General features: G+C 44.3%; 5 protein-coding genes across 13 annotated transcripts in view; 2 read left to right on the top strand and 3 right to left on the bottom strand.

Annotated features, from left to right (window-relative positions):
- Nucleotides 1–12540: 12540 nt before the first annotated feature.
- On the bottom strand, nt 12541–23484 carry tmtc4 (transmembrane O-mannosyltransferase targeting cadherins 4). Its single transcript, XM_068573187.1, has 18 exons — nt 23046–23484; nt 22731–22934; nt 22439–22554; nt 21919–22135; nt 18555–18642; nt 18314–18414; nt 17947–18039; nt 17592–17753; nt 17226–17428; nt 16747–16921; nt 15491–15622; nt 15287–15366; nt 15066–15173; nt 14831–14972; nt 14641–14755; nt 13150–13262; nt 12955–13024; nt 12541–12826 (listed from the first exon to the last, which is right to left on the bottom strand). The coding sequence occupies exons 2-18, from the start codon at nt 22890–22892 to the stop codon at nt 12678–12680; spliced, it is 2226 nt and encodes a 741-aa protein (XP_068429288.1). The 5' UTR covers nt 22893–22934; nt 23046–23484; the 3' UTR covers nt 12541–12677.
- Nucleotides 23485–45706: 22222 nt separating this feature from the next.
- On the bottom strand, nt 45707–115557 carry nalcn (sodium leak channel, non-selective). Of its 5 annotated transcripts, none has more exons than XM_068572120.1 (46): nt 115426–115498; nt 112322–112392; nt 112015–112076; nt 111158–111298; nt 110860–111042; nt 109378–109461; nt 109119–109258; nt 108874–109002; nt 105924–106075; nt 104296–104438; nt 103785–103889; nt 99633–99719; nt 89159–89290; nt 87312–87479; nt 83550–83741; nt 81534–81671; nt 80464–80538; nt 59080–59216; nt 58408–58549; nt 58143–58216; nt 56636–56737; nt 56436–56505; nt 56175–56266; nt 55926–56048; nt 55632–55688; nt 54996–55116; nt 54753–54884; nt 54359–54526; nt 53667–53771; nt 53089–53195; nt 52867–52987; nt 52662–52760; nt 52434–52527; nt 50691–50797; nt 50452–50526; nt 50215–50334; nt 50043–50111; nt 49787–49935; nt 49580–49673; nt 49326–49458; nt 48348–48463; nt 47528–47685; nt 47136–47286; nt 46895–47041; nt 46682–46796; nt 45707–46157 (listed from the first exon to the last, which is right to left on the bottom strand). In XM_068572120.1, exons 3-46 carry the CDS (start codon nt 112054–112056, stop codon nt 46015–46017), a joined length of 5232 nt encoding a protein of 1743 aa, XP_068428221.1. In that variant the 5' UTR covers nt 112057–112076; nt 112322–112392; nt 115426–115498; the 3' UTR covers nt 45707–46014. The 5 variants fall into 5 exon arrangements, with proteins under 5 accessions (XP_068428221.1, XP_068428220.1, XP_068428222.1 ...); XM_068572119.1 differs by having other exon boundaries at nt 112322–112434; nt 115426–115446; XM_068572121.1 differs by lacking the exon at nt 112015–112076 and having other exon boundaries at nt 112322–112434; nt 115426–115557.
- A 2882-nt stretch (nt 115558–118439) lies between these two features.
- On the top strand, nt 118440–166873 carry itgbl1 (integrin, beta-like 1). Of its 2 annotated transcripts, none has more exons than XM_068572159.1 (11): nt 118440–118693; nt 125640–125838; nt 133676–133822; nt 135061–135183; nt 135477–135617; nt 138869–139009; nt 140170–140316; nt 150039–150155; nt 159736–159882; nt 162418–162531; nt 165857–166873. In XM_068572159.1, exons 1-11 carry the CDS (start codon nt 118607–118609, stop codon nt 165943–165945), a joined length of 1452 nt encoding a protein of 483 aa, XP_068428260.1. In that variant the 5' UTR covers nt 118440–118606; the 3' UTR covers nt 165946–166873. The 2 variants fall into 2 exon arrangements, with proteins under 2 accessions (XP_068428260.1, XP_068428259.1); XM_068572158.1 differs by having other exon boundaries at nt 118440–118698; nt 125636–125838.
- Nucleotides 166412–268089, bottom strand: fgf14 (fibroblast growth factor 14). Of its 3 annotated transcripts, none has more exons than XM_068572160.1 (5): nt 267443–268089; nt 197334–197444; nt 195639–195742; nt 172079–172277; nt 166412–170476 (listed from the first exon to the last, which is right to left on the bottom strand). In XM_068572160.1, exons 1-5 carry the CDS (start codon nt 267648–267650, stop codon nt 170334–170336), a joined length of 765 nt encoding a protein of 254 aa, XP_068428261.1. In that variant the 5' UTR covers nt 267651–268089; the 3' UTR covers nt 166412–170333. The 3 variants fall into 3 exon arrangements, with proteins under 3 accessions (XP_068428261.1, XP_068428262.1, XP_068428264.1); XM_068572161.1 differs by lacking the exon at nt 267443–268089 and adding an exon at nt 204790–206314; XM_068572163.1 differs by lacking the exon at nt 267443–268089 and adding an exon at nt 205391–205483.
- Nucleotides 268090–281395: 13306 nt separating this feature from the next.
- Nucleotides 281396–288358, top strand: part of cdc16 (cell division cycle 16 homolog (S. cerevisiae)) — a 9808-nt gene continuing 2845 nt past the window's right edge. Inside the window, exons 1-18 of one of the 2 annotated variants that reach the window (XM_068573124.1) lie at nt 281397–281637; nt 281768–281849; nt 282017–282097; nt 282538–282656; nt 282780–282966; nt 283091–283683; nt 283882–283936; nt 284209–284306; nt 284472–284510; nt 284646–284786; nt 285662–285821; nt 285949–286043; nt 286560–286693; nt 287135–287214; nt 287342–287391; nt 287481–287554; nt 287662–287787; nt 287938–288090. In XM_068573124.1, coding sequence (XP_068429225.1) covers nt 283636–283683; nt 283882–283936; nt 284209–284306; nt 284472–284510; nt 284646–284786; nt 285662–285821; nt 285949–286043; nt 286560–286693; nt 287135–287214; nt 287342–287391; nt 287481–287554; nt 287662–287787; nt 287938–288090 — 1253 coding nt within the window. In that variant the 5' untranslated portion in view covers nt 281397–281637; nt 281768–281849; nt 282017–282097; ... (1 more) ...; nt 282780–282966; nt 283091–283635. Of the gene's footprint in view, nt 281638–281767; nt 281850–282016; nt 282098–282537; nt 282657–282779; nt 282967–283090; nt 283684–283881; nt 283937–284208; nt 284307–284471; nt 284511–284645; nt 284787–285661; nt 285822–285948; nt 286044–286559; nt 286694–287134; nt 287215–287341; nt 287392–287480; nt 287555–287661; nt 287788–287937; nt 288091–288358 lie in introns of both variants that reach the window. The other variant, XM_068573125.1, reaches the window with a different exon arrangement.

Here is a 288358-nt window from a genome sequence, read left to right as displayed (position 1 = left end):
TCAATATTATTAAGAATGTTTGAAAAATATATACATCTTATTATTTTTTTTATAACCATTTCCCTCCAGTAGCAAAGGACAGTAAGACTTTCACTGACATGATCCATACAATGGAGGTGGACAGAGTTCTCTCTCCACAATGTCCCCTGTTCTATTATTATCATTTTTTATGAAAATATGTTCCTTCAGACATTGTAAATCGACACAGTGGGTCAAATCTGGGGAAGATAAAACCGAAACACGACTGTGCAGAGAAGCAAAAACCACATGTCTATTTACTTAAATAGTTTATCAAAAATCACTTCAAAATATAAATATATATAAATATATATACAGGATACAGTTTCCTACCAGCAGCCATCATGCTCAAATATCTGCATCACTATCCAAGTGTTTATTTAGCAGCCAGCATGTTTTTTTTTTCCTTCATCGTCATCTCTCCGAGAGATTCTACATGCACGCAAACACTGTTGTAGCCTCAGTGACTACACACATACACACACACACACACACACACACGCGCGCATAAACAAACAGGGGGGTGGGGGGTAAGAGAGGAAGATGAGGAGAGGGCTGCTCGCTCTACTGTACATCAAATATTAAATTGTTTACCGTGTGAGCCCAGTCTGTTTGAAGTGGCAGTCGTTGCTGGGCGTACTGGGCAGAGTGGATCATCCCTCGTCGTGTACTGGGGAGCCATAATACTGTAACTCATAGACTTATTTACCATTCACTCTGTTGTGTCACTTCTTCACGCGCTCTTGTTGGAAACGCAAACCCACTCCGCATTAGTCAGGCCTGACGCTGAAATCTCTGCCTTTTGGGTGTTAATAACGTCGAAAACCCTGTAGTGGTCTCTCTCCATTTGCTTATGTAACGAACGTCACACAGTGAGGAGGACGAGGGGGAGGAAGAGGAGGAGAGGAAGGGTGAGAGAAATCAGTGAGGAATGGTAAAGAATAGTAAATTGTCTGCAAAGTAAAGAATACCACACAGTCCAGCCATCAGCGGTCCATCTCCCTTTACCTTCGGGATCCCTAATGTACACAAAGAAACACACGTGTGACCACACACACACACACACACACACACACACACACACGTAGAGTACACCACACTCTCACACCCAACTGTAGGGATTCACGCGTGGGGCTTTTATCTCGCCTAAACCACCAGTAGTGGAGTCAGGAGGCGAGTGAATAATTCACTGTATTTACCTGCTCCTCTCCTCAACGCCTCTAATGTTTGTATTGCAGCACGAGTAAATGAATAAATAAATATATAAATGGAGCACTAGGTTGAACATGAACGCATGAATAAGTAAAAGAGCAGCGGAGGCCGGCCGAGCGTCTGAGCCAGAGGTATGTTGCCATCTTCTGGTTTCCGAGTCAAACTTCAGGGAAAGACGACAGCGCGATCTCCCCGAGACCTCCAGTGCTCCATCTTTCATTATGTGGGGCTTGAATACAAGAAAAAAAAACTCTCTTCACGGCCACCTAAATTCCGATTATATACAAAGTCACATTTCCTGATTTCACGTGAAAATGGAGCCGCAAACCGGCCCCCACGGTGGTTTTGAACTTGTGTCCGTTGCTGCTCTCACGCCAGTTTTGTCTAAATTCAAATGAATCCCGTCACGATGACGAAGAACACTCTCGCTCGGCCAGATATTTCCGGATAGGTGACTCGCGGCCGTGCTCTCGGAGGTGCCGCCAGAATTGGGATGCCTCTCTTGTTGGTCTCATTTGCATGTATGATTATCCACATATGCCCTCCTGTTCCACCACTGCTCCGGAGAGCACAATGACGGTTGCTGTGTGGCAGGGTGTTAATTGGCTTGGCCCTGCAGTGTGTCCTGCGACACACAAATGTTTGCGTATGTATATGTCAGCATGTTGACAGCGTGAGCGGTGTCGGAGCCTCTCTCTCTCCGCGGCCCCCCCCTCGGCACATGTGGCTTTCTCTCTCCGCCGGTGCGAGCGGCTCCTTCCTCCTGTTCGTACAACATGCGCCCCCGCGCCTTCCCCGTTCCCCCGTCCGGGCCCGCGCGAGGCCCCCGTCCCGCCGCAGACGAGGGCCTCGCGCCCCGGGAGCCAGCGCCGCGCCGCGTAGCTGAGGAGAGCGTGGCGGACTGTGCCGGGGCTCACGAAGCACAGACGGGGAAAATCATCCAGTATTCTAATTTATTACGGGACGGGGAAATCCGGTTTTATTCGCAAGAATCGGTTCAAGCTAATTAAGCTAAATTTGAGCTTATTAAGCTTATTAAAAACCGACAAATGGACTTCAATTTTAAATTTGAGTTTTCAAGCATTTGCATATTTCTTGTGATTATACAGAAGTGAATAAATATCTCAATATTTTGTATAAATTCATCCATCCCTCCAGCTTTATAACTGAAGCAGTTGCAGACGACACCACATCGCTGACGTCTTCTTTCAGAATCAGAAAGAAGGAATTTGAATTTGAAGGAATTTGAATTGGTGATTGGTGGAATAAACACGGTGCAATCGTACAAAACAAAAGACTTCATACAAACATCTGAAAATGTACTATAAAATAGGATTAACAGACAAACAACATGTCTGTCAAAATACGCCGGTTATTAAAGAGTTGAGTGTCTACAGCCTCAGTTGAAATCCAGCCAATAGAAAACGACCATTACCTTCCTTTCCCAGACTCCCTCCGCCAAGTCCTGTGGCATTTGTGTTCATCCCATTGTTCAGCACGTCTCCCGGGATATGTGGTCGCCCTTCCTTCGCCGCTTCCAGCAACGCCAGCAGCCATGTTTCATGGTGTTGCCGTGACGCGGCCCGACCCGGCGGTGGTACCCGTGTTTCTGTTCCTCTGGTGTTACCTGCCAACGTCTTCGTGCAAGAGTGTGTTCCTTCGCTTTCCCCCTTCTGTGTCCAAAGCGTTGTTGTGTCTGGTGTGTGTGTGTGTGTGTGTGCGTGTGTCTACTTTGTGGGTCGCTCCGCCGTCCGTGTTGTGTAAACTTTTTGGTGGGGTCGGCGTTAGGGGGTGCTGAAAAAAGCGGGAAGCCACGCTGAGTGGGCACATGCCCCAGAAAGTGCCAGAGGACAATCAACGCCACCACCAAACACACACACACACACACACACACACACACACACACACACACACACACACACACACACACACACACACCCTCCCTCTTTCTCTCTCTCTATTTTTTCCTGTCTGTATCTTCTCCCACTATCCCTCCTTTCTAAATTTTTGCCCGGGGCAAAACAGCTGTGTCCATCAGGCCGTGAGGCCCGTGACATCGGTCGCACACTAAGATCACGGCAGCTCTTCTGGCGGTTTGTGCGGAGAGGAGATGTGCTCCCTCGTGACCCGCACACAGGCAGGCAGGCAGGCAGTCAGTGTATATAAAAAGCGTCTATCGTTTATTGTTGCACCAATGTATCGATACAATACATTATACTTTAATAAAAACATATTTTCAGGCGGTTAGATTGTGTTGATATAAAAAAAAACACAAAAAAAAACAGATCCATGACTGAGCCCTTCATTGTGACTGACACTTTGCATAATGTATTAATTTGAAAGGAGAAAAAATTGGTTAAGAAACGTTCAGGGATGAAAACGTCCAGCGGCAGCAAACTATAATTATAATTAGACAGATTATTCAGTCAACACAAAGACTGAAGACAGATTTTCGGTTTGCAGGCCTCACTCCGCTCTATTAAATCCTTTCATGTCGCGCTGCCCAGCAAAGGGAGTACCAGTGGTTTTTTTGAATGGTTCCACAATAATGAGTGGACCATCATAGTGGCCTCTGAATGAGATCCATTATGATTTCATGGCTGGTTGGGCAGAGTTTTTTTTTTTTTAACTGTGTGCTCTTTAAAAGGTGTTGCCAGCTTCACTTAGACTTCTACCTGAATGTTGATGTCGCACACGAACAGAAGCAATTGCAGAAAAGATAAATCACTTACTTATTAATGTCACAGGCAGCCGTTTTCAAAAGATGGGCCAAGACAAAAATAAATAAATAATGTTGACGTCTTATTGACGGAAGTCACCGTTGCTGTAATAGAATTACTGTGGTAAGTGTTTTATTGTGCCATGTTAAGTTAATAAACATAGAAATGATGATCCAGGTTTTGCAAATAATATGACGAGAAAGCCCATGTTTATTAATCCCAAGACAAAATATATCGCACCGCCGAATGATCTTAGACAATGTTTACTTTAATTCTAATTACATTAAAGTTGGAAATAAGTTCCTGACGTGTAGTATTTCCTGTAAAGGCTTGAAAACTGATGGGCTCCTGAATCATCAAACAATGCAATAAAAATGGCGGCGCTTCATATAGCGTCACCATATTTATTAAGAATTCATACTAAAGGGGTGTACTTTTGTCTCTTTGACTTCACATTGACACTTAAATCTCGGTTTTTGTCGCGGGCCGTGTCGGTGCTACAGAAACCACAGTACTCCTGCTGCTGGTAATCCATTACCCGCAGCCGCGTGGTGCTGTATTTATAGTAAAAATATTGTCACAAATTGCCACAGCTGCTCCAATTCACTTAATGCCGGGCTTTGAGGAGCAGCTAAAAGCTTTGCTCCGACAGCTCTGCGTCTTTGATGTTCGGGGAACTGGATATCCCCCCAGATCTGGGACACAGCTCCAGAATAAACACTGTGGTCTGGAGGTTAACTTGCGGAGCGCTATACAGCCCGAACGCTGAAATCCATACGGCTTCAGTGGAGGTGCCCCGACCCCCCCCCCCCCTCCTCCTCTTCATCCATTCGCTGCTTTTCCCTTCTCTCCCTCGCTCGGCAGCTTTTGTAACTTTGTGGGGCAGCTCTCTCTCTCTCTCTCTCTCTCTCTTTCCCTCCTCTCTTTCTCTTAGTGGAGGTCCGTTGGAGCCGTGCTCCCTGACCTGCGCTTGTCAGTGTTAATTGTATGGGTTTAATTACAAAAACACATTTAGCATGTTTGAAAGGGGGTTTAAGTTAAACCCTTCCTCTCCAGACCCAAAACCTCCAGGATTTAGACGTGCAGGGCTGTATCAGCTATCAGCCTCTTATCTGGCCGCGGCCTCTCCTCTCGTTCAGCCGTCTGTCTGAGGCTTTGTCGGCCTGCTCAGACGCTCAGCTCCGTTTGGATGACGCGGCCGCTCATTGCTTCTTTAAAAAGGACCATTTGGTGTCCCTCGGTGATCTATCACATCAACTTTTAAATTGAGACGGTCGTCACTTTTTTCTCTATTCTTAATTATTTTTTTTTTTAGGAAGAGTCAAATCTGCTACTTTATTAAAAGTCACTGTCATATTTGAATTTGGTGCAAATGCACCAGAAAATAAATCTGCCCATTTAAGTTAATTGCTGTCACGTTTATGCTCATAAGGAAACTTGCGAGGACAATTCGTGCCGTTTGAAGACTGCCATAATAAATGCTGATCAACTGATGAAACATCGTAATTCACGGTGATTTGAAGACATTTCTAAACGCTCGAGATGACGGCTTCCAAGTTAGATCTGCAGTGTGAAACGCTCCCTCTCCGAGGAAACGTCTGCAGAAGGAACAGGAGCACTGAGACTAAACTCAGTGGATTCCAGTGCTCCGTGAAGCCGCCAGCGGAGCCCGTTTAATCACCAGGATTTGTCATGTGATTGACGGACTGTTGACAGCGGTATTGGGGCAGTATTTAGCAAGGTCTCAGGACCCCCGCGGCTAAAGTGAATTTTATGGAGACACTGGTGGGTCGCTGGCATAACAAGAACTCAGGCACTTTTTTTTCTTTTTTTTTTTAAAGCTGATGCAAATGAAGGTATTTCATGTTGACATCTCACCGTCTGGGGTGTGATAGTGGATCATGAAGCGGGGGGAGGGCAAAAAAGTGCATGCAAAGCCAGTACTACTGAAGAGGCTGTGCAAGTGTGTGTGTGTGTGTGTGTGTCTGTGGGTGTGTGTGTGCGTGGGGTTGCACCCACCAGCGTCCCTCTGTGTGTCCTGGAGCAGAGAGTATATTAACAAACCTAATTTATGATGTATGGACTCCACCGACTGGAACATTTGGAGTTAAGAGATAGTTAAGCGCTTGGTTAACAAAGCTGGGATTGAAAACAGGGCCAATGGCTGGTGGTCATCTTGTGTGTGTGTGTGTGTGTGTGTGTGTGTGTGTGTGTGTGTGTGTGTGTGTGTGTGTATTTGTCTCGGATTATGAGTTATTGCTGTGGATATTTCAGAGTCAACAGTGAGGAACAAAATGTCTACATGGCCTAAAGAATTCATTTGTAAGAAAATGATTAAAAGCTAAAGTAAGTGAGGTGTAATTATTAGTCTGTAATGCCATAAATGATTTAGAAATTAATAATGATTTAATGGGTCACATTAATTAGATGGAAACCTTTTTTTCCAATTATATATTTATTTGTTGGATTGTGACGTTTTATATTTCTCAACCTCAGCGTTTAATGTGTTTTATCACTTGAAATGTTTAGAAATTGATCCTGACAGCACATGTTCTTTTCAATGAATATCAATATTTGAGATGGGCTCATTTACTTGGTTGCTTTTCTTTTTTTTGGTATTTTATTTATTTATTTTACAGTTTCCAGGAGAACAAAAGTGTCCCTATCAAACACAATTTAGATTATTCTGCTCGATGCAGAAGCACGTGGGATACCTATGATTAGTTTTTATCAATTACAATTACCAGTGAAACTATAATTATGGGTTCTAAAATATATTTACTCAAATGATGCGTTTGGGAAATAATTCCTAAAGGTGTGATTACACCTTTTACATCGAGATTGTTATTGTTTTGAGGAAAAGAAAACGTGGAATGTAAAATGCTGCCATTAGGCAAGTATTCCTCTACAAAATCATATTCTTCCACAAAAGTATCTTTAGAGATTTCTGTCTTAGTTTTTCCTCAGAAGCCTGTGATCATGAAGGACAGACTGAACTGCACGTCTTGAGGGTCAATAATTGATATCTTATACATGCTGTGATGGGTTATTGTCCCCATGCATATACTGAAACAACGTACGTGTCTCTTTAAAAAGGCAAAAACAGAAACAATTTTCCATGAGGCTTGAACTGAACGCTCTCTGACTTGTTCTCCCCGCTGCGGTCCGGAGGTCACGGTTTCGTGGGCAGCACTGCCTCTAGATGTCACACTGAGAACTGCAGCCCTGCCAATACTTCTATTCCAGTTTCTAAAGGTTTGAGGAATTTTCTTTAATAGCATTGCAGAGAGTTATTTTAATCCACACTGGCGCCTCCGAGGTCATTTACTGAATAACCTCTATTTTCTCGCATTGTGACTATATGTTTCCATTTGTCTAAATGTGTGATGAGACCCTTTTAAGCCGACAGCTGGTCTCTCCCACATTAAGAAAAAAGAAGAAGAAAAAAAAATAATCACAAAAAGCATAAGACTTGACTCGCATAAGTGATTTCAAATTTGTCCATTTCTGATGAAAGGGTAAAAATGAGAATGAACGAATTGCAGCTCTGAGGTTTAATTGCTTTTTCATGATCCAGCAATCCTGCAGGAAAATGCAGCGTAAAAAAGCCCAATTAGAGTCTTTTCACTTTGTGCTGGAGACAGCAGGGTTCAGGCTGATTGTCTTTCTCTGCTAGTTGCTCTGCTCCAGAAGGTGATACTGGGTTGGACCCCTGTTACCCTCCGAGCCTTCTGTTAAATTTGGCAGAAAAAACGCCGGGGCTCAAGGAAGAACAAAGGCGCGCCGGTTTTTTCGCCATAGAACCAGAAAAAAAAAAAAAGAATCCCAGAAGAATGGATTAATTTGGTCTAATCGAGGAGACCTATTCCATGCTTACTCCAGCAATGAGAGCCGTTGGAGCGGGCAGGAAGCAGCTCTCCTTATTAAACGGCCTAAAAAAAAAAAGAGAAGAAAAAATGTCTGGGAAGTTCTTTAAGCGTGCTCCCTCCATACAGCAGATGCTCTGCATTAATTGGTCTACGAAGGCCTGACCTGGGGTTCTGTGCGAGGGGTTTTAAGGAAGCATATTTATTATGTGCTATAACCTGGCGTGCATGACGTGTGCAGGCGAGGGCCGCGTTCTGCCGCGTTACGCGCCTCGTAATGCCCGAGCGTGCTTCAGAGAGCTGGCGTTCGGGAGGCAATGTCCTAACAGCAGGTGAGGCCTCGGCACCATTCATCAGAGGCCTGCTCTCTCCCCTCGTCCGGCCGCAGCCATGACTGATGGGCCTGTCTTTTGTATGGATGTTTAGCGCGGTGGAGAGCCATATGCCACTGGCACTGACTGCCACCTTCCGACTGTAGCAGCGGCGGAGGAGGAGGAGAAGAAGGAGGAGGAAAGTCGGATGAGGGGGGTCAAAAAGCAAGAGGTCAAGCAGGAAAGGGGAGGGAGCTGAAAAGATAATCTCAACCCCTGAAAGAGCGGCGTCGAAACTCTGCGACGCCGAGCTTCCGCTAGGCCAGCCTTTGACTACAGTCGGTGGCACCAGCACACGACGCGAGCGCACACGCTCGACTCCACGCGGCCGTCGCGGCGGAGATGTATTTTTAATAAGAGAAGCTGTGGTGGGAGGTGAGAGAGGGGAGGTGGTGGTGCCGGGCTGGTCCATCTGTCCCAAGCAGCCTCTCTCCCAGTGCTTGCTGCCGCCCCCTCGTGAGAGAAGCACAGCTGTTACTGGAAAAGCCCTACTGTCCAGAGAAGGGGCTCGCACTCCTCCCCTCCCGTCCTCACATCCTCATGTCCCTCCACCTCCACCCCCCCCACCCCCCACCCCCCCGCGCCCCGCCCCGCAAGAGGATGAAACGAACCGGCGAGCCCAGCCACTGTGCAGTCAGCCTGCGCGTCTGCAATTTCAAACCTCTTTAGATCATTTTTCATGCTCGCCAGAAATGAATAATGCACACATTAACTGGTGCCAGTTAATAAATTTCCGTCTCACTGCACTTTAGTTTTCAATAAGGGTCTAGCTGCTTCGTTTTGTTTTGCAAAACAGCCTCAGAAAGGCTCCTACTGCAAATGATCCCACCCACCCATTTTTTTGCCCCCCCCCCTCCACGTTTTCCATCCACAGAGCTTGTTTCCGACTTAAAGAAATGATAAAAATGATCATAAATTGTCTTAAAATTAATCTGTTGCGTGCAAACATCACATCAGCGAGTACATATATTTCCGTTTGTCCCGTCTATGAGCATTTAGCGCTTCTCTCAGCTGAACACGACACACCACCATGTTTTTTTTCACAAGAGCGCATCCTCAACATTCAGCCCCCAGGGCACCGCTACATCGAAACTGAATCAATCTTGGGGAACTTCCAGGCTTTGTAAAGGAGCCAAGTTGGCAGACCATGTCCATTATATCAGCTCAGCAAAGCCCTGGCTAGCATCTGGCCACACTGGACGTTTTATGGCCCATCTCTAACTATTAATCATTGGCCGCGACATCGCAGACTCTCAAGAGGGAGGCTGGAATGCTCCGTCGCAGGGAAACGCCGCTGAAAATGCCAGGGCATGTAGACGCAGCCGTCCCGATGCCCGCCGACAGTAGCCCTCCTTAAAATGACAGAGTGCATCCGAGCCAGACGGACAGATAGTTGTCAGGGAAGAACTGTGACAGGCGAAGGGAGGGGAGGGGGGGGGGGCTATCCTGGAAAATGCCACCGTGCCCGAGCGGCCCCTCGGTGTCGTCGGCGCGCTGGTAGTATCCGCTCTGAGGTCGTGTCATGTAATATGATCTAGATGAAGCGGACAGGGTGGGTCCCTCTCCGGGACGTGGACGGGGTGTCAGACAAGCTGCTCCTCTAATAAGGGCTGCCATTCTAATGATCACTCAGTCAGCCTGACCTCTGACCCCTACTGTTAGTAAGGAACGGAGGGAGGGGGCCGGCCGGGATGGTGGGAAGGAGGACTGCGGGTTCGAATGCGCAGTTATTTACATCAATTAGACAGGCAAGATGGAGGTGCCCATCAGAGCCCATTAGGATTGTTGTGGTTGGGGGGTGGCGGAGAGGGGTGGGGGGGGGGGCCCGTGGAAAAGGGAGGGACAGCGAGGGCCCGCGCCGAGGCCCAGCGGACACATCACAGGACTGCCCTTGATCACATCCTGTCACATTGATGAGAGCTCTGTCAGAGCCGCTCCTCCAGACAGCGCGTCCGCTTCCAGTCCTTTCACCGAAAAGAACAAAAACAACAGCACGAAAATACCATAAGGTGACACATGTTACAGCTAAAGATACAAATATTAATTGGAAACAAGGGGACCTTCTCTTGCAGGCCCAGTCACTCACTTTCAGGGCGAGCACGTGCATTTCCCTCCGCCCGCTTTATTTTACGGACGTTTCGTTGCCGCAGTTTAGATGAGCCCCGAGTTTCGATATTTTGTGTGTGTGTGTGTGTGTGTGTGTGTGTGGCGGGGTGGGGTGGGGGGGATCTGTTGGTGCTCATCAGATGCAAAATAGCACACCTGCTGTTCCAAAACACCCTCGCTGGGTTCAAATTAGTGCTCCCCTGCTTCTTGTTCTTCTGTCGAATATGCTGCTGCAACAAAGGGATGACAAGGTTTGTTTTTTTTCCCTCTCATAACGAGTTTTGTTGAATTCAGTATTACAGATTTGGGCTGTGAACAATCAAAATCCATTGATTACTGTGATCAAAAACTCATCAGTGTGATTAATAGAACACAATAAAAAAGAGACCCCCCCCCCCTCCTCTGGGAGTCGATTCCATTGTATGATTGTGACGGAGCATCCAAGCAGGTAAAAGGTGTACAGTGGAAAAGGCCCAAGAACAAGGGGAGGACTTCACAAGGCTGCGCCATCCCATCTTTTATTAATGTCACTCCCTAGGACAGCAGGTTTTTGTCAGTCAGAATGGATAATGAAGATGTTGGCGGGGCCGGGGAATCCATCCCTTTAATACTCACATATTTTATGATAATGAAAGGTATTCAAAGAATGATTATGATAAAAGTGGAGCTCCCCCACTGATGCGCCGGCACAGCTGTGCAGATAGACAGCCGGCTGCAGGCGCCCAATGGAAGGGATCACACGGAAAGTAAAGAAGGGGATCCATAAGTACATAAAGCAAATCGCTGGTGGTTTTGGAGCCGGGGCCGTACATCGTCGGCGCCGCGTGTCACGCCGCATGACGAGAAATAATATGAGGGGGAGAAGAAGAAAAAAAAAGAAAGAAGCTTTTCAGTCTTGAATGTCACTATCCGGCTTTTTTCCCCCCGTTCTTTTTTGATCTTATGCCGTCTGCATTCGCTCCATAGCATGAAGCCCTTTCACCACGCTGACCTTTACACGAGTCCGGTGGAAACGGGTTTCAAACAATACTTTGAGTGTGCTGTGCATGGAGGCTTTTTGTTGTGGTTCCAGACTCTTTACATCAAAGCGGCAACAAAAAGCAAGCAACAAGGAAATCTCATGTGATATTAGTTGCATATTTAAGGGAGGTCTCACACACACACACACACACACACAGAGGACGGCGTGCATATCGGTAACATCTTCCCAGCATCAAAGCGTCGCCCGGCGTATTGTACTGTATGTGTAAACAAACTTAGCAGCCCCCCCCCCCCCCCCCTGAAAGCAAAGCCAAACCAGCCCCGCCGCCGCATCAAAAGTTTCCCGCAAGCCGCAGGATGCAGGTGAAAAAATAGAAGTGCGTTGAACTTCGACCTCGGGGTGCACACTTGTTGACTGATGTTTCGCGCAGGGGTCGCCTTTTCCCCTTCTGCGGCATTCTTCAAGACGAGCATGCCTCTGTGTGTGTGTGTGTGTGTGTGTGTGTGTGTGTGTGTGTGTGTGTGCGCACACGAGTAATCCCCGGGGAGATCATCCCCTTCTCCCCTTTGAAGGCTCTGTGCTATAGAGCTGTTTTCATACAGCACCGGCCGTGGGTTTCCTGTCTCAGCTGACCCCCCCTCCCCCTCCCTCCTTTCTCCTCCTGGACACTTCAGAAAAACTTCCCAGGACAAACACCTTTCTCCGATTAACTACAGAGGCCTCAGGAACGGGGAGGGGTTTTTTTTTAACCTCCGCGTGCCATCCCACTCAGGAACAAAGAGACAGGGCGTTCAAAATCAAACAAACACGATAACCACATTACCCGTCCAGCGGTCAGAAGTCAGCGGCCGCCGCCCGGTCAGTGAGGCCGCGAGCGGGAGCGGGGCGAACCGGCCGGAGCAGCTTTCCAGCGCAGGCGGGGACGACTGGAACTTCCTGAAAGAGGGCCAAGCCAAATACGATTGACAACAGAGTCCTCTGGATCCACACACGCTCGGCGCTCGGTCCAGCTGACACAACACGGGCCGAGAGATGAAAAGAGGACGGGGTTCAAACCGTGGATCAGTTCCACATGGCCTTCGCGTGGAGCAACAAAGCGGCGCAGCACAGCCGGCCATGTAACCGGCACAGGAATCCAGCACACCTGCTACACACACACACACACACATTTCACACCCGGGAAATTAAATTAGATGCTTGATACACAAGCAGTCTCGTACATGAAAAAGTGTCCTTTGAGAGTAAAAAAGAACAACACCATAGACTTAAACATAGACCGTGGGCTTTATTTTCAAATGGTACAAAGCTGGAAATAGTGAGATAAAATAAAAGCAATTGGAGCTACGGGAATACAAAATAAAAAAAGATTTGTTATGGCACGCAGGGGTTCCAGGAGGCTCCTTCAGGGTGTGGGCTGCTTAAGCTGGTCCAGTTTGCGTTGCAGCATGTTGTAGTTGTCTCTGGTCCCGGGGGCCTCGGGGTCCAGCTTCAGGGACAGCTCGTAGTGCTTCTTCGCCAGCTCCAGCTTCCCCCAGCGGTGATACAGCACAGCTGAGGGGAGATACAGAAACGCTGATCCAGCTGGGGAGCGCCGGCCGTCCGCCCTAATTCTATGTCTGTTGCTATCACGAGCGACTGTCTAGAATATCTGGTGCAACCAAATTTGCAGGATAGCTTACCTAAATTGCCATGGCAACTAGCAGAAGTTGGGCTGATCTGGAGTGCAAGGAGGAAGAAGCCCTCGGACTCCTGAGGACAAAAACAAATAAGGCACCGAATTATCGTCACTGTTACTACACTAGGACGAATAAAACATCAACATGCATCAAGAAGATCATACAAAATATTGAGCTGTTCATTTACCACTGACTCACCTTATATTTCTGTAATTTCCCCAAAACATTAGCCAATGAAAACATGATCGTGTGGTCAGTGGGGAGGAGCCTCAGCGCCTCTCGGCCGATCAGCTCTGCTTGACCCAAGTTACCTCAAAAAGCAGAACACAAAATGTCGAGACGTTCATTTCTAGTGTAACACACACACACAAAGCTTTGAAATAGGCACTAACATGTACTTTTTATATGGGTCAAAAAAAAGGTGCTAAAATGCTGCGTTAACATCCAGGCAGTTGCCAAAACACAATTGTAATAACAGCCGGTACGGAGAGAATCAGACTGCTTGCTGTATTTGTCAGCAGTGTTTGAGGGCAGAGTTTTTCCCTCTTCACACAGGAGCGGTTTAGTCTCCTAATTAAGGTTGAACACAAGGCCCACTGGGTTATTGATCTCTGTCACAGGAGCCGTCTGATGTCTGGCCAGAAAGGGAGAAAGCGAGCGAGCGAGACAGTCGGACAGACAGTCAGACAGACGGGCGGCGAGACAATGACAGTCACGTCCTGAGTCATGGCCCGTGCCCTTCAGACGCAGCTTGCCAACACGTGACGACATGAGCACCTCTGGCTGAATCCACACCGATTCGACCTTTTGTTCGTGCGACGATCAAAAACAAAAGAGCGGGGCGACGGATACCTGATTCCTTGCTATTTGGAAATGACACCTATTGTTCTTTCTTTTCTCTTTTTTTTTCTTCTTCTTATTTGGTGGGGAGCTGGAGAGAGGAGGTTGAATTATTTCTGTCAGATTTTGGGGAACAAATGCAGTGGGTGGGTGGGGTGAGAGAGGCTCTGAGGGGGCGCTGTTCCGGCTGCGCTTTGCCCACGTTTGATCAGTAACATACCGGGGCCCTGATTGGACGGTTCCAGTGTTCTCCCGGGAGACTCCGCCCCCCACGGGAGCGGCTTCTGACAAAACGGCTCGAGCGTTTGGAAATCAGAGCATTCTCCACACGGCAGGGAAGAGTGCCTTCAAAACTCACAACACAAAGCTTTAATACATAAATTTCAAGCATTGCTGATTCCTGCTCTTCCGGTCTAATCTTGTTGGCCATTTAGATTTCCTGCTTTTCCAAAACAACAACGCCGCGTTTCTTGGCTGTTTAATGCTGGAACAAGCTGCTCTCCAGAACGGAGAGTTCCATGAAAGTAAAGTGACTCTTAAATTATCATCAATTCACAAATGGGTAAAGCGTATTATTAATATTATTATTTTTTTTATATTTACTATTGATAAATGCCATTACATAGTTTATTTATCCCACAAATTATATTGCTGATGTAATAACAGTTTTAAATACCAAATGTTGCTGTTGTGTACAAGAGGTTCAGTGTATTGAAATACACGTTAATCAGTTTTGGATTGAAAGCAGATTCCAATCATGAGATGTGATTATCTTTTCAATTAAATCACAAGAACAATATTTTATGTACTGTAGTGTACAGTATCTGTGTGCACGCATCACGTCAATACCAGTGTTGTCCAGCAGGATGACCATGTTGTTCCAAGCCAGGCTGTGGTCGGGTTTGAGCACAGTGGCGTTCCTCCATGCGTTCAGCGCATCTAGATGTCTGTTCAGGTCAGCATACTATCATGACAAGAGAGAAATAGTGAGAAAAAAACTCAGGAACCACCAGTGTGTTTTGTTTTGGTGGACTCTCACCAAGCGTCCCAGGTTATAGTAGCAGTCTGGATATTTTTTCCGGAAGCGGATGGCATTCCAATAGCTCTGCTCTGCTTCCTCAAACTTCTGCAGGCTGTTCTGAACTATACCCAGATTCATCCAAGCTGCGGCAAAGTCAGGCCTGCACAGAAGAAAAAAATACAACGTTATTAGTAGAGAGCTTTTTCAAGAGACCTGGAGTCAGAGCGGTATTCCTGCGTGTTGGGCGACGTACTGAATAGAAACTGCTTTCGACAGCAGCTGCTCGGCCTCGATCAGCTCGTTCCTCTCCTTCAGGATGTTCCCCAGGTTGTTCATGGCGTGGACGTAGGTGGGATGTAGCCTGAGAGACGCAGAGAGACGAGGTTAACATGACTCGCCCCGCTCTTCTATGTATTGTCAGAGTTCAACTAGCATGGAGCCGACTGGCTTGCTAATGCTCGTGAGGGGGAATACCTGACCGCCTCCCTGTAATATGCGATGGCGGCGGTGGAGTTCCCTCGGTCGGCCAGATTTTTACCGACATTATAGTGGACCTGAGGAATCAGATATGGTCACGTTAGGACTTGTGGGTGCGACTTTGATTGCTTGGCTGCAGTTTATTCCCACAGACGATTGGCCGATGAAAAAAGGTGTGCAAACACACAAAACCACAGATACCTTGGCGTTGAGCGGACAGACGGACAGGGCGCTGGTGAAGAGGCTCTGCTCTGACCGCCACTGGTGACTTCGGAGAGCACAGCGGGCTACGTACACACACAACAGCGCCAGCACCGACACACACAGTGGCTTCTAGAATGTGGAGGGGCCGGGGGGGAAACAAAAACAAAAACAAAAAAAACATTTTAACAAGAATGGAGTGTAAATCCTTATAACCCTCAAGCTTAAATATCAATTACCTGTGACTCAGAGTTAAACAGCCTGAAAACACATCCACGCAACACGGAGATGCCACCTGCTGTTATCATCCCTTCATAGGTGAGTCATTAGTCATTTCTTATGCATCACTAAGTCCTTAAAGCTGCTTTAACAGGTGGTGAATGAAGGAGTTCAGGACAGTGTCCCCTGTCGGCTTATAGAAGGAGAAAGGGTCACTGGGTTGGGGTAATTGCTGGAAACTGAGGCTGCGTCCACACAACGACACCTCGTGTCCACACTACCCCTGACAGAAACAAGAGACCTTTAAATTTAGATTGTAGTCACCATTTGATACATAGGAAAGACAACAAATAACAGGGAGTCTCACAGACAGATGAAACAACCTGTTCTGAAGTCTGGCGGTTCAGCAGCTGATACTTCTGCATCTCTTTCCAGACCGCAGCAGAGTGAACACGTTGTGGCTGGGTGGGTTTTGTCCTTTAATACCCCTGTAGCTTTTCACAGGAACCCGTTTTCTCTCGATGGGTACCGACAATGTTCCGTGCGGTTCTGAATCGCTCGTTGTAGAACCCTCCTGTCCCATGACAGCGTGTAATGTCTGCAGTCTGGATGCTGTCTATTGCTTCCCTGTAGGAGCTGACAAGATTGTGGCACTTTGGCTTCGCGATTAGTGCTCATTGGCCACTGTCACGAGATCCTTTTTCTAGAAGAAAACAAAAAACGGCATCATCCTCGATAGCCGCTGGCCATTTTCAACGTGGATAACGAACCCTCGCCGACCCTTGTGTGCCTATGCTAGCAGGAGACAAGCTGTCATTCCAGTGCTTTGCGACCGACGCGCCAATGCCTGGTGTACATGAACGGTCACGTGATGTGCGTATTCAGTCGTGGGCGGTATGGACCGAGGTCATTTCTGCAACAGCGCAAAAACGCTCGCCTGAACAGAGACGCAATGGCGTCTCTGCCTGAGGGTTCAACCAGGTTTGCTATCCTCGACGTCGGTGTGATTCATTTTGGTAGGATTTAGGTCTCCCTACCCTGTATTTGGACCAGCGGCAGCAGCAGTGTCCCATGGAGTAGGCCAGCAGTAGGCAGTAGCCAGCCGATGACAAGTAGAGCACTCTCTCGGCGACGACGAAGCCCACCCTGAAAAATATGTTGCAGGCCGGCAGAAAAGGGACCACGAGCAGCACCAGGCCCAACGTCAGTGTCCTGGAAGGGAGAGAAATAGGTCACGGAGTGCCAACATTATTTTTCAAAATGGCTGTGTTGAAGACTTTTAAGCGAAGAAATGGAACAGTAAATCACTCCAAAAAACATTCCTAAACAAACTTTTCCTGTAAACTACAGTCTCGTCTCTGAACCAAGAGAGAATTATTAAGACTCAATCGAGACGTGGCGGTCACACTGCGGTGGTTACGGTACAATTTTCATAATCAAGTGTGGGTCCGGAGAGGCCCCGACATGTGCTTCGCCTCGTCTACAGCGAGTGTGAGATTGGGCTGAGCTCGCTTACCTCCTTCTCTGGCTGTCCTGCGAGCATAAGGCTTGGCTTATCAAGCCTATCAGGACGCACCAGAGCAGCAGCAGCCACGCCATCCTCCAATCAGTGGCCGACTTAATGAGAGGCACGCAGCCCATGGACCAATCAAAACACAACCACCAGGGACACAGCAGCAGCCAGGCATTCAGAGAGTAGTAGTAATTATAGTTCACTATCTGCCAATCAAAATGGAGCGGGAAGGGGTTGCGGAGTGGGAGAAAGGGGAAGAGATGAGGGGAGAAAAAAAAGTCAAGAGTTAGGGGGTTCAAAGCTTTGGTGTGTAAGTGTGTGTGAATGTTGCATCTCACATCAAAAAAAATAATTAAAATTCATACTCACTCGAAGAAATATATTTTCTGCAAAAGAGGCAGGGTTGTCTACTTCGGTGAATGCCGGCGGTCCAGTTCCCATGATCCTCCAGCGTGCATAGAGCATCGAGAGTCCCCCAAGACCCATGAGAGCCAATCGGGTGGGCAGTCCCGTCCGAAATAGCTCACTCACCTGTCGGGAAGATATCGCCAAACAATAAATAGGATCAATGTTTGTGAGTTACTCGCTCATTAATACCTACAATGAAGCAAAGCTCATACTGCTTCATGTAGATAATGTATGTGATCTGACATTAATCATACGAGAGAGTGCATCATTTATGACAGGAGGGAGGGGGGGAGAGGGTAAATATACTGTAACTCACATGGAGTGGATTCTTCCTAAGGAGCAGCCTCTGGCTGAGTTCATACACATTAACATTACAGATCAGGAGGACATCAAAGGCTGCGTTCACACCCTGAAGGAAAATGCATAGAGGAATGGCATTTAGGAATGTATATAGGTCAGCAACTAAATGGATCTGTGACTCTGATTGTACATTAGAAGGAACATGACACTTTGAGGAAAAAAAAAAGGAGAGATTGCGTTAATTGGCGTGTCTTCATAAAACCTTAACATGTGAGTGTTTACGGCATGTGAGGTCTCGCTTTTGAAATTTTTCTTACTGGATGTGATGAAAGCATCTCACTCACACACACACACAAACACACACACAAGAAAAGACTTTGTACCAAGACTGTGATGCCTTGTTCTTTGCAGAGCATCGCCGCGGCACACAGCGAGAGGCTGACCACAACCCACCGGACAGAAAACTTGTCATCTCGGTCACTCCCTGGGGAACACAAAGCCCAGACCAAGCCGGTTACAGAAATACAAAATAACAAGCGGCTCCAGAAGGTTTGATGCTGCCACCACATGCACACGCACACACATTAGAGTTGCACATGAAAGGTAAAAAAAAAAGGTACCTACCTCTGTTGAAAGCTTTGCAGTAGGTGAGGAAAGAGAGCTGGAAGAACAGAGCGCACAGCAGATCTGCTCGACCCACTACGCCGGCCACCTTGTCGAGATGGAGGAAGAAGAGAATGAAAGATAAAACAAAAACAAACAAGTTCCCTCAAGTAATGGCATTATTGCATGCATCACTTCACGAACTGCTGCATCTTGAGTGGCCGTCTCTTACGTCACATTTTCTTTCGCATCGGGCATCAAGTTATAAATAGATGTTTGTTAGACTTTAAAACAAATATACAAGTAACAAAATCAAATGTGAATACTCTGCAAACGTAGATGGCAATACACAGCGTATTTCAGTATTACATGTCCGTAAAGGTGTATTGGTGAACTATTGGATGCTGTTTCGTAATTTTTCAGCTTGGATTTAAACTAAGTCTTTACATTTTGTGCTTTGAATTTGGTAAAGTGTGATTTTTTTGTATTACTTAATTTTATAAATCACAAAAAAATAGTAAAATCTACAAACAGAAGCCTACACAATCCTCATTCAAAGACAAAGCAAACATTTCAAATAAATACATAATAAAAAAACATCCACAAAAAAAAGCCAGACTGTACAAGTGATAAAGAAAATGTTTCAGCCTATAATTATAAAAAAAAAAGAGGATACAGCACGGCTAAGAATATCAAAACTGGGTATTGCAGAGTAGAAAGTGAACCAACCAAAAGGAGAGTTAAGGTCTCTAATAATTTGAGGTACACGCACATGTTTTGCTGAAAACCATGCGGTTTCCTTTGAAGCCTCTCAAACTGTTTCCCTGAGCCTTCTCGAAGCAAAGAGCGCTGGTATCCCTCCAATCCACGAGCATCAGCCTCTTAGCTACTAACGTACCAAACACAAGGGCCGCTTGTACAGTATGTGGCCGCGCAAGAGCGGCTTCGGAACAAACAAAACAGAGCAATTAGAGCAGCAGGTTCAAACTGTGAACCATGAATTTTACAGTACGTAAAGATATGTTCCAGAAAAGGCCAGAAAGCAATTATTATGAAAGTTGTTGTTTTTTTTGGATATAAAGAAGTTTTCAACGCAGTAAACTATATTCAGAATTATAAAGGAAAAGTAGGTTTATAACAAAATTGTATAGAAGATGTTTGATTTGATAATATTGCATTTTTTTTTATTTACTAATTTATCAAGTGGTTGTTTGAGTTACTTCGATGATTACCAAATATTGTACATTTTGTTGATTTTAAAACATTTCATGAAGACAAAAAGACTCTTTATTGTATACAGTTCTCCTTCCCACTGTATCCAAAAGTTGGTCAAAATTCTTAACAGGACATAACAAAAATATCTCATTACCAGCAGTACTGGTTGATGTGTGTGTGTGTGTGTGTGTGTGTGTGTGTGTGTGTGTGTGTGTGTGTGTGTGTGTGTGTGTGTGTGTGTGTGTGTGTGTGTCTCTGTCTGTCTGTCTGTCTGTCTGTCTCTGTGTGTGTGTGTGTGTGTGTGTGTGTGTGTGTGTGTGTGTGTGTTGTATACGGTGTGTGTGTACAGTACTGTTGGCATCCTGGGGTTTCCTGCTTTGATACATACAACGGGCCTAAGCCAACAGCCTGCCTACCTCACACCCCCTCCTAGGTCTCGCCCAGTTCTTGACCTGCATGATTAAAGAGAATGGACAGGGGGAATCGCTGCCTTCCAGCCGGGCTTTACAGCAAACACACGTATGCCGGCAGGTCAATAAGCATCCCGACGCAGCTAATCATCAGCCAGCGCTGCCGCAGGCACCTCGGTCCCGCGCTTCCAGCTGAGACCGGACTTTTGTTCTTGGCATGGGACCACTGCGTGTTTAGTATTAAAACCTCTGGACTAGTGTGTCAAGATGGCATGCTGCACTGCTGTAGGGAATCACAGCAAAATTAAAGTTCATTTGTAGCGCGAGATCACAAGAGGCACGACGTCCCGAGAGGCTGCTACCTTGACCGGATAATCGAAATACAACATAGTATCGTATTGAAACTTGTGATTTACGGGTGCATGTGTGAGGATATATAAGCTGATCCATATATGGAATTTCACATCAGGTGTCATTAGTTTAAACACATTACAAAGGTGGCTTTTGCTTGTACGTAGAAGTTAAACAAAAAAAATGTCAAAGTAATGTGCTTTGCCTTTGTTCAGATGCACTGAATGGTCTAAACTTCAAATGCATTTACATAATATTACAGAGAAAGCATCGAGGACAGAACATTTCACTTAAGACTTCTGCTTTTACCAAAGAAGAGAAATCAAGTTTCTTATTCCGTGTTTCGATATACAAAAAAAGGTACAACATTCTCAATGAAGTTCCAAGTTAACGCTTTGGGTTTGCACTTACTGAGTTAAAAAAAAGTTTTATTTTCCACCCAGGATTCCTTCAGGCAAGTTAGAGTTAGAATTTAGGACCGACTTGGACCAAAGTTAACTGTCTGCTGGCGGGTTGACTTGTCAGTTTTGCATGAGGGATTTCACCGCCTCGATTGAAACACTTCCTGCACAAAATATGTCTCCTTGGCTTCTACACATTGCCCGGTAACGTTTTTCTGCCGGTAACGTTGATTTGATAGCCAATGCTCGTGTTCTTGCTCGCTGGCAGACAGTGTGCCTGCTCAGAGTATCAACCAGCGTTGTTGGTTCCACTATCCTGATCTGCGTGACGTTAGAGCGAAAGGCATTTCATAAATGATCTAAAAATAGAGATGTTAATTACCAAGAATAGGATGAATTAAGTTTTAATTTGCTTGTCATTGCAGTTCAAGACTTTTAAAATGTTTTAATAAAAATTAAGGTAATATTTTTCGAATAATGGATTCAATAGTTTGTAAAACATTTTAAGGATCAATAGGAACCCTGTCAATCATACACACTGAGCTTTTTTTATCCAACAAATCATCGGAGCTGTGAAGCTGATGATCTGATGCGGCGTGTTCGAATACAAGTTTTGTTTTTCATCTTTTTTGCTGATCAGTGTTTTCTTGCAGCATTCTTTTTTTAGACACCATTATGTCTGAGAAGTTTTCAGAACACAACATTTGGAGCATGCGTTTTCTGTTGTACAAACTGACAAAAAAACTGCTAAAAAAACAGGTCTGGTGTATGTGTCACCAAACAAAACTAATTGTAAATGTGAATCAGTATGCACCGGACAAATAACTATGAGTCTCCCGCTCCATGTATGGTTCAGGGCTCTGAAGTTGCAGACTGTTATTTTCTACTGACAGCATTGAATCTGTTCTGTGGACAAACACGCATCCTGTGGCACCGCGGGAGCCGAGCGGGAAATACTTTAAAGAAATGAAAAACAAAACAAAACAAAAAAACCTGAACTCTACTTACACTTTCTGTGTGGACCGGGTGCGCGGCGAAGAGGAGGGCGGCGAGCAGAGATGTCTTAGGAGCGTGGTTCAGTATCCGGCCCTTCTCGTCATACGACAGTCCACCAATCAGTAGAGCAAACACGTCAATCATGAGGGCGGATATGACAGCGTGGAGGACGATGTTCAGCACGTGGAAGCCAACCGGGTGCAGGCCTCCTGCCAAGAGGTAGTTCAGCCTGCAACAGGAAGAGGGGGTAAAAAAAACACCTGCTGGTAAAGGTAAGGTCGATGTGGGGAAGGGTTGAAGCGTGCAAGAGCTTTTGAAAACATCATTGCGTTATCAGTGTCAGTGTGAAAAAAGGATTAGCAGACATTGTTCTAGTTAAAAAAATTTTTTTACAGCGCTTATAAAAACACAATAAAGTAGTTAATGAATATGAGATATGAGTTAATAGTTAACTCCAATTCCTCCTCTGCATTGTGGAGGTTGGTTACTATTGTCTTAACATCTGCGTTTGAGCTCACAGTGGAAACATTACCTAAATGTAAGGACAGTGAGAGGTCGGTAGGATTTGTGACTAGAGTTGCTACTCAGGTTGCTCCCCCAGAAGTCATTGCTCCAGATGTTGTTCAGAGGCGTTGCTGGTTTCAAGTCCTGGAACAGAAACTCAAAATTAGGCTGACAACTACGCCGCCAACGAGCAGGACGCCGTTGATGCCACAAAGGCAATGCCTTAAAAGGGCTTTTTTTTTCTTGCAATACGTGAATGGTTTTGCAGAATTGATGTACTGCACGTGGATATCACACACTAACAGAAAGAGGAAGCATACCTTGTTGTTGACGATTGCTTCAGAATCATCAAACACAAACTCCCCATCATAACTGTTTATGAAGCACAGGAGTGCCACCAGGGCGACGGTGACCTTGGCGTGGACTGGAGCGAGCTTTGGAAGGGGTATTTGGTGATCCCAATACACTTCAGACAACGCCATGATGCACCGGCTCTTTGGTCATACGGTGTCATCATCTAGACCCTGAGGGGAAGAGGATAGATGCAGGCAGGTAGCGTCATACTGTGTCCTCTGTTACAAGAACAACAGGCGTAATAGTGATGCACGGTGTTTACACACTGGGTGGATTCATACCTCATCTTCTGAGAGACGTAATGCGAGAGGTCACCGCGTTTTGTGTAACCAACATGTTAGCTTCTTGGCCAGCTAACTAGCGCCCGTAAACCGTGAACTGGCGGAAGGAGCCAACAGTCGGAGCCGCACTCGGCTTTGCACTTTGTAACGACGAGGTGAAATTATCACGCTGCCCCTGACACGCGAAGGGGGACGTTACCTTGGACGTTAGCGGGCTAATAAAGCGTGACTTTAGCATGTCTTGTTTAGCGGGTGCTATTCCCACTTGAACGGTGTGAACGTGACAGGCGCGCGGCGGAACATGTGTCGGTAGCACGCGCTGTCTTAATTTAAAATATTTTTGGTTCAACACTGTGGCTGTTTTCACGTTACCGTTACCCGGTGAGGCGCAGACGGAGAGCTCGCGGCTGTAAACAAATATACACGCTCAGGCTGCAGCACTTCCTGTTTAGCGTAGCGGTCACGTGTTCATTTTCAGCCAATAGAGGAAGCCAGGATGAAACTGTCTTCTTTTTTTGTTTTTTCTCTCCTTCTTGTGCTTAGTTTTACAGGTTAAACAGTCTGTCAGATAACTTTGTTTCTGTGACAGTCAATGAAAAAAAAGTGACAGACAATGATTTATTTGAGTGGAAAACATCTCCCTTCATGTCTTCAGGCTAATATGAAGCTCATTAAACTCATTCTGTATTTAGCAACAGGTTCCAACATTAATTAACTCAAAAAGTTTTTTTTTATATGGCTGATTTTGAATCTGCATACTCTGATTATGGAATAGTTTCAGAGAAGTTTTTGCTGATCACGCCTTTTAATATTTTCTCCATACTTACAGTATGCAGTCTGTTTTGCTTTTCTTCTTGTGTAGTTTTTGCAACCGTTTGCTTAAAAATCCACCTTTTTTACTCTTAATCTTTCTCTTTTTATCTAGGCTACATATTGCTGGCTCTGCCTCTGACATAATGTTCTTATCCTGTCATTGATTGTCTGTCCTTGCTTTCCTTTTGCAGAACTGCCGATGCATCAGATCAGAGATCAGTGCAAAAATACTGTCAATAAAGCTGGCCCACATGTGTGAACACAAACACACACACACACACACACACACACACACACACACACACACACACACACACACACACACACTTCTTGGATAAGTGCTGCATTATGGTTTTATAATAAACAAAGGTGGGTTGTATTGTGTCGGTCTCATTTAAGATAAGAAAAAAATAATAATAATCCTTTATTAGTCCCACAGCAGGGAAATACATGAGGAACTAGACGTTAAGGTGGTATAGAGGTTTGTTACCAGACAGCCAGAGAGTTTTTTGTTTTGTTCATGCTTGTTCCTATACTTTACATCACATTGAGAGATGTGATCATGACCATGTAGCGTTGGTTGGTTGTGCTTTCGGTTTCCAGTGCTAAGAATTGTTGGGTTACTTGGTCATGTAAATTATAGAGGGTGTTTAATTAAGTAGTTGGAGGTAAGTGTAGATTGTAATTAAGTGCCACATGATGCACGGTATGCATGCATCCGAAGTTACTTAGAGTTTTCTTCTTTACATCATCATATGAGTTTTCATCTTTTTTCATCATATGTTTCAAATAATATCTACTTGAAACAAAATAATACAAACGTACAGATTTATGTAGATAAGAAAATTCTGAAAGTCCCAATAAAAGCATGTTGGATAACAGTGTGAAACAGACAGGCACTGTCTAATCGTTATGGTTTTACTTTTTGAATATTCAAGTCCTCAGAAGTACCAAGTATGCACAGAGATAACTTTAAAACTCAATCTCAACTTTTCTTGAATCCTTTAAATAGGTAAACTGTTGAGCAGGCCTTCCCTTTACTGTCGGAGTATTCAGAACCTCAATGTGCATTTCCCCATCTCTTATTTTGACAGCGACATGGCCTGTCTGGTAGGGTCACGCGCCGGCCTTTGCCAGCGCGTTGGAAGAACAGCATAGCGTATCCTCAACCTGGTAATCTGTTGTCTGTCACAAGGTATTTCAGAAGAAAGAAGTGTTAATAGAAAGATGATTGTCTGTAAGAATTAGAGGTTCTGAGGTCGCGGGGAGGCCAAAGGCAGGCTTCGGGATTTTGTGCTCCACTTCACCTGTCATTGCTTAGGGAAGACAAGGAATCTCCCTAATGGCCAGAGCCGGGGGCCAAGGCCAACGAGAGGGTGGGTGTAGGGGGTAGGTCTCAGAGTTGGTTAGAGAAACAGACACTTATCCGGCAAGAAAGCAGACATAATTAAGGCCGTGCTTCATTCAACATCACCCTTCGGTATCTGCACAGTTGAATGCAGTTGTTATGGGTGCTACCAGTTTGGTGACGCTTCGAGGTTTCCAGATTGGCGCCCGCTGGTTCTCATTCTAAAAATGGGTTCAAACGGCTTCAGAGCGCTCACATCATTTACTCCGTTTCTGCACATGGCCTTGATATTATGAGCTTTTTTAGCAGAATTGTGTCCCGTCTCACCGGGAACATGGATACTTAGGCAGAAGCATTTAGTACCCCACGAAATTGCCTAATTACCACCCCATGCAAAATGCATGAAGTATGGATTTCATCTCCTGGTTCTTCACCCATGTCAGTCGGTCGGTATTCACGTTATTAGCATCACTTCCAGTGGGCTGGCCAGGGCGCGACGGTGGAGATAATGAGGGAGTGAAGTCCCCGTATACACCAACGGAGGATCCAGTGGCCCAAAAGCAGGGAGGCAGGGCTGCCAGCGGAGACCCCGTCAGGGAGGGTCCACTGTTCCTGTGATCGCGCAGAAGGTGACAGACATTGATTGTGTGCAGTCTGACACAGAATCACAGCAGAAAGGAAAAGGTCAGGGTCAAATGGCGTGAAAGTGAAGAAGCGGCTCGGCATCACGCGACGTCCCGAGATGAACGATGCAGGCTGCATGTTTTTCATCATTAGCTGTTAATCGCAGTCGAAAACAGTTTGCGCTCCTCTGATCTCAGCGGGAGACACGCGGCGATATTCTCCAAAGCCTTGTTTATTTAAAAAAAAAGAGTCCACTAATGAAGAGCAAAGTTTATATTTGTTAAACATGCTTTGTGGTGAAATATTTTACATGTTTTAAAGATTACAGATCTGGCAAAAATAGATGTGCTAGAACAACTTTTGCACCCGGGACAAAGACAATCTCTTGGGCTAATGCGTGTTTATCCCCTTCAGACCTAGAACATGAAATATGTATAAGCTTTCAGCCAATGGAGAGGCATTGTTTGGAAATTTGACTTCTGCCTCGAGTCAAACTCAAAGAGTGAGAAACTTTAAGTTATGCATTTGTTTAGACGCAAATTTGGCTTTCCGGAACTGTAATATTGACATACTTACAATATCCACTGTTACTTCAACATTAAAAACACAGTGTTGTTGCCCATCCCACTGAACATCTGGTCAACAGTAACATTCAGAAGTCTGACAACAATATTACTCCAATAGTTCATGAAGTAAGGGCAATCGTTGGAATTCTCCAACAAACCTTTTCTTGTAATAATTTCAGATATAGCCACATTCATCAAGTCAATTTGTGTCATATTTTACGGTAATCCAGCTGCAGAGATTCTTGGGCCTGCTAGAAACATATAACTCCATTTGGGTAGACCTAGTGGACGTAAGTTTTTTTTGCTGGAGTCTCATTCACACATGAGAGAAGGGGCAGGAAGTAAAAACAAATGGTGTGAGTGGTGAATCCAGATCTGCCTGTGTTACCCATAGGCTTCAATGGGAACTGTTCACAACCTGCTACATGCTGTTCCCCAGGTGTAGCGTGTTGGAACGGGGCCAGGGCGAGACTCAAACACAGTACTCGAGGCCCCGCAGCAGTGAAACTCTGCCACGGCTCTCATCTCCGGCGATCTGGGCTCCTGCGATCTGCCCGGCGCCCCGGACACGCTGCTCCGCTGCTGCGATGAACAAAAACAAAACTGCTGTGACGGCAAAAACCACAAGGTCGATCAAACACAGCGGCCGGAACATAGCCAGACATTAAATACAGAGAGCGGCGATACAGCCAAAAGCAGAGCTTCTCTCAAAGGCCTCCTTATGGTCTTTGAAAGTGGTGATAGCGGTGCATATTTGCAATGTGCATAAGTCTGTTTCAGCCCGGTTAGGAAGGTAAAACTATTCCATTCTCTGCTCGCTAAAATCCTTAGTTGTCTCTGTTGTTTTTTTTTCTGGAAGCAAGAACCATTCCTTTTCTCTGTCTACAACTTCCCCCCTCATTAAAGTCACTGGACTCCAAAGCGTTCTTGGAAAACATTCCTATTTTTGTCTGGGTGACGGAGGCGGAACCGACATCTACAACAAAGGTGGGTGAGATATAATTGACTGTAAACCAGGTACTGAGTCGTCGCTTGTCTCTGAACCTCCTTTTAAAAAGGCCTTCTTCACTCGTTCTTTTGGTTAAATCTGAAAGCCTCACCTTTTCTGATCAAAAGTTTCCTAATATCACAATCCCCTCTCCCCCCCAAACTTATCCTTAAAGACAGTATTGTGTCGGTACACGCGTTTCATCTCCTCTAAAGTTCTTGTAAGCGACTATTGATGCGGTGGAGCTGAACCGACTCCGTTTGAAATGTTCACCTCGGAGGGCGCCGAATCCAAAATCTCTCCGCGCGATTGAGCTGAGCCGCGGGGACTTCAGGTGTAAAATCAAACGCCGTTTCAAGCACTTCCAAGCTCTTCATCGAGAGCTGCCGATGTTCAAGGCCCTTCAAAAGCTCCCCCTGCCAACCCGCATGTAAGAACTGCTAATTCGACCACCTTTTGTCGTCCCGCTTTGCACACGCGGCGCGCGGAAGACGCGCACGCGCTGGAGCCCGCGCGGCCTCACGCGTGTCGTAGACACAGATGCACGCACAGAACTTCAACATCTTTTTCGGCAAGAAACCAATTCATGCTCCGTCCGTCCTCTTTCACATCCCCGAGTGGTCATCTCTCAGCTGAGCGTACTCAGTTTCTCTTCAGCTCACTCTCATTTCCTTCTGTTCAGCAGCTCGGAAAAAAAATACAGCATGTTCTGGCAGACAGCGGAAATTCATTTATATAACAAGCTCACTGAAGGATTGAGATAAAAAAAAAAAAAAAACTTCTAGCCAAATGAAAGCTGCGGCATACATTGGGATTTGGAGAGAATTCTGTTTAAAAAATTTAAAAAAACGCCATTGAATTCTGCAAGCACCACGGAAGTTTAATGATGCAACTTTCTGACCTTTAGAAAAACAGAGCTCCTTTTTTTCCCCGTGTATGATCCCATTAAGTCTGAAGACATCAAGTAATGAACATAATGGCATCGCAACCCCGATTTAAACCTCCGTGCACAGTAATAACGCTCGCGCTGTAATTCCGTCTCTGCGGAGACGCAGTCATTAGGGCCATGTATGCACGCCGCAGCTGAGTGGGACACAGCTGGACTCCGGCTGACGGATTGCAGCTTGAGGACACCCCCGAAAAAACATCCTCAAAAAAAGCGGCGTGACCCGCGCGACCTCGAGCGTGGCCGCTTGCAGTCGAAAGCCTTGTCTCGTACAAGAGTGACAACGGTGCAGTCAACTCTGCTGAAGGTGATCCATCCGCGCTTTAATTAGGCGCGGGGAAGCTAACAGTAATTTCCTCCTCGTTCGGAGCTCCGCGGCCCGCACGAGGAGAGTCCCTTCACAGAGGACGGTGATGGAGAATACCTTGCATTAATGAGGGGAAACACAGCGGGCAGGAGCAAAGAAACTATCACTTAAAGAGCTAAGATGGCCGCTAATATCCGTTGCCTAAAGAAGGAGAAGAAAGAGGAGAGAGAGAAAAAAAAAAAGCGATGAGATGACACATTATAATAATGATGCATAAGTGCAAAGTAAGCATTTTTTGCAGGTAAAACAAAGTAAATTTGTTCTTAAAGACTCTGTGCGAGACGCTGGAAGTGAAGTATTATATTCCTGTGGAAAGCTTGCGGCTTCATTAGGCTGCCAATGTGTCACGGGCAACTTCATGCCTTTCAAAGACCGGAGACAGAAAAAAAAGAAGAAAAAATCGGATTGTTTGCAGTTTCTTTTATTCTAAACTGTTTCCTTTCCGAGAAGGAAAAGAAGATGACTCTTTGTATACTTTATAAGGTCTTTGCTCTGCGAGTTTTGCCAGCTTACTTTCTTAGACGTCAGTCAGACTTCCTTTGTAAGAAATGGGAGCGTAACTCTAGATTCACTTCACTGTGCCGTATGCACTTACTACCAGATGTATTATTTGAATTAGAAATGCACGCGTTTGGAACATTGCAGGGCGGCTCAAAATCACTTCCATTACCTGATTGAACTAACCAGCTGAGAAGGTTTTTTTGCATGCGTGCGTGTCTGTTGGTTCATGAAGTCAAAGGTTAATCTTGACACAAAGTGGGAACGAATGCAATTCCAGAGTGTGAATTGGTCTGAAAGATAAGAGAGGAAGGGACATTGGTCCACATCTGAGCTAAAACAGATTCAGCTCTCCACACACTGAATCCCACCATTGTGTGGAGTGTGGTTCTGCAACACTTTGTAGACGGCTGGTGGGGAAAGGACTCTTTTGTTCTCTACATGAGGCCGGAGGACAACCAGGTGGGAATGGTGATCCTCTGTGATAAGGGCTTTTTTTCTTCTCCCCCCCTTCATATCAAGATGAGCACCCAGGAGCCCGGGAGTCCATCACGGAGTCACCGCCGAGAACCTCCGCCGGCAGGCATCTGTTCTTATCGTATATATTTACATTTTGCTGTGATGGCATAGCTACACATTTGTGCTGACTGCACTCCTGCACAGATTACTTGTGTGCCGTGTTCTCTATCTCTGTACACATGCCACAAATGTCACATCCGTATTGTTTGGGGACAACACACGCTGTCTCCATCAGGCTCTGCCAAGAAGGATGCGGCCTACTTAAAACAGAAGGCATGCATGGAGAAATGAAACCTGAGTAAAAACTACAATATGCATCACCGTTGTTTTTGTCTTTTGTCTCCCAGTCTTTGATGGGAGATATAGGATGTATGAACTGGCCTCCTCCACAGTCAGAATGATGCTTGTGGCTCGCAGGTTTGTTAATCCTGTGTGCTACTTTAATGCCAATGGTTTAGGAACCTCGTGGTATGTGGTATGTTTTCCATGGTATCTGTATAATTGTGTCAGATTGTGTATATGAATAAAACATTTGTATTTGTCCTGATACAAAATAGAACATGTGAATGGAATTTGAAGTTTGGCAACGTTTCGCCAATCAGCTCTTTGATCAGACCTAGCAGTCGGTTGGAGTTGCCAGAGCAAGTCTGGCACAAATCATGCAGCGTGATCAGTTCTGTGCAAGCCTCACTCTTTTCGAATGAGCCGGTTTTACTGCGTCAGTTGTGATTTTCTAGTTAATTCCAGACATGATCTTCTCCTAAAAAATTAACTAAGTGGTTTTGTTCCTTAAAACCTTAATTTCCTGTGAGGACAGACCGTTTGCGTCAGACACTATCGAGCTAGTGTAGACACGAGGTCCTGAGGTAACACCAAACTGGACCACCTGGTGGTAAGTGTGTGTGTTTGTTTGAACCCTCCACCTCCCCACCATTGTCCCACCACTGTGCTCATAAGCTGGCACTCTCACATTTTATATTGTGTCACCTCTTCAGAACGTAGCATATTCACACTGCAGTCAGTACACACTTCATGGTGAACGACTGACACGCAAAAAGAGAGAAAGACGTTCCTATTGCGAACAAAATGACTTTCAAATTGTCGTGCCATGCAGGCTGAACTCTCAGAAATAAGTTCCTCTCTCGTCCTGAAAAATACAAAACCCCTAAAACCAGCCACTTAAGAATAATCAAACTACAAACCTTCAACAACTGCCACACTTCCTCAACACCTGCAGACGGAGATTAAGCCCTGTCCAGTTCCATCAGCGTCACCCCGTGCCTCCACAGGTGTCTACGGCCCTGCCTCCCAGAGTGACGGAGCCATCATAACACATCACAGCTCAGACTGGTAGAGTGGCAGCAGTCCAGCCAGCCTACTGTACCAGCAGGGGGGCCCCTGGGCCCGGAGACGGGGACGGACACTCGGATCGTTCGCTGGATGCCCGGGATGATTCTTTTAGGGGACGGCAGAACACTTTGTCAGCATGTGACTCCCTGCAGGGTTCTTTCTTACAGGGGTCAGGATTCGAACCAGAAGATCGGTTGGATGAATAGCCTGAGGGTGTGGGGTGGTGGTGGTGGTGGGGGGGTGCAGTAAAAAAGAAGGGACGTGTGAGACCTGCCAGCGGTTAGGTTTGATTTGTTCTGTCCCTGCTGTTGCCCTCTCCCTGGTTTTGCTCGCAAAAGTGTTCCGCCAAAAACCCTCTCGTCGCCATCGCACCCCAGGCCCCGGCGTGATTGACACCTTGTCACATTATCTTATGACAGCGCTGGTGGAGAGAGAGAGTGCTGAGGAGTGATACTGAAGTGGCTGGGGACTCGCACACTGTCAGACGCACACACACACGGTCACACATACGCACACGGGCCCACGCGAATATATACAGTAAACACACCCTCAGGAGCTCTCGCACAATTTAGCTGGGTATTGTAAGTGCTTCTCAGCGGATCAGTGTGTGTGTGTGTGTGTGTGTGTGTGTGTGTGTGTGTGTGTGTGTGTGTGCGTGTACTGATCTTCCCAAGGCATAATTCACCAAACACTGGGGAAGGTTGATTGAGGGACGCAGATGTTTTGCACATTGTGTACATCGTGCTGCACAGGCACGCTATTTTAGGCAGCGGGGTGTACGGTACAGTCCGCCGATTCCTTTATGAGATGAACATCAGTTTCTACTGCTGGAGCTCTAGCCCCAGGCTTTTATTTATGTCATTCTATACCCAGGAGAGGCTTCTTTACAGCAATGCAACATCTCTGCCATATGTACTGAGTAAATCAGCAAGGAATCCTAAAATTAGATGAAAGTCCATCAAAGAGAGTTGAGCTCATCTTTGTTCTAAAGCTAAAGTAATGTGAGGCTCACAAAAGGCGGTTGGATCAGAAACATGTTTTTATTGAACAGCTTACTGCCAAAGACGGCGCGTTCCAAACCGTGTGCATTAAAAGGTTCTTTGTGTGATTTGCGGCGCACGAATACAGCAGCAAACAAACTGTTAGCTGAGCAGAGAGTGAAGTCACTCACCCTGTCTGGGTAGCAGTCCGAGCTCTGCGGTTTGCTTGCATAGTCGGGCCGGCCGTGGATCTCTCTGCTGGTGGCGGCCATTAGCCCTGCTCTCATACGGTGGTTACAGCTGATAACAGCGTCCTGATCCACGGGATGTGTCGTGCCCACCCTCAGTTTACCCCCACAGGTTAGCACGGGTAGCTCTGCCAGCACTGTTTCCCGTTGTGTGCACCGTTAGCGCCCTTAGCACTGTTAGCTTCTAGCTGGTGGCTCAGTCGGCAGCTCAGCTGACACTGTGTTGACAGGAGGCACTAGATGTACTCTATTTGAGCTCTTTTAGTGCTAATTCTGTTGAATGGTCCTACTAATAATATATGTAGTGGTTAGTATTAATTATACCTTTCAATAGGAAGGTAATAATGCTCTACATCACTATTGCCCCATTTCCACTGCAAAAAGTTCTCCACGTAGCTTTTTTTTTTAGGACTTTACCTGTATGTTAACGCATTGCATTGCTTAATGTTGCTCAAATGTAAAAGCCTTGAGACTACAAATATAGTTGCTGCTTGCGTCAATATTAAGTATTAAGATGAAGTCTAGCTGGTTTAAAAAGATGAAGTCTAGCTAGTTTCAAAATTGGCAAGAAGAGAGACAGAAAAAGTGAGACATAACTTAAAGGGTCAGTTCACTCTGTACTCAAAAATTCAAAACAATTAGTTTGTGGAACTGTAGTGTGAAGGCCTCAGCTAAACCAAGACTTCTCCACACACATTGCCACACAGCAAGACATTCAACCCTCAAGCCCAAACTCTGCTGTCCTGTCCATCAGATGCTGATATCCTGCTCAGTTGGGCTTCTTTTCACTTTCAACAGACAACTTTTGGAAGTATATCTGAACACCTGCCACACAGTTTTGTTTTCATAACTTGACTGATTTGAACACTTATTTACCATGAAACCTCACAGTGTGACTTTACGCCAAAAGACGCTAAAAATACGCTATGTTACAGGCTCCATATATTGCCGGGAGTTGTCGATGTTCTCAGGTCCCTAAGTGGAACGGACAGTGGTAAACCTTTCTGTAAATGGGACTTGTGGAGAGTCGTCTCCAGCAGTGGGCCACCAATGTTTGTCCACATGGGTACGACCCCTTTTCGAGGGCCAGGTCAGGGCAGGCGTGCCAGTAACAGCTGGGCGAGGATGACGGGTGTCAGACCGCGGCACACGTCAAAACGCCAGACAAGCATCTGACAGCTGGACGAAACTGAACTGCAAGAATTGTTGAGTTCATGTTTAATGTCAGTGAAAACACATTTCTTCAGAAACCATAATGTTAATTCAACAGATATTTAGATGAGTATGTTATTTTGTCATTCTATTTCATCCATACACACCACCTGTAAGATAAACCAGGCATTGGACATACACCCACCTCACAATCAATTATTTGGCAGGTGTATTGTGTGGAGTCAGGCCAATATGAAGTCGCCATTAACATGTGAGGCCCACTTTGAGGCTGGATATTCATCCACCTCCGCCTCTCACACTGAGAGGTGGAGGCTAATCTCTCAGGGTACCCCCCTACCCCTCTCCCCAAGAACCCCCACCCAGATCCCCCTATGCCTGTCTTTCCATTTCCTACCCCTCCATGCCTCCCCTTCCTTCACCCTCTGGAGGCCTGCATTAAACATAAAGACTCTGCATGGATGAGTGAGTCAACAAATTACCACAGCCAATAAATGGGGAGAAATGATCCGCCTCTCTATATGCCACCAGTCTCTTATTTTCCCTTTCTTTCCCCTTCTCTGAACTGTTTTCCTCATCCCCGCTCCCCCTACCTTACTGACCTCCATTAGGGTTATTGTCCCGGGCTTTTAAATAAACATGATCTTAGCCGAAGCTTCTCCTTATTGTATTTAGTTAGAGCATCCCATCCCTCATGCTTGACTGCTTCTGTCCATCAGCTCAGGGGAGCCTGACTTACTGCAGAAAATCCCAGCAAATGCGCACGAAGCCGCTACAGCTGTTGGTCTAACCTTTGAGAGTCTCCTAAGGAGCACACTGATATTTGCGCTTAACAAAATTATGCCTACCAGGAGAATATGCCGCTGACATTTGCCATTTGTCAAGTTGAGGTGGCAGCGAGGCTTTATGAGTCATTAGTGTTGAGGGTACAGTCGAGAGTTCTTCAGCCTGCTGTCGCCCATTACTGTACATGGGAGCAATCTCTGTAAAGATCATATGTAACTGCCACATTACATAAAAGGAGTCTTTTTACCCATATGACGCAAATCTTTTTCTTCTTCATCTTTGCCACAGCAGGAAGCCAATCATCCGTTCATGCTAACGCAGTGATTTACAGGAGTACTAAGTGTCAAACAGACCTTGAGCTGAAAGGTGGTAATTTTCTCTTCGGTGGCAGGTCTCTTTGCTCCGGTTTCCGGAGCGATCTGTCATCGACAGCAGGTTGAAGTTATAGGTTTAGATGGAAAGTTAAAAGTTCAGATTACGGCTGTGTACCTACAGTATGTGTATGTCAGGACTGTACACACTATGAATTGGGAAGAACTAGGCTGTACATTGGGGAGTCTAAAGCAGAAAGGAAAACTAGGGATCATTGAGGAGCTCACTTTTAAGAGGCTACATTTTTAGCCCATTAAAGAGTGATAAGATGCTGCAGGAGTCATGCCCTTCCTGGAAGAGTCAAAAAGAGGTCATGCTGCGGAGGCTTGCTTCCTTCTGACGAGAGTCTGGCCAGGATCCTCTTCAAAGGACGAGTCCTTTCCTAACGCTGCGATCGTTACACTGAGGACGAATGTTGCCGAGATTAAACATCCAGAATACGAGAACGTTTTCTTGTTCGGTGTTCAGAACTTGTTGTTGGTGCTTCGATATGTTGATTCTACTGAAGGTATGTAGGCTGTGTTGTAGAGTGCGTTTTCAGTCTAAAATTATATTTGAAGTCGTCATTGATCACAACAACAATGCGATGCAGTGGGAATACATCAGAGATATTACAATGAGCATAAAAGAAGAACATGAACAACAGAAGTAATGTACAATGCCTATAAAAAGTATCCTCTATGCTGTTCCCAATAGGCTTTTTCGTGTTCTATTCCCAAGGAAAAGAAAAAAGTATCCTCAAGAAGTTCCTGAAAACTTTGTATTTCTAGTGTTTGTCTGGCACATTGAATATTCATGAGTAAATACACAACAACCAAAGTTAAAAATGACGAAAACAAACATCCTTAGGTCTAATTTGTTTAAGCGTTTTTAATAATAATCATTACATTCTGATTCTAATTTGTGAAAAGAAACTATACCTTCCTGTGCTTCAAATGAAAACCACTTACTGTTGTTCTTACTGTTTTAAAATGTCTACTATACTTTACAGTATGTCTATGTTTGGATCTCTTTTTTTTAATGTGTTTTATGTGTTTTTTTGTGTGCTTTTGTGATTGTTCTTAGCACAGGCTTTGAAGTTTATTTTAATCTTTTGTTATCTTCTTGTTTTGTTTTGTTTTGAACAAACTTGCATTAAGTTTAAAGGTTGCTCCTTCCAGTAGTGTCTTCAAACTCATGAATCCTGAGTGCTTTCACTATATTATTTTAGCCATACAGTTTTATTCAGAAAGCATTTCACAATGGAAGTATTACAGCAAGAAAGTATTCTTTGACTAGACTATGATAATGTGGAAATAAAGATTCAGGTCGATGAAAATCTGATAGCGGTGATAAATTATAAGTGATTATGGAAATATTGTCAATTTCAAATCTTAATTATTTTTCTTCTATATATATATATATATATATATATATATATATATATATATATATATATATATATTATAAGTATATATTCAAGCAACACATCTAATGAAATATAACAATGCATTCTAACAATATATATTCTCAGGATATACTTTATTCTAACGTGATCAATAGTAAGAATAGATTCTAACAATACATAAAGATTCATTGTAAGGATACATTCTAACAATATATAACAATATCACAATATATTCTAACAATAACTTCTAGTGATAGATTCTAACTAGACATAAAGATAGATTCAAACTATACATTCGACCAATTCATTTTAACAATACACCACAAGATATTGGACTCTAGAAATATATTTAAAAATGATTTGAATGTGACACGCGTCACCACCACAACCACTGCACTATGTTTACTGCTGATGACCCCCGCAGCCAGAGAGAGAGCATTAACAAAACAACTCTTGTACCAAGTCAGTATCTGACCACACGTGCTCATATTGTCCTTTTGTTCCTGAGTTATGGAGCTGGATAATAGCCGTGACGGGGGATGTTTTGAGAGCATTGTGATGTCACAGTAAAGTTGACCGTTGACCTTTTGGATATAAAATGTCATCACTCCATCATTTATCCTTTCATACACCACGTGTGTGACATTTTGTCATTTTAAGCATAGGAATTCTTGAGTTAAAGCAAAAAACATGTTTTTGTGAAGGCACGGCAACCTTTGACCCCCAAAAACTGAACAACGGACGTTTTGAGCCACGAGGCGTCACCGAGGTTTTTACTTTCGCGAGAATGGACCGAGCAGACAGCAGAAAGACAAGTCCTCAAGTCTCCCGCCTAAAGGCTGAACGCGTTAACGACTTATTGGGAACATTTGCCGTTTAATTTCATACTTGAGTTGTGTAATTCCAGTTGTAGCCACTCAGGTATTTGATGTAACATATCGGCCTCACGTAACATCCCTAGACTTTTTGTTTGAGCCAGGAAATCACATTTTCCCTAATCTCGAGTACAATAAAGTAAAATATGACAAACCTCTCATGAATAGTGCAACAGACTGATGATCGTCTGCTGATTTCTATGTCTTGCTCCTCTTCCTCTTGTTGGTACGTGGTCAGGAAAGGCAGCATAACGCTGCACAATATTGAGTTTTTCCTTTGTCTTCATGGTGCATCCCAGTAAAGTGAGTCACCAGCTGCATGAGCCTCCAGAAGCAGGTGCATTTACCTAAAATCACTCATCAAACATTTGCGTTTCCAGGTAAAACCCCCGAGCGATTTGAAAGAACAAAAACAGCAATGATTTAGGTGCACCGAAAAGGGGAGTAGATACTTTTTGTACGACTAAAAACTTTGTTCTGTTTTCCCTCATTTGACATTAAAGAGTCTGTTCCTACTTAATAATTCTTCAGTGATGCAAAGTTGTGCAACCATAAAACAGGAATAAATCCCAGAGGGTGGAGCTAATTTCACCGGCATCACGGAAAGACACACTGGAGTACGAAGTACGTCAACTAAAATGGAAACTATTCGGAGCTAATCGTATGCAACCGTCTGCTCGGTGCGGCGCTCCTCATTATGAACGCCTCTGGAGGATCAGAACTCGCGAAAGAATCCGAGACGCTGCGCTTGTGTGTGTGTCGGCGAGCGCTCGAGAGAGAGAGAGAGAGAGAGAGAGAGAGAGAGAGAGAGAGAGAGAGAGAGAGAGAGGCCGGAAACGGAGGCAGCCTGAACTCCAGGATGCTTCCCCTTTCTTTCACCCAGAGACCCGGCACAACAAAAGCCTGCGTCTGCGCTCCAGTGAGTCTGGATCCCTTTGGCCTCCATCACCCCCTCCCACTCCCTCCCTTCACCACTGTCTTCTGTACAAGCCAGCACCAAGTTAGCAAACGTACACAAACATTCTGGCGGATCCTGCAATTGCGGGTTCGGGTCCGTGTATGTGTGCGCCCGCAGAGGCCGACTCCCCTGCGGAGCCGCATCAGGAATAATGAACCGTGTGGAGACTGGAGGGGGACCGCAACTTCATCCTCATCCAGCGGCTAAAAGCCCGACAAACCGCTCGATGGTACACTCATAGACTCGCTCTGTTTGGCGTCCGCGCCGCCTCTGGAACATACATGTAGAGTCTGTTTAGCAGGAGTAGTTCAGACTGCTGGATATTCAGAAGACTGCAGCTGGATAAAGATAAAGAGAGCAGGTTTTCTTGGATAAAATAAATAACTATGTTTACTCCAATAAGCTGGTGGCCAGACACGTACTGTACGTGATCCTGTCCCCAGTGTAAAATTAATTGCTGTGAAGTTGTCACGCTAAATATCAAATATGTTTTTTTTTTCCTTTTCTACACTGTCTTTAAAAAAAAAAACCCAAACAGTGGCAAGCCAAGCAGAAAATAATCAGTAACATCACACGGCCCATGAAGGACACTGATTTTCACTTTGATCCCGTTTGATGCCGTTTGATTTTTGTTTGCTTTGGCTTTGGTGCCCACGTGCGAGCACACGAGTCACAATTTCTTTTTTGGAAACCGCAAAAATGCGAGCGCGACTGCCGAGCGGCCAGAGGTCACGTTTGGAAAACAAACTGCGTGACAACGGCGCTCTCTTTTCATACCGTGATTGGCAATCTTCAAATGCGGCTCGACAAAGAGGAACAAAAAGAGAAGAAAAAAAAAACTTAAAAAAGGAAACGAAACAAAGGCGGAGGCAAAATTGAAGTTGTCAGCTTGTACCTGAGTCGTCCCAAACCATCCCAATCTGCAGCCAGTGGGGGTTTTTCTGTCAGCCGGCAGCAGACTTCTCCACTTCCTGCCTCTGTCACAGCCGCTCATCTCTTCCGCCTGGGGCTTTTAAACACCTCTGGGTCTCGGGCTGGAAATGTCTCGAGGACATAGAGGGAGGAGGACGGAGAGGACAGATTAATATACTCAAATCGTTCACAGTTTCCAGAGCAAAAGCAGGGATGTGGGGCCCGGGGAGGCGGACGAGTGTGCAGGTGCTGACCGGACTGAAAAATTAAAAGGCAGTCTTTGATGTGGGTAGAAAAAGAAAGTATGTATGGCTGCTTATTGAGCTGAGGAGGAAGCACGTTGTTCTTTTGTGCCAGTGCACAATGTTTCCAGCGCGCACAATGATGGAGTCAGGGAGCCATTCTTCTTCAGCTTGAACCCGACTGTAGCACGTGACGCCGGTTTCCATGCGTTTTGTCGGCTTGCTTTGAAGACTTTCGTGACCCCGGGGCACAAGAAAAAATTCCCCAGAATGCCTTGGAATGACAACCGAGGCATCTTGGGAGCTGGACACAGACCAACTCTTCCAGGACCTCCATGTGGAAGCTTTTCTCCCCACACGCGATGCTGCTGCCGCCGCCGCCGCTGCTGCTTCTAACAGCGTTCGGGCCATAATGTCAGATCCATTTTCTGCTCCCTCGCTCGCAAACACCACGTTCATGCACAATTTGACATAATGGCAGAGTTAAAAACATGAAATTATAAGGAAATGTCTCACCGAGGGCTATAATCACATCAGAAACAAAAAGTGCTTTCCCAGCGATCTGAGAGATTGCTCGCTGCAGTGAAATTTAATAGTTGGAGCATAGCACCCCCTGCAGGCAGGCATTATTCCCTGCTAATAATACCCTCAATTCTCAGACTGAAGTAGAGGCTCATTGTTACCCTTTCACTGCAATTACAGGCCTTTCTACTTTGATTGGTGGGTAATTGAATTGGTTCGAGCCTGTATGATTTCTTTCCGAATTCGCCACTCATATTCCAATCTTGGCTCCAGATCAGACAAAGCCTGTCTCCCAGTAATTAAAGACGGCAAAGCCAGGTGTAGAACTGGGGAACTAGGGAACCATAGCCAGATGAATGGGACTGATTAGGTGTTTAGTGAAAATGAGATTTTCTGGCTCAAAGACAAAGTACAGCCTCTCACTTGGTTGCGCGGCGATCGGTGGGGTGGCAATTGACTGCTGCTGATGAGGTACATGAGGTAAAGGCCCTGAAAAATGACTCCCTGCATTCATGGCGTTTACAAAGGAGCCGACGGCGGCGAAAGTCCGAGTGGGGAGCGATGCGTTTCAAGCATGAAACAGGCTTTTCATTTGAGTTTATAAGGAGAGAGGAAAAAACAAACAGAATAGAGGTTTTCTTCTAATTAGGCAGAAAAACAGCCTGTCCCAGATCAGTTGTGGAGATTATGAGGCACAGAGAGGAACCAGCGTAGCGGCAGCTTGGAAACGAGTCTGGACCCGAAGTTGGTTTTATCTCGCCATTATTGTTTTTTTTCTTCTTTTATGGGAGTAATACACTTTTCTTTCAAGACGGTTTACTTACACACCATGAAACGTGTGTTCTGTAAAGTTCGTATGTGGGAGGAGGGGCGGGGAGGGGGAGTCATTTAAAGGGATAGTTCACCCAAAAACAAAAAACCTTACCTGTTCTTTTTTAATTTTTTTTGTAATTATCAGTGTAGGTTATTGTGGTGTGAGCTACCTTTTGTTGTTATCTGATGCATTGGGATTATATGGCACTCTCTTAAAGGGCACACACAACTGTTTTTATTTGAAACTCAACAGCAATGAGTCTTTCCTGAAACCATGACCCGGTTAATCAAAGTAATGCACAGAGCTTGTTGTGAGCAGTTTCTCGTACAGTTCCGATACGTGAGACTACTCATGACACAAGTTTTTTAAATGTCTATTTTTTGGCACTTTAAGCACAACAAACCCTGAAATATCATGATAACGAACAAAAAAAAAAAACTGAACTTGAAACTGTACTTGCACATTTTTATTGGAACAAAATGCATGAGCAAAACAATTGGGACTTTTTCCCACTGCATGTTCGGGGGAAGGAGGTCAAAGCTTCTCCCATTGGTCCTCCTGAGCGGACGCCAGGTCAAGGTCAGCGTACTTCGGGGTGGTGGGTGTACGTGTGATTGGGAAATGAGACTTTTTCCCCCCTCCCTTCATTGAGACTGGAATGAATTTTAATCAACACATAATGCCAGTTGTTAATTGCTTTCACCGCCCGCTGCTAAAATAATTTGCTACTTTTTTTTTTTTTATTGTAGTAGTAGCCATCTGTTTCAAAACACAGGGATGGGATCAGGCCTAGACCTGCGGCGGATGTTGACATGAGATACAGGCAGCTAATTTGCACTGCCACCACCTTATTGATGAGGCTACGAATGTGTGGAGAGACTCGCAACGAGGGTCTGCAAATGGAACGCGAGCCACATTGAAATGAGGAATATTGATCATCAGGAAGAAAAAAAAAAAGGGGGCTTTTCATTCAAAAGTCACACTCCGTAACCGCGGTATCAAAAAGGATAAATGACGAGTCACCTCTGTACAAATGTGCCCGGCAGATGATCCTGTCAGTCCTCTGAAAGGGACGTCATTTGGGCGCTGAGGAACAATGGCCTCCTCATGAGGCTCAGCCCGGCTTCAACCCGGCCGTGTCCCTTAATTGCTCAAGGCTGCAGACGGACACTCTCAATGGTGTCTAGGAGGGACAATAGCCTGGAGGAGAGCGCTCGCCCTGCTTCACCTCATATTTACTCTAATCAGTGTTACTGTTGAGGCACACACTCACCGGTTGTATGGGCTGAGGAGCGCACGCCGCCTCCTGCTCTTCTCTTTCACAGAGCGGTGCCGGGGGGACAGGAAGTAAGCGTCGCGCTGGTTCATTTTGGATCGTTGCAGAAAGTGGGCTCCGTGGCAAACTATATAAACGACGACACCTTGAACAAGGAAGCTAGCACAGTAGTAGCACTTAAGTAGCACTTAATGTTTCTTAATAGCACTTTGTAGTTTGCTTTATTGAAGAAATGATGCTTTCCTGATTCTTGTTGTTCTGAGTTTGTACACCCACGGTTGAATGCACTCGCTGTGAGTCGATTTGGATAAAAACGTCAGCTTAATGAAATGTAATGGCGTAAACGTATCATACTTACACGTTTGGTTCAGCAAGATAATCTTCAGAAACGAATGCCTGAAGCACGAACGCAGTCGGCAGGAGTAGAAAGGTAAACGTTGTGCTACGAATGGACCACACCTCCACAGTCACATGGCTTCACGTCGCTGCCTCGAAGCTAACGGTGGATTTAGCTACTCGTTAGCGTCGACCTTTTTTGAGACACGCGAGGGGTTCTCACGGATGTATTTCATTTTGTGGAACAAAACGTTAAAATCTTTTCACCTTTCTGGAAAAACGTATTTCTGGCAACAAAAAAAAAGATAGGATGACAGAAAGGATACATTTCGAGACAAGGGGACAGAAAATGCAAAAATGCTGACTCATGTCCAGATTCTGTGACTCATTCCTGCAGCATTCTACAGAAAATGTGTTCAATAAAATGAAATGAGAGTCCACGTGAAGACAAGATGGAAAGCTTTGAAAAAGTTCCCACTTCATCGCCGGGGGAAAGTTTGGAAAGTGTTCGAACCAACGACCAAACAGATGAGAGAACCCAACCGCGTTTACACTTTAAAGGGCAATCACACCCCATTTCTGCTTCATAATCAGATAACAGGGTTACACTGTCTCTGTGTGAAAACTCAGTGGTACAAATTGTGCGCTGTAAATGAAATCTCCTTCCCAACACTTCCTCCTCCTGAACTACTTTTTAATTAGCTGCGCGGAGAGCCCATTAATGACTGTCCCGGGCATGTGCTCCATGTGAAGTTTGTCTTTTCACGGAAGAATTTCTCCTCGGTGGCTCTGTCTGTCATGCATACAGCATTTGCAGCATCCATATGTGTGTGTGTTATATACTGCAGTATAGTCGGAGAGGGCACCCTTTAGTTAAAGTGATGCTGCCGCCAGGGTTTTGAAGGCCACCTCTCAACGGGAGGGGCCCGAGCCATCAAAGCGAACATGTACTTTAATTACAGGTAATCTCGACTCTGAGACACTCTCCCACTCCCCTTGCTCTTCAGAAGTTCCTCCTCAATTACCAAAGTGCCTCAATTAGGCTCTAAATAAGCAGTGGACACGCACGAAGGGAGAGATGGGCAAATTGCAATAGAGAGGGTCGAAACAACGGGCCCCGTAAGAGCCGGTGTGATGCAGAGGCAATTAACAGACAGGAATAAAAAAAAAATAAAAAAAAGAAGTGTTCCACCACGCGGGGTGAAAATGAGGAGAAAAAAAAAAGGGGAGAAAAAGCCCTTTGATGAGCTAAGTGGAGCTTAAGAGGCGATGGTCGAGGAGAAGAAAGAAGGAGAACAGAGAAATTAAAGACAGATGATTGGCAAGAGGGCTGATGTCACACTGTTTCCCTACAGGACCATATGTCCAGAGACTGGAATGTGTGAGCAAGTCATGATTTCTATAGAGCAAGAAGGCGTCCCACAGGCAGCTGATTCTCTACACACTCTCTCTGCTCCCCCCCCCACACTCACGTTCATTATGCAGCCGAAGCCCATACACACTCCATCGACTGGGAAACTTACTGTGGGCTTTTTTTTCCCTCCTCTCTCGCACAGACAAATGAAGACCCCGTCTTTCTTTTTAATGGGCTTATTCTGCGTCTAACGCCGGCCCTTGTTAACGGGGGGAAAACTGCTTTGGCTGCAGCCGGCAGTTGAGTGCATTAATTAGCTCGAGTCTAACCCCCGATGAATTAACGAGAGGAATAATACATCATCAAGGAACACGAGGAGTAAAATGAGAGGGTAATTGAGACACACACACACACACACCTCTGTTTAGGCTGTTTGTTTCTGTGAGTTGGTGTGTGTGTGTGTGTGTGTGTGTGTACTCGCAGTGCCGCTCTATGGACGACAGAGTCACGCTGACCCGGGCGGCCGGTTGGAAACTGAGCTCATCTCGGCCCACAGCAAGCTGCCAGCAGCGGACAGGGCTGTCATCACCGGTCATCGCTGTGACACGGAGGAGAGCGCTGGGCCATGGTGTGATGTAGCATGCGTTAAGGAGGAGGGCAAGAAAGAAATACAAACTGTGCAGTATAATTTAGTGGAAAGGAAACAGGGCTGCACCGCAGCTTCAAGATTGAGTTGATTCTCCTTTGGTCACTTTGACACTTCAAGAGAAGTTGGGACCGTCCCACACACATGAAGTCGACTGCGGATTGTGTACAATCTTATAATGATCTTGGGACAAATATCGACTCCAAACTGAACTTTGAAGCAAACTGTGAAGCCGTGTGCAAAAAGGGGCACCAGAAACTGTCCTATTTCCACATAAAAACCACATAAAAACTTATTTGATCGTGCTTTTATTGAATCAATGTCTTTAATTAAACAACAGAAACTCTCTGGATCAGCTCAGCCCATGAGTCCCTGGACACCAGACAGCTACAACAAATAACTGGCTCCATCTCACCTTTTAGACGGGGAGTTTCAGCTTCTCTCCACTAGACGGAGATATTAAATACTTCGGTGCAGAACAACGTGCCATAAAAACTGCTTTGTTCCAGCAGCCATCACTCAGCTGAACAACTTTGAATTATAACAGCACTGATCTGTAGCTTAAAGTACTTTTATCATGTCTGTCTGGTTGCCTGTGTTTGTTGTAATGTATGTTGGGATGGATGCATCATTTTCTACTGTTTTCTACTACAAACTACGTTTACCTACGGGTACTATCAACGTAACCAAACCAAACTGTACAATGAGAGAAAGAAGATGCTCAACAGCTTATCGGGGGCAGCTCAGCGTGTGGCCAGGAGAGGGCAGTGTTCTCCAGAGGCGGCGTGGGGAGTGCAGTCAGTGTTTGATCTGAGCAGATGTGTGCGAGGTGAATCATTAAGCAGCATCTGTCCCCATAATTACCCCCCTCAATAGACTAATCCCGGCTTTTTTTCTTCTTCTTTTTTTTTTTTTTAGTAATTAAATTCACCGTGAATTGAATCACGGTGTAAAAACAAGTCGCGGTGAAAGGGCCCAAACAGGCTTTCTAAAAGGAATTATGGGATGGCCAAAACGATGAAGAGGAAAGCCTCGGGACCCGTTGAGGGAACACAGGCCGCACACAGCGCATTGAAGTCCGCGTGTAACAGCCGACAGGGAGCTGAAAATGTGCAAAAAGATTTTAGTTTCATTGTGGAACCAAAGTGGAAAAATAGTTTGAACCATTTATTTAGGTTATTGGAAATACAAATGTCAAACATTGCCTGTTGAAATTTAGACTTGCCCATCTCTGGAAGGAGGTTTGCTGTATTGTCTGCTCAAAGTATGTGATGCAATGTGAACAAAAATAAACCGGACAATCATTTTCCTTATATATGCCTGTGTAGGCCTTTATTATAATAATTGAATATTTGATAAAGCTTAGCATTTATAATAATTTACAAAATATGTCATGGTTTATTCCCACACAAATACACAAGATAGATTTAACTTTTAATTACATTCACAGTCATAAATCTAAAAGTTGCTTTAATTAGCTTGTTCCACCGACCAGAACAAGAGGCCTGATTTGAGTATAAAGTGACTAGAAGAAAATCTATATCCATACGATTAACACTGAAGATCAGAGGAGACGTTGTCACGAACATGGACTGAAAACAGGAGAACAGAGACGAGGCGTTGACGTGAAAAGACAAACTGTTGTAGCCGCAACAAACGTAATTACGGGTTTCAAAAGTTGACGTGTAACAGCAGCGGGTAAAAACTAAGAGCAGCAGCGTCTCGGTTTCCTTCAGGAATGGAACGTGTCCTTTCGTGCCACAGTCCGCCTCATAACACCACAAGTAGAAAAACTCAGCAGTCATGATGAGTGGAAATCACGGAGGAAAAGCAAAACCTATCCCAGAAGTACAAAATCGCCACCGCAATGTCAAAATGGCCGCTCGAAGAAGGTCTCGACAACCAGCGCGCACAGACTTCAGCTCGTTCTGAACAGTTGTGAACCTGGATAAAAAGAGATTTTTTATTTAAAAGCATTGTTTTCATTGATCGGGTGGAGGGGGCGAGCAAGAGATGAAAAAAAAAGATCGACTCGGGTCGGCGAGCACGCTGGAAGCGCTGCGGCCCGTTCTCTAAAGGTCGATGAGGTCGTCGCCGCTCTCGTCGCTCTCCACGGTGAGCTGGCGGGTCCACCACTTCTTCACCTCCGACCCAGAGGAAGCCTCGTTGCTGACGGGGTTAATCTTGCACACGAAGGATTTCACACTCACATGACCTGGCACAACGAACACACACACGCACACGCACACACACACACACACACACACACACATACACAGAAAAGAGCGTTCAAGGCCTGGTTCTTGTCTTGTCAAACCTGCATGTCTCCATCTTAACGTGTTCAGAAGGGTTTGTGTTCTACTTATTTCAATGAACGGGTTCTAACATTGAGTGTAATGCCATATTCTTGTCTCAAGTTGCTGTTATTTCAGCTTTATTACCGGAGCACTTGTGGCATATGACATATATACACTCATCAAAGATGGAGAAGGAAGCGGGCTGACCCCCCGGACATTCACTGGCGACGCGGGAACACCAGAAATATAGCTAATAACCATGTCTTGAGTTCGAAGACCGTCCTGTCTGTGTAAATAAATAACTTTTCACATAAATCTTTGGGTCTTCCACAGCCAGAGAGACACACACCAAGCATTTTTTATTTTTTTTACTCAATTCAACAGCGTCTCCTCTACCAAACTGTGACGCTGAGCTACAGACCGTACACAGAGATGCACGCACCTGCGGGCATCCTCCACTGTCCCCTTCTCTGCGGCCTCCCCAGGTCTGAAGAGTCCTGCCTGTAGCCGCCTCTGTCTGACAACGTGGGGCTCAGCAGCTGCTGGAGGCCGCTCAACTAAAAGAGAAGACAGATTCACCACAGATCAGACCATGCGCCTGCTTTACATCACAATGTGTATGTGTGTGTGTGTTGATACGGATGCAGGGCTTCACCTCAGGCTGCGAGGGGTTGTCTGGGTTGTTGGTGTGGTCTTCACTCGGCAAGGTGGTCTCTATGCTGGGGGGGTTGAGGAAGCGGCTCAGCTCCTGCTGCTGGCTCTCCCTCAGGCTGTGGATGATGCTGCACGACTGCTGCTGCTTCTGCGAGAGGACACGCGGACACACAATGTGGTCAGTGTGTGGACCGTGTGAAAGCAATGGAACCAGTGTGTTGTGTCTGTGTCGGGAGACTGACCGCCCGGATACGTTTGAGGCATTTCTTGAGCCACATGCGTATGGTTTGCTTGGCAACCTCTTCTTCAATGGTGTACTCCAACTGTTCCCTGGCCAACAGCTCCTCCAGCTGGAGAGACTTCCGAATGTCCACCGAGCGATATGACAGCATGCTGTATGACACACACATTAAAGATTGACATATTTAGTGGAATATGATTATGCTTCTGTGAAACCGAAGAGCACCAGAAAGCAAAATACACTTTAGACCATCAACCATCAAGAACTGAAGTTTAGAGACTTTTAAACCCTGAAATAATTATATGATGTACAACTTTTGTTACTCTCTGGAGACCCCTTAAATACTCATGTACACTGTATGTGGGTTAAGTGTGTGGGGGTTTCCATGGTCACCTGAGCACGTCGTGGAAGGTCACGTCCCCTCCGCTGTGCAGTCGCTCCATCTCGTAGCACATGTGTTTGAACAGCAACTTGTCTTTGTCCAGGTCCACCTCCAGCCGGCCCCGGAGCAGACGGAGCAGGAACTTCACCCTGGACGTGGGTATCAAACCCTGGGGAAACAGAATTTGAAGGGTTAGTCATCCTGATTCCAGGACACGATGCTTCGACTTAGACCTGAAGTGTACATCTGCAGGTCCGGCTTTAAAGCCTGAGCGTAAAAGGTTGGGTGGGAGGGTGTTGGGTTACCGTTACAGCTTGAGACAAAGGTGAATAGAGTTGGGTCGGAACTAAAAAATGACATGTTATGGATATATTACATATAGATTGTATATTAGAAGTAGTCACTGGGACATCACCCACTGGTTTGTGGACTTCCTTTATGAAGCCTTGAGTGTTTATATATATATAACTTGAAGTGACACAACAGGAAGCTAAAAGTTACATTAACTTGAAACTACAATGTTTACTGAGGGAATAAATCAAGCAGAGCCATTTTCTCACAGACTTCTATACTATCAGACTTGGCCCCTGATGGACATTAGAGAAAGTGCAAGAGGGATGGGAGGGGGTTACATTTTTAATCAGGCACACACTGTCCTAATAACTTTAACTTAATTACTCCAATGCCATACTTCATTCCTCCTTCAGCCGTTCTTATTAGCTCGCACCCTGCTTTTATCTTTTCTATATTACGCCTCGCTCATGGCCATTTGATCGTCACCCTCTCCCCTCTGGTGTGTCCTCGTCTTCTCTCCTGTTGCTAATGTCTCACCTCCCGTTTGTCATCCACCATGTTCCAGATGATCTGGAAGTGCCTCAGGTCATTATAGCTCAGCAGCTGGTCCTCCTCGGTGGAGTAGAACAGAGAGAAGTTCTCCACGATGATGGCTGCAGCGGTATATAAGACATGTTAATAATCACGGAAGATAGTATTCTATAATGGACAGTTTTTGTTTTACGATGCATCAATCGTCTACATTTGCATCACAATAAATGCAGATTGTTAGGGTGCCCTTTATAGCTGTAAAAAGCTATTTATTTTATGATGCAATGAGTCACCGGCACTGCCTTGTAAAGGGACTAAACTAATCACAATATTATAATGAGTTGACTAAAACCCCTTCTGTTATAATAATGCATCCCATAACACTGGCTTAAGCAAGAGGACAATTTGAATTCATGTTTCGTCTCAAATATTGAGTTTACTTGCATTAATGTGACAATCACTGTTGCTCTTCTTCCTAATTTTCAAGACAAAAATAAAACCTCTGTGAAAGTGAATGGTATAGATATACAGTCCACTAAACCAGAGAATACACGTTGTAAATAACATTCAAACAGATGGTTTATTTCCATCTTAAAACTCTTGCTCATTTTGATTCTTTCTGACATGTTGCTTTGCCTCCTTCCCTCTTCCTTTACGGTGGCCACCTACGTGAAAAAGATATAATTTCTGCATGAAGGGGTTTGATCATTCTGCTGAAAATAAGCCGCAATAAACTCTGCGGCGTCTTTTTTGGGGAGATGACAAACCCACATGAAAGTGTTCTTCATGAGCACTGCAGTCTTGTGTTACATAAAGCAGCATGAAACAGCCCTTGCTGTTGCTAAATCACACGTTTATGATCCTTTTGAACAGCTTTTATGCACACACACACACACACACACACACACTTGTGTCCCTCAAACTAAGTGAAAAAGACATGGTCCCCACAATGTCACCAATACAAGAATACCTGCACACACTGACCTACGAGTAGGTTGAGCATGATGTAGGCTATGATGACATAGAAAGAGCAGAAGTAGATGAGTGCTCCAGCATAGTTCCCACAGTCAGTCCTCCAGTAGCGTTTGTCATCTGGGGTGCAGAATGGGGCCTGAACCTGGGGAAAGGAAAAACAACAACATGTGGGGAATTCAAATTGAGGTGAATCATGTTTCCGGTTTGGGAATAGATGGCGTGTTTTATTTGTGGTTTGTGTTTTGTGTTTTGGCCCATCTTACCATGCAGTCGTGCATGATTTTATTCCAGTCCTCCCCTGTGACAATACGGAAGAGGACGGTGATGGCCTTGCCCGCTGTGGAGAAGTTGGCATGCCTGTGACAACGGGAGAGACGGACAGCTCCGTGAAGATGTCGTCTACTGTGTCGACGGCATCAACTCTCATCACCAGGGGGCAGAAAAAGAAGAAAAAGAGGCAGGGTCCTCACCGGTTGATGTTCTCTCCGTACTTCACCGTTCCAAAGAGAACAACGCCGGCGAATGCGTAGCAGAGGAGGAGGAGGAACATGCCCACGATGATGAAGAAGCTCTTGTACATGCTGACGACCACGGTCAGCAGCAGCATCTTCAGAGTCACCTGAGTTCATCACACATGTTTGCAAGCATATTTTGTCACGATACAAATTCTTATTTTGTTGGGGTGGAGGCAAATTGAGCAGATTGTTACGCGCAAAAAATACTCACATGCTTCCCACATATTGTGAAGAATCTGAAGACAATCACACATGTGCCCATCATGTAGGTATATACGTTCTAGAAAGGGGAGAGGGGATGGGTGTGTGATATAGTTATATGCAACATTGGCTCCATAAGAATTTCTAAAATGCTCCCTTTGTGTGACAGGAATTTGCCGAACCAGTAAGGAGAAGTGCAGGACGATCCAGATGACGCCCAACACCGTGACCAGCAGGTCGTAACGATTCCGTCTGCTCTGCCAGTAGCCCGCGGGAGACATGGCTATGAGCTTCATGGTCACCTGGAGAACATCAACAAGTAACATTAGAGACACACACACACACACACACACACACAAGTCTATGCCAAGTGCAGGCGATCAAACCATTACAGTGACGGATGAGGGTCACAGGCTCACCTCCAGTACAAATATAAGGGTGAAGACTACAGACATGGTGGCGAGGGGAAATGTCACCTGATCGTCCACGTCCCACTGGAGAAGAAAGCAGATTCACCCGCATGTCAGTGAGTCCGTTCACGTCATGTTAGTGTGGCGCATTGGAACATCATAAGTGTTCTTGACAAAAATCCCACAATAAATACACTAGGAACTTATATAAATGACATGGCGTGCTGTATTGCAACATGAGGCTTGACCTTGACTGAGAGCAGCACCGACTGCGCCAGCACCAGCACTGCAATGCCCCGTTTGAAGAAGGGATGTTGAGTGATGTCATACATCTTGGCCCGGAAGCCCCCGTTTTCTGTGAGGCAGATAGAAGACCACACTTATAACACAGCACTGTTTCTGTGGAAATTCTTTCCACATGTTCATACAGTCCAGGTCTGGAGTCAGTGATTCAAAATAGAATGTCTAAACTGGCTGAAGCAGTGGTCTTTAAAAAAAGAAAAAAGAAAAAGGCAGCTGATGCTTGAATCCGTGGTAGTGTCCCTCTCTGTCCAGCAGATGGCACTCATGGACTGCTGCTGAGTCCCCTTAATAAGTGTGGTCTCTAAAATGTTAAGAACATTTTGAAAATAAGTTTGCAACAGTCTCCAGTGCCCGATATTTATTATTCAAAGCGCAAAATATGCACTGACGAATATGAGTAGTGAGTGCGAGAGACAATGTTCCGCTGTGAATGTTGCACCCAGCCAGGTCCGTGACAGGACGCGGGATGCGAGCCTGTCCACCGCGTCTGCTTGAGGACCTAATTGGATCGTCTTTGGCCCAAATTAGATTCAGTGCCGTTCGGGAGCACCTGGATTGAAGCTGGACGTCGTCTCCGTTCTCTTCTCGACTGCCAGGAACGGCAAAGGAGGAGAAGCCCAGTCGAGGTCTGCGTGTCGGGTGTGTGCGTGTGCTGCTGCGGAGCTTAGTTGTTGTGTGGTTGTGTGAGCCGCCTTCTTGCCGAGGTCATGCTTGCATTCATGAAATCTTGTGTATTGAGTATTGAGCCACCGGGCGTTCCGCACACTGCACAGGACTGTAACTGCACTCTGGGTTTCCGGGGTTGTATTTGCCCAATCACATGGGTAATGTTTGTTTCATGTGTCAGCAGCGTCGCTTTGATTTAAGAGAGCAATATCGTTTTCATCCTGATCACAACACATCCTTGTCACAGCTGTCTGCAGTGTCAACGTCAAAGCAGCGAGTTTAATGTCTAATGAACGTGAATAACAAGTGAGTGCTGACCACGGGGAACGTCTCTTCAGTCGGACCGTGCGAGTTCGCCCCTGTAACGATCTACCAGTAGCGAGCGCATGGCGACGGTGCAGAGGGGCCTCTGGACACGGATCAAAGTCGGGTTGATACCGCCGGTGTCAGCGGCACGGCTGAAGCCATTGATTTCCTGTTAGTTCTCAGCCTCGGCCGTACCAACGGGCCTTTTCCCACACCGCCTCCGAGGCACTTTCGACTATTCTCACGTCTCTTAATCACAGGAGAAAGAGCGGCGCGAGCGCTCCGTATTCCCGTTTCGGATTGGGATCGACAGCAACGCAGTTGAAGAGCGCGGAAGAATTTAAATGCAACATTTATCTTCTCTGTGAATGTGAATTTAAAAAAAAAAAAGTTTTTTAATGCGGATGAAATACGCTTAAACGTGAACATTTAAAACACTGGGAATTTTATATAGAAGGTTGTGCACGTGACATGCACCATGCACCTTGTCTGCTCTCCTATTCAGCTTCTGCATTACTACTGCTGGGAGGCGTCTGTCCTCAATGAAAAACAAGGACTATTAAATAGGGATTAATGACGCTAAACTAAATGCGGACACACACACACACACACACACACACACACACACAATTCATATTCGCCATGATTTATGCCACTGCTTTGTATTGCAGAATGTTAGCCAAAACATTTGGCTTCATATTTTTGCGTGTGAGCACCTGGGCGGGGGGGCAGGTGCAGAGGTTGGGCTATTTTAAGTCGACTCTTCAGGTCCTCCCATCTCCTCTGGTCCACCGTTAGGAGGGCGGTGCCCTGGCAGCGGGAGACACACATGTTAACATTCCAGAGGCAGTGATTTTTCTTGTTGCCAGCTTGGTTGCAGCATCAATTACTGAAAAGCTTGAAAGAAAACATGATGCTACATCTCTGCCCGAGGTTCTCTTTACCTTGTTCTCGTTGAAGTTGGCGATGACGACGCCCACAAACAGAGTGAGTCCAATCATGCATCCCAGAAACACAAAGACGTGGATGTAGATGCCATGGATCTGCAGGCACAGAGGAATTTAAACTGTCACTGTCAATGTCATCTATTGAGGTAGACGGCAGCAGTAAAAGGAGAGTGCAAAGGTGAGGTCAGGTGAGGTTCAATACCGATCCGACGCGGTGAATGATGACATCTCGGACCTCCACCCAGCCTTTCAGTGACAGCACTTCAAACAGAGCTAGCATGGCATTTCCCACGTTGTCAAAGTTAAAATTACGAGGGTTGGCCCTGAGGGAGGACGGAATTGATACATCAATCATCAAAAGAAAAACCATCCGAGATACATACAAATACTAAAGATACATACAAGATAACAAAAGCACCCATACCAGACTCTCGGTACCCAGAAACCAGGTTTCTTCTCTCCAGGCCTCAGCTTCAAGTTGAGGAATTTGGAAACGCTGACGTTTATTCGGAATATACCGCGGCAGTCGACCTGCAACCAACAACACGGTTAAACACAGAATGAAGCAACCGTAAGAGCAGCTGTGAGTGACGTGGTTCAGCAGGTGTGTTGTCTGAACTAACAACTCAAACATCTCACTTGCTGACACGGCGAACAGACGGGGAAAAGTTGGACTTGTTTTTGCATAAGAAACCCTTATGTTGAACAGTTTGAAAACATGTTTTGCCTCATTGCTTTGCAAGTAAATGGATCATTTTAATGCACACCAATCATAAATGCAAAATCTTGTTTGAAAAAAAATAAAAGAACCATCATAAAAGGGTTTTCTATCAAATAAAATATCTGCTTTGGCACAAGCTGAAAGCAGTACAATGACTTGTTAAGAAAGTCAACACTGAATTATTGATTGACAGGTAAAAGCGCTTGCATTTGTTCAGCTCGCGGGGAGTGTGGAATGGGAGGGGGCGGGGTTTAGTGAGCAGATTAGGCTTCTAGCTGTACCCGTTTGTGAATATGGGCGTCGTTGCACTTGGCGAGCTTTCCGGCGAACAGCTGAACCCCGAAGCTTGCGAACACCAGCATTAGTGTGAGGAGCAGAATGGAAACCTGCGGGGGAATCAATCAAGAGTTTAGGTACGGACAGTTGCACGTAATCCACGAGTGTCAGATCACAGAGCAAGCCGAGGATGTCAGGCGGCTGCGGATGTGGAGAACTCAGCTGGGGAAATCCACGTCCGACCCAGAGATAATGGGTAGCTATTGCAAGCTTCTGATAATATCATCAGAGCCCTTGGCAGGCGAAAGCAAAAAGGGAACACAAACGCCAGAAATGCAATAACAACGAGATGAATAAGATCCATTAATGTGCAAATCTTGCTGGTATTTTGCTTGCATGCGTCACCTATAAAACATAAATACTTAATCACAATCATAGTTCTTTAAAGCCTTATTTGAGACCATCTTTACAGTTTCACAGTGTTACATTCAAGCCTCATCATTGCAGGTTTCAAGTAAATCACATTAAACATGACACTGCACCGAGGTGTATCGAGCTCTCTCCCGAATAAGATTTTGTAAGTGAAGAACGAGAAGACCGCGCCATGTTAATGCACATTTAGTGCCCATCAATGAGGAATAACATGGATTGCGTGTCATGAGGAATACAATGCGTTAAATTGTGGCTGAGAACGAACCAGGAAGATCTCCTTGAACCCTTTGAGAACCTCCCGCACCACCTTCCTCATCTGGGGTACCAGCTTGAAGATCCTGAGCGGACGCAGGCAGCGCAGCATCATCAGCAGCTGAGCCCCAGACTCAGGAGGGACAGCAGGAGGCAGCCAGCACAGGAAGATCAGACTCACCTATGGAGAGGAGAGACCAAGAGCAGGGACGGCGGCCAACGGTTATGGCAGAGGAAAAAAAAGAGGAAAAAAGACATCGTTGCAGTTGCAACGTGTGTTCACGCCACGGCTCCATCGTTTGATTTAGCGACCTTGTGCATATGTCCCCGACAAAATGTTTCGACTGCATACTCTTTGAACATTACATGCCCGGTATTTTAACAGCACCAGGTTGAGGATTTCTCACAAGATAGATGAAGATGTCCATGACTCCTCCAAAGTCTCGGATGACGGCGGTGGGGGTGAAGAACAGGCCGTCGGCCATGATCTTCAAGTTCAGCTCGATGCTCATGAAGATCACGAACACGTACTCCCCGATCTGAAACGAGAGGAGCAGGGGGGGGGGGGGGGGCTTGTAACGGCAAAGTCGCAGCCCCCGAATGGTGGCCCAAATGGCTCGCTCACTCGCTTGTGCGGCCCCTGTCCGTACCTGCAGCGTGGGCGCATGCATGACCCTGGTGAAGGGCGATTCGAACATCATGGAGATGCACGAGCAGATGGTCACCACGATCATAACCCAGTCCAGATAGGTGACGAGGCCCAGAAGATCGCTGCGTGGGACACGGACGTTAGCGTATCGTTGTTTTCACAGGGTTTACACAGAGAAATGGCTTATTCCTTGTAAGTGGGTCAGGAGAGCTATTTGGTTTGCAAACCAGCACAAACTCAGGGATAATTCAAGGGAAAGAGAGGGGAGGCAGACGATGGGAGTGGGAGGATATGTGAGGAGATGTATCAGAGAGTGAGAGTGAATAACTTAGGGTGTGTGTGTGTGTGTAATCCGTTCTGCAGGAGGATGTCAGTTAAAACCTTTTTTTTTTAAATCTCCCAGGCACCAACAGTATTGGATACAAAGGACTAGCTCTCATTTTAATAATCAGACCGCGTGCTCTGCATGAACTATGATCAGGTTGCATAATGGGCCCTCCGTTCACAATTTCCATTCCTTTTTTGGGGGGTGAGGGCAAGCACAAAGGCAGGTAATAAAAAGGAATAAATATTCCACCGCTGAAGAGCGGACAGATCAATAGTGAGAGTGAAGGGATCAATAATTCATCACACTTACTACAGCTGGTGGTATTTGGTGTTCTTCACGGCTCCTGTTATGGGGTCAGTTTTGGATCTAGATATGACATCATACAACCAAAGACAAATGTTGACATGTTAATAAAAACCTCACCGCATCACTCACAGTTATTCACCCAATGCTGCAGATTAAAGTAGTAAACATGGGCACAACATTGCTATAAAGTAATCAAAGACAGGAGAGTAAACCATCATGTTTGTGTATTTACTGAGCAAACCAACTTGAAACCTGTGAACCCCTTCAGACCACATGCAGACATACGACCCGTCTTACGCGTTGAAGCGAGCCCGAACAATCAGCCTGCAGAAGGTCCTGAAGCGGTGCTCCCGTCCCACGATGAAGAGAGGCTTGTCAAAGTACGGGTGGTTTTCCCTCAATTCCTCTTCCTGGACCTTTCTGCACACAGACGGGAGAAACACAACAGTCATTACGCGGGACAGCCGGGAAACGGCGATGCCTTTTTGTCAGATATTTGACAGGTGTTAACGCTGTGTGTGTGTGTGTGTGTGTGTGAGAGAATACCTTTTCATCTCCGCTTGCTCCTTCTTCTCTTGGATCATCTTGATCTCACTGTCCTCCCTCTGTGCGTTACGGTATCGAACCGTACTGGAATGCTGTGGGGAGGGGAAGAGATGATTAAGACACTTTGTTGTTTATTCTTTTGCTAAATCTTTTTTTTTTTCTTATTCTTTTGAGGAACGAAACACTCCAGCGTCTGATACGATGTGTCAGAGTTTGTGTCTGTGCGTGTGTGTGTGCGCGTGTGTGTGTGTGTGTGCTCACATCCTGGCTGAGCGTCTCCAGTGACTTCCCCCGGCTGATCCTCTGACTGGTGGACCCATGTCTCAGAGATCTGCAGGTTCGAAGAGCAGACATGTGTGACGCAGGCATGTACGATAGTACTTTTTTTAATTTGCGGTTGTGTGTGTGTGTGTGTGTGTGTGTGTGTGTGTGTGTGTGTGTGTGTGTGTTTGTGGTCAGACCTGCGCTCCTGCCGGATGTGATGCTGCACACTGAGTATGGAGCGTTCTTTGGCTGGCTGGCCCTCGAAGGAACCGCTTAGCATCCGCTGTCTGGTACAAGCCCTGCAAAAAAACAACAACATGTTTTCTATCCCTCTCCTTCTAAACAATGTAAAGAAGATTCATATATATTTATATATTTTTTTATATAAGCGCGTGAGGTGAGATCAAGCTGGCAATCACAACACAGCCCGATCTGGTCCAGCATCCTGCCTAAAGAGCGATCCTCGACCTTCGTCGATCCAGGCGGTTCAGGTTCGAATCATTCCATTAGTCAGTGTGTGTGTGTGTGTGTGTGTGTCGGGGGGGGGGGGTCTGACCAACAGCACAGTCCTGTACCAGAACATGGCTAATGACGAGCGTGGGCACCGACACACGTGTACTTCAATCATTTGCGGAGACTCTGAGCGTTTACTGGTTTATTGGCACCGAGAATGCGACGGCGCCTGCGTGTTGCCTGGAACGCGTGTGCGTTTTGCCGACGCGACTCTGAGCCCTAATTGTGCGTTTGCGCGGACGAGTGCAGGCCAGACAGAACGTGTTATGACTGCTGATATGCCGTCTATCTTCCAGACTGACTAAATAAGGGAGGTGGTGGTGGTGGTGGGGGGCAGATTGGACACGGTGCCAGCGAGCTAATCTACACTTAGTGCCAGCGAGGCCATGCTGAACAGCTAATCATCCATTTACTTCACAGTGACAATGAATGAGTCTGAAGTGGGTCTGTGTGTGTGTGTGTGTGTGTGTGCGTGTGTGTGTGTGAGAGAGACAATGAGAGAGAGATGCATTAACAAATGCCAGAGTGCCGTTACAACAGAGCTACATCTAATGTGCGCGCACGCACAAAGACTTGAGGTATTTTGTGACTGTGGACGGTGCAAACTAAACGCATCTACTGCAGCCGGGGTCTGCGAGGATGGTGTCAGAGCAACATCTCATGACCTCCTCGCCTTCAGTCTTCCTTAAACACAATAGTCTTCCACAAGCTGCTGGCTCAACAGCTGCAAGTGCGAATAAAAGCCATGTTGAACGTTTGCTTTTCGCTCATCACGGTGATTTTGGGGCGGTGGCTCTGAAGGGTGGCCTGAAGTGACGGGCTGTCAATAACTTTCTCTCTAGATTTAGCAACCCTCTGGAGCTACTTTTATTGGAAAAGAGTTGGCAACTCTGGACTGGGTGCGGGGGAGCGCGGTGTAAAGTTTAAGGTCCAAAGACTTCCACACATGTGGGAGTGATTTGGTTGAGAAGTGAAAGTCTTTATAGACGTCTGGGTGACATTCAGCTGTTGTTTCAGCAGCGGGTGTAGCAGCAATGACTTTTCCTGTTCTAACAATGGAAGGTAGAGCGGGAGAAGTCATTAAAATGCTGTCGCAATAAAATAATTAGAAAATCTGTAAAAAAAAGAAATCGTTCGTATCTTCAAAACGGCCAAAACGTTGCTGACTGGGGAGGTGCACGAGTGTCTCACCGCAGGATTCTATTGATGGTGTTCTCTTTTTCCAGGAGGTTACGAGCTCGGATACTAAATATTGACCTGCGGAGCTGAGAGAGCAAATAGTGAGAGTCCATCAGGTATCAGTTTGCTAAATGTATAGCGTACCATCCACAAACACACAACTCACACAACAACCGTACTTTCTTTTTGCTCCTTATTGGTTTACCTTCTGTACACAAAGCCACTAAAAACTTAGATTGATCGCTTCCATTTCCACTATCTGCGCGCGTGACAGTACCTTTTGGTCGATATACTTGTTGTCCTCGATGGCTGAGCGTTTGGAGTGGTCGCAGGAGGAGGACGATGCGGAGGGGAGACGCCGGAACAAACAACCGGTGTCCTGCTGCTGCCGATCAATGAACTGCTTCATGAAACTCTCCCTAGAGTACGCAACAAACAGCACACACAACGCAGAGAAATGTAATGAACGGTTCCCAACTGAAGAACTCCGTGTGCCGAAAGGAAAGTAATCACGCTTGTTATGTAACGGCCGAAGCGTCTACAGTACGCAGTCAGCGGGCCGGCAGATGGGCCCAGCTGTGCACTAATCAGCAACTAAATGATAAAACTGCTTACAGGGTCCACTGTGTTGGACACAGCTCAGCTCTCCTGCTAAAAACAAAAAGAAAAGGAAGAAAACTGCATACAACAAGCTACAATATGACTTATTTTTGATGACTGTATTCGAGTCTGAAATATTGTTTCTGGTTCTTTCTTCACAGTATGTCAGTACTGGAGAACAGGTCTGGGAAATGATGAAAGCAATATAATAATGTAATTCTACCGACATTGAGGTATATATATATATATATATATATATATATATATATATATATATATATATATATATATATATATATATATATATATATATCTAACACAAAGTGTTGGCTTGGCTGTTACTGGGTACCTGATCCTGGGCACGGTGAAATCTGACGGGAGCTTGGAGATTTTCACCATCTGAGGTCTGTTGGGGAACTTCTCAAAGATCCTGAGTCGCAGAGGGAGCTTCTCTTTGGTGTCAGCGTTGGCTTCGCTTTGCTTGAGCTGGAGGAAGAAGAGGAGTAGGAAGAGGAGGAGGAAGAGGAGGGGGGGCAGATGAGAAACCCATTCAGGCACTGAGCAGAGCGAGCGAGGCGAGATACAGTGAAAGGGGGAAAGCCAGCCACTTGATAGGAAAGTCAAGAAGACAGATATCCAAATCCGATACACAGGGGAAGAAGGACACGGTTAGTGTGGTTTAGGTGTGGGAAGGCTGGGGATTTTGAGGACTGCAGGAGCTGGTATTCATGGAGAAAAAGCACAAGACTGAAGCCTGGAATCACAGGAGAAAACTGTGCAATATGGAAGGGTTTTTCTTTTCTTTTTTTAAATCAAAGACAAAAATGCAGCTTTATATTTCTGCCTGATGATGGCAGCAACACACTTACGCACACTCACTCACGCACGCGCACACACACACACACGCGCACACACACACACACAATGAGATCCCACTTACTTTGAGAAAAGAATGGAGAAGGCAACAAAAGAAAAAAAAGAGGTAAAGATTACTTTGGAGTGGTTAATGTAGAAAAGAAAAGGGAGTGACAGTTGGAATAAAGTGCGCGTGCGTGATGGGGCCTCTGCACCGCGCCACGGGACTGGCGAAAATAAAAAATAATAAAATACATGACAAAATGAATGAAACCAATTATTCCCATTTAATTACATATTGGGGGGTGGAGGGGAGAGGCTGATTGAAATCCCTTCGCAGGTGTTCTGTGTCTGGCTGTCTGGAGATATCCCCTGATGCATTGCAGATTAGGCCATGGAAGTGAACGGCATTCTGGGTTGACGGTGAACGGCAGCTTATATCATACGGAGCGGCGAGCCGCCGTGAGACAGCGTTGGCCAATGTTTCCTCTGTCAGTCACGTCATCCGTCAAACCGATGAAAACGTCCCTTCGCGCTGCCTGTGCGTGTTGGTATCTCTGTCCGCAGCTGGAGCGGCCAACTTTGATTTAGCTTTTCTTTTTTATTAGAGGACAGCCGCGAGAAGGAGATGGAGGGAAGGAAAATCTGTCCTTTCGATGTTTTGGATTTGATTTTTTTCCCCGGCAGACTGAAATATGTGACTTCTTTTCCACCGTGAGTGGAAACACTGGAAAGACGGGATTATTGTCCCAGCGTTTGTTTGCCCAGGCTTTCTGCCTACATTGTGTCTCTCAAGATAGACACAGGATAGAAAGAGGGCAGAGTGAGAGAGAGGAGGAGAGAGAGACACCAAGTGTGCGACTAAAATAAGTTAAAAGAGAGAAAATATAGACAGAAGGAAACGCATGGGGAAAATAAGCATGAGACAAAACTTAAGGGATGACGACTAGACGAGTGCAATGTGGGTCTAATGTGGCTTGAAGCAGTAAACAAAGCGCCGTCATTCACAGCATCTTCAGCAGCAAAGGATTGAAGATAATAATAATAGTGAGCTTCTTCTGAGTGCCGCAGCTCTCTGGGGTGAAACTTGCAGAAAGTGCTGCAGTCATCTTGAACAGTACCTGTGCATTTGGTCGCTGGATTTCCAGCACGCAGAACACACACACACACACACACACACACAAACAACAAATCACAAACCTGCACACATACACGGTGCAGAATTAATATGGACCATACAGTTCCCAAAGGTCTTAATCAATTGGGGCCAAGTCAGCTTGATGTACAGTTTCGAGCTGCACGCGCCTCGTCTGCAGCAGAGTCCCATTACAGCAGAACTTTCTGTGCAGTGCATCATCCTTTCTTGCTCTGCGTTCATCTCCACCTATTATCCACATCGTTTATTTTATATAACACTGCCCCAGTGTCAGAGTCTTGGTTTCAACTCCAGATTCTGCTCATTGCCCCCGTCCCTCACTGATCTCCCATTCTTGCTATTTTTTAAAAATTTTTTTAGCCCTTCCGAGACCGGACGCTCCAAAAGAATGAACTTGACTTAGAGCTTGTGTGTGGCAAACCATGCACATTTATTTATGTAATTCAATTGTTTGTTTATTCATATGCCGGGGAGGAGGCGGGGGAACCCACCGACTGTGTGAATACATAAGCGAAGGTTGCGCTGAATTTAATTTCAACTTAACCTGGCATAACAAATCGGAACCAAATCGGGGCCATTTAATTTCCTTTTTAGTTTAGTTTTATGTTTTAAAGGGGCAGGGTAGCTATTAAGCTAGACTTGTTTATCTGCTACATTACCATGCATATAGTTTAATTCATGATTGGCGATCTGTGCGAGGCTGTTGTGGAAATGATTAAGCAGGTGAGTGGGTGCACTAGCCATAGCTCACTTCTAAACGTCCGTACGTTGGACCTTCGACCTGGTCAATACACCGGATCAATAAGGCAACACATGGACATGCAGGAGCTCAGGAACAGAGCACTTACTGATCATTGGCTTTAGCTTAGATGTTGCTGTATCACAGCAGAGGAATTACTTTCTCCTGTAAAAGTACCAACATGCCAATATAATACATTTAGTAAACTGTATTTTGATTGCACTCAATATTGACTCTCTAGTCTAAACAACATTTCAAAGTGCTTTACGAAAGAAACTGAAACCCAACGAGGCTGATGAAATGACAAGAAGGCCCAAAGAGATAGGTGTCATTCCCCAGTATTGAAGAGTGAAGCCAATGCTGATGTCCCTTGAACTTGCATTCTCTCTACCAACCATTAGGGGATGACTCCGGTTGTAAAAAGAAGTCAGATTGTATCGAAGTCTATGAGAAAATGACTCTTGATGTATTCCCTCAGTAAACATTGTAAACATGAGTTTATGGTCTTCAAACGGCGGTCCACAAACCATTGGGTGACGTTGCGACTACTATATCAACTTTTTACATGTAGTCTATGATAAGATGAATACAAATAAAAGCAGTAGAAGTATATAAACATTTCTAATAGTGTTCACAAATGCCAATAATTTGGTACGCACAGTTCCATAGGGGCTATGGACGTAACGAGCAGCGCTGCATCGGCTTCACGGTTGAGAGGGCACTCGCCAGGTCGATAAATGTTTTTAGGAGCAAGGTCGTTTAAGGAAAAGCGTTTAAGTGAGCAATAAAAAAACGTTTGTGCATTTAAATGCAGCCAGTATATTTATTTCTGTCAATACACTGAAAGTGGCTATCACTCAATATTTTTGTAGCAACACATGGATCACAACTCGTGAAAGGTAGCCAATGGCGTGTGGTGGTGGACCCACTTGGACACATGGAACACAAACAAGTCTCCAAATGAATGCTAATGTTGGGCTCTGTATCTGCTTTAGATGTGTGATGAGACTTTGCAAGTCTGCCATATCAACTGTGTGGGAATGGTTTTGTATGGCCAATTTTTGCATTTTTTTTTTAAAAATGTCCAAGTGTGTGTGTGTTTGTGTGAAAAAGAGAGAAAACGCCCCTGTGTTTCTCTTTATGTCACAGTGAATGGCTGGTGAATTCAAACCACAGCTTCGCTTGCCACCGACGAGATTTAGTGTACGGCGGTGTAACAATGGAGCCGAGACTAATGTGTTTCGCCTTGAGACCCATTCAGGTGACCCGCCGCGACTTCCCCCCTTCCATTCGAGTCAATTTCAGGCTCGGCTGAGCTGGGGAGCTTTTCGTGCGGGATTTCCACAGCTTTCCCCGACCGCCGCTGAGAAAGGAAGAAAAGCTAATGCTGACCGTTAGCGTTAGAAAAAACTCAGTCATAGCCAGAGTTCACCGGGGAGTGGGATAGAATAGATAGTGTTAAAATGACTTTAGACAAGCAGCTGGAGGGTCGTAATACAGAGTGGAGTGAAAAAAGGGAAAGGGGCTTGAAAAACATGAAACCCCGTACATAACGACACTGCTGATACAATTTTTTTTTTTGAAGTAGGCTTGCAAGTGAGATAATAATAAAAACTAGAAAATTTCGAAAAAATGTTGAAAGTGTGGCTACTACTACCGTAAAACATGGCAATACATAGCTTTTGTTTATTACTCTGTCTCTCCTCAAAAAGGCTTGTTGAGGAGTTGGTTTGTGTGTTAAACTGATTGGCTCATATGAAGCACCCGTGTGCTCTCGTCATTATGGTGACCGAGGACTGAGTGAGAGCCAGCAGACTGATTAGAGGCAGACTGGACTGTGGAATTATCAAACTATTGAATTTGATTTAAAAAATTTTTTTAAAAATACATGAATCATGCGAGAGATAAGACTTTTGTGAACGTTTAGGTGTCCTTAAATGTTTGTGACATGCTTGTTATGTTTGTAGAGTTTTTATTGTGAGCGTGAGTTAGGGCTGATCGGTATGGCCAAAAATGTATATCATGGTATTTTGTAAGATTCTGACGGTGTCACGGTACACTGTAGCGAACATATTTGCAACAGGCCATCAGCTGTTTGTAGGTTGGTTCACAGGGTGTGTTAGGAAGCTTAACATGGAGGGACTTTGGGCCTAGGGGAATGTAGGTATGCATTTTTCAAATCCCCCCTCTTAAGAAAGCAGCAAAATGTCACGTTCATAGTCACAAATGGCGATGCAGCGGTCTGAACTACTTACTTAGACAATAATAACCTCCCGTTTTACGACTATTTACATTAATCCTATTGTGATTTACAGAATACTGAATTATTGAGGATATGACCTCTAATAATTAAAAGCAACCTGCAGCATATTATTACACTGAAGTGAATTTTAAGAAGTGATATCAAGTTACAATAATATGTGTTATGAGTACTGAGTGAGATGCATTTTATTATTGACTTCTTTGCAGAGGTATAATACAATGATAGAAAGTCTGTGCAAATATTTGCACCATCAAATCTGGGACGAATGTTCAGTCAACATTAGCAAATTGAACCTGAAAATAGAGTCTTGAACCTGATCTCAGCTTTGTGATCTTGCACAATTAAGTTGATCTGTGCTTGCTGATTTAATTTAATAAAGTGTGTGTGTGTGTGTGTGTGCATATTTTAAGTTTACAGACTTACAATGTAGAAACTTTCAGGTACAGCACTAAAAAGCACATACTCGTGTTTGATTTTAGAATTAACGTTGTGATTGTTTGTTTAGGTTTAGTCTACTAACCTAAAAAATTATACAGAGTAAGTTTAGTAATTTTTATTGTATCATTAATTGAAATAAATGCTAATTTGACTCAAACATCAATACTGACATTGGTAACACTTTATAATAAGTGCACACTATTTAGAAATAGTAAAGCATGAATAAACCATGAACTAATCATTTATAAAGCATTAATCCAACATGTATACTCATTAGTCACTCATTCATTAACAGAGTTATTAATGATGAGTTCTTGATTAATAATCAAGGGTTTTATACTTTATCAATGATGGATTTCCCATGAGTATACATGTTGGATTAATGCTTTTTGAACGATTAGTTCATGGTTTATTCATGCTTTACTAATGCTAAATAGTGTGCACTTATACAGTTCATGGTTTATTCACACTTTACTAAATAGTGTGCACTTATTATAAAGTTCTAACCAAACATCAATAAAAACACTAACAGTTCATAAAAATAAAATACAAATTCAGATTTATTATTTCCTTGTGTTAATGCTGTGGTTTACATCTTGAGCACAGATTGAGGCTCTGGTCAACATGAGCAACCGAAACAAAAGGATGACAGCCACGAAGATGAAGAAGATGAAGACCATCTTGAGGTCAATTCATATTTTACAGCGTTGATGAATCTGTGCCCTTGAGTACTTTTTAGTGTGGGCTACAGTGAATTAAACATTCGAACATGGAATTAGAGTTAAAATAATAATTTGGTTTTATTTGGACCTGTATGTGTTTAAGTTTGGGGGGAAACCGGATTGCCTGCAAACCCTAAAAACAGGTGGAGAACATGCAGAGACAAATTGTGGACACAACCCTAGAGGGGAGATGGTAATGGCCGCTTTGAGTTTGGGGGAAAACCGGAGTGCCCGGAGTAAAAACCCTACAAACAGGTGGAGAAAAAACAAACATAAATTGTATCACAACCAGGGAAAAGGAAATGATGAGAACCACACATCAGGTCATCAGTCCGTCATTGTTGTTTCACCATTCCTTCGCATCCTTCAATTGTTTCACAACTAGGGAGAAGGAAATGATGAGAACCAAAAATCAGGACATCAGTCCGTCATTTTTGTTTCACCATTCCTTCGCATCCTAAAATTGTGTCACAACGAGGGAGAAGGACATGATGAGAACCACACATCAGGTCCTCAGTCCGTCATTGTTGTTTCACCATTCCTTCGCATCCTTCAATTGTTTCACAACCAGGGAGAAGGAAATGATGGGAACCAAAAATCAGGACATCAGTCCGTCATTTTTGTTTCACCATTCCTTCGCATCCTAAAATTGTGTCACAACGAGGGAGAAGGACATGATGAGAACCACACATCAGGTCCTCAGTCCGTCATTGTTGTTTCACCATTCCTTCGCATCCTTCAATTGTTTCACAACCAGGGAGAAGGAAATGATGGGAACCAAAAATCAGGACATCAGTCCGTCATTTTTGTTTCACCATTCCTTCGCATCCTAAAATTGTGTCACAACGACGGAGAAGGAAATGATGAGAACCAAAAATCAGGACATCAGTCCGTCATTTTTGTTTCACCATTCCTTTGCATCCTTCAATTGTGTTACAACCTGTTATTTTTCTTTCACCATTCTATTGTGGCCTTTGGGTTGAGAGTGAGGGGTACAGGTGATGGAGTGGAAGATTGATCTATAGAGGAAGAGGAGGAGGAGGAGGAGCAGGAGCAGGAGGAAGAGGAGGAGAAAGAGGAGGACGACGAGGGAGTCTGAGAGAGTGAGAGGGTGTTTGTTAGCAAAGAGAATGAGTCGCCTAACTCAACTCACTGGACTCGCCTAACTCGACCCACTCGCCTAACTCGACTCGCTGATTATTAAAAGAATTAAATCAGCAACCTGAGGAGAAAGGGCAGATGGTGTTGATTCATTTCGCGCTGCAACTTTGTTTCCTTCTTCTGCATTTTCTTCTTCTTCTTTTCGTTCTCCTTCTTCTCTTTTGCCAGCCTCTTTTGCTCCTCCTTTGTGGCATTTTCTGCGTCTTTCCTCATCTGCGCCTTTTGCTTATCAGATTTTTGTGATAGCTCCTTAAAGTGCAGATTCGAGACCTGGAGGTCAGCAATTTGTTGTGCAAGGACCTGGATATTTTCTTCCAGTTCAAAAACTTTGCCGTCCTTGGCGGCAAGCTTGGCCTCGGTCTCTTTGTTCTTCTCCTCCAGAGCCTTCATTTCACTGGATGTTTGTGTGATAACATTAGTGAGTTCTCGGACCCTTTCTTTTTCCTCTTCCCATTTGAGCTCGATGGAGATGATGTGCTTCTTCAGCGAGTCAATTTCTATTTCCATAATTTGCGTTTGTGGGCCGCCAGTTTCCAGATTTTGCTGGTGCTGCTGGTTGCTGATGGCAATCTGCAACTCTTTTTGGATGGCTTTCTTCTCCGCCTCTACTAATTTCCTACAAGCTCTTTCGGCCATCAGAGCTTTTAAGATTTTCTCCTTTTCCTGCACCCATTGGAGCTCCTTGATCACCATCATCTTTCCTAGGGCAGCAATTTTCTGGTCCTGCATTTTTAGAGTTGAATTGCTGGTACTGTAATAATGGTAAAGTACAGTATTAGTTGTTGAATACTATAATGGTGGTTGAGTATAGTATTGTTGGTTGAGTACTAATGCTAGTTGTGTCTTGCTAGAAGAAAGTCGCTCGGTTTACATGAAATGTAAAATTCGCATGAAGAACTTTTCCCAAAGGAGTCTAGCTTAATAACGATCTCATTCAAAGGCGTAACTCCTCACAAATCTTCAAAGGCTTAACTCCTCCCTCTTCTGTTGAGTCACATAACTCAGGTCACATGACTATCCTTGTAAACAGTATGTGGATTGGTTGCTTAGTTACAGAAAATAGAATGTGTTTTTTGGAACCAAGCAACCAATCTGTTTACAAGGATAATCATGTGATCTGAGTCAAGTACAAGATTATTGTATTAATAATACTGTTTGTAATAAAAGGTCTGGCTTGATACTTAAACATGACAGAATGCAGCAGGTATTCGGTTCTTGCTTCTAGAAGTTAGCTGAGCAGATAGCTAACAGCAGAATTTAGAGTTTTTTTGTGAGAATTTTTACTTATTTTGTTAAACTCTGGAATCATAACACGAAATTATCTTACAAACTGTCCAGAGTCCAAGTTTCTAAATGACTGTTTTTTGGGTTAAAGGTTTTACATCAAGGTGGTATGGTCAAAATAAACTGCAGAGAATGAATAGAAGTCAATAGCAAAGTCCATACAAGTGTAGGACAGGTTTGTGTGCAGAAGTGTCATGGAGTGTGTCTAAGATGAGTGGGGATGGAGGTGCGGGTTTGGGTCAGTTGGGTTTACAGTCGCTTGACTCTCTTGACTCTCCCGCTGTCGGACACTTGTGAGCGCAGTGCTGGCTCTTTGTGTCTCAGCACTCAACCACAAGGTTTAAGGGACCCCACTGGCAGCCTGCAGTCTGCCCATGGCTGGGCTGCACTCCCACCCTCAGGCAAAGAATAATCCATTAAAATCTTAACATGATCAAAAAGAAGCCCAAAGCTGAGACACCATATGCAGTCATTTAGGGCTATCAATGACTGGCGAGCGTTGTGGGGTCGCTTAATACATGCGATTGACTTACTGCCAACAGTGGCAACAAAGACCTTATTTTTCTACAAAAAAATATAGCTGCAAGTTTGGCAGAGTTATTCCGGGCCGATGTGCAGCTCAGGGCCATTCAGAGCTGTCAGCACGTTCCTCCAGTTTGACCACCAGTTGACCACAAAGCACTTGTTTTCCATTCAGCATTAAACGCATGAATGGCGAGCACTATTATTTGAAATCATTGATCCCTAAATTGCAAGTGATGATGGTCCCATTGAATGATTGTGGTGGGTGTATTCGCTCCATTAGCATGCAAATATGGATATGTGACCAAACTACTGTGGTTTTGTTTTACCGTCAGAACTGTGTTTATATACTGTATATTTCTGTGAACATCATTTGAGATCGTGTCGGAAAAAACGGAGCGAGTTAAGGGAGACCAATGTTTGTACATATACTGCAATCACATTATTTGTGTATACTTGTGTTTGTGTCAGCTGAAGAATCGTTGTCTTGTCTCTGTCTCCAAGGTTGTCATGTTGTCACATCTCATTTCATCTCCTTAATACAGAATGCAAACTTTGATTATGATTTCTATTTAAAAAATGTAAAAAAATTCCACCTGTTCTGATTAGGTGTTAGAGGAGCCTTTAAATCTACGTTTCACGCTTTTTGGTAATCCACAGATGGGATTTATAATTACTACCAATTACGGTTAAAGCGGCCTCGAGGTAGGCTGGTTCTGGAGCGGCCACTAACTGCAAAGCGTGAGCTTAATTTTTTTAACATGATGCATCAGAAGTGAACAATAATTGATGCAAAATACAGCTGTAAAGGAAAATGTTGGGAGCGATAGTAAACAGTGGAGAGTTGGCTAGATACGTGAACCCTTTCAAACGTGTCAAGATATATATTAGAAAATATAAACACCAATATCATGTGGTCAAATTTAAAATGAAGAGTCATCCATGTCAAGAGACTGAGCTTATACTAGGTGCATCATCAAAAACCTGGAAATTGTGGGACTGAAGACAAAATACGGTTGTTGTTTTTTTTTTTTACAAGTTTCTGTCGCTCCCTCACACTGTCAGATGATGCTCTCTGACCCCATGCGGCTGAAGCCACACTTAATAAAAAAACTACAGATCCAATCGGACGAGGCAGCAGTAAATATTAACCTCACAGCCCTTTTTTTTTTTTTGCAACTGATCCTCTAACTGCAGGCGCCACATTACTTGAAAAATCCCTGATATGGGGAAAAAAATTCTTATATCTCTCTCAAGCTTACATGAAGCTTTCTTTTGCATAACGCACTAGCTATTGACCGACCGAGGCGAGCGGATACTTGTTCTCCCGCTGTGTAACTCCTCTGATGAGAGACCTCAGAGATGCGCAAACACACAGAAGAGAGCGCATCTCTTGGCCAATGGAATGACCGGGAGCTGACGAGCAACCGCCTACAGAGCTGCTCTGACCACCCACCCACCCACCCACCCACACACCCACACACACACACACACACCCACACACACACACACACACGGAGTACTGTATCTGTGTCTGCTTCTATATCTTATCTTCTATATACCCTGAATCTTTGTTCAAATGTACATGTAGAAATCTCGTGCAGGGGGCGTGTCTTACATCCCATCACATGCGCTCACTCGTGGTCTTGGTTGGGTTCCCCCAGACTTGGGCCAGTTGAGTCGCAATACCCAGTGGTGGGAGAGCAGGGAGCGAGTTAGCAGGGTCACCCTCTCCTCTCATTAGCCGGGTAATGAGCCGCGCTTTGGAGCTGCTGTAAAGCCACACGGCCTGTAAACCGCTAACACTCGGGAACAACTGCAGATGCCATATAATGTGTGGCCTTTGGGTCTCATGGGGACATCCTTACACATGTATATAGCTTATACACTCCATTCAGATATAAGATTTGTATGTCCCGGCAAAGATTTTAGTCCATTCTACATGGGATTACGTGACATTGTTGTTTTACAAACATCTTCCACTCTTGCATATACAAAGCAGCTGGGGACGCCCTCCACCCCCAAAACTATTAAATAGCTACAGATCATGACGGCAAAGAGCTTTTTGTTCCAGATAGCTGGCTAACTTTTACATTTCACATGTAAACAACGTTATCAGTATTAGTGCATTATCCATATTTACTAAATCAATAATAATTAGCAAAAGAAACAACTGGCAAATAAAGTAACAGTAGTACAAAGTGATGGAACGTAAATGTGTGTTTTCATTGAGTATCATTGATGACAGAAGACACACGTCTTCATCCGCATAAGTAGATATTTACTGAATCAATATTCAACACCTTGTACAACATTGTTCTACCAAGGTATTCATTTGAGCACAACACCAGAGAACACAATTCAGTCCAAACGTCTCCATGTTCGCCTTTGTATTCACGGTGACGTTAGTGGGAACAACACACTAGTGCACGTGTGATTGCGGCCATGTAATAACATCATTTTATACACGGGTGGTGACTGTTTATGTGCGTGCTCGTTCTAGAGACACGGCACAGTGCCTACAGGGAAGACTCAAGGTGACGTTCAAAAAGATAAGAGCACATTGTGTTGGGATTCTCCGCCCCCTCCGTCTTCTCCTTCGCCTTTCTTCTCCTCCACTAAATCCCCAAATAAGTCCTCGGCCCATTAAGTCACGCGAATGGGAGGACGGGCTTCTCGGTTAACTCGTAAAGAATGAAATCCTTGGTGGGAAGCTGTAATAAAATAAGAATAAAAAATGAAAAGAAAAAATCATCAACCCCCCGACGGCGTTTGATGAAACTATACGTTCCTCTTGACACGACGTGCAGCCGGTGCACTGAGGCACCGAGCGGACGGCACGCACGTGTACGAACACGCCGCCCTGCACGTACCGATATGTTAGAAAGAATGAGTTGTGACTTGGAGAGCGCTATTGTGACGCCATTGCCACAGCGACGCTGTGCGTTTCCCCCGTCGCACGCTGTGGAACAGTGACTACTCATCCCGAACCTCATTTATACCCAAAGCAAACATCCATCTTCCCTCTCCCTCTTCCCTCCCTGTGTGTTTATCTCGCTCCCACCGTCCCCCTCCTCCCTGCTCTCTCCTCCTGTTTGATGTCTCGCAGGCAACGTCAGATCACACCCCGTTCAGCTGGCAAATATGGAGGGGTCTGTCTGCAGCCTGTGCAACTCCCCGCCGTGTTAAACTGATAATACATATCTGAGAGAGAGAGAGAGAGAGCGAGAGAAGCCATCATCATCATTATCATCATCCTCCGTCACCTGATGCCCACATGCACCCCTGCCAGCGCAAAGAGGCACACAATTAATAAACGCCCGTTTGTCCGCTCCGGCTGTAAACCCAACAACGGGTCATAACTCAAGCGGTGCATGTACGGGGGCCTCGCACTAGAGGGCGACGTGGCTATGAGTCACAGCGAGTCCGCTTCATCATTTCCTGAAGCTTTTAAGTGAATCTCTCACAGACGGATGATCTGGGGGATCTAATTTTTACCACAACAATCATCATCCTTGAGGAAATCCTTTTTACCAAACCTGTAGTGGGTCTGGCTCTGGAATAATGACGGCCAGGGGCTGCTGGGGACACACGTGAAGAGAATGCAACGGGGCCGCCAGCCTAACGAAATTACTGAGAAGCAATTTCCAGGAAATGAAGGCAGTGCATCTGTGTGAACGTCCTGTCTCACGAACAACATCTCGGATCAGCTGGGATCGGTTCCGCTTTCCTTCCAGAGGAAATAGAGGCCAACTAAGGCTGTATTTTAAAATGGATACATATATTGGTATTGTAATCAGAAAACTCAGATAATGACACGTGGGCCAAAGCGGTGCAACGGATCATAAAACTCACGGTGCGGATCGTGTCGCGGATCGGATCAGCATGAAAGAAAAAAGGGAGTAAATATAACTTTTAGAAATCCCAGATCAGTTGCCGATCTTTGATGATTGATATTGGCAGATACAGATCCCTTTGTTGTGTTCGTATAGTAGCTGGTCTACAAGGCACCATCCGGCCCAAAATAATTTAAGTGTCAACCATTACAAATTCTAAATGTTATCCTTTACATTTTGTATAGTGATTTTGTATTTTTTTTAAAAATAAATAAAAATAGACATTGCAAATGATAAGGAAATAAAATTTCCTTATCATTTTTTATAAGGAAATTAAATTTTTATAGATTAAAACAAATGTTGTCATTAGTAGTTTTAATAATGTATTTTAAGCTGTCTATAGCTAATGATAACGACTCATAATTCTCAAATATCTATTTATGTTGCTGCAAAATATATCGTTCAGACAACTGGATTTATTAAAGTTCCTCAACAAAACTACAATTTAAGATGTAACACATTTACATGAACACTTCATGTTATAATTTACCTTCACCCAGTCCTCATTTTCCCTGAACAGAGCCTGAAGGCATCACAATGTAACTGAACGCCACACGGAATTTAAAACAAGGATGAGTAGTTTCATTTTATCAGAGATCGGTTTCAAGGAAAGCATGAACGCTGATGTCACGTGTTTCCAGTAAGAACTTTATTTCACACTGTGGTGATGAACGTTAAACTGTGTAATTAATCCTCGGTTGACATGCGAGGATCCGTAGGGGTCACGGATCGGCAGCGCTCCGTTACACCACTAGTTGGCCAATAGATCAGTGATTTCTCTCATGGTTATATTTCCCTTTATAAAATATAGATAGATATAAACACAATGACCTCACACTTGTCTGGAATTTTTTGTGTTCCTCATCATTGGACCCATACTGCGATATCTGCTAATAATGCTGTATAAGCATGCTAAATAATTCATTTCTGTGCTCTAAACAAACGTAACTTCGGGGCTGAAAAAGAAGCGTCCTCCTTTCATTGCGGTCAAGCCCTCATCCGCCGAGTGAGCCGCACGCATGAAAATAAATGACCATCTATTCCTGGTGTTACGGTATGGAGGTCTACGGTGGCTTATATAGCACAAAAAGCATTCAAATGTGATTTCCAAATACCCCAATATTCAAACAGTTATAAAAACAGATCCTTAAATTTGTAAAGTGAAATTACAATGCAGTCTTGTTCAGACTGACCTCTGCTATTCACATGTATATGGCCATGAGATTTTACTGTACAGTTTTGGAGAAAATTGACTTCAAAGTCAGCTTCAATGACATAATGATATTTATAATGTCACACTTTCCAATATTCAAACGGCTATAAAAACAGATCCTTACGTTTGTAAAGTAAAATTATAACGCAGTCTTGTTCAGACTGACCCCTGCTATGTCCATGTGTATGGCCTCGAGCTTTTACTGTACAGTTTTGGAGGAATTAAATTCAAATTCAGCGTCAAAGACATAATGATATTCATAATGTCACACTTTTCAATATTCAAACTGCTATAAAAACAGAGCCTTACATGTGTAAAGTAAAATTACAATTACCCCTGCTATGTCCATGTGTATGGCCTTGAGATTTTGAATATTGTGAAATTATGAATATCATTACTACATTGTAGCTGATTTTGAAGTCACTTTTCTCACGCAAACAAGGGAAAATAACAAAATATCCAATAAACACGAAAGGCTGCTCCTGTGAAAATGCAATCATATTTAAATTGACTTATATTGGCCACATCAACAACTGAGTAAGGTTTTGTCCACTAACATGGTCCCGATATCGGGTCTGACACGTGGACCAAGAAAGGAAAGGCAGAGCTGTGCCCGTATGGAGTACATACATACTAACGCTACTGCCTCACCTCTCTGTTTGTGAGAGTCAGAAAGAAGACTTTGCAAGAGACGAAGAGAAAATGTCAAAGGACCCGAGTGAGAGGTCTCAGAGCACGCCGCGCAAAGGATTCATATGTCAGTTTGTCTGCATGTGTTCTCTGCAAACAGACTGTAGATGAAGGGAAGCTATAGCTATACGCGTTTAGCTTTTCTCACAAGCGATCGAGCTTTGCTGTTTGCTCCGTTTCAACAATTTTCAAAATGTGTTCGTCATGACTCATCTTCCTGGCCCGAGGACCTGTTTGATTGCCAGACATTTCCACTTTCGCACAAACAGAAATGCAAAAGTGTGTGTACGTGTGTGTGTGTGTCTGTGTGTGTGTGTGTGTGCGCGTGCATGTGTGCACTCACAGAAACGCTCGCACAGAATATATCACCGCTGACAATTTGTACCCACACACACACACACACACACACACACACACACACACATTATTATCATCATCATCATCATCATCATCATCATCATCACTGGCCTTAGGCGTAAACACCTTTTTTCTTTTTTTTTCTATTTGGTTGATATCTAGTGCCAAAGGATAAACAGTTTCCCCTTTCCCTGCACCTCCCCGTGGTCCTGCAGACATCGCTCAGTGGGAAGAAAAATGATTTGTTGGATTGTGATTGGCCCATCAGTCTCTATCATCACCGAGCCCACGACCTGTGACGCTGCAGTTGAAGGTATCGGGCAGTAACGGGCAGCGAAAACGTCCAGTAGACAAACCCTTCTGTGGTTTTTGTTTATTTGTTTATTTTAAATCCCACACAGCTTTTGGCCGCCTCTTGTTGTCTTTCTCTGATTGACAAAAGGTGTTTCCGTGTGCCACTTTGACATGTTGGATTCATGACCGTCTGCCCGTTTTATGGCCAAAGCCATCTGAGGTTATGGTGCAAGTTAATAAAAATATCAATTACTTTTTAAGAAAAAAAAAAAGACGCTGCATATCTCCACTCCTCATCACATCCAGATATTCAGCAGCACCCGTGCAGAGACTGCAAAAGGGAGGTTTCCTATTCTTCTTACGGCTTCATCACCCACAGAATTAGAACAAAAATGTATAATGACAAAAAGTACTGTATTTCAATCTGAAACCTTGGATTAGTATCACATTCGTTGACTTCTAATTCTGAGCAAGCAGATTTTTCCAAGTAGGGCTTTAATTACTACAAAGCACTTTCACACGCAGGTCAGACACAAGCTGCATGTGGTATGGATTTATTTCCCCCAAAGCTAGTTGTGTTGTAACAAATTTCAGACGACGTGCTTAAATGGAGACTAACTTCCAGCCATTAGCAATGCTGACCTTCACCTGCTGGAAGGGACTGATGATTGACCTTGAGTTGTTTCGACTGTGCTATAGTAGTAATAGGAGCGACAGCAAGGTGCACGTACAAAATCCACCAGTTTCCGCTGCACATTGTACATGTTTTAGAAGTACATTTCATGAGCAGTTCAGCACTCCTCCAAGTCGCACATGAACAGAAACACACCTGGGAGGCGTGTGTGTGTGTGTGTGTGTGTGTGTGTGTGTGTGTGTGTGTGTTTACTTCCTCCTTTCACTTCTGTTTTCCTCTGCTGTCTACCTTTCCCCCGTCCCAGACTTCATTTCATTAGAAAATCTCGCAAACCTAATTTCACGCAATAAATGCATTATCCTAATCAACAGTGATGAGTGGAGCATGCACTGGTGCACATATGCATACATCTGTTTGTGTGTGTGTGTGTGTGTGTGTGGCATTAAGAATTGCTCATCAGTTTACATTCTATTCCCTAATTATTAATGACCACTCTTCATGTGTATGTACACGCGAGTGTGTATGCACATACATCTGTATGTGCGTTTGTTTGTGTAGAAAACAAAAACCTTTAATTCCTGTTTCCAGGCTGCGATTACGATGCATGGATTCAGAAGAGTTTCACTTGCCAGCAGCTTACTTCACACAACATTAAAGCAACCAGCACGGCGGGTCGACAATCTGCTTGATCACAGTGCGACTACCCAGAAGCCTTTGTGCTTCTCCTGACGCCTCAAGCGTTGGCTCTTAGATGGGACAACCTAATCAAGATGAATGGTCCGTCGAGGGTGACAGATGCAAGTCATCCCCTGAAAGGAGGGGCTGCAATCAGCATACAAACGATGACAGATGCTTTTCGCTACATGACTTATTGATGATGTCATTATCAAATCAGCTGCAAACACGGGTAGAAACAGTAGTGCTGTTGCTTTGCGCCAACACACACACACAAACTTGTATATTCAAGACATTTGGGGACATTATATTTACTGGAGACATAACCATAACTGCTATCAACCTAATCATATCCTTAACCGAAACCTAGACCGTGACCTTGAACTTCACTTTGACCTAAAACATAACCTAAAACATAACCTTAACCACAACCTATAAATCACCTAAACTTATCCCCATTTTGTCTCCAAAAAGGACAGTAAGTCCCCACAATGTAGCAGTATTATCAAATATATGTCCCCACAAGATGGGGATAACATGTTCACACACACACACCTGGCTATGACGACAGTCAAAGAGAATGGAAACATAAATCAGCCCCGATGACGACCAAAAAGCGTTGCCGGGTAACACCATTAGATGTGGGCAATAATGGAGCAGATATTTGAGGGTGGGGTGGAGTGAACGTTATGACCACAGAAATGGAATAGGAGTAGAACGGACGTTGAACTGTTTTCATTCATCTACTGCAAAGGAAAATAGCAATTGTTATTATTTGCAATGGTGACAGCACACATCAGTGAGAGTTGTGTCCCAGCCGGCCGGAAAGAGAGCGGATGCAGCTCTTGAGATGGACGGCCGGCTAGTAAGCAAGATAACTAAGTAGCTTAAGCAGGGAACGGCCAGCTGTCCACTGTTGAGCACATTTAAGCGAGCTATCCAACAAGTAAGCTGTCCGCTAATTAGCTAGCTAGCTAGCTAATTACACAATATTTAAATGCTAGACTGGTTCCATTAAATGAGCCGAACACAGTGGTCACTTATCTGGCTCTTCATAGTTGTTACCGCAAAACCTTGCCGTGAATTGGTTTAGTTCCTACGGGAGTTAGCGCCGCACCGCAGTCGCGACGGCAATGGTTTGCATTAAAATGGCTACCCGCTTTGATCGCAGTGGCTAAATCGAGTTGATTGATGTTGATTGATGTTATTTTATTTCCATAGCGGCTCAAATTGCTGCTCTGTCGCTAAGTCGGCAGCGGAGGTGGCCAACAGAGACGATAATGGCCTTCTGAATCTGGACACAGCCGATGTTTGTGTCACACGCGGCGCTGCAAGTCGGTTACTCGCGGGACTGATTTAAACAGGATGCTACTGACATGTTATGCGTTAAAGTGAAAGTAATTCCCAAGACGGGTCAGTCATCTTTTGGCTGAATGAACAACAACACTTCCTATAATTACCGCCTCATGGATTCGATGCCAGTCATGTTGCGGTTTCCATCCATGTCCGACCGAAATGTCATCACTTCATATCATTTTATCCTATTTGACATTTGTGTGAAATCGTCACAATTAGCATATGAATTCTGGAGTCACAGTGACCTTTGACCACCAAATTCTAATCAGTTCAACCTTTAGTGCGACAGCTGCTTATGGAGGTGTTCAAGGCTACTTCAATGTGCTAAATGAATAAATTAATTATACGCGAAGCTACTGCATAACTAGTGTGTAACGAATGTCAAATAGAACATGTGCGGTGATTCACCAACATATATTGAAATTCATTTGAAGAATGGTTCACCGTGGTGCAGTGCAGGTGGGGCCATATCGCTTAAAGCGTGGCTGCGCACACACACACACACACACACACACACACACACACACACACACACACACACACTAACACAAACACACTAACACACAGAGAAGACGCTGCTGGCCCACCTGCGACCACACGTCTGCTGCTCTGGAAGACTTTCCCGGGCAGAAGCGAAGCACAATGGCGCGTGAGGTGAGCCCACGCGTTGGACTGCTTTTCTTCCGACTGATATTTCTGACACGTGTGGAGCGTGACCGGGAGAGGGATGTCAGGGGAAAGATAACCTGTCGCCAACTGTCAACATTTTCTCCAGAGCGGCTACAAAATTCAACGTTCAGCGTGGCAGTGAATGCAACTGTGATGGGCTCACTTATCCAATAGATGCCAGTAATTGTGCCAGCGACAATGCAATTTCATACATTATTCACTGTATTGTCAACTTGTGTATAGCAAGCAACCCCCCTGCTTTCCACTGAAGACATACACACATCCAACCTTATTTCTCTTCAAAATATACCAAGACTAATGTGATTGGCATGAACTCGCTATTTGAATAGTTTATTCGGCTTCAATTTGTCATCCCATTATTTGCAATTAATTTGAACACGACAACGGTCTGTGTGTTCGACCAACTGTGAAGAAGAAATGATTAAAAAATGGGGAGAGAACACACAAGTGGATTCTGTGTCAACCGTCACAAAATAAAATATTAAAATATTGATTGATATCTATCCAATTCCTTATAACACCCACTTAATTATCCCTGTTTCTGAGATAAGAAGGAATACATGAGGCAACCCTATTTTCTGTATATTATATTATATTATCCTTTTTTCTTTTTTAAAGAGCTTGCCATGGTCACATTAAAGACAAATCAGAAACATTACCAACTCAATGAAGTCATTCATCAAACAGCGGCCAAAAAAGAAAAAAAAAAGAAGATTTTTCACGTACTCTGTAATTGGTTTCTCATCCTTCAAAGCCCACATGCGTATTCCTTTCAGAAGCTTTGGCCGTGTCATCGGGCCTTTCGCCAAATGTTTGCAGAAGCTTTCTGTTGTGGGCGCGTGATCACAATCTACGGCCCTATTTATATGCAGCCTCCGTATCCGTGATTGAAGCACCTGTAAAATAGGCAATTTTACAGTCGCTGCGCCTAATCACTCAGCTGTGGGTGGGAAATAACCTGCCCAGGCAAGCTGAGACCTGCCAGCCGGCTGGAAGTGCACGCAGTTTATGTGAGCGTGTGTGTGTGTGTGTGTGTGTGTGTGTGTGTGCACGTGTGTATGTTTGAGTGTTTGCAAACCGGTTAATGTCAGTGAGCTTATACAGTAGATTAATTCATAAAGTATCGTACTGTACGACTGACCAGGGGCTTTAATCTCTCTGTGACCATTCAAAAAACAATTTTCCCCCTTAGAAGTTCATCTGCACTTCATCTAGAAGTGTGTGTGTGTGTGTGTGTGTGTGTGTGTGTGTGTGTGTGTGTGTGTGTGTGTGTGTGTGTGTGTGTGTCTGTGTCAGCATTTTCACACAACATAGGTCTTGCTTTATCGAAGTTAATTGCTCACTTACTCAACTCTGGAGGAGAAAAAAAAGGTGAAAAGAAAAATCCAGTCACTCAAAGTGCTGAACTTCTAAATAAAACCTGAGCGCAAACAACGAGCAGCAGCAGGTGAATCAGTTAGCCTTAAAGATGAAACCGTTCATTTTAAATTGTGTACTTTCGCTATTGTTGTTCACAATGTTGTTGGTCACAATGTCCACTGAAAGAAAGCCGTTGTACTGAAATATATGCTGGCCTAAATATCTTGGCACGTGTGATTAATAAAAAAGGGAAAATTATGGAAATCAAATCGATTGAACCTTTCCAAATTCAAAGAAAGTATGCACGGGGTGCCCATTATCTACCAGATGAAACATACACAGTCAGCTGTTTCAACATTGCAAAAGTGGGAGCATTAAACTCCCACCTCTCTGTGGATGCAGAATTGTAATGTTTTAACATTGTTTTTAGCATTTTTAAAGATATAATATCGTAGAAAGAATAGGTTGCTATTAAAAAAGCATTAAGATCATATAAATAAAATAAAACCATATACTAGGACTGTAATAGATTGTTTTTACAGGAGGTGCTGGAGGATTTGCCTTGGAATACATACCGCCCTAATTTCTTGCCACACCGCGACAGTGATTATAAAAAAAGGAAAAATAATGGAAATCAAATAAATTGAACGTTTCCAAATTCAAAAAAACAATGCACAAAAAACATCACAGTCAAGTGTTTTAACATTGCACTCTCGAGCTGCATGTCCTTAAAGTGATGTAACGAAAAGGCTGTTCTCACCAAGCTGCCAAGCACAAGAAGACATTTAAAATTTCAAACTAATCAGCACTTCTATACAAAAAAAATATAATTTAAAAATGATTAAAAAAAATAATGTGTCATTCGGCGCTTTAAGGCACCGAATGTAACGACCAGAGTGTTAACACTGTGATAAACCAGCCACAGTGACTAAGCCTGGCAATGCCATGTCACACATTTCACAAATCTCTTGCACGGCCGTAGTTGAATTAGCAGAGCGAAACCGAACTCTATTGAAGAGGTGATTGACAGTCCTCAGTCCTGAAGTCTCAACAGTTAGACTTGTTAACAGCCCTTTCTGGAGAACAAGAAACTTCTCGAAAACCTTGTCTCATTTATCTTAAACTTTCCACAAACGTGAGTTTCTCAGCTGAAAATTTGCTCTTCAAGGTGGAGCGTTGTGTTCCATTTGTAAATCGGTGGTACATACTTTTAATAGGTGATGATGGAACGCAAAGCTTGTTAAGCTTATCAAAAAAACAGACGTTAGCCGGTGGGTTCTTAGATTGACACTTTTTTTGCTTCAGCTGCTCCAACATAAAACCCCGTATTTAGAATATGAATGCTGCATGTGTGGAATAAACGGGCCGTTCCTATTGCTCTTAATGGATCCAAGCGGTTGCACTTTTTTCGTCTCTGGTCGCTCCTTACCTGTTTGAGCTTCTTCAAGTCTTCATCCAACTCAAGATTGTCCAAGATGACAGCCACAAAAAGACTGAGCAGAATCTAAAATGCAACAAGAGGAAATATGCATGAGGACAAAATGCTGTGTGTGAACACATTCCTCCACGCTTTCGCGACAATGCTGTATGAGCGCAGTGCAGAGCGGCGGCCATTAGCTCAACAGGTAGGCACGACCACATGCACTAAAAGCACGGCGACGACGACAGAGCAAATAAAAACTCGGCTCACAACGCACCAAGATGGAGTGCTACTTAATTCTCTACTCAAGAAGACATTGCTCTGTATATATATATATAGTTGTTTGCTGCTATAATAATGCTCTAAATATATATTTAAAAAAGAGTAGATGTTGCGGCCACAGGGACTTTTCTCAAGACAAATTAGTTTTTTGTTTTTGTTTTTTCTCTGTAATCGGATTTTTGGGGGATTTGATTCCCTCCATCTTGAACTATTTTCGGTTTTTGAATGCTTCGCCTATAAAGTTCATGTCTGTTTACTCTGCTAATATTGCTGTATTTAATACATGTGCAGCTCCTTGAGGCATGCGTTGTGATATCGGGCTGTAATAAACTTTGACTTGACTCAATGTCATTATTCCCCATCGCCATTATCAAAATAAGACTGCAAAAGTACAAAGTCTGCAAAGTCTGTAGTAATTGCATTCGCGGCTTGTTCTGTTCTGGAGGACATCCTGTCTCGTCTGGGGTGAGGCGTGAGTCATCCTGAGACCGTCTGTGTTGTCTGAACGCTGCCCATATTAGAGGGGCTTAAACCGACGAAATGTCAGCACTTCGTTCCCCTGCAAGGCTGATCAGCTGTGATTAGATATACCACTTGAGAGCACACCGACGGAAGCAGAGGCACTAATTGGATGCATTGAGAAAACTATTTGGGTCTCCTTTTGGACCCTTTTTTTTTTACCAACACTTCTTTTACTGACCCAAATAATGTGAATACCAGGAGTGTGAATAGAAGACTGCACTGAAACGCATCTCCTGCAACTTATTTGATTTGAAACGGCACAGTGAGTTCCTCACCAGGGTAGCGAACAGATGGTAGAGGATGAAGTAAATGGCTACGACCGGAGCCCACATGTGACCTACAGCCACCAGAGTCTGGTCCATGACATCTACCCAACCCTCCTGGGTTAGGATCTGGAACATGGACATGAATGCCTGCAGGGAGGAAAGCACAGGATGAGAGGGAGCGAGAGAGACAAAAGGCTAGAGAGGGCAAGCGAGTGCGCAAGCGGCGAGGAGAGGGAGAGGTAGGTGGAGACGGAGAGGAAATTACACTGAGAAGCAGAAGGATCTGACATTTGAAACATTTTTTTTCTGCAGGAGGGCAAATATCACACGGCTGATCCCTTGCTGACCATTCCTTTCAAGCTAAACATTTTTTTTTTAAAAAGCCAGAGAAACAAGAGCGAAGGTAAGTAGCCATTGTATTCTTTTTTTCTGACCTGCTGCCCTCTCATTTACTTTGCAGAGGTCAGATAAAAGTGTAGGGAAGAGCCAGCTGCAACACTGTGGCCTCCGGAGTCAAATGACACGCCTGTGCCTGCTACTTAGCATCTCACCCCCCCCTCCCTCCACACTCCCTCGCCTCCCCCGCCCCTCCCCCCCCCACACACACACACGCTGCACCCACATCTCCCACGTCACCGCAGTTAAAGATAAACCCAGCAACAGGTCATTGCCCATAGGGGAGACAGCCAAACATCATTAACTATGATGTGGCGTGCGTCTGTGTGCGCAAGAGACGCAGGGCAGTAACGGAGACGATGAGATAAAAATGAGAGCGAGCATACAAGTGGCATCTGTTTACGAGCAACCCCCCTCGTGTCCCCCGCTGTGCCTGGGATCAGTGAAATGTTGGAGGGGGCAGGGGGGTGGGAGAAGGAGGATGGAAAGATGAGGCTAATGAGAGAGAAAGCGGCTCATGAGCACTTAGAAATCAAAGGAGGGACCACATCTGTCGACCTCGTCGCGCAACCCATCATCGACATCTGCGGGCCTCCCCGCTGCTCGTCTGAGGCGTCCCGCTGGAGCTGCTCGCATGAATTCATAAGTGTTGTATGGAGTGCATTTAAATTTTCGACCTGTATGTCCTGATTTTAACTGCATTGAATGTCTCCCTGAGAGCACAAATCATTTGAACATTAGGCACATTGAGAAAAAAGTTTACCTGTCTGAATAACTGCGAATGTTGCCTGAGAAATGGTGGCTAAATAAAAGAAGAATAAAAAGAAAAACTCGAGAGCTGTCCTCCAACAAAGAAACTCTTGTGAGGTTTTGTCGTTGAATCCATTAATTGATTCTGATCGAGTTTCTCCACAAACACTCACACAAAAAGCACCACTCTGAATCTTGTTTTTTTTTTACCAGAGATGTTCAGTTTCTTGGAAATAAGTCATTCAGGATGACAAAAAGCATAAAGCAGTGACTAATTGACAAAAGAAATCTTAGTCAACAAAGACCGAAACTAAACAAAAAATGCAGCATTTGAGTGTAAAAGGGAAGATAAATTGACATCCGATTCAATGGGCAGCAGTCAAGTCTTACATAATACAATGAAAAGAGAGAAAATGACATCCTGCTGCGACGTATCCTCATACACCGGTCCAAATACTTCCCTACCAACAGTTACTCCGCTTATTTTTGTGCATTATTCTCCGCTCGTTAAATGCATAAAGTCTTTTTTTTTTTGCCGCAGGAAACAAGTCAGAGTTTAGAAAAATATCACTGTTTTGATATAATAACGTAAGTGCCGACGCAAGTTACGACTGCTGTCTGAAAGATCGCTGTTGGTTGGCAAAAGTTACCCTGATTGGTTATTTAGACCCAATCTGTTCAATGGACCACCTGTGTGTACTTTGGTGTGTGATTTGAAACAAGCTGATGATTCATTCATGCACAGTTTACCCGTAAATAAGGCATTTCAAATTGCATCTAAGAAAACATATAAGCTGAATGCCCGTTCACATCGATCAATAAAGCCAATGCATGGGGGTCGCTGTCTCGGTGGCAGAGTGAGTGGGATGGGTTCCTTACCCTGGGGAACGTGGTGAAGCGGTCCAGCTCCTCCACGAAGCAGAACATCTGCAGGCTGATGGCCGACATGACGATGAGGAGGCTGGCTGTGAACACCACCAGGCTGCCGAGCTTTTTACCCGGACCAAAAATCTTGTAGACAAAGTCCTCTAGAGCCGGGGAGATCTTAATCAAACGCACGACACGCAGCACCTGAGGGGAGGAAAAGCACACGCTGTGAGGTGAGGCTTGTGTAACCGTCGGTTGATCATCACGAGGAACACAGAGGTGGTATTTTAAAGAACGTTATTCAGTAAGTATCGGCGTCATGAAAGGAAACAGTTGCAGGAACAAAAAAACAGGGCATTGATTTTAAACCCAGTGGTAAAGGTGCAGTGATACGGTGCTCCGTCAACGGGCTCAGTCCCGAAAATTGCTTGCGCTGACAAGAACCCCCGAAATGTAATGCATACTGGTCTGGCTTTGATCTGGGGTCGAGAAGAGTGGCTATTGATCGAGCTCAGCACTGATGCCCCATGGCCAAAGATTTCTCTTCAGAATCCTTCTCTCAGCCAAATAATTGGCTGCCTCCCATTCCCCGGACACGAGGCAAGATAAAGTAGACAGACAAGGGGTCGGGGGAGGCGGGTCTAAAGGGGGTTCCTACAGTAAACTAATACAGTAAGAAAGCTTGCAGCAATGATGACCGATGGACATGGGAGCACACTATACCTTCTAGTCCTGACAGACCGCGATGACCACTATCCATTTCAGCTCAAGCTCCGGGGCTGAGAGCGAACCGTAAGAGGGCAGGTTCACCGAGGGTGAGAGGAGAGAACATCTTTTTGTCCAGAGCACCAGAGAGAACTATCCCACTTAAGAATCTGAAAAGGGCAGTGTGCGATTGACATTTCAGAACCCCCACCCCTCCCTTAAAATCCTCAAGGGTGTAATTTCAACGGGCCTCCAAAATTGTAACACATTTTTTTGTCACTTGCAAATACGCAACAGGCGGCGTCTGTCTTTTGCCGCCAAAAGAGAGCCGGTCTTCCCGTCTGTTCGTGGACCTAAACTGACCCCCCTTGAGGAAATTGGATGAAAGGAGGACGTCTTCTCTCCTTTTGTTGGAAATCAGGGTGGCAACGATTGTCCGATTGGCGAGATAGAGAGAGGCGAGAGCGCTGTGCGTATTCTGTTGCAGGGCGCGGTCGTTGCGTTGTGGTTGTGTGCGCGTGGCTTCATTGTTAACGATACAAGCGATATCAGCGATGTGATGTGCACAGCATGATTGCCTTTGCTTGCAACCATGAATATCTAACAATTTAGTCGCATATCTGAAAAACCAGAAGAAATGAATGGGGGGAAAAAACATATCTCGAGTACTCATGCAGACACAAGACGAGCAATAAACAATCAAATCTCATCAAAACTAATTACTTTCACGAGGGGTTATCCCAGCCATAGTTCCGGCTCGGGGCAAGATGTGTGAGGAGGAAACACGATGAATAACAGACTGCCGTTGCACGTCTGAGTCAGAAGCCTGTGTTTTTTTCCCCACCATAAAGAGGATTGTGCGCCTGCTGCAAATGACTGACTATAAACGACACTCAGAGAATGTCTCTCCAGCTGTGCTGCCTGTGTGTGCTTCTGGCTCCAGCCTCTTGCAAGACAAAGCAATGCTTAACATAAAATTGAATTGCATAGCGCGTCGCATTGTCGCCGTTACGGATATCCCAACCAGAACGCTTAAACCCGTGTTGGCAAAATACCAACAACGAGAATGGGATCAGTGCGTTCCCCGGGCCAGAATTGTCAAAAATGATACGACGCCCCGCCTCTCCGGATGAATGCATTGACTGAACTGTTAAATTGTGCCGCTGCTGACGTCCTTGCAAAATTCTGAACCCGCAGAATGGAAAGTGCCGGGGTGGGTTGATTAAAAATCGCTCTGCCAAGTGGGATGTTTGCGTCGTGCCATTTGGTCCAGACTGAAGACAATTCATGAGGCTCTTCTTCAGCAGTGAAAACGCCCCTTTGGTTGGATTGAAATGAGACAACAACAGGAATCTAGAATTGATTGTGTAGTCTGGTCCATTCTCCTACAGCTAGCACACATTTCTGATTCCTCACAGAAGACTCCAGGTTAATCAATTGTGACTAAATGTCATCTCATTAAAACGGGACCTACGTGGAGACTTGGCTCCCAGTGACTGCCCATTGGCCAGAAGCAGACGCCGAATAGGAATATCTGCAAATGTATAAAGACTGCTGCAGATGTAAAATTGACTGACAGTACTGTGTCAGGTGTTGTGTGTGTTGTGTGATTTATGGATTTGTTTTTTAAACAACAAAAGGTTTTCGCTTGTCTTAACTTGGGTGTGAGCGTTGCAAACGTGTTGATGGCAGCTGTTGAGAGAGTCAGACAGGATCGGGCAGCTTGTACGGTCAAGGCTCATTAAAGACATATCAAGGAGCCCTTTGCCATCAGATCCTCCTCCCCGGAGATTTCGACACCTCCAGCAAGGTCACAGGGTTACACTTTGCAGCACTTACAGGATCTGGATGGATGATAATGCGACATGGCGCCATTGCCACATGGGTCAAACTCGGGATCTAACGTCTCTTTGAGTCGACGGTTGCGCCGGGGTTTTTCATCAGTGGAGCGGAACTATTGAGAAGACGTATGTATGTATTGTGTTCTGTATAATGTATATCACACTGCGTTTATTGTTAAGCACCAATCACCAAGCCAAATTCAGTAGCCCAAACACAACAGAGAGGCTATGGAGTGACCGATTCAGAGATGTCGGGGTAATTCTTCCTGATAGATCCGCCGTCTATTCTGGGAGGATTTGCGTAAACGTTTTAGTTTACTTCCAAGAGTTGAAGATTTTAAAATGTATTTTCAAATACGGTAGCAATCGGAGTATGACGTTATGGTTCCGGACACAAAGTGAAGAAGGCTCGAAAAGAAGCACCACATGCGTCGAGTAGCAGGATGACATAGGAAGTACATATTATATATTTTTTGATTATTATTATTATTCTTTGTTTCCAGCACAAGTCCCGGTGTAATGGCGCCGATTGGCTCATTGTGAGTCCCCCCGTTGGTGCTCATTGGCTCGAGAAACTGCTGGTTTTATGTGATGATGCGAAGAAACAAATCAGTTGGCTTGTACTCGGCGGTGTGGGCGGATTTAAAATGTTTGCACCTAGGCTATGAAAAGCTAGGAAGTCAAAAATACTTGACAATTGCCCTTTGGAGGATGTCAGATATGACACACGCAAATAATGTGGACCACCACTACGAGATACATCTCCAGGGGGGACAAATGAATCACACATTATTGCCTCCAGTGACAGAGTGATCAGGCTCAATTTTATGCAAAATATCACCACCTAAGAACCATTAGAGAACAACTCTTTTCACTGAATATATCAAATGTCCCTCAAAAAAAATGTGTCATGACCGGAAAAATCACTTCACCGGATCTCTGCGAGACACTTGTGGTGTCGGTGCATTTAAAGCATTTTGAATGAATAGTGGAGAGGTTTCAACGCCGAAGAGCGGTATGATTGATTCCCGCTCATTAATGCATGGTCACAGGAAAGAAATGTCACTAAATGATTCACGGCTTCTGTTCCACACTGCAATTTTGTGTGAAGTGAGGATGATTCAGTTATTATATTTAGGATATGAGGGGATTCATGTGTGTTTATACAGGCATTTGTGCAAGTGCATAGTGTAAATATGCGTGTGTGTGCGTGTGTGTCTATCCATACCTGAAAGTAGGTGAACTGAGAGTGGTAGAGGTCGGGGTAGATGTGCAGCGTGGTACCCACCACCAGCAGAGATTCAAACTTGTGCAGGGAGGAGCTGATGTAGCCGGTGAAGCCCAGGCACCAGATTTTCAGCAGAGCCTCCAGGTCAAACAGCACAGTGAAGGCGACCTGGGGCGGATTGGAGGAAACAGCAATCAGCAGTTTAGGCTTTTCTTTTTTTTCTTTTTTTCCTCCCTGCCGTGCTCAAATCTCTCTCTGCAACAAGCTGTTCCACAGCAGTTAAAGGAATACTTTTGCCCTTAAAAAGACCTTTTCTGTATCCGCTACTCGCTGCGTGCCACCTTGACTTGTCGAGGGAAACGAAGGTGCTCCATTCAGCGCAGAGGCATATGAGAAGAAATAACGCTTTATCAAACAGAAACGCATGGATACAGGTTACGTTTTAATTATAGACAGACAGACAAGATATTGACAGCAGAAAGAGTCATTTCAAAATGAATTTGAGAGAATATTGGTGCACTTGCGGTCAGCCAATGGTGGAAAGTACTTACCTGTAAGTACAATGTTAGGCTACTTGAATATTACCAATGTCGGCATCTGTATAGTATAGTTTATAGTGCATGTAAAACATTGTACTTTTCATGCTCCTTATTTGACAGCTGTTAGTTACTTTGAAGATTTATAAGAATATACATTCTTATACATTCAGGAACTAACAAAGGAGACCACCAGGTTGCATTATGGGAAGGCTCTTGTGTTTCTGCCACTTGACCCATAGCCCAAGACTGAACATCCAGATACCGTGTTCTCTGTTCTCTGCATCGATTTTGACATTCTTGTCTGAAACTTGTCTCTTGCTCGCCTCCTTCTGTGTGCCAGACTAAATCCACGAAGGACACCTTTAAATAAAGCATCTGAATGCTTCCACCACCCCGGGCTTCAGCGTGGGGGGAAGATGGGGTGGAGGAAGGGGGGAGGATACAGTGAAAAAAGGAGGCAAGGAAATTGGCACCTCACCAATAAAGTGTGCATTTCTCCGTGTCACTCTAAACCCAGTGCCTCCATTTCCTATTTTCCCTCCACAGATTGGAACAGATCTGCAGATCGATGGCTGTATGATATAGGTGGAGAGAGTGAGGAAAGGTAATATTGTGTTTTGTTATATTTTCTCCCTCACTTTTCTTATCTCCTCCATTCAGATGTGTGTGTGTGTGTGTGTGTGTGAGGGAGAAAGAGAGGGAGAGCGGTATGGAGGGGAGGTGGTCGCACTCCTCACCGTCTTTGTTGGCGCTTTACCACCTGCATACTGATGACATCACACTAACCTGCATGACACATACGACGCAGAGTCGCGTGTGTGTGTGTGTGTGTACACTTTCACACAAGAAGGAAAATAAAAAGAGCTCATAAACAAATATACGTGTACTAAAACTGATTTAAGAAAATGCCCATTATTGAATGATAAATCTATACAAAGGTATGGATTATAAACTGTTTTGTATACCCTCAAATCCCCAGTTGTATACCATAAAAAGTGGTAATATTGTGAGGCATTATGCAAGATTATAACAGACCATGACATTACCATCGAGGAAATTCTAAACAAAGACCTCTGCTGGAGAGACAAACCTCTTGTCTGTGTCCTTCAACAGGCTTTTACCAAAAGAGGATCTTGTCTGGTTGTTATCTAATGATACAAATTCAAGCAAGGTTTTTAATTAAAGCCTTGTTCCAAGGGCTTGTGTCAATGTTACAATCTAGTGAGTGCTCGAGGTTGACATTTGGAGTTTAAAAAAAAGCAGGAAATGAAAAAAAAAAAAATATATATATATATATATAAATCTCACCTCTGCCAGGTAAAACTCATCATAGTGCCGGCGGTAGTTCTCCCCTTTGTAATAGTTGCTAGCGGCAACGATGACGTCCACGGCGACCATGCTCAAGATGAACATGTGGAACACGGAGGACCGCATCAGTTGCTGAGGAGACATGGCAATCAATGTAAATTGCACGCGACAGGCAAAGAGGAAAGAAGAGGTGCGTGGGAAACGGATGGCCATTTCCATTGAACTTCCCATTGAGCTCGATCAAACTCTTTGTCTGGGCGGATGTGGGTCCAGAATACCGTGATATTAAAGTACAGCATAATCTGAGCTAGATCATAAGTCTGATTGAAGGTTCTAACACAAGAGGCACAAGATGAACAGACGGCAAGATCAGTACAGTGTAATGTACCACAGGACAAGAGTGACTGTGAATGACAGTAAAGGAAGTGGAGGTGATGAGACTTTTAACTGTGCCTTTCCATAAATGTACATCTTGTGTTAAATCCATCCATCATATATGCTTCCGAGCACAGACTGGCAGACAGACGACGACATGTCAGATGTTCAAAGCCAGAATAAAAGACAGAAATGAGTTCTTTCTTCTTTTTTTTTTAATAAACTACACTGTATATTACGAGGTGGAAACGGGCAAAGAGGGAGGAGGGCCGGCAGCTAAACGGCAGAAAAATTCAAAGCAATCAGTTGCCTTTCATTGGTTGACGGGAGAAACAGCCACCCAGACAGCAGAATCAGTGTTGCATTCAGACAGCCTGGAAACAAGAAAGGAAAGGGGCGAGAAATGTATGTTATTTCCCGCCGGGGGGACAGCAGGGGCATTGAACGCCTCCAACAACATCGCATAATGGAAACAATCGGGACAGAAAGAATGAGAGGGGAAACAACCCCCCCTCCCACACACACACACACACACTCACACACACACAAAACCTCCTCACTTAGACAAACACCGTACCGTATGACAGATGTGATCGCAGCCTTGATCCGCATGTATGTGGCATAATGAACAGCTTGCGAGTGGGTAGAATAGCTCACCCTAAAAAAAGACTTGCATGTGAGACTGGAAATAGGAAGGTTTGGAAAAGTGAAGAAACCAAAAAAATACAGCGAGGAAGACTTTAGGACAGATTAAGAGTATTCGCAGCATTGCCGGAAAGATCAAGCTCTCCTCGGGAAAATGGGACCACTGCCATCCGCCCTCCCACACACAACTACACGTACAGTGCAAACTCCTGAAACTCTAAAAGCCTGATCTACTATTGGCAACCACCGAACCAGCGCCGATGACGGGACTCATATTTATAGTTATCTGAAAGAACTTTGAACCTAGGTGAATGATGCGCTGCTGTTCTACGGGACAACGTTTTAGTCAAATAAACAACTGAAAACAAATTGCGAGAGCAGGAGATTTAGACAGGATGTCATCACCAGAAAGAATAATGGCAGCATTTCAACACAAGAGAGGGCTTTTGTTTGTGTTTACCTGACAAGGTCCTCTTATGGTAATATTCTTTCTGTAAGGTCGGTGCGACTGGCACGATTGTTAAAACCCTTAAAATGCCGCTGGGAGGAGGTCGGGGGGAACGCTTGAGGCAACAAAGAGTCTGACTTTGACATGGAAGACCGCTGTTCGCATCCCTTCTCCCACCTGCTCACATTGGCCTCTTTAACTAAAACCTGACTAGTAAACTCAACAAAGTCATATTAGCTGCTTAACTTTATTAATTTGTAAAGACTTTGGAAGGGACTGTCCAAAAAATGTCATCCTTCCAATAGGGGGAACCAGATATAAAAACACCCATTAGGGTTTCTTTGGGAGGGGAATGACAAACAACCTGTTCTGTGGTCCAGATTAAAGTTTGGTGGTTTTGTAAAGTGGCCACTACTAGCCGGCATATCATTTCTTCAAAAGCACTGTTTGAGGATGAAGGCTTCGTGTTAAAGTTAAGGTTAGACCTGCAGTACCTTTTAAAACAAAACAAACGAAACGAAAAAAAAGAAGAAACATGCAGTTTATTAATCCCTTTGGGGAAATTCTTCTCTGCATTTGACCCATCCTTGGTTAAGGAACAGCTAGGGGTTAAGTGTCTTGCTCAGGGACACTTTGACATGTGAGCAATGGAGGGACTGGGGTTTGAACCGGCTACCTTGTGGTAACGGGACGTCGCTCTCTGCTGAATAATACAATTACATTTCTTTAAAGCAGATTTCTTGCATTTTTATAGTAACTAACCTATTCAATTAAGTAGTAAAAACAAAATTGAGGGTGCTATGAAAAAACAAAGTAGGGTAGCAATATCATAAGCATAAGAACGAGGACACTTCTACTCCACTTCATTGCTCTGGTGCCTCTGCCTGTAGCCACTCCCAGCAGTCTCCTTATCTTTAATTCATTAATTCATCGTTATCCAGCTCAACATTCCAGCCGCTGTTCCCGCAAATGTGAATTCTCGCCATCGTCTGAACTCAACTGGTAGACCAGACCGATAGAGCAACCAGTCAATAGCTTACGTTTTTATTTATTTTTGCACAACTCCACACACACAGTGGTTATGCTCTATGACTGACATTGGACGTGACAAAGCAGTTTGACATTTCCAGCAACCATCCCATCTGCCCCATGGGTGTTTTGTCTGAACAGTTGTGTGTGTGTGCGTGTGTGTGTTCTACTGTATCTGTGTGTGTATGGGGAAGGAAGGAGAGACAGAGGCAAACTGACAGAGAACAGAAAGTGGATGCTTGTGCGTATTAATCGGTTTTCTCAAGGTCCTGACTTTCCGACATATTCCCCGTCAGCTTTTGGGAATCAAACAGATACATTCTGTCCATCCAGCTCTGCCACAAAATCACTTTTTTAATCTTTCCCCCCACATTCCTGTTTTTTTCTTTTTTCTTTACCCAAATTCTCTGAAGATGTGCCTCCACCTCGCTCCAAAGGCAAAGACATGTCCTATTTTGCTCATTGCAGCTGATGGCACCAGCCTCAAGATGTCAAAATAAATTCAACAGCATCAACCACGGGACAAGACGTCTCAGCTTGTAAGTCTCTGAAATCCTTTCACACATGTTTGATGGATTCTATTTCATTTGTGTTGCCGTTTAATTTCTAAAACATGACCTAGTACATTCTGCAAAAATACAGCACATACTCATCTTTAACGCAACAGAGTGTATGTGATAGAAATTATATATGCAAATAGTGTTCTGGATTAAAAAAGACGACATCATTTCAAGTGTAATTGGGTATTTGGGGACACAGTTCACGCTGGGTGTGCTTTCCTGCTGTCAAAGATATATATATTTTTTTTTAAAAAGAAGAAGTATTAAACACTTTTTTTTCGCACGTTTTTTTAAAAAAAATCACCCAATTTATGCCCCGTCAATTTAAACAGTGCAGCAAATCCTCCCTCAATCTTTCAAGGCTGCTCATTGCAACATCACACAGGAGAGAAGAGAGACGGCTGTGTTCATGAAAGGTGTCCCGACATGATCCTACTGTCAATAGGCATAACAACATCTGGAAGAAAGGGGCATATATACATATATTGTGGCATCGCAAGGGGACAGGTAGTGGAGGGATGCTATATACACACTCAGGAGCAGCACCCACCACACCACAAAATGGCCGCCGTGGGCGACACTACATCTGCCAGACTGCTTCACCACTCACCCGGCTGCAGGTGCTTAAGACATCTAATTGAGGCAGTGCTGGGAAGCTTGATAAAGGCCAGACGGGAGAGCACATGGAGGGAAGGAGCTGGACAAGCAGGAGGAGAACCGACACCTACTAAGACACCCTCGTATCCTGGACTTTGCATTGTTGAGTTTTTATTTGTTTTAATAACCACTTTCTCCTCCGTGACGCTTTATATTTATTAATGGACTTTTTTTGATTTAAAGGAATTGCCTGTGGGACGGAAAATAAACCTTTACTTTCATTTATACCGTCTGATTGTCCGTGTTTTCAGCTCTCTTTGTTTCCTGCTCCGTCTGTTCACTCAGGCTGCCAAAGAAGAGGACAAACGCTCTTTCCTACCGCTACATGAGACGAGTGTGGCGCCTGCGTGGGCGTGGCTAGCAGGGCACGGAACAGCGAGCACACAGGAATTGTCGCCGACTGTCCGGGGGCCATGTCCTGGCACCGTCTCCCGCCGGTGTTTCCTCTGTCTTTTTTTTTTACGGAGATCAAGAGGGAACGGAGGGATTACGGATTCATCTCTTCGGCCTTCTCCGCTGACGATGAATGAACGAGTGGATCTGTGGCGCCTCTTTTCCCTTTCTCACCGTGCGGTATAGAAGTGAGCAATGGGAGAGATGTAGAGCAGGTATTTGTAAAAGACTCCTGTCAATAGCGTGAGCATCGCAAAGCTAACTTGTGGCAAATTTTGTGATCTAACTTTTGGACTTAAAGAGTGTGGGTGTGTAAAATCTTGCTGGGTCAAGGATCTGGCGAAGTGGGAGTCCCTTGGCTTATTACAGGCCAGAAACGAGCGGGCTGACTCATGTCTCTGGCTGGGAAAAAAAAACAAACCCCGGCTCTTAATAAAACATGATGGTCGGCAGGTCTGCGCCCTCCAACTCTTATTTAATATCTGCTGCGCTCCGCCACCTCTGCGTCTGTTTCCTGTCTGGCTAACTCCTCGTGGAGGTTTCGCTTTATTTCCTTTCAGGGGCTGGTCACATCTTTTGCAGGTGTATCAGTTTCCCATTGTACATGTATATCAACCCCACTATGCCCTTATACACATTGGCAATCTACAACACTATTCTCACTGTGATTACTCTCCTCTCCTGTCCTGTGTTTTCTTATTCCTTTTCCAGACAATTTTTCTTCTCCACGAGTCTCCCACGCTGCGACAAACTGACCTTTACCTTGGCATGTGCGATTGTTGGCACGGGGGGGAAGGAGTTCTCCAGAGAATCAGTAACCTTCTGGCTTCGGCGGAGAGAGGTCAAAAAAGTGCCCCTTTCATGGTCATCTGTATTTAGCTTTGAGACCGAGGGCAGTGAGTGTGCGCCGGCGGCTTGTCGCCAAAGAGGCGATGCTCAATCTATCTATTTCCTTTTGTTGGCTGCATATTCTACTATGATACGGTAATGGTGTTTTTACACTGTTGGCAGTAGTTACAAGAATAGTGCTGGTACATCTCATGAGCGCCAATAGCCATCACTACTGCAAATAGATAGCAGGATCTGAAGCTTCTCAAAAACATGAACTGAAATAAATATGGAACAGTACTGGCCGCGCTCACTGACGCAAAAAGAAAGAATATATAGAAATTGAGCTCAAAAACATCCCTACTGTGGCTTAGACTGACAATTAAAACCGCTGAGGATTATCCCATACATAAAAGCATGTTGGACTGTCAGAGTGGGGGATGGAGGCTCCATGTTTTGAGGGCTATTTCAGATTGTAGCCCCTGCAGGATGGGGAACCTGCTGTTTCAGCGCCAAAAAACCAGAGCGTGGCGAATCAATTACGTGTCATCTCCAACTGCTGCGGACCGACAGCCACACACACGGCACACAGACGGACAGATCGACGCGCTGACAGTCGAGAGACGCGGATTCCTGACTCCAGCACATAAGAGGTGGACAAAACGGTGCAACACTCACAGGGGCCGTCAGTGTGTAGATGGCGGCCCACCCGCCAGCCATTGAAACACTCGAATCATTTGACGGCCAATTTACTCTGGCGCCAGGCAGAGCAGAACAGAAACTCACACCCCACTTCCTCAGCACTCGCAGATAGCCCCCGCAGGCTGGATGTGCGCTGCCTGTCTTCACTCTAACTGTCTACTCAGCGATAGCACCGCTCCCTTCTGATGCCGGTGAAAAAGCAATGAAATAAGGTGTTTGGCGAGGCTTACGGGAGAAAGAAAGCGGGGGGCACACATAATTTGTTTAAAATGACAACGAAGTGATATGACGTCCTTTTCCTTCTCCATTCTATCCATCCATCCATCCATCCATCCATCCATCGAGAGAAAAAATGATGGTCTGAATAGGGACGCCAATCAGTGCGGTTACATGGATTCGAATAACTGGCTTAGTCCGACTAAAATCGAATTATCCAGTTCATGTAAACACCTTTATTCGAATAACTGCGGTCCGACTACGATCCGATTAACACCCCTGGATAACTCGATTCGATTCGATTGATAATTCGAATAACGCTGCATGTATACGCTGAATCGGATCGGAACTGGACAATGCGTTTGTGCGCATGCTCAAGATCCCGCCGCCTCCTCCCTCCCGCCCTCCCAGGTCGTGACCCGGAAGTCGAAAGAGACGATAAGTTGTCACGCCGGCAGAAACAAACAAACGTAAAAGTCGGGTTACGAGCCGATACTACCTTCGGTGGGTGTCTCTGCTAGCCCCCCTGATGTAGCCAGCTAGCGCTGCTGCTAGTTCCCTGTTTGCTCTGTGCTAGCTCCCCGACAACCACCGAAGCTAGCGGGGTTCTCTCCATTATGAAGAGTGAAGAGGTCAAGCGGAGATGGCTGTATCACCACTACATGTAATGAAAACAGCGCCACCTGTCGTATCGGATATGACATGCATTCGGCCAATGATTCGATTTATTCACTGCCATGTATATTCGGATAACAGCAGTTGCCCCGAGAGAGAGCATAGTCCGACTAAAGCAAGATTCGAATTATTACCAGCATGTAAACGCACTGAATGATGAAGTCCCCTAATCCTGCATTCTCGCTAAAGGCCATCAGGGGGCGACTCCTCTGGTTCTATAGAAGTCCATGAGACACTACTTCTCTTGATTTATTTCCTCAGTAAACATTGTAAACATGAGTTTATGGTCTCAATCTCTAGTTTTAAGTCTTCTTCAATACAGCATGATGTTCATTTAGTAAATTATAGTCCCGTTTGAAGTCAAATCAACAAAGCAAAGTGTGCTTTAGAGCGGGGGCTACCATGAGATTGACTGGCGTCGTCGGTTCGCTGTCGAGCTGTCAACATTAACCATCTCCGCTTGCGGTATCTCCCTCAGCTCACGCTTGTTACACGGCCGCCTGGTCCTCTCTCTGAAGAGGCCTTTGTGGTTTCCTTTGAACAGTCGGGTTAGAACTTGCGGTTTCCCGACACTGTCAGGAAAAAAATCAAAACATTTTTCTCCGAGTGCTTTGACGGATGGCTTGAGATGCCACGAATTGCTGTCAGTGCACGACTGCCAACTGAACACAACGGATTGACTTCTGAAATTAAGCACGGCACGACGCATGTCAAAGTCACTCTCTCAGCACTATACAACTTTCACACTACTTGATTATTATTTGCCTCGCGCTTGACACGTTGAATGCTCGGGGAGACAGGAATTGGAAGAACAACAAAAGTGCTTTAATGCCACACTTTTTTTTGCCAAAAATCTGGATTCCAGAGTCAAACATTCATCATCTGTCAACTTCAAAAGGTGGCTGTTAAACGCTTGCTTGAATATTTGTGTGGATTCCAATCATTTTCATTGACGGAAAAACGTTTAAACGTTCACATTCACTTTTTGCAGCACAATCTGGTACTCTGCCACCCATCTGCCTGTTCATTCTGTTCCAAACACTCACATTTTTACCAAAGTACTCAACTATATCTCTAAACAATATACTACTTGCAGCTTTCGCACACAGCTGTTCCTGCTTGCAGGGAACCCTCGTAAACAAACACAAAAACACAATACGTGTTTCAATCCTTGGAATTTATTGTAATTGCCAAGAATGAAACATTAAATTGACCTCAGCAAACATTTAAGCCTCTCGACTCTAAAGGGCGAGTGCTTAATGCTTAGACTAACAGTCTACGATGCAGACTATCACTTTAAACCTGCAGGAAAATATCAACTTGCAACGGATGGAGAGTTGGGTTTAAAAGAGGGGTTACAGTTGTAGAGCAGCACTGCATGGGAGATAACGGGCAGAGTTTAGAACCGCAAATAGCAACATCCATCATAAACCCAAGGCATTGTGCGTACTCCTCCAGATGATTATACATCAACATAACCTCGATTAATGTCGATATGGATTCCGTGGTGGACGATGAAGAATAGCAGTAGGATTAACAATTTAATTGATTATCTGCATAATTAATGCGTGAGGAGAGAATATAATGAGGAAATAAATCTCCCTTATAGATTCCTGGCATCACTGACGGAGCTATTGCTACGAAAGTCTTCGCGTGGCTATAATTATGTCTCACCAATTGACTACAAGGTCTGACAGAGCCACCCATTCCAATTCGAAGACCTGCTGCTCACTTCTAACACTGAGAAACCAATCTTTTTTTTTTTTACATTTACATACCTCTCTGTGACCTTGCATCACAAGCAGACATTACCATAAATGTATTGTGTACCAATGAAATGTACTCTACTGGTATTAATAGACAGTATAAAAAGATCATTACGCCTCTCTACATTTCTCTCTTTTCTGCTGTGCTTTATACATGTCAGGCTCTCTTTGACAGGAGGCCATCCATCACAATGTCTGGGTCGTGGCTCCACAGCCCAAACTCTCCATGTGATGGAGGCGGGAGTTGCTCTGCACTCTGACCAGCTAAAACGTAATTTGGTCCATCTCACCAGACAGAGTCTGCGTCCTTAACCCGGTGTTCCGACCTAAAGTCATTATAAGGAACCTCTCCGTAATTTTGAAGGTCCCCTGTGGATGTGTTCCCGTGCACCAGACTCCCCTTAGAAAACCTCATTTAAAAGCAGCACGGGTTCTGACAGCCTGCTCTGTGTAGTCCTGGTGCTAGTTCTGCCGTTTCTCCCTTACAGCGGGCCCAGCAGTACGGGGAGTATAGTTCAAATCAGGGGTGTCAAACATACGGCCGGCTCCGGCCCGCGAGGGGGTCCAATGCGACAGAAGAAAAAATATATATATATATTTTTTTTTTTTTAAATCAAAATGATCAGAGCTGGGATCTGAACCTCTGATTCTCTGCTTGTAAGACAGACATGCAAACCATTAATCAGCAGTCACAATTGATGTGAGCACCGATATTATTGTGTTACAAGTCGTTAAAAATGGTTCACGTCATGAAAGTGGCGTCACAAATGCGTCACAAAGCAAGGGAACCTGCAGAGGAGAGCGAAGGCCGATAAACAGTGGGTTGATGTCTGAATTTTTGGTCTTTATGTTTCTAGTTAATTGTTGACAGACCTTAAAATAGGGTTTATCATCCAAAAACCTTCACCAATGATTTAAACATAGAGAAGTATTGTCGTTATTTATGCGTTATTATGCTGTGATTTTACTGGTCCGGCCCACTTGAGATCAAAATAGGCAGCATGTGGCCCCTTCACTTAAAAGAGTTTGACACCTCATTGCTTTCTTTCACGAGTGGAGTCTTGTGGAAAGCAGCAACTTAAGCTTTGTCTTTTTGACGCAGCGATTTTATCAGCCGCAACGACTCCCTCCGTCAATCCATTGACCTTTTTATGTTTGACTATCACAAGGGGCCTTCTTCTCGTCAACACGGGACAACAGTAACAGCGACTTTGGTTTGAGCGAATGAGGCAGGTGAAGCAGCCTTTGGGTGCTCCTTTAAACGGAGCACGGGGCTCAGACAGAATTCAGCCGTGTTTATCCCTCCGGTTATCTAGATCTTCCCTCCAACTGATGATGAGGCCCTGGGGTGCGTGCTGCTTTAACGGGAATACTGCATATTTCATGTTTTTTTTCTTCCTTTTTCCTTATTCCTTCCTTTCTTTTTTCCAATTCCTATATGTGCCCTCGTCCTCGCTACATTTTGTGTGCGCCTCCTTGGAGCTCATCTCCGGAACAGCGTTTTCACCACGAGAGGTCCGTTGACAGCTCTGCTCTCCCTCTCAGAGCCAGTGGACGCCGTCGGCGGTATCTCACAGCAAGGGCCCAGTTTTCTTCTTCTTCTTCTTCTTCTTCTTCTTCTTCTTCTTCTTCTTCTTCTTCTTCTTCTTCTTCTTCTTCTTCTTCTTCTTCTTCAACACTGTAGCGCCATCAACAGTGGGCCAGCTGCGAGCGGCGCCCGCTGCGTTCAGATTATCTTAGCTCAACTGTTTGGATCACAGCGGCCGCGAGACAACGGCGTCCATCGCGTAGACGTCTTTTAAAAATGCATCTTTCGACGGAGCGACATTATTAGCGGAGCCCCACACATCAAACGTGAGCCTCCACTCGTTTTAAAAGCCTATAGTTCAACGGTTTGACGCAGCCACTAAAGGCACAGACAAACGTGGAAGACAATGAAGTGATACTTGTTAAACGGATGAGGTCTACTTATTCTCCATCAATACAAAGCGTTTCAACATCAATATCAAGAGTGATGTTAAAATAATAGAAAGTTCAGCACACACAGGGTCAGATTTTAGAGTTCAGGTCAGTTTAGTATCATGTAGCTGCCACCTTCAACATGAGCCGAATCATGCGCGTGTGTAACACTTTGCACCGGCAGCAGCAGCAGCAGCATATTAATCATGCGGTGTGTTTACCTGGAGGCAGGCGGGCGCTCGGCCATGTGGTTTGTTGACGTCCACAGCTACGAGCTGCCACCCTCCAGCGGAGTCTTCGTGGAACATCTGTGGCACAAGGACAGCACATGAGGGACAGAAACATACCCAAAAGAAAAGAAAAAAAAACAGTACACCATTCAAAGGACAGGCCAAAACTCTAAACGCACACATCTACACCTTTGGCTACATCTTCAGAAAACATCTGTGGCCACCAAAAAAAATAATAAAAAGCTGAAGGCAACGCATGCACGCATGTGCACACACACACACACACACACACACACACACACACACACACACACACACACACGCACACACGCACACACGCACACACACGCACACACAAACACGCACGCCTCAGGACCAAACGGCAGAAATAAAAACAAACCAGTGTCACAGCGGAGACCGTCTAACTCACAAGACGGCTGGCTCACTCCCGAACATCATTCTCCTTGAAGATGAACTCAACATCTTAGCAATGAGCACTATCATGATGACTGGATACACATTGCCATGTCCTTCACCTCATGCTCTGTTAACTTGGCAGATAAATTTCAGAGAATTACCTAACTATGCCGTCAGGACTGCATCTTCTCAACCGTAAAACACAATGAGAATAGGTCTCCACGCCGCTGTGCTAGTGGCATCAGTGAGAGGGGCTAACAGTTGCAACTGGCGCAACATTATTAGGTGTGGTATTTTGTCATAAACTAAGGCATTCGTTGAATTGCATCCATTCCATTGAACGGCTGTTAAAACGTTTCATTTAAAGCAAGACGTCAACCTCAGGGTGGTCCTAATGGAAAATTCAGAGGACTATTCAAGTCATTAGGATTCATCCTCTGGGGATCACAAACGTCCATACAACATTGTCTTCTAATCTGTAAAGTAGATGTTGAGATATTTCACCAGATGAGTAACGACTTTGACCTTCTGTTGGCCCTTAAGGAAACATTAGGGATCCTCGAAGTCGTTGTGATTCATCATCAGGAGACCATGATTGTTTTAACAAAATGATGTATCAATCTATTTAGTAAATATTGAGAAAGTTCTCCGGATAAGAACAAACTTTGATTTGCTGGTGGAGCTCGAGGAAATGCCAAGGGGGTATAAAGTCAGTAGGATTAATCCCTTCTGGACAATGACCACCCGTCCAAACTTTGTTGAGATATTTCCGTCTGGACCAGAGTGGAGGGCCGACCAACCTGACAGCAAGCTGACAAACGTACATGCCACTAGCATGGCTAAAAACAACTATTCTCAACAAATAATATTACTATTGAAGTCCAAATAATCCAGATTTAACCAAATAGCCCAATATCGATGCTATATTTGGTTAGAAGCCACAGATTAGAACTTTTTTCACATGAACAGCCTTTTAAATTTAATTGAAAAATTGTCCAGAACGACAAACATCAAACTGAGCACTCAGTCAAATTTGAAGGTTGCTTTAATCCTCCAATCATTCTGCCTCATTCGTCAATCTACTCTTCAATTCCATTCGGTACCTTCCTCACTCTCATTTCAGCATCGTCTTCAAGCTGTCACATCGACTTCCCGTTTTATCACAGCAGGACTGTGATGCCTTTCATCATCTTGCGTTTAGTTCAACAGAGCAAAGAGAATATATTCCACAACCTTGATGTCAAACACAGCGGGTTGATGTAATTAAACTTCAGATGAGCCAAATTAGACTTCAATGTAATCCAACTTCAAGTTCAGACCTTAATTACAACTCTACTCGCAAAAACACGGGACAAAAAAACTTGATCCTGTGGAACAAAAGTAGGTTGATCTATTGTTATTTCATCAACAAATTACAGCCTAATCTCTATTAAAAAGACCCAATAATCTGGAGAGAGTAGAGCAAAGTCAATGGGGATTGTGGCATGGGTTGCGTCTCCCAGGGCCACTAGCCTTCTTCTCTCGGGAGCATGAGGAAGGGAGCATATTGTTTCAGTCTCTGTGATTGACGGTTTAGTGTTACGCCACAGCTAATTAGTTTTCCACCCCTCTAAGATAAAGATTGGGGCATGACTATGTGATTACAATTAATTTGGATAATGGAAAGAAAGGCTAATTGTTTTCAAGGTCGTGGCGGTATAAACACGCCGGTGGCACCAGAATGTTTGCCATCATGATAATGGTGTCGTGACTTTCCAAATGTATAATTTTTTATAAATAACAGTATTGAAAACAGTTCACTGCTTGCTTCATAATGAAAATAAAAGAAAGTGTCGAATGTTTAAAAAGGGGCTTTGGATTCTTAAGAACCATATCAAAACAGACCACCATGGCTCTTCTTTGCAATCAAAATATCTGCTAAATACGAATATGCAATATTATTTATTGTTGCACTTATTAACGTTTTAATTAGCTGCTGCCATTTATACAACACCTTATGTAGTGTTCTATATTTTCTGTCAATTTAGCGCAGACCTTCAGTTTTCACTTGTAATGTAATCATAAACCTTACACTTTTACAAAACCATTTATCCGACTCTCTTGATTTTTCCTGCTTCAAACCCACCTCCCAACCTTTGCCGTCAACCCATATTAGACCACTGTAAGCGTGTAGGAGGCAATCAAGTGCATGTTGCGTCAAGAAAGAAATAAGCATTAATCAGGACCCCGATCACACCGCAAAGAAGCTTTCAACGCTACTCAGACTGAACTATGAGAGAAATCTACAGGCATATATGGATATTCACCGCCCAAAAACTGTAAAACATATATTATAATCATTGCTGTTCTCTCTCTAGTGTATATCCATCTATGGCCTGATCTCACGACAAGTACTCTGCTTTTCAACATTCACATCTGACCAAATCAAATGTTCTGAATAAGTAGCTGCTTCTTCAAAATAAATATGTCTTTGAAGACAAATGTCTTTCATAGTATTCGTCAAAGTGTCTCATGTAAACTCTGGCATTTGCAATCTTAGCCATCTTGTATCAAACTATTTGGGATTGGCTTTTTTCTGCTTTAATTAAATAGCAATAGAGGAGAGACAACAGGAAATGAGGGAGAAAGCTGCAACAAAGCTCAACGGCCGGATCGGAATCAGGTATATTACAGTTCATGGTCTTTAAAATGGCAAATTAATGCAAAATATTTTTTAAGTAACTATATTGCCACTGCTACAAATATGGATTATATAAGGCTGCATGTGGCTGGTTAAAATAAAGCTACGCCACGTCACCCAAGTGTTCTTTTCCACAGCTATATCCTATAGTATGTCATGCATAGCTAGCCCAGAATACCTCCAAAGGGTTTTATCTCAGAAGCGTCTGGATCAGATTCCCCAAACTACCTGAGAGAGTTCCTTTAAACGCCGAGGGGAAGCGATTCTTCTCCAAGCTCTTTCCAGAGGTTCAACCACCCAACAAAGGCCCTCGGGGGTTTTGACATAACCAATTTCAGCCACTTTCCAGCATCTTTGATGATCACATGAACTCACTCACCCTCCCAAACCTCTTGGCCTTTGGAGCATAGACTGACTGGTAAATCCAGCGCTTACCCTTCAGGCTCAGATCGCCCTTTCCAACGACAGCCTGGTACTGTTGCGATGCACTAAACTGCCTGTTTGTCTTTTGTCTCTGTTTTTTTGTATATTACCCTTACTTGAGAACAAAACCCAGTGGTAAATCCTTCACTCATGTAAGTAGCTTGCTTCCAACCAAAGGAGGGCAATCCACCACTTAAAGACAGAAAACCATGACATGAGAACTCTCCGTTCCATCTATTTCAAACTAAGCAGGGGGTAATAGTTTGATGAAGCCAGCAGAATTTACAGATGCGATCCCGAGGTCGCCATTGAAGACACTCTCTGCCCCGCTCGCACCAAAACAGATATGCGTCGCGCCCCTCGGCTGCCAATGCTAGTGTAAGTGGAGGCATTTATTGATGACCGTGCACTCTCGTAACCCTGAAGAAAACCACTCCTGTCAAAATGCGTTTGGGCTCATTCCTTTGATTCTTGAATTCATGCAACTTCGATGAGCTGAACTCTGATGAATGGACAGTTTTTTGTTTTTTTATCCCGCAATCTGTCCCAAGATGACCAGCTTTTAAGAAAGCCAGAGTTGAAGGAAATGTCTGGAGTCAGTTCGGTTAAGGAGCTTGTTATACCTGATTTGTAGCGGTGGAGGTGGTACTGCTCCTTGACCCCCACATCTGCTGAAATTGCACTCTTATCTCGGCGAATGTCTCGATGATGACTGCAATGAACACGTTCTGTGAAGGGAAGAAACAGAGAGGGAGTGAAACTGAGACAGTGAGGGAGTAAGCGGCCGTTTGTGGCGATTAAAAATAAAACGGCAAAAGGGCAAGTCTGTCTCTCGACTTTCCTTAACTATCTGTGATGGGATATTCCATCTCTCATTAGCCAGAGGACATTCTACTAACAAGGGGACATGGTTGGGTCTGCAGGTGAAAGATTAGGTTATGTCAATTAACCGAAACCTTTTGGTGTTCAGCTCTCCCATGCTGCCGCGCTACGGGAGCCAAAAGCATTGTTAAAGGAGCAGTCTATAGGTCAAGAGAGGTAGGGAGAGAGAGCAAGAGAGAGATGTAGAGGGAGAGAGAGAGGTAGAGGAAGAGGTAGAAGTAGAGGTAGAGGTAGAGAAAGACTAGCTCTAACCTTGACAAGCCATGCCAAGAAGAAAATGAGAGTTATGAAGTAGAAGTACGAGCGCCAGCGAGGGAAACTGTCGATGGCTCTGTACATGAGGAACACCCAACCCTCCTGTGACGCCGCCTCGTACACGGTAAAGATGCTCGAACCTAAAACAAAGACAGACAGAGGAGGCGGAGAGTTGCACAGTCAGATGAAAAGCAGAGATCGGTATTGAAACACTTGTCAGCGTCGGCCTTTTTGCTCAACACGGTGATGTCTGCAAGCTTCGCGCCAATTATCATGGCTCTCTTTAAACTAAGCCTTTCCAAAAAAGACAATACCTTGACTTTCTATATTGTGAAAATGGGTTCTGACAGCCCGTGAAAAAACACAGCACGCCGGCATCCTCCCTTCTTTATGATGACAAGACTCTAAATTCTAACTCAGAGAGCCGCGGGCTCATTAACCCGATGGGATTATCTTTAACGCACGTCTTATGTCACTGTCAGCAGTTAATCTTGTCAGATGTAGCTTATTTAAGTACATGCTGTCAGTTATATTTTCTCTCTGTCGAGTTTGAATGAAGTGTGTTAAGTTAAAATGTTTCCGTCAATGGAGTCTGCTAGCTTTGAGGTGAGCGTTTAACTTCTGTCTGTTCATGTCAACTCTGTAAGTTAAGGCTTAAGTTCGACCAAACCAGAGTTGGTGATTGTTGGGGCAGTGTAAACACTAACACAGAGGGTTTATGATTTATTTTATTTTGTTTCTGTGGATTTGAATGAAGGGCGTTTCCATGATCAGTGAGGTAAAATGACTGATGTCTGAATGGAGTGGTAGCTTTGAGTAGAGCATAATTATTGGATGTGTTATACGTTATTGACTTTAATAATTCTTCAAATCCCTGTTTGTTGTATATATTATACATTTACTTCAACATGCGTCATACAGCATCACGAAAAGCAGCACGTCCACCCGGTGTGTCAAGTTTCAATCACTGACAGAGCTGGAGTCAATAAATACCCGTGACTACTGCAGAGTCATTTGTCACACTTCCCGCGAATGATACAAGCCAGATGTTTGTGGTTGTTATCGTTTTTTTTTCTCCAGTAGGAAAGAGGGCTTCAGTGTGTCTTCATGAACAATGTGTTGCCTCTGCATGGGTGTGAATAAGAATAGTACATCTGTATCCTCAATAAACTATTTTAGGAGGTGAGAACCTTTCCTATGAATAGGACCGCACTTAATAATAAAATCAGGGTTTTTATACAAGGCACTTAGGCATCACAGTAAAAGCTACATTAATATTCATAAAGTGTGTTGATAGACCAAAACGTTTCAGGCTGTAAACTGCCCCGACTGCGCCACGTTGCAGTCTATAATGTCTGAATCAAGGTGGCGTTGACTGTGAAGCTCTCACTCTCCTTCACGGCTATCTAAAGATTAGGGCCACTGCACTGTGCACCGACACTGGAACCGAGCGCCGCTCAGCTGATAAGTGCCGCATTGGAAGTGCCTCACACAGCTGGTACGTGCTGCTCTTCGGTTCTCACTTTCTCACATTAGGGGTTCATTTCTTCCCCTTGAGTCCTTATCGGACAGATGTGCGCGCGCATGTTCAGCTGCATTAAACGCGTCACGTGTGCGGCTCATACCCAGTTCATTGAAGCCGCTGTAGCCGAGCTCCTGTCGGCTGAGGCCTAGCTCCTCCAGGTCCATGCATTTGAAGCCATGAGGGCACAGGTAGCCCTCCCCATCAGGGGAACAATGGGTGTCTGGGATGGCCAAGCTGTTCCATGTCACATTACTGGTTACAAAAAATAAACAAGAAAACAGTTAAGTTTAACAGTAAACAGTTAACGAAGAAGGTACAAGTATCAATTGTGAGCTGTATCATTTTAAGACTTGACAGTGATAAGGACCTTTATAATGAAATCAGGGAGTTTATGGCAAAAGTCTAATATTTATGGGAGATAAACATTTGAAAAAAACATGAGACACACACACACACACACACACACACACACACACACACACACACACACACACACACACACACAAGTTCTACCCCTCTTTTAGCCACAGGTGTTGTTCCTTGGAGCGGCTTGATTCCTCTAATGAAAATGAATGGATTCAAATTGGCTGCCCAGACATTCGTCCAAATTGTTTATTACAGGTTACAGGATCAGAAGGGATAATTTATGACGCTATCACAAAGGGCAACCAGAGGCACGGCGATGAATCCGATAGAGCTTATTACACCGGGGCGGAATAATACCACCGTATCTTATCAAATGAATCACGGTCTTCTGGGCAACAAAGAGGAGATAAATAAAGCCTCGGATGAGAGACCAAATGTCCAGCAATAACGCAGCATTAATAACTCAGTGAGTCAAAGAAAAAACAAACAGTGTTTGTGATAAGAGGTTATTGTTTTTTTTGTTTTTTTTTGATCGAACCTAAATTAATTTTGCAATGCTTTGCATAATTGCGAGGTCTTGTCAACAAGCTCTGCCCACCTCAGCGAGTAACCACCTCTTGTTGACACACAACCCACTGAATCGGTGGGTTTAATGGAGGCGTGAAACAGAGTTATGATTTGTTATTTTTACATTAATTGATTCAAAATGTTGTCGTTATTCATTCTGTAGAGTTAAATGGTGTCGAGGTCAATCACAGACAGCCTGACATCGACAAAAGGGGACCCCACTTTGTTCACAAATCCAAAACCCTTTCATCTAACATCCATATCCGAAAACGTCCGTCCTCTCCCCCCCATCATCCCTCCTCTTCCTTCTCAATTCCCATCAAATCCCATGTGTATGAAAAAGCGAGGGAGCTTTGACTTTGTGCCAAGGGCATATGGCAGACAGAGATTAGAGACATCAGTCCTTGTGAGACATATTTCTAGAATATCCCAATAGGAGCATATGTATGCGAGGGGATTTCGGGGGGAAAGGAGCACAGCAGCGAACTAATTTCACGTGCAGCTGCCACGCCACACTTTCGGAATGGTGTTGCTGAAGGGATGTCAGAGCTCAAGGAATGTGACAACGCCGTGTGCCATCTTTTCCTGCTACTAATGACGGTCAGTGCACGCCGGGTACCCCCGGGCTCACATGACATGTAGACGGGAGGTAGACGAAATTAGCTTAATGCATAAAGACTGGACAATGTTGGAATTTGTTAATTATCACAATGAGTGTCAACTCGGCCTGCCTCTAAATTACTAAAATGAATAATGCTCTTGGATATGGAAAGAAGGTGCTGCTGCACTTAAAGAGAGACCATTTACAATACTGACTGAACCGTTGGCCCATCTTAGCTGTGCTGTAATTCATGAGGGCGGGACGTCCCAGAGTGGGGTGAAAAGAGGACAGTTTTGATTCAGTAAACTTTTTATTGTTTTTAAATCACTGACTGTACCTGAGATATCACACTGAATGGACAACCATGGCTTGTGCAGGAGGGGGCTATTTTTCTCAAAAGAAGATATCGTTGTTGCACCACACTGACATTAGTCTTGACTTTTACACATTCCCATTCTTTTGTTATGTACATGTTCAAGATTCATTTTCATAACAGGGTTGTTTTTAAGGAGGACCAAGTTACCAAATGTCTGTTTCTGTTAAGAGCCTTTGATTTACGTCTCTGGCTGGAACCAGAACATTTGCAATGAACAGCAGATCGCATCCAGATGGTCTTCATGATATTAGTTTGGTTGCAAAAAGCAGTTTCAGAATGCAATGGATTTCAAACCGCCACGTCACAGAAAACTGTGCTAAACAATACAGCTGTTAACGCGGGCAACGGCACTGATCGGCCAAAAGAAACACATGACTGTACACTTTGTATTCAAGCTGAGATGAAGAAAGGCGAGGGGAGAAATGGAGCCAGAAAGTATATATAACAGACTGCAATATAACATAAATATGGAATCTGGGCGTCGTGTTTTTAAATGCAAAAGTGGCTTGGGGTTGTTTGATGCAGCATCTAGATTGTGCAGACCCCTGCAGTGTTTCAGTCATGCAGACCGTAAAACAAGCTACCACCTCTGCAAACCAGAAAATCCCAATATTAACTTGCGGGCACGAAGGACGAACTCCTCAACACTGATGGAGGGGAGGAGGGCTGCATTACAATTACGTTTTTTTTTAGTCAGTGTATTCATAGGCTGTTTATGTGATGATCAAATATGCTCTCCGGGAATTTTTTAAGATCGGCTTTTACGGCCCGTAACGCACAAATTAAATGTCTAGCTGGATGCATTCAGGCTCATGTATGTCTGTCCCAACGGTGTTCCGCTTGATGGTTTTTGCACTTAGTGTTGGCCTCCTCCATAAACTGTGATAAAAAAAAGACGCCCGGCGTACAGCATGTATCTCCTAGGTTCGTAAAACGACTTCATTAACCATTATTGCTTGAGAAAAACTGTTTTCAGTGAAAAACTGAAAATGCTATGCCTCCATTAAAGCCGGGAAAAGACAGCCTCCATCAAGGTATTTAAGGGTGCTCAGTAAGAGTATGATAGTGTTGTACTTAAAGTAAGTAATAAGAGTGTCAATGCACAACAAAAAAGCATCCGGGGTCAAACCTCGTTCTTACCCTCTCTGCGTTTCGTTCGTGACGCAGTGGTGGTTGAACGTTCCGAACATTTGAACGCCCAGGATTCCGTAGAGCAGGAGAAAAAACAGCAGGAAGATGGTGACGCTCCAGATCTGTTCCCCGGATCGCCTGCAAAAAGAAAAGGAGGGTAAAAAAAGGCATATTTAGTTTTTACCTGAGAGAACCGCCCATTAATCGTAAAAGTCATAGCGAGGAAGGAGCAATGCTCATAACGGTGTTTCTACTTCAGTATGTTGGTGATGCGGGAGCGGGGGAGCTCAAAGCGGAAGTAGATCCGGAAGGCCCGGATCATAATGAGCGCTCGGGGGATCCTCAGCATTCCCCACGGAGACATCTGATCCACCAGATCCGCTATCTCAAACACCTGACACACACAGAGGATTGGATCATTAAGAAGTGAAGAAACTACAACGCTCTCCAAGGACTTCCAGGGGTGGATGAAAAATAATAATGAAACCTGTAATTCTAAATGTTGCAATGTACCTGCAGCAACAGGGACAGCCAGATGAAAAACACCATGAATCCATCAAACATACACCAGCGATCCTTCACATAGGAGTTGTCCCCCTGTGCAGAGAGACATAAAGGCATCAACACGGGAGAGAAACAGGAAGAGAAGAACAGCAGTCAGCAATGTGAATACATATTGTAAGCATCATTAACCGAGGCCAGACTTTACAAAATCCTATGACGTATTAAGGGATTTAATACTGCTCGGATTCATGGCTCTAGAAATGGTTCCCATATGAAGTGGCCATCCTTCCCTTTCTGGAAGAAACTGACAGTCTAAGTATGAAAAAGAAACGGCATGGAAATATCCAAAGGAAACAGCAAATGTAATCAGAAACAAATGTGCCTGTTTTGACAGTCTGACCGCAATTTTTGAGAGAGAGAGAGAGAGAGAGAGAGAGAGAGAGAGAGAGAGAGAGAGAGAGAGAGAGAGAGAGAGAGAGAGAGAGAGAGAGAGCGAGAGAGAGAGCGCGAGAGAGAGAGAGAGAGAGAGAGAGAGAGAGAGAGAGTTGTATAAAGAGTGAGAGACAAACAAAAACTGAAATAGACAGATCAACTTAAAAAGGCAAAACACTGTTCTTAAGAACAAAGCAACTAGGAAAAATAGACAAATGGAGAAAGAGCGAGAGGGAGAGGGAGAGAGAGAGAGAGAGAGAGAGAGAGAGAGAGAGAGAGAGAGAGAGAGAGAGAGAGAGAGCGAGAGAGAGAGAGAGAGAGAGAGAGAGAGAGAGAGAGATAAGTCCATGTTTGATGATTACACACTAGCAAGAACAAAAGCCTGCAATTACTTTACCATGAAGTGAGGATCATTGTTTATTTATTTTGTGCAACACATTTCATTAACTAGCTACAAAATAGGTCTTGACTCAATGTTGAATATATACTCTATCACTTTAAAATACAAATGACTACGAATAATGAATCTACAAATATTACCGGACATTGACAGACATATTATAACGGACAAAGATGTGTTTTTATCTCTTTTTAAGAAAGAAGAAGACAGACTGTTCTGGTTGTCGTGCCGCTCCCCTGCACTGGTGTCCTCCGGTGCCTTTCTGCTTGTTATCCTTGATTTGCCAATTAAACTGTCCACACTCTTTATGGCAGTAATTACAGCCCTATTCATCTGCCAGCTGTCCGTTCCTGGATGCTCCTGAAGAACACTATCGGTCTACCTCGGATTTTTCTTTTATCGCGTCGATTCATCTGAACGTACAGCTCGATGAGGTCGTGTTTCTAAAAAAAAGCTGAACTCTCCCGCAACACCTCCACAAGATAGAATAAAATAAATAAAATATTCATTTGTCATTGTGTCACAATGAAACTGCATTTTCAGTCTTTACGTCTATGTATTTTCCTTCGTGGGCATTTTGCAGTCACATTCCTCAATACTGTGGAATAAAGAAATTGTTTAATCTCGCTAACTTGATTTCAGCCCCTTCAGGCAGCTACCTTGATGATCCCTCGGATGTGCATCTTGGCGATCATCTCGGCGGTATAGAGGAACATGAGCAGGGTGTCCAGCGTGAAGGTCACGTACTGCAACGGAGGGTAATGTTCGAATGTCTTGGGGGTGTTCATGCACACGGAGATGACGCTCATGATGGCGCAGGCCCGCAGCAAAGTGTGCACCCACTGCGGGATGGAGGACGAGAGTAGAACAAAAAGTAGTTACACTCTACAGCTGTCTAGCTTTTTTGGTTAACTTTGCCAGCGTGACTTCACGAGGCAGTTTCGGAGGCAAACTCACTGGCTTGTTAATCCAGAAGATGTCGGCGCTATCTGCGAGGGTCTCGTCCGGCCCAAAGTCAGTCATGGGCTGGGCCTCGACCCGTGAGCTCTGTTTCCTCTTCAGCATGCTGGGGCTCGCTGTGCTATACAGGGAGTGGATCTGACAGAGAAAGGGAGGAGGAAAGGGGGGCGGGAGACCACGCGGTGAACAAAGCGACAACGGATAATAGGAGAAACACTCTGGCTGCATCCAAGTCTGGGCAGTGGGGAGTACTACCTTTTGTTTTCTCCAATCAGGTGGAACATTAATCTAAATGAATACGCTTTAAAGTGTACTCAATGCAGTAAAGAGGCCACTTGGCCTGTCATATATATGGCCACAATAACTGGAACTAGAAAAATACCAGTACATTTAACATATGGGTAACTGGTCAAAGCCCACCTTGACTTATCCGACATCTAAATATAGCATCAACGTATTAAATAAGCTGCGTGTCAATCGTGGCCTCTGGGTGTAATTACTGCGAGACGCATTAAGCAGAATAAACTACCCCGACTTGAATTGCCAGAACAGAGGTATGCTCTTTAAAACCAAACATGTGTTGCATTGTTGAATGGCCACCGTGATGCACAACGTAGCACGCATGGAACACAGGACGAGTGTATTCACATCGGAACCGCTCCAGCCACTTACCACTCACTCAGGGGGGAGGCGCCCAGTTGATTCGCTTTTATTTATTTTTTACCTGTGCATACCATGTTTGTGTGTGTCTGTGTGCATGTGTGTATGCAGAAAAAAAGGAAACGTGTACAGGCCGTTTTAACATAAGAACACAAGAAGAAATGACACTCTGAATGGAGACAAAGCGCACATACCAAAGGGAAAAGTAAAGCTGAAATTGCTCCAGCACTGCACATAACATGCGATCAGGCATACCCTGTAAATAACACACAACAGTTAGTCAACATCATGGCTCATATGGTGTACAGTACACTACCCACATCTACAGTACGTTAAGAGCAGACAGGAATGCCCACCACGTCTGACACCAAGGCATATAATGCGACACACTCAGTGAGTGAGTGAGTGAGTGAGTGAGTGAGTGAGTGAGTGAGTGAGGTGTTGAGAAGAGAGATGGGGGTGGAGGAGGACCAGGGGGGTGGTGGTAGGGTGAGGACTCACTGTGAGGCTCCTCATTGGTGCGTTCATCCCCAGGCCAACAGAGGGGTGGAGAAACCAACCAGAGAGACAGACTAGAGGTGCAAAAAGGAGAATGTCCTAAAGGCCTGGAGGTCCTGCGGCAGCGGCCAGTGAATGGGTAGCAGCCATAAGAGCAGTAAAGAGGGGTGAGAGAGCATATTCACAAGTGCTGCAAGGTGCAGCTTCAGCAACACACAGCTATGCAGTTCATCCGGCTCATCCGAGGTCCAGAAGAATAAAAGATGAAGCCATGCCGAGAGTTTTTTACACAACCATATTTTGTTCATTATGGATGAGTTTTTTTTATAAGACCTATTTCTTGGGCAATGTAGTGTCAATGAAAACTGCAAAAAAAAAATGACGTGTCACACCCAGAGTAACAGAGAGCCAAGCTCATTTCAATTCGCCTTCATTATGAAAGGGGCGTGAATATTTCAGCATGTGCTGCTTTTTTTATTATTATATTTATTTTATTTTTAATTGCCATATCCATTTTGTTTTATTGGGACACTTCGGTGAAAAAAATTTTTTTTTTTTCTTTTCTCCCGACCCCTATTTATTCTACTGGAAGTGAGGCAGAAGTGTCAGAGAGATACTTCAGTGGATGCATCCGAAACTCTACGCATGGCTCCATAGGAACGTAAGAAATTGCATGTTTTAACAATTGAGCGAAGCAATTCTTCAAGAAAAACTGTGAACTGAAATACAATTCAATGAGAAAAGAATGGTTAGAGTACATCACATCAAAACAATAGATTATCAACTTATACAGAAAAAACAGATTTCAGAAAAGGAACAGGCATCAATTTCCTAAAACCTGTCCTGAACTGAATGAAAATCAACAAAAGACGTTTTTTTTTTTTTTTTTAAAGTGACAAAACCTGAATACATACACCTTTAAAAAGGGTCAAGTCGAAGCAGGAGAACAAAAAAACCCTTGGGAATGCAGATGGAACAATGTGACTCTAACGACCCTTGTTTCCTTTTATGCTCCCACCAAGAAAAGAAACTGTCCACATGAACCCCATGTAGTTAGAAGCAATTTCCCAGTGTAATTGCTACACTTAACATATGCAGATGGAGACGTGAAGAAGAGTGAAAACTAAATTGCAGGGTCTAAGTGCTATTATGTGGGAGTATAGGTGGCAAAGACTGCAATTACTTTCCCATTTGGAACGAAGACATGTATCTCGCGGGCAGGATGCGATCACTGGGCATATTAATTGTAACTGTGGGAACATTTGTTGGGAGTCTGCGAACTTTCTTCGCAGACTCCCAAAAGAGTGAAAACTTCGGCTGCATCGCCTAAGAGAAAAGTCGAGTTGAAGTTCTTCATTTCTCTTCCATAGTTTAAAATAGTCTGAGAATCATACGCTTTGTTTGAACTTAAGGGGGAGGACAGTCAGCCTCATGTTTCCATGTCCATGTTTTGTTTAATTTAAAGCTGCATCTGCAGTGTTTTATTCACAAACAATGGTTCACATTATAAAGTGTAATGTACAATTCCCCAATGCATTTTGGGATTCATATATAAATATATATACATATATATCTTCCCACAAGCATTGCTTTCAGAATGAAGAAGACACCTGATTACAGTTCATTCCCATGGTGAAGTCGAGCGACGTCAGGGGAAGCTAAAAAAAACACACACTCACAAACGCATTGACAAGCAAGTTCAACAGTTATATATAGTATAATATATTGTATTAAATCCTTATAAATCCATATATTTGTGTATTTGTATTGCAATCATTTAAACAGAAAATATTTGTGTGCCTCTGAAATAAATTTGGGATTTTTTTTTTATATTCTATATATTAAATTATATATAACAATATATTTTCATGTTGAGAGTCTTTAATTTATAAACCACAGAATGCATGTGTGAGTCCCTCTGTGTGTATTTGTTGCTATCGATCTGGTGAACATGGAGCATTTAGTAGCTAAAATGCCCGAGCAGACACATTTTCCTTCAGGAGTTGCCGCTCGAGCTATATTAGAAATTGAATATTGGGGTTTACCTCCAATCAAGTGACTGGAAACGCAACTCAACAATTAATGCTAAAGTTGCTACATGTCGAGGAAACTGCTTGCAACTTCGTGGGGAACACGTCAAACACAGCAACGGCCCGCTGTGTCTGAAAGTGTGAGCTGAAAGACGCACCTGGCTGTGACACTTTCACATGACGTCCAGTGTTTGACTTATGTCAGAATATTCATTAGAGCAGCGTCAGGAGCATCAGTACATATTGATATGGAGGTAATAATTCTGCACTGACTATTAATAAGAACCAAAACTACCTGATCACTTGCCACAACTGAAACCTTCCTTTTGGAATATATGTGACAACAAGATGTTCATTATTATCACATCATCAGGTCGGTTTCATTTGCATGTTGAGATGCCATCTCAACAGCTTTCTGTTTGTGGGTTCTGGTGTCAGTACTGTCAGATAACTTCAAGAACGTGTTCTAAATTAAAATGGAAGAAAAACAAATCAGTCTTGGGAATGCTGTTCATATACTACACCAGGATTTTTTTTTTCTGGAGGGAGGGTGGGGGGGGACAACTGCCTTGTCAACACGCGACAAGCTGCCGTGTGGCGCGTGACCATTCTCGCGCTAGGGAGGGAGGGGGGGGGGGTCCAATCAGGAAATGCATCTCCATCCTGGGATGGAGAGCCGAGCGGCCTGACGTCGACGGAGCCAAGGTTACTATGGAAACGCACGAGAGCTACAAGGTGCTACATTTGGGGTTAAAAAAGAAGGAAAAAAAGCTAACCACAGGACGTGTCCTGAACGCAGCTAGCGGGACACGTGACCGCGCGGACACCTCACGGTGTAAGCAAACGCGCGGCGGTCTCGTATCGAGGCCTACTCCTGGAGGACGAGGACGTCCTTCACTTCCTGGAGCCCCGACGAGCTAGCTAGCGCGCAGCAGCAGCAGCAGCAGCAGCAGCAGACCGTCGGTAGCATCCCGAAAGCAACACCAGCTGCGTGTCCGGTTGCAAACAGCACGCGCGAGCGACGCGGCGGCTTAAGGAGGAGAGGAAGCAGAAGAAGAAAAGCGCCGAGTCACTTACGAGAGGAGGGTTTCCCTTATCCGCCGTGCCTCGTACCGTCCATGACATTAGCTGTGTTGTGTTTTTTTTTCGGCAGGGTTGGGGACCGTGTGTGTGGGAGAGTGCGGGAGCGCGCGCCGGTTTTTCAATCACATCAACTCAGCCGCGTCAGCGCATGCAGCGGAGGCGCGCGGCCGTCTCCATGGTAACAGTCGACGGTCCATCAAGTTGCCCCAGCGACAGTCTACCAAATACTTTGATTTGCCTCAATTGTTTTACTCCTGTGATTATATATATATATATATATATATATATATATATATATATATATATATATATATATATATATATATATATATATATATATATGTATATATATATATATGTATATATATATATATATATATATATATATATATATATAGATGATGTTTATATATAATTTTACAGTAATAAAACAAGAGTCAAATATTAAATATATATATATATATATGTGTGTGTATATATAAACAATTGTAAAATTAAAAAATATTAATGCCTAAAAAATCATATTAAAATAAGAAATCATTAAACCAGATTTCAGTCTGACACACACACACACACACACATACACACACCAGTGGCGGGCTGTCAGGGCCCGCTAAGCCTTCACCGCTGGCCTGAACAGAATTACAAAGTTATAGTTTTTAGAATAAAAAAAAAAACTATTTAAAAGTGATAGCTATTTTATAATGTAATTGTTTTTCACAAATATATATATTTATAATTCCAAGTTATATCTTTTTTATAATGTCATTGTTGATCACAAATACCCTCTAGTATTATAATTAGTTTTTCCTTTTTAGTTTATTTCCTCATTGCACAGCTTCCTGCCTTGAGACTGAGCGAGGCTGCAGGCTCCAGCAGCCATGTAATCTGCTTTTTCTGTATGAAGCTTTTATTGTGAAACAGCAGCAGGAAGTCTCTGAATGCTGCGCCCCATCAGCTGTTAAACAGCACAGCATGCAAAATCCACGACCTGCCATTGGCACACACACACACACACACACACGCACACACATACATATATATATATATATATATATATATATATATATATATATATATATATATATATGTATATATATATGTATATATATGCGTGTATATATATGCGTGTATATATATGTATATCTATGTATGTGTATATATATATGTGTATATATATGTATATATATATATATATATGTGTATATATATATATATATATATATATATATATATATATATATATATATATATATATATATATATATATATGTATGTATGTATGAAAAATATTCTCTGCCAATCAGCTGATTCTATTGACTGTACCCAAAAGGTGCTTCATTGGAGGCAATCTCAATGCAGAGATATTAAGATTCTGCAACCAGCAGCAATCCCATTGCTCCACAGTCTGGGACTGAACTCCATCCTCCAATATGGCAACGCTCAGCTCCACAGAGCGAGTTTTATCAGAGACTACCTCCAGAGTTTAGGAGTAGAAAGACTGGAATGGCAAGGGAAATGAACATGCTTTCCATCAGTATAGAGGTTATTGCCATATTGTTACATTAGAGAAATAATCTATCAAACACAAATGTGTGTGAACATGTGTGTACCTCTGTTATAAAAAAAAAGTATTATATGAAAATAATTTAAGAAATGTATCCTAATTGCTAGTCCTCAATATCATGAAGTATTCTTAAATTTAAAAAAAAAACATGTACTTATCAAATGCATATTTTTTGTCCTTTTTATTGTCTGTGCTGTATTGAGTTATTCTGTTGGTTCTTCTCTCCAAAACCACATCTACTGCATGTCTGTGTGTCCCCGCCAGGTGAAACAAAGCCTGACCTCTTCCATACCTTTTGATTGGAGCCCTCATAAATCATTGAGCTTAGTACGGTGCTGTCAGGTCTACTCAGAGCAGTGGAGAGATCCTGTGGTATGAGAGGTGATGAAAGTTTCACTTCAGCCTGCTGCTTGTAGCTGACGTAGCTGTTCATAGGCTCTCCTGGTCCCCTCCCCTCTCTTTGGCCTGGGCTTGGATCACACAGTTTGAATGCTGCCAGAGTACAGAATGTGCAGACCGTGGTCTGGAGGAAGCATTACATTAAAGGCAGGGTTGCGTTAAATACTGTGGTCGTATGAGGTGAATTTTAAGTGAGGTGATGTGCTGTTTTTAACTGTCATGGTTTTGTTTTCACCTTGTGAGTATATGTGAGTCATCAAAATATCAAAATGTGGACCTGGAGATACTTTATGGAGAGGGAACTACCACTGAAGCAGTTTTGAGTGTCTGTCTGTCTTTCGCGATAGTGTCATGACTTGATTATCTCTCCTTTAATCTGTTAAAGTAGTAGTTTAACAATGCACAGTAACAGTGCAGGCAAGTGTCGGTGAAGTGGTGGACAATTGTCCTGATAATTTGAATAATATAATAAATACAAAATATAATTTGCCTTGCCTGTCTCTGATTGGCAGACAGTCTTTTGAGACTTACGGAAATTGCATTTGTTTTTAGCATTCAATGTTTCTTAAAATAGCAACTCTGCAGCATGGTTCGGGGCCAACTTCATCCTCCATCTTTGAGTCGTCACTGAAAAGCATAGGTGTCGCTAATAACATTAATAAATCATTTTATGAGCTATGAGTGTGCACAATACCAGGACGCTGAACCCCCCGGAGCAGCTGAATGGAATTCAGCCATTGTTATGTTCATCATCCACACCTGTGCTTTTCTTATTTGACATGCCGAAACGCCTTTGCACAAATGGCCTTTCACATCAAAAGGAAGGGAAGAAGCAAAACACCAGAGATCTGAAAAAGAAAGGGGGGGGGGGGGGGGGGGCGAGTAAAACAAAACATTTGGAAAAAAAAACAGTCTGCTTCTAATTACATCTCAAACTGGTGACTTAACTTTTTTATTTTGGCAGTTTTCCCCCGCTCCGGCTCCTGCCCAGGCCTGTGTCTGAGAGTCAAGACTAATCAAAGGCACTTGTATGCAGAGAACTGTTGGCCTCTGAAGGGATTGAGCCAGTTCAGGGCCAGCCTGCTGCTCTTTCTCTCCTTCTCTTTCCCCCTCTCTCACTCTCTCTTCCTGTCCCGTCTGTTTAAGGCGAGAAAGATTGGGGAAAATTCCTTCAAGCTACTTTTGCTTCAGGTTTCTCTGGGATTAAACATGCACACCGGGGTTTCGTTGCAGTCCATGTCGGTGCCGTTGTTTCTGATTCTGCTCTCTGCCGTGGAGGACACTTTGTTACAATCGGTGAGGTGAGTTTCCGCACTTGTATTAGTTTTTTAATGTGTTTTGTGTGTTTATTTTTGGGGTAGCAAAGAAAGCGAGAAGGGAGAGGAAGGTACAGAGTGTTGCTGACAAAGACAACATTTGGAGAGTGCAATGTGGGGAAGTTTAGGAGTGCCTGCAAATGTAGTTTGCACTTCTTTATGCGGTTTTGCTTGCCAATAATCTGGCATGCCAAGTCACGGGAGGGAAATCTGCTTCTCTGTTTCCATCATTCAGCTTTTGGATAGCACTTTATTTGTCAACTTAAATTAATTTATTTTCATTCGGATACTTAATCTTATCGCAGCTTTTGTGGCCGTTGGGTTTGGTGCAAGAATGTTCAGTGACATCTTGGCTGGAGCGAGGATTTTGTGTCTTAAAATCTTTTACTGAGCAATGATTTGGAGGCAAAAACTAAATTAAAATACTGAAGAAAAGCATAACAACTTTATTAAAATATTACATTTGATTTGGAATCATGTGTGTTGATTTTTTTCTTACACCATGCCCTTTTACAATAAAGGCTGAATTAGCAGATGTGTAAATGTTGCCATACGATTCAATCTAAACTCAAATGCAATGGGGGTGTTTTCTCCAAACAGGTGCATGTGGAGTGATTACATTGTGTATGTTATACTGGAGCTCGTACAGTGCATGGCATTTATTAGACAGCAGTGGCAAACCCACTTCCATCCTCACCACAGGCGACTCCTCATAATCTGGGCGATTACAGTGTTTTCCTCGGTTTTAATTATCCAAACAGTTCCTGTCTTGTTTGTTTACCAGGTATGTCTTCATAACAAAATGACAGTGGCTGAACGAGTAGGTGTGAAATACTCAATAGGGAAGGTTATGTTTTGTAACCTCAGTTCTACGAACACAGGCAAAGCAGGAGAGCGCCATGACACTTATCATATATACGCACGCAATGCTCAATCCGATCGATGAAGAATTTCCAAACGAAGTAGGATTAAGGTTGAAGGACTCCACCTGTACTAATGAAACTAGGGTTAGAATACCAACTCATTCTCTGACCAATGCTTCAAATACAGCAGATAGTGTTCTTCAAACTATGACGCTCTACATACCCCTCCAGCAACTGTTTTGGACGTGTCAATACAGAATCAATGTAAAATTGATAGTGTCTTTTCAAAATAAACTTCTGTCTTCACAGAAAGTTCTGTTAAGGCAACACAATGACTCAGTTAAAGACATGAATGTGGTTGACGTTAACGTCACTGACAAATGTGTCACGTGACTAGCTACACGCGCGAGTCACGTGACTAGCTACATGTGTGACGAGCTACATGCGCAAGTCACGTAACTAGCTACACACCCGAGTCACGTGACTAGCTACGTGCGCGAGTCACGTAACTAGCTACACACCCGAGTCACGTGACTAGCTACACGCCCAAGTCACATGACTAGCTACACACTCGAGTCACGTGACTAAAGACATTAACTACTCGCCTGACTGACATGCTGAAGTGACCAAATGTCAAGATCAACTTTTAGTTTCATACAGGATATGGACAGCGGTCTTCTGGTTGAAAGTTATGTGCCTGTTTGAATCATCGACCTCTCCGCCCGCTCTGAAAGTCTTAGTTTATTATATTGGTCAGTTGCACTTGGAGCCCAGAAAGACTTGTATCCATTACTAAACAAGCCACAAATCAATCAGTAAGCCGACATGTGCAGCCTGTGTACACAGATTTTTATCTTAAATTTTCCCAATGTCACTCCAATGCTATTCAGCGATACCATCTAGAAAAAATTTACTGGAGATACAGCTTTATAAATGTCTTTAAAAGGTAAACCAAAAGTGGATGAGACAGTGGATAGGAAGAGCAGATTAGAACAATATGGGTTGTTTCCCTGCTTCTTGGGTACTTAACATAATCTCTTATAGTTCTAGTTCAAGGCATATAACGTACTCTTGAACCGCGGATGTGGGAAAAGTTTGATTCATCTTCCTGCAATCTTTTCTCTTTTTGTTCATTTAAGGAATGCTGCTTGTTGAGATCCAGATATTTCCTCTCATGCAATCTTAGAACCAGCATGTATTATGTTTAGTCTTTGTGTTGTGTTCAAGTTATACATATATATTTAGACATTATTTAACAAAAGCGTTGAGGCAGCATTACTTTTATAGTCCTTGCCAACTGCCAGTTGTAGGTTGCTCACTGAGCATGCAACATTCATTGCATCTGCAATTATATGAATCGTATTCTTTCCAGAATACGATTGTTGATCTATTTGTATACAGTATGGAGGAAGGCTAACATGCTGGTTGTTTTTCATGTTTATTGTGCTGATTTTACTTGTTTATTTTATTCTATGTCTTGTATTTGCTTACTCTTTTTTTCATATTTGTACAAAAACGATGAGTTTTACACAAGGTGTCAGCCACTTGAACTATCCTTATATTAAGGCATTTGTGCGGGGAAGACTGAACTATTTGGAGGCATTGGGTTTCCTACAATGGAATACATTTGCACTGCTCGGATAAGTCCAATAATAAACACCTTTTATATTCTCATGACAAAGACGCCTCCTCCAGAAATCGGGTCAGCACAGTCTATTTCACCCTCAACATTTTGGTTGCATCCCAATTCCTTTCCAGGATCACGTGTTGGTGTTCTTAGGTATAGCAGCAAGCAACCTTTTGACAAAGCCATGAACCTTACAGGAAGGAGTCACTGGGTCTAAAATCACTCACCTCCCTCTATATATAGCAGACCTATAAGTAGTGCTTCATATCCCAATTAATAGCAACAATTATCAGACTCTAGGAAGTATTTCACAATTCCATCGTGAGAAATAGTTGACAATAAACTGAACACCATCTATCATCATGCATCATGCTGAGGGAAATATGACTTCGTTCATTGCGCAAACATAATAATTGTAATGCAAGCAGAGTAGTGCATTGTAACACAAACGACCACAACTTTATTTTGTGTTTCTTTATTTTGGAAAATACGCTTATTGCAGCCAAATTGACAGAATCTCAGCCCTTTTCACTTCTTCCTACCTTTCACAATGTTGCATCAATGCTGACCAGCAGGAACATAAATTAAATCAGAGTATTGTGCTGAGAGGCAAGACAACAAAATAGCTTGCAATATGTATTCATCGTGAAAAAATGTGTTGCTATGGCGCAACAGTAATGACGCAATTAACAGAGCAGAGAAAAATGACCAACGTTTCAGAAAGTGTTTCCTTCATTATGTAAAGATTTAGAGCTCTCTAGGAGTTGTGAATTAGTGAAGGATACAACCTGAGTGACTGACAGGCGCACAACAGGCCTCTCCATTGCCCCGCCTTCTGAAGGAAGTATTTTAAGACCAGATGGTGTCCTACAAATGTCCTGCTTAAACATAAGTGCCAGCCGGATAGAAGAAAAAAAAGTTTAATATGCCCGGATCGGTTTCGCAATGTTGTGGTGCAACAATTACTTCTCCGGTGGCAACTTCAATTTACCAATTAGTTTGAAATAGGTGCTAAAACTTGGAACATGATGGAGCAGCATAGAAATAGTTGAAGGCTGAGAGACAGTGTCTAAAATAGTGTATGATATTTACTGTCTGATTTTGATTTATTATCTTATTTGAAAATGTGCCATGGCCTCAACACTGGAATAACAAAATATATTGTTTCTGGCATGGTCACTGCTTTCTGCTAACAATTCAACAATGCAATGCTGTTGTAGATGAAAAAATCTCATTGGGCGACTCCAAAAAATAAACTTCTGAGTAAACGCTGAAAAGCATCATGGGAAAAGGTTCATCCTGATGAACAAATGAGTTCAAAATGCAGCCGGCTGCTCAGCAGGGGAACGTGGTCAAGCCCAAGAAGGTCGTCCGGGGGTGAAGCTTGTGTGAAATGGAAGTTGTATAACTTACCCATGGCACATGGAACACCCACATTCTTTACTGTATTTCAGTGGGAGGGTCAGGAAAACTTGATCTGTTTGAAATGTGTCTACTGTTCCCAAACTGGACAGTTTTGGGAGGGAAGGATTTGAAAAAGAATGTTAGACAGCATCCAAATGAAACAAATCTCACACGGAGATCCCGTGGAGTGAAAGCAAAGCACATGAAACAGCTGCCAGCGCTTAATGAATGGTGAAGCTGTTTCTGTCTTATTAGATTTGTTTGATTTTTTTTAGCTTAAAGGAATACTACACCCACCAGATGACCATTTGTACATCAATTACACACTGTGTGGTGTTACCTTGGAGTCTTGGAGAAAACTAAGTTTGTTTCCTCTTGACTCAAAGTCTTTGATCCAGTAAAAAAAGTTAGTTTTTTAGAACTTACATCCTAAGATAACGGGTATAACAGATGGGTAAATGAATCTGCTGAAGATGGGTGTTAAAAAATAGTCAATAGGTCAAACAAACACAGGACTTTTACCCAGCGGTTCATGTACTGTAAAACTCAAAGTAAATGTTGACTCTGGGCGTGTTATACGTGTTACATACTGTTGTTATGATCTTTTTTCTAACCTTAATGAAGTAGTTTTGTTGCCCCAACCCTGAACAATTGTTAAAACATTAACCCCATGGCAGTGTGATACAAGCGTGATACAAAGCGGATATGACACATATTTATGAGACTTATTGATTAATTCATACATTTCTCAGCTTTTTGATTATTCATTTAAAGTGGAGGCATGAGAGGGAAACTAAGTTTTCTCTAAGAATTTAAAGGGTGAGTAAGTAAAATACAAACATTTTTAGGTGAAGAATTCCTTTATTCCTCCACATTGTATTTGTCTGTGTTTCCAAGGTTATTTTCCCCCCCAATGTTATTCATCTCAGGCGTTTATTCCTCTGTGACTTCGCAGTTGGAATCCCAACAAATGAAAAGGAAGCAGTTTTTTTTGTTGGTTACACTCATGTTATGATACAGGTGCCAAAAAAATGAAATGGATTCACTAAGTTCACAAGCTCCCATCTAGAAGTGACATGATCACACCTGAGGCAGGAAGGACAGCATGGGCGCTCCTGCCTGGAAAGGACAACCCCCTCAGGTATAATCCCTTTACCCAAATGGGAAGCAGGCCTAATCCCAATGTCCCCTTAAAGACTTTGGCTCAATCCCAATGTCGCCCTAAAGCCTAAAACCCAATCCCAATGTCGCCCTAAAGCCTAAAACCCAATCCCAATGTTGCCTTAAAGCCTAAAACCCAATCCCAATGTCGCCTTAAAGCCTAAAACCCAATCCCAATGTCAGCCTAAAGCCTAAAACACAATCCAAATGTCGGCCTAAAGCCTAAAACCCAATCCCAATGTCCCACCTGAAGTCTAAAGCCAATCCCAATGTCCCCCCAAAGCCTTGAACTCAGATTTAATGTGTTGAATCATATTAAATCCTTAATGTTAACATTTCTGTTTAAATCTGAAAGACCAGGCATGACCTGTCTCCCTTTATTTTCACATCTCTGGCCCTTTCCCGGGTAAACTTGGCCCAAACCAAATCTCCACACTCACAAACTTTGATCCGCCTTCCCGCAAAGTCTGTGAGGGTTTCGGGCTGTCCCAGTGTCAAATCATCGAGTGTCGAGAGACTCTTTCGCAGACCCCTTTGTGAACACTTTCTGTAAATCCACATTTCTGAAGACTTTGCCTGAGGGAATTACCCACAATTCACAGCAATGTGATGTTCAACACGGGGTTACCATTGGAAGCCGGAAATGTAAAAAAAAAAAGGTAAAAAAAAAAAGGAGATTGGTGTTTAGCCTGGCAAATTACATTAGGGATTAAAGGCGGTACATGAAAACACATGAAAGCGCAGGAAGGCAAACAGAGATTATATTACACAGCTGGTTTATTCATCAATCAATCCCTTTCATTTTGTTATTAAATCTGTTTTGACAGAAATTTGTGTAGGAAAAAAGAAGTAATAAATACCATTGATATGAACCATATCAAGTCCTCACAGTCTCTCACACTCAACCATTTACCAGAGAACGACAGAAGAGTCCCTGAGGGTTCTGAGTTGAAGGCTTCAGGGGGGACACTGATTGGGCCCCCGTGTTTCATGTCACAATGCTATGAAAGCCAGCATAAATGCTGACCAACTGAGAACTGTGCGTTAAGAGCTCAAAATGCCCTTTAGCGCTTGACAATTTGACAGTGGGACAGCCTGAAGCCCTCGCAGACTTTATTGGGAAAGCGCCTCAAAGTCTGTGAGTGTGTAGATCGGGATTGGGCCTCTGGGATTTGATTCTTTGACCTCAAGTTTTGCTAGTCTTAATTTAAACCACACACACGTGTGTGTGTGTGTGTGTGTGTGTGTGTGTGTGTGTGTGTGTGTGTGTGTGTGTGTGTGTGTGTGTGTATATCAGTGGCAGGCTGTCAGGGCCTTCTAAGGCCTAAACAGAATCTCAAAGTTATAGCTATTTTATAATTTTAAAAAAAAATACATATGTATATATTTTTGTTTTGTTTCCGTAATTCAAAGTTGAAGCTTTTTTTATAATTGAATTGTTTTTCACAAATAAACTACATGTATTATAATTATTTTTCCCTATATGCTTATTTTTTTCATTGCACTGTGCAGCTGAGCAAAAGAAAACTGAACTGCATTTTGAACTTTATTGGACTTCTGCCGCATCTGTGGGCCTGTCGAACACACTTATCTGACTCCCGAGCCATTCAATTTAGAATATAACTATTAAACTATAAATAGGTGAAAAATAAATGGGTTTCTTGACTGGTTATATATTATATATATTCTATGATTACTTCACCTACCACTTATCATGACAAGACTCTTTGGGATGTTTAAAAGGAGAGATGTTTTCGCTCAGATGTGGTGCTGCGTATTTAAAACAGACACAGATGGCGGCGCACTTGACCTTTTGACTTCCACCGTTTTCAAAGCTGGATAACAACTGACCTCTCTTTTTCCCCAGCCAGGTGGGTGGTGTGTGTAAGCTGTCCACAGAGTCGTCGCTGCGCCGCTGCCGCACACCCGATGGCAAGGTCTGCAGCGGGAGGGGCAAGTGTGACTGCGGCATCTGCACCTGCTCGGCCACGGCGCCGGGGAAGTTCTACGGCCCGCGCTGCGAGTGCCACGACTGGGTCTGCGCCACGCACAATGGGAAAACGTGCAACGGTGGGTACGACGAGTGAGACCACCTGCTGGTTTTGGCGTCAAAGCGAGGAGGCAACTTTGTCACGACATATTGTCTGACGTGGTCTCGTACAAGTTTGACATTCCAGGCTTTCATGGTAAAGTGGTGTGCATGCACGCGGCGCCACGTGTTTTAGTGCTTTGGTGTGGTTGTCAGTGATGGGTCAGTAATTGATGCAGCAGAGCTCAACACAGTTCCAATCTGGGGGCCAGACAGCGGAGGGAAGCGCCCTTCTTTAAGGTGCAGTTTGTAAATAAAAGCAAGCTTTGATATGAACTACCTTCTCTCCAGCAACGAAACTATGAATACATTTCAAAATCAGAACCAGAAATCTGGTATTGATCCCCCGGGGCTAAAAGAAACCCCCATTTGCTGCTATTGTAGAATGGAAACTTCTACTATATGAAGAAATTACAAGATAATATAAATACTTTTTTTTTGTTAAAATATGTGCATTATTAATACAATACATATGGAAAATCTATGGTAAGAAATGCAAATCATGCATATTAGCACAATAATATAACAGTGCAAACAATAATGCCATGATTAGGTGCGTGACAAATGCAAGAATTGTGTAAGTAAATATGAACATTTATTTAAATGTACAATATGAATAAATGCAGAGATAATGTCAGAATAAATCAGAGTATAGCACGGCGCAGACTCGCATATTGCAAGAGAATATTGCCATGAATATAATTAGGAACCTGGTTGGCCGGTTGTATTACTTTACAAAGCTGCACGTCATCAGATGAGCTAATAAATTAGCAAAGGGGAGAAGTGAAACTAAGGCCGTCTGCAGTAAATCTTACCCTCATGAAGGTCACAGTGATCAGTTTTGTCGAAAATAGTTTAGCTTGAATCAACTTTATGGTCATTTTTTAGAGGCAGCGGTCTATGGTGCCCTTTTGATGAGGCTGCTTTAATCAATATTTTTTATATTAACCATAAATCAAATGACTACAGGTAATGTGAAAGGGGGGTTGCTCTCAGTGACAAACACTCAGAATTATCATCTGACCCTGCGCTTCCCTCCGCTCTGCAGAGCCGAGTGAGCAAAAATGTGTTGGTGTCATTTTAAAAATCATTCCAGAGAGGCGTTAAAGGTCCTTTTGGGAGATGTGATTTGTTCAATCATATCACATTATTTTAAGAGGTTTGTTTTCTTTCTCTCGAATATTTAATCTACCTTCATTGATATAAATGTGGCTAACAAACCTGAAAAAAGAAAAACACCTGTCAGTACAATCTGACACCACCACAAATGACACACATTGAAACCAAGTCTCAGCAACAAACCTGAATATTATAACCACCACAAGGAGGATCCGTTGCAGGGCGGTTGTCTCAGCCGGCGTTAGTTTTAACCATCGTTTTATTCCGCTGTGCTCTGTGGTCCCTGGGCTGGAGAAGGTCAGGGGTCAAACGGCGACGCATGTGCACCCAGGACGGGTATAACAGAGATGTGCGTGTGTGTGTGTGTGTGTGTGTGTGTGTGTGTGTGTGTGTGTGTGTGTGCGCGCATGTGTGTGTATGTGTGTGTAATGGGGTAGGGAGATTTATTTGGGCGGACAAGTTGGCCGCTGTTTAGGAGCTCATTATGGTTCAGCAAGTCTGGAGCGAGGAGGCCTCATGATGGGGTCTCACTCACTGGGGGATACAGACTGCAAATGGAACCTCAACACATCAGAAGAGGGATGGGAGACACACACACACGCACGCACACACACACACACACACACACACACACACACACACACACACACACACACACACACACACACACACACACACATCCATTCCTACATTACCGACAGTGGTAAGTCTTGCAACTCTTACCAAGTGTGGATTTCTTTTATGGGTCATTTTGAAAAAAAAAACAATGATGGAATAGAACATTTACTTTCACGGCCGCGTCCCAGAATATTATTGCAAATGTGTTATTTTGTTTTAAAGGAATTTGACTTGAAAAAAGAGGACTTGCATCTTTGAGTGGCGTCTATCTATCAAAGAGGGGACGTACATATACTGCAGTGCAACAGCCTGTACCCATTCTTTTACCTTATGAGTGTTTTTTTTACCACTAAAACACACACACACACACACACACACACACACACACACACACACACACACACACACACACACACAGGATTAACCTTGTTATAAAGGCGGAAAAAATCATGTGCGCACACAAATTTGCACATCCGTGTGCACGCAGGGCCCGCAATTATATTCAAAGTATATTGAGAAGAATAGACACATCCACCCTCACCTCAGTTGCTCAATGGCCCATGCAGCATGCATGCGGTCTGAGATTAGCAGCCAATTTCACTCCCTGCGGCTCCCTTATCTCTGCCTCTCACAACTGCCCACAGATAAGATCCAATAGATTTGTTTTTCTCCTTATAGGGGTAAAATGTGTGTGTGTGTGTTTTCTTCTTCTTCTTCCTTTTCAGAAATATTGGCGTTCCTGGCATTGAGATGTTCTTTTACCTTGGATGGCATTCATCAGACTAAATCAGATCTTCCCGATCAGAGCAACAAGTCAAGCTGAGGGCAATTTTATTTCATTTTAATTTTGCTTTAGTAGCAATGGAAACATTGTGAGATTTGCTCGGGGTAATATGTCACCGCCGCCTGAAACAACATCCTGTTTTCTGGTTTGTGGGGCATCGTTCCTCATCTGTTGTGTAAGTTTTCCATCGGTGCAGTCAACAGACATCCGTCAAGTCAAGTGAACCAGAAGCTCGATATTTATACACTCTGCGTGCACAGGATGAACAAAAGTTAACCGCCCAGGGTGCTCTTTAGCAATGCATGCTGGACCGGAGGCATTACAGAAGCAGTTCATATATGCTGAAATGTCCACGCTCTGGTTAGAGGAGAATGAATAGCTGTCCTTGTCATTTCATTCAGAGCGAAAGAAAAAAAAGAAGCAGATTATGTTCCTGTTACATGCATCACATTCTCCACCACAGACGCACTCAGGTCCTTTGTTTGTTTCTTTTGGTTCCATTGTGTGATCGCACACATCATGTCTTTTTGTAGACACGGTACCACGGTATGCTTTTTTCGATTCCATTGGCAGAAAGGAAACGCCTGCATGGAACAATATATGTACCTTGGAACGTTCCATGATAACGCTGAAAATACATAAATCCCATCACAATGTAATAGACCTGTTATGGGCTGAAAATAAGCAGGAACACTGGAGCTTGAGGGAGCTCGAGGGGAGTGGATTTCCTCGGATGTGCACAAAGTGGTGATGCTGTCACTCACGCGTTTTTTTTCCCCTCCCGCTGATGCGTCCCACATTGCAGCAGAGCGATGGGATGACGACCTGGACGAACATCTGCTCCCCAAATGTGCAAAAAAAAACAACCCAAAAATGTCTTGTCATTTCATTCTGCTGATTGTTTTCGACTGTGATTCAATCCTCCTGTTCCGTCTCCCTGGATTTTTTTAGCCTACAGTACGGCACATGAGAAACATATTCTTTGGTTATCATAGTTTTCAGTCGTAAAAATCCCCTAAGACGAGGTTAAACGTGGCAATGTTTCCACTCTCTCTTTCACAGCCCTCCCTCTTTCATTGGCCACGTAAAATATCTCTCTTTCTCTGTCTCTCTCTCTCTCTCTCTCTCTCTCTCTCTCTGTGGTTTCCTCTGGGGTGTGTGGAGACAGGCTGTGCAATTCTCTGCAATCCACGGTCCTTTCTCCCAGCCAGAGACACAGCGGGTGGCCCAGGCCGCTGCAGGCTAGCATTGTCCCGATGAAGGAACCCCGTATTATCAACTTGTTAGTAATTGCTGTTGCAACAATTTGACTGGCATTAGACTGTTTTATCGAGGCTGACGCGAGAAACCCAGTCACCGGGAACAATGGCGGCGAGTTCCCTGGATTATTTTGTGTTTTGTATCATCGCCCCGCGGTGATCGCCGTGTCCGGAGCGCGACGATGCGATTGTGAAACGATTATCGATTCACGTCGATGCGTCAACACGTTATTAGACATGAATCGTTTTCTTTGACTCTCCACTTTTTTTCTTCTAACACTTTGTATTTGTTATGATTCATAATAAAAAAAAACAGACATGTTTACTTCCATTATCTTTTATTAATTCAATATTAGTAACAAACAGAAGAGATGTGTCATCTGGAGGGTTTCATTTCCCAGCGCTGCAAAGAGAACCAACAGGAACATGAATAGAATTGGGCCTGAAGCAACAACCTTGTAGTAAAAACACAGACTTCAGCATGTTCTGAGTCATTTGACATAACAATCTGCCCTTTTTCTCCCCTTTCAGTTCTATCTCTATCGGAAAAACTCTTATTTAATTGTTTCCTATCAAAGAGTCAGAGTTGGTACAGCAACACCAACTGTAACAGCACATGTGATGTTTGATCAACAGTAAATATGTAATCCAGAAAGTCTGTGACTTTACTATAAGCGCTTCCTTCTCGTCCGATCTTGAAGAGGCCGTTCCAATGGGAAAAACCCCTTTCACCCCCCTGATGGATGGATGCTTTAAGCGTTCTTTAAGAACATATTTTAGCCTCTCAGGCTCCGGCTGCTCTCTTCCTGGCTCGGCCCCCAGCCTCCTGCCCCCACCTGCCAAAGAAGATCCCACCCGAGGGGGTTTTACATCAGCGGCGCATAAGAAGTCCGCTCGTCCTAATCCAACTCCTCCAGATGCACTCTCCATCAGCACTACATTAGCTTAAGATGTTGCTTCCAATATGCACACATTATAGACAGATGAGAGAAACTAATCATGGGAGAACAACTCACTAATGGCTGTCTGTCCAAAATGACTAAAAGGTTTAATACTCATTTCTGCTGATTTCCCCAAGAGCGAGGCGGGAGATGGGGGTGGGGGGGGGGGAGGAACCAGGACTCAGAGAGGAATGCAGTCCGTAAGCCATTACAGCCCATTAAATTGTTCATCTCTGGATTTTTTTGCTAGTGCATATTTTGATGTGCTTTCACTTGGATGCTTTGCTGTGCAGTGTGTGCTCGCGTGGTGAGTCACCTAATGATTCCAGCGTGGGCTGCGGGGAGAAAAAAGCTACCCAAGTCCTTCCAAGACCATTTTTATTAGGAACTAATTTCAATTTCCAAGGACCTCTTGCTGTAGGAACAAGTGTCTCTCCATTGCTATTTGTTACCATGCCGAGGGGAAGGTTGGAGAAGACAAAAAGGTTGCTTTTGTATTTCATAAAGGCATGATGGCGTCACCAGAGTGACAAATGAAGCTGGAGGATTGTACACAAAAAAAAAACAACAACAACACAGAAGGATGAGAAGCAGGAGTTGCTTGAGAATGACTTATTACCGGGGACAGGTGTCTCCTGGATCTCTTTTCGCAGAACACGAGCCGACGCGCCGGCGTTTCACGCTCCGCCACCCGCGAGGGAGAGAGGAAAGCAAGGAGGGATAATTACTCAGTGAAATGAGTATCATGTTATGGAGAACATGATCTAAACAAAGTGAGTGTTGGGTGGGAGGGGGGGGGGTTGTCACTTGGAGAGGCAATATGTAATGTGTGTCTGGCATTATTGCGTTGCGTATAATTGAAGGCGCCCTGAATTCTGACGAGTGAGCCTGAGATTGCCTCGAAAATAACTGACAGAAGTGTTCTCTCCTCACGGGGAGGGAATTTTTTTTTCTTTCTCCTCCATATGTTTAACCGTACATCACTCGAAGATTGCCGGATGGTGATGTTCCACACGACCCTATTTCCTTTCTTATATACCCTTTCAATATTACACTCATTTCCTTTTTTTTATTATTATTCTGATATTCGCCTGCTGAGTGAGTGAGTCACTATTCCCTCCTTGTCTGCAGTTAATCATGGTAACGCCCCATCATCACCTATTACTGACACTGACGCCTGCATCCTCTCTCTCTCTCGCCGACCCCCTCCCCCCACCCCTTGGCGGCGTATCTGGTCCCTATGGGTCGGGGGCTCTGATTGGCTGGGCGCGCGTGTCCGGCGGCGGTGAGTGGGAGGGACCCTGATGTCCCCCCCCCCACCCCCCCTCCGAGCTATGGAGAATTACTGCTCAGGAAGCACTAGGCAAGATAAACTGTTGACAGACAGCCGGCTTCCCACGCACACAAACTTTCGCCCCCCGGCTGACAAAGAGGGTCCATTTTATGTGTCGGAGTGATTGTTAAGCAAAGATTAATGGGGGCCGGTGGGTGGCAGTGACTTTGTAATACTCTACTGAATTCAGTCGGAGAGACCTGAGCGTGGTCAGTTTCTATCCGTACAACCAAACGATAATCCAAAAAAGAAATGATTTCTTTTATTTGTTCTGTTTTTGTCATTTACATCTATTCTGCAAAAGATTGTGCAGGGATTATGTCGTTGTAGGCCAACCCCCAGGAAGTCAGCGTCACGCTGGTTACCTCGGCTAAAAATCCACTATGAGAGTTTTCTTCCATTTGATTTTGGATTATTGCAGTAAAATAAGCTCTGTGGCAAACAAACACTTCCAATACTTAGACTTTTTGTGATTTGTGAAGCGTGAATGCAATGGGCAGAAGCAAAGGGCTAATGTAAGACTATAACATGAGCATGAGTGCACACAACGAGGCGAAGAAGGCGGACTAGTCGCAGCGATGATGCTTCGTAGTTTTATTTAGACACTTGTAAGCAACCACTTTTAGACATTTAAAAGCTTTACTGCTGTATTTCAGATCGGAGCACATTGAAATCTTTTGCAACCGCAGATCTTATCTCGGGCATCTTAGCAAAAACCCATTCAAAGCTGCTGACCCATTTCCAGTTAGTGTTTTTTACTCATTCCTGAGCTCTTGTGCTGAATGTGTATTGAAGAAATCAAACATTAACCACAAAGCAATAAAACTAGTCAATGTGCAACGGCTGGGGTCTTCAGTAGACATTTTCTTTTTTTAATTTTTTTTTTACCACAATTCAAGAATTACTGACAAAAGAAACAAGAGTGTAAAGAGCTAAAAAGGCTTTATTATGCAAAAGATGTAATTGTCTCAAGATTATGTCTCACCAATGTGTCTCTACAATATAATAAAAGGAAGTTGAACTTTTGAACAGCGAGTGGAGAGAGCCTCTTATTCAGTTCACATGATGACAATCGTGTGAGGTTTCATTAAAACCAGTTCCTCAACATCATACGTGGCCTCTGCGGTGCGTAAGCACACTTTCCATATTCTTCTTTCGCCTTGAACACTTTCCCGAGTGTCCCCCGAGACGTATTGATAATGAGAAGAGACGGGGGACTCGCCCGCTGCTAATGACTGATTGATGGCTCTTGGAAAAAGGACGTCACGTTTACACGATGAACGAGTCGGGAGAATGATGGAGTGTGACATACAAGGCTCCCTTGCTGCTAAAGGCACTTGAGGCGGCATTTATAATAAGTCGTCAACATCCTTCTTTTGCATCACTCCTGTTTTACATGTTGCTCACCGCGAACATCAGCATGAGAAGAAATAGTGACGATATCACGGCGGTTGAATATCATCCTGAAGTTTTGCAACAAAAAGGAAGGTATTACTTATAATGTATGTGTATATATATATATATATATATATATATATATATATATATATATATATATATATATATATATATATATATCACATTCATTAAAACGGAGAGTACAATTGATGTGTTCCAATAGCTAGAAGTCGAGGGAGTCCTAACTCTTTCAGAGTTAGTTTCTTTCTCCTGGTCGTGCAACTGTTTTCCGAGAGTGCTTTGGCACCGGGCGTGCTTTTCCCAGTGTTGATGAACAGCATGGGGTGCGTTGTGCTTTCCCTTTAGACCGCGGCTACTGCGACTGTGGGACGTGCGAGTGTGACGAAGGCTGGTTCGGAGAGGCCTGCCAGTTCCAGGAGGAGTGTGACCTACCCGGCAAGAAGAGCAAAGAGCTCTGCAAAAACCCACAGGGGGTAGTGTGCTCCAACAGAGGTGACGCACACACGCACACACGCGCACACACGAGCACACATTTCCAACAAACTGATATAATCAACATAAAATATACACAACAATAGCATGTGTTGTACTCGACCACAGGCTTACAATTCGCGTACTTCAAACTGATATGCTCCATAGACGAGTAATACAAAGGTAAAATGATGTGTTTGATAATGTTTTACACAAGTTTACAATTAATAAGTATATAAAAAGCCACCAGTCTCAAACTTTTTATTTCCTTTGAATGTGCATTTCTTTCAGTTAAAAGCAAGCGACAACCACCGGTTCTGCCGAGTGTCATAAAACTCACGTTCTCTATACTCACCAGCAGGGGGCGACTCCTCCAGAAGTCTATGAGAGAATGACTTTACTTCTCTCTTGATTTATTCCCTCAGTAAACATTGTAAACATGAGTTTATGTCTCAATCTCTCGTTTCAAGTCTTCTTCAATACAGCATGATGTTCATTCAGTAAATTATGCTCCATTTAGAGTCAAACAGACCATAAAGCAGAGTATCCTTTAGGGCGGGCTTACTGTGATTGGCAGGTTGCTGCAGAGTCGTACAGCATCTCTACGTCACTGCTCCCCATTCCTAATATTGGTTGCTTCCATTTATCGGTTGCGGAAAAAACGAACATGCTGTTGGCGGTACTCCAAACTCAAGGCTTCAAAACGTCCACAAACCAATTGGTGCCGTCACAATGACTACGCACACGTCTTATATAAAAGAGACACTTATAATCTTTTTGTTCTCACACATATGCAACAATCCCTATTTCCCTAACCCAGGACTGATGATGCACTGATACGTTCATGCAATGGAAAACATAACGTTTTGAGTCAACAATACTGTGTTCACTTTGGACAAATCACAAGCCACAGCCTGTTTTTCGTGCGTCTATGTCCGTGGACACATGATTGAGCGTTGGCGCGCTGAAGACGCACACTGTGACGTGTCGACGGCCTCTCGCCTCACTGGGGCCGCAGTGCCTCCCCGGCTAAATGAAGGCTGAACGCGTGTCTCCGGTTTGCACATCTGCAAACCAGCTGGGCTCTTTCAGTGCACTAGAAACGTATACAACCAAGCACTTACTGTCATTTTACACACACACACACACACACACACACACACACACACACACACACACACACACACACACACACCTGCACGATCTTGATCTTGTTATCAAACACACGTGAGCTTTTAACTGTGTCTGGCATCTTTTAGGCACCTGCCACTGTGGCAGCTGCATGTGTGACAATAAGGACGACAGGGGTCTGGTGACGGGACCCTTCTGCCAGTGTGACGACAGCGAGTGTCTGGACGAGGACACCGGGGAGGTGTGCGGAGGTACGGCCCTGTCAATGCTAAATTATTCATTCTTAAGTTCATTTTGAAGAAGAAAAAAAAGCAACTGATGGGCTTTGCTCAGCAGGCCTTCGTTAGAAGTGGAGGTGCTTTAATTTGTCTAGCAAGTCTCAAATAGTGGCAATTAAAACTCTTTTCTTTATAAACGTCTGCTAAAAATCTATTTTGACATGAAATCCTTCGAACTGGGTAAATGAGTAAGAAGGAGTTATTGTCGAAAACCTGACAAAGGTGAAGTCATCAGTCGCCGCGTGTGCATTCTGATCTGCTTCCAGGCCACGGCCAGTGTTACTGTGGAAACTGTTACTGCGCTGCTGGTTGGCATGGAGACAAATGTGAATTCCAGTGTGACATCAGCCCATGGGAAAGCAAGCGGAGATGCACATCTCCAGATGGAAAGATCTGCAGCAACAGAGGTCTGTTTCCCCGCTCCACAGCCGCTTGTACAGTAGTCAAATGAGGTCATGTTTTTTGGATTCGACTGAATTTGTATAGTTAACTATAAATGTGATACGGCCATCTAGAATATAAAATACATCCAAAATATAACAAATATTGGAGAAAATATATCCGAACAAGTATATATGCTCGATGCAAATTATCTCACATTCACAAAGCTACGACGTATTGGATTAATAAGTATGGCAAGGATGCTGTGCAATTTCCTAATCGTCACTACAGCTTCTGAACCCATTAAAATCCACCTCATAAGAGTGAGAATTGAATTGTGTTGCTTGGAAACATGAAAACAAACACTGCAAATGGGATCAAGTTAATTTCCTGTGTGTTGTCTCGGGTCACGAAGACGACCAAAAAGTCACACGCTGCATCCGAAACAGCATCCGGTGCCCTACACACTCACGTGTGTGTACTGTCTCTCAACATACTTTCGTGCCGTCCGCCATCATCTATTATGAATGATGTCACCGCGTTGCATTGTGGGATATTCACGCCAGTGTCCTTTGCGTTCTGAAATATGTCACCGGAAATAGTTTGCATGCACTAGTTTGTTTTTTCTGATGTTGTAAATGTGTTGCGACTGCTTTTCGCTGCGCATTCCCGCGTTGCATAAGGACGATAAATGATTCGTGAATACTTCAACAACGCATCCTTTGAACGCAACCGCTATCCCCAAAGTAGTGGCGCGCTGGGGAAGGAATGAATGGAATCCAAACGCAACATGGATTTATATAAATCTTTGATCTGTCACAGTTTCCAGCATGTATGACAAGAGAACCCCAGCTCCAGCTCGTCTTCTGCTTTCTGACGATCACAGATGAAAAAAAAGAGTCAGTTTTGACATCCATCTTTTGAACTGAGTATGAAAAAAAAAAAAGATGGAGATAAAGGAAAAAAAAAAAGACAAAAGAAAATCACTGGAGGAACACAGAGATGAAGCAGAATGCATAGAATGGACCGGTTGAAGGAATCCTGGTGTTAATGCTGAGCGTCACCAGAGCGTGGCGGACAGACAGGCGGAGGAACAGCTTCACTAACCAGAGCTCAAGTGATCCTGCGGGATTTCAGGAAAGCTCTCCAAAATTAATTACAGTGGACTGGCTGAGGACTGGCTAAGTGGTAGGGGCCAAATGGTAGGCTGCATGGACAGAGCCCTATGATTTATGGTTGAGTGCACAGCCGACACTGCATGAACAAGCATCGACGGTGTTCATGGAGCAGCCCATTGTACTCCTGTTTAGGAGAGAAAAGGACAGTCGAAGGCCGGACAATCCCGAGAGTCCCCGGAGGAAAGAACACAGGAAACACGGCCACAATTAAAAAGAGTCAATCTCAGTTCAAATCCACCTCCACACATTTTCTTTTCTCTCTTTTTTTTTGTGTGTGCTCGCTCTATTAGCTTGACTGCGTTATGCAATGCATTCCAAAGTACTTGTTATCCGTCAATTTATTCATTGATTCCTTTTTGAAACATTGTTAGGTGGAAAGAGATGCCAGTTTTCTTGCTTTGATTTAGTTTCCTTCATATTTCTGTTGCGCAAAAGCTAAACAGTGTAAATGACGTGAAACAAATATGGACATGGAATCACAAATATTTGACTGGCAGTGACAACCGAAGGTGACACATTGTGTTCTGGAGCGACTCGAACCTGAGCCCAGCTCGTGTTATTTAGAAAAGGATGAAAGAAAAAATGTTTGGGAAAGATTATTTTCACATTTAATTACGTCTCTTCGAGGCAAGAACAAAATGTGATAATACTGCTTGGCTTTAATTTGATGTTAAATTATACTCGGCGTAACTGATGTAAAAAAAACCCCGCACCTTTACTGTAAACTGTCCAAAACACCACTTAACGACATGCACTGCCAACACATATTAAAGCAGAGTGTGGCCTTTGCTCAAAATATAAAAAAAATCCAGTATTTCACCCCCTCAAGTATTGTAAAAATATGTTAACATATTCCAACGTCGTTTTCATCCTGCCCCATTCGAGTGCAACACAATTCTCGGAAGTCAGACAATTTGGTGCTGATTATAATGGGAGACAACTCTCAATTCCCATCCCCTATATATGGCACGTCAGAATTAATTCTCCTTTTTAAAGCACCGGGAAGATAATTCCCGGTGATTATGGGAGATGGGAGAAGGACGATGATTGCAAGAGAGGGTTGATTTGATTTCATCACCCTGTATAGATGTAGAGATGAGTCTCTGCGCGAGGCTCAGAAATATCTCCTGCTCCACTTACGCTCCGAAATGAATGAGTGAATGATTTGGCTGACGGGCACACAATAGATCAAGACTCTGATCTAGATAGAACCCCATCGCCCCGCCGCCCTCCACCCCGCCTGTTCGGCTCACCTAGCCTCCGCCGTTGAGCTAATAATACACCCACCGTCGCGCTGTCAAAAAACGGTAACAGCCACATAGCGCCGGGGGCTAAATATGTGCATCTATATGGGATTTCTTGATCACAACAATTTGAATTGGAGATATTATCGTTGCACGAGGCACACAGAGAGGGGTTGATTCCTCTTTTGTGTTGAAGGGGGGATGTTGCTTTGTAGCCAGTAAACAGAAAATGCCAATGTCCTAATGGAGTCCCGGTGTTATTACAGCTTTTTTTTCTTCTTAGCTTGTACAGGTGCGTTAATGTGCTACCCATGACGCCAGACTGTCACATTTGTGGCAGACATTAAAGCGCACGGCTCTATGAATCCAGGACTCCGAGGTTAGGAGGGTGGTGAGGGAGGACTGCAGCAGGGCCGAGGCCCAGACACGCGCCAGCCACAGCCCGCAGGCTTGCCAGCTGGCCTGGTCCCCCCCCCAGGGGTTCCCCGTGCTCTGTCACCGCTGATAAGAGAAAATGGGATTTCCACTGGCTGCTGTTTGAGCTGGTGCCCTGGCTGAGATGTAAAAACAAATCAGAAAGAGACAGGCGGACGGATATGTAGATAAAGGAAGAAAAAGTGAGGCAGATGTTGGCTGCAGCCTAGAAGTAACTAAATAATACTTGCTTAAATCCTTCACGCTAGAAGCCCTCCCCGCCCCCCCTCTCCTTGTTTTTATCTTGACACAGACAGTACGTTATGTTTACCATCATTTATTTTCTTCCAGTGTACACTGTTGGTTTATTTGGACACTACAAAACAAACTGAATTAGCTGTTTGTGTGTATGTGCGGTCGTGTTTGCTGTGTGTGTGTCAGGGACCTGTGTGTGTGGAGAGTGCAACTGTCATGATGTAGATCCCTCCGGCGATTGGGGGGATATCCACGGAGACACATGCGAGTGCGATGAGAGGAACTGTCACGCGACCTACGACCGCTACTCCGATGACTTCTGCTCAGGTGAGCATGCTATGTTTGGATTAACGTACCTGTTTGCAAAAGTTTCTCTTTCAAATTTCGCCAAAGAATTGCACAGTTCAAGATTTCAGGAAATACGCTTATTTGCTTTCTTAAAAGTGAGATCGATAGGCTACAATATACATATGTAGCTAGAGCCAGCAGCTGGTTAGCTTAGCTTAGCATAAAAAAAAGGGAAACGGGGGGAGACAGCTTGCCTGGCTCCTTCAGAAGGTGAACAAATATGTGTACAAAAAACATAGCAGTTTTATGGTGTACGGCTAAATGTGACCTTCAACTTCATGTAGTTGTGCAAACAAAACAAATGGGAGTCGTACTCGTTTGTGAGCTTTGGAGGTGCTGGAAGGTATTTCTTGTTGTCTTTGGACAGAGCCAGGCGAGCTGTTTCTTGCTGTTTACAGTATTTATGCTAAACTAAGCTAACGTGCTGCTGGTCACAAATATAGAAGTGATATCGATCTATTCATCTCACTCTTTTTCCTAAAACGTTAAAGGGGCTACATTCTAAATCCAGAACATATCCCTGATCGAGGGATTGCCTCCACATAGCACGGCTTAGTAGCTAATGATGCTAACAGTCGAACACTAGCAGCAGTGCTCACAGAGCTAACAGTATTCACCTGACAGGGTGGGCGCTATGCGTTGTTCGGGACGCTCTTTACATAGCAAATAGTCGTTCTCTGCTATTTCTATGCTCTGAATTCTAAATTAGTCACCGATATAATGTATAGCTATAGTTTGAGAGAACGCAGACGCGACTCACATCTTAATGTCCTGAATCTGATCTTCCTCCAACAGTCTCTCTCCCCAAGAGCAGACCAGGTTTAATCAATGCTCATCCAGCAGCTCAGAGGAGGCCAGACTGTCAAAGCTTGTGTAGCCGATGTTCCGAGGACCTTCAATCTTCTCACCTTTAGCGTGACCGGCCCCTATTTCATATTGCTATCTCCCCTGCTCCACTTTCTCACACACTCGCTCCTCTTTTTGCTCTCTCCTCTGCCCTGTAACCCATCACACTCTCCCACCCCCCTGCTCGGTGTGCCTGCTTCACTCAATGCTGTTTTATCAAAAGAATGTCCCGTGCACAAAGCCCCTCCACTTTGTTTCACCTGTCTGCCTCCTCCACCTCTCCTCTTTGGCAGGTCACGGCCAGTGTAATTGCGGCAGGTGTGACTGCAAGGAGGGATGGGCCGGGAAGAAGTGCGAGCATCCTCTCTCCTGCTCCCAGCCTCCGGAGAGCAGTCTGAAGAAGTGTCGCGGAACGTCCAATTTGCCCTGCTTCGGACGAGGTACCTGGTCTTCCCCTCCTGCTCCTGTTGCCATGGTTACTGCAGCAGGCTGGCACTCTGTCGTCACCTCTTTGTGCAGAAGAGGCCGTTTCCAGTGCTCCACGTCTCTTCAACCATCCTTAAGAAAGCGTTAAAAGCACCGAGCAATCAAATCCGACAGCGTCTTTAAAGAAATCTAAAAGCAGCCACTCAGTGCGTTTTATTGTGGCGCATGCATGAATTTACAGTATGTGCAGGGCTGTACAGTATTCCTGCTTATGAGTGTGTGTTAGGGCCATATATATATATGCAAACGTGCATATTTTGTGAAATTAAGGTGCACTGTACGCCTGTGAGCTATCGCTGGAACAGCTCTTTCAATAGAAACAAGCAGTGGGTCGATGTGTGTAGATTTATCACACCGCACCGCATGCTTCATTAGTGGCCCTTCTGGACAGAGGAAGCTTGTTTTCCTGGAGCCGCCGAACGCCGGGACTAATACTAATATTAGGCTTGGATTCTCAGAGGGCATCACGGGAAACCCCGTGCTCAGAAAAACTAAAGTTCCAGGTTCCCTGTTGTCGTCTCAGTCCTATACCCTTGAGCCTGTTGATTGATGATAGTAAGGTGGAAGTGGGAGGGGGCAGTAGTGTCTATGTCAGGGCTAGAAAACCAATATGCTAGGCTGTTTGTGTGTTATTCAAATATTGCCGAATCGTGGTCGGAGCACAGAATTGCCTCTTCTGCCGGCTTCTGCTGCCCATTTAAAGCAGGCTTGAATGTGTGTGCTTATATCGGACCGCATCGCTCATGGCAAGCAGATCGGGTTGAGCTTTTTATGAAGGGCTTTTAAATATTCCATGAATATAATCCCGGATGGCACATTATGCCAATGAAATAACCAGGCACTTCTTCACAAATTGTTGTTCCATGGATGGATTAAGAAACATATGTTAAAAGCAACATTGTGTTTTCAGTTTTCCGTTTCTGCTGCTTAATTATTGTGCAAAAGTAAAACACCCACACTCTTGATATAATTGGTCGATTGGGACCAAAACATTTTTTTTTTCCAATAGATGAAGGTAAACACATGCAGTCAGTCCATTAAACCGCTCAGCTGCCACATCAGTTGATGCACAAACCAGCGATTTAAGATCACGCTGAACTACTACACACGCACACAGCCCAAAGCTTCTCAGCCAAAAAGGGGAGAACGAATTACAAAGCTTTTGTAAAGCCACGCTGCTTAATCTTTACAGGTGCTGGATATAAACGCCCCGGGCCACCTCTACAATATACTGTGTTAAACCGGAATCTTACTCTGAGCCAAGTGAGCCAAAAGGTATGGCATTTATGCTAAAGTCAGGTCCCACAGTCAGGCGGTTGGATGTAAAGACAGACGACAGCCTTGCAAATGGTGTTCGTCCAACATTCATGACATTTGAGTAAAGAAATGCTGTCTATTGTACAGCTTACTTGAAATTAAATCAGTTGCAAGGTTATTCATCCATAGAATTTCCAGCATAAAGCAAAGCAGATATGACGGTATAGCCTCGCCAGAGAGCTTCTGTGCCTACGTCCGGAGGTAACAATGCACAATGGCCGCATTGCCAGTGTTCTCAGACTGACTGACAACCTGCATTGTTCCAAATAAGATAAGATAAATTGTCTCGCAGCCATGCAGTGCACCCTTAGCAGTCTTCAAAGGCGTCCCTTGTATCTGTATTTTAAACTGATGCAGCAACCTTAATCAATCAGTTGTACAGTGCTGTATGGGGCATTGTTCAGTGCGCCGCTTCTCTGTTCATTTTGCTCCAAATATCGTTATGTAATATTCTGGGGAATACCCATCAGTGTACAGAGAATGAGATGACAAAAAGAAAAGAAGGCAGAGTCGAGTAAAACCTCCTGTGCTCTGCTTGCCTTCGCGTTCATAATGCAGTCGGTGGCGGATGTTACTACAAGGAGAACAACCTGCTTGGTCTCAGGGATGTGTGGATTTATCAGGGGTTAATGCAAAGCATTGATTTCCTGTATCATCTGACTGTGGGGTAAGTCAGTGGGGAATGCGAGTTTCTTTTGTTTTTTTCAGTCGCTGCTATGTTCTAAATAAAAAGCACTGGAGGTTACTGTATGTTATTATAGCGGCTGTGGATGTTCCTCACATCCATGGATGGGAACGCTGCTGATTAGATCAGGGGACCTACAACCATACTAGACTATAAGAAGTGGGCGTCATCGCTGTGGCGTCAGCTGTGGGGATGTGCACTACTGTTTTCAAGCCTCACGTTCCACATTTGGTTGCCATTTTGGTTTTTAGCCATCGCCATCAGCTTTTTTTGTTTTGTTTTACAACCAGGAGTGACACAAGAGGATGAGCTCAGTACAACACATGTTACAATTTACTTCTTTGCAGTGAAAACACACTGTGAAAGGGTTAAAGTAAAAAAACAAAAACAATGCAGGATTAAAGGCGCTTTGGCTTTGGCTTCCCTTTGCACACATCGAGCTTGCCATCTGCCTGAAAGACAGGCATGGTTGCGACCACGAGGACAGCTACATCCACCTCACCAAGAGCCAACAGGGGAACAATGACAGCAAACAGAGCTCACATAATGTAACCATGATATTGGCAAAGTGCACTCTACGAATAGAACCAATTTGGGGCCTTTGAATGCATCAACTATTCTTGACATATTGTGTCCGTTCCATAAAAGACTTTGGTTTTTCGACGGACTCAAACCAATTCCACAACAACATGGTTGAGCAGGCTCGACGCTCACATAATGAAACAGCAAAGATTAACTTGTGCCGAGGGAGTTAATTAGCTTTAATTCCTCCAGCAGTACCTTTAAATTATCTCCTATTGCCGCAACAAAATGGAACTTTAAATTACCCCGAGCCAACGAACAATTAATGTGATCCATAAATTCCTCTTTTTAAAAATTGCTTTTTGTTATAGACATCCCAATCCATGCAGTGACAGTCTAAAGTGTAGTTTATGGACTGTCTAACATCTGCGGAGGCCAACGATTTCTATCTTTCCCATGTTGAAGGCATTGTCTGTGCACCATTCGTTATCCTCCTGCTCCTCTGTTGTGTCTGCATGTACTATTTACCGTCTCTGTTCAGAGGTCTAGAGGAGGGAAACTGCCAGGACTGTAATAAGGAGCAAGGTTGACTGTGTGCACATGCATACCTTAGTTTCTGGGGTGGCGTGCATGTGCTTCCTTTTTTTCATAATATGCCCATTTGGTTTAGTGCTTGGAAGTTCACAATCGCTGGAAACAAACGGGTGTGACAGAGTTCATTGCAAGGCTTCGATGGAGGGCGAAGGATGTGCAGGGAAAGACAGCGATGAACACAATGAAGTGAGACCGGAAGAGTAAGAGAGAGAGAGAGAAAGAGAGAGAGAGAGAGAGAGGAACTGAAGGAGACAGATGTAGAAAATCACTTAGGCATGGATGAATGCGACTGGTCTGAGGTGGCAGCTTGAGCGGAAAAGCCTTGAAATTTGAAACAGCAGCTCCGGGGCTTTTCTTTCTTGTGGATAGCACATTCTTTACACCGCGGTATTTCCTCGAGGAAACACCTGCTTTCAACGTCTTTCTGCTGATCCTCGGGATTCCTTTCTCTGCTCTCCGAAGTGTGGGCTTTAGTATACATTAATTATGTGCAATCCCATTCAAATGTATTAAGAAAGGCGCATTTAAAAAACAACAGTAGAACAAAGAGCTGTCTGAACCAAATGGATAAGAATTATTACAAAAAATGTAATCAACACACAGAGTGAATTTAAAAGGCAAAAGGACAATACAATAATAAAAGCAATAAGACACCTATCAGACTGAATAAAAAGCCAAGGAATAAGGAGGTGTTTTATTACAGTGTTTAAAAACGGGCCAGCCTAACAAGCAGAGGTTTCGTGCTCAAGAGTTTGGCGGCTAGAAACCCTCCGTTTCTGAAGGATGAAGCCAAGCCAAGTGTCTTAAATCTGCATTCTCTCTAATGTCCATCAGGGGGCGACTCCTCTGGTTGTATAGAAGTCTCTCTTGATATATTCCCTCAGTAAACATTGTAAACATGAGTTTATGGTCTCAATCTGTGGTTTCAAGTCTTCTTGTGATTGTCTACCAATCCGTGTACGGCATCTCTGCGTCACTCCTCCACAGTCCAAATATGGTCACTTCCTCTCACTGTTTGCAAAAGGTGATGTCCAGCAAACAGCAAAGGCTTGTATAATGTGATGTATGTAACGTGAAGCTGTAAAAACATAGCCTTGGGCAGTCATTTCAATCAGTGGGATTTGATCCTTGAGATTTGATTGGATCGTGAATATGATTGTTACCTTTTACAGGAAGGGAAAAGAGAGGGAGTGTGACAAGTTAAACATGTTTCCTGTTACATTTGGTTTGATTACTGTAGTATCGTGCACCGTATGTGTTTAAAAGAACTGTTATACACTTCCAATAAATCCTGTTATTGACACTACACATGTTTGATAGGAGCTCGCCCTTAGTTGCTTGTGGGATGCTTTCATTCACACCACTCGATCATTCAAAGCATCATTTGATTGGATGTCTTAGACTGTATGTGGTGTGATGCTGGACTCCCTGCAGCTGTCACAGAACTAGAAATTAAATCAACTCAATGCAGAGGTCAGGCTTGTGGATTTAAACCACCAAGCCACAGTTTGGAAATCTTATGGAGTCGTTATTTCAAAAATCCACGTTTCATTTTAGTCCCTTTTAGTTTTCTAGATACTTCTAGATTCTGCACTGTCGTCGAAACATTGTTTTCTCCGACCACACAAATGTCAGTAGCGCAAACGCAGGTGCATTTTTTTGTTGTTTTTTTTTGTTGCAGTTTTGCCAGTGTGTTAATTTCACAGCTCTACAGTGACAGGAGTGTCACAGCTGTGGTTCGGTTTATGCAGATCAGGCAGTTCTGCACAACGTTGGTACTGGCACAAAACATGGGCACGCATTTCCACTGGGTTCAGACCACTTCACTGAAAATTGGAAAAAGGTGACACTCAGGCAATCAAATTTGTTTGAGAAGAGACAGAAGTGAATTGTGACAAACAAACACACACACATACACACTCAGGCATCTTCACACTCCCATTAATTCAACATTTTCTTATAGCTATCAAAAAACAAGTTTCATTCATGATAGATCTGGTGGCGCTGCAGAATGTGTGAGTGCCTGTAGCCATGTTCTATCTGCAGCCTTTAAGTCCAAGCCTTGCAAAATCGGTACTTTTTAAGCAGAGTAGATAGTGGAATTAAAAACCTTGCACGTGGCACCTGGTTGTAATACCATAGTAGCACGAACTGAAAGCTTCTCTGCAGAGACTTCATGTTGATACCAGGCGGCAACCTCCGGTTCTGCAGCGTGAAGCCGACGCTGAAGTGGCTTAAAATTTGCATTCTCTCTACTGTATAGAAGTCTATGAAAAAATGACTCTACTTCTTTCTTTATGTATTCCCTTTGTTCATGGTCTCAATCTCTAGTTTCAAGTCTTCTTTAATAACCCTAACCATAATTATCGTCCATTAAAGTATAAACCATGAAGCAAAGCATGCTTTAGGGCGGGTTTACTGTGATTGACAGGTCGCTGCCACCACCAGAGCTGTAGACGGTGCCAATACGTCACTCCTCCGCATTACAGTGGTGGCTGGTGGCAATTTGTTTTGGTAGGGTCATCTAAACAATTTCAGCAAACATCTCAGTATGATTCAACGCAAAAGGTACAAAACATGCATTACTTTGCAGTTAAATATGTAGCATACCCCTCCGAAAAATAGTCCTGCACTTGACTAAAGATTTGAAATGTATTGATAAATTCCTAAAAGCGACATAAGAGCTGTGTACAAAGGCACAAAACTATAATTATATTTGCTTACTCCTTGTTTGCATTAATACAGCACACACACACACACACACACACACACACACACACACACACACACACACACACACAGAGCCAACACTTACACTATTTTCCTTAAAACAGACACAGCGAGCATTTTCAAAATAAAAGCATCTCATCTTAAAACAGGAAACTAGATAACTTTAGCTTAAGGCTGGCCAAAAACATGCAACAAAAACAACAACATTGATTGACAAACCGTTTCTCAAGCCAGAACACAAATTGAGTTACTTTGACGTGCCTTTAAAACACTGGCTGTCTTGAGGTGCTCCTCCAGCACACCGTCTAGAGAGGCAACAACATCCACCGATCTCTTAAAAATGCCAAGGTTGTCCGAGGAGTCAGTCTCGTCATGCCCACGCAAGGCCAAAAGCCCAAATAAATGATTTTGGATGAAATGTGCCAGTTTTTTTTCCACCTCCTCATTGTGTTTCTTCACCGTAATCCTGTGTCTGTCGTCCAGCTGAGTAGCGATGTTCACTTTGCCTGATATGGCTAGCTTAGTAGCTTGACGGAGTTATCAATGTGTGTCCTCCTGGTGTTCTCAATTCTTTACTAATTTTTCCGACCAGTGCTTCACGTGTCTTACTCCAGTATCTGTCCATACTGGGTCTGTCTCCGTTGATTTAAAAAGCAAGCACGGAAAGCAAAATGCGCTTTTAGCATCCAGCAGCGAGCTAAACCGTCCTGGTGTAGCCGTCTCTACAGAAGCTCTTCCCTTTCACGCCAGTCTGTTGCCTTACGGTAAGGTCTGGTTGATCTGGGCCCAGTTGTTTCACCTGAAGTTTCTCTGCCAAAGTTCTTCTCTGAAATATATTTATATAATATTTTCTTTTTTTGTGTAGCTCAAGATAGGGCCAGGCCTCATGGCCCTCTATTGGCTAGCTGCCACTGAAAGTGGGAAGGGGTCGCGGTTGTCTCGGAACCACGGACGGAGGGTTTCTCTTGGGAGATGCTCGCTCGGACCCTCGTCCTATCCCACTGAGAAAGGAACGAGGGTGGCCGACATGATTGACCATTATCCGAGCCTACCCTGCTGATTGAGTTTTCATCTATTTAACAATGCAATGATCCTGCCATGGCCCCCTTTTCCAGTGAGTGTGTGATGCACTGCAACACGTCAGAGTTTGCGCTTGCCGCTCCATAAACTGGCATTAAATCAGTCTGCCACACCTTCACCTGCGTCTGCAAACACGTTTGTGAAAATACATACGAAATGTATTCGATTTGTGACTCTGTCTTCAAGGTGTCTGCTCACCTTAAGACAGGATGACAAATCAAACGTCAACACACACCAACACGCCCGCGGGGTTTGACGAGCGCAGGGATAATCGATAAGGCAGGGGTGTTGCGACATCACCGGTTGCCAGGGTAACAAAGTCCCCGGAGCAGATGGCGGCGTGCTGGATGTGAAGCGGGAAAGAGGGGTTGCCGGTCATAAAAAGTGACAGTGATGTGACATGGACAACACATCGGATGACGCCGCCAGTCGAGCGCCCGTCTCGCAAAAACTCATGTTCGGCGCTATTTATCGCCCCTAATTTAACTCAGTGAGTCATCAGAACATAAAATGCCCATGCACATTATGGATATGTTGGAGGTGTTATTTAGTGGCACTAAACACAAAATGGACCCAGCAGTGCCATGAGCAGGGGAAACACACTCTGAGTGAATAATGACTGTGCAGAAAGGACATACCCAGCTCAATAGTAACAGGAGAAAAAGAGAAACAGAGGCACTCAGGAAGGTTTTTCACTATATGTCTTCGGCGGGCTGGGAAATTCCCTTTGTGCACTTATTTTTCATGGCGGGCCAGCTTACCTGTTTGTAGCCCTTCCGGGTGTGTTTTGTCTGCAGAATTTGTGGCTGGTAACATTTATAAAGATGTTCAACTGTGTGTAAGTCTGTGTGCCGCCCGTTTGTCAGCAGAGCACAGGCAACCAACGCACATTTTATGCTAATGCGTTCGATTATGCAGTGTGTTTTGTTAAGTTGGTAATAAAACATGCATTGTGCATTCCGAGGTTAAAGTTGATTACACTTCAACTTGCAGTAAAGTTGTTGCTGTTACTGTGAGTAAATTATGTGGAGTTTGCAAATTAACACATGAATTTGCATATGGCTTAAGGCATGAAAAAAAAACTTAAGAATTTATGCATTACTTTAAGGACTACCGTGAATGTCCTCTCCGTTAGTCAGGCTAGTCGCATTAAGCATTCGTAGAGATATCTTTGGAAAGAAATGAGCGTAACTTGTTGATATAATTTTGTAAGTCATCCACATAATCATAAAGGAGGGAGTATAAAGACCGAATAAGCAACAGTGATCTTCCAACCAGGAGACCGCTGTTTGTTACCTGTGTAACACAAGAAGTCAACTTTGATTTAATTGTCCTGAACTTGCGTACTTCAGCAACGGTACTTTCACAGTAATTGTAACCTAAATGACAATCTGTTCCTACACCTATCTTAGTTTTGTATGTGGCCTAAACATCAATGAGTTGTTTCCTGTGAAGACAGAAGTTTATTTTGAAAAGACCGTACGCAGGTAATGGCCACTACATGACGCGTTGTTGTCTTTCGTAGGGAAACGCGTGGAAAAAGAGCAGTAACTTTTTGTAAGATGTCATACAAACCATCGAGTAAAGATATGCTATAGGTAAGTCTGCAGCTAAATGGACAGGCCACAAAATAAACCAGTCACAACAGTGCACATGCATTCTGTATGAAACTTTCGTGAATGGCTTGTCAGCTTTAAGCTAATGCTTTTTAACACATACACACCTTTTCCTTTCCGAACTAGTATTGATGATTTAAATGTCCAAAATTAAAATGTCATTTGAATTTGTAATTTTTGCAAATACAGTGTCTGGATACACAGAGGGACTGACTTTATTTGAGGGCCGACGAGGATGATAGAGTCACAGGAAATAAAATGTATTATTTATCGGTGTTGAAGAAGGACCAGGTCACCACTCTATTTTATGAAAAAGATAAATAGTTAATCACGATTACAACACCTGGAATCCAACAGTATACATCTGAGCTGCTGTGACTAATCCACTTCCTGGCCTACAGTCTGACCTCAGAGGACGTGAACGTCACTCATGCTGCTGCATTCATTTCTATTCATGCATTAACTCAACGCATGAGATCCTCATTATTCTACATTCCTGTTCATGAAGAACACCATGAATTAATTCATGCTTTTTCTTTATGCATTAATAAGTGAAGCATGAATTCATGATAATTCCAAAAATATGTCCATTGACAAAGAAAAAAAAAGTGACTATGACAAGCACTTTAGAAGTTGATTCTCCCTTGAAGCCTCCAAATATCTCTTCGTTAACATAACCCTGAGCTGCCTGGTGCAATGAGCAAGTATACTGCACACACACACACACACACACACACACACCTCCAAACGATGGTTCAGAATAGATGGTGTTTGCCTAATGAGCTTCACCGCTAGCAAAGCAGGCTTACTCGGTGAGCTCCCCTATGGCCTTCTTCACTGACAGCTCACTGATCGCAACATCTTGAGGTGTGTGTGTGTGTGTGTGTGTGTGTGTGTGTGTGTGTGTCTGTGTGTGTAACAGCCCATGTGAGTGTTTTTACTAGAGTGAGTAGTGTACAGATGAGATGTCCCAGTGCGGCCGGAGGGGAAGTCGTCAGGCAGACTAAATTACAGGTTGCTCCTAAAGTTTGAGAAAAATGCCAGAAAAGAAAGATAATTATGCTGCTTGAAAAACACAACCCTGCTGTGAAACACTGCTGAGATGTGAGAAAAATGGTCTCTGTTTTTGTAGGTCAGTGCCAGTGCGGACAGTGTACTTGCTACCCACCTGGGGACAGCCGCATCCACGGCAAGAACTGTGAGTGTGACGACCGCCAGTGCGAGGACATCGGCGGCGAGGTCTGCGGAGGTGAGACACACACACACACACACACACACACATTCATCTTTGTGTCCATTAGAGGCTGTTCAAGTTGTGTGAGCAACTGAGGGAATTGACGGAACACGGCAGTAAACAGATGGCGAGCCTGCGTTTCAACATTACTGTTCAAACTGTGCAGAGGAGTGGGAGGCCTCTCTATTTTTTTCCACAAGTGAAAAGGCTCTTCACTTTCAGCATAAGTATTGGACCTTGTGCAAGACCCGCGAATGCTTTGCAGAACTTGTTGCATTCACAAATGTGAGATCTTTCTCCACAGGTGGAGCTGAAAGGTTTCTTTGTACGATATTCAGAGCATTGTTATTGCAGCAGAAACTATTTCCTCTGTAAAGATATAGTGGAGTAATGTGTGTACTGAGCAGAGAGTTAAGTCATTCTCCCTTTGCGTGTTACTGCATGTGAGCGCGCCACATTCGCTGTCTCATGGCCGAAGCTGCCACTGTGCACTAGAGATAGTGAGTCGTCACGTGTTAGCCAGTCAAGTTAGCGACGTCAACCACGATCGTTTCCTAAACCCCCCCCCGCCCCCAAAAAAAGAAACGTGAGCCCAATTTCCTTTTGAAGACAGAAGTTTATTGTGCGAAAGACACTTTGCATGTAACACTCGGAAACTAACACGTTGTCCCTGACAAAACGGCACCAACCTCGTTGATGATTTTATTCATTATCCATGGAAAGGGGGTGTTGCATGACGGACAGCGCTGGGCGAGTTCACTGACCCTTCATTCAATATGAATTTGCATAATCATGACTCAACCACACAGCTTGAGAAAACTCGGATTCAACCGTCAAACAAAGGCGGCGTTGATGCAATATGAATCAAGATACTGCCTGGCCTCTTTCCCACCTCACATGTTTTCAGAAACATATTTTAGTGCAGTTTGTCACCGCAGTAGTGTATAAATTACTCAAAAGCCATACTTGAGTAAAAGTAAAGCTTTCCTTACTTCCTTTCCTTACTGGAAAATGACTCAAGTAAAAGTATACACTATTAGAATACAAGTACATGCTGTAATAAAAAGTCAAGGGTCAGAATTTTGAGAATTATGAAGTTCATTCTTTTAAGTGCTGTGGCAGCGTGACCAAGTACGAGGAGTTGTGTTGACAATAATTGGGTTGGCTGTGGGTTGGCCATCCAGGAGCAACAATGTTCAACATGATATTTATATTTAAGTATACTTTTGCTTCTAGCAGCATAAGTAAGCACTTTCCGCAAAGAAAAAATGAAGAGAGAAAAAAAAGAAAAATGTTTTATTTTGAAAAATGACCAGACACATCCGTCTGTGCGGAACCTCAGACAGAATCTTGACAGGTCAGGAGGTAACGTGTAGACGTTGCACCAAAAATTAAATTAAAATATGTTTCAACTCTGCCGGTGCAGAATATCCTGAGATCGCCAAGAAAAGCGCGTATCTCCACCGTCACGCTGTTAGCACCGTTAGCCGCCAGCCTTTGGCTCAGCCGTGCAGAAGCTATAGATATGCTCTGAATTTCATATTGAGCACTTTAAGATGTATAAAAACTTCATCAGAATGAATTTGAAGTTCGAATGTTTGACAGATATTCAATAAAATAGAAGTAATACACCAAATGGTTTTCTATTTTCTTTTGACAAGTTGGCATGGCTAACTATGACATAAAGTGAGTGATTCACCCACTCCCAGCTGCTGCCTCAGGGTCTTTATTCATGTCGCCGTCAGAAGAACATCCTCCATTGCACCCGACAAGTGTAATAGCATCTACCGTGTGATATTCTCTTGTGCATTTCTGTCACCGTTGTGTCCCCTTGACCCCCTGCCACCTACGCCAAGGACCGCTTTGCTTTAGCGAGACATTTTTTAGCACTTAAGTTAGTGTGTCACCGTTTCCTATTTTCGGCCCAGTAAGACACTGGCACTCTCATGACATGTCGTTGGCAGCTGTATTAATATTTCATTTTTTCTGGGTGGCCGGAAGGGTTGAGGGGGGGGGTGTGACCCAAAAGGACCACCGACACCGCAACATTTCTTAATGCTCGTACAAGCCTCCCAGAATAAAACGGATGAGGTTTAGGATGTGAAGATTTTTGCTCCAAGGTGCCGCAAGTGCAGTTGCGTGGTGAAATACGATTGGAAGCTAATGGAGGCCAAAGATCACACTTTGTAGAAACTTGAGCCATTTCAAATGTTTGGACTCTATTCCAGATGAATTCCACCGCTGCGGCGGGCTGTTTTCTTTGCGATTGCAATATCGGAGTTTTCTGAATCTGCTCTGGCCCTGACGAACGCTGCAGAGGCTCATGGGTAACACAGTCCAGGTCCATTCTTTAAGAACAAACACATGATATGGACATCTCCTGAGGCAGACATGGTTACGCGTTAACACCCCTCACCTAATTATTGCAGAGGAAACTACACACATTTTGTGCAGCGCGGGCACATGCGCACGCACCCACTTTGAAACGATGCCAGGAGCAGACGCTGAATTTGAAGATCAATACGGTGTGATCCTATCTGCTCTCTTTGATATCCACAGGCACAGCCCCCCCCCCCCCCCCCCCACACACACACACCCCCTTAAACCTTGAGCTGAGTTTGAGAAAAATTGCTCCAAGCCTTTGAAGCTTCGGTTTGAGGTCTTGGGGAAGTTTGGGCTCTTAATAGGAGCCATTTAGGCACAACCACTGGAATGGATGGGTTGCACTAAAAACATTAGAGGCTCAATTGAAATTGATATTTCCCTTTGCAGCTGCTGCTGCCAGACAGAGGCCGAGAGAAAGGCAGATGAAGATGCATGTAAGGATTGCGGTGCTCCAAAAGAAAAGCATATATATATAAAATCCTCAATGTAATTAGCAGGATGTATTACTCCTCAATATGGCTGCCTTTTCTTTTACAATTGTGTATCTGTGTTAAATTTGAGCATATATACATGTAAATACATAAGTCCTTGAAATTTGTGTGCCGTAAAAGCGAAACAACATGACACAAAGAGTAAACTGATACCCCCCATGATGCTCTGAGTATCTGCGTTCAGTCTCGAATTGACATGCAATCGGTCTTTTCGCGACACCCAGCTATTGCACTGGATTTTTTTGATTTTTTTTTTTTAATGTTGTTTTTTGTCGGCTGTGCCATTTTGTAATTGTGGTGCAGTGCAGCATCTGAGGGTAAATGTCTCCTTTAAAGGGGGGATGCAGTATTTATGTGAATGGATTACTGTGGCTTGTTGTGTGCCGAGCTGTCCAGAAACAATTCTTCATGAGGCGTCCGGGGAGAGCCAGTCTGAGCACCAACGCACACACACACACACACACACACACACACACACACACACACACACACACACACACACACACACACACACACACACACGCTGTCAGGCTGACAATTAAGTCGGTATACTGGGAGGCCTGTGAGAAGCTTAGAGGTGCTCTAAAACAGGTACCCAGAGTGAGAAGTTGGGGATCAAACAGAAAAGAAGCTTTAAAAAAAACAAAAAACATCCCAAATCCAGGGTGCAGTGGTGTTTGTGCCCCTGGATGTTTGGGCCGCGCTGCAGACAGCTGCGAGGGAGGGGAAGTGAGAAATGACACCGGCTCCTTGCATATAATTCAATCCCAAAGTGTTAACCAGCTTGTCAGTCAGCTCGGTCCACACTTGGCTCACAAGTTGTTGTTTTTTCCAAACACGAAGAACCAGAGGAGAGAGCGGCCAAATATCCACTTTGCACTCTGCGGGTGAGGCCCAAGAGCTCGTTCTTCAGGCCTCTCTGGTCACCTGTTATGCGCTATGGGATAGATGCATGATGAGCGCCAATAATCTATATCGTATGTCATCATATATTTATATTTTATATTAGAGTTGTTGAAGTTTGGTATATTTATAGTGTATTCTAATATATTTTTTTTATGTTGTGTATTTTATAGGTAGATGTCTCTAGTGTTGACATGTACTTTGACTGTGAAAAACCTGCTGTTGTAACACAATCAATTCCTCATTTGGGTTTAAAAAAGGGAGTTTATCACACTGCTCACTGATAAAATTGCACAACATATCTATTCAATTTGTGACATCGAACAACTGATTTGGGTCCCTGTGAGGTTTTTCGGGCTCTTCCGTATCCAGTGTCAAGTTTGATGAATATCACGGCCTTCGAACTGTCATAATTTCTCAAATATTATTAGGATCCGGTTGTTGACGTGGATGGTATTTAACCAGTCTGAAACCAGTTGATGTGCCAACCCCCCCGTGGGACGTGAGCGTAGCATTAGTGTTGAGCCAGATAGCTGCCTGATTGGTAGCGAGGCTGTTCCTGCTTCATGTAAAAGGGCCTTTCCGACAAATCTAATAACACATAACCATTCAAAGTAGGATTTAAAATGTGTAATGCTCTATCTTTGGCTATTTTATTGATTTTTTTTACAAAACAAACTTCAAAGGGAAGATGGTTTGTATACGTATTAGGACTGAAAGTTACCGGACTGAAGTTTTTAGCATAGCATTAAAAAAATACATGAAATGTCGCCCAATGACATCAGTGCAAATAGCATGAGAATACATCTTCAGCTCATTAACCAAAACACATATACACGATAAATAATTGCATCCAAGAAAACATTTTTAAAAAGGACTGTGCTTTGAGAGTGACACAACTACAACGTGATGAGAAAATGTTTTCATGTCTAAATTGGAAATGGAGCCACACAATGAAAGAAAACAAAAGATTCCTGAAGGATCCTAATCAATATATCTGACGGTGAAGTGCAGAGAGAGAAAGAGAGACAGAGAGAGAGAGAGAGAGAGACAGAGACAGAGACAGAGAGAGAGAGAGAGAGAGAGAGAGAGAGAGAGAGAGAGAGGGGCTGAAATATGGGGTTAGTAGCAGGAACTCAACTCATCTGCGTATCCATAAACAAATAGAAAAATCCATGCACAAACCCATACAAATGCAGAAATATATATGTGATTTTTTTACATTTATATAAATCATTGGAATGTATTTGTGAATCCATCTGCGTGCATTTGTAAATCAAATATATTTGTGAATTGTTCTGTGCACATTTGTGAATCTTATGAGCCTGAACTAACCCCATACTGAAATCCTCCTTTTTTTTTCTTTTTTTTTTACTTTCAAGACACAAATTGCAGGTTCAATACCAGATTTACCGCCTCCTCCCCCTCACAGTCCATCTCTAAACGCTGCAGCACAATGTGCGCGCTGTGGAAGGCAGGTGCAGCCTAATTGAATGAGGGCGAGGTTGCCGCTCCTCCAAAGCAATTAACTGCTCTCCCAGGCAGGCTGATTGAGGCAGCCATGCATGGCCACGCCATGGCTGCCACTCCACTCCGACTCTGACAGAAGCTCGCTAACTTTCATTTCTAACCTCCCAACAACACAACCGCCACACACACACACACCTCCTATACATCCATCCCGTACCTCTACCTCTGTTAGATTAAAAACAGAAAAGAAAGAAAGGTGCATCAGGAAGCAGTGTGAGCTGTAGAATGATTTGTTGCATTGTGGGTGTTTAGCTATATTTTGTGCAAGCTATGTCTCTACAGATACTGGAGATGTGATTTCTTCATCATGCATTCGAAGATTTAAGGTTAAAACAATTCAATTTATTTTGTATAGCCCAAAATCACAAATTGTAAATGTGCCTCAGAGGGCTTTACAATCTGTACTCGTACGACATCCTCTGTCCCGGGATGTCACATTGGATCAGGAGCAACTCCCCCCAAAAAAACCTTTAACAGAGAGGAAACATGAAGGAACCTTCAGAACAGATAGGAGCATCCATCTATGGACAGAAGCACAATAGATGTCACGTGTACAGAATGAACGTACAGAGTTACAACATTCAATGAATATTATATCAATGATTCATATGAGTAGTAGGCGTGATGAAAAACTACTGAAAATAACAACAGTGGATATTGTAGAATAATAATGACAGTAAAAGCAACAATGGTATTGGCAGTACTAATAGCGAATCAACCAATAATGCCAATGATAATAACATAACCACCATCCTGTAAACCTGCGAGGAGAGAAAGCACAAAGACTCCAGAGAAGGAGTAAAGTTAGTAATTCTACTTCTGTTCATTCTGAAACACGAGATTGCACAACAAAACGCAAGCTGCAGACCCTTCTATGGCTGAGTGGAGATGTATTGCTTGACAGACGGCAGCGGGGTGAACAGACTGCTGCCAGAGATTTGGACATGGATTCGGAAATTGGACTCAAGTCTAGAGGCAAATCTCGCTCCAGGGACGATCCTGTAGATTTTAAGATGGTAAGAGTCGAGAGTTGGAGACCTCATGTTATCCTGGTTGTACTCTTAACTGTCATGGAAAGTTCTGTTTTTAATTGCACGCCCAAATAACGTTAGCTACATTTTCCTGTTATCTTAAATAATGAAAGTCTGTATACATTTTTAAGGCTAATTTACTGTCAGGAGGTGATTTAAAGGAAGACCCAAACGCTGTAGCAACAGTTCAAAAACTACATTTAATCCAAAAACTCAGGCCCCGTTTACAGGAGGGGAAAACGCATATATATGCATGCGGTTTGGCCTTTCATTTACTCGAAAACGGAGATTTTATCACAGAAAACGATCATTTCTAAAAACTCCGGCCAAAGCGGAGATCTATGAAAACTCCCGTTTTCGTGTTTGCGTGTGCACTCGGCCAAACAGAGTTTTAGGTCCTCAAACGTAAGCGACTGAGAATGCATCACGTCATATATGAGCGTCCTCTGTTTACGGTTTGCTTACTGATCACGGCGCTCGGTGGCGTATTCATGCGGGTTCATGTAAACAGAAACTTTTTGGAAAACGATCATGTGTGTACGATGTTATTTTGAAAACGGAGGGGCAGAAATATTCGTTTCCGTAAAAACCCGGCGACGTGTAAATGTGGCCTCAGGCTTCCAAAAACAGAGGACATGCGGTACGATCCGACCAGGGGACCGGACACAAACAGGGTTTCAATACAAGAGGGAGGTAACGAGACACTGGTGGACACAATGAGGGCAGCACAGGTGAAGGGAATACACAATCAGGAACCAGACAGACAATCACAAAGGCAGGAAGTGCAGGGACACAATACTATGAAATAAAACAGGAAACAGAAACTGATATCCTGACATTGACCTCCAAAAAGTTTTCATTGTGTGTGTTTTCCTTTGTCAAATTTGATTGCAAGATCCCGTTAAAAGCAACCATATGCCAAACAAATAACTGCTGAAACTATGCTAGCAGAGAAAGGAGTGATGGTGCAGTTCATGCTTTGAATTCCTCGCATTAAAGCGAGCTCTGCGCTCCGAGCCACTGTATGAAGAGAGATAGGTCACACTAGGTGTGGGTGGGAATGCGGATGGGTCAAACAAACAGGACTCTCCTCCAGCAGACACCTGGTAATGTAACCTTGTCGTTTGTGACGTGGGTCCTAAGTTGACCAAGGGGTATGTGATGAGGTGTGAGTGAGGACATCTTGGACTTGAGACTTGATCCTCAAAAACTTGAGACTTGATTTTGCTTAAATACTTTTCTGAGCATCTCTGGCTGTTGCTGGGTCGGGGTTTTTGCCTTTTTAAATATCCTTTGGCCTCTGCCAGTGTGCGAAATACCCACTGGCCATCAGGTAGTCCGATCTATTATTCTCAGACTATTATTCTACTTTATGTCTGGAGCAAAACTCATTTGCAGAAAACCTTTTGTTTCGAGGTCATTTTCAATTGAGAGTGTAAATGAAGAGCGAGAGAACCAAGAGAAATGCTTGAGGAGGCTGCTGTTCCAGCTTCTATGTGCCGGTTCTGGCCCTGTGTTGTGTGAACTATCAACGTCCCCCATGCCACAGGGAATCTCCCTCTGGTACAGGTATGCTTACGACAGACTAAGGGCCTGAAGATTATGAAATAGTGATTCAACCTTTTGGAAACCGTGCGCAAAAATTCTCTTTTTTTTGGGGGGAATCTGGCTCATATCATGCTGGATGTTTATACTTAGGCTACGATCAAAATATCTTTTTAAAAGTGATTTTTTTTTTGAAGATATACATTTTTTTCCAAAGACTTTGCTAAACAAATACATACAATAAACACAGGTATTGGAATTCATTTGGGGTTCCTACGATGACTCAAACACAGGAAAAAAACACTCAAACACAGGGGAAAGGAGGTCTGGAGACAACATTGGTTCCACAGTTTTCAACGGATTAAATGTCAGGCAAAAAAACCTAAATGAACGCGTTTCAAATGTTGATATTGCCACTACATTTACATATAGATCATGTTTAGTTTACCCAGTTGTTTCCATGAAGGCCATCATGCTTAAACATGCTAACTGCATACATATTTTACATGTGAGTGAGGTATCGATCTTCTCTTGCATCTTTTGGCCAGAAAGCATTATCGTCTCTTTTCTAAACCTCACAAAGTAATTTGGTTTCCTTAACCGAAGAGATAAGTTGCGTTGCATTTTTGTTTGTTTTCTTTAGTTTTTTCACCACTTTTTTCACCACATTTCCCTCAGACAGTAATTGAGAGTTCAGTTAAATTGTTTCATAACTTCATTGTATAAGATACAGAGTTTAAATGAAAAACTGCATCCTTAAAAAGAAAGAATCAACATAAATATATAATAATAATTGGCATACGCTTATGTAAAAAATATTTGAATTAGTGCCTTGGTAAACTTTAAATGTAGGTTTTAAGTGAATCATTTAGATAAGTACAACACACATGTGAGTCTTTGGCTGAATGTGACCGGTTAAGTCTCAGCTGACAATCAAAATGTAATCAAACAGCTGTGTGACTGAATGTGTAACGGCACAGTAAAGAATGACAATGATGGGAATGATGCGAAGACGCTCCGCTCATTACCACCTCTTCAACCTGACATCTGTAACCAGATGTGAACACAAAGGAATCAATCAATGGCGCCGCCGCCTCCACATGATACCATTTGTATTGAAACGAGCGCACTGCGAGTGATGTAACTGTCGGAGATGAAGGAGGGAGTAAGTGAATGTGTGTGTGTGTGTGTGTCTTCTTGTTAAAGCCAAAGTGATGCTGTCGGCTATTAGAGCATCCAAGCACCCAAACTGCCTTCTTCAACCAATTAAACATCCCTAGTTTGGTGTGTGTGTTGTTGTTGTGTCTGCCATTGCCTTTCTTTGTTTTTCATCTCTCTCTGAAGCGCTGGAGATTTATTAAGGACAGGACAAGACCAGTGATGACAGTTCCTTTCATGTCCCCGGAGAAAATGCGATAAGCCTGCTGCGTCTGTCTCTCGTCTCGGCGTGGCTCTGCCTCCTTGTACGGCCTATTACTGTCAAGGTTCAGTGTCTGCGCTGTCAACTTACTGTGTTTATTTGCTTTATCGCCTTTCTTGTTGCTCTCTCTAGTGGCATTCCTCTTGACTTTTCACTCCATCTCCGAATGTTTTTAAAGCTATTTTATATTGTGTTGTTTCTCTCTCTCTCTCTCTTCTGGTTGTGCTATCCTCTCGTGGCTGTGCTCCGTACTCTGTATCCGTTCAAATGAAAGCCCTTCTGCCCGCCAGGTCACGGTTACTGCTCGTGCGGACGCTGCATCTGCGAGAAGGGCTGGTTCGGGAAGCTGTGCCAGTTCCAGAGGTCCTGTGACACGAGCGACGCGCAGAGCAAGGAGCTCTGCGAGACCTCGGAAGGAGTCATGTGCAGTGGGAAAGGTGAGCGAGAGGTTTTTCAGCTCCTCTAAGTCCAAAAGTTTCCATAAAAGTATCTTTTTTTTTGTCAGTATTCACTTTGTACTTTGTAGTACAAAAATAGGGAGTATTTATACAAACACACTAAATGGCGGAACGTGGTTGTGTCAAAAGTAAAAGTACTCGTAATGCAGACAAATGCCACCAAGGAATTTGACTGCCATTATGATACATTACTATATTGCTTTTACAGCTATTTGTATTACATATATTGTGAATTATTTAAATCTACAACAGTGCATTTCATTTTGATAAAAGATTCCCATGTGATTTTACTTTTTACCCCTGAATTGTACCGGAGTAGATGTATAAAATACCTCAAATTTCTACTCAATTACAGCACGTAAGCAGTATATTTACTTAGAGAAATACACGATTCATCCTTTAAAAGACCTCAACTTTTTAGACAATATATCAAACTGCAATCCAGATGTTACGAGGTGAATTATGACACTGAAGCGGTTGTCCACTCGGCTTCCACTGAGCTTTGAGAAAGTTAAAGGTACAAAGTTAAAAGACAGAGAACAGCAGTACAGAAAACAATAAACGAGGCAATCTATTTATGGAATTGTGTTATGTCCTTTCTCTATAGCGTACCACAGTATCTTCCCCCTGAGGATCACTGAAAATGAGCAATTTCCTAAACCTAGCCTTTTCTATTAAATCTGCTTGTTACATTCAGCACTTTCCCCTTCTTACAACCTCTGGATCATAATTCTTATCTCACTTTCTTTCTGGCGTATTGCTCAACATGTCTCAAACTACACTCCGATGAGTTTTGCGTCACATTCTTCGTTAATTAAAATGTGTCGTCTCTGTGGGTAATAACGTCTCTTCATCCTTGTCAAACAGGTCTTAGTTAATATCCAGTGTTTGCATATTCTCCATCATCTGCCTTCTCCTGCACACACTCGCTGTGTCACCATTTCAGAACTCTTTGGATCCCCGCGGCGTCTGAAACGTCGGTGTGCCGGAAGCACTTGACCCAAACAAGGTCACCTGCCACGCTCAACAAAATGCATGTTCCAATTATCCTCATTTCTTACAGTGGAACTTTACGGTACCAAGTAATTAAACTCACCAGATTAGCATCAAATTCCCACTTGGTCACAGGTTAATACCCGTCTCTTTAATGATCACGCTAATAACCTGGACAAGACGTTCAGCTTCCGTTTCTGTCATGTTTCACCCGGCACAGGAAGGTGTTTTACAGCGAGAGTATATTACACAATCTGATATATCGCTCCATATTCTATTGAAGTTATCCAGTCCAGACTCAGAGTGTAGATAGATTGACGGGTCAGATCATTGACACTCGACAACTGGAACCGCCCCCTCGCGGGCCAACGCCTCTCCGTCCAAATTCACATGATATATTTAGCCAAAAAGGTGTTTTTCCGAGGTCATTTTCGCTCACGCTTGAGTCCAAGGTGGATGTTTGTGCCAAATATGGAGGAAATTGGCTCGAGGCGTTACTGAAACGACGTTGAGACAAATCCAAAAACACAACGCCTTCGGACAGCCCTGTGAGGGGTGCGGGAACATGAGGATGGTCATATGAAATAATTGTTTGGCATTGAAATGAAATATTGCAAAAAGACAAAACGATCCTCTCCTGTGACGTGTTGCACACTCGATCCGCTAACCGGGAACACGGCACACGTCAGGTCGATTGGGTAACACAGAACTATAACTGCTACCCCAGACATTTCTAAGAGTGCGCACGCCGTCGCCACATCGCGTGTGTGTGTGTGTCATTAGGCGGCAAGTGAACACCACGCAGCAGGATTTCCTCTCCTCCTCTGCGGCGTCGAATCCACAGAAGCAGAGCGACGGCAGCGGGTCCGGCCCCGCAGAGCCGAGCTGAGCGGGGTCGAGAAGATGGAGATGAGCGTGTTCATTCTCCACGCTCCAATACTTCCAGACACCAGAACAATCTCCACCAGCCCCTCTCGCTCTCTCTGCCTTCACCTCCCATTCCCGTCGTGTGCTCCTGTAACCCGGAGTGAGTGAGTGAGTGTGTGAGTGTGTGTGTGTGTGTGTGGATGGAAATTGAGGAGATTGAAAACCGAGTTGCTGGACATTGCTTGGTGTGAGCTTTGGGGGAAAAAAAAAACGAAGCAGACAGCAACATATTTGTTTCCAACTACCAACTAGAGAGAGAAAGAGAGAGAGAGAGAGAGAGAGAGAGAGAGAGAGAGAGAGAGAGAGAGAGAGAGAGAGAGATCAGACAGACACTGATGGTAGAGAGGGGAAGTTTAAAGTGTGGGCGGATTGGTTTCCTGGTCACAAAAAGTATTTCAAGGGTCTGTTTCCCCGGGGAACATCTCAAATGCTCTGAGCCCAAAACTATTCATCTTCTGTGTAAAGGGAAAAACTTAAAGAATTTATTACACGATCAAAATATTACTCGGCCTGGAAAAGTTCATTATAACACTTAATGTGTGTGTGTGTGTGTGTGTGTGTGTGTGTGTGTGTGTGTTTGTGTTTGTGTTGCAGGTTCCTGTCACTGTGGCAAATGTATCTGCTCATCCCAGGACTGGTGGGTGTCCGGAGAGTACTGCGAGTGTGACGACCGCGAGTGTGACAAACACGACGGCCTCATCTGCACAGGTAAAGTGGGACATGTAGTTCACACCCCCAAGAGTTCCTCTTTATATATATATATTTATTAGTCAGACCAGAGACCGGATAATAAGATCTGATCCGTGGACTTGAGCCACAGTTGTAATAAAGAATTAATAACAGGCCCTGAGAACGAACGTGAACCCATCGAAGGCTAATTGATATTTCTATTTTCTATTTCCTTCCGCCTCATCTCTTTCTTTCTACATTTTAAAACTGAAATATTGTACCTTTTACTACATTTATTAGACGCCGTGCAGATACAACTGTATTGCTTTTCGCATAAAACGTGCCGTCAGTTTATAGAATATGACAAATTGTTACAGATGATTGAACTCTCTAGCAATAAATGAAGCACTACAATTAGCCCCACAAACACATTACAGTGTATCATTACATGATGGTGCACTCATGATAATGATCCAATTATATAATATTATAACACTGACAGGAGCCATTCTGCATAGAGAGCACCTTTAATTCATTCTGTTGATGATGCACTTTTACTGAGAGCGACATACACTTTATATATCTTCAGTCTCTGTATCGCAGCTCATCCACAGGAGCCGTCTTCTCCCCGCTGATAATGAGAAATCTCAGTACATGTTTATAATTATTGTTGCCCCCGGGGCTGTCAGAATCTGGACAGCTGCTCAGAAGTGTTTCTCATCATTACTCCATGACTCCAAATGTCAGCCGTAATGTCATTCAGACGAGCACCAGTAGTTCCAAATGGAGACAAGAGCTGCCTTAAAAAAAAATGTGGAGAACTGGGAGGAAACAAAGAAAATGTGCGGCTTTACAGTTTAACTGTCTGGAATATGTATGTATATATTACTAAACATTAGCATCATGCATTAGATATATTATAGTGTACTGGGGTTGGACATGAAAAGGAAAGTTTGAATATGCAAGTAAAACAGTCTTTTTTTTTTATTTGTATTTTTTGCATGTTAACGACACAGAAATGTGTTTACTGAGATTGCCGTGGAATTACTCTGCATCCGGAGATTTCACGGACCCTTCAGAGCTGTACAAGCCATGAGTGATGTGGAAAATTCAGCGTATCAGGAATGCTTGCTGCTCAATGTCATGCGCCGAATGGGATCATCGCAGCAACTTTTGTATGTCAGAAAAAGGGACACAGGGGCCGTTCAGTCTGTTTCCAACACATCCAAATGTTCATCAGGGCCGTATCTATCAATGTGATCTATTACCAGAACCTGAAAAGGTTTCAGTATCAGCAGCGCAGTAACACCAGTGTCTGTTGATGAACGCCCATTTATACTGAGCGTTGGAGAGAGCCTGGAACATGGGGGGTTTGATTGAGCTATTGATATTATTCATGTTCCCATCAAGTACCCTAAGCCTGATTAATATCTCGTTCCTCTGTGCCATAAAATACACCAGTCCTACCGCTGTCATGTGACATATTTCTTTATTATCATGAACACACACACACAGAGACACACACACACACACTGAGTGAAGTTTATTTTTAGTCCACCACTGTTCTTTTGCTGTTAACAGAGATGTAGTCGCAGTATGTAGTTCATTGCCTGAGTATAAATAGAAATAAAGGAAATAGGAAACAGGCAAACATAAAAAAAACATTAAATATTAATATACTAGAACTATGGCTGCTAAAAGAAATTAGGTAGAGTCAAGTTGCAATGTTCCCTGCTGAAGTATAGTGGGAGTACAAAAACCTTAAAATCTTACTTGGTTCTAATTGTAAACTGAATTAGATTCCCAAACTGGATTTAAATTAGTGCACCAAATGTCTATTATTCGCCAGATGAAAATAGACCCGAACCAACGCACCATTTGCTCCTGTTGGTGCGTGGGCTTGAGGTGCAGTCGGGAAGTAGGAAAGGTTTGAGAGACAGACGAAAGGCATTGTTGGTTTTGGTCTTTCCATGGGATTTACTGACAATAAGAAGAATAAATAGAGAAAGGTCCACCTTATCCTTTAATGACAGGGAGGTCGGACTAATCTGCTCCCTGGATTCAGAAGATCAACAAGCACTTGAGCTGACTGTTATTGTCATTGCTCTCACCCACTTACCCGTCTCTGCTGCCTTCTGTCTTTTCCATCTTTCTTTGATCATTTCTTTAAGTCCATCACCCGCTTGTTGGCCTCCTCAGACTCGGCCCTCTGCTCCCACTGTGATATTTTTTTTTTGCGCTGGATATCTCTTTTCAGTTGTGTGATGGGAGGCCAGAAGGAGTCCTCCTCCTAATCTCAGCATCCTCTGTCTGACAGCTCAGGGAGCTTGATGGGCTACGAGGTTATAACCCATTCAGAGCAGGGTTTATATACCTAAATAAAAACACCCTCATACATAAATCAATGTGTAAGTCGCTTGTCAGTGATTCTCAAAACAATATGATGGTGTAGCTGAACCGGCTCCCTCATTGGTGGGTTTTAAGATACTTATGGATCGATCGCAGGAGTGTTGAAGTCAGATGTAGTACAGTCCTCATTCCACGCCGAGCTTCTACCTCATACTTCTTATTTCTTCCTTTGCTACTGAACATAACGTTTAAAAAACAAATGTTAACCATGCATTTACCTCCGGTTTGGAAAAGTCAAGCCAACGCTGCAGTGCCTTAAACCTGCGTTCTCTCTAATGGCCAGCAGGGGGCGACTCCTCCGGTTTAAACAAAAAAATTGCATGATAAAAGCATGATCCTTTAGTAAATGATGCTCCATTTACAGTCAAATAGACCATAAAGCAGAGGATGCTTTAAGGCGGAGCTAGCTGGAGATTGACAGGTCGCGACCGCGGCGGCGTCCGGTCTGGGAGCTTTCCGTGGTTTCTTCTTAGAACTTCCAGTGTTTTCAGTTCATTACAGTTAATTGTAACAATTTGGTCGCCTTCAAATGATTTATTATGAGGTTGATGGGGAGGAAGCTGGCGGCGGCTGAAATGCTAAACTCCAGGCTGAAAACTGCAGCCCACAAACCAACGGGGGACTACGTCTACATACATGATGGCGAGAAACATTTCTTTCCACCGCAGTTTACTGAAGGCTTTTGGGATAAGGGAGCTTTGTGTAAATGTGGTTGAATGTCTGGCTTCTTTTCCGCTCGTAATTAAACCAGCGTTTTCGCTCCTCTGCTGTGTGGGCGCAAGCAGTGTGAAACCGCAAAACCGTCCCGAGCAGCGAAGTCAGCCTCCGTCCACACCCACCCCGGCAGAGCGCTGCACCCAGAGAAGAGGGGTGTGAAAAGAGGAACCTTGTTAAAGGTCAGGCATGATGGCGCAGCTCTTAATTCACAGCTTCTCTTCTCACATTGCCCTCGCAGGGAATGGGTTGTGCAACTGCGGCAACTGCGAGTGCTGGGACGGCTGGACGGGGAACGCCTGCGAAATCTGGGTTGGAGCAGAGTACTGAAGGGGGAGGAGGGGAAGAGAGGACGCCGGGCGTTGAGAGACGAGAGAGAGGCCCGGCTGCCCACAGCGACCAGGAACGCCGCTGATTGTCACGACCAGGCTGGTAAAAAAAAACAAAAAAACACCACAGCCAGGACAAAACCACGGGAGGGAGGAGAGGAGGAAGCTAGACCTGGATGTAGTTCTGCATATCACTAACAGCATTCATTCTTTTATTGTACTGGTTACAAGTGATCCTTATTGTAGGTGTGAAAGAAACATATTACCATGTAAAAATTTGTTTCCAAAACAGCTTTGTATATTTCTTCTTTTCTATTTTTTTTCTTCTCCTAATGTAGGAATGCTTGCATATTCCATATGGCGACACATGATAGGAAGACGAATCCAAATGTTGGAAAGGGGAAAAGAGTTGTGTTAGATCTTAACCGGTACGGAGCGGTGTGTGTCGCTCCACAATTGGACAGAAAATTCACTCTGTGAGGTTACAGTTTGAAGTTTTTATTTCTTTTTTTTAATAATAAAACATTAAATGTGCCGCATGACACAACATTTTGCATGGAAAACAATGCGAAGACCTTAATCATACATGGTTACAAATCTCTCATAACATGACATAACTCCAATGGGCATACTTGCAATGGTATATATATATTTATATATATAATTTTTTTGTTGTTGTTGTTGAAAATAAATCATTTGAACAGTGCCTATTCTTCTTCAACCAAACAATCTTGCCGATGAAAGCCACACTGTACCGGAGGTATATATGTGTGGTGGACATTTCCCACTCAGCGCACACACACACACACACACAACGTTCAACAAGTTTCAATTTCTACGTGGAGGAAACAAAGAGAGGGCATACATAGTTCCGCTGTGGCATGCTGGATGTCCATGTCACTTCAAAAAGGTGGCATCAGGGGATGAGAGCTGCATTGACACAAGAGCTCAGTCACCACTTGAAAACAGGGCCGGTGAGAAGTCACAAAGGAAATTTAATGTAAATTCTACTTTGGCCTTTTTTTTTTTTTTCTTCTTTTTTTTCCATGCTCAAACTAGCCAAACCCCTCCGCTTTTTTCTTTGTCCCATCGAAAGTGACAGGTGCAATAATATACTGCACGCTATATTGCATTAAGTATGTTACTGACATTACAGTACACCTTTTTGTATAAATATTCTAGTCAATATGTTGTATGTGCGTATACAACCAACACAAACTGTATAGTGTAGACAAACTTGTTGCATATATGTATGTAAAATTAGCGGTACATACCAACAGTTCTCGATAGACACAGCCTACTACATGCAGTTCGTCGATGCCATCCTCTCCCCGTGCAATAGATGGGACAATGTACAAAACAAGAGGTCGGAAACGGAGACGCTAACTTTGCTAGAATATTCTTGTGACATATCTGAAAAGAGATTGAGGGGGGAGGGGCAAATCAAACGTGAGCGGTATCAGGAGACGACATCACGCACGACCCGTATACGAGAAAGCAATTTCGAAAAAACAAAAACAAAAATTGGAGAAAACAAATGGTGGCTACACAGATCCAAAACGGAGATGCACATTTACACACCGGGCATTTACAAAAATAAAGTCAGCCTCGGAGGAGCCAGTTATCTGGACAGCAAGGCTGGAGCAGCAGCCAGCCCAGCATGTAGAGTTTGTAAGAGTGGAGGATGATTGGCTGTAATGAGGACAGAACATCAGCCCCAAATACAACTACAGTGGTTTCCAGCTCCTGTGTGTGTGTGTGTGTGTGTGTTTTGTGTATGTGTGTGTGCATCGTATGCCATGTAACAGCTTTGTACAGATAAGTAGTCCAACTAATGTGCTTCGATGTGCTGTAACAAGAAACAAAAACCCAATAAAATCATATTCACCAAATCAACTTCTTTATATAAAATTGAAGTGTTAGCAGCACGCACACAGCAGCAACAATCTAGTTTCTAACAAAACTATTCGGAGGGGAGGGGAAAAAAAGCAAGACGGACGGTATAAATTGATCGATTCGGACGGAGCTTTGATAAACCGCTAACAGTCGTGATGAAGATGCAAAAAAACCCAACAAAAAAAAACAGCGGGGTTTCCCCTCCGGGTTCCCGCTGCGAGCGCGCTGCAGCCCCGCCGGCACGCCGCTCCCCGACACCCGACGCCGGCGCTCCCATCGGCTTACGTGCTCCGATCCAAGAGCGGTAAGCCGGACCTCGCTCCTCGTAGAAAATGCATGCACGTGATTAATTCAAGGTATACGCACGTCTCTAAAAATGACATCAGGCAAAGACCTCTTCGAGTTGATCCTGTCGCACGGAAACAAACGCAGTCACAGTGAAAGCTTGGACGGGTGGAGTCGGGATTTGTTTTCTTCTGCAAAGAACCGGTTTTCGTATTCCTGGGATGATGGAGGAACAAAAGACTTTGGTCGTTTTCAGAGTTGAGCACGTCTGAGTGTGGCTTGTCGGTTGGACAATGCTACGTGTCCTCTACACGGATGTATCGGGTGGGTTAGGCACCTTCGGGGGCCCCGTGACGGGGCCTGGGAACCTGTTTTTGCATGCCGGGGGGGAAATCGAGGTCCAAACAGGCACGTGATAGGCCAAGATGATCGGTACTGGACTCTGCATGCTGAGCTAGGAGACAAATCCTCTCGTAGTAGTAATAATAATCATAATAATAATAATAATAATAACAATATCTAGTCATTTAAAAAAAGTTATGATTCTTAATATCCATTTTCCCTAAATTTTATACAGTGAAAATGTTACAATATAAGCCATCTCTCGTATAACTGCTGCAAGAAGAGAGAACACAACATTAACCTTTGCCCATGCTTTAGGTTTTGCCGAACCAAATAGGGATGCAGCCAGTATAAATGTCGCCTACTGGTTTTTCAGCCATGTTGTTTTTCTGGCTTTTTTTTTTCTTTTTTTCGAGTAGACGCTGCCATAAGATGGCTGCCAGTGCTGCAGTCGTCGACCATCTGGGTCAAAGCCACGAGCCTTTGCCTCGTAGTCCAAAGAAGTCAGTGAGTGAGGGACAGAGGCCCACAAGGCCTAGAGATATTCCTAGAGCCCACGCTCTGAAATGAGATTAAAGAAAAATAGACTTCAGCTTTTTTTTTTATTTACCAGAGAAGGCGGAACTGAATCCGCTGGTGGGACTTAGATAGTGATATGTATACACCATTCCTTACAGCGCTCTACCGCCCCCACACACACACACACACATTTGTTGAGAAACGCGCGCGCATGCGTGTGTGTTTGTATGTGTGTAGGGAGCTCCTCGCATTGATTGCAGTGGCGGTAATTAGCACTTCATCAACTATGATTGCAGGAGCTCTCTGCCAGCCTCCAGTGTGTTTCTATCAGCTGTAAAAAAATAAAAATAAAAACATACACACAAAAAAGAACAGGCAACATCTCCGATTTTTCCCCCTCCACAAACTTTGTGTGTGTGTGTGTGTGTGTTTTCTGTGCCTGTGTGTGTGTGTGTGTGTGTGTGTGCAAGACAAAAATTGGAATTTTATTTTTGTGTGTATGTTGCCACATCTGTTTGATCGGGTTTCTTAGAAAATCACACAACTCCCCCTGCAAAACGTTTTTATCTTTTCTAGGTTACTTGACAAAGAGGGAAGTGCGGCAAGAGATAGAAAGAGAGGGAAAAGGGGAGAAGAGGAGGAAGAGGAGGAGGAGGAAGGGGACGTACTCGTAAAAAATAGAGGACGACAGTCCAAATATTTGCTCTATCTATACAGTCTCTATCCCAGAACATAGCTGGTGAACTGTGGTATAGAAAATAGATCTGGAGGTACACAGACTCTGCTGCAGCAAGGGAGCGGAGAGAGAGAGACAGAGAGAGAGAGAGAGAGAGACAAAGAGAGAAAGAGAGAGAGTGGGGTGGTTGGGTGTTTGAGGGGGGAGGGTTTTCTTGAACGAACCGTCGAGCGCCACGAGCGTGGCCGTGAAAGCACTCCGCATTCACACGGGCTTTTAAGGGGAATCTAAAGGCATTCCATGATCAGAGGTCCTCTTTTCTCCCCCAAACCCTCCTTTCCCCTCCCCCCTCCTCTCCCGTGTGCTGGAGAAACTCAGCCGCCTCGCTGTCCATGTGTCCATGTGGAGGACCGGCCCGGAGAAAAAGGGAGGGGGAGAGGGGGAGGAGGAGGGGGAGAGGGCGGGCGAGGCTGGAGAAAGAGGAGCGAGAGAAGAAAAGGGGAAGGGTGCTTCTTTATTTTCTCGCCTGGGTCGGGTCCACAGAAGAAAAGAGGGTTCTGGAGTCTAGTCTGGAGTCACGTGTCTAGTCCTCCCCCTCACACACACCTTCCGGCCTCCGCGTGCACACACACACACGCACGCACGCGCTGGGCACGGGTCGGGTGCGGGGGCTATGTGGCGGGCTTGTCGGGCTTGCTCACGGGTTTACCTCCGTTCATCACCGCCGGCTCACTTGTGCTTTTACTGGGGGGCGCCGCCGCCTTGGGCGCCGTCTCTCCAACGTCGTGCAACGATGGCTCTCTGTACATGGCGACTGGACGGGGCCGGGAACATGCGAAAAAGAAGAGAGGAGAGACAAAATAAAAGAGCAAAGCCGTTAGCGAGAAGATCCCCGCTGCACTTTTTGAGCTGAACTGTCTCAAAACCAGTTCTTTCCCCACACAATATTTGTTGTTGTGTACTTTTTCAAAGGTTCTTACACAGGCATAAATTTCTTAAAACCTTCAAAGAAGACGTCTTGCAATTTATAGACGTGGGGGGGAAAGAATTTTCTTTACCCATGGGCGTCCTGACCTGCTTCTGTCTCCATCAGGGCTGATTCTTAATCCGAGCAAATGCTTTTCAACAAAACAGCGGCAAAAAAAAGGGCCTCATTATTCTGCACTCTGCAGCCGCTAGACCACAGCGGTCTTGACGGGACACTTCAGCTTGATTTCGCGCATTGAATGGCCGGGAAGCAATCAGGCTGGTCGACTAACGAGTGATGGTGGCATCTGCCGGACTCTCAGCACGTCGTCCTGCACTGTGTACCGTGCACTGAAGGAGGCAAAATCAGCGATACGCATAATTACAAGAATGTCAATGGATGACATGGCGGTACCATCACCATAGGAGCGGGCCTTGTAGAGTAGGGCATCTGTCTGGTGATGGAACGAGTGGTCTTGTTTTTTTTTTTACACCGTTTTTCACCCAAATGCATCAGGATTTAATTGTGTCTCCAACGATGCGTAATGTTTCCCGACTCCACTGTTTACAGTAACGAGGTCTCTTGCAATGTTGACAGCTGATAAAACTTCATCAGGCACCAAAAAGTAAAGAGAAAATGTGAAGGAAATGTTGCTCCTTTCGTCTCTCAGTGAATCCATATTGAAAGCTTGTTAAGCTATGTTTTTATTCTGCTTTACTGATGCTATTTTTGTTTACACTATTATGAAATAATTATTCAAATCAAGCCCTTAAAAGCAAGCAGAAACTGCCCAAGCAGATAGCTTCAGGGTTGTTTGCCTCAAGGGCAAAAATAAATAAATAGGACAAATCCATCTGTTGGGCAAAGTTGTGCACCTTGCACATCTCGAAGCTGGTGATATTCAATATTTTTCTTAATGTCAACAAATCCTGTGAAAAGGTTAAACCCAATTTAAAAAAGGCTCAGTAATTTCCTGATATAGCTGGGCACTGTGGTTCTTAGGAAATTATACTCACACAGGAGGAAATAGAGCATTTGTCTGGACTATTTTCACTTGCGGGTTAATACAAATTTGGCAGTAGGGAGGGGTACAATGCCTGTATTAATCTGAATGAAGGTCAATCTTTTCAATTCATAGCTATTTGATAGTTATTTTTTTTAAATATTTTTTTAAATCTATTTTATAATGTAATTGTTTTTCACAAATACACTACATGTATTTTACTTTTCCCTATTGGCTTATTTTCTTAGTGACCAGTCATGTCTTGGGGTGGGGTGGGGGGGCAAAAATACTAAAAATAGAAGAGATAAATATTTTAAATAAAACCAAAAAGGAGTTCTAGAGGTGAGCTATGCTTCCATATTAGAAATGTGTTCTTCACATCCCTAAACCTCTGTGTAAAATGTCCTCATCTGATCTGGCTGCTCGGGGGCTCTCGCGGTACGTACCTTCTAATGGCTTGGGCAGGAAGTGAGCAGCTGGTTTGGTTTTTTTCACCCGGTTCCCCTTCATGGCTTGGCCGTCTTTATTGAGCCCTAGGAACCAAGCCCTCCCCGACTCCTGTTGTCTGTACAACATGGACGAGTAGATCACATAGTAGTTCTCGAACACCGACTCTTTGAACTTGCACTCCGCTGTAAAGAGTTCCTGCAGAGACAGACACAAGCACCGGGTTGTTTTGTTAACAACAGGTTGAACCCCCCCCCCTCCCCCTCCAACCTCCCTCAAAAAAAACAATACCTGGAAGATTTGACTTGAAAGGAACACATTCCAGTGGACTCCGATTAATAATTCACAGTTCACGTTACGTAAGAATGAAACAGATGTCAGATTCATAATTCATATTCAAACTGCTATGGGGCGGTCACCTTCATTCCATGCTCACAATGTAAGTAGTAATACTGCAGAAACTGCCTCGCCAGGTGAAATTGACTGAAAGGGATTAGCGCCGCAGAGTCCATCTCGCTCTAATCGTGTCTCAAGTCCAGCCTAATGACCTGCTCGGATGAAATGCAGCGCTCATTCCCACCTTGGCCCTCAACCTTGACATGAGATGTGAGAGCCCTCGTTTAGTCCATTAGCTTGTGTTCCCGGCAGAAAGCGTATATTGTTGGGCACTGACCCTTCCACCTGGAAACACCAGCAACACCCTGTTCCTCAAACAGTTTATTTTAATTGGTAAAACCCCCAAATGGGATCCTCCCTTCCAAACACTCTGTCCTTCATCAGCAGTGTGTCTATGGTTGCCTTCTGAACCTCGTGGGAATAATGATGGAACTAAGCAAGTGACTCATCCATCCTTTTACACCTCAATATGGCAACGCCGATACGCCGCGTCTCGCCTGTTCATCTCCAAACCACAAGGGTAATAAAGGGCGCTATACCGCGCTGTCCCGCCCTAAAGATAAAGGCACTCATCGGGCCGGTGTGAATCAACTCACACTCGTCACGATGGAGAGTTTCACCGCATCCGTTGTGAGCAGTTCGCACTGAGCTAGCTCACGGAGCTAATGACAGTGGCTGCGTTTCCCAATTTCGATCGTTCTTAAGGACTTAAGGAGGCTCTTAAGAAGGGTTCGGCTAAGAAGGAGCGCTAAGATAAGGGTGTTTCCCAGACGGGTTCTTAACTGTCTTCTGCTGTTAAGACTGGGTCAGGCTGATCTTACATTTCCTTGTTAGTGAAAGATCTTCTTAAGCTAAGAATGAAACACATACTTCTTTTACAGTGCTCCTAAGAAGCTCTTAGGGCTTAAGAGCTTCTTAACGAATCTGGGAAACGTGGCCAGTAAATGTAAAAAAATCCTCCGATTCGCCCCGTACTGCCGGGGTTCTCAGTGTGAGAGTCTGGAGGCTTCTCCGGGGACACAAAATAAGGAATACTTTAATTTGCTTTGCGACTAACAAGCAGAATTTAGATCATGTAGGATGATTTCATTGATGTCCCAACCTAAATTACTTCTGAAGAAAAACAGATTACTTTGGAGGGGGAAATTCCACCTTTTTGATTCAGCTGTGCATGAACGATGAGGGTAAATCTGAAAGGGGATTATGCGAAAAGATATGGCTGCAGCCTGTGTGTAGATGTCTTGACATTGACATGACTAGTATGTAGCCAGGCTCGCGGTCGTGTGAGGCCCACACAACCGCCGAAACATGACCAGTGCACATGACGCCTGCACATGCTCACAGTGACAATGTTAACATGCTGGTGTTCAGCCGGTGGGATGTTTACCACGTCTTAAGATGTGCAAGGCTGATGGGCACGTCATTAGGTTTGCAGGTATCTGCTCGTCAATCACGGTGAGATTGTTTGGTCGTACTGCAGCTGCACAACAATTTCCCTCGTTATCTTAATATCTTATTGCAGTTCGTGCTCAGAACTGTTCAGAAACAATACTTGACAGCTGATTGGACGTACTCTCTGTCGATCAGCACCTCCTCATCTCGTCACACGCTTCATTGAGCGTTGATTGGTCTGAACTACATGGAAAAGAAAATTCTGCTGCCATGTAAGGTAAGACGTGTCTATACGTGTTTTCATGGGAATCCAACCATTCATCCATATCTGTCCGAAATGTCCATCACTTCTTACATCCTGTGAAATTGTCAGAATAAGCGCATGAATTCTTGAGTTACATCATACGCCAATGACGCCAATGACGCCAATGACGCCAATGACCTAATCATCATGAAGGGTAAGTTTCAACAAACTTTGACTTCTTCTGACTTACTTTATATATCTCCTGTGTTGTAGCTGATGATGTCCCGTATGAGTTAAATGCTCCGAGCACGAGGCGACAGTGCGCCGTGATTATGCAGTAATTATCCTTTTTGGAGCACCACTCCTGTCGGGAGGTTATCCGCTGAAAAGCAGAGCTGAGCAGGAAGGAGCCGAGAGACACTTGGGATGAACCGTAACGATCCCGAGGAGCACCCGGCTGTATTTGTAAGTGTCCTCTCTACCCTTGATTGAGCACTCGTGGGCATTCCCAAGTGTGGAGGCGCCAAAAAAAAAAAAAAAAACGGTGCATAAATAACAGAATCGACTGAGATGTCACTCGCGCCCGCAATAACAGTGAGAGGGGAAAGTCCGCCGGCGGAGGCACTGAGAGGTCAGAGTGGCGATGAATGTGAGATATGTGGCGGGAATTCCCCCATTGTCTTGCCATTACGCGAGCGAATCAACTTAACTTGGCTATTCCGGGGGCCAATGAAAGGGATTAGGATGAAAACTATGAATGCGGCTTCCGTAGCAGCTGGGCAGAGACATTGATGGTGCAGACGTGCAGCAGACCGAAGCAATAAAAAACTGATATGAAATGATGAAACCCAGAGCGCGAGGCCGTCTGGCATGTTAAATGTCATATAAATAAACACTCCCGCTGGACGACGCACGGGCTCAACCCCATCGTTATTCTTTTTAATCGTTCACATTAAGATTTATTGAGTGTCAGCGGCATGCAGTTTATTGAATGGCTGCTTATTATGTCCGAGTTGTCAGGGGGAAAAAAACGGGGAAATGATGGCTCCTGTCCGGACAGGTGACTGAAAAAGATACTAAATACATAAATATGCACACATAGAAGTGGAGAATTATAATTTCCAGCCCGCAGCACACAACAAACGTCTTAATTGCTCGCCTTCATTCTTTAACGGCCTTTGTTCTCCCGAAGGAACATGCTCTTAGCAAGCCGAAGCCAAACTCTGTTGCTGAGCCGATTAAAAGCCAAACTGTTATTTTTTTTCCTCCCTTCACGGTTCCCTGATTCACCTCAATGAGGTAATTAATTATGCTTTTTTTTTTTCCCCCTTCTCCGTCCAGGTACGCGCCGACGCTGATTACTCGCCGTGCACTCGCAAAACAGCCCCCGAGTCACACCGATCACACGGGCGGCTGCCGAGGCCATAATTGTGGCTAATCACAACGCCTTCACTCAGACGCGCACAAAGTTTGTTTACGGAAGGCGACGCAAGCGGAGGCGGGTTGTTTGTGGCGCGATGCTCGACCTGTCAGTCACGCTAATCAGTTTGATGTAAAGAATCGGAGCGGCCCACTTCAGAAAACGGTCGATCCAAGTAGAGATGCACCGATGCAGACACACCGTATTGGTCAAATTCAGTCAAAACAGCCGGATCAGTTATCGTGACGTCGGTCCCATCTGGTATCGGATGCCATGATTGTAATGTCTATTTGTTGCATTTTGTTTTTCAAAGCTAGGAGAACAACGATTAAGTCGAGCCAGCCATCTTTAGATTGAGCAAACCCTGGTATCTGATCGGTGCTCGGTTCGGACCGGCGCTCAAACTTGAGGCGTCGGTGTCTGTATCGGGGCGCAAAAAAGTTGCATCCCTGATTTCCCGGCGTGTTAAATTTAAATGACAAGCCAAATTCTTTTCACGGCGCTCTTCCTTTATCTCATCACACGATTCTCTCCTTTGGAAGATCTTCCCCATTTGTGATCAAAGACGCTTCATTAATGTGTCAGAAATGGTTAGGCGCGCGAGCGGCCGACGCTGTTTGCCGTAGTATTCTAATTAGGCGCCGGCGTGTCAATGTCGACGGAGCATCCCCACGTGTCGAGACACACAAATGAGACAGGAAGTTGTTTGCCCTTTAATTCCACCCCCGACATGTGACAAACACGGGCGGCAGCAAAGAAGAAGAAGAAAAAAGAGAGAGAGTCTCAGACGCAGACACTCTTTTCCCAAATCAAATCTTTTTTTTTCGCCAGCCAAACAGTTGATTTTCTTCCCGCTCCAAACCTCAACCCGCCCCCCCCCCCCCCCCCTCCCCTCCTACCCTCTAGTCCCTGCGCTCCACACACGACGGCCATAATTGACCTTGGCCTCAGACGGCGCGAGGGGCCAAAAAAAAAAAACGCTCGGCCACCACATAATCATTCCCCCGCTCGCCGGGGCTAAAAGAGACAGCGACGGAAATAAAGGGTGAGATGAACAATCGACGACCGCGTGGAGGCAGAGGAGAGCGGTTGAGGGGGAGAGCAGATCCTGGGAGGATTTCGATAAAAAGTAAAATTACACACACAAAAAAGAGAGGCAGAGACAGATGGAGAGAGTGGGAGTTTGAAATGAAAAAAAAAAAGGAGTGAACAGGCTTTAAAAGACAAGAGAGCAAAGAGAGTCACTCTGAAACAAACATCCCTTTGGAGATACATTTAAAAAAAAAAAATGGGTGTCGTGATTGCAGAGCATGACCGCCTAATAGAAGGTGACAGGAGGCTCGTGCGTGTGTGTGCGTCTGCATTAGTATGCAGAGCGACTGCTCGCTACACCCCAACTGTTGAAACCAAGAAATTGTTTATTAATGCTGCCAGTATAAAACCTATTAATCCGTGGAAAAAGGTCAACCTCCAGAACGCTGAGCTGCATTCACAAAGCTGAGCCGCTCTCATATGTATAAGAGTCACGTCGGCGGCGATGCGCCAGCAGTCTGATTATCAAACCCAGAGGAGGAAGAGGAGACAGCGGCCAGATGAAGGGAGTCACGGGGGAAACAGCTGGATGAGTTGTGTGCACAGTCGTGTACAGTTTCAGTCTCATATCGTTGCTTTTTTACCTTAAATGATTAGAATATATATGACGTGGCTGCATGGTTTATGTGCTGATTATGAGAATAAAAATATGAGGACAAAATAGAACATTTCTCCAACCTATTGTTTATAGAAATAGTATGGCAATAACAAACGCTGGTTTCCTCACAAGCTGAAAAATGATTCAGGGAGTGCTCCAAGGGGAACGTTTTTTATGAACGTTCCAGTATGACGGCAATAAAAAGGAGAGGCGTCATAAACAATGTTATCCAGGAGACTCAAAGTCAAAATGTCAAAGAAACAATCTGTGACTTTGCTCTTTGTCTGACACTCGGATCTGCCGCCTTCACCACGTGACTCAAATGTTGCACCGGACGAGCCGAAGCTAATTATTAGCTCCAACTTGATGGAGGCAAATAATAGCACGTGTCATGAATGACTTGGTGAAAGGATTGTTGCAGTTGGAGGTGGCGGGACAGACAGCAGCACCACAACATCAATTATTGCAATAATGATTATATTATAACATGAATATAGTTACTTAATTCATGGTTGTTGTTTTTTTACAATTGTATCTTTTCGCAATTTAACGTATCGTCACGCAACAGTTTGTATGATGTGTTACAAAAACCTTCTCATCATTGTTCATGTGTTTTCTTACGAAAGCCCGTTGTCAATGTCCGCTCAATACATGCATACGGTCTTTCAAAATAAACTTGGTTTAGGCAACTAAAGTACTTAGTTAGGTTTTAGGAGAAGATTGTGGTTTGGGTTAGAAGTGCCGTAACAGAAGTACCCAAGTTGTGCGACCAATAAATTCATATTTAGTTACGAAACAGCCGTCTCCTGCTGAACAATTGCTGTTTCAAATGGTAAAAAAAGCGTAAGTTGCTTTTATCCAAAGCACTTTTGCTCAATACACCGTGGACACAGCAACGGGGAGCAATTTGTTGGACCCTTTCATTCCCCCACTCCCAACCCGCCGTTGGGTCTTTATACTTCCACGTCAAAATTTGGATAACACACATAGTCATTAAATGGGATAGCTACGGTTCAAGCTGCATTATTTCCTCCGGATGAGACCAGCCAGTGCGATTTCGTGACGTTTTGTGCTGTATTTTCCATCATGTTATCTGGATACAGATATGGCGAATTGTCATACCTTTGCACTCCGTCTACTTTACTGAAAAATGAAGTAAAACGTCTCTACCGATAATGAAAACTGTCATATCTGCAGTCACGGAGCCGGAAGCCAGCAGTCTGCACTCCAAAGCCCTGCTGAAAATGTACCGAGTGATATACGACTTCATTTTAATGCATTCTTATCAGACTATTTGCAAATGGTCACCGTAACATGCGGTGGTTGCAATGCTTCCATTTAAACCCGAGAGATGAACAGAATGTTTTACCGTCAGGGTGATAAAAAGCACTAACACCTTTAAGGTATTTGTCCACCAGAAGCACTTAAGTGTTCAATAAAGATTCCCCGAAGCCTTTAAAACTGGTCCAGGGCATCTCCCCTGGAACACACACACACACACACACACACACACACACACACACACACACACACACACACACACACACACAATGTTTAGAAATGTTACAGAGGTGTTGCTATTCTCAGTGGAAGACAAATCTGGGGCATGCTGATGAAGTGAAGCCGACGCTGAAGCGCCTTCAACCTGCATTCTCTCTCATGTCCATCAGGGGGCGACTCCTCTATAGAAGTCTACGAGAAAATGATTTTACTTCTTTCTTGACGTATTCCCTCAGTAAACATTGTAAACATGAGTTTATGTCTGAATTTTTTTTGTTCCAAGTCTTCTTCAATACAGCATGATGTTCATTTTAGGAAATGTCCATTTAGAGTCAAACAGACCATAATGTAGGGGATGCTTTAGGACGGGGCTACCTTTAGATTATCATGTCGACTACGCAGCGTTGTCCAGTCTGGGAGTTGTCCGTAATTTTGTTTTCCAATTTAAACGCTTTCAAAGTGTGTTTTTTTAGATGATGTTACACTTAGCTCCACCCTCTCGTGTCACTTAAAGACAAGATGGCGACGGCCTGAAACGGTAGCCCACAAACAAATGTGTGACGTCCAGTATACAGTCTATGGACTTGTCTTGATGTGGATTTAATGAAAGTTAAAGGGCAACTCGATGCTGTTGCCAACAGTACAAAAACCCCACATGTCCCATTCAACTGCCGCCTCAGTGACGACAGTTTCTAGTAAAGTGTAATATTCAAAAATGTGGAATTTTTTTCACAATTTTTGCTGCTGAAATCTTGCAGTGGTTCACTTCCTGATTACTTGATGGGTGGGTTTTGATGGGTTTTGAAGCCTCAATGAAAAACGGTTAACAAGCACCAGCCTAAACTGGTACTCAAAGGGTTCATTGGGGTAGTTAATTAAACAAACCACGCCCTGAAAGCAAACATCTTAAGTGTTTGGAATAAAACATTGAAGAACATTGTAAAGCCTCCAGGAGAGGAAAATACATGTGTTGCTCATACTCACTAAGTACAAAGAAACTTACATTGTAGGAGAGCAAAACACACAAACCAAGCACGGCCACCCACACCTCGATCAATGGGTTTGCACGTACATCTCAGTGTGTGTGCGTGTATGTGTGTGTGTGTCTCTGTACGTGTGTGTGTGTCTCTGCATTCACTGCTGTTGATCCGTAAATTGGTGCCAGATTGGTGTCAAGGCGGCCAGAATTTTTTTCTAGATTGGCTAGTCATTTCTTGTCAGGGAAAACCAGCAGTCTGCCCTGTGCAACGAGCTGACAGGCAGGCATGCCTCACACACAAACACACACACACACACACACACACACACATACACAAATCTATTGAAGTGCACACCCCCGCCACAAAAAGAAATAAGGCAGAGTTACACACAGAAAGAGAAAATGCGAAAGGTGTTTTCAGGTATGGAGCTGTTTCTCCTCTCTGCGTGTGTGTGTGTGTGTGTGTGTGTGTGTGTGTGTGTGTGTGTGTGTGTGTGTGTTGTTTACACCCTCAGGAACAGTGTCCCAGTTATTTTAAAAGAGGAAACGCATGTCCTCATCTTGTAGATTCACTTGGTGGTGACTCTTTTTCTCTCTCTTGCTACTTTGCACTTAAACATCTTCCTCATCGTGGCTCTGAACTCCAGCGAGTATTCATTTATGTGAATAGATTGCAGCGTGAGAAGAGAGCGACTGTTGATTTTGTATTTTTTTACATTCAGCGTGTTCGTGTTGGTCTTCTTACTCATCGTACTGGTGGTGTTTTATTTTAAGTGCAGCGCCGCTGCTTTCTGTTGTTGGTCGAGCTTCTGGGACTACTTTCATTTTTATTACTGTTGTTGGTAAAGGAGGAACCCCGGCCCCGCTCTGGTTTATTCGGTAACTTATTACAGCCGAGGTGTTCAAGTAACCAACCGAGGGCTGTAAAAACTTTCACCAAGACGTTGGTGAGACTAAAAGGTGAAGGCTGACGATATTCTAAACATTTTTAATGGCCATCAAGAGCCATAAAAATACCAAAACCAACAATGAATGTATTCAGCTGAGTGTTGTCCGTGTACCCAAACACAACACATCTTCCTTCATTAGCATGAACATCGGTAGTCAACCCGGCAAACAACAGCCTGGTGCCGTCAATGCCCAGCTGTATCAAGGTGTAACCTGTAAGATCTTGTCAATATATTAGTTCAAAACATTACATTTAAAAAAAAATGAATGTGTCTTGTGATTGATACGTTCCTAGTGTGTTTGTATTTTGTCGGTTTATTATATTGGACTGCGTCCAAAGAGGCGGAAACAAAAAAAAAGAACTTGCACTCTGAACCCGGAGGCTGCTTCACCGGAGTACTGTGCAACAGCTCCGGGACATGTATCGGCTGTTAGCAGCCAGTTTGAACTAGTTAGTCTGAACTAGTTAGTTTGAACTAGTTAGTTTGAACTGGCCAGTGTGAACGGCAGCCTCAGAGTTCTGACCCGGGGGGGGAACTGCCCTCGGTTCTCCTGTGGATCAGAAAACGTTCTGACGCTGCCTTTACACAGGTCAGACCCGGGGCTCCTCCAGCCCCTTAATGACTTGTGATGCTGACGTTTGTGCTGACTGGATTGTAGCTGCAGCCGCGAGCAGGACATCTCTCTCCTGGGGCGAATTATTTTTAAAAAATGGGTAGAATTTGTTTTTTTCATTATAGCAGATTTTTTGTAATTGTGAAGCTAAAACAAATGCTGGCATGATCCTTTGACGCAAACCTCCAAAGACCATTCCCAGGACCATCACAATGATATATTTTCCCCGCCTTACTGTTGGCAAACCTTACATGGGCTTATACTCAGATTTAGTGCTCCAAATTTCTACATAAATCAAGCCCGACAGATTGTCTGTGTTTTTGAGAGGCGTGTCAGAGGTCGTGATGGATGGTCAGATTATAAAATAGGCACTATGAGGTTACAGCAGTGTGCATGGCATAATCTGGATGGGAGACCTATTACATAAGCAGACATATCTATAACCACTGGTCTAAGGAACAGTTAGCCCGGTCATATCACGTCACTTCTACCACACCAGTGTGATGAAGGGCGGGACATGAATCCAGATGTTGTAACTGCATTGTGGTGGCCCTAAAGACCCCAACAGCTGACTGTAAAAAAAAAAAAAAAAAATCTATACTAAAGCTGTGATTTCTTCAAAGTGCCTGGTTTAATAAATAATAGGATTGAGGGATTTGGTTACAGAGAGTCCTGCTTTCCCTTTGGTATTTTTTTTAAAATGTGACTGTAGGGGCCATTTCACAGCGGCCATCCCTCCTGAAACCCTGCTGACAGGCAGCCAGAGCACTCAGCCTGAGTGTGTGTGCACGAGGGGAGGACAGCGGAGGATTCCCCGACAGTCTGTCTCTCTCTCTCGGAGGATAAATGTGGCATGGCTACAGCTTCAAGGCTGAGTGATTCAGCCAGCCAGCCAGAAAGGAACCACGAAACCAACCCGGCTGCCAATCAGCTGCTATTTTTGATTTGGGGGAAAACAGTACAGGACTTGGTTAGTACTTGACTACTTTCATCTGACCAAAATCTAGCTCTATTGCCTCGAGCTCTTATGCATTAGTTCATTCCATATCATCTGTTTCATAATCAAATGAAACGGACACAATGGATGAGGGAGAATACTAATCAGTGCTTTTCTGCAACATCATCTCAGGACCATAGCTGTAAAATGTGCTCCGTATCACACGGAGAAACTCCTAAAGGTTGACCGTTTTAAAAGCAGCACTGTCAGCCTTTCTTCACAGATGATATTTTCAAACAATTTAATTAATTTGTAGAGACGGACTGCTCTGATAAATGTCAACTGCTCCTTCATTTCAAGAAAGCTCTGGCTGGCTCCAAACACTCTGGCAAACGTTACCACAAGGAAGCCGGTTCGATCCCTATGTCGAAGTGTCCCTGAGCAAGACACACAACCCCTGGTGGCTCTCCAGGCGCCTCACAGGGCAGCCCAATGCTCCTTAACCAAGGATGGGGATGTATAGAAACACTTTTCTCCATACGTATCCAGTTAGCCCCATTTGTTGGCTTCCATAGATAAAATCCCATGAATAAAATATATATCTTTAACAAACAAATATAGTATTCTTGCTTATTGGTATCCCAGCAGCCCCCTGGTGCCTCTCAAATTAAAAAGTAAGGCGCTGTAAATGTACATATCCCACAAAATCAATTCATAAAGACAATCAGGGTAATCGTGAACCAGGAAGCATAAAGAACGACAAACTCTGTGGTGGATGCGTGGGTCCAAAAACACAGGACTTTCACCCAGAAGACCACTGTATGTGTCCCGTGTGGAATCAGAAGTCAATCTTGATTTGTTTGTCCCGTAACTTCCATACCCAAGTAGCCCCACTTTCATAGTTACTATAAGGAAAACCACAACCTAACCAAATGGTTTCCTGTAAAGCAGGAAGTTTATTTTGAAAGGTTTGTTTGACAAATGATTAACAACTTCATGTAAGATCTCATATACAAACCATCGTATGAGGGTATGAGCCACATGTGCCAGTATGTCATGGTCCTTGTAAAGTGAGATGGGAAGACGTGTAGAAGAATTCACTGGACACATGTTGCTAAAACACCACGGAGTGTGCAAAACGACTTTTGAAACAGCTGCATGTGTTTTCATCCCGAGAGCCACACAAGCCTCCTCTTCCTGCATGTGAATGTTTTCTAATGCAGAAAGCTTTTCGAGTGGAGGAGCGTGTGTGGGCGTATCACACAACAACGGCTCCTGACCTGCCGGCCCCTGCAGCGTAGCGGTGGTGTAAGTACCGTAACCGCGAGATCACATGCCACAAACATGCACATGTGCGGGTCAGAGCTATTCTTACTACGGAGCAGTAGGGTTTGCTTTGGATGTTGGACTACTTCCACCGTGTCCACGCTACACATCATACATAACCCGGATACAATTCTCCTACTTTTTGTTGAAGTTACTGACGATGTGTCGCGAGCACCAAAACACCTGTTCCTCCACTTGTGGTTTCTAGTCCTTCCTCAGTAGCTGCTGCGTCGGATTAACTCAGATTTAAGAGTATTAATTTTCATGATTTACTGCCTGTCTGTAAGAGCTCTCACTGTATTGATTTTTTTTTTACAGCTCCAGGGCTGAAGCTTGATAAAACAGTGCCCGCATTTCATGGGCAGAAATAGGGGAAAAAAGGGACGAGGGATTCTTCAGGAGGAAGAGAGAGGACTGTGGCCATTGCACCTGCAGGCAGGCCATTGATGACTTCTTTGTCGCAGCAAAAGAACCGCCATCTTTCACACACACACACAGCCCAGAGTACAGTTTGAATAGACTCAAAAGTCATTCTACGGTTTTGAAGTATGCTATTACAGCCATAAACCTTCAGAATTTCTCTTTATGAATCTACCTTTAAGCTAAATACTGTCAAGGAATGAGTAATACAAGACAAATAGTTCACACAGGCTCTTTAGACTCGTCCAATGAAAATCTGATGGTGACCCTAAGCTACTCAACACCATGTCTGATACAATAGAGGACGAGTCACACCAGTATTTCTATTGAAAAATACATAGTTGCTTATAAAAGTAGCAGACTGGTTTCCAGTCAGATTTTATGTTCTCACACATCCAAATATTGAGGCGTTTTCTGCTTTGCAACATAAGTTTGTTTACTGCAGCTTAGAGAACCACCGATAGCGACTCACCAGAACAACTCAAAAAGTGAATCAAAAGGATGGCACTCAAGGAAAAGTTAAGGGTGAATGTATGTGATAACATTTATGACAATCTGCCCCATAGTTGAGGGTTTTATACACAACACCTGAATCGCTGTGGTGGTTTTCCTCTTGGAACCAAGAACGTCTGTACAGGATTTGGTTAAAATACATCCAGTAGATGTAGAGAGAGATGTTAAGGATTTCATCTGGCCGTGGTACAGAAAACCTCAGAGGAGCAGTCAAGTCATGAGGATTCGCCCTCTGGGCACCGGGGTTATCTGTACCAAACATCAGGGCGATCTTGAGATGTTTAAGACTGGACCAAAGCGGCGGTCCCAGAGACAGACTCACATTGCCATCGCCAGAGACACGCTGCAAGTAATAGCTCCGAACAACTTGCAGGGGTTTGGTAATTTTATGATCGGTTATTTACATGTCTATAAGTGATGACAGAGAACGTTAACGTAGAAAGATTATATTAAAATAACACTTCTGAGTGTGGTTTGAGACCGCAACCTTTGATTGGAAACCTCCCCGTAAGAATTGAGCGCTCAAAGTTGGCAAGGAGCGTTGCAGTTCTGGAAAAAAAACTCTGCACATTATGGATCTTAAAGCGTCACACATTATGTATTGCTTACTTTTATATCTTAAAAGGATGTGTGGAGGTGTGAGGCAACCAGCCTGTTCTCATACCCAGGCTGTTCAGTTTGGCGTTTTGGCCGTCACCATCTTAGATTTTTGAAGAGACGTAAACAGCTCTGGTAGAGGATTGTGTACGTACCACTGTGAAGAGTTTGTGTCGTTTGTGGGGTTCATTTGTGAAATGGTTCGGATAGGCCGTGCAACTCAAGCAAAGTCCAGATATAAATCAAATGTAGAAGAAAGAAAAGAAAACTTTGTAAGATTGTAAGAGTCAGATCATTAAGAGCTCAGAAATAGATCTTAAAGAGGACTGATTTCCAGACGGATACCGAGGTTCTGAGGACAACTTGTTGCATCCCTCTGCAGCTCATTTGCACATTACACTGCTCTTGAGGCAACACGCGCAAATGTGTCATTTGTATTTGCTTAGTGCTTGACATTTACACACTGGGAAAGCAATTAGGCAAGAACTAGGGTCATTAATACAGTGAACAGACCAGACGTGTTTGCTCTGATTCATGGAGAAATGACAATGATGCCATCTTTATTTCTGCATACCAACATCTCCTCTGAGGGTCTCGGAGAGGAACGAGGATGAACATCTGAATTCCCTGTTCTATGAGCCTCCTCTTCTGTTTGGCAGCCTGTGTCGGAGCACTACAAAGGCCCACTCACGGAATAGGCATTTTTCAAGCTGTTTCAAAGGAAATAAGGGAATACAGGAAAGCACTGGAAACAAGGAGACAGTCACAGAGGCTCATAGTTTCTCTATATAAATTGGAAAGTGTTGCAGATGCCAATTCTAGGTAAAACAAGAAAAGTGATACTAACTGCTGACATGCAGTTAATAACGGGAGAGTGAAAGGGTTTTAGTCAGCAGGGGTGAACGACTCTAGTCCGCAAACTACTTGTAAAGGGGAAATATGCTTATCTTCAGGTTCATGCTTGTGTTTTGTGTTTCTACAAGAGCATGTTCACGTGCTTTAATGTTCAAAAAGCACATTATTTTCCCAATGTACTGGTATTCTCCCTCCGTCTGCTCCATTTTAGCGTCCATCTCTTCAAGTCCCCCTCCGGGTAAAAGCCCAGTCTGCTTTGATTGGATTGCAAGAAAAATACGGTGCACGTTTGCAAAGTTCTCAAGCCGTGGGTGGAGATACAGCATATATATATATATATATATATATATATATATATATATATATATATATATATATATATATATATATATATATATGCGGCATATTCTAATGAGCCTGTATCTCAATAGGTTGTTGAATCATATTTCTGATCTGGAGAGTCCACACAAAGACTGCTTGGGTCATCTTATTAAGCCCTGTAGAAGTAGAATGATATAATGATATGACCCCTTTAAGTAGCAGTAGCTTCATAGTTTTTCAAAATGTCCTCTGTTAGCAACTCTTTGAATGTTTCTTGACACCAATCAAACGCTAGATCCAGGAGTCCAGAGAGAGAGAGAGAGAGAGAGAGAGAGAGAGAGAGAGAGAGAGAGAGAGAGAGAGAGAGAGAGAGAGAGAGAGAGAGAGAGAGAGGTTCATTTGCAAGTCTTATCAAGTCTGCAGTTGTTGTTTTTTTAATGATATGTCCCCTTTAAATCTAAAGAAATGTATTTAAAATACAGCTTTCCAGAGGGAAGCCCTAGGTTTGGAAGGATGTTTCTTTGGAAAGCAAGTGAACGATGCAATCAAGACATGGCAGAAAAACAACTGGTATTGGGATGGGTTGCTCGTGACAGTGGGAGACTCGGGTGCATCCCAAAATCTGGCGGTGGTCACGGCTCATGGCTGTCTTTGAAATCACGACTGTGCTACCTGGTGGGCAGACATCACGGTCTCTCCACTTCTTGCGTGAGTGAGACATGTGACACAGCAGAGCAAAGGGTGAGCAACAAAGTAATCAACAGCGAGCCCTGTGCAGCATCTGGAGCTGCAGAATTAGAATTGTTTCAGTAATAGTTGCAGTTATGCATCGAGGCTTTTTACTCCAGAAGTAAATTAAACTGGAGGAAGGTTTACTGTGCGTCATATTTGTATATTACATTGGACAGCGAGAGCTATTTGAAAGCGTTATTCCTTTAATGAAAAACCTTTCACTGTAGTCCTTGTGACCACTAAATATCCTGAAGCCCCGTTGTTTACCCCGCAGCAGGGTAGGCTTATGGCCACTTCAAATCCAAGCAACATTGTCACAGCAGTTGTGAACTACAGTGTTTCATTTTGTTGAGCTCCTGACAGAGATTAATTAGTGAGTGTGCCACTCAACAAAAAAAGAGAAAACAAATCCCAGTGTTAGTTTCTCTTCCAGGCTGCTATTGACAGTAGAAATAAAACATATTTTCACATCAATTTACCAAGTAAGTAAATGTTCTCTTTTTTTATTATTAGTTATTAGATTTTTTTTCCCCAATGTCCATGTCTCATAAGCAGGTCATTTTAATCTTGTATGTGTTTGTTACCTATTAATTCACTCCTGAAAGCACTTGACTCAGAAGTACAAGTAATCAATTTCCAATTACCACACCGCATGTGTCTAATCAACTTGAATTACTGCGTTGCGGTTGTATGCCTCTGCCGACCAGTTAAGTTGCAGTTCCTATCCACGGCTGTTCAAAATGTCATAATTTCATGCTCTTAGACTTTTGTGTGAAATGCTCATATTAAGCATGTCAATTCTCGAGTCATGGCTGAAAAGGTGTTTTGACAAGTCATAGTGACCTTTGATCATCAACTAGTATCTATTCAAATAAACTATATTTATAAATTTCCAAGGTCCTGTTATTTCAAATCTCTACAGAAAATGCTTTTACCGGCTCACAATGAGAACCGAATGAATGAATAATCCTGTGTGTGATTCTAAAAGGTTGTTGGTCAAAATGTTGGCCGCATGTAGCAGAAAGAACTGACAAATGGGTGCAAGACGCAGTGGTTGTCCGCATGCAACACTGATTATATTGCCAAACACACCGCTGAGTTCCCCTCTCTCGCTGTCTCCCCCAACTCTTCTTCTCCCAACCAGTCGATGCAGTATTTGTATTCTCTCCAGTCTCCTGCTTTCCCATTACCTGTCAGCAGCACATAGTTTATAGTACAGTATAGTATCTCTGCGGCATCCATACCATACCGACTAACTACTGCTTTTTGGTCACTCCATTTCAATAGAGATGTACGGATTATCCCAGATGGATGAGGGAGATTTAGCGTAAACTCTAGCTGACGGATCGATAGTTGGCTGATGGCCACCACGGTCGAAAGTCAGCCGACTCGGGAAGGAGAAATACAGCTGGAACATGCTTCTGTGAAGATATAGATAAATTACTTCAGGGACACAGGAAAAAAAAAAAAAGATTTCTGGGAAGCTCACAGATGCCTGTGCAGGTCCTCTGAGCCGCCAGCATGCACCCTGCTATAAATGTGCAACCGTACAGTACAACACGGGCTGGTAAAGGGGATTGTGTAACATCGAGGTGGTGCCAATACAAAAGCAAAGAACGAAGCTAAAGCAAGGAATCCAGAGTAAAAATCTAGCAGGAGCAAAGCTCCTCTAATAACCTTGAAAGAACGGCTTGTTATGTGTTTCTTTCATTCACCGTTTACCTTCTGGTTACATATATGTGACTCTGTTTCTCATACCACACGGTAAAGTTGTGCATGTATGTTGTTAGACTCAGGTTTCAAGAGAACAGGAGATGAGTGAGATGGGAAAAGCAGGATTAGCAAAAAAAAGCATTTCAGTCATAGACACTAAAAGGTCGAGTGTGAATGATTCTACCGTTGCCATTGGAAGAGGTTAGATTGTCTATTCGGGGCTACTGTAGAACAAATGCTGTCGGCTCAAGCTGAAGATATTTGAACGTTTTCTTCTGAGATGTCAAATCTGTCAGTATTTACCCATCTTATGGACTTTGAAGCATTTAAGTGCTAACAAGTGGCTAAATGAGACCACACAAATGTCATCACACTGACAAGTCTGCCTTCCTGTTCTCGCAGTCATGATGCTGGTTTTGTCCGTTTACAGTCTCAACGTTAGCTTTTTTCTTTTACTGATATTATTCAGCCTTGAGAAATCCTTTGTGAAGATTACCTTGCTGAACAAAATGTGTAAAGATCATAAACTTGTTTGCTACAGAGCTAATTCTCGTGTCCTTTTTTGACTCGTGTCCTTTTTTGACTTTTCCTTGTTTTGTCCCTTGTGTGTGTGTGTTTGTGGCTTCCGGCAACTGGCAATCATCTCCACACCTGCACCTCATCTCCAGCACCTGCCTTCAATCACGTGGCCAGGATTTCCGTACCTGCACTCCACCTGAGCCGCCGCCGCTCACGCCACCTCACCGCTCCGCCTGCACACCTCTCTACAATCTTATCAGTTAAATAATCTCTTTTCCTCCACCCACCCTGCCTCGCCTTGTCTGCGCTTGGGTCCGGCAAAACCGAACCCTCACAGCTCGGCCATCAACAACTTTTCCTTCCTAACCCACCCCAGGGATCCCCCCCACCCCTCCAAGAAGCTAACAATGTAGCCCCCGATAAGCCAATCAGCTAATGCAAGCAGGACTTCAGTGCTAACTCAATGCACACAGACCAGCTCAGGACTTAAGGGGAACTTTTTAAAAGCCTTCCACCACCTGTGATATGTGCAGTACACAGCTTGGCAGGTTAAAGGTGACGTTCTGGACTTATTGTTTAAAGACTAAGTGACCGTAGATTTATATCAATTTACTTTGCCTTACACTTACACACATCTGTGTAAAATATGATACTTAAGAAGGCATATGAACAATAAAAGAAGTGAGCCTTATGAAAATGTGTATTTGTGACATGGGGGAAAGTCACAGTTAGTTTAGGAAATGTTGTCGGTATGCCAGCAATGTGAAATCAAGATGAAGCTCACAGTTTAATCAAAATGGGGGCCGCACCAGGTAGTCGTGCTCAGGTACCAACGCTAGACCAACACAAATGCTTGTTGCCGCCGCCTCTGTTAAACTTATAACCAATTGCACGTTGTAAAGCTAAGCCAATGAGAGGCGACGACACCCAATACGCTGATCTGTAATAGCAAAAGTATTACACCGATCATTTTAATGTGTGGTCTGTGGACACTGTGATCTGTGCACTCTTGTATATACTCTATCACCATTTACTTTTTATTAAATCTGTTTTGTTATAACGTTCTGAATCCGGTACTCTCTTCGCATCCACCCAAAGATTTTTTTGGAATACAACATGAACCAGCCCAGCCCATTCAGTCATGGCGTTGCGATACAGCGTGCCATAAATACTGGTCATGTAAACCAGTGGTTCAGAAAACAGCTGCACTTGCCGACTCTTAATTGCCTTAAATAAACAGGGGAATAGCAAAGTGATTGAGGAGCGTCGGGAGACGTGACATTAATAGACCTTAAGCTGTTGACCTGGAAAGAGATGGAGTTTGTGCATTTATGATTTATTGCTCGGCGATGCACAATGCCCACAGGTAAGGGCAAACACACCGCACACTCCCTGTTTCTAATGGACGGGTGACTCACTGTTGTGACGCAAAACTGACGCAATTCTGGCAAAAAGCAATATTCTGGCAAGTAGCAATATTCTGCCAATATGTGTTTTCCAACCGGTAAGACTTTTCTAACATGCCAGGAGAGTCCATCTATGAGAAGTCCATTAATAGCCTCTGTGATATTAAATGGCCGAAAGACCGGTCTTTCTATTCCTAGCTCCCATTGCCCCCGACCAACAGTTCACCAGTTTAGCTTTGACGCATACCTCCAGCCTCGTTGTTCATTAATACATGAAGCTGCTCTCCCTCCAGCATTTGTGACTGCCACCCTTCCTGACACTAACGCTGCATTAAAGGCAAGAGAGGAGCGCAGCCTTGGAAATAATGAGGTTCCCCCCGTCTTGACTATAGGCCCGACATGCCCCCCCCAACCCGCCTCAGAGGCAAAATCATCATGAGTAATTAAAATAGATATTCTGTGGGATTGTGGAAATATAATGTTGGGTACCCCCGGTGTGCTTCTTCTACGGTTTATGCCGTGTTCACACCAAACACGACGCTCATTTTTGCGCCGCGACAAAGGGGGCGTGGCTTATATCCGTCGCTTCTCGACGTGAGAAGAGCGATCTTTTTTGACGATGGAAGAAATCATTTTGCGTCTTCGCGATTTGTCGCGTTTGTGCATTGACTTTGTGTGCAATCTGGTGGCGCAAATTATTCGCGTCGCGTTTGGTGTGAACACGGCATTAGTCTGTGAATTTGTTATGGTTATGGACACAAAAAAGATCGTTTAAGAGGCATGTTTTACGTCAAGTAACTAATCCAATGCCATTACCATGCTTTTTAAATATTTAAACATTTTAAACTTTCCGCATTTCATTTTTATGCCATGTTTTATGCCAAGTTCAGGGAACCAAACTACAGTGACAGACACATTTAGCCTCAGGCAAAACCACAAAGTTAGGTAAAAAAAATTTGGGCCAAAATAAAAAAAAAAGGTTTGAATAATGAATTGCTTTCCTTGTCAGATCCATTGCTGCAAATGTTTTTTCTTTTTCCATTACATATGTTTGATGTAATAAAAAAAAAAAGACAATATCAGTTTGTTTTCTGTGTATGTAATTCACATCTGAATGCCAGAGGCTCCATTTGCATTCAAAGAACCTGGGCTTCTCCCGACGCCCCGCCTTTATTGCTTCTCCTTCCATAACGCATCCATTAAACTGTGAATGAGATTACTTTCATTCATGGCACATTTGAAATCAACACCAATAAAACATGTTCACACGAAGCCATCTGTTGGGCAACGATGCTGCATGTAGTTTAAACACATACATGCACACGTGTGCTCATACACGCTTGAGAAGAGGTGTCACAATTCTGTTGATGCATTTATATTTATGCTCTCCGTATGGTCAGACAGAACTAGACGTTTTTTTCCATAGCTGTTTGCGTTCTCTTGTTCATTTCTACACTTGAGCCCTCGCTGGTCCCACCAGAATGTGGACTAGCAAAGTTCAAAGCATCATGAAAAATAAGTCGCCGAGTAGTGATTACTCGCCTCTGTTTAAAATGCAGAGGAGTGAAGTAGAGACGCCTGATACGGCTCCCTCTGGCAACGAGCTGTCCATCACAGTAAGCCCGCCCCCCCCCAAAAAAACTCTGCTTTATGGTCTATTTGACTCTATGCGCCATCATTTACGAAATGAACATCATGCTGTATTGAAGAAGACATGAAACTAGAGATTGAGACCATAAACTCATGTTTACAATGTTTACTGAGGGAATAAATCAGGTGAGAAATAGAGTCATTTTTTTTCATAGACTATATATCTGACTTATTTTTGCAACCAGAGGAGTCAGAAGATGAAAAAGAATGTAGGTGAGGGGAGGGGGGAGGACGACTCAAAAGGGCTCTTTATGGTTACATGCCATCCTGAATAAGCCGCTCTTTCCTATTCTCCCCCACACACCGCTGTCGTGTACTTTCCTTTTCATACCGATGCAAACTGAGGGAGCCCTCACATTGAGCTCCTTGAGATTTCATACATTCGGAATTGGGCGCCACAGAAAAGAGATGCCCTCGGTCTTCAGTGTTCATACCGCTGATGATACAGCCTCCGCGGTAACAAGTGAATCTAAAGCCGCCGCGCTGCTCCAGATTGGTCCTCTCAAGGATTTCATTTTGAAAAAGGACCACTTAAGTGATGTGGCAAGTCAATTTGACAATCATGAAAGGTAGCACTAAGCTAAGTGCAGACTCCTGATAAAGAAAGCCTGCAGTGAGAGACACTGAGTGAAGGGAGGGAATGGGGAACTCGCTCTAAAGGAAACCAGCCAACCATGAAATGCCCAACCTTTACACTTGAGAGATGGTATAGAGGAGACTGTATTAGCGGGACAGAAAGAATACAACCAAACCAGCACTGGGGAGTTGCATTCTCCTGCACAATTATTTCATCATTTGTAACAAAAATACACACTCCAACACATCTTGGTTTGCTTTTTTGGAGATTTAATATCTCAGTCCCTACAGAATAATTACGTGAAAATCGTTTTATCTCATTTGAATGTGTCTGCTTTTGCATACAAAAAGACTTCTATTACAGTTATCTGGAGACTAGAGCGAGTCGTGTTTCTGCTCTCTTCTACAACAAGCTGGGAGAACTCGTCTCCCCCTTATTACATTTCAGAAGGAGCGCCTGATCCAGGGTGCGGCCTGGAGGAGAAATTAGCTGGGAGTTCATTGGTCCGGCTACAAAAGGAGCAGATTAAAAAAAAAAAGGGGGTGAGATGATTGAACTCCCCTTTCTTCCACGGCGTGTCCTTTGTGCCAGGCCGCACAGTCACTTTGATGCTATCGCTGTCATTCGCGCTGCGCTGCGCCTCGGGTGCCTCACACAAAAGGACATGATGCAAACCGGAGGCCTTGAATGGAGCTTTCCGTCTAATTCCTATAAGAATGGCTCTCCATTTTCTTTTAGCAGATGAGGTGGCTCAAAAGCAGAGCTTCACTCATTATCAAAGCCTGTCATCGCAGTCAAAGCCTTGGAAATGTATTATTGAGAAAGAATAACAACTGACCGAGTGCATTTTAGTTAATAAAAAGGACGTGGCTTCAGGGAAATGAAGTTTTTTTCCCCCAATGAAAATTGTTTTTCTTTGCATATTATCCCCCGTGTGCTATGCACTCTACCAACTCCAAAGCAACGTCAACTTCTGCTTTGATATAACCTTCAAAGTAGTTTCTGGAAAATGTGAGTGCACTGCAACCAAATACCCTTAATGGGCAAAAAAAGGTCAACTGTCAGATCCTCGCTTGCGGAGGAGCGGAGTGATAATGGGAGGAATGGGTGTACCCTTTGGTTACAGAGGAGCACGTAAGAGGCAGGAAGATGGGGGAGGAGGACGAAGAACATCTTACAAGGATGCCATTACAGACTAATTCACACGCCAAGGAGCAAAAAGAGACCTTTGAGTGGGTGGCTGGATAGTTGAGACCTGATCAGAACCTCCATTAGCACAGAAATAAGCTGCAAATGGAGCCGGTGAGAGCTTTGTGAAGAGAGGAGCAGGGCGAATTGAACCGGAGGAACACGGGGCTCAACGAGACTCAGTTCACAGCACTTCTGCTTGGGCTAAACATGTCCGGTGGACACAATAAGTAACAACACTTCATGATAAGTAACGTGATCACAGGTACCAACCATGCTGTGGAAAGAAAAGGGGCTTCAAGTGAGCTCCAATGCCAATTAGCAGCAGCATTTATGAGATATAAACTAGTTTTAACAGCCACATCTGTCAACTTACTACAACTTACCACAGAGTGATCAACCTGCAGGTGTCGATAGCACCTCAGAATTATCGAATGTTTCAAGTGGAATATTGCAAACAGGCAATGTGTGCTAATCAAAAGTTAAATCCAACTGACAGCTGTATGAGAGGCTTTCAGATTATATTTCAACAATTCCTTAAATGCTTCATTTTGCCGTTTTGTAAATTCTAAATGTTGTCTTTTGACCTTCTGCTTTTATTTTCTTGTACAGAAAGTTAAATAGTGTTGCTTGAAGTGTAAGAACGTAATATGTTTGAAGCTTTACATTTCCAGGTATGCTTCTACAAACGTTTGCGTCTGCAGGGACAAAGGTTGCACACAAAATATGCAAATTATGTGCGCGATGCAGTTCGGCGCACCCGTAAAATATATTAATTCATAATCCCTACTGTGCTATTCGTTAACCACATCCATGAGATTCTAGGTCAATACTCCTCAGAGGAATTTCATCCCCTGGCTTAAGTCAATTAAGTACGAGAGAATTCCTCTGGAATGCCGGTGCATTGTACAGTAAGAAAACCTCCAAGGTAATGAACGGAGGATGAGATGGCTCTGCTCCCCGCTCTGAGGATTAGGGAGTCAGAGCGGGGACAGCAGAGGGATGAAGAGAGCCCTGTCTGGGAGAGGAGCGGCGCTCCCAATGTTCTTTCCCGCTGATTGATTTGAATGACCGGGAAAGGCGAGAGCGGAGGAGTGATACGAGGAGCAATATCTGTGCTGAGAGAGGCCGTAGCACACTCCCTCGGCTGTCGATAGCCAACTGGTTTATTTTAAACAAGAGCTGGTCAATAACGTGTCCTACTGTAGGCCTGGTTTTTTAAAACAGCGCTGTCTTTCAGTTACTTTCTGTTCGCAAAAATGCTAAACATATCTGTCCCAGTGTTTTTTTTTCTGTTTTTTTTTGGTTTGTTTTTTTCAAATGGAATAAAACTCTACAGGGCATTTAACCTGATGAATTGAAATCTGATTGCATGCATTTCTGCTCAATCGGATCTTTAACCTTCAGCAAAATGCAATTATGCTGTCGCAAATGTTGGAAATATCTGTCTTGCTTGCCGGGTAAAACATTATAATTCACACATAAAGACAGAGATATATATTTGAACATTTATGTTTTTTTGTATGGAAACCACAAATAATACAGCAGATTGTATACGTGCAAACATATTTATATACACGCTCAGATATTTCTGACAATAAAATTGAAAGAGCCTGCTTACTGATGTGTACAGATGGCCCTCCCCGTTCATGGCGATGTATAAACCGGTCTTCACGGACTGAATGGCGACGACTCTGAGGCCCACAGGAATAAGGTTGAACAAAGCTGGGAAAAAAAGTGAACAGGCAAACCCTCACACACATGGATACATCAGCGAACAGCATTACCATAGGCAGACATAGACATTAAGGGAACATTAAATACATTAAAAAATCATTACGCTATCTATCATCCACGTTACAGTTGCCTGCCGTTAATGCCTCACAAAGCATCGATAATGCTAGCTGTTGCATTTCAGCTAATCGCTAAAGATGAATTGTAGCAGGGGCTGTGGAACGTGACTATCCTAGCATAGCCGGCGCCGCCCAGAGCTACCTGAGATGTTGCTGTAATTGGTGCTGTTGGTGCGTGGCTGATCTAATAGGCCTTTTGTTGTTGTAGCAGGCTCCTTGGGCCTGGCTCGCTCGTTTGTACTTGAGAGGAAAAAACAGGACTGGCCTGGCTGAGACATTAAGTGTGTGTATTTGTGAGACTTAAAGGTACATAATAACCTCAGCTGACCCTGTAAGTAATTGGTATCGGCTGGTTTGGAGGCCAGGAGGGAGGCTGGAAGAGAACTACTGCGTGAGCGACGCCTCTTGGTGGCTTTTGGCCAATTTAAAAAAAAATCTTTGTCAGTGCCAACGCTTGATTTGATCTTGTAGTCTTAACGATATGACGCACCTCTTGTGCTCACTGTTCGCGTTGCCCTCTATCTCAATAAGTCCCTTCGGCCTAACAGATGTGACATGTGCCACGTCTCCTTACGCCGACACCAGTAAGTGACAATGTGGAGTGTCGGGCTAGCGTTAGCGCCGAGCAGGAATCAAATTAACCACCTAGCCTGGAGCGCTCTGGAGGAGCAGTGCCAGAACGAGCTAATAATACCATGTTCTGCCTGTTAAGCCTACTGTTTCCTGGTCCACTTTCCCTCTTAGAGAGGAGGCTGAGACTGTGTGATACTACAGCTGCCATTTAGGGAGACATTTCAGCTCCGAAGGCTGAAAAAAGAGGGGAGGTGTTGGCCTAAAAGTTAAAGAAGCGTGACTGGAAAGTCGCTGGTTTCATTTCCTGTACCTGAGGGGTAAATCTCAAACCAGGAAGTGAAGCAAAGCCCTTCCCGTAAAGAAAAACAACATCTCGTTGTGCTCAAGGAATCTGTCGCTACAGACTTTAAAGGGGACATAACATGCTTATTTTTAAGTCCATGCTTGTATTTTGGGTTTCTACCAGAACACGTTTACATGCTTTAACGCACAATAAACATTTTTTTTTCCTCATACTGTGTCTTACTGTACCTGTATTCTTCCTGTCTGAGAGTCTCTTTCAGACACCCTCCTGATAAAAGCCCAGCTTGCTGTGATTGACTTGCTAGAAAAATGTGGTGCACTTCAAAAAGCACTCCTCAAGCTGTGTGTGGAGATATCAAAATACATATTCTAATGAGCCTGCATGTGACATAGGAAGGTGAGCCAAATCTGATTGGCTTCTTGAATCTAGACAGCCCACAAAGACGGACAAAGTTGTCCTATTTCAAAGTTTGTGTGCTGGGTATGTCCCCTTTAAGTCCCGGTTACTTGATCGTTTTTCACGGTGTCCTCTTGACTTATCCAATGTTGCATCTCTAGGAAACCATCCGACAGTCAAAGGTACTCACAGGAATTACTGCTGTCATCTTTGGTCCCGTCAAGAGAGCCATCGGGGTTCATTTGCAAGTAGTATCCCTGCCTGCAATATAACCTGGTCACTATACCCTTGAGCTGGGGATCTGCAGGAGAGAAGAAAAAAAACAGGAGGACACGTTAGCAATCTGCAAAACCATAAAACCCTCGTTACAAAGACCGCTGTGGCTTTTTTTGCTTTAATATAGCAAAGATATTGTATGATGTTGTTTTTTTGTTGTTGTTTATTTAACAGCAACACACCATAAAACAGAACTGCTACTATAGTATGTGGTGACTCCTGTGTATGCTCACAGGCAAATCCCACAGCCAACTTTCTGGGCACATAAGCCCTGCCCGCTCAGAGATAGGCCATCCAATTATAGGCAGCGGAATTAATCTGTGGTCGCCTGACTCCCATAATGAACCCAACAGCACCCTCTCCGGGTCCTCGGCGTGCTCGGATGTGAAGGCTCTGTGTGCTCCAGTTGACCCAACGGGGGAATTAGCCACATAGCTGTCTGCTGCAAATAAATCACTGCTGCGGTTAGATAGTGTTGCAATTTGGTTGTGGTTTTTTGTGGGTTTGTAATAATGTTAAAATTGAGACGGTGAAAGGCAGAAAAAACTTAAAGGAGGACATTTTAATAAACCGGCGTGCCGTTGCACATTCAGGCGGTCTCTGCAAACTTGTTTCTTCTGCTCAAGATGTATTTATCTGGCCGTGTGTGTGTGTGTGTGTGTGTGTTTGGGTGTGAGTGGACGACCACTGGGGTCATATACCATCAGCATTGGTCTTATTGTAGAGACAGCCATCGCAACAGATTTTATTCTCACAAAGCCCCGGGGAGATAGACAATCAACTTCACCTGAGCCTAATCCGCGCACTTGTGTGTGTGCGTGCGTGTGTGTGTGTGTGTGTGTGTGCGTTGGGTGTGTGTGAGAGAGAGAGACCGGGAGGGAAAACAAAAGAGAGAGAGAGAGCGACGCCACAGAGGAGAACATAAGGGGTCTCGCTGAGGGCAGCGAGGCTTTTTCTTTCTCTGCCTGTGTATAGCTCAAGGCGGTCTGTTCTGAAATGGTCTCTGCTGCCGGCTGATGGTATGAGACCTTTCCAATGCTGCCTGAGAAAAAAAAATGTGCAAGAAAAAATATGCCTCTATGCCGGTGTATCCGAGCAATAGCGCCATGACGTTCATTCAACGCGTTGCTTTGTTCGACCTCGTCAGAACAACGAAGAGGTGGATAAAGCCGGCTTCTGACTGTCAGAGAACCTACGCTGCGGGCATGGAGCAGGCTGGCAGGAAGGTGACGGCAGCTCCGTGGTTCACACAGACAGTGAAATCTTGCCGCGCATGCCGTGGTTGGTGAGGTGTCCTTGAGCGACAGAGCTGGCATTCCCGTCTTCTCCTGCTGCCCACCTCGTGCCGGGGTTGCTGCTAACAGCTTTTTTATTTAATTTTCATTAAGCTGTAATTATCTTTTTGGTTTCTGGAGAATGTACGAGTTTAGAAAGAGGCCCTCATTCCTCCATTGAAAGAAAGTATAAGAAAATAAGGACTTATCAGATATGAAGTTTTAATTTGACGTACTTTGTCATTTCTCATAACTTTGACATAGCTTACCAATATTTATATATTTACTAACCTTGCATGTAAGTCAGAATTGGGTTTTCTACAGTTTGAAGGCAATACATCTCTGAAAATAATAAGAAAATTAATTTAAACCTCCTTCAAACAACTGTCTAACTTCTTAGGTTTCTTGCCAAAATAAAACATAATTTCACAAAGTTACATTTGAATACATAATAACATCACACTTAACCGTAGCCCAGTCTTGAGCTTATCATAATGTAACTCAATGTAACCTTCCGTTAGCGTTAGCTTGGTTATTTAGCCGAGCAGGGCTGCGCAGCCCACCTGCTGCTAACAGCTGCTACTGGCTAACGTTAGCTAGCTTTCCTCCCACTTAATTTAACACAGATTTGTGGCTTCCGATGGAGCACTATCGGGAGGTAAACAATGTTAAACCAAAGGTGTGAAGCGCTAGTTTGCACATGGGCATTAGCGTTCAGGAATGGTGAACGGATCAGCTAGCGATCGACGTGTTGTTGTCCCTTATGGGATGTGTTTCAATAAACCTGCTATCTACTGGGTAAAGTCCCAGCGCTCAAAGCATTTTTAATTGATTATTCTACTAAATGTTTCAGCACATCTGCACTTTTTATTTCAAAAGCTTAATCTGTGTTGCATCAAAGACAATGCTTCAAACCACTGAGGACCTATCTGAGTTGGAAAAAAAATCAAAAATTCAAAGGCACTATCGTGCCTTTATTGTATCACTCTCAACCTCTCTCGTTTCATTATTCCTCTCTCTTTCAGCCACTGCCGCCGCAAAGGGCATTGGGATATCATCATCAATGGAAAGGACTAAATACTTTAATTAATAATGCATAAATGCAACACGATATCCTACGTTGCATAACCTCAAGACCACGCACGTATTCCTGACGATCCAGTAAAGGGATGGGCCGAGTATTTCTCACAGTGGGGAGAACGCGCGAGATCCACACACAAGGATTTTCTAATGACCACACAATTCCCTTGAGCCGACACACAAAGTTGTTCTAACCTGCGATCGATTAATGACTTTTAGCAGCAGCATTTAAAGAACATGCGGCGGCGAGATTGATTCAGAGGACAGATCCGCGGGAGGATGGGCGGTCTGGGGGTTTGGGGGAGGGCGGGGGGGATCTGCAATAATTAAAACCGCATCAGTGGTTGCTGGCTGTGTGAATACTCCCTCTGTGTGTGTGTGTGTGTGTGTGTGTGTGTGTGTGTGTGTGCGTGTGCGTGTGGTGTTCACTTCGATATACTAACTGGCCCAGGAGAGCCAAAGTCACATGATTTATAGCATGATGTAGGGGCCAAGTTCACCTCCACTCAAACAGACACACAGACACACACACACACACACACACACACACACACACACACACACACACACACACACACACACACACACATACACATGGATTTCCCTTCTGGTTTCTGAGCTTAAGTATTTCAGGGACATTTGAGCTAATTTATCAAATGGGATCAAACCATGCGAAAGCAATGTGTGAAATACATTTCAGTAATATAGAGTATTATAGAAATATAGTCCACATATTCAGTGGGTTTAAATGAATACTTCCTGAATAGAATCGGGTCCTCAAATACCATTATTATCATTATTTACTGGAGACGGTGCCACATCGGACATTCATGTATGCTGGTGAATACATTAGAGTGACGTTGAAGGTCAAACTCACTCGCCACCCATTGATAAAATGTTTTCCAATGGATTTAAGGCACCTAATGTCTCATGCAAAGCGAGACTCATTGAATGTCCTCCATTAGTCACACCACAGAGACATGCTCTTATTATTGTGCTTTGTATATGAATGACTGAGCAAAGTGAAAGAGAATTGCCTCGTAATCCGATACGCCAAGGGGGAATATGAGAACGGGGATGTGATAAAGGTCAGAGGCAAAGACTTGACGCGATTGTTTAGTTTTTCAGAATGACACGGCGCTTTCAGGTTGGTCAGACAAGACGTATACGGTGCGTGCACTTCTAAAAAAAGACTGCCTTGAGGACGTCCCTGTGGAATATCCCTAAATCGAGAAGGTCCCTGACTCATCGTCTTCTAGTCTCCTTTCTCTGCGTCTCTTTTCCCTCGTCTGTTTCCCTGTACTCTCTCCCTCCCTCTCTCTGTGAACAGACTTCAAGTGGTAAAACAACAGTGCTGCTTATAACCTACGGAGACTCCGGCCTCTGCAGAACGGTTGGACTTTCCCAGTTACACTGGTGTTGTTGTTTTGTGTGCGTGTGGGGAGTGTAGGGGGAGCGAGGGGGGCTTTTGCTTTTCACAACAGAAGCACTGTGTGTTTGTGTGTTTTCTACATGTTTTCGTAGTGTCTAGGGAAACAGAGTGGTGGCGTGGCAGCAGCGGGGGGTACTGGGGGGGGGGGGTGTTTCCTTAGAAAACAACAAGCATCGGAACCGTAAGATCTCCATTTGGGCCGCTCTGCGGCAGAAGTCCTCTCTGCATATAAATTGAACCGTCACGGAAAGGTTCTGATTTTTTTTTTTTCATTTCAATTTTGTGTCTTTTCATTTCAAAAGTGTCTTCCCCGCAGCTCCGTTCCCGTCTGATTTTCTGTTGTGTCATTCTTCTGTGTGCATGTGTGTGTATGTGTGTGCAAAGACACAAATTTGGCTCAGTGCAAAGCAAACAGCAGTGAGTAGAAGGAAACACACACACACACACACACACACACACACACACACACACACAAGCTGCAGCAGCAGTTGTAGTCTGCTGTCAGCCTTGCCCTGCTTGACCCACTTTGGATGTTTCTGGAATGGAAGATGGGCTTTTCCAGCCCGTGAAGGGCGGGAGAAACCCCCTCCATGTTGCTTCTGTTGTCATGTGAAAAAAGGAGATCGGGCAGAGAAAAGCATCCCCCGCCCTCCACCCTCCCCACCCCATTCCTCTTACATCCACCTCTCCGACATCGCAACAATAATTCAAAGCACACGCAGACAGCTCTGGAGGCTGACTGATGGCGCGCTGCTGCGCGCCGGCGACATGTGCTCTTGAATCAACGGCTTCTTGATCACGCGGGCTAATCTCGCGGTCTGATCTGTGTAACGTGATCTAATGATCTGTGGGTCTTAATCTGGTGGGATAATCAAGAGCCGGAGCGGCGGGATTATGGGCGAGCCCCAGCTGGATGCGCCCCGCGGCTCGCTTACCGGGTTCGAGAGTAATAGGATTTACAACTCAGATCTAATCCCTTTAAAAAACAAAAAACAGAAGAAATCTATTTGATCACTGGCTCATCTGCTATCAAGAATGCACTTTTTCTAAATGTTGTGTTGTTCATCTTGATCTATGAGCTCCGCTTTTTACGGAGAGCACTGTCATTTGAGGATGAGGATGATGACTATTGATTTTTTTTTCTTCTTTTAAGGAATTTTACCAAAACACCCAGTGTTCAGTAACATAATCTGCGTCAGATCCAAAAGCCTGCAGCCCATAATAATAGTCAATCAAGTTTCTCGCAAGATCAATACTCGAAGCCGTAGGGAATGCTGGTGTTCGGGTACATCTCAGGCACCTATACGCTCCCCTCATCCTGACGCATCTCCCTGGTGATCTGGAAGCCTCTGCCTCGACATAAAGTCTCTGTGGGCCGCCCCTCGCTCTCTTCTGAGGCTCGGGTGCCAAAGAAGGGTGAGCCCGCCGCCTCAGTTTCTCACCCCCGGGAGACGGAGACGGAGACGGAGACGAGAAGGCCATGTTTCAACACGACACCACACGTGACACACTCGACTTTTATCTGCTCGCGAGAACAAAAGTACGAGAAATTAGAATTCCCCCGAGCTGTGTGCTAAGACGGTGAATGGAGAGGAGAGGAAATACTATACGTGCAGTATTCTCTGAGACGCCTTATATAACTTGTTGGAGATTTTCCAAATTATCACTCCTCGAGGGGATGAAATTAACGGAGTGCGTTCCCATTAGGGCCTCTAATCACAAACAGCACCAAATAAAAGCGAAGCCGAGTGGTCGCCCGATGAGAGCAGCGAAAATTAGGACAGAAGAACTGCCAACAGCGGTGTTCCTCCTTTCATTAAGATTTTACTTCAGTGGGACCCCCCCCCCCCCTAACCCCTCCTCCCCACCCATGCACGGTTTCCCTAACACTCGTGCAGGCGCTGTTGCTGTGGATTATCGTCACTGCTCTGAGGAGCTCGGGGAGGGCCCAAGTGGCTCCACGAAATGGCCCCAGTGCAGGTGGGGCGCTGTCAAATCGAGTCAGGGATGGCCGGTGCCGGTTGACTCACAGATGTATGTGCCACATCCCAACTGTTCGCAAATGCTAAAATAACCCCTCCCCCACCCTTCCACCCCCCCCCCCCCCCCCCACACACACACACACACACACACACCTCCATCGATATGATCAAACAGTACTTCACCTCAAACCAAAAATTAAAAGCCTCCACGTCTGTCCACAGCTGATGGAAACTGCTGATGTTCAAATGAGAAAAGGAAAAAGAAGAAAAAGACACAAGCCCATTCCAATGTGACAGGAGGAGGACAGACAATTGGACACACACACACACACACACACACACACACACACACACACGCTGGGACAGCCACGCGCACGGACCCCAACACATGCACAGTGGGCAGAAGCAGATAGCCGATTAGAACCTGACCCATGTCCAGATGTGCCGCTATATAAATCCCGTTAGCGAAGCCATTTCAGTGTGTAATCACTAAGGGCGATTGAAGGGGGACATCATCACTCACAGTAGTGTTCGATTCCAATGTGAGCAGGAGACAAGAAATAGAGAGAGCGAGAGAAAGAGAGAGACTATCAAAATGGCTCAACAAGATAAAAGACTAGACACGTCTTTAAGGTGCACTGTTGAAAGAAAAAAACACGTTTTTAGATGATGCCAGTTTGCCAATAAATTGTGCCAAGCGCCGTTTAATCAGTTGATTACATCAATGTGATGCAACAGGTTTGACACCTGATGATTTGAAGAGCAGCAAACACTCAGTCCCCTTCCATCATTCTCTAACGAGGCGAAATGATTGGAGTTATTTCTTTATGAACCAATTATCGACATTCCTTATCGTGTGTGTGTGTGTGTGTGTGTGTGTGTGTGTGTGTGTGTGTGTGTGTGTGTGTGTGTGTGTGTGTGTGTGTGAGTTGGCACTGGTTTCCAGCACTGTCGACCCGCAGGTTGCCCCGCTAGAGGCAAAACAAACGTTTGGCGACATTATTTCGCACGCAGAACGAATATCATCTGGAGCATTACGAGGTTATTGGAAGTCGAATAAGAAAAAGGGGAAAAACCAGAAATGATGCAACAAAAAGATTATGTTTGAAAGGTGTGAACTCCATTCTGCAGGAAACGTTGACCTTTTGTTGTATTTGTCTCTCTCTCTTAAGCTGCATATGAATGAGCTGGCTTTGCGCCCGCGTGCCGAGCGGTTGAGAAAATCGTGCACGCGCTTCATAAAGACCGGTAAACCTTTAAAAAAAAAAAAAACTGTTTGGAGGCGTCTCGTCGGAAGCCGGTCAGCTGTACTTGGGAGCGTGAATCAGAGGCATGTTGTTCAATACTTAATACAGATCGCTCTTTCTCCCTGAATTTAACTTTTTACGCACGGAGGCGCAATTTGTCAAAGTTGATGTAAGCAGTAATAAATCACCCACTATCACCTCGTGTACTTTATACAACAGGAGCCAAATCTATGCGTGTTAAAGGCCCGATAAGAGCCATCAACCAGTGGTTGTTGAACGTATGCGCATGTTTGTCTTTTTTTTTTTTACACGCTCTGCGCCAAAACAAAAGCACACTTAAGTTCCCCCATCACACCTTGTCTCCGTAGTCTCCGTTTCCTGAGGCCGAAGATGCGCACTTTAGAGAAGATGTCGACCAGGTTCCCATTGCAGAGCCCCTTGTTCTTGCTGGGGCTCTTCTTCCTCCGTCGGTTGGGGGCGGGCCGGTCTAGATGCTGCTCCCGCGCCTGTCTCTTCTGTCTGATCAGCCCACTCGCGATGGCAGCGGCCATGGCTCAACAAAAAAAAATGTTTAAAAAAAATGGTCACAACCGCTCGGGTCCGGTCCGCGCGCAGAGCACGCAGACTACCACAAACAAGCCGCCTCCCGGAGCTCGCAGCCCGGGTCACAGTCCCATGGTGGCGGCTGAGTCCGTTCCGTGGTGTGAAATGTCAAATATATGTTTGTTTGTTTTTTTGGGGGGGGGGAGCTGGTTTTCTCTTTTTTTGTCCAAATACTACATGGTCATATTAAAAGAGCTTTCACCATCACTCGAAATAGTCTTGGACATGATGGAGGAAAGAAAAAAAAGGAGATCAGTTCATGCGTAATTCCACACATGCATCAACAGCCATAGTCTTGATGAAGAGCTATGCCCAACTCAGCGCGCATCGAGACCTCAGAGGAGTTTTCATACCTGCACGGTGGTGTTTTTGCTCATTGTCTGTGGCATGTTCGCTGGCGTCGCCTCCTTTTAATGTCCGATGCCGTCTGCGGCGTCCTCGCGGCACATTTCACCCACTCTTTCCCCTTCTTTTCGCCCCCCGTTTTTCTCCTCCGCCTCCTCCTCCTCCCAGACGAGGTTGCTCTAGCAGAAGTCGCCGTTTGGGTATCGCAGCGCGGGAACAGCCTGTGCATGTGCGCCGCCAGCAAATCGAGCGGACGCAGGCGCCTCCTATGTGTGCGCGAGAATCACCGCTCGAGCGCACGCTCGGCGGCGGCGCCGTCGCCGCGGGGGCGAAGCAAACTCCCCAAGTTTGCGGGAGGCGATCCACGACGGCGACCCTGCGGTGACGGATCACACATTTATGAGATGGGAGGAAAAAATGAATTAAAAAAATAATTACGCAACCGTGGCAGAGTTATAAACCGATGCAGCAGAAGCTCAAATGAACGCAAACTTGTATTCCACCTGCTCGCCGATCTTCCCGGATAACGTCCTCAAAAACATGGATGTCCTCGCTGTATTCCACACTCGCAACAGGGCGCGATAGGAGCCGCGGAGGAAAAAACTAAACATCGCCAAAGCTGATCTAAATCCTGTGAAGATGACGTCTGCATTGTGTGTCAAGCTGCATTCAAATACATAAACTTAAAGCCCCTTCACGGGCAAGCAGCTGCCTGTGTCGACCCAGTGGATCCTCCTATAGAGCCCACGGCGTGTGGAGATGCGTGTACGGCGATCGGCGCGCAAGGCGAAGGAGAGAAGTAACGCCACTGATGAAAGGCACAATGTATTTTCCCACACTCAGAAGAAGAAGAAGAAGAAGAAGAAAAAACCGACAGGAAGCTGCGATCACTCGCCTCAGTCTGTGTATACCCCCAGATCAACAAATCCTTCCCATCAACAAGTCCTAACCACTCGTACGCCTGAGTGGAGAGGATGCCCTCCCTGCACACTCCCTCCCTCCCTCTCGACCCCCCCCCCCCCCTGATCTAAGGGGGACTGAGCAGCCTTTTGGCATTGATGCTAAACGTTGGGTGGTGACATGACATTTGCTTTGAAACGAGGCAGATGCTCTGAAACACTTTTTTTTTTGCCAAGTGAAATGATAACACAAAAGACTGCGAAGATCGCGTTTCACCTCACATTTTCAGTTAAATTTGCATAATAATAATAATAATAATAATAAGTAGATTACAACACTTTGTGTGTGTGTGTGTGTGTGTGTGTGTGTGTGTGTGTGTGTGTGTGTGTGTGTGTGTGTGTGTGTGTGTGTGTGTGTGTGTGGGGAGAGAGGAGGGGGGTAATGGGAGACCCACGGGCTGCGCGCTCCATTTCATGTGCAGTTTCAGCACCGCGGACAGCGCCGATAATTTCAGCACCAGCACAAACGATGGAGGGGAAAACGTTTCCTCCAATACTTGAACAGACCACAATGCAACATGGGAGATCCGATTCATGCTTCACTCCGCATTAGTTCTTTATTTTAGGGACGTCAAATCGGACGAGCCTGCCCCACACAATAAAAAGCCAACATAACTGAGACCTCTTATAGATATATAGATATTTTCATTTTTTTTTCTTGTTTGGGGAGGTTTTCTATCGTCTCATTCTCATTCCCAGGCACATGAATTAAAACTCAAGAGGGCCATCTGCCGTTTGTGGCTGTAATTAAACATTCGGGGCTCATTTGCGGGACTGCAGCGTTGCGTGGCCCCGCTCGTGTGCGTTCGTTCCGGTCCGCACGCCAGACGCACCTGTTGCTATTCAGCTGTGGGCCTCCCGGACGTGTGAGTATAGGGCTGAGCTCCACAGCTATAAAGAGGGATCACTCGTTTTCATTCCTTTCCATTACAGGACGGGATACAAAGAGTAAATGTCATAAAGAATAACAGCGGCGTGGTGAAATTAATACTGAATATCCGGTCTGCTGCCACCACAATGAAAATGCTTATGAAGGGGGATTTATGATTTAGCTTCCTAAATGCATACTGTATGGTCAGGAGCCTTCACGCTCCTCTCCCATCCCCCCTCCCCTCCTCACCCCGCCGCGTCCTCGGGCTCCGGCTGCTGGAGCGCGCGCAGAGTTTGCGTCGTCTGCGCAGAAGCTCCCGCTCCTCCACCGGCGCCGCAGGAGACACTGCAGTTAACGCTGCAGCCAGCAGCGGACACTGTCAGCTCAACAATGGCCCCCTCAGCCGCAACAAGCCTGCAGAGCAGCACCGCCGCAGCAGCCTCGCGCTCCTGCATCATGGGGGGGCTTTTCTATATCTAGATCACAGGCGGGCTATTGCAGCTTCCAGGGAAAATAAGGAACATTTGCGTGCAGGTTTAGCATAAATTAAGCAGCAGGATGAGGATTTTACTGCTACTACTACTGTAATGCGTGTACTGGATAATATTTAATATATATATATTTATATAGCATGTGGCTTTTACCTTTGCCACTCACATGGCGTGAGGTTAAATGCCTGGCCGGTCAGACAAGCTCTCCACACACAGCACAGACATGCACATGAACAAGTCTCACCACTGCACAGCTGCGGGAGCAACCTTAACCTCTTGCAGGCACCAGAACGCTTTCATATCAAACAGAAGACAACGCCGGGTGTCGAAAAAGCCCCTCAAGACCCTAAAAAACACTCATCTGTGAAGCAAAATGAGGTCGCACATACCTACATTTTTTTTCCTCCTACATGTGAACGAATGAGAGTCCATGGCTGTCCCATTCCATCAGCCCCTCTAAGCCAAGACCTTTTTCCCTGCGACTTCTAATGCCCGTATTTATACTGCCCCACCTATAGGACCTAACACGGTTAGGGGGGGAACTGACAGTCTGCCCCGAGCTGTTCACCTTAATTTCTTTGCAAACACTTTAAAACACTCAATCCTTTAAGTCGAGTCACAGAGAAAGGCTGATTGATTAACGCACTTGGACATTTTTCCGTCCGAGACTAAACGAAAGCGGACGAAATGTTGCCCCCGGGGTCTAATTTGCTAGAAATTAGCCGGCCGGAGAAGAAGCCACCGCGAACAGCGCTGTCATACACACTTTTCTGTCTATCCATTCCTGACACATGAAAGAACATCACGCACCAGAACGAGGCATGCAGTTGGCCTCTGTATGTTGAGGAAAACACGGGAGACCCAAAGATTCAGCAAAGCAGAATCTGACGCAGACTCGCAAAGACACAGCCTCATTGGGTCGGAACAATTTAATCCAATCTCCTCCGAGGAAATTGCATTACCGTTAGTCAGATGTCCTGCTGCCTGAGCGGGAGCAAATGTCGCCCAGTGGAACCGGGATAAACAAGCCATTTGATTATTGCTATTACTTTGCCTCAGGGCCATGTTCTTTTATCACCCATCCTGATGGGAAAAAACAACAACAACAACAACAACACAAAAAGCAGTGAGTGGGACTCAGCACTTCTGTTTAAGTTGCCAGAGTCATATTACATTGCATTTTCAAAGTCAGAGAGTTCATTTAATTCGAGATGAGTAATGATTTTTGCTTTGCTTGTCATTTGCTTTCCTCCCTTCTTTTTACTCTCCTTTCCCGCTGTTCAATCATTGAACATCTCGAGTCCATTTGAAGCTATAAAAGCTTTGTGAGCCCGCTCGTGGGCCGAGTGTTCTGCAGTGCACCCGCACGTGTGTGTGTGTGTGTGTGTGTGTGTGTGTGTGTGTGTGTCTCATTTGTTTCAATGAGTCTAATAGTTTGAGCTAATCAGAGAGTTGAGATAGAAGAGCTCGTGAAGGGGGAATGAAGATGGAGAGCTTTTGTTAAACGGTCACAAATGAAGAGTGCACGGTGATGAGGCCCTGGAGGTGTGCCAGACAGTTTATGCTTGTCATACCAGGGTATATTCATGCATGCACACATCTATGGCCGAGTGCCTCTGTTATATAACGCATGCGCTATATGTGGCAATAAAAAGGAGAACTTCGCCTATGTGTGTGTGCATGTGCTGCATTTATTTATACAGTGACTGTCTTGGCGACCACCCAGAGCGCTTTACAACTCAAGTCAGCATTCATCCATCAACACACACATGAATACTGTGGTGGCAGAGACTCCCGCATGAGGGGCCACATGTTCCTCAGAAGCCATAAACATTCACAAACAGCAAGTTGGGATTCATCACCTCGTCCAAGGACACTTCAACATTCAAAATCCACGTCCTGAATAGTAAGCGGCCGCTCTACTTCCTGATGTATGAAATATGTAGTTGTGCTTAATAATTTGGTGGCCCTAGTGTTGCATGTGGCCCCAGCATAAAGCAGAGTATGCTTTAGGGGCGGGGCTACCTTGTGACCGACAGGCCTCTACAGCTACCAGTTCTGTATACAGTGTCTCGACGTCACTCCTCCTCTGCTGTCCACATGTGGTCACTTCCATTCACCGGTTGGGAAAAGCCAAGGTGGCGACGGTCAAAACGACAGCAAGGCATCAAGATGGATGTGAGCTCCAAAATTTCCGAAGATAGCAAATATGCCCAGCTGAATTTTCGGGGGAAAGTGTCTCCGATTAATGACGATCAATATTTGATGGAATGGCGGAGCCGTTAAATACAAAGAGTCTTGGCTTTTAATATTTCCCTCAGAGCAAAACTCATGTAGCTTAAATTAAGAGGCTGAGCAAGATAGGAGGATTTTGACGACCTACTTTCAGGCCAAACTGTTCCGCAGCACTGAGAAAGCTTCAGTCTCCTTCGAACGCTGGCTGGAAAAGCACAGAATTTCTTATTTTATAAACACGTGAACGATTGTTAGATCTGGGAATTGTGACACGGAGGGTCCCGGGGGCCTTGTGCATTATTGCCCCTCGGTTGCTACCTCAAGCTATTTCCTGCAGCGGTCTGATGACACACGACGAATGAGTGAGCTCGCTGGGAGTTATCAACTGAGAAACAATCCTTAAGTGTTGCTTTATCGCCAACACGACGCCTCCTGCTGCACTGTCAATGAATAATAGATTAGAAAAAGGATGGGAAAAGAAGAAGAAAAAAAACTCAACCCTGGAGAGATTCAGTTCCAAACAACCGCGGGAGCCGACGCATCAAGCCTCTGCTCGCAGACCTTCAAACCGCTGGCTCATCATCTCACGCGGCAAGTCGTGAAATCACTTCAATGTACGTCGAGGAGTCGGGCGCGCTAAAGGAGAATATGTACGGAGCACGTTAGAAAATGTCCCTCAGTTGCCCCCCCCCTCCCCCCCCACCCTGCCTTCCTCCTCCTCAGGGAGAAGATGAGAGTTGGGCCCCGAGGTGTGGAGCCCTCCGACAGGGAGGCTAATGAAACGCAGCGAGCTCCGCTCACAAATAGCTCCGTTCACGCCCGTGTGCCTGGACTTCAAGGCAGTAAAAACAGCTGCCGTGCAGGACCTGAGAGGAGGGTGAGCTTTTTGTTTTTTGGGGGGTGGAACGTAATGTTAAATTGTGGGTCTCTTGATTGAATTGTGAGTTTCCATTGCGATAAGGTCAATGGGAACAACCTAATTGAGACGTCTTGACGAGGATAACATTGGAAAGAAAGGTCAATTAGTACAAAAGAAAAAGATATATATCAGCCGGGGGCTTTTTTTTCTCTTTCTGCCATCGACTTTAGACTTTGGCACATTTCAAGGAAACCTGATTACGGGCAAGAGGAGGAGCAGCATGAATTGGGTTCGAGTGGCAGTGATTAAATACAGGCCTGTGGCTCCTCGCCAGCGGTGATTGGTAGAGAATAACGGCCCCGAATCACAAAAATAAATAAACAACCCCAGTTACAGAGGGCAGGATTTGGGGTGAAGCAAAACGACGGCGATCAAGGATGTGAGCAAAGAGACAAATATAAAGGAGCAAATGAACATATTCATATTCACTGAGGAGTCAATGCAGCTCACACACATTCCTCTCTCTCTCTGTCTCTCTCTAACTGTCTGTCTGTCTCTCTCTCACACACACTATCTGTCACTCTCTCTCTCACACACACACACACACAGCGCTCCATCCTTTGATCCTATTTTAAGTCTGCAGCAGTGGTAGAATGTGCCGCGTCAGCAGCACTGCAGAGTGAGGTTCCTTGGAGAAGCCCTAGGCAGTCTGGGAGAATATCAATTAGTCCAAACTCCCCCTCTGGCAAGGCCGGCCTCTGGAGCTGAAGGCTGACACCAAAGTGTGTATAGGTGTGTGCGTGCGTGTTGCTTGTGCCCTTTATTGTTCATTTAGCACAGAGCAAATGTGTCGGCGAGTGGGTGTGGAGGCAAGCAAACACATTTTGTTTTATTTGTGCGTGTGCATGTCCACTTTAAAATGCATAGAGTGTATAGGTTAGCACATTAATATTAATTTGGTTGTGATGCCGGTGCTGGAGGGTTTAATAGAACGGTAATGAAGGTGATGTCGGGTCAGGCCGCTTGTGAGTAGGTTGTGATACCGGGTGATGTGAAGGTAAAAGTTATCAGTTTGCTGGCGTCTGCAACACACAAGCTTGCAAACACACTCTGCAACTCAGGTTGCCTTCAAAAGGATGCATATCTTAAGACAATGTGAAGGGTATTTTCTCAGTTTTATCTCTGTACAAATACATAAGCGGGAGTAGGCACTGATCTTTGTCCCTAATCCGGCTCTGTGTCAAGCTGCAGTCCACAGATTGGACCTGGTGTGAATGCGGGTGTGGGACGCCCACAGGTCCATCAGGCTGCCCGTTTGACAGCATCCCCGGTAATGGCAGCTCCAACACACTCCTATCACATTACCACACACGCTTCACTTACGCATAAGCGTTAAGCATCCTCTTCTTAAGCCCCAAATCGAACAGTATGAAAGAGGAACAGACCACGAACAGAGATGGAATTAATCCCTTTTGGGTACAAGAAATCCATTTCAACACTCAGAAGGACACACACACACACAGATACAGAAACACACACACACACACACATACACACACACAGTATATTCCATTTGAGTGTTGTACAGAAACTGTTTCCTACCTTATTTAACCCTGATTGGTGAAATTAGATCCCCAACTTAGGTCGTTGCCATCTTGGATTTGGGACAGCCCCGCCTCTGATTTTTACAACCAGTAAATGGAAGTCAGATCTGGTAGCAACCTGTCAATCACAAGGTTGCCCCGCCCTGAAGCATACTTTGTTTTATGGTCTTATTGACTCCAAATACAACTACTGAACGAAAGTGACCATTTTTAAAAATGTGACGGAGAAAAATAAGGACACCACGTACGGCTGTGGAAGTGGTAGCAATCTGTCAATCACAAAGTAGCTCCGCCCTAAAGCACTCTGCTGTATGGTCTGTCTCACTCTAAATGGACCATAATGTACTAAATAAGCAACATGCTGTATTTAAGAAGACTTGAAACGGGAGATTGAGACATAAACTCATGTTTGCAATGTTTACTGAGCTAATAATTAAAAGAGAAGTTGAGTCTTTTTTACATAGACTTCTATACAAACGAAGGCGTTGCCCCCTGATGGTCATTAGAAAGAATGCAGGTTGAAGGCACTTCCACGTTCGCTTCACTTCTCAGAACAGAAGGTTGCCGTCTGGCCCCGACCAATAAATAACAGCTCAAGAGCAGACCATAAAGGAAAAGTCTGACATTCACTTTCTTGCCTCCAGTCAGATGAGAAGACTGATTGCCCTCTCATGCCTCTATGATTATATCTGATTTACTAAATCAATCTCAAGATCAAGTTCTTCCTCATCTCACGATTGCTGCGAGGACAACTGGACTCCCGAGACTTTTTAAATCGTGAATTCAGCAGAAACTGGAACCACACAAAGGCGCACCACACATGTTTTGTTGTTGTTCTTTTTCAATCAATAGTTGCAATATTAATGTTCCCATTAAAGTAAATAGTACACTTGATTCAAACATATAGCCTAACGAGTGTCTCGATGGATGAACTGCCTCGCTGGGGGAAAAAATGGACCTAATAACCAGACTTTGCATACTCGCATCATAAACTTTCTCTCTGACAAATGTCCTCTTGTTAATGAAACCATGACCATAACAAAATGACACCTCCGTGAAAAGTTATGCCTAATAAGTGTGTGTCCACAACGCCCTTGTTTCCTTCCTCGAGGCCCATTAAGGTGTGCTCATATGATATGCACCACAGATCTCAACGAGACAGTGTGTGAATGGGACCTCCGGCCCGTCTGATTGAGAACAGCAATAAAGTTTCCCCCAAGAGAGAATGAGGGACTAATGATGTCTGGAAGTACGCCCCCACCTCCTTCGGGCTAATGACGGCTAGCGCCATAACTTTGGGCCGCCGTGACCCGGTTGGCACTGAGAAGGAATTGAGGAGACCAAAACAGATGACACCCTGAATAGAAATAATGTGATGTGCGCTCACGGAGGTGAAGGTGGGAGCATCGGCGGGTGCAGCGATTAGTCTGAAGCGTCGGGGTTAATACTGTAGCGTGACAGCGGCTATTAACCGGCGGACATTAGAGCGCACTCAGACGGCCATTAGCGCAGCCGCAGATCAAATGTTACCACAGCTCTGAACACTTCACGCGCCGTCTCCCAGAATCCAACTCTGTCTTGTCAGAGGTTTCGCCGCAGCGGCATCAATAGACTGTGACCCCTGATTGAAATTATTTTTTTTCTCCCACTTTTCCCATTTCGAAATTTACTTGAAGTGTAAATGTCATTTTAAATTATAACTTATTTCACAGGCAGGCGGGTGTGTATTTAAACAGGCTGATCATTCATCTGGTCACGCTATTTACAGCAGTGTGTCACAGAGCTGTGTCCATGTTGCGTTTTTCTTTAAAATGATGAGTGTAATGTTTTTTCTGAGAACACAAAATGCTGTGTCGTCCCTGTTGACACAACATAAGTCAGGACAGCGTCTGAGCTCAGATGGGGTTGTATTTAATGTAATAAAAAACACGTCATTTTAAGAAAATCAATGGGGTGTGTAAAAAAAGTTAAAGGGGACTAAAAATTTCAAAACTTATTTACACACATTTGTGTATCTGGATCGCTTACCAACCCACAAACTGTGAAGTAAGACGACCCAGTCAGGTGGTTGTGTCCTCTCTGGATCAGAAAACATGTGATTCAACAAGCCAATCAGTTGTGCCACCCTAATATATCAATATGCATGCGCATTAGAATAAACTGGACCCTCATGTGAGAGAACTATGTGCATCATACTTTTCTCATAAGCCAATCAGAGCAGACAATGCTTTTCTGTTTTCTTCTGTGATGGGTCTTAAAGAGACAGGCGCTATAACGGAGCGTTTCCGGCAGAGGGTGATTACAGGTGTATTCAGACAGGAAGTACCAGAAACATAATGTGTTTATTGAACATTAAAGCATGTGCACATTTTGTGAGAAACCCAAAATACCAACAATAGGAACCTAAAAATAAACATGTGTCCCCTTTAAGTGTGTCATCTGAACCAAACCACCATGTATGTACTCTCAAATTCAAACTATGTGTCTATGTGGGCAAGTAATATTCATCAAGTGCAGTTATGTAATACGCTAAGTTATGATATCTTAAGATTACTATGGAAATAAATCAGCGGGGTTGATGGTAACATTGAACATAATGTGTATTTTCCAGTTAGTGCGCTCAGTTAATTAGTACTTGTCAGCCCGACAAATGAACTCAGGGGTGTTCGCTGACACTCCGACAGGCAATAGCAGCAACATTGTGGATCCAAGAAGTTCGCTATAAATCACTCATCAGATGAGTGTGGAGCCCGTTGTGGCAAGAAAACACAAATAAAGAGCAACTCGCCGGCTGATGATGTTGCTCACAGTATAATACATCATGTCGATGCGGCTCTTAACTAGATACTTAATTACCATGGCACATATTACTGTAAAGCTTGCTTGTAGACGGTCCTTTAAACGGTCAGACAAAAAAAAAAAAGTCCATCAATTATTCCACTGTTTTGGCGCCGCAGAGCGCTGCTATAGGCTTTGGGGATGCGTTCAAATGAGATGGAAAGTGCAGACTCTGCTTTGACTCTCCTGTCAGGCTTAAATTGCTTTATAGCTGTAATTTGCCTTACCGCTCTTCAGCCACTAGAGAGCAGCACAGAGCTCGGCAGAAGCCTGCTGCAGGATTACAGTTTACTTAACTGATCTGCACAGAGAACACACACTTTAGCTTCATGCTAAAAAAAAGTTTGTGTTTGTTTTTCTGGTAAAACGAAGGTGACAAGACCTGTAAAGGCGTATACACTAAGAGAAGATAAAAGAAAAAGTTCTCGCGCTAAATGGAACCACATCAACTTCAATTTGCAATGGAACGACCCCGTGAATTAAACAGAGTATATTTCTGGGGAAGTAAAACGTCTGTCATGTTGGTCCTTTTGTCCCGACTCTAACCGCTATATTTAGGCGTAGCATCTCCCCGCAGCAGTTAGATAACCGGCTATATTGAAGCACGAGGCTGAACTCCAAAACTGGAGCAATTCACAAGAAAAGAAAAACACTTTTTGTCTTAAGACAACCGAGATGCCCTCAAGCGGCCAAAGAACCGGGGCGCATCACAGATGCTGCGGCTCGGAAAAACCTGTGCGTCCGATAATGACATCGGCTGGCCTCGGTCAGTTCGGTGACGCGTCCATCAATCAGTCCACCAATGAGAGGTTCTGACAACACCATGGGAGCAGCGGTGAACTCAGTGTGGAGACGTGACCCCTGCTGGAGCGAGCCATGCTGAGAACCAACATCTGCAGCTGCACGCCGTCATGTTGTGTGTGGTTTCTCATGCTGTAAAAGACTCATTGATCCCTTATTGGCAACTGGTATTTGATGTATACATACGTGTGTGTGTGTGTGTGTGTGTGTGTGTGTGTGTGTGTGTGTGTATACGCATAAACTGCATGTGCATGTGTGTGAAATGAGATGGGGACAGAGAGAGAGAGAGAGAGAGAGAGAGAGAGAGAGAGAGAGAGAGGAATAGAATAAAATGTCTCTCAAAAATTCAATCTATAGGAGGGAAAAAAAAGCAGACACATTTGTTTTCCTTTCCCTTTCCATGTGTTACGCAACAGAGGCACATGGCGCTCTGGGATGTATGGATCACAGCTTTAGGGCACACGGCTTCCAATAGCGGTCGGTGGTGCAGTGCCATAGGACGGCAGAGGCACTGCTAATCCGTCCGGGGGAGGGGACCATATCACTGATGACCGCAGACAGCCTCTCTGGTCTCTGGCTGTGTGCCACGGGTTAAAGGTCTCGGTATAGAGGACGACAGGAAAGTCGAGCAGGTTGGACGGGAAAGAAGTCTCGCTGGATAAAAGCAGGCGGGGGCAAAAGCGAAGCGCGAACACCTCGCGTTCTGTTTGTGCCCCCCAGGGCCTCATTAAAATGTATGCAAATCAGGATAATGAAATAATAATGATAGAAATGTAGGCTTGAGGGATGAGCACCTTTAAGCTGTTTTTTGTGTGTGTCTTTTTCTTCTTTTTTTCACTCCGTGTCAAACTGAAAGATATAAAAAAAAAAGAGATGGTAAAAGATTATAATTTTTGTTTTTTCGAAAGCCAACTGTCAGACAGAGTGTTTCATTTGCACGTCGGCTGTTGAGGGCCTAATAAGAAATGACACATTTGTAATTACAGAGGACTATAATTAGCCGGCGTGTAAGTGAGATGCCGGGCCCCTCTCCTTCTGACTGCTACACGTGGTGGGAAGGAGGGGGAGAGGGACGTCAAACCATTCAAATAAAAAATACAACACAAATAAATAAAGAAAAAAGCTTCACCAACACTGCAATTTTCTCTCCACGTGAAACCGACTGCGGTGGTGGTGAGACTCTCTCTTGGCAGGACAAAGCCTGCAACGTGGACGGCGATGTCAGCCTTCACTGTTTCGCCGAAGCTCACTCACCTCCTCCGTCGCGCCCACCTGCGGAGGAGGCCGAGGAGGACGGCCTCAGGATACGGCAGGCCGAGGCTTCGGCAGAGGAGAGGACTGCGCGATGCTGCTGAAGCCGGACGCGTTTTTCCGACCTCACGGGATGGACGCGTGCCCCGTTAGCCTGACGTCCTACTCCACCCCGATTTTGTTAAGGGGGTAGCAAACATGGTGACACAACTTTGCTTCCCTGGGAGCTCAGCTCATGTCGGTCGTGATGGATTTCGATGCGTACAGGAAGAGTATTTCCCTTTTATACCACTTAAACTTTTCACTGCATTCCAGAGGCAGATATCTGACAGCAGCAGTTATTATTTATAAATTCCTTGAGCAAAAAGTAATATCAGTTTATGAAGAATAAAGCCTGAGATGAAACAACCCTCAGGAGTAAAGTAGTTCATATCGGCTCCTCCTCACAACCCTAACCCTACTAAAGCGTTAAAATACTTTAGTGCAACAATAATACTCCAATACATCAAAAATATCCAGAAGAGCATTGCATTCCCAAAAGAAACAATATAAATATATGCATACCTTATCTCGTACTTATGAGTTATTATCTCGTAAATACAAGGAAAGATCCAGAATTACCTGATCTGTCACAAAAGAGCTCAGAGAAACGAGATCTGGATGCAGATAGAGACAAATATTATGTTCCAGCTCGAATGACTTTACCAAACTAAGCTGCCTTAACTTTTCTCATATTTGTGAGATCCTTTGTCATAATTGAGAGATCTTTTCTTGTAATTACTTTACAGGAACTACGGGATAAGGTATCATTTTCTTTTCCTCTGTGAAAGCAACACAATGATCAAATATATGAAAATATAACTGTATGTATATTTTACATTTGGTTAATTTAGCTGATAAAAATGTACTTATATACTTACTACTTTACAATACTTTAACTTGTCCTTTACAGTGTGACTCCAGACATTTTTTTTGTATTATTAATGATTGATCAATGTGAGGAAAAAGCCCGTTCTACTGTCGAGCAACCACACACACGGTGTCACCACAGCACCGGCATCGTTAGGGCGATGCAACGCACGCAGCAGGTGACCGAAGCGAAGCGGTGTCCATTTCCCAGAGGAGGCTCGCTTTTCTCTGTTGAACCGTCGTTTCAGTGTTTTTCCGGACGATGGAGGAGTTGACCTTTCGACACGGCCTCTAAAAATAGCAGCGCTCTCAAACAAAGGGGAGCTCCCGGGATAAGTGCGACGCATTTGAAGTACAGGTGCACACAAATGTCTGCACTCTCTCTCTCACACACACACACACACACAGCACAATGCCCTCTCCATCAGCCCCCCCCCCCCTCACCTCCCACAACTTGACTCGTGGTCAATTTCTGCTCAGGGAAACGCGCTCCTCTCCCATCGACGAGCTTGAATGAGATTGGTTTAACTCATCTGTCTTATAGAGAGGTCAGACTCTTCTCTCCGCAGGCTAACGGCGAACACTCTGGGGGTTTCATTCTTTTTTTTTTGTGGAGGATCAATTGCAATTGTTAGCATGCATAAATGCATCTGCTCGCAGGAGGATAACACTGTGCTTTGTCCTCAGTGATGGGATTCTGGTTATTTCGGCTCGGCGAGAATGGGAGGAGACTCTTGTCCTGATGGGATCGCTGATCAGACTGCAAACCTCTATTCGCTGTGAAGAAGCCTCTCGCGCTTATTCGCGGTGACCATGAATGTCTCGTGATCTCACAGAAAGACGTGGGATGATCACAACCTATGAGCAGCGCATCAGGTAAAAAAAGAAACAACGTTAGGTTTAGGCAACAAAAACACTTAGTGAGTTAAGATGAAACATCAGAGTTGGGCTTAAAGGTAAAATATGTGAACATGTCGCTTGTGTAGCTTCACAATGACTCAGCAGCACGTGGACAGCTGGGGCAAAGTTATCCTTCAAGCTGGACTGATTCATTTCATGAACAATATACAAAAAAAAACTAGTAATATAAAGTGTTGGCCAATCGCGATGAACCATAATAATGGTCACCTGACACCGGCGGTTCCCTCATCTCTATAGATCGTTTTAGCGTCTTCCAGCTCACTGTTTTGGGTTCATGGACTCAACTTTACAGGTTTTGGTTCGGCTCTCATGACGCTAGAGGAGGAGGAGGCACTACAGCATCAGTATTAATCCGTTGTGACATAAACAGCAAAAATTCATGGACTGTGGCAGATGAAATATTTATCTCTGGACCAATGTGAGATGGATGGTTGGACGGGCTGACTGACTGACTGACAGACCGATTGACGGGCAATAGCAGGATGTGCCACTAATAGCTCACACATGCAGGAAATATAACCATAGAGACGCTGCACGCAGCTTCAAACAGCATGGAGACCAGACCTTCAGAAACCAGGTCTACAGGCAGTGGAGGTGGCAACACAAGTGCTGAACCTGCATTCTCTCTACTGACCAGCAGGGGGCGACTCCGCTGGTAACCAAAAGAAATCTGGTTGTATAGAAGTCTATGAGGAAATGACTCTAATTCTCTTTTGATTTATTCCCTCAATGAACATTGTAAACATGAGTTTATTGTCTCAATCTCTAGTTTCAAGTCTTCTTCAATACAGCATGATGTTAATTTAGTAAATTATGGTCATTTACAATCAAATAGACCAGAATATGGTTTCGGCCGGAGCTACTTTGTGATTGACAGGCTACAGAGCTGTAGATGGTGTCTCTACGTTACGCTGCCCGGTTAAAAAATGGTCACTTCCGTTCACTAGTTGCATAAAGATGGCCGTCCAATGCCGAACTCGAGGCCGTCAGGCCACAAACCAACTAGTGACATCACTACATTCACTTCTTAGATGCAGTCCATGGCGAAGCTGTTGATTCCCCGCACACAGAGATCTCAAGTCCAGTCTCGCGCTCACACTTTCCGGCCCGTTTGCAGGGGGACAGACGGCCAGAGGGACGGCGCTCCTTGAGAAAACGAAAACCGACTCTGCAGCGCGAGCACAGCGTTGCTAAGTAACACACGGGAAGCTCCCCGAAGTGCGCTCGGTGTGAAAGTTCAGAGTTGTCACAGGCCTCCACGCGGCGCGCAGGTAAACACACCGAGTCGGGTCTCGCACGTCCCTCGTCCACGCTGAGACTTCCACCCGCGCCAGGAGGTGGAGAGAGCTGTGCTGCAGCAGCAGAAGAAGAAAAAAAACAAGAAGCCCAGCCGTGTAATTTATGGGAGCGCGTACACATAAAACATGAATCTTGTCCACAAAGTGCTGAATCACTCGGCCGTGCACACCCACCGGTACGCCTCCCGCACCCCACGGATATACGCGTGTGTGTACACAAGCAAAATATGCACATTGGGGACTAGCGCGCGCTCGCACACACTCGCGCATGTGCACGTGGCGTCCACCCACACCCGAGTTCCTCCCATTCACTCCCGACATGAAGCTCCCTCACACGCAGCGGACTCTCTACCCCGAGACAAACCTGGCCGATACATCTTATTGACACATGAGCACACACACACACACACACACACACACACACACACACACACACACACACATAGGCCCCGACACACACACACACACACACGGTTCCGTCTGTCCGACTCCTTCCACTACCGCCCACTCCAGGCGGTGCCCACCCACCCACTTCCTCCTTCCAGTGCACTTGATGTGCCGGCTACTGTATTCCCAATAAAACAATTTTATTATGAGCTCAGGATCGAGCGAGTGGCCGAGTTCAGCTCTTCGAGACACTGACTACGGGCCTGGGCTTTCCACTTCATCAGGATAAGTCAGCCCGGCGCAGCATTAGCTGATTAAACGCATGTTATATGGGTCGGATCGAAAAACAATGCCGCTCCACGCATGCTCATGTGGGCCAACCGCTGGCGAGAAGTTCTTTTTGTGCTCCAGGGTGCCTTTGGTAACCGTTTGTTTGTCTTGGCTCCTTTACTGTGTGTCACGCTCTGCAGCAATTACCCACAGCGAAACAAAATATATAAGGCCAATTATGTTTCCATCATTTCACAGCGGAGGAAGTAAATGATTGGAGGGACACCAAATTGGAATGAAATGATTTGTTCTACAGCGTCACAGTCGAAGTCTGCTGCCAATTAGAGAGTGATCCCAAACGCATAAACTCAATATTTGTTGGCACACTGCACAGTTGGGTGGAGGGGATTGTTCCACTTCGGAGCCGTGCAAATGTTTCATTTTTTAGCTTGTTCAACGGGTGAGCGTTTTCGCTTCTTCTTTTTTTTTGTACCACTAGCATTTTGAACAGCGGACGGCGGCGTTGCTACTGAGGAAGAAAAAGTCAGACAGCGAGCTTCCTGATGGGGATTCGCTCATCATTTCTCCAGGTTCCCGTCTGCATCGCTCCACTTCACACAATCCACGACAGCGGAGTATCCGAAAAGGTTCACCGCACAGTGGCCGGTACAGTAACAAGAGAGGTGAGAGTGTGCGTCCACATATGCAGGCAGGGCCACACATTGATCTTTGCTGCATAGTAATACACAGCGGACACTTTGTTGAATATTCATGACCCCTCCGTGCTGGAAGGTGATGAGTCTGGAGGTGGACAGGAGGGAGGAGGGTTTGGAGTTTGGGGTTGGAGGGTGAGTGGGTGGGAAAGCGTGGATGGGAGGAGAGGGGGGGCTGTCATTGAGTGCAGGCTTGGGGCATCGCGGTGGACTGTGAATCCTGAGGCCGGTCCACTCTGCTCACCCTCCTCCTCCTCCTCCTCTTCCTCCCTCCGCTCTTTCATTTTAAAAAGCACTGAGGGGCAAAACGAGACAAAACAAAAACAAAAACATTCCAATATCTTGATCTAAGAGCGGTCGCTCATGCACGACGCGGGAAAAGACAGAGGAAGAGATGAGGCCGGATTCATACGTGAGGGTCGTCTCGCAGAGATGGAGGGAGAGAGAAATCACACGGGGGTCACGTGAGGTCAAATAATAGTTCTACTTCTATTTACCAAACGCATTGAATAGGCTTGTTTGTTTGTTTGTTTTTTCAGCTCTCTGAGTCCACGCACAGCAAAGTTGCGCCGGATAATTAGCAGATGTCCCTCGTCCTCCCCCCGACTCGTCTGTCTTGAACAAACAACCTCTGATCTCTTTTTTTATTCGCTGCGACATCGCCGCCCCGCCCTGTCGTCACTTACTCTCGCGTTTGCCGTGAGAAAAACACTTACCATTGTCTCCTGTGTGTGCATCTGTGTGTGTGTGTGTGTGTGTGTGTGTGTGTGTGTGTGTGTGTGACTGCCGGGCAAGCATTATGAGGGTGTGACAGCAACGCTTTGACGTTTGCTATCTCATAACCGGCAGGTAATTCATCATGTATCTCACCCCCCACCTCCGCCCCATAGAGGCCCCAGTCCTTTTGTGTTAAAAGCTTCCAGAATAAACACACTACACGGTGGTGTAAATCACAGAAGACAGAATCGGGGCTGTTAAGAGCAAGTCTCGGCTTTTTAAAACACTCTATCCGTTTTAAAATATCCCCCGGCCTTCTGTAATAACCCTCCTCCCGCCCCGCTCGATTACAAACAGCCTACTTTGAGAAGCACCTCGCTAAACTGTTCATATTGAACTCAAATCTGTGGACTGTGGACATCGGGGGACCGGTGATATCCTGGAGTTTACTTCAAAGTTGAAGAAGTAGAGCTGATGCTGGAACGTCGAGTGCATCTGGGATTTTCCCAGCGTGAAGCGCGGCATCCCGTGGGTGAGCCGGTGGAACACTGTGCTGCTTCTGTCTCAGAGATTATCCCGCCGAAGCGGCGGTAAAGTTCACCCTCGGACTGTAACCTCGGCTAGAATCAATAGCTCCGACATCTTCTCCCTTTCTTTCCACGGACCCGCACGCGCGAGGGCCGAGACGTAACCTTAAAGCACGTCTGTAATTAAGAGGACAATCAAACACACGTCGGTGGAACATTTAATCCATCGCCAACGGGATCGATAATTATGTAAAACACAGGCTTTGTGTTTCTTGTATCGATTAGGAGGTCGTTTTCCGATGTATGTTTGTTTTTCTCCGATAAATGCTCATCGGTCAATGTTCCCACTGATAGTCACAGCCGTGTAAAATATAACATAAAAAATAATAACACATAAATAAATACATGATAAATGTGTACTGAAGCTCTGGTGTGGAAGGCCCAAGATCACTACGATTGTTAATCATTCACCTAATCTGATAAGGAAAAAAAATAGGAGCGAGGAAACGAGTGTACAGGTGCACGGGGATGTGAAGGTGAGCTGGTAGAAGGCGCTCAGCCAATAACTGCTCCTGTGATCTACGAGCATCCTATATCCAACTCCATATGTCCTCCACCTGAGAGCCGCCTTCCTGACAAAATGCCCCGTCGACACACGTGGGGCCGGTGATCGAGGGGGAGAACTTTCTAAACGGGTAACCTGTTGCTCCTAAGGGAACTAAATTTAGACTCCGCAAAGACAAACAGAGCAACACGTGAAGCACAGTCTACACATTAACTAATGCGCGTCCGTGGTACACATCGTAGGGCTGCGCTGAGCTGCCGCCGTCGACACCCGGTGGGCCGCTAACGCCGCCTTCAATTCAATGAGAACGTCTTTAATCAAAGACCGCGTGCCATCCTGTAATTAAGTGAATAAAGAGGCTCTCCGGCTTCTCAAAGAGCCTCGCTTAACCTGCAGGCACGCTCCCAAGTCGCCCGCACGCCTCCTACTCATGATGTACTCTCCCAGGGTGCTCTCTGTTTCTTTATCTATTCATCAGTATCTATCGCTTCATCTGCACTGTTACCAATTAGCCGGGATTGCTGAAGACGGTGTGAAGTATGATTATTGTAGACTAATAGACTCGACACACTCCGTGTGCTCAGGAGAATGTGACCAGAATTAGCGCGTTTCAGCCGGAGAATCTGTGTCCATTGTCGTCGCCGGAGAGCTCGGGGACGTTCTGCCTCTTTACTGCCTCATGATTCACCGCTAACGGCCCTTTATCCCTTAGCGTACATGACACTCATAACATAAAATCAGTAACGTGTGCACAAACAAATAATCGCGCCGTTAGACGGGGACGACTGTGTCATCCAGGCCTCGGGACATCGTGTGCGACCGGAGCGTTCTATCAAGACGAGTGCTGAAGCTGAAACATTGGATTAAATACCAAAGGGAATATATATATATATATATATATATATATATATATATATATATATATATATATATATATATATATATATATATATGCACAGAGCTGGTGATTTCCAACAGAAATCAAGAGAGGCTTAGTAAATGACAACCAGACAAAGCAACGTCTCTACGTCTCTCTTGACTGTCAGCACAGCCCCGTCTCCTACAACAACAACAAAAAAAAAGCAACGTTCCCATACTCTCAACTCTCTCAATTATGCCTTTGATGGGAATATAACATGACAAAGCCACGGACCCAAACTCTGGAACTCCCAGATGTATAAATTATGCACTGAAAGACATTTTTAAGCCTTTTAACATCTTGATGTTCTTCGCGTGGCATGAAGTCCAAAGTTATAACTCTGCAAAAGACACGAGATATGAACATACAAGCTATGAACTTGAGAGAGAGGTTCAGAGGAGTTCAGCACCATGGACAGCACCCCCACTGTACACCACTGTGAGCCTTTTCAGAGGGCTTTCTTCAGCAAACAGAAAATGGATTGCATTTACATAGCGCGTTTCAACCTAAGCTCGACAAAACGCTTTACAGTGCCTCTCATTTACCCACACACACGCACACACAGACACACACACAGAGCTGCCGGGCGAGGTGCAAGCCATATAACGTGACAATCCACAAACTGCCGGCACTCTGAACGGAAAGAAAAGACTGTAGACACACACTGTGTATGTCGTAAGTGGTCCAACGGTGACAGAGAAAGCAACTTCATTCACAGCTCTGTGCAGTCTATTCCATTTCACGCTGCTACAAAATTGCTTGGCTCACACACACGGGCGTTTGCAGAGAGCTGGACACACTGTGTTGGATGCAGCAGCCTGTTCAGTCCACTGTGAAAGATGCTGAGTGATTTAAATGGGATTACCCGGATCTTCAGGTGGTCTTCAACATGAGCCCACAGAGCAAGAGCGCGGCATTTTCCTTTAACTCCGCCTCCCAGCCGTCGGTCCGGCCTTCGCTCCTCGGGCACATTCACATGAGCAGAGGAAGGAAAATAACTCTGGATTCAGCTATTGGTGCACTTTGAGACTTTTAATGATTTAAATGAGGGCTAATCATGTGTTCATACGGAGAAGCTGACACACCTTAAAAAATGTCTCTTTCCCAATGTAAGTCTATGGGGAAAGGTCAATGCAAGTCTATGGGGAAAGGTCAATGCAAGTCTATGGGGAAAGGTCAATGTAAGTCTATGGGGAAAGGTCAACAATTACAAATACACAGATGTATAAGAACAATAATTAAACTAGGAAGGTATCCATCTTCATCCAGAACATGTTTTTATAGGGAATAATTACAGCTGAAGTGGACTCACTTTTAGATGATGAGATAATTCACACTCTGTCAATATCATATTGTACACATTTATTTGTAATGTATAGTGAGCTTCATAGGTTGGCTTTATGTGTGCTACTGTGGTAGTTAGTAGCCTAACAGCTCAGTTACAGTGCAAAATCATTGAAGCAACAATGAAGCGATTTATGCGACATTTCCTTTCTGATCTCTCCAAACCGACGGTGACACAGCACTTTTACTGAAGCTGGACGCTAAATAAATAATTAACCAACAGGTTGATCTTCACTCCACAACCTAAACGCACCTGAAAACACACTGAGACATGCAAACCTCGCACCCGACTGTCCGACTGGGTGGAGCGACTCCGGTGCTGGTTGATGGGTTTGAGGGCTCTGTCAGCTGTGGCATCAGCGCCCTTCATCAGCCACTCTGACGACACACTGAGACCGATGAAGCGGTGACACCCATAGGACACTCAGAACTCATCGCAAGGGGTGAGAAGGGAAGGAGGGGGGGGGGGGCACATAAAGCCGTGGCGTCAATGATTCAGGAGCGGATGGAACCTGTGAGAACCGAGGGGATGTGACCTACCACCAACGGGTCAACGACGCATAACAGAAAGCTGTGCCTTGCCTTAACTGTCAACTCCCTGTAGCTCATATCTCATATTCATGGACTACTTTATTGCCTTACTACAAATCCTGTATAGAAAGAAGTGAGGTGTATGCATCACAATGAAACAAAGGTTTAATATCCTGTAAGCATTCAAAGCATTCAAAAAACAAATAAGTCAGAAACGTAGAGCTATAGCTTCAGCCCGGCCCTGTGCACACACTTACAAACACGTGAATCACTGGCAAAGTACAATAGCCAGGAGGGGTTGAAGTGAAGCAGGGAGCTGTAAAGGATCCGGTCCTGACCCATATTTTGACCACGCTATCCAGGACAACCTGCGCAGCTTCATCCAGCTGTTCTCTGATTATATTGCGAGCGGGTCTTTCCGCACGCAAACACCACTCTGTGCCTCTCAACATTCACAGATACTCAAGCCTGATGTGTACAGAGACCTCCTCTCTCACTCACACTCTCCAAAACTAACAAGGCCGTCACACACACACACACACACTCACACACTCACGTTCACATTACGCCGAGTACAATGTGTGTGAGCCGCAAGCCAGAGAGGGAAAAAAGGGACCAAACTCCAAAATGCTTTCATCACTGACAATAAAGAGGTGAATCATGCTCTCATTAGATCTCCATTTCTACCTGTCGTTGTGGTCATTATGTCAATACTGGAACAACTCTTTAAAGAATGAAAAGATGTGGAAGAGAAGGACTTTGAAGATCAAGTGATACTAAATCAAATGAATTAACACAGAAAATGATTGAGCAATACTTTTGTATTACCTAATATGCGTCCAAGAGTCACAACACATTCGGGTCCCTTGTGAATTATGAGTGCCTCATCAAAAGTGTTAGCGGCTTGGTGAATAAAAAAATCCTGGCCGTTTACCTCTGCTCCAGAAACTATTTGGAAAGTTTGCGTCTGCTTGTTGACGTCAACATGCAAATAAGGAAAAGGATGACGAGTCCAAACCCCAAAGAAACAGAAAATGACTTTGTCTGGACCTTCAGTGTAGAACAAACCCCGATGTGGTCTGACACCTCCTCCCGTCTCTCATGGAGCAGCGCCTTGTGTTGACTCCAAACAACAGATGGGCATGAATATGTCAAGTGGTTCTTAGACGCTCAACGACGTGCTACTCTAGCACCACATGTGCAAGTGTATTTATTTTAACTCTCTCTCTCTCTGTCTCTCTCTCTCTCTGACACACACACACACACACACACACACACACATACACACGCCAAGGCCAAGAGCTGCCGCTTCACCTGTTCCCTATAGGATTTAATCTCTCACATTTGCACACAGGAATTCTCAGAGTTTCTGGTTTTGATCACAGTTCTGGACGTGACTCCGGTCCATTGAATCGGGTCAAAGAGGACGTTCAGGTTCCTTGACTTCATTGCAGGAACTATATTATCTACAAGCAACATGCTAAAATACGTGATACAAACAGTATCCATAAGCAGGAATCGCTCTACTGAAATGATAGGCACAGACATTTCTCAATCTCTTAGTTTAAAACCAAAACCCTGATCTATTTGACCCAAGACCAGGATCGCATGTCTGTAGTACAATGTCAGGTAACCTTAATGGGTCTAAAACCAGGAAATGAGTCAGCAACTTTTGCACTTCCAGGTTCCATTTAATTGAAGTGTTTTGGTTTTTTTGAAATAGGTTTTCGGTTAGAAGCCTGAAAAAAAGGTTTTTGGTTAAAAGAAGGTTTAGAGATTTTAATGATTTTGTTCTACAACATAAAATATTTCAGTAAATACCCAAACCATGAATTTGTATGCTTTTAGGCGTGATTAATGGCGTGAGACTACAAAGCATCATCAGCCAACTAATCTGCCTTTATCGCCTCGATAGTGTGTCATCGTTTCATAAATGTGTGTTTGCCACAGAGTTTATTAGCTGCAATAAACCCAAATAATCATCTTAGAACCACTAAGATGCTGTAACTTTGTCATTCCTGCAGCTCTCTTTAAAAAAAATAAAAAATAAAAACAATAACTGCAGAGTAAAAAAAGAAAGTGTTGCAAAAAGGTTCTTCTGAAGTTAGCCACTGAAAGTCATTAATGCCAGCACTTGAGCCAGTGACCTCATTGTTCATAAAATGAGCATTTTGCTTGTGTGTAAAGCATTTGCTACAACTTAAAGAGTTGTCCTTGTCCGGACAACCCAGACATGTTTAAACCACATATAGAAAATACATATGTTTTCAGATCATGGAACATTTAATATTTGTAAAAAAAAAAAAAAAGAGAGAGAGAGAGATTTTGAAACACATTACTGCTCTGTACATAAAGAATAGTTGGATTTATCCTCATGGCATAAAAAAAATGTTTAACAGGGTTTTGAGTTCTTGGCAGACAAAGGAATCACAGATACAGTTTTTTTGGGACTGGGCACCATGTGCATGTGTTTTGCACACAGATAAACACATAATTTATCAACATAAAGAAAAACACAAAAATTGGAGCTGACATAATTAATTCCTCCGATGTATTCTCACTGAGGACTGAGCTTCCAAATCCCTTTGCCAATAAACTGTGTGTGATACAGAGGAAAGCTCTGGAAAAAGCCAGTAAGTAGACCTTTGGTATCGAGATTACAAAGGTAACTGTCTCCTTTCCCCTTAAACAGTTGTGCTCCAGTCAGTCTGCGTTGGCTTAATGTCATTTGATGGCACTAACGAACCTCCCTGTCCAGCAAACAGCAGCTGTTAACATCCTCTTGTACTCAACCTGGAGAGGAGTCCATTGTATGGTGACACTTTTACTCCTGCGGTGACCATACAGCTTCACCGTTTCTTTACCTCCTCTCAGCCTCAGCACTTACAGAACATTAAATATATATATCACCATGAGAAAATCTTCTGACAACACCATCTGTCCTGTGTTAACCACGATGACGGCGAAACAGGTTAATGGTTAATTTATTGCTTTTTGCATGACAGAGAGACCCCTTCCTGGCAATGCAGCGTCAGTGAATCATCCGCCGTGGAGTCGCAGTCTGTCGGAGACATTCGGGGGCGCCGCTGTCTGTCAGAGTGTGAGGTATTTAGGGGTGGTGATTGCAACCGCTGTGTCTGCTACCCTGGGAAGGCTTCTCACCTCCAGGAACATGATGGGAGCTGACTCACAGGGTGGGAAAACGGAATATGATAGTCATCTGTGAATTTATCACCAACAAACCAGGCATCCTGGGATGCAGAGTTGTGTAACTAAAAGATCCTTCTGTCTATATTTCAGGCTACGTTGGGTTTGGTATATTTCCACGTTTAAAAACACCTCTAATATAGTCCAATGAGGTTGGTACATACAAAACCAACAGACCAAACAATCATATATTTAACTAAAAGTGGAGAAATCAGTTGCAGAATATAATGAGACGATGTGGCACTTAGCTTGCGAGAGGGAAACAAATACATTTGAAAAACTGAGCAGCAATGCACTCTTAACACTCTTGTTACAGCGTAGAAAAAGCACATTGGTATCACCAGATAAACGATTGCTTTGTTCCGCCCTTTTTCTGCAAAATCAAGGATAGCATTAGCATGGTTGTGTGCTACCTCATGTTGGCATTATTAAACTAGCTAACTAACTAGTTAGTCAGCTATTTAGCTTCATATGGCTAGCATGCGTGGTAACTCACTCGCTCGTTAGCTTGCTTTCTGATTCTGTCTTGTCCTAATGCGACGCTGGTTATGGAACCAAACACAGAGACCAACAACAACCTGTCAATCACAGTGAGCCCGCCCTGAAGCATACTCCGCTTTATGGTCTTGTTGACTTTAAATGGACCATAATGAAATAAATTACCCTCATGCTGTATTGAAGAATACTTGAACTTGATTTGATTAAACCTGATTGAGACCATAAACACTGAGAATAAATCAAGAGAGAAGTAGAGTCATTTGACTTTCATACGATCAGACTCCTTTCTGAAACCGGAGGAGTCGCCCCCTGATGGACATTAGAGAGAATGCAAGTTTCAAGAAACCTCCGCTTGGCTTCACTTGGCAGAAGCGCAGGTTGCTGTCTGGTTAGAAAATGTTTCAATGTCCCTTCTATTTCTATGATATCACTTCACGATAACAAAATCCTGCTCACACCTCATCATCACATCATGTTTGATAAAGATATTTGCACATCTACAACCCTGAACGTTCACACCGGCGAGTGTAAAGTACAGTATTTCCGCTTCCACTTATTTCCCGTCATTTAAACTCAACATCCACATCCACAGCGTGAGTGAGTGTGCAGAATCAGAGGGCTAATGAATTAGGAGTGTGAGCGATCTAGTACCTGACACTTACCAGCTCTAAAAGGTGTAGTGGCAAAGACGTATCAGACATAAAAACGAGGCTGAAGTACGAGAGAAATGAGAGAAAAAGGGAGGGAACCTACATGAGAATATCTGGTTGGCACAAAAAACACAGCGATGAGTGTGTCAGCGAGATAAAGAGAGGGAGAGATGAGTGAGCTAACATAAGACGAGGGGTTCATGGAGGAGACAGTGGTCTGTGGGGAGACTTCTTAACAGCAGCTGGCCCTCTGACAGTGGAACCAGTACGGCTCCTTGTTGCTACCATTATCTGCCATGTAAAGAGAGCTTATTGTGATTTAGCACATCTGTCTTCGGGGACAGAGGAAAAAGCTTTCAAATATGAAAGGAGGGCAACAGTGTGAAATAATAGCTTGCAGGATGGAATTCAAAAAATGTATGCTGTGTCTCGATCCGCATACTTCTGTACTTATACTCGCTATTCTGAGTGCATCAAGTGTTTTCACATTGACAAAGTGCACTGACTGTTCACTTTGAGTAGCTGGATGGTGTACACATAACGGTAAGCAGAAGGGGAGGTTCCAGCAGCAAATGTCGCATGATAAATACGTGAGTTGAATATCAGTATATTGTTGTTGGATAGAAGCCATCGGTATAGTTTATTGGAGTCTGTCAAGACTTGGTACCATAAATGATAATGCTGCTAGCCGTGTGGTAGTCAAAACCACCTAAACAGAGACCAAGTCATAACTGAGACCATCGTATGTTGAGACCCATACAAGACCAAGACTTCCAGGAGCTGAGCCCGAAGACCAAGACCAGTGAACAAGACCAGGGACCAATACCAAAACCAGGGGCCAAGACCAAGACTAAGACCGGGGAACAAGATCAGGAACCAAGACCAAGACCAGGGGCCAAGACCAAGACTAAGACCAGGGAACAAGACCAAAAACGGGGACCAAGACCAAGACATAAGACGGAGACTTTGATGGGTTCACACCAAGACTAAGGCCGGGCTAGACCGAGTCTAGGCCAAGACCAGACGAGTGTGAGTGCCACACTGGATTACACTGACAATAACATGTGGAACGTGCGCACCATTAGCACTCTTCAAAATAATCTGAAAAATTCACATTACCATAAAAACATTCAAAGAAAACAAATGAAGATTTGTCTTTGTTCCTCTTTTTATGACCACACTGTACTGTATATGTGTGTATTGCATTCTCTCTACTGAACAGCCTCTAGGTGCAAAAAAAAAAGTCAGATTTAATGGTAAATGACTCTACTTCTCTCTTGATTTATTCCCTCAATAAACATTGTAAACATGAGTTTATGGACTCAATCTCCGGTTTCAAGTCTTCTTCAATACAGCATGATGTTCATTTAGTAAATTATGCTCCATTTAGAGTCAAACAGACCATAAAGCAGGGTATGCTTTAGGGCGGGGCTACTGTGATTGACAGGTCGCGACATGCAGCTTCTCTACGTCACTCCTCCACATTCCAAATACGGTAACATCTGTTTATTGGTTTTATTGGTTTATGAGCAAAAAAAATAAAAATGCCGACGACTGTAATCAAAGATGACAGCGGCAAAATTCCCAAACTCGAAGATTCGTAACATCAGTCTACCAACCAATGAGTGACATCATCATGACTATGTCCACTCCTTATACAGCATATGTAGTTCAACAGACTGCAGCTGCATAATTTTCTTGATTCGAATATCTAAGCCAACAAATAAGGGTGTATGTTGGCTATGTTTAAAAAAAAACAACATATGCTCCACTATTAAAAAGTTTGAAGATAAAATGTGCCGGCTCTAATCCCACTCCTTTCCCAAAGTGAAGAAAGGAACATACTTGTCCGCCTCAATGCAGTTTCCTTGTACAGTCGACATGAATAAGGCATGCGGGGTGTACGACAATGCCGATACTCTGTGCTCAGTCACTTATCATTAGGGAGAGTGACACACACTAACTGCGCTGTGTCATAATTAGACACTTCACTTGGAATCTGAAGGAATAACACTTATGACAAGTTTCGACTGCGGGGTGAAACACAAGCGATGGCCGCTGCGCTGCTCACTGCTGCTGCAACTGTAAAAAAAAAAAAAAAAAAAATTAAAAAGCTTTAACCACATTCGTGTTTTATAAAAACATGAAGTCGTTTCTCAAATGAATTTTTTGTCTCGAGTGTTTTGAGACACTGTTTAAGAACACATGGAGTAGACTTCCCCAAAAACATTGTAGGCTTTGTAATCGAAAAGGGCTGCAGTTATTTCCATTATTATGTTCCTTTTTTGTTTCAATTATCCAAATGTATTACAATTACTCAAGAAAATATCAAAGAATTGTAAAAAAATTAAAAATTCCCAAAGCGTTCCAAAGTCCAAAAGCCAGAGATATCCACACAGAGACGGTGAATCCTGACACTTAAATTCATCACGTGAGAATGCAAACATTCATTTCTCCTTGATAGAATAAATCCAGTAACATGAAAAATGAATCAAACGTTCCAGCTCTAGGATCAAGACATCATTTCCTTACACGTTCAGTGTGGGAATCCAGTCTGCCGTGCACGGCGCGGTTCTTCTGACCGGTACTGAACAACAGCAGCTCCCTGTCGCTCTCCGCTAGCCCTTTAGCTTCCGCTCAGGCTTGCTATGGGGAGGGAAGGTGGCTGGTGACCCCTGATAATGACACGTCCAGCTAGATTTAGCTAGGCCACGACATGGAGCAGCTCATCCAGAACACGAACACGCACGCTTGCATACTTGCAGTGCACGCACACACAGTACTCAGGGGGGCGACAGCCGGGATTGGTTCCATTGAAACGGCACAGTAGGATGTGTCTTGAGAAATGCCAGAAATACACTCATCCAACTTTTCAGTCAGACAGTCATTATATGAAAAAAGACTGAATATTACCCCACCTCTCAGTATCACACAGTACAATCTAAGTTAACTACAGCGGCCAAACGGACGATTAAGTGTCTTAAAACTGTTTTAAACGTTTTTTATTACATTTGCAGCGTGTAGTCTTGCCTTTACTCTAAAGGATGACGGTATAGAGTGAACTGAGAGACGGAAGAACATGACATTGACATGCAACAAATGTCCCTGGTGAGTCCCACACCGGAGGTTGTCACAGTTGCATGTTTTCTTTTTGGTACGTCACCATCAACAGTGGATGTCTTATTGTTTAATATTATGTACTATTTAACTTTCACTTAACCTGTATTACCTAACTTATCGTTGACTTTGTAAATTATGTTTATAGTTCCTGCTTATAGTCTACCTACATTTAATGCACAAATCAACCTGTATAATATGTACATATTACCTCAATTAATTAATCTGTATATTCCGTACTTATATATTACAGTTGTAACGTTATCCATTCTGCAAAATACTTATTTTCGGTATATTAGTATTTACTACTATTGCACTTCTGGTTGGATGCTAAGCTGCATTTCGTTGCTCTGTACTTGTACATGTGTAATGACAATAAAGTTGAATCTAGTCTAATCTAATCTAATCTTGTTATTTCGGGGGTGAAACTCCATTAATACTGTAAACGTTTCACGTTTCTTCCTGTGAAAAAAGCGCAGGCACATGAATTACTATATTAGCGCAGGTCTGAGTCTCTTCCTTCCAAAGGAAAAGCTTAAGATCATTTATGACTCAAACACACCGTCTCTTGAAAACGCTGGGCTGGATTATCAGCACAAAAGGAAGCGCAGCCTTTCTCCCTTTCCCGCTTCGCCGTCCTCTCTTTCCTCTCCAACAGAATAGCACGCGGGGCAGAGTACACAGAGGTTTCCCGCTGAGTAAACCACACGCGTCATCACAAAAGATCCAGCGTGTGTGTGCGTGTGTGTGTTTGTGTGTGTGTGTGTGTGTGTGTGTGTGTGTGTGTGATCAGCGAGAGGCACGGGATAAAACGTGGAAAAGGTTAAGTGTACACAAAGATATTGACGTGTGAGTCAGTGAGAAGAAAGAGGAGCGGAAAAGCTGCTGGATAGTGAGGCATGACAAAACAGAGACAGAGAGAGAGAGAGAGAGAGAGAGGAATGGAGGAGAGAGGCATGTAGGCCAGTGGGGTATGGAGGACGAGACGAAAGAGGGATTCGAGTGAGAGGGACGGGTACAGCCATGTGTCCCCTGTCCCTCTTGCGTCGAGCTGCACTCATTAGCAACACAGTGTCCCCCTGGAGGACTGAAGCCCCATGCAGAACAGGGCTCTGGATGTCAACAACCCACTGATCCCACCCCACCCACACACTTCCTGGTGGGAAACACACACACACACACACACACAGATGCACAGGCACTCGAGCAGTCCCTCCCTCGCTCACTTTGCAGCATGCACTGCCACACTGGGTAGTGCAGGGCATCGATACAGTATTATCAGGCCCATCAAGTGACAGGGCTATTCTTAGAGTTTCCATATGCACCAAAGAGGGGGGAGACAGAGGGGGAAAAGAAAACGAGGGAGGGAGGGGGGAGGAGTGAGTGTGTGTGTGTGCGTGTGTGTGTGTGTGTGTGTGTGTGTGTGAGACAGAGAAAGTGACAGAGGAGCCATGGGAAAGAAAGTATGCATTATGAATGGATAAAGGGAACTAGAATGCGGCTTTCTTTTTGTGACGTGTAAAACGTTCATCCCATTCATGCCGTGCTCTATTCTCGTGTAAATACACTGTACACGCTTGGGGACGAAATCCACAACGCTTGCTCCATGTAAAAAACAAAAAAAAGTTTAGCCTAAGCTCACGAGGCATCAGCACAGCAGTCTCAAGAAGCAACGATCGACAGCCAAGAACTACCTCTATCTGTCCATCAACCAACAACAACCTCCAGGTCTAATAGGGGAAGTCATTGCAGAAGTGCTGAGCCTGCATTCTCTCTTCTGACCATCAGGGGGCGACTCCTCTGGCTGCATAGAAGTCTATGAGAAAATGACTCTAATTCTGTCTTGATTTATTCCCTCAGTAAACCTTGGAGACATGAGTTTATGCCTCAAACTCTAGTTTCAAGTCTTCTTCAATACAGCATGATGTTCATTTACACGTTATGGTTCATTTAGAGTCAAACTGACCATTAAGCAGGGCGTCGCTTCATTAAAGTTAATTGTAACATTTAAGCAACTTCCCATGTCTGATTCAGTGTTCTGTTGTAACTCCACCCTCTTGTGACACTTCTGGTTGCAAAAAAAAAAAGATGGCAAGGGCCAAAAACCAACATGGCGGCCACCAGAATACCAAACTTCAAAACTGTAATCCACAAACCCATGAGTGACACCACGGTGACTACATCCACGTGATTGAGACCATATTCTTCCCAAGCGACACTGACTCCAACAAATACAATAAATACTTGTGATCACTGCATTTAATCGGAGAGGAATAAGTCTGATGTGCAGCGCTGTTTTGAGCTGAAATATTGAATACATCAATTATTTGTCCCATCAGCATTTGCATTTCAAAGTAATTCGAGCAAACTATAACTTCTTCACAATTTGACCAAATGCTCTTCATTGTTTTGGTTGGAAAAAAAAAACACACGCAAAAATAAAAGTAGAAGAAAAAAAAGCCTGAAAGGGGGAAGATTAATGTAGTATGCTCCATTAGACAGTGGAGTGGACGGGCCTTTGCTGTGGGGAGAATCTGCACTGAAACAGATTCATCAGAGCCACAGTGCTCCGGTCTGGATGGATGCCATTTGTGTCTGAAGGCAGAAGCTCACCGCGACTACAACTCCAAATACACACTGACATGGAACGGACCCGCTCGGACAAACTGCATGGCCACCAACGCTCCCCATGTAGGACACGAGAGAACAACAGGGGCCACACACACACACACACACACACACACACGGTAAGTTACATAAAGTACGTACACATGTGCGCGTACGCACACCAACGGCTTACACGCACACGCAGAAACACTAATAGAAAAACACTCTCCCCTTTTTCCTCGGCCACTTTGTCTCTCTCCCCTCGGCATGTGAAAACATGCACATGCAGTGGTAGCGGAGAGAAACGCCCCGTCCCGCTGTGAGAGCGCTCCACCTCTGCTCCCGCTCGCTGTAATCCCGGTGGCCCCTGTCTGACTGTGTTACTGGTAAGCGGGCCCTGAGCTTTCAACCGGCTAAATAAACGAAGCTAATCCGCAGTCGGCGCAGTGCGCCACCCCACTGCAAAAAGAATTTGACTAACATGTGACATGACAATCGTCACTAATGTGTTTTTTTAAATCTTTTTTTTTGTTGTATCTTTCACATTCCCCGCTTTCTTTTCCGACATGTTGAACCTCTACGTCGATGCTCCACGAGGACGTCCCACTTGGACTCGGTACATGTTCCAGTTGCAAATCGGTGGCGATAGATCAAAAGTCGGAGCCCAAGTTGATTTGAGTTCAAGGCAAACGGGCTATTAAAATACAATCAGCGATCATTAATTCGTTAAAAAGCAGTAAGTTACACTCCAAAAAATGGCTGTAAATATCATGAAGGGTTTAGAGAAACGTGGTCTTCAAAAAGTAATGCTTTATTGCTGCTGTACAATATGCCAGAAAAAAAAATCAATGTTTAAATAATTCTATAATGATATGAGTATCATCGAACGCCAAGTTGAATTAAGAGCCTCAACCTGCACATCCAACACTTTTCCCCCACGCCGGCTCCTCGAGTCTGTGACTCTCATTCTCAGTCGAGGTGTAAGACATTACAGCTACACATGAATATTGTGATATGAAGATTTAAGAGTTTACAGGCATAGATTTATGTCATGACGTTGGATGTTACGAGAACTGTGTCAACTTTTTTTTACACTCAGACTTTATCCATATAAATGTTCTTTATATTGCGACTTTCCATAATTACAATTATAAAAAAAAAGCAACATCGCCTTGCTTACAGCGTCGTGTCACCAGATTCTTGCTGACACACAGCCCAACTTCTGCATCACACAAACACCATCACAGCAATACGTACACTGCAATGACAGGAAGCAGCCAGACCTGTGTGCCATGTGTATGTTCATGTGTGAACACATGCATGTATGATAAAAGTCACTGGTGCTGCTCTAGTCACCGTGCGCACTCAGTTAGCAAACATCGTGAGCGTCCACCGGCTCCATCAAGACAATGAGAGAATGTATTATTAATAGTAATCACATGCATACGCTTGATGCTCAGGCGGGATGAATGAGGCATACTAACTCTTTTTATTCGTCTGTTGACAAAACACAAGAGGTTGAGAGGAACACGAGAGCCGCTCGCCGCTCTGCTGGCACAAACAAGTGGCCGTCGCGGACGATATACTTTCTTCCGTGGTCATGACACAAAGATGTTTTCAAGACATCCTGGTGGATACTGCAATGTCAGGCCACTGTTAATCCCAGCTGTTTTTCTATTTTTCTATACAGAGTGACCACCATTCACTCCACTTCCACTCCAATCGGGTGGAAGTGGACCTAGCGTGTACGGGGCATTCCCAAAAGACTGGGTCGGCACCCGCAGGATATTTTATGAGGGTGTCAGAATAAAATTGCAGCATTTCTTCCATGGTCTTTTATCATGGCCTGCTGTTTAGCAGCTGATTAAATGCAGCAAACAAAACATGTTTGAAACACTGTGGAATAAATGGAGGCTTACATCCTGCATGCTACTATTGTTGGATAAAAGTGTATCGGCTCTCAAAATGCTGTTTTGTTGCTAGATCCGGTGACCTTTAAGTTCCTGCAAGTCACCCAACAGCCGAGCATCACAGCGAAGGATTTCTGTTTTTTTTTACCTGGACATCAGCAGCTCTCCAGGTCGATGAACCGACCAAGTTTTAGTGAAGTAATATCTGTAACAGATATCTACCTAACCAGAAAGGTCTTCATTCACAATCTAAGTAGATTATATTGAATTTTTCAGAATATTTCCCCTCCAAAATCCATGTAACGATACACAAATAAACATGAATGCACCATAAATGGACTTGTAGTATTTTGAGAATTTCCACCTTCAAAATGCCGGACTCTGCAGACGAGGCTGAAGCAAAATACAAAAACGCAAACTGTTACGTTATCGTGTTTAATAACAGTTTCATTTGGGACGCCACAACCCAGGGCTTTTTTCTAGATTAAGACCTCGTTGTTAAGCCTGCTATACCATGTGTCCATACCCACAACAGGGCATCAGAAGTGCTTCCTGCTCTGTGTTCTAAAGATGGATGGAGCGGTAAAGCCATTATAAATTTAATAGGACAGAGTGCAAGCAACAGCTGTTGTACTGTACTCAACTGTACCAGGCCAGGCACACATGCAATGCACACACACACATAAATATATATATATATATATAAATTTCCCCGTATCCGCTCTTATGGGATACGAGGAAAGCATTGCAGAGGAACACAAAGCTCTATGTGCACTTCCGTGCAGCATATGTGAGAAGAAAAGGGCAAACGAAACCACGACAATACATTCAGATTTTTGTCTCCCTGAGTCACACAAGAGACGTACGCGCCGCAGCTCACGCGCTATTGACCCAGACTCAATTACGCCGTCTGTTATGTCCCCGAGCACAAACAAGACTCGACTTGACTGCAGGTGGTACTCCAATTAGAAGTGAAAAGCAGCGGCGCGATGGGGTTTAGTGTGTGCGTGTGTGTGTGTGTGTGTGTGTGTGTGTGTGTGTGTGTGTGTGCACATGGGAGGGGTCTTTTGTCACCCTGGGGCCAGGCTGGACTGAACAAAAGGCACCGATGTGTCAAATGAATCCCAGGTGAACACAGGTGCTGCACGTCCCAAAAAATTACAATAATGGTTCTTAGGACAAAGAAGGCATGCACAAACAAAAGGTGCATGCACAACCGCCGTAATGCAAGCACACACACTGGTTTCACCCTCAACAGTTTGACTGCCAGCTTGTCAGCATTTCTTCCGTGCTCATAACATGCGCACGCACGTAACACCTGCTCTACCTGTAGCGCCCCTGCTGTGGCAGCAGAAGTCATTAAATGCATCGACTCGGCCGGTGAGAAGCAGGAAAAAAATACAGTGCTTTGAATGCTCATGGAAAGACATCATCATATTGCCAAAGCACAACCTCACTGCGGGTGTCTGAGAGCAGGTGGGACTTCCAAGTCCGGGCACGCGGCTCAGTTATCCACTACAGAGGTTGCGTCTCCGCAGGCAGACTGCAAACAAACAGATTTCAACAACCGCAGCATCAGGCCGAGCTAGCACCGTAGCTACCGAGAAACGAAGGCCAGGGCGGCTGAAACGCTCCACATCGGAACGATTTCATGATGAATATTACACACTGCTGAATAGTTTACGCTTTTCCAGCTTTAACTGAGGCCTATTCACACACAAAAGAGGGGGAAAAAAGCCATTTTAGTCCAAACGACCTCTGGAGCAGAGATCAATGTGGCAAGTTCACATGGAGTGCATGAGGTGGGTTTGGTAATCTTTATGCAACAACTCCTGGGAACTATGACCCTTGTTTCACAATTGAGTCACCGATCGGATCAGCACAAGATGAAAAAAGGTAGTAAATGTAACTCTTAGCGATCCCCGATTGATTTCTGCCGCCGATACCGATTGCCAATCATTGAGGATCCATATTGGGGTACGCGGAACGCTTCTGTTGTTTTAATTAGTCATAGCAGCCGGTCTACAAGGTTCAATGTTATCCTTTTACTTTGTTAAAAACATCTATAAAGTTTTTTTGCAAAGAAACACACAATCCGTCTGATTAGGAAATACAATATAATCTTGTGATTCATAGTTTTTATGATGTTTTATAAGCTGCTTTGAGCTTGTTCTAAGGAGTTTAAACTCATGTCAACACAGATGTGTTATTCACAAGGTTCCGATCGCCAATGTATGGCTCGACAACGGCCTGTTACACCACTATTGTTTTGTAAAAACTCCCAAGAGATTAAATCATTCTGAATATGAACTGCAACAACATTAGCCGGCCCGGTTACTGCCTGCATTGCAAGCTGACGATGCAGCTGAAGAACGTGTGGATTCACTGCCATCCTGCTGTGCTGACCGGCTCACTTACTCTGCTTAAAGACTGTTGTTTTTTCTTCCAAGGAAGATTAGACACCTTTCTGCTGCTCATAATATCTGATGGAGGAGCACATATGGGTTTGGTTCTTTTTTACTACCACATCTAAACAGGAAAACAGCTCCACAGGTAGCGGCGCCTCCAGCTGCAAACAGTGTTGGCAAGAGGTAAGCCAGCACTACCTTCCATTGCGCTGTTTAGTTACATCAACAAATCAAATAAATATTTAGGCCTTATTTCAAACCTTTTTTTATGTTATTCAAAGTTATAAACTGTACTTGTCCTTGTGGTGAAGTCGCAGCCGATCCTTGGAAGGAGCTGTTGTGCTATTTATAGCCGCGTGGCTGTGGGGAAGATCCCCTGACTTCTCATCAAGCACCACCATGAGTGTAATGCTTTGATACGACAAATAATTTGGTTTATGACCAACGATAACAAATTATAGTCCACCTTAGTTGTAATTTGTTTTACTGCTATTTAGCGATTGGTATCATACTAACATGCTGATTTTTGGCAGGCAATGTTTACTATTCATGTTAGCCTGTTAGCATTGCCAATGTGAGCATGTTAGCCAATGTAAATAAGGAAGTTTATATCATGTTATTATTGTTGTCATCAGAGACACTTGTTTTGATAAATATGAGATGGCCTGCTGAGGTAAAGTTCACATCTTTAACATCAAGGTCAATTTGATGAGGACCACAATCTTCCTTTCATGCGCAGCCGTCAGAAGAACCTGCAGTAATTACTATGAAATTCAGAGCAACGGTTGCTTTTATAGCCTCGCAGCTATTCTCGCGCTATACATCACGTTGAACTAACAGGACAATAACAACGGGCCTGCAGGTCGTATGGCCCTCCATCTTTCTGAATGACATCCTGAACCACAAACGGCCGCGACCCTTGGCTCGCCATGACATGACGTGGATAAACCGGCGAGACGGCATCTCTCTGTCAGCGGCAGTATTTTACCCGCGTCGCGCTAACCTAGCGTCTCATCATTGAGTTAAACAGTGTGACAGCTTCAATTTGACAACTCAGTTGATGCCTACAAGCATGACGTGATGACATATTTACGACAAAAGGTTAGTGCCATGATAGAAATCAGTCACAGGACAATAAAAAAAATTAAAATTCACTTCACAATGTATTTCATATGGCTTCTATTTTGCAGCAAACGCACATTAAAAGACTTCAAGGAGTCTTCTCATCAACTGACTACATGCGTTACTGGATTGATGGCTTTTTTTTTTGCTTATGTTGGAGTTTTGCTACAATACCATTAACCCTCAGGTGTCCCATCTCCCACTTTCTCCTTTATTAATACATACTATGATAGTGTTCAGCGGTTTGTTCCTCGATCTATTTTTATCCCGGCACTTCTAATAAGATCAGCACCAAACACATATTAATATATAGAGTCTGAGATGGCAGTTTTCTGAGGAGCTCGGCAGCTAGGAGTGGCACTGGAGAGGGTGTGTATGACACGAGGACCTTGGTCCTTCCCTGAGTGTCCTTGTCAGTTGCTCTTACCTTTCCTCGCCATCAACGCTGCTGCCAACCCTCTCGCGTCAATCGGGTAATCAAATAAGGAGCGGCGCGAATCAGTAAATCTGACAAGTGGATTTAGCCGGGATGGACCCAGCGTGGATGAACACGGCGAGACTAGTATGTTGGAACTTGGATCGTTTGTCATAACGTTGGATGACAAGCGCCCTTGGGCATTATTCATGCGGTCCGGGTTGTCATGATGAAAAATTCAAACCTTTAATATCATTAGCGAGAAAATTGACTCGGTGCTCGTTTTAGATCGTCACTGACAAATGTTTTCGCTTCGGGTTTTGTAGTCGTAAGATCAAGCGAAGGGGCAGAAGATGGTTCTCAGAATCAGAACCAGCAACCTGATTGAACAAGATGGCGACGGCCAAAATCACAAACTCAAGCCTTCAAAACAGTTGTGCTAATAGGTGACGTCAAGGTCACTTCTTAACAATTTATGCCCAGAATGGAAAAGAAACACAACATTAATACTTTTTTTTTTTTTAAATGAAGAAAAAACACTATTAGTCCAGCAACATCAACCTTACGAAATGATTTTAAAATTGGATCATTGGTAATGGAGCAGTTTGTCTTCTCAGCTGCAGAGCCGGCACACTGCGTCTGATGAACCCGACTGTTCCATTTTGATACCACTCGAGCTGCTCGACAGTCTAATTTAATAATTAACGTTTTTATCATTGCGAAACAATTCTCTTCTGTGCTACTCGAGAGAAAAAAAAGTACAATAAAGCACAGATCGTTTGTCTCGTGTGGAGCTTTTCTCCTTTCTCAACAGTCTGTCTGGAACTAAATGTGATGACTTTCCTCCTTTTTTTTCTGATCGAGACGCTTCAACAGCTCAGCTTCCCTGTCAATGCTCATTCTGTTTTAAAGTCTCAGATCTGGCACATGTAGCTCGTGCTCGCATTGATCCGTGATTGTCGCCCATCCCTATCCAAACTCCATTCTCACTGCTCATACAGACTGGTTTGGTTATGGGAGGGGGCATCCACCCGTTCGGCCTCTGCCACTTTCTTTGTCCGTGTCAACAGAATCTCGAGTTACCGTTGAGATATTAGACGACCCTTTTCTTGCTGCTGCGGTGAGTTAGAGGCCACCGGGGAGGACGTTTAGCCCCCTCATCAACCAGACTTTGGCATGCAAAAGACCCAGTCCTGCTCTTTCTAAAAAGGATCAGATTTTACTGACAGGTCACTTTGAAAGCAGGTCTGGGGGAGCCGATGTCGCCCTCGCAGGGAAAAGTGATACAGCCGAGGAGGAGGAAAAGGGAAATAAAGTGCACCACAAACAGATAAGAGGGAGATAAGGAGCCCAACCGCGAAGGATTAGACTGCTGGCTTAAACAGGCCAAGAATCATCTCAAGGTAGCATTCAAAATACCCAACGCTACAATCTTCTGCAATGCCACCAAGTCCCCAACAGGAAATCAAGGGAAAGTTCAAGTTAAAGGTTAAAGGTGGACTTTATCTCCAACGTGTTTTTCCACTCGTGAAAACATACATGTCGCCATCGCATGGCACAAACCAAGCGTGTCGACAGTCGACAGCTCTGCTCCTTTACAGCAGCAGAAAGAAGCAGTGAAACACGGCAGAGCCCGAGGGGAGACAGATCCATCAATCACAAGAGTTGCTTGGACAAAACAAGACGGTGAAACGAGTACACAGAGCATCAAAGGGAAAGAACACACAGCTTTAGAATAAAGTAAATGTATGGTGGCAAAACCGTATCATCTTCATGTTTCCATATGATTGCATTAAATTCTACGCCGCCTACACAGGACACCCACACAGTGCACACATTCAACCTGGCTTTGACCCATTCGTGAGTCTGCTGTCACAGGTTAATCCCTCGGCGTCAGCGTTTAAGAGACTCGACTGCGCTCCTGCAGATCCACACACTTCACCTTTGAACCACACGATTGACGTGACATTACAATAAGACGAAAGCAAGTTTCTCTCCATTGCGAGCCCTCGTTTTCTGATGATCTTCATCTCGCGTCTTGTCTTAAAAAGGAATAGTTAAGTGTTTTAACATGTGTTGTATATTATTTGCTGCAAAGAAAACTCTATATCTTTGATCATTTTTTATACGTGCATCCACTGGAAGTGTGCAGTGTAGCTAAAACAGGCTCAGATTGTTATTGTACTGTAAGTGTTGGACAACATCCTGCAAAGGATCCTACAAAGAAAAAAGGAGGAAAAAAATGGAGAAACGCTTTCTTGGAAATGTCAAAATGTACAAATAAAAAGCCTGATCTTCCATCTTTGGCTGGAGAGACTGCTTTTCTTAAACTTACACTTGATCTGGTCAGTTATTGTGTCGTGTGACTTGTTGTTACTTTCACCCGGGACATGAACAGTGGTGACAAGTCCCATGAGAAGTCCCATGTTTGTTTAACCGCTCTTAGTGGAATTTTCTGCTTGCTCTACTCCTTAATATGCCACGTAAATTAAATTCCTCGATAAACTACGCGGAAACGTACAAAGCTAACAAATTTGTCCCGGCGACCAAGCTGGATTCAACTCCCCATCGATGGGATCTAAAAGGACGCCTAACGACACACGAGCACGCCGTGTGCTGTGGTGCAAGGCAATTATCATCTCGGTGGCGCCGAGAGATTTGTCAAGTCCGAGGACTTCGCGACAACATTAATTTACCTGCAGAGCCGTTCGCATACCATGACATTTTCACGAGCGATCGCTTCTCTCGGAGGTGCATCCATCACGGCTCTTCACCGGTGATTTAGGAGGACCCTCCGCTTTACTACGAGAGGGGTTTGAACAGCACACAGGCGCAGCGTTTGTGACTTTCCCCTCATTGATCATTGACGGAAAGACTCGTCTTTCTGTCAATCCGTCAAGGGATTCTCAGCAGCAGGATCCACTGAGTGCTGGGAAACCTTGACACCTGCCTCTGACCCCTCTTGCTGTGAATTGTAAACTCTCAATATACACCGTAACTGATATTTTTACACTTAAAACAGCATTAACTTATAGCAGATTCTGTTATTCGTCCATCTCACTTTTCTGCCAGTGTGTTTTTTTTTATGTTATTCCATGAATGAAACATTAAAAATATGCGGCATTGTCATCTCACCACTGAGCGTCTAGCGCAGTGGTTCTCAAACTTTTTCTGTCACGCTTTGGAGGAAGCAAAATGTTCAATCGCCCCGACAACATTGGAACAAATCGGTCCAACTTTTTAAGACTCCTCCATCTGTGCTTTTTTAATTAATAGATTAAAGAAAATTGAAATCCCTTTCAAGTAAACCAGATTGCTTCATCTGACAGAAACTAATAACATGTGCAATCACTTTGTTTAAACAATGCAAATAAAGTTATGTTTGTACAAAAAATAACTCATATTTGGCAAAAAAAGATGACCAAGGAAGCCGGTTGGATCCCTGTTTTCTCTCCATAGTTTCAGGTTGAAGTGTCCTTGAGCAAGACACTGAAGCCCCAGAGCTTCACAGCCGCACAAAGCTCCTTCATTACTAAGGATGGTAAAATGCAGAGAATAATTCCCCCACTGTGGGATTAATAAAGGCTTCTTTTTAAAAAAAAAGTAAAATATATTTTTTTAAAGAATCCGCATCTCCCCCGCGCCCCACCTGTAATACCTCTGCGCCCCACTAGAGGGTCGCGCCCCACAGTTTAAGAAAACCACTCGTCTAGCGTAACATATTGTACTATTCTCCACTGTGAGTCCATGAATCGTTATTGATCTCCATGGAAATGGCGAGGAGGATACATCACAAAGATAAATAGCAAGAGGGGGGTCAGATATTGAGCTCGGCGCTGTAACGTGATATTCAGTCTCGCGAAGTGCCACAAAGTTTAAATTTCACCGCGTGTAAAGAGGTGTGAAACCGAGAGGAATGGATGCCTTCGATGTGTATCTCTGGTTTCTTTGTCGCACCATAAACATTCCCAACAGATCGGTACATATGTCGACTACTTGTTACAATAGTGGTGGAACAGTTGGCTGGTTCAGGTTCTTGAGGAGGTATTGTGCGGTGTTTGTACTCTGATGGTTGAATGCACTTATTGTTAGTTGCATTGGATAAAAGCGTCAGCTAAAAGAAATGTTTTAGTGCAATGTAATGTACTGGTAGAAACCAAACAATAAAGATGTGGAACGGCAGTCACATTAGTAAGTGTTACCTGTCGTTGCAACGACGGGTGTTCATTTTAATGCTCCACCCCTCCATTAGCCGCTTACTATGAAAGACGTTTGCCTGAACCTGCATCGATGGCGGGGTTTTAAAAGCGGCTCTGGCTTTGACACCGCAGACAGGCCGGTGACCTCTGCGAGCCGTGGAGATACTTCCACCAAGGAAATGTGACTTTGCCTCAATCGTTCATGACGAAGACTCGTCTTTCCGTCAATAATTCAGAGGTCAGATAATGAGGTCGGCGTTGTAACGTGATCTTCTTTCTCCCCTAAGTGCCGCAAAGTTTCAATTTCAGTGCGTTTAGGAGGTGTGATACCGAGAAGAATGGATTTCTATCTCTGGTTCTGTCGCACCATAAACAATCCAACACCCGATACATACACATGCTCGATGGGTAAATATGTTGACTACCTGTGGTGGAGCAGTGGGATGGTTCAGATTCTTAAGGAACTGGCTCTTCTTCCCACTTGCTCAGACTCATGAAGGGTGGTTGTTTATGTTCCCGTGGTTAAAAAAGTTTAATTTTGGATTCTGTCAAACTTCTTGGAATTTCCTTTTGATTAAGCAGCATGATGGCAGTAAGTTTTTGGGCCTCGTTTCATCTTCAAAACCTCAGCCGTCTATGATTCACATGCGGAGCTTGATGACCGTAATCCAACGCCCGGAAAGGAGGCGTCGTCTGCGAGGCTCAGCTGATTTACACATTATAATACATTTGTAAAAACAAAATTCAAATAAGGATTTGTTGCACCAAAATATCTTAAAGTTATGACCCTTTTTACTGCAGCACTAAATGTGGCAACAACAAAAAGAAGATGGAAATGGGACAACACATTAATTGGGATGCTGATTGAGCATCAAGCCGTGAATATCTCCTCAACATTTAGAGACCCAAAGAAAGACAGAAAAGTAATGTCTATAATAATGTCTATTGTTGCTCAAAATAGGGGTGTGAGGGGCGAGGGGGGGGGGGGGGGGGGGTTAATAGTCATGTAGATTTATTATTAATCACAATTCTTTTTTATATTTCAAAAGAAAAAGTCCCTTTAAAACCACCAGCTTGGGAAGGGAGTGGGGGGAGTGGGGATTTTTAAGACAAATTCAACTGTTCACAGCTCAAAATTGCATGCAAAGAAATCCTCATAGTTTTTTCTGAATTCAGAAACTGAACTCTTGAAGCGATTCGGCAAAGAAAGATGTCCAAAATAGGTTTCAAAAGCAATCCCACACTGCTCATCTGTTCCTCCCCTCCATTTATGGTCACTATTGCAAACCCACAGTGTTCAAGGGCAGCTTCTTTTCCCTGAGATTAAGTTCCCCCCCCCCCCAAAAAAAAATCGATTTGGTTGATCAGTCACAGATTGGCCGCGCTGGTCATGAATCATAAACGTGTCATGTACAATATAACAATAGTGTGCTAATCAGATCCTCTGACGGAGCCGAGTAGGGAGGAAATGGAAGAAAGCGCAGAAGAAAATGAGCAACATCTTTCTGTGAGCTAAGGCCAGAGAGTTTGTCAGAGAGGGTAATTACTCAGCAAAAAAAAAGGGATCGCACTTGTACACAGCTCCAGCTTCGGCGTGGCCCTTGGTTCTTGCCCGAGCGAGGCTCTGTGTGAACACTGTGAAACACCTCTACTGGACCGCTGCTCTGCGCACACAGCGTTCTGACACACTCCCACATTCAACACTGCAAAAGCATCCTCGCAGAGGCAGGTTGCTACAGGATCAGGAGCCGTCTTTAAAGCGCCGTGTCAACCCTCAACCATGCGGCAGAGTAAAAAGAGAGGACACAAGAGAGGGTTACACCAATGTCGAATGATTATTGTTGGCGCCATATTTTCTGTTTGTTTATCTCATTATAAACTACCTTGAAGATTGTTTTCAGCCTTTTAAAATCCAGCAAGACGACGGTAAAGGAGGCATGGCACAACTACTGCTACTGATGTAATGACTGAATAAATCAATGCGGAGCATAATACAACGGTGTGTTGACTGTTGTGTGTAGTCTGAGAAACCAAACCCTAAAGATGTGGAACAGCAGTCAGGTCAGTAGTGAGGATTACAGCGACTGCTTTTAGTGTCATTTTTTCATCCAACCGTAACCACTCATCTTGTTCCAGCTGACATTGGGCGCAGGCGAGGTCACCCTGGACACATCAGCAGACTATGACAGGGCTGACATAGAGACAGAGAACCATTCACACTTGCATTCACATCTACCTACCGTTTGGAAACGGTGACATCGTCTGTGAACTCACAGAGCGACTAGTGGGGAAGGAGCTACATTTGAAATCCGAACTTTGACAGGTCTCGACTTCTTTTTGCACATTTAAAGCGCTTCCACATCAAGTCCCTTGTCCATCACACCCGCTTCCTGCTATTCCTTGACTTGTTTCAGCTTCTCCAACACGTGCATCGCTCCAAGACAGAAGGCAGAGTAAATATTGTCATCTTTGAACAGACAAGTGCTCAGAAGAAGAGCAACAAAGACTCTGTATATTGATGGGAAAAATCTCGGCCAATTTGGCTGACAAACTTCCCACTTCCCACTCGTCTGCAGGCATTCATCGGTCCTCACATCACATCTGGGGAGTCTTGGATACAGTACACTTTTTTTTTTTGGTGAATAAGTTGGCTTGTTGAGTAGTAGTTACATAACCGGTAAGCCTGACGAGTACTGTTAGAGGACATTATTCCTTCGAGGGCGTCACAAAATGCGGCCTTGAATTCGGGAATCTGTTGCCGTAAGAGCAGGTCCGTCAAAGGGACTACTTTATAATAGTCATTATCAAAGAGCAGTTCTCACATCACATGTCGGGCAAGGTGTTGAGACTGAATGCAAACTGTGAAGGTCTTTTTAGCGGAGGAGAGGAGAAGCGACGAGAGGACACGAGAGGACACGAGAGGAGACGAGAGGACACGAGAGGACACGAGAGGAGACGAGAGGAGACGAGAGGAGACGAGAGGAGACGAGAGGAGACGAGAGGAGAGATCGGTGCCACTGGACATCCACAGTCATGCATCAATCTTCTTGGCTTCCTTGCTCGGCTTTGAAATAGGTTCATATTTTATGCAGGACAAATAATACGGAATAAACTCCAGAAGCATTGCATACATAATGAAATAACCTCCTACTCTTTGGCATGCTCCTGCATGAAAAAATAATCGGAAGAGTGGACCACACACATACACACATAGACATGCAAACATACTCTCTGTTTCACACACACACATACACACACACAGTGTGACCTTCACAGGTTTGATCATCTGCAATGCAGTGATTGGTTTTATTGGTGTGGAAGCAGACTGCTTTTGATAAGACTCTTTTTTTCCCTCCTGGTATGAATTGATTTCCTACATGTTGCTGACTGTTCACGCCGATCGCACTGTGAGCCAATGAGGTGATCCGATACGAGCAAAGGAAACATAGTTCGCCTTACGCTTGACCCGTCTACTGTCGAGGCGGCTGGACTATATTAGAAAAAAAAAAGGACAACGAATGCAATAATCGCTTCAGACTCGTCCAAGCTCTCCGCCGGGACTCACCGTGCTCGCCTTCGGCCTTCAGCGCCTTGCGTAACCGCCGCTCCATGATCTTGGCGAAAGACGCCGCCTCCATGGCAGGACGCTGGATCGAGTCTGACTCCAATTTCAACTCAAATTTGGAATAAAACTCAACCCTTTGCGCGCCGCCGCTCCTCTCACACACCTCATCGTGTCCCCACGCGGAGCTTGACGCAACCTTTTAACCCAGAGCGTGGCCACCTCCTAACTAACACCCACACGTCACCTTTCACCCACTTGTGGAGACCCTCCCCAACCACAAGCCCCCGACGCGCAGATAACCGTATCCCCACAGATAGCGCCGACACCTCCCGCAAATGCCTGGTGTCACGGCGAAATGGTGCTTGGTGAAATGGCACAATGTACGTTCTGCCCCTTTGTCATGCGCCCTGTGACAAAAAGCTTCAGAGTTTAGCAACATGTTTGCACACAGAAGCAGTTCAGCCTCCGCCCACGGCCTCCACCCTCGGCCCCGCGTCCGTCTGGGTCGCCGACACGCTGTACACCGAGTGCTTCGGCCCCGTCTTCTTCGGCTGGTGTGCATAACCGGAAAAAAAACAACTGGCCTCGCTTGCACAAGGGAGCCGAGCACTCACCGCCACAAACAGGTCACTTAGTCACCGCCCGCCCCATCATCTCCCTCTCCACTCTCTCTCTCTCTCTCTCTCTCTCTCTCTCTCTCTCTCTCTCTCTCTCTCTCTCTCTCTCTCTCTCTCTGTCTCTCTCTCTCTCTCTCTCTCTGTGTATTAAAGGACAACAGCCGCAGGAGGGTGAGGGGGGGATTGAACTTCAAGCGAGGGATGGGCACAGGGTTGAAAATAAGAACTTCCAAAAAAGGTCATCAAAGCAACAAAGTGTCGGGATTGCCGGCTGTGGTGAATGAGATGAGGAGGCTCTGGGGGTGGTGAGAATTTTTTATTTATTTTACACGGGAAACTGTTTCACTGCCCCCAACAATGTAAACAAAAATGAATGGATGAATGCACGCAGTGAGAGTAGAAGAGAGAGAGTCAGAGAGTCAGAGAGAGAGAGAGAGAGAGAGAGAGAGAGGAAGAGAGAGAGGAAAGACAGAGGCAGCAGCAGCACAATACTGGCTGCTGCACTGCAGCAAAAAAAATCTACACAGCATACCGTAGCCACCACACAACCTCCAGCACTGCACAGAGCAGACCCCTTTGTACGGAGGGAGAGGGAGTGATAGAGCGACGGGCAGAGTGAGGGAGACAACGTGTGTGTGTGTGTGTGTGTGTGTGTGTGTGAAAGAGAGAGAGAGAGAGAGAGAGAGAGAGAGAGAGAGAGAGAGAGAGAGAGAAACTGGGAAACGCATTGTTATCTGTGTATTAGTGGTTTTAACAAATGACACAAATCCAATCGCATCAATCGAAAACAAAAGAAGGAAAATAAAGGACTATGTATGCGTTTGTAAATAAAAAGCCCTGTGAGAGTCCAGAGCAACGCAACAAACAACGGACGATGCACTAAATCGGTCCACTTTTACTCATGGATTCAAACGCAACACAGACTGAACACGACAAAGCCGGTGATGCTCGACTGTGGCGACGCTTTGTGTTGGCAAAATGTTAAAAACCAGCCGCTGAGTGGGCATTCAGACTGAAAACAGCCCTGCGTTTAAGCTAGGGCTGCTAATGATTTAAACATGTATCCAACTTTAAGAACCGGCAAAGTGTTGCCAAATCTTTTCCAAATAAAATAGCTAGCAGCACTACCAAAATGAGCTAAATCTAGAGAAAAAGGCCACAAAAGGATCACAATGACAACGAGCACAGCCATCAAGCTAGCAGTGATCGCGCTACAGTCCCGCAGATCCAGATTTTTCTGGATCCAGATAATTCCAGGTACCAGGAAGAACATAGTCTCCTCAGCGGGGACTCCTGAAATCTGGACGATAATGATATCCAAAGTTGGAGGAAAAAAAAAGGAAAGTACATGGTCGATTCGGCATCTATCACAAAAACTCACAAAGAGCGAGCTTTGAAGCAGTTGAGAACAGAACAGAGAGGCTGAAACACTGAGGGACCAAAACGTGGCCAATGAGACACACCTGACGACACAGAGGGGGGAAACTGTGGGTTCTGCCTCCAAAAAGAGGGAAATACATTAGAATAAAGGTTCCCATCAAAATATAACATAAATACCAAGACCTCAACAAAATCAAAATTCAATATTTTCTTGGGGGAATATTGACTTGCCATGGATGCATCAAAAATACAGCGTGTCAGCGGGTTAAAACCTGGGGGGGGGGGGGGGGGGCTCAGCAGAACAACACATGGAACGTCTTCAGAGTCTGACTTCTCTTTTTCATTTTCGATGGATCTCTGTTCTCATCTCGTTCTCACCGTTGACTTTCAGTCCGACAGGTCGACCGTACGCGCAAGTCGCTCGTCTTCTCCTTACCCGAATGACACCTTGTGCCCTTGGAGATAAGGTATCTCCATATTGGCATGATGACCATAATAAGGCAGAGCGATAGTGAGACAGAGAGAGAGAGAGAGAGAGGGAGAGAGAGAGAGAGAGAGAGAGAGAGAGAGAGAGAGAGAGCTTCCTGCTCCGCTCATCCCGTCAGCAGCGAGCACAGTCAGATGATGGACAACAGTAATAAATGAGCTACGGGCCAACTGTGAGTCATGAAATTACATCAGCAATCAATCATAATCAAATCATTAAAATGTACTTCCAGCACAGGAGAGACGCAGCCCAGCTGACCTCGCTCTGTCTCCCTTACCCCCCCCCCCACGCCCCCACCACCTCCTTCCTTCTCCCACCGGTCCTCAATGCTCTGAAACACTACAGCAGCAAGCCATCTCTTTACAGTAGCGCGCCTCTGGCTGTGGGATTTGTAGCAACGTGTACAGCGGCTCAATAACACACACACACAGGCACACACACACAGATATGTTCAGTCTGGTGTGTTTGATAAAGGTTAAAGACGCCACATCCCCGTCATCAGAGCCACGGGGAACAGGAACCCAACCTTCCCACGCATCGAGCGTGGCGACGAGCCGATGTGACTGCTTCATGTTACAATGCTACGTGACGGCCTTGAAAGCACATTACTGACAGCAGGGATGGCCTCCCTCGTCCCTTTGAGTACAACAGGTCCATTAGTATATTATTTAAATCATAAGTACAGTGTTGGAAACTGATGACGTGAGCGCTTGTTGATTTATTGTATTTCTTTTTGTGACATTTTTCTCTGTTTTTTAAAAATCCACTTCGTCTTTCTACAGCTCACGTCCGGTTTCCTATTGGATTCATTTCATCTCATCTGCATCTGTGTGTTTTCCACCGCTTCGACTCTACGTTTCCATCAAGCCCCATCAAGCCCCATCAAGCGCGAAGCCTCGCCGACTGTTTTCCCTCCTGCGTACCTGCGGAGCCGCCCGCTGTTTATGATTCCATCCTCAAAAGGAATAATTCAGAAGCAGATTGAAATACTTTTTGTTGTCACTCGCGAGAGTATTATCTTCTGATTGAAGCGGCTTACAGCAGCTCCGAGAGATCACTTTGTGTGCCAGCACCGCGTCCATTCACCTCGTTCTCGACTACAAAAGCTCATCATCAGTGTTTAAGCGTGCCACAGTTTTGGTGGCCACTTCCTGCTTCTTTGTTTAGAGCAAACAGTCACCTTTTCTGTCCCGATACAATGGAGGGAAGACAATGAAGAACGTCAAGATATTGTGTGTTCTTAGCAGTGAAGTAAACCTTGAAACTTCACCAAAATAAGGTCTGTCTTGACAAAAATGCATGTTAATACTATCACTAATGAAATACATAGTATGACCTACATGATGTTTGCCTGCACACACATTTGCTGTGTACGGCCAAGGTGGATTAATATGTGTATGTTTAGGAAAAGTATTTCCCTTTATAAAGCAATTGTTAGAATTTATACTGTTGACAGTATTTGTTAAGAAGTATTTACCGTGACCGGGTTGATGGAAACACAGCATTTATTGTGCAACCTTTTCACAAATCACCAATAACAGAAGACTATACATAAATAATAATTGCACTTTCAAAAAGTATGAAGTCTAAGGTTACACCATCCAATTTTTTTTTCCTCCCGATATAACTTCAGGAAATCTGTGATACTAAACACTAACGCTACCAGTTTTCCACCTTTTAAATCTGTGTACCACGGGGTGGACCCATTGCAGTCTTTGTCCTGTAGTATAACATGATGCCAGGGATCACTATGGTAATAAACAGTTAGTCAGCCACCCCCCACACCCCCATCTCCCTCTCCCTGAACTAGATCTATCCAAAAAAAAAGGCGAAAAAGACGAGAATTGATCAACAAAACCAACCCAAAGTTTTTAAATGAAGCTCAAGGTCAATCACAGCGCTGTTGTCTAACTTTTAAATAGTTTCCCCCTCTCTGCTTGCTGTCAATTGTCATTTCAGCTCAAACCGACGCTCCTCGGTCCTGCTCATCATTCCTCGGGTTACAGCAACTCACTTCTTCAACACCACCACCAGTGTCTGGACTCCAGGGCGGGATTCTGCTGTCGCAGATGTCAGCATCACTACGCCTCGCTCATCCTAATTCAGGATGGAGGAGTCCAGTCGCCAAAGACTTTGCACCATCAAATATATGCAATTGTAATAAATTATTGTCAAACTCTAAAACGAGTCTCTCGTGATTGAAATGAAGTATATCTATCTATCTATCTATCTATCTATCTATCTATCTATCTATCTATCTATATATATATATATATATATATATATATATATATATATATATATATATATATATATATATATATATATATCTATATATATATAGATATATATATATTACTAACATTTATTGTACTCTCAACCTCTATTCGGAAAAATAAATATCTTGTTAAACTGAATTTACTAAATTTGTGGTTGTAACCACCTGTACACACCACTAAACTCTGACTGAGATGAAAAGCTCCAGGAAAAAACATTAGCTAGATAGTCTTGACATCACAAGTTTTTGGTGTGTTTGGGGTTCTTACACTGATGTGGCCGTCTCTGCATCTGTTACAGCTCCAGTGTGACTGTACTCAGAGCTGTGCCAATGGCTTATGTGAGCAACAGCTCATAGGGAACCAAAACCGAAATAGCTTGAGATACACTGGTTCTGTGTTGAATTGTTTTGTTTTCTCCGCTCGCTATAAATCAATGTGACTGTGTTGCGGTAATGCACATATCTCTTGGAGGTTATAAATTCACAACATTACTTTGGGTTGGATCCAGATCTGAGATGATAATGGGAAAAAAAAAAAAAAAGGAGAGGTCTATGGATTGGAGCACGAGTCGTAGAACAGAAGATAAGACCGCCGATGTGTGAGAGCGGAGTACTGAGGTATTCGAAAATAGGGAGGCTGAGGGATGTGGGGCGAGAGATGGGTTCACACCAATACCGATATCAGGGCCGAGACTGTCTCAGTGAGCTGGATCGGTAACATTGCATTCAATTCTACAGTGTCTTTATTATTATCGGTTGCTGCATGAAAAAAAAACTTTAACGCTTGAACTGATTCCTGTTAATGGTTCATGAATCAATGTATTTACTTGTTCGGTTTGTTTTTTTGCAGCCTTAAGTTGAGACTGACGCTACCTCACACACACACACACATGAAAAGGATGACAGCAGTCACTTGCACACAGTTTTTCCCATCGCCATGCCAACATAGCGCACCTCCGGGGTTTCTTTCAGCCGGAGCTAAATGGTACCTTTTCAAAAAACATCTCCACTATAATCACATCAGCGTTCAATCAAAGGGGGAAGAACAGGTGGCGGCGATATCAATACCCATGCAACCTTTCCTTGGACGGTTAGTTACACGGCCCCTCTAAAATAAGGTATGATGAAGACTATATCGCTTAAGTTCTCAGGAATATAGAAATAGAAATAAGTATGATGTTTACATACACATAGTAACGCCCTCGTGGGAGTCACGAGCTCACACCGTTTTTTTTCCCAAAGACCAGACTCTTGTCGATGAGTCATAGATCTCAAACACAGAGGAAAGCTTGCCACCTGCTGTGTTAAAGTTTCAGAGTTTACTTTTTAATGCTCCATATAATGTGAAATGGGATATCATACTACTAAAAGGGAATAGTTCATTCCCTTTTTATGTTGCGACTAGAAAACTGAAACAAAGGCACACTTTAAATAATGGTACATCCACTTTTCCTAATCGACACGCAAATGTGAGACCGCACCACTGCTCAGAGTGAAGCGTTCATTGCTGATGGACAACCCGTCACGTCTGGACCAGCAATGCTTGTAGAGAACGCGATGACGTCATGACGAGACTACATTGTGCCAGCTTATGTAACTCAATGGTGCTGTGATTTTCTTTCATTTCTCTTCCTTTAACTAAATGAAGTGTATTTAAGGGGGGGATTTTTAATAACCAATTTCAGGATCTCAAAAAAAGACAACCCCTCCTGAACTGAGGCCTTTTGAATTAAAATGTGAAACCTTCATCAGTCTAACATAGATACACAATGATGTACAACAAGCCTGGCAGCGCAGGTACCTCCGTCATGACTCTCTTCCAAAGTCATTTCTCTGCCGTCTCCACCGCTCGGTCCCGATTGTCCTGTTGTTACGCAGACATGTCTGAACCCTCATGTTTACAACGTGTAATACTAAGGGAATACATCAAGAGAGAAGTAGAGTCATTTGCTCATAAACTTCTCTACAACCAGACTTATTTGTTTGCAACCAGAGGAGTCGCCCCCTGATGGCCATTAGAGAGAAAGCAAGCTTAGGGCACTTTAGCGTTTGCTTTTCTTTTTGAGAGCAGAGGTGGCCGCCTGCATGTAACACACACACATACAGGGATTCAACAGCTGCCACCTGGTATTGATGTGATCACATTAGCCAGGACTGTCAGCACAACAGGGATCAAATACAAGAGAGTCAACAATCCTCTCCATATTGTGGAGTCAACACATGACACATATTTGCAGAGGCTTCAAATCATTACTGATTATCTAGACTGTTAACCACCTGTTACCAATGTTGACTACATTATACACTCAACTGCCACAGCAATGTTTTCCCCCACACTCTGACACAAAAGCTCTCTCTGGAGACAAAGTCCTCCCATTCAAAACGTTCTCATCCAATCTCACAGTGTTTAGACAACGACGGCACACTGAGGCCTTTCTTACACCTCCGCGTGCATATTTCGATAACGATGATGAACTTTAAAAAAAAAAAAAGGGGTGTGGGGGGGGGCTTATCCGTCTCAGCTCGTCTGCACAACTGCTCAAACTTCTGGCCCCATGAATCAATAATCTCACAGTCTAACTGCATTATTCTCCCCCGCTCTTCATCTCCCGCTCTCATCACTTTGTCACTTCATTGAGGATGGCGGCGCAGTGCATCAGGAGCTCAGTGGCTCCTCTAGGGTCCTGGAAGTAGCGAGCATTAAGATGTGTCTATAGTGTTCGAGGAGAACCTGCTTAAGAGTTTGAGTTACACCCTCGCTCCTCAGTTCTCACACACAACGCCACGCCTTCGCTCGCTCGCTCGCGGAAGTGGGGGATCTGTCACACAGCTCGTGCTATCGAGGGCAGCGGATGAGCCAAATTACAAGATGATTTATGGAGCCTCCCAAAAAATTAACGGGGCAGAAAACCACGTGGGGAAGAGCACGGGATATACTCTCCTGTTGTAATGACTATTTTTGAGATGCACCTCAAATTCCCGAGTGTTCCTTGACAATAATAGAGCTTTCAAAAAAAAAAAGGATGCGTGCCCTCGATAGAGACACATGTAAACCACTAAGCCGGCGAAAACAGGGATTCCTCGAAATGCTTGTTAAGTGGTCATTTAAAATAAAAATTAGGTTAATACAATTTTCACATCCACTTTGTACTAATTCCCCTACTGTGTGAACACCAATAATGGACAGGGATTAGGACTAACTAGCTCTATACTACAATATGAGAATGTTTCTTTATTTCGACGACCGTTTAAGATGTTGATTTGTTCATTTAGGTAGCCATCAAGTGCGTACGAAAGACCTCTTTTATTACACGTCTTGCTTTAAAACTAGTTAACACAGCGTTTTGACTGAGCGAGCTGACCGTTAGCTAGCTAGCCACGGATAATAAAATCTGCCGCAGGGAGTTATCATTTCAGCCGGCAACATCTAGAAATCTATCACTTAGCTGCGTAGCAAGGCTGCTATTATTTGAACAGCTTCAACAACAAATAGTTCAACTTGGCTCAAAATTTTGCCGCAAAGCGACGCCATCCAGGACAGAACGGGCAGTATAGCCAAAGAAAAAAAGTGCAAGAGAACATCACCGGTAGCAACATATTGTTCTTGACCATACTAGCAATTTCACTGACCCTAAAAGGACTTAAATATGTAGGTCGAGGACAAGAAGGTTCATTGAAAAACCATTCCTTCCACTCTCATAACTGTGTCAGAGGTACCATCCACAAATGGCCAATTTCATCCCCACTGTGTCAAACATGACCCGAAAAGGCTCCAAAAATTACACGGTAAACTGATGAGTTGGGGATTTTGTAGCCAGAGGTTTCTCAACGTGACTGCTGTATGTTCTGTATATTGCGTGTGAACACTCTAATACAATGAATATAAAACACAAAAGTCTAAAATGTCTAAGATGTAACCTTCTAAATCAGTTACTGGGGCAATCACAGTTTATTCAAACCGACAATATTATCTTGAATGTCTTCAGTCTGCTAAGTGCAAGGAACAATAAAAGTAGCCACTTTGCACCATTAGCTAGAAAAACACATACCCATCCTCTGTGCTGCACCTCCATTTGAAAAGATTGACTATTTCTCTGTGTTGACGTCCAAAATGCAGTTCATTGTCCATGAGCCGACTGAAGATGGATCAAATTAGTCTAGTTTGCTTTAAAGACCAGACAGATCAGCTCAAAAACAAGCTCTCAAATATCAAAGTCCAGCCTTCGCTCTGCTGAAATGGACCCGTGTCTGCGTGGGCAGTTTTATGATCTCAATATTTAAAACTGCACAATTGTTTTTTGGACAAAAGTCCTGTTGTTACACTCACTTTTCGTCATGATCTCTAACTTTGAAGTTGAACTTTCTAGTTGCAAAACCACCAAGAAGGCGACGGCCAGAACACCGAACTCAAGGCTTACAAAACAGCCATTAAGACCAACCAATGGGTGGCGTCACAGTGGTAACGTCCACTTCTGACAGTCCATATTGGCAACTGGATAGATAAATGTAGGCCCAATATTCACTCTTCATTTGACTTTGGTTTGAAAGGAATGTCTAGCTCCTAAACACACTTTGTCCATCTGCTGTTTGCTGCTGCTGGGCAGGTAACATACAGTGTGTTTTTAGTAGTTTTTCACCAAAAACAGATGCTTGCTGTGACTGCAAATGTCTCCAATGAGAGCAGCGAGGCTGAACCGAAACTGTAAATGTGTGGGCCCTAAAAACAAAACAGTTAGCCGAAAGAAGCAGAAGCTGAGAGGATCTGTAGAGTCGTCTAATATTTATATGTATCTTCGTCTCGAGGTCCAACCCTTTCACATTCATTAGGCAATTTGACCATTGATGATCTACAATTGTATTATAGCAGCTTTTAAGCCAATAATACAATTTACAGCTCAGTGCTAGAAAAAAAAACGCTGAAAGAACACAACGACACTGTTTTTACGACGTGACTCAACGATGTCCTGTTTTTAACATGACACGGTGTGTAATAAAAGACATGTTCGTGTGCATCGCTTCACTGCACTTTCATTTTTGAAATGCACACCTGCGATAACGTGCCTCTAATTAACAATGTTCAACATTAGAGGATCAGACAAACAGAATTTGTTATCCATCCCACAACCTACGAGGGAACTGATCCATTTCACGGTGTCTCCCCTCTAAGTGAACTCCCATGAGGCCTAACCTTGAGAGAACAGAGAGCAGCTCTGTGACATCGTCCACCTGCAGATCCAGTGGGCAGTCACCCTTGGATGGCATGCCCCATCATTTCTCTCGCCTCTGCAGACGGGAGCATCCAGGAAGAATCCAGAGTACTCTGCGAGACGCTTTGTGTAAACTCAACAGGCATTAATCCTACCTTTCTACAGCCCACGTTCTCTGTTTGCCCTCTTTTTGTCCTTCTCTCTAGCTCTTTACATACACTTTATAGGCCTGTGTATTTGTACTCTTGTGTGCACTTATTTGTATGTAAACTTGATTGTCTCTCAGCGGGATTTAAAATAGCTGTCAGATACTTGAATCTCATCACCAACTGAAGGTCATATTTCTCAAGAGCAGCTCAGCGATCGGACAAATGTATTCAGTGTGGAAACTGCTGCCATTATCCCGGAAAATAAATAAGTAGATTTGCCGTGTTTCAATTGTCAAAGCAAATTTCCAGTGAACTTTTGAAATGACTCAAAATGGTTTGGACGAATGCACTCGGCCACCAGCGTAGCTTCATCAGAAGTTGCCGACGCATGGCAGTAATGCGCCAGTAAACCGAGTAAAAGAAATAGAGGTTGCGACCCGGCAATGAAACCGGTCGGCTTGGCCCTCCAACCATGTCTGACACATCTCCAAAGGAAAATGGTGAGAGGGCTTTAGGGATTTTTTTTTCAATTAGGCAAGTTTTAATTGTTCTTTTCATATCAGCTTGTATTGGCCACATTTCATGCTCTCTGGAGACAAAGACAAGCATTCACACGTTATGGGACGCCGACAGCAGAAACAGCTGATCAGTCACGGTTGCTGGGTCAGAATGTATTTGGGAAAGGCGTTTCATATCCCAGTGAGCACATTACCTCTTTTTTGACAAAAAAAGTTCAAAACTTTAAAATGCACATGAAAAATATGTCAATAGAAACACAGACAATGTTTTCTTGTTGACCTTTGACATATACCGAGAGCAGATAACCTTCGCTATCTTTCTAAATGACTGCAAAACCAAGTTTCCAGATTTTTGACACCGCCATGACAAGAAAAATGATTTTGCCCCCTATTAATTACACGCTTTAACCTCTCCTCCTGTATATGAAATTACACGGCGAGGTGATGTGTGCATGCTCAGCTATTTTTAGAAACAAAAGGTTCATCCAAGTCACAAGTGAAGTGCTGTTTTTAGAACGGCCTTTGTAAATGTGCAATCATTTGCTAAACTTGTTAACCTTTTTTTCTATCTCAGCTGCGATATGCCAGGGCATGCAGTGTGTGTCATCAGAAAAGGCTCTGTGCAGTTTAGCCGCTAAACAAACTTACTGTAACGTTTCTGTACGAAACCTAGCAACATGCCACGCTGGTTGGAGGATGGTATTTTTAGCCGACCCTGCTGTTATTCTAATTGTGGGAGTTCTTGTTCAAATCCTACCCATCCCCTTTAATTACACTGCTATTTCATTGTTACCACAAATTAAACTCGCGTGGGTATGTAACACAAACGAATCAAGCATCTTTTAACCACAGAGAAATGCTTTTCAATTCACCAGCGGGCATGAATTTGTGAAAGAAAAAAAAAAGTTGAGATATCCTGCTCCTTTTCTGAGGTGAAATTGGGGAAAAGGCACCAGCAGGAAAAGCCAAGGTATTAAAATGCATATGTAATTTCAGATTACACTATGTAAGCCTCTGCTCAGCAAAGACCAGCGCACAGTAAAAAGAACAATGTATAAACGAACATGCGTCTTGCGAAGGGGACATTCAATATGCTGACGCGGTCGTTTTCTTTAAAAAGGTTATCCCCGGCCCATATGAACCTGTCAAGTTTTATAGCCAAATACATGCAGACCGTTGTAAAGTGATCAAAAATGCCATTGTCCGAACAAGTGCCTTTTGTTTATTTACGTCTCCAGTTAAGCACTGCTTTTATGATTTTACGAGACACAATAAATTAGCATTCATAGATTCATCTCCGAATGGTTTATGTCCCACAAAAGTTCTCAGCTTTAAGCACCAATATATGATTATAGTCTTTCAACAGCCAGGATGATTGGCCATTTCAGACACTCAAATTAATTATCTTGGGTCACTGCCTCGTGAGTGTGAGGTCGACCTCGAAGTCGCAGGGTTCCTGCACATTTCTCCATTCTTTTCCGTCCTGCGTATAGGAACACGCCCCGCACACCCGTGGAGCGTGCGAGAGCTACAGCGCCGGAGCTTCGGTCCGGCCTCCCGGCTCTGTCACACGCGATAAATTTGAGTTTTACTTGATATGCTATGAGCCATCCTCACGTGGTAGCCGGGGTGTTCTGTGACCTGCGCTGTCACTCTGCTGTCAGTGAGCTAATGCTGTGCTGCTCTGAGGAAGCCACCTTCTGACTTCACACACTCACTGCAATTCTGCTTTTTCAGTAACCTGGCTGATTCTCTATCTTCAACTTTTACGCTTTTTTAGAAAATGCAACGCCAGAGAAAATGTCAGTGAACATCCAATTCATTGTCCGTTTTACATGTGGCACATTGTGACATGACTTTTTCTTTTCAACATCTAACACAGAATACTCATCATTCATTGTAGACATGAGACCATAAACTGTTTATAAGAAAGTGGACGTAGACGTCGTGATGGCACCCACTGGTTTGTGGACTGCCGCTTTCAGCGATTTAGCTGTCGCCATGTTGATATTTTTTGCAACTGATTACCATATTTGGAATAGGGAAGAGTGACATAATGACTTTGGTAACGGCTCTTGTAGCGGCAGCGACCTGTCAATCCCAATAGCCCCGCCCTTAAGCATACCCTGATTTATGGTCTGTTTGACTCGAAATGAACCATAATGTATAAATGAACATCATGCTGTATTGAAGAAGACTTGAAATGAAATGAAATGAATGAATGAAATGAAATGAAAAGTACTTTATTAATCTCCAAGGAGAATTTTTTTTGTCACAGTAGCAGCATCCCACACTTACAGACATTCAATGAAATAAACTAAGCTAAACACACAAATCAAATCTAGAGATTGAGACATAAACTCATGTTTACAATGTTTAATGAGGGAATAAATCAAGAGAGAAGTAGAGTATTTTTTTCATAGACTTCTATGCAATCAGACTTATTTTTGCAACCGGAGAAATCGCCCCCTGATGGCCAGTCGATACAATGCAAGCTTTTAAACACTTCCACATTGGCCTCACTCAGCATAACAGGCCTGCTTGGGATCCATAGTGGAGCGCATTTGAAGTCCCGCCCACTTCGGAGGGGAAAATTGTGGATAAATCAGAAAGCTATGCAGTCTCATGTTTGCTAGTGCCTTAGTTAACTACACTAGCTCGCTAACTTTCCTCATCAGTATTTGAGTTATTAACTGTGACAAGGTGCCAAAATAATCCTTTGATATGCTGAAATCTGATGGTTTTAAGCTACCTACATGCAAGAGCCATGTCTATTCAATGATGCTCCCAAAGTTTCCAGATGACAACTATGTGGTCATTTGCACACTCATCAATGCTACACAGGCTGCAGGGCGGAACTCACTGCGACTCCATCCCTTCCACTCAGCGAGCTCATCACTTAATTGACTTAATGAAGTATGTTCTCTCAGAGACATGTACCAATGCTAGGAGTGAACATTAAGGGTTGGCCAGCAATGCCAGACGGACCAGACCGCTAACCCTGAGGACAAAGCACCAAAGAATTTTGCAGTAAAACAGTGACACGGCTGAAAGAATATCAACTATAAAGGCATGGTGGGACTAAGAAGCTCAAAGTGGCAGGCAGTCGTTACGTGATGGTTAACTCACATTTGCAAAGAAAGTTGTTTTTTGCAGGTTGCTCCAACTTTGACCCAGAGTGTTCATTTGCATCGGAACGCAACATTTGTTGGTGGTTTATCTTATCTAAAGACACATGACCTTTAAGTGACAGCTTCCAGATTGTGGATGTCTCAAAAGGGAGGAGACCCTTTCGACAATGTAATGTTAACTATGGATTACCCATAAACTTTGCAGAAAAACTGCCTTGGCTGCATCTGGCTTTCACATGAAACCATATGGTTTATGTACTTCAATAAATATTCCACACATATCTATCTTATTTATGCATCAAAACCGCTGAGACAAATGCATTACCACGAGTTTGAAACAACAGAGTGAATATTAATTTACTCCCAGCTTTTCTTTTAGGGGAAAATTATTCAGAAAGATCAATGAGAGACAATAACTCTTCACAATCTACAATCTACCATGTCGTTGAGAAAACATTGGAGGCTCACAAACTAAAAGATACATACATAAAATACATACATTTAAATAAACTATTAGCTATAATATATATATAGTGGAGTAATGTCTACCTCCAAGGCGAATGAAGTTTGTTGAAAGCCATTGAGAGGCAATTAAAAAGCTCCCAATCGCGGATCTCGCATCTTTAACCCATGATGTGTCACTTTAAATGCAACGCTGTCTGACATGATCATTCGTATTGTATCGCTTTACATTCCAAATTGTAAATCTAGAGCTCTCTGTAAGTCTTGATTGAAGAACAGTTTTCAATGATTAGAAAAACACATAAATGCCGGCTCTCACCAACACACACGCTGTAGGGCTACATAGACACAAAATAGCAAAAGCTCTCACCTCACCCCCGCATTTTACACCCGATAGGTAACCACCAACCTTCAAGAAAAAATAAAGTGCCACCTGCTGGACAATCGTCACTACTTTTAACCTCATCAAATGCAATAGTGATACAGTTCTAAGTTTGCTATTAAGACTGGCAGTCCTATTGATACAGCCCAGTTGGCTTAGTAGTAGCTCTGTGTTCTCTGTTATGTTGTGTTACTAAAAATACAGCCACAGGACTGGAGCACTATATCCAGGCCTTGTGTGCACTATACTGAAAACACCCGCTCTGCCGACAAGACGGCCACACAGATAATTCTCTGTCTGTGACAAAAGGTACTCGAACATCTTCCACGGTTGTGTGGGGCACCTCTGTAGCCGAAAACAAACCTGTTGTGCGATTGTTACTTGACAGTGTACATTCAGTGAGTTAGCAGTTTTTAAGTCACACGAAAACAGCACTGCACCCCACTGACACAGTCTGCATCTTGGCCTACTCCATTTCCGAGCGAACCGCCGTCCCGACCCGCTGCTTCAGCACAAACCCCGGCAATTGTGCCCACGTCATCAGTTTATGATAATGTAATAGTGAGCCACCACAAGTGAGCCCCTCTCACTTTGGAAAGACACAAGGCATCAAATCCCAGACACCTGACAGCGGGAATCGGCTTTGAACGATTGGCTGCGCGGCGTTGAGCAGCAGTTAGGGAAGTTAGTGTCTTGGTGCGGCTTTTCCACTGAGCAGCAATCAGTCAGTGATCACCCCCAGAGCCCACTGTGGCTTAACTCCAGATTGTGCCTTTCATGTGATCAGCATTTTTACATTTCAGACCTCTACAAAGATAAATACAAGCCAGACGTTGACAAAAAATAAATATAGATAACACACAAGTGACAACATTTCCTTGTTTTGTTGATACTTCCAGATTATTTAGTGTATTTTCCAACATTTGGAAGAAAAACATCTTGTTTGCGACACATAGGTCTGTAAAGCTGCACTGCTCCCTTGAATAAACAAACATGGCAGCATGGCACAATGCTCCATAAAAAATGTGTGAAAGCGATTGGTGTGGGAATATTAAACAATATAAATGAAGAGTAGTTCAAACATGTGGTGTGTATTTTATATAACTACAAATAAACCTAATAATGCATGTGTCTTTAGCAGTGCATCTGCGATGCCGGCAAAGGGATCTTCCACTTCCTGGTGTTTTGCTAGTTGTAACATTTGCAACTCGGGAAAAACATTTTTAAAAAGTCTTCATTGTGTGGCCCCCCTGAATAGGTTGTGTTGGTGTTTTGAGTCTTGAAAGATTCTGGAAAGGTCTACAAATCTGTGCTTCATATGCTCAAAGGAACAACAAGCTGAGGTTTTCCTAAAACTAGCTAGTCAAGTTACCAGCTACTGCACGTTAGCTTAGTGGATCCAATGTGATACAATGGCCTGAATGTGGCCACACATCGAAGGGGGACATCATTTTATTTTTTAATAAATAGCTTTTCTAGTAAACAATGTTGTTGTTGTTGTTGTTTTGTCGTTGCTCCTGCAGTGCCAGCGAGGCAAAGCAGTCCAGTGATGATGGTGGTTTACTACACTGCAGATGCAGTGTCGCTGGGTCTTCACACCCCCGACATGAGGTAACAAGTAGCCGCTCTACACGCGGTCCACCTGGGGCTCTTCTGCTTCCGGCCCGTGCGGCAGCCTGTTGAAATCACCGCGACGCTACTTTGTTTCGCTAAACCTCCACAATGTTAGCTTACATTTAATTAGCCGGAGCGTTCAACTAGGTGCGAGGCTGAACACACACACACACACACACACACGCACACACACACACACACACACACGCACGCACACAACCAAAAAAAAGTCCAGCGTCTGAATCGAAACGATGTTGGCTGCTCCGGTGCAGGAGGATTCGCATTAGTGCGGTGGAGCCCGGCTCCTTTCTACGTGCCGTGCTCCTGTTCGCGCCTCGGCTGCTCTCGCTTTCTCTCACCACAGTATCAACTCGGAGTTAAAACAAATAAAATAAATCACATTTCGCCAGGCCCGCGTGAGGAATATTGGCCTGCAACAGCCAGGAGGTGGACATGACAGGATAGTCTGTCTCCTTCCAGGCTGGTTTGCGACAAAGCGAGCCTACAGCCCCTTTTTTTTTTACATGGAGAAGTGGTGGTTGCAGAGGGGGGCAACGCTGCTGCGGTAAACCCGAAGATGGGCATAACCTGGTTCTGGGGAGGGAGGGAGGGAGGGAGAGGACAGAATAACATTTGCGTGGATTTGATCCACTTGGATACAATCTATTCTGTGCGCGCGCGAGCACGCGTGTGTGTGTGAGCGCTATTTAAAAAGTTAGGAGATCATGGTGCCGTGGTGATGCAGGAGAGGGGGGGGTAGGTTGGTGGTGAATAAAGAGGGGAGCGGGGGGGGGTTGTGTGTCTGTTCCGTCCCCAGAACCTCCGGGCTTCTCTGATAGTATGCTGCACGGAATAAGTTGCCCCCTACCTCCCCCTCCTCCCGGCGCCTCTGCATGATACCAGCCGCTGCATTAATACGATTGCAGATCCGTCACCGTTACAACAAACCAAACAAACAAACGAATAACGCAGATGCGCACACACACACACACACACACACACACACAAGCGCGCACGCACGCACACACACACACACACACAGAGACACACACACACACACACACACGCGAGCAGTCTCTCAAAGCCGGTTCACAGCGAAGCGGAGGCATAATAGGGATCGAGCTTACCACTTGGGTTCTTGTTTTTCTTAAGACTCTTGCCACAAAGACACTGCAGCATATGCGTTCCTTTGCTGAAAATGTTCCAAAGAAACCACATTGATTTGGGCGAAGAGCAATCCAGTGGCTTAAACACCCAGATAAAGATGAGACCCCTGCGGTTGCATAATAACACAATTGGATCAGTTCTCCGGGACAAGGCGACCAATTGCACCATAAAAAGAAAAGAAAAAACACACACAGGTACATCCAAGTCCTATTGCGTGTTGCGTTCACGTGGCGAGGTATTCAGGGTCTTGTCAGACTTCGCAACAGCGGTGTGTTTCCCTCCTCCTCCTCCTGGCGTTTAAAGGATGCCTCCTCAACTAGTCGATGACACAAGACACACTCCTGTGGCTCGCATGTGTCGCACCGGGGAGGAGGAACGGGGCCCGCCGGTAAACAAACACACGCAAACTAACGTGAGAACAGTGGAGCACGGTGGGTGTCCGCGGAGAAGACCATTTGCCTGTTTAGTTCATCACTGAGGGGAGGAGGGTGGATCTGCACGGCATCAAAAGCCAAGGGAGGATGCATCCTCTGCACAGACTGCTGCAATGATAGCCCCAACAGAACGCCACATTGCCGGAGTCCGATCTCAACGCCTGTCTTGTGTGTGTGTGTGTGTGTGTAAAAAAAAAAAAAAAAAAGAGGAGGAGGAGGTGGAGGAGGAGGAGAGAGAAAAAAGAAGCAAAAAAAGCAACCGGCTGCTTTTGGCGAGGTCAGATAACGCCAACCTCAGTTCTCATTTCTTGGCAGTCCCACACCGCAACCGTTTCTGTTTTAAAAGCCAGGTTTTTTTGGGAGGTGGGGGGGGGGGTCTTGGCGCGTGTGTGCGTTTGTGATGTCCGGGAATCCTGGAGTGTGCGTCTCGTCCGTGGTGTTGGTGTGGTATTTTTTTTATTGTTTTACCTTCCTCTTTCACCACCATCACCACCAAAAAAAAAAAGATTTAAAAAAGTCTGGTGCGCCCTACGCCAACATTTGCTTGCAGATTTCGTCCAGCGTCGGGACCTCTGGTAGAAATAGACCGGGGAGGAGGGGTTCAATTGAAAAATTGGCTTTCCATTACGTAAAGTCGTAAACACGTGGTTTATGCGCCGTCATTTCACTGATGCCCTCGGAACATTTTTTTTTAATTTTTATGATCCGATTGACAATTCTTGGAAATGACAGTGGCTATACGGATAATATATATTTTTAACATGCACAAGGGTCACATTACTCTACATTTGCAGCCTTTGTCTTCATAGTTCAGGGATTCTTTTGCCCTCTTTCCTCAAGTATAGTTGCTGCTTTGAAGGGATGGATGCACAAACGCTCCAAAGTCACAGGTGTTGAGTGTCACCTGGCTGCCATGAGGTTGGCCGGGATGCCTCCCCACTGGTGTCAAGTCATCTCAGCCTAACTGGAGCCGGCTGCAGAGTGGCCTGCAGGCTGCTACACATCACCCTTACAGAGGGAACTGAACCCAATGTTTGCTGCAGAAAAAGATGTATTCGCAGTTAGAAGTTAACCCCAAAGAGCAACTTTAAAGATCTAAAAGAACATAATCTGATCATTCTATAATATAAAGTATTGACAGGATACAAAATGTCAGTGCTTGACAAAAACATCCACGTGCAACATTGCATGGTAACTTCTACGTGCTCCTGTTTTGTTTTCCCTCATCCCAGAGGACCAAAGGGTGGGGGGGGAGGCAAGCCAATGTTGTTCATGGTGACTGTTTCCACTGCATGGCTGCTTTTTCTCTGAGGATTTAAAGGGTTTCCATCACAGACTAAGGGAGAAGGAGAAGACGTTGTCCTCCCCTGGTAAAGATGAGAGAGAGTGTTTGGTCCTCATGGGGTAAACTTTGCCTCCAAACACGCACAGATTTCTTGCGGTTGGAGTTTGTAACCCTGCGGTGTTTTTGCTGTCCGGCGCTCCTCCTCCCTGTCTGTGTTTTTCATATATTTCACATCAGGGATTTAATAATCTGTCAGCGTGACCCCGCCCCCCTCTTCCCGGCACAAATGGCAGAAGTCAGTGTGTCAGGCAGTGATTGGAAGCGGACCAATTAGTTGCTCTACTTAGTGTTGACCCCACTCACAGGTGTTGATACTGTGTGCCAGGAAGCCATCTCCGTCCGGCTGCAGTACAAAGAACACAAAATGACCGGCATTACGGCCTCAGCCGGATTAAATGCCCTATTTAGAAACTGTAGGTTTTGTTTACCTTCCTTTCCCCCCCCCCCTGTTATTGTTTACTGTATGATTCATGGACTCCTGCTTATGTGGTGATAGCAAAAAAAAGAAGTGAATATGAGCTTTGGTGGGAAAAAAAGTTGATCCGTACTAATGAGGGAATCGTGGTGCATTAGATCACCTCATTGATCCTTCCATTTTCTCCAAATGACCTTTCAAACCCAGCATGTGCGTGACATGCATCTCTTCGACATGCATGACTTCCGTGGAAAAGGCCGAGCGAGCGTTTGGGGGGGGAGGGTGTTCATTAGCGGGGGGGTGGGAGGGGAAGCGCGGGGCGTGTTGTGTGTTCATCGCCGAATCACAGCATTAATCCACTTTAACGACCTAGTTCTGCGGCGCCCAGGTCTTGTCGGTTGCCTGTGATGACTGGTTCCTCGGGGGATGTGTGCCACTTTGGAACAAAATGCCTCCTGATTGACTTTTTTCTTTACGCCGCCTGAGTGTTCAATAGAACAATAAGTCGTTCTTTAAAGGCCCAAACTGTAACGAACAATGTATTGATTTGAAAAAGCAGCTGTCAGTGTTTCTATCACTGACGTGTTTGCGTATCCCGCTAGCATACGTCTCCGACAACGGGTGGAACTAAGTTGCTTGCGTGCGCATGCGCTCCGCAGACAAACATCCACGCGTGACCCCTGAGGTCAAGTGGACTCACCGGGGGAGTTGGAGCCCCCCCCCCCCCTCCCTTCATCCCGCCCCTGCTCTCTTTGCAGAGGCCTCTGGTGTCCTCTCTATCGATCGGGGCTGTAATGTAAAGTAGCATCGCACCCTGGAGGATATCGCCCGACGATTTTGTCAGGCATCATTAGAATACGTGCTTTTGATTGCTCCGGGCCACGGCCTGGCAGGAAGTGGCTCCCTTGGGAGTTTTTAACAACCTCTTTTTCCCCCAATGGGCAAGAAATGACTTGATTTAAGATGCACCGAGATAAACGGGCTGGTTCCAGTTTTACCCGCGGGGCCGCTGAGGTTTTACTGCCTGACTGCGCTATCGTTTGGAAATATTGAGAGGGATTTGTGTCATTTTAAATTATCGAATAAAAAATGGAATACATATATATATATATTTAGAGGTATTTAAGGTCGCATTGGCACTTCAGCTGCATTGTGACTTAATAACAATGTGCACACACATACATACAATATAGTATATTTGTAACTTGGTGTTTAATGGTGGTGGTAAGCATTGAGATAATTGGAGTTTTCTCTAAAGTTAAATGCTTACACAAATCAATAACTATTAATGTTTCCTTCCATATTAAATATACCAGGGCAGTGCCTTATGACAGTTATCTCAAAAAGGTTTAACATGCTTACCGCCACCATTAATATATATTATATCGATACCCTAATATGACAGGAAATATCGTCTTAGATTTTGGATCTGGTAATACGGCATACGTTCCTGGTTTTAAAGGCAGCATTACAGTAACGTGGTGTCATATCCTAAACATAGCAGACTGCTCTAGCAGACTGTTTTGTTACTTGCATTTATCCAGGTGGTCATTATAACCACATTATTGATGATTATTCAGCAAAAAAAAGTAATTGTGTAAATATTCCATGGAAGCACCGATGGTCAACCTGACAATGTCGCCGCTGTATCGACATGAAGGTGTTTTGGTCAAAACACATCGTGATGGAGCCCATGGAAGGGACCGGGCTGATGGCTCGGCCTCCCCCGGATTATATTCCATGGCGTAACTGCGTCCCCGTATATATGGGTACAGGCTATGCGGCTCATTTTGGTGCAAAATCCCACCCGAACATACGTTAGCATGAACAGACGAGATGTCTATGACAGACTAACAAAGCGCCATGTAAATAATGGACAATGATGAATGGGTTGTGGTTTTATTAGTTCTAAAACACACACACACACACACATACTAGTTCTTGAAATAGTTCTTGAAATGTTGGACCACACAGAGGATCACCAAGGCCATAAAGGTGTTTGTCATTGATATGAAGCAGCGTCGTTCATATGGAAAACTGCGCGGACATCAAGGCAACGCACTGCTGTGTAAAGAAAAGTTGTGTAATATAATTAAGTAATCTAATCAGTTCAAAGTCACTTCATTCTCTCCTCTACTGTAAAGTTTCAGGATGGGCTTGTTGTAGTTTAATTTAGAAACTGGTGCATTGACCCGAGGCGTGGCCGAGCCTTGAAAGGGGTTTATAGACGGGCGCCAAGCATGCGTGTCCGTGTTCAGCAGCAGAATCAAAAGCATCCGCTCCCCCCGTCACCCCGCACGCCCGCGGCCGAGGCATCTCCCAGTAAGAGAGCGAGCTCTCGGCTTTGTTTGGCATCGCTTCCAGCGAGTGTTTCGCAGATGAACAGCTGCGGCGGGCCGAGTCATGGCCGAAGACTTCGCTCAAACCCCGACACTCCTTCAAGTACGCAGCGCGGCCTTCAACGGATGATGAAGGGGCGAGTGGCTCAAACTGCAGGACTGCATTACAGCAATGTACAGATATCAGTTTCATCAATGTGCAGATGTACTTCATACGCATGTGCCGCGTGGAATGTGGGCCTTCTTGGTCATTAAAAATGTTTTGATACATATCAGCAGCCAGCAGTCAGTTTCTGCTCGCCTCCGTATGGGATGTTTGGACGTCGAGCTCTAAAACCTCTCCAGTGGCCCTCACATTGTGACTAATAGGGCGGGAGATCAAGTTGAGGAATCCCACACACACATAATAACAAACTCCTCTTTAAAATCCATTGTGACCAACGATATTCATTTTTGCGAGCAATGACGCCAGCCCCGCGAGGATTCAGGCACCACTGTGCAGCCAGCCAGCCCACATCCAGGGAACGTAGTGTTAGTTCTCGTCTAATTCCATCCACCTGGATATAAAAGCACGTTGTCATGGCCACGTAATGAGGATCCAAGGCCTACGTCCTCATACAATACATACATTATTTCACCTCGCAGCCATTCTGACACACGGCTCGTGGTGTACAATTTCACAAAGAGGGACAGTCCAAAAAGAAAGTCAAAGTCAGCTTTATTGTCAACTTTTCGACATGTACCAAACATACAGAGGAATTGAAAAAATGTTTCTCCGTTGTCTCCGTTGTCTGGGAAATGAAGTAAATACAGATCATAAAGTGCAAATAAATAGGAAATAAAACTACTTTCAACCACAGAAAGATTTGACATACAGCATTTATTATCATAAAGTGTATAGTGTGGGCTTTAAAGCCTAACCTGCTGCTGTGCCGGAGCAATGCCCAAATCTTCCATGAGGCTGTCATATTGTTAACAAATGGCCCATTTGGTCCTAGTTGTGGGCACCGGTGGGTAGATTAAAGAGAAAAAAAATGGCATTCAAGTGAAAGCATCGTTTCTTTAGAACTGTTTTGACTCAAGTAGAAACCAGAGTACTCTAAACAATGGGTTAGTGAGTGGCTTCAGTAGATTTAGATACTTAGATAAATTACAAAATATGTGTCGAACTAATCAAAATGCTGAACTCAAGACTTCAAAAGGAGACTCCAGAAACTAATAGGTGACATCACCGCGCATACATGGGTCTGGCTTTCAAACAATCGCCGTTGAGAGTAGAAGTACGTATATTTTAATGCAAATGTCATCTAATCCTAAAAGGTATTTTGCAAAACACACTACTCTCAGAAGTCCGAGTAATGAATGAATCGAGTAGGCGACATGTAGTGGTACTCCAGATCCAGTTGTGCAGATGTTCATTTAACATTTTCCTAAATATTAGCCAAAGTTGGAGTTCAAGTCTGCACTGATTTCAACGCGGCCTTCAGAGCGCTGTCTATATTTGGAGACGTCTGCTTTGGTGGGGCGGGGCAAGAAGTGCCTTGACTGAGAAGTCCCCCACAGCACGAGGAAGGGCCCCGCGGTCCAGCGGAGCCTCTGAGCGAGCGAGCGAGCGGATATTAGTTACAGATGCTAGAATGGTCACTCTCATGCCGAGCATCTTTCTTTGCGTTGGCACAGACTTTGACCTTTACTCCCTTACGGCCTCGGCTGAACTTCACCAAGAAGTGACGCACACACACACACACACACACACACTCAAACTCACTCATGTCTTCATGATGAGCAAGACCTAAAATAAAGCCCCCTCTCAAATCCTGCCCTTTTGACAGGCCGTCTCTCTGGGACTTCTCTGGCTGGTGACACTTCAACATATTCGCTTCCTTATCATGAAAACATTTTCTGTTTTTAGCCTCTCTGAGCTCCTCGCTGCTGCTTTACACTTCAGCTTGAGATTTCCTTTGTCAAGTCATTGTTACCAAGTGTTCTACTCTCAGGGAGATCCTCTATGTGGCGCCACGAACAGTGGAGCCACGCGGTCAAACTCATGAACATACGTTGTTGATTGATTGGTTCCTGCAGCGCCAACGGGATAATCAATGGTTCAGCTGTTTCTGCCCCTCTTTGCCCACCGGTCGGCCATGTGGGGGAAGCGTCCTGCTCGGCTCCAACGGCCGTATTCATTCTGTACATGAGCGAGGACCAAAGATCATCTTGTGCCACTCGTACCATGCAACAAGTCTGCGGACAATAAATGTGACGTGCTGTCAGGTTATTTGAGCGGTTAGCAGAATAGCAGAATCTTGACGTTTTCCCTCGTGAACTTCTTTGTTCTGTGTTGGACGGTGCTGCTGTCTGTTTGTGCTACCTGAACAGCCAGGTTCAATGGACGTGTGAGCGGTCAAACATGCTCCCTTTTTAATTTTACAAGCAAAGATGTGGAAGATCACATGACGCCTTAGCGGATTTATTGATGTTTATTTTGGTTTGAACTGCTTCAATTTGTACATTTTGTGTTCACAAGCAGTCGTAGGTGGATAATGATATTCTAAACACATTTAGTCAGGATGCTGCCAGAAGCATAAACTGTGTATGAGAAGTGACCATATTTGGACGGTGGAGGAGTGACAGAAACACGGCTCTGGTAGCGGTAGCGACCTGTCAATCTCAAGGTTGCCCCGCCCTAAAGCATACCCTGATTTATTGTCTATTTGACTCAAGATGGGACCATCATTTACTAAATGAACATCGTTCCCACCACTTACACATTTTCCGAAAGGACGTAAAACTGATGTATCACTATCATTAGGAAGGTAGGAGGTGGAATTAACATCAATAGATTTGTTCCAATCTATATCTTTATGGCAAAAATGTTCTCTCTTCATATGGATACACTGATGTCCTCATTCATCTGTAATAAGACAAACCATGATTAAGTGACTCTTACAGCACGGACGATTTCATTTACGTGACTCTCAATACCTTCATAGGGCCGCTGTGTTATATTGGCTTAACTCATCACATGACTGGGGCCCAAAAGTGGTTGAACAGTTGAGAACTTTGCTCAAAGTCCCCACCACCTGAACCTTTACCCGAGTGGTGACGCAGTCCTTGAGGGCTCGGGCGCGGTTCAGACAAGCCTCGTCACTTAATAATCAATCAGGGCCTCGAGAGCGAGCAACGATACGTTTAAACCCTCTGTGATAGATGGATCCTTCAACACCCGGACCGAGAGGGGATTAGTCACATTAAGAGATTTATTTTTTTGTTGATGATGCTTTCGCATCATTTGCGCAGCGAAGCTTAAAATGGTAAATCCCCGACTCTCACTTCTGCAAATACCTGCAGCTTTGTGTGCTCACACTCGGCTCACTTTCTATCGTTCGCTCCCCTCCTGAATCTGTTTGAGAGCTCAGTTCCCGCACTAAAGCGGTCATTATCAAATATACGCTTCAAACCAGCGCCTACAATCTAGAACTCCTGAAACATTTTAAAAAAAGACAATGAGAAGAAGATTAATGTGGTGATCCACTTTACATGTGACTCACTCACTGGCTAGAAGACATACTGCTTGAATGGCAAAAATCCATGGATTCAGTGTCGAAAAATCAACGTGTTAAGCCGCAAGAGTCTGTGCCTTCAACTTTTACACCATTTAGCAACCAGTTCTGGATCAGGAAGGAAAGTTTTAATATATAACTCCCCCTTCCATCGTACTTCACATCAGACTTTGTATTCATCAATTTGTACATTTGCATTGGAGCATGAAGTTAGGGTTAATGGTAGGATGAAATTTGGTTAAAATGTATTAAACTGCATTTCAAATTGTGTATTGTATACCATAATTATTATTATTATTATTTTTAACTTTCAGATTCTATGTATGCGGCAAACTTATTTTCTTACAATTCAAGTATAGAAATGACACAAAAGAGAAGTATAACCTACAAGTGACCTCTAAAATGTCCATGAATTAAATTCCTCATTCCGTCAATGGCAGCAAACATTAGCTCTTGAATGCAGCGCTGTCCAGCAGCCAGCGCACACAATACAGAGGTCTGTGCCTCTCGAAAGCACCTGAACGCGACACACACGACAGCAAGGGCTTTCAAATCACTTCACATTAGCTCAAGTGACTTAAGGGTCTGTAAAGCTTTCCCACGAGTTCAAAAGTCGCTATCTCGATGGCGTGCTTCGGAAATTGTGGATCGGTCAAGTAAAGGATGTATGAGACGTTCCACTCTGTGTTTGTGCATATTGATTAACTCCAACAGCTGCACAGGTTGGAAAGAAAATCTTGAGAGGGGCCAAAGAGGAGGCAAACACAGACATACAACACACAACACACGCTCACACACACGTGATCCTGTCAGATACAGGCTACATGAGAGAAAGTGTTGTTTTTTTTCTGCAGCTTTTCAATCCGTGATCCAGGGACGAGGGACCTCGCCAGTAACCAAGACGCTGAGATCTTTCCGAGGATGTAAAGTTGCCAAGGGAAACAGCAGAACATTTATACTTGTGAACAACACCAAGGTTACGTTCAAGAGTCCAGAATCTGGGCATAAATCTGGGCTGTGTTGGCTCAAAACTGCCGATTAGTCCAGCACGTTACAGTCCCTGGCCTCGCTCCACCTAATTCGTTATCCTCGTAATTCATTCCACTGTTATGCAACGGCTCCGTGGGTCTTTTTTAACTTGTAAAGACGCCGTCGTTCATTATTCATACCCTTTCATGGCGCGGATCTATCCGGGATATGGGCCTGCATCGGTTTGAGCAGGAAAATGGGGCAAACTTTCCCCGCTTTCAGGCAGGAAGTGCAGCGTGTGTGCGTCAAACTGTCTACAAAAGAGCCACTTTCGGAGGGATAAAGCCTATTTCCGAGTCAAAGCATCCGTTCCTCTGCAGCTCGATGGCATCAATGGAGCAGCGGGGGCTGAGGAGTATGTATCCTTGGAGTCGTTACCTATTCTACCATCCATTAGCTTGACTCTAAAACTACTTCCTGTAAATCAAGGGTGAAGGGTTTTCAGATTTTGTTAGAGTTTCGGTTTCATTAACCACGTTTTTTTTTTTTTTTTGCACAAAGAAAAGGAGCAGGTGAGAGGAGGAAAAACAAGAGGATGCTGATAACCCTCCCACATGATAGTTCTGATCCGTTTAAATATGACGTATACAGTGTTCTCTCTCATACCCGGGAACGGCAGAGCAGGAAGTCAGCAGTGTGCCCAGAGATGTCTCTAATGTCCGTTCCTCTTTTATTTTTATAAAGGTCACGACAGTGTTTGTAATGCTTCATCAACCACGATCATCTGATAGATGATCACTGAGCAGAGAGCTTTTAGGAGAGGAAGGTGGGGGGGGGGGAGAGAAACGGAGGGAGGGAAATAGAGAGAGGCGGGAGAAAAGAGAGAGAGGAACGGAGGGAGGACGAGAGAGACATAAAGAGACGGAGGGAGGGACAGAGAAAGAGGGAGAGAAACGGAGGGGGAAAAGATGGAGGGAGAGAGAGAGAGAACGGAGTGAGGGAGATAGAGAGACGGAGGGAGGGGAGAGAGAGGGAGAGACAGAGAGAGGGAGAGAAACGGAGGGAGAAAGAGAGGGAAGGAGAGAGAGGGAGAGAAACGGAGAAGGGAGAGAGAGAACAGAGTGATGGGGAGACAGAGGGAGGGAGGGAGAAAGAGATGGAGGGAGGGAGGGAAGAAGAGAGAGACACTGAGAGAGAGGGAGGGAGATAGAGAGACAGAGGGAGGGAAAGAGACAGAGAGAGAAGGGAAGAGAAACGGAGGAAGGGAGAAAGATGGAGAAGGAGATAGAGGGGGAGAGAACGGAGTGAGGGAGATAGACGGAGGGAGGGAGAGAGAGGGAGAGGAAGAGAGGGAGGGATGGAGGAAGGGAGAGAAATGGAGGGAGGGAGAGAGAGAACAGAGTGAAGGAGAGACAGAGGGAAGGAGGAAGAGATGGAGGGAGGGAAAGAGACAGAGAGAGGGGGAGAAAAATGGAGGAATGGAGAAAGAGAGAGAGGGAGAGAAACGGAGGAACAGAGAGAGAGATGGAGGGAGGGAGAGAGAGGCTTCTGAAGCCTGTTGATGTGAAAGGTTTGAGTAAAGTGCTGCGTTGGATTATCATCGTATCATATGACGTAAGGATGAAGAAGTGAAGGTCTAAAGTTCTCCTACGGAACCATTTTTCTTTTCTGACAGAACGTGTTGATTGCATGTTCAGAAAACCTGAACCAGCCGTCTCTGAGCCAGTGTGACGCCTCCAACAGGATCCCCTCACGGGGCCGGTTACCGGGCTCACTTTCCATCACACAGATTTGCAACACACAAAAAAAAGGAAGGAAAGTGAGATCTGGACCCTGGAGGAGATGCACAAACTGCTCCCGCTGATCTGGCTGCGGTGCCGGGGGCCACGGGCGTGAGCTGCCGAGGAACTGCTCGTATTCGTCTCAATCAGCGGACCACCGGGGAGACCGGCTTTCCAAAGTGAGACAAACAGCGAACAGGTAGAAAAAGTCAAGTGTAAAATAATTAACTATACTCCTTTATTGGTTCCATTTGCAGGATTACAGCAGCAAAGTAAAGCAAAACAAGTGTGACAAATAATCAAACAGTCAAGGTACAAGGATGCAGTGAAAAACGTTTTTAGAAAAAAAGAAAAGAAATATTGGAGTGGATTCCTCATCAAAACAAAGTACTCCACTGTGTCCGTGTGCTTACTAAAGGTTATGACCCCGCACTATACGTAACAAAGTCAAATGGTGATGGAGTTGAGTCACACTGTGACAGAAGTGTTTCTCTCAGCTTGCAATAACAATATTAATCTCTTCTTCTTTCTCTGGTCGTTATAAATACAGTAAACACGTCCTTTCCATTACGTGTCCGTCTACTGTTTAAGATTTAAAAATAGCTTCATCTGGAAAACATTACACACCTGCACACACACACACACATACACACACACACACACACACACACACACACATTGGGACAAGTAGGTCCTTACTTGTCCCAAAAGAGGTTGTCTTATTCCCACGATGGTGCAATGGAAGATCCACCGGTGCTCTGAGGAGACTCCCTGCAGCTGGTAGCATCCCCTGATGTTCAGGACATGGAAACAAGCTTCATTATCATCATCATCATCATCATCATCAAATGCATCATTATTTCCCCTCTTAATTAATGATAGAGAGACAACTAAAAATATTCAGTTTTTTGGGGGCTATTTGTTTGTCGTCAGATTGAATGAGAATGGATATAACTGTGATTCTTGACAGAGATTTTTATTTATTTTTGAAGCCCAAAATAAGTGTAAACAAACATGGTGTGTGTTTACACTAAATAGTTTACTGCATGAGTAAAAAAAAAAATCATAAATACAAAGGGAAAATAAAAAGTGTGTGCTGAGATAAAAAAAATATATATATATTCTGTTGTTTGGCATAAACAGAGAGTACCACTCTTCATTCTCATCCTGCTGGTGCTGGTGCTGCTGGTGCTGCATCTACTGCTGGTGCTGCATCTAGTGCTGGTGCTGCTGGTGCTGCATCTAGTGCTGGTGCTGCATCTAGTGCTGGTGCTGCTGGTGCTGCTGGTGCTGCTGGTGCTGCATCTACTGCTAGTGCTACTGGTGCTGCATCTAGTGCTGGTGCTGCTGGTGCTGCTAGTGGGGCTGGTGGTGCTGGTGGTGCTGTTGGGGCTGGTGGTGGTGCTGCTGGTGCTGGTGGAGGTGCAACTAGACAGAACATGAAAGGCTTCACAAAGACTTGGTGAAATGTACATGTACTGTAATAACGGTCTGAGCAGCCTCTCCTTAACTGAAACTGATGCAGTCAAATATGTTGTGTTTCCCTCAGACTCACCGGCCCCCTCTCTCCTCCATGGGGGGTCTGGCTTGTCGACCCAATCAGCCAACCCGCCGGCTCCGGATTCTCCCTGATCTGCTCACCTCCTCCTGCCCATGCCTCTCTGACCACGACGCCATGCACACTCTGACCCCATGACTCTGACATGTCAGCCCCCATCTGTACCAATAAACTTTTAAACTACACTCCTGTTGTATTTAACTTTTGGGTCCAGAGCTACACAATCATGACACATAGTTATGAGCATTATATTCAATTTATGCCTATAAATGTCCCTAGAACTTGTAAAAAACAAATCAAAATAAATCCTAATCCCAACACATCCTTACAGGAAAGCAGCATCCTCGTCATGAAGTGCATCAATTTACAACATCGAACAGTATTTTTGTGCAGTATCTTGATCTACTTGAGGCTGCATACATTATCAAGCTTTTTTTTCCTCCTTTTTATGTTTTGAAATATACGATTTGGGGGAAGAAAAAACAATTCACAAATAAAGAATGTGGCTGATGGAGAGGCACCTATCTCTCCCCCGGTCCCTGTTTATCGCCCTGGCATCTGCCACCTGGCCCATCAACGCGTCTCTTCTTCTACAACAGAGCAACAAATTGGGCCGGTGTGGTTTTATTGCCCGTAACTCATTCACAGGGATGCTTGCTATGCAGAGATGTCAGACATGAGGAATCACCCTTTTGTCTCGGGCAACTTCACCTGCAGTCCTCATCGCTGCAATATTTTGCAATCCACTCATAAAAGTACACGGTGCAATTAGTTGTTTATTCTGAGGTGGAATTTGAATTATTAACATTATCCCAGTTGAGTACATGTACATTTCACTGTCATGACCAGTCCCGACCAGCAGGGGGCAGCGTGGCGCTGGAGACGTTCATTCATGAAGCCGCATCACTTCAATGGGATTCATTCAAACAAACCCTCGATGACGCGCTCCACTGTGTTGCTCATATTTTGGGTAAACAAGATCATTAGTATTGGATTTGATTTTAATATACTTTTTGCAACTTGTCAGGATCAGGCAGCTGTGTTTGCGTTAGTGTGTACCAGCTGAAGTTTCCAAGTAACTGTCTCCAAGGCTGTTATTGTCTGCGTGTAACAAGAGAGGAAATCGAGTCTACATTCCTCCTGACCTCATTAATGCAATGCTGTCAAGTCTTTTTGTTTATTTTCTCTCTCATTAAATGTAACAATTCTGTATTTGATTGCATTTTTTTCACGATCAACATCTAACAGATCCATTGGGACGTCCGATGGGTGTCAGCACATTAGTTTCACCTTTTTATTATTCTTTTCCAGTTTAAAAATAGCACGAGCACACGTTTTTATTTGAAAGGGGGGGTTTCAGTTTGTATTTCCAGCTTTGAACTGTGCGGCAGCTCATCTCACATGTCTCCTCCCCCCAGTCCCATCGCTAATTACCCTATTCGTGTGTGTGCGCGCGCGTGCTGGCGTGTGTGTGTGTGTGTGTGTTCTCGCGCGTCTTTCTAGACAAGCACATCGTTTGAAACCGTTCATCATCTCCGCTCCCCGCAGCCGCTGTCATGGCAACCGCGTATAACTGGCAGAAAACCGACCGCATTGTCTCCTCAGCTGGACGGACACACACTTACACACACAGACAGACAGACAGACACACACACACAGAGAGAGACACACACACACACGCGCGGTCTCTCTCTCTCAGGGCAGATGAAGGGCCGTGACACCGAGACCCCATCAGGACCGCCGCGGACTGTGAGGTGGGTCAGAGGAGGGAGCGGGAGAGGGAATCATCAAACGTGATGACTTAAAAGTGTGTGTTTTTAGAGTTGGGGGTGTCTGGTAGTGTAGCGTGTGTGTGTAATACTTGTTTGAATGTATGTATTGCAGGCCCATAGCGTATCGGACGTGTCAACCACAGATCCATGGGAGCAAATGGGACAAGGCTGCATATGAGCTGCACCGGGAGAAGGTTGGGACACACTTGAGCCCCGCTCTGGTTGTGAATGCCTTCCTGTTGTTTTGCATATGTTGTAACGTGTTTGTTCCTGTCACAAACCAAGCAAAATGTGTTTGCCAATGATCATGTGCTATTCATTGCTCTCTGCGAAGCTGTATGTTTTTTTCTCGCCCCCCAAGTTAAAGTCAGCTAAATCAACATTAAACACGGGTCCGCCAAAGATCTACAGTCACCTGGTACTCAAGATGAAGAACCTACAGGTGGCTGTTTTATCTCTCTCTCAATTCAATTCAATTCAATTCAATTCAATTCAAAGTGCTTTATTTGCATACACGTTCCACAAAAAGACAATTTTGCAAAAGCATTAAAATAATATTACAATAGATTAGTTAAAAGAAAAGTTAAAAGTTTGTTAATACAAGAAAATGAGACAAGAAAATGCCCCCCCCCCCTCTCTCTCTCTCTCTCTCTCTCCCTCCTTCCCTCTCTCTCTCTCTCTCTCTCTCTCTCTCTCTCTCTCTCTCTCTCTCTCTCTCTCTCTCTCTCTCTCTCTGACGTGTTCCGTGTCTGACTTCCACAGGGTGGCAGTAGATGTGTCAGTGCCGAAATAAAAGTCTTAAAATATGAGAAAAGAAAAGTGCAGCGAACATAAGGTTGCGTGTATGCATGGCGATGTCTGACCATGTGTTACTGCACTCAGGTGGAAGAACAGCGCGCGAGGCAGATGAAGAGGGAAAACGACATAAACGCGGCGAAAATCGCGCTCATCGCGAGGACACGTGGAAGAGTGGACAACTGGAACAATTACGAGAGAAAAAGGTCAGGGGAGATTGTGGCAGGACGATCGGCGTGAAAGTGCGATTTAAAGTGAATCTCCCCCGCCTCCCACACACTCCTTTGACACTGAACCCGTCTTAAGCCTGTGTTTACTCCTCATCGCAGCCTTGGCGAGAGGAGGCGACAGCTGGAGCAGCTCCGCATTGCCAAGGAGAATGAGAGGATCCTGTTCAATCTGAGCCAGTGCAGGTCTCATTATGCTCAGAGGAGCTGTCAGGAGGACTGGCTCAAAACTCTCAAAGTGATGAACAGCATTGCGCATTACCCGCGAGACAGGACAAGCCAGCAAAAGGTTATTTTTCTATTTGAAAACATTACATATGCACAATGTATCACGTTTTCACGTACATTGGCCCTATTATGATATTATTAACTGAACATCATTATAGAGTTTGTATTTAATGTGCCAATTTCAGGGCCAAAGAAACCCCGTCAGCGCCGCTGCAACCACACACAGTACTGCAAGAAACACGGCCGAAGGCAAGACCGCCAAGACTAGAGGAAAGGAAGAAGAGAGATCCAGCAGGATAACGTCTCCTGAAGCAAAGGCACCTGAGAAACACATCAATGCGCCTGAGAATGATGCTTCGTGATGAGAGTTTTCTTCTTTTAGCAAACTGCATGATGGCCTTTTTATGTGTTTTCTTTCACAACAAAAACTACAACAATAAATAAACCGAGTAAATGCTTGTATATATATTTTTTATGTATGTACTATTATATTACAGCGCGACATATAGCGAAATTGGGGGGAAATAGTTCATGCGGAACTGTCTAGCCAGGATGAGTTTCCTTACGGCACATTTTTTGCAGGACACCCGTTGCAGAAAGAAGCCGCGGATTTGATTCTACGTTGCTAGCAAGCTAGCACGTACTGTTTTGTCCATAGTTTGATACACTGCCTCTAAAAATGACACTTGTTTTATAGTCGGAGCCATAATTGTCAGAAATAAAACTCAAAATGAATCTCGACCGACTACGAAAGCGAGTACGGCAGTACATCGACCAGGTACGAATTAATGTATTTCTGACTGTGTCTGTTGCTAGCTAATGCTAGCTTGAGAGAAATACAGTTAGCTCTGACTGGCTAGCTAACTTTTAAAAAAAATGCTATAATAAAAAATCTATCACCCGGCCGACCAGCCAGCCGCAACAATAACGATATATATGAGTGACTCGTGTCCTGTCTTTGTGTGTCCCTCCACAGCAACAGTATCAAAGTGCTCTGTTCTGGGCCGACAAGATAGCGTCCCTTTCTCGCGGTGAGTGACTGAGTGAGAGCTGTTGGTGCTGGAACAGTTGCCCCAGCATGTCTACCGATCTGTCACCTTAAGTTACCACGTTAATGTTGTGTAGGGAGAGAATACGATCTCAATCTGACATTGTTACACTCACAGCTGTAAACACAATTGACTCTTAATACACTAGCTTGACAACCTTTGCAGTGTTTGTATTGTTTTGTGTGGCCTGTCAGTGATGACTCTTAACGTCAAAAGTTGATGACCCCAATACTCCCTCTTTGTTTGGCATGCAGAGGACCCCCAGGATATCTACTGGCTCGCTCAGTGCCTTTACTTGACCTCACAGTACCATAGAGCCTCCCACGCCCTCCGATCACGAAAACTTGACAAGGTAACTGCAGGTTGTTGTCGAGTATGTGCAAAGATGTGTTCCTGGGGGGAATGAGTGACAAGGTTTATGACACAAATCCAACGTGTGATAATGAACCCAATCATAACAATGTCCCTGTCTCCCTGAAGTCAGTCCCTAGTCTGAAACATGTCCTCTCTTCTACAGTTGTACGGAGCTTGTCAGTATCTCGCTGCTAGGTGCCATGTAAGTAACTCCCTAATGCCCACTGCATCAGTTCTAAACCCTCCTCTACATGCAGTGCAGAATATAATATTGAGAGAAACCCATCAGATATTGTTCATGCTTTATACTTATTAGCCTCTTGATTGTTTGGTCTAGTATGCTGCCAAAGAGTTCCAGCAGGCCTTGGATATCCTGGACACAGAGGAGTCAGTGAGCAAGAAGCTGCTGGACAGGAGTGGGAAAGAGGACTGTGGAACACCAGAGTCGGCCAAGGATTGGGACATGTCCCCTACTGCCGTAAGTCTGGACTCTCCATTGAGACACTGGGATATATTGAATGTGCTTCAGTAAAAGATGTTGGACTGTCTTGTCTTTCGGTGGTGCATGATCTAATCTTCACTGCTTAACATTGTTCCGTTCATCAACACTCAAATGTGCTGTAATCAGCATTTGGTTTTTTGCTGTTACTGCAAACGTGTAGCTGTAAACTGTGGCAATACATTCTCCTTTCAGTGTCTTCACTATCCAGCCCGATGCAGTTTAACTTTGCATAAACACTCTCACCACCACCACAAGTTCAGTTGTGTTTACGTTGTCGGTAGAAATGAAATGCATTCATTAATTATTTAAACCCTTATTTTGTATTGTGAATTCATATAATTCCCAGAATCCTCAGTGCCACATATCTGTATAAATTCTGTATAAATATCAGCGCTTGCTTTTGCTTTACTGTTAAACAATGTCTTGACAACAGATGACCTTGTACATTAATATTGATTGCCGAAGAGTCCAAACGCATACACATTGGCATTAATGCTAGCTAGTTGAAAGTTTGAAGACAACAGATGCGGTAATCTCCACTGACATTTATGTCATGGAGTTCACCTGCTCAAAATTTCCCCCAGCACCACTGGATTGTAAAGTATAATGGATTGTATTCAGTGGTGAGAACGTGCCATTTATAACCACTGTAATCATAGTTGAGAGCAGCAGATATTAATTTATTTATGTGACATTTGATGGATATGAGAGTTGTTTCTGAGTGTTGCCAAGGTCCATTCTTGTTAATTACTTGAAGCTGAAAGACTATATATACAGGTATGAGTCATGTTGTAGGCATTGACTAAAGACTCTTTCTGTTCCCTCTCTATTACGCCTCTGAAATGTTTCAGGTCAACAGCTCCATCTGCCTCCTGCGGGGTAAGATCTATGATGCCATGGACAACAGGCCGCTGGCCACCTCTAGCTATAAAGAGGCCTTGAAACTAGACGTGTACTGCTTTGAAGCCTTTGACCTTTTAACATCCCATCACATGTTGACCGCGCAGGAAGGTGAGTCTGATCTGTGGCAACTATGTGCACTGACCTATTGATATTGCTACAGATGTGATATCTATCATAATTTCAAGAACTTCTACAAGGGCGGTGTATGTGAAACCTGTTGTTGTTTTTTCTATAGAAAAAGACTTCCTGGACTCTCTTCCTCTGAGTCAACAGTGCACTGAGGAAGAGGAGGAGCTCTTACACTTCCTATTTGAGAATAAGTTAAAGAAGGTAGGATTTATTTATTTTTCATAAATTTTAGTATAAGCCTAATGATATTTGTATTTTCTTATGGTCTACTAATCCTCCTAAAAGACCAAAATCAACAATGAATTGATCCGACCATCAAGTATTGCCCTTATAGACAAAGCCTGATGTAACTGAAAGGTTTCCTCTGTTAGACACATTGTTGTCCAAAAGGGATTGATGGCTCATCATGTATCAACATTTTTGTCTAGAATGTCGTTTTACTTGAACGAACATGGACCCTGCAGGTTATTTGTGGTCAATCTCAAACACCAGCCTGCCTTATCTTTTAATTTGAGTTCATAGAGAGCAAACATCCAAATGTTGTTCCCTGGTGTTGCCAAGCTTCAGGGTTTATTTGTACACACTAAATATTTGTTGAAATGCAAATGTATATTATGGATATTCTTTTGTCCTAACCCTTCATATCCTTTCTCCTTTCCCCCCCACTTACTCCCATTTTAAACCCCACACACACACTCCTTCTTTTTCCCTCTGCAGTATAACAAGCCCAGTGATTTGGTGGTGCCAGAGATGGTCAATGGTCTTCAGGACAATTTGGATGTGGTGGTGTCTCTTGCGGAGAGACATTATTATAACTGTGATTTCAAGATGTGCTACAAACTCACATCAACGTAGGTGTCTTCCTCTCAGTTGTTGATCTTTGTGTTACGTGGAGATTTATGTAGAGACACTCTAGAAAGGCGAGGCCTACAGCCGTCACGCTAATAACACGCATCATAAAATCACACAACAGGAATAGTTCTCACCTCTGAATGTAACCTGTAGCCATATAGCCTGTAGCCTGCAGCTATAGTCCAGCTTTACCTCACATTCTTTCTTCACCTCAGCCAGAGAAAGTGGTTTTGACTGATACACATCTATTGATCTGTGTCATGCTATTGTAACAGTCAGACCTTAAATTAAAAAAAAATTAAATCAATAATGCCCCAAATCACAGTGTGGTATACAATCATTTTATTTTGATTGCGCTAAATAAAGGTCAACGAGTTGCTGCAGCAGAATGTCAGTAAAACTGTACAGCTGCTTAATGCAGCTCTGTTTTTGTGTTTCAGGGTGATGGTTAAAGACCCCTTCCACGCCAACTGTTTACCGGTCCACATAGGAACACTGGTGGAGCTTGGGAAAGCAAATGGTATAATGGACGTTGCATTCGTGCATAAAGCGCTTTGTTTGATAGCTTTGCCTACCGATCAGTATAATAGTTAATTTAGCTCTCTAATCTTTTTTGTGTGCCCCCCCCCCCTCTCTCCTCCCCGCAGAATTGTTTTACCTATCGCACAAACTTGTAGACTTGTATCCCAACAACCCAGTAAGTGTTGCAGGCTTATCCATCCATCTTTCTTTTTTTTTTATTAACATAATGTGCATTCTTGGATAACCATCATAAACCTTCATCAGGTATCCTGGTTTGCCGTCGGGTGCTACTATCTCATGGTTGGCCATAAAAACGAACACGCTCGGCGGTACCTCAGGTATGCTGTCGCTGACTCAAAAGGAAGTGCATCCTGTTTGAGGCCACAGAGCAGGCCGTTTCGTGTTTTGGTGCAGTGAGGCATATCATATTGTTTGTCTCCTGCAGCAAAGCCACCACGCTGGAGAGGACGTACGGCCCTGCATGGATTGCCTATGGTCATTCGTTTGCGGTGGAGAGTGAGCATGACCAAGCCATGGCTGCCTACTTCACCGCTGCCCAGCTGATGAAAGGGTAATGACAGACAGGCCCTGGAGTTTTCAACTCCACATATTCCACCTTTTTAAATATATTTGTTTTGCCATAGACATACCGCCTTTGTCAGCCTGCATTGGCAATTTTGCCATTTCTGGTGACACTTGTTTGTGTCTCTCTCTCATCCAGGTGCCACTTACCCATGCTTTACATTGGCCTGGAGTACGGTCTGACCAACAACTCCAAGCTGGCGGAGCGTTTCTTCAGCCAGGCCCTCAGTATCGCTCCAGAGGACCCGTTTGTCATACACGAGGTGGCGGTGGTTGCCTTTCAAAATGGAGAGTGAGTCATGGAGCCAAAAACACAAACAACCATCACTACTACCAACTAGTTACACAAAGGTAGCATACATGTTATTGGCATTACACAGCGGTGGTAATTGTCAGAGCGAACAAATGTTCTCATAAAACCTCACCGGTATCTAGTCATGTAGATAGTTTGATTTGTGGAGGTTTTGTTATCTGTGGATAAAATACAATTACCTGTTGTATTGGGATGGCAGAAAATATCTCTAACTCAAATTAGGTAGTTCGGAAAACATGTGGACACA

Source organism: Clinocottus analis, unplaced genomic scaffold, assembly GCF_023055335.1.
Source record: "Clinocottus analis isolate CAN_PGR_092001 unplaced genomic scaffold, fCliAna1.0.p SCAF_12, whole genome shotgun sequence".
Classification (NCBI taxonomy): Eukaryota; Metazoa; Chordata; class Actinopteri; order Perciformes; family Cottidae; genus Clinocottus; species Clinocottus analis.
Note: the sequence above shows the minus strand (reverse complement) of the source record. Positions and strands in the feature narration are given on the sequence as shown.

Excerpts from the sequence above, each read along its gene's own strand:
- tmtc4 (XM_068573187.1), bottom strand. The coding sequence starts at position 22,892 with ATGGCGTTGTCTGAAGTGTATTGGGATCACCAAATACCCCTTCCAAAG. Across the intron at positions 22,136-22,438 it reads CTCACTGTCCTTACATTTAG|GCTGAACTACCTCTTGGCAG; the intron begins GTAATGTTTCCA and ends TTCCTGTTGCAG. Across the intron at positions 18,040-18,313 it reads AACAAGGCATCACAGTCTTG|GGTGTGAACGCAGCCTTTGA; the intron begins GTACAAAGTCTT and ends ATTTTCCTTCAG.
- nalcn (XM_068572120.1), bottom strand. The coding sequence starts at position 112,056 with ATGTGCAGTGCTGGAGCAATTTCAGCTTTACTTTTCCCTTTG. Across the intron at positions 55,689-55,925 it reads GTTCGGGCTCGCTTCAACGC|ATCCAAAACTGACCCCATAA; the intron begins GTAAGACGGGTC and ends TGTCATATCTAG. Across the intron at positions 53,772-54,358 it reads GGTTCAAGGAGATCTTCCTG|GTTTCCATTCTGCTCCTCAC; the intron begins GTTCGTTCTCAG and ends ATTCCCCCGCAG.
- itgbl1 (XM_068572158.1), top strand. The coding sequence starts at position 118,607 with ATGCACACCGGGGTTTCGTTGCAGTCCATGTCGGTGCCGTTGTTTCTG. Across the intron at positions 133,823-135,060 it reads GGTAGTGTGCTCCAACAGAG|GCACCTGCCACTGTGGCAGC; the intron begins GTGACGCACACA and ends GGCATCTTTTAG. Across the intron at positions 135,184-135,476 it reads CACCGGGGAGGTGTGCGGAG|GCCACGGCCAGTGTTACTGT; the intron begins GTACGGCCCTGT and ends ATCTGCTTCCAG.
- fgf14 (XM_068572160.1), bottom strand. The coding sequence starts at position 267,650 with ATGGTGCAATTGGTCGCCTTGTCCCGGAGAACTGATCCAATTGTGTTA. Across the intron at positions 197,445-267,442 it reads GAAAAACAAGAACCCAAGTG|ATCCCCAGCTCAAGGGTATA; the intron begins GTAAGCTCGATC and ends TCTCTCCTGCAG. Across the intron at positions 195,743-197,333 it reads AGATGACAGCAGTAATTCCT|CTTTGTTCAACCTTATTCCT; the intron begins GTGAGTACCTTT and ends TTTTTTTCCCAG.